Genomic DNA, 288,358 nt, shown 5'->3' on the forward strand with positions numbered 1-288,358 from the left:
CACAAGTATAGGCCATGGCCCCTTTTTTTATGTTATGCCCCCCAAAAAATGTTGGCGCTTGAGGGTGTCCCTCCTCCGGAAGAATGAAAGTTGGGAGGTATGCATGTGAAATAGAACAGCCATCTTAGTAAATGTCCCCCAATGTCTTGTTTAGCGCATATAGAAAGTACAGTCCTTTCATTTCCATCTTCCACTCTTGTATCTGACCACACAGTCATATTGAACTCTACAAACAGGATGACGGACTGATTATTAGCACATTCCCCAGTGTGTATTGCCAAATACTTGATTCCTATCCAGCGAGTCCTCCTTCCCAGCAAGGTTATCTGAAAGATAATCACTGCAATATAAAGAGCTTACCATTGTCATGGGATAAAGCCGGCAATCTGATTCCGTGATCCTTATGAGATATTATGTTTAATATTATTGAAATGTTTTCACTCAGTGGAGATGATGAAAAATATTTATGTTGGTTCGCTGTTAAAATATCAATTTAAATGTGCAACGTAAAGGGATCGTTGTGCATTAGGTCAACACGGTCAAACAGTTGTCACCAGCAGAAAGTCGACAGGTCGATATGGGAAAAGGTTGACATGGTCTTTTTACATTTTGGGGGGCATACATGTCGACATAGGTCAACATGGACCCTGTAGTAGTGTACAGCGTCCCCTTGTATGGCTCGCTGTGCTCTTCATGCTTTTAGCATGGTGCCTTGTTATGCTCGAGTCAGCACACTATTATATTCACTGGGGGTCAGATATAACTAGTTTGAAAAGTGATAAAATGGAGAGCGATAATCCCCCAGTCATTCAGCTCCTACTTGCCGTGTCACAGACTGTGTTTAAAAAATGACAGGTAGGAGCTGATTGGTTGGTAGTTTATCACTCTCCATTTTATCACTTTTCAAGGCTTAGTACATCTCGGCCTGGGATGGTAAAGTATGATCAAATAGTTCTGTCAAATTCGCCAGTCAGAACCTGATCTACAGTATTTTTTTTGCACCCTATTAAATTTGCCAGTTGCATTCTTTATATTTGAAAATATCTGGATGTGAATTTAAGTGTGAGGAAAAATCGACAGTTAGAAATGTGCGATTTTCGCTGTGAAAAGCTCAATTTTTACCCCAATTCACATCCTATTAAATGTGCAATTTTCGGAAACCGTGTGAATTCGGATATTTTTTGCAAAAATTTCACAAAAGTCAAAAAAATCGCACTCTATTCGATCTTGCCCCTGATCTTGCCTCCAGGTCACAATGTTCCACCGTTGTGTAAACGACAATACTCTAGGTACAGCTTCAAGCAAATAATAAAAGATCTTTAAGCTGCTTCCTAGCCACAGTATCAGAGTATTGGGGCCTACACACGGGGCGATTTGAGAGCATTTTCTAAGTGATCTCACCAGTTCGCTTAGAAAATGCCCTACATTGCTATATGTGTAGGCGCCATACGATTTGCCTCGCTATTGACACAGCGATTAATATCCAGCAGGATGGATAAATCTATAATTGCTGATGTCAGTTACAGTGTTCTCATGGAGAACACTGGTCCTTAAAAAGCAACGCTCAACGGCACATCGCTGTGTGTAGGCCCCATAAGTCACTGCTATAGGGCAGAATAGATGTCTGGGTGATGCCAAACACGTATAATGGTTTATTTTGTACCAATGCAAACTGACAAAACTACAGGTCACATACTGTACTGTAAAATCTCAGTTATTGCGGGAATCTATCTAACCACTCCATGAAGAACATATTGAAGGGGTCACGCAAGCCACGGGGAAGCCTATATAAGATGGATCGTGATTGTAATCCTCTTACAGCTTTTGTGATCCCAGAATGGAAATAGCACAAAGCAATGTCTTATGTAATCAAATAAAATACATATTTTCTCCAGAAATTAAAGTATATCTCAGAAAAAAATTTTTTTTATTGTTTGTTAAACATTTGATTTATTTATATATTTGTATCTTTAGGGGTTTGTTTTGCAAATATTACACTGAAAGACTAATTGGGTGAGTACATACCGTACCTCCACCCTGGCCTGGTGAAGCAAAACTCAGCCTTAAGGTGCCCATACACGTTGCGATTTTAACATGCGATTTGAACTTTTAAAGTTCAAAACGCATCGCATCGGTTAAAATCGCACCGTGTACCTGCGGGGATGCGATGCGCGTCCCCGCGGGTACAATATTGTATAGCACTAAAAGTATCTGCAGGCAGTACTTTTTGTGTTACATCGCATCGCATCAGTTTTGTAGTACATGCGATGTGATGCGATGTCCATTAGGTAACTATAAACTCAAAAAGACGCTACCATCGCATCGCACCCGCATCGCATCCCCCTACAAGTGCCGAAATCGCACGGTACAAAATGCACAGCACACATTTCGGCACATGTATGGCCACCTTTAGATAGTCAAAATCTCCTAGAAGGTTAGCCCAAATCTCCCAGTGTTTCTCCTGCTTTGATAACGACGCTAAGTCAGTATCTCCTAGCATAGATAGACTGTGCAGGGAAGGCAATTTTGTCTAGAACATAGACTTAAGGGGCGTACACACAGAGCAATTTTTTTCTAGTGAATGACTGGCCATTTTGACTTAATACATCAGCGATTTTGTCTATGGGCCATTTTCAGTGAAATTTAATAGTATGAGAGATTGAGAAAGTGAGAGATTTTGTAAGAAATCTCCATATTTTTCTTAAAGCGGCAATCATTTACACTTCAAAATCGAACTGGTTTTGGAGTGTAAATGATTGCCACTTTAAAAAAAACTGGAGATTTCTTACAAAATCTCTCACTTTCTCAATCTCTCATCCTATTAAATTTCACCCATTGGGTGGCTGCTGCTTTCCTACTACTATCCTGCATCTCAGTACCGCCCTCCAGTGGCCGGCGCCCATAGGCAAATGCTTGAGGCTTCTCAGCACCCTAGGCAAAATTTCAAGCTACTGCTCCCTCCCCAACTCTGCACTGTCATAGAGTGCAGAGTTGCTGCTTAAAGCTGCCCAATGGGAAAGCTGGTCCTGGCAAAGGGGGTGTGTCTCTCACAGGATCCAGAAGAATAGGAAGTATGCATTGATTATAAGGGAAATATATGTTAACTTCTAATGATGGGAGGCGCTGGTTCTGCCCAACTCTGAATATACCCGGAGATGCACATTTAGGGGAGTATTCAATGTCCTTTCTGACTGTCAGAACATTTCCAACAGTCAGAAATTCTGATCATTTCGACCGTTGGTATTCACTTTACCGGCCACGGATTGTCAAAAACGTCCGCAGCTTCGACAATCTAGCGGCCGTTTCCAACAATTAAGATTCAAGTTTTAAAAAAAGTTGAATCTGCATGTCTTCAAAAACGCATTGATATAGATGTGTGTGTTGATATTTCCGTGTCAGAAATATCAGCACACATTGAATACTGTATGTGCAGGCATGCAATTCACCACATCTGTGACCAACTTGTGTGTAACCTGTGGTGTCGCTAGGGTGCTGTAGGGGTGCGAGCCACAGCCAGGGGTGTCACTCTTTCAGTGTCGCCTCTGAGTGCAACTACTGTTTGAATCGGTTCCAGAGTAAACATGAAACAGGGTTGCCGACTTTTGTTATCTCCTTTCAGCAAGAGTTCGGGGCGGGGTTTGAGTGTGATGTTATTAAGCCCCGCTCACAGGCTGGGAAATTACTCTGTTTGCCTATCTCTGTGGAGGGGGCGGGGCTAAATGACGTGATTAAGGTGTTTTAGCCCCGCCCCTCCCGGAGATCAGCAAATCAGGTTAGCTAAACGCTGCGGTCAGGGGGGGAGGAAGCCATAAACGGGGGGGGGGGGGGGGCGAGCGGGGGTCCCCCAGAATACGGGAGGGCATTCCGAGAGGGTAGGCAACCCTGATATGAAATGACTTGTAACACAGTAAGATAATACACAGCATGAAATTATTTTTACACAGAATGCTACAAGCTGAACAGCTCTCCAATTACAGAGCATTAGATGAATCTTATCTGTTTCATGTACATAGCAACACAATCACGCATGATTGCAGAGTCACATTAAGCTGCAATCCTTTCACTGTGTTCTGGCAGAAATAGCCTTGACTTTCATTTTATACATGAATCCAGTATGGAGTCTTTGAAATGGTTTTCAGTGACAATTCGATGTGCTGCGTGCTTATATAGTCATCAGATCTGTGCGTTGTACACAGCAAGCTCCATTGCCAGGAGAATGAATTGGCTGTAGGGAGATTTTATGCACTTTTACATACTTATGACTCACCGTAAGAAGAACTGGTATCACAAACAGAGGTCCCGCTGCCTCCAGTAGGCAGGTATGGAGGAAATATACAGATGCATTATAGCATTCATTTTAATAGCTGTCCTCAGCCCATACCCCAGGTTACTGCATACAGTGGTCTGGCAATAAATCAATATGAAAGAAATAGACAATGGGATTCCACAAAGGAAAAATCTATGGGGTATATTTTCTGAAGCTTCTAAAAATGAAAATCAGATTCTGTCATTTTCTAGGATGCAGTAGAAAAATTATATAATCTGACTGAGTTTTATTCAATATACCCCTACATGGCCAGTGACAACCTCCAACATTTGGGGGGTTACTTATCTAAGTGCTGTATGTACGTATGCTCGCCCCCTCTCGTTAACGCATCATGAAATGTACATTGAAGACACTATAATAGTAGTGATGGATTAGCTATTACAGGACACTCATACCCAGCGATAAATCTTTGTTGTGTGGGTATTGAGATCAATGCACCAAACCGTCCAAAGAGCATATGTGGAGAGGTTGCCCACAGCAACCAGCTTCTACCGTAGCTATCATTTATTAAACGTACCTTCTATGTGCAACCTTCTCCACGTGTAATCCACGTGTACTCTTTAGTGTGGCTGATTAAAAGCAGGTGAAATTCTTGCTTGAATTCAGCCAGCTACATAACCTGTGCAATTCCTAGGTGCATGGCCGGCAATCTTGAGGCCCTGTACAATGATATTTCTGGGGCCCCCCACCTAATCCCAAATCCACACAACCCTCTTATGGATGATCCTTATTTAACTTTGCTCCAGATCCTGCTTTCAGGTGTGGACTTCTCTCATTCTCAGTCCTGCTGGCCTGGCTCCTGGCTGCTACTTCCTGCTGGCTCCTGGCTGCTGCTTCCTGCTGGCCTGGCTCCTGGCTGCTACTTCCTACTGGCTCCCGGCTGCTGCTTCCTGCTAGCCTGGCTCCTGGCTGCTGCTTCCTGCTGGCTCCCAGCTGCTGCTTACTGCTAGCCTGGCTCCTGGCTGCTGCTTCCTGCTGGCTCCCAGCTGCTGCTGGCCTGTCACTTTCACAAAGAACAGCAGAGTGCGGAACAGATGATCCGCGCATGTGTATTAAAAGTACAGGAGCCAAAGACTAAGGCCACAGCACCAGGGGCGGGTATGGCTGTGCACCTGCGGCCCCAGGCCATGCGCACACACAGTAGACGGCAGTGGCACACAGTGAGTCAGTCAGACTCAGCCACACACAGATGGTACAGTAGACGGCCGGGCCGTGAGGGCCCTGACAGGCCAGCTAGTACAGACGGCAGCTGTGCGGGGGCATGGAAGCTCTGGGGCCCTTCGGATTGCTAGGCCCATCACATTTGTCCCCCCAACCCCCCCCCCATCGCCGGCCTTGCCTAGGTGTCCCTGATTAAAGGGATATTTTTTTCTGGCAGTCCCATCATTAGAGGATTTAATACATCTTGCCCTGGGTGAGATGTACTAAGCATTGCATCCCTGATACATACTGCCACTTTTCATATACATACTGGGATTAATAACGCTAATATGTAGCTAGCTCTCCTGATAAAAGCTGTCCTTTGGTTTAGGATGCGGGAGTCCTACTTCGCATGCACAGCATGGGGGGTGCTGAGAGGGTCCCCAACAGAAGGAACATGAAAGGAAGTCCTTAGGCTTCTACTGGGTAATGTCATCTATGGACCAGGTCCAAGCTTTCGTAATCTCAAATCCTCTCTGTAGTGCATTTGTAATGCCACGGGTGCCATGGGGGATGGGGGTATCTTTATCCATGGCCAGGCTTGTTGGAGGTACCAGTGGAAGCACAAATATGTGCCCTTCCCCCTAAATAACATGTCTTACATGTAACCTGGAACTTGTGAGTGGCGGGCCCAGATGTAAAAAATATGAATTGGGCCTCCTCCTCTACCCCAGCCAAAGAAGTCATTGCTGGTCTGGGCAGCAATGGGCCCCTTAGTCCTCAGGGGCCCTGGTGCAATGTACCACTGCCCACCCCCCTCTGTGCAAAGAGGGGGGTTCAATATACCACTGCTCACCCCCTTTGTCAATACGCATGCGTAGAGCCGCTACATCGGTCCCCGCAGTGAATTCACTGTGGGCCGATCCAAGCAGAACCAGGCCCCTTGAGTTGACTTTTTGTACCAGTCAACATTTTTTTTTGGTGTCTACATTTTTATTTTGACCTGTTGACCCCGTCTACCTTTTGCCCCAGTTGAACTACTGCACGTTGCCCATAATGGTCAACCTTTTTACTGTCGACTTATTTCTTGTTGACCCAATGATCGCTACCCAATGATATTATCACATGTGGGGACAAGAATTAGCTGTATAGACTCCAGTACTTTCATTAAATGGGATTTATATAAAATATTATCTACAATAGAATGATCAAATGATATAGAACCGTAGGCTTATGAAGAGGAAAATAATACTTAAGCAGATCATTTCCTAACCTACTATTAACTCTAGGAAGTATGTTATTAAACTCCACTCGTGTTTTTGGAGTCAGCCCAAATGATACATGTGTCTGAGCAGTACCTTCTGCCTGAGCCCAATACGTGATAATTAGATTTAGAGTTAATATTGTACCGCGAGTTCTATTTATTGCGTAACCCCCATTAAATTGGAAAACGACCATTTTCCTCTATATACAGTAGGAATATTAATGATAAAACCATCCCGCGTAACTTTTTTAAAAATGAGTTAAAGGAGATTATTGCATAGTATATGAAATGAAAAGTAATCCATCCAGCTGTTACACTGCAGAGTTTCAGTTAGCTAATGACTTGGAAAGTTTATTACAATAGTTGCGGCTTTTGACTTGGACGGATGATATTATGGTAATATAATCACAGGTTTAATACGTGGTTTTAACTGTACAGTTCTGGTAATTCTTCTAAATTGCATTTATAGAATCATCTAAGATTGTTTTTCCAATCATGGAAAATAATTTGACTGAGAATTATGGATAGAGGGAATATGTATACAGTTGGGTGTGGGTTGTGTGGTCTACACCAACTAGGTCGACAAGCTTTGGGTCGACACCACTAGGTTGACAGGCAGCAAGGTCGACATGGGTCTAGGTCGACATGGGTCAAGGTCGATGGGTCATTAGGTCAACACAAGCATTAGGTCGACATGGGTTAGGTCGACAGTCAAAAGGTCGACATGGGGTTTTTCACAGTTTTTTTAGCCAACATGTGCCGACAGTCGGTATTTCATGCCCTACCATCCACTAGGGCATGGTGGGAGAATAAAATAGTGACCGTGGCCGAAGCATTGCGAGCACAGTCAACATGGACACTTCAAACTGTGTCCATGTTGACTGTGTCGACATTCGGGTAAAAACAGTGAAACCCCACATCAACCTTTTGACTGTCGACACAAGCATTAGGTTGACATGGGCAAGGTCAACAGTCAAAAGGTTGACATGGGGTTTTTCACTGTTTTTTTTTACCCGAATGTCGACACAGTCAACATGGACACAGTTTGAAGTGCATCACATCCCCTCGCAGCGCTCACTTCGCTCGCAATGCTTCGGCCACGGTCACTATTTTATTCTCCTGCCACGCCCTAGTGGATGGTAGGGCATGAAATACAGACTGGCGGCACATGTCGGCTCAAAAATAGTGAAAAACCCCATGTCGACCTTTTGACTGTCGACCTAACCCATGTCGACTTAATGCTTGTGTTGACCTAATGACCTGTCGACATAGACCCATGTTGACCTAAACCCATGTCGACCTAGTGGTGTCTACCCAATGCTTTTCGACCTAGTTGGTGTAGACCTAATGACCCTATCCCATACAGTTTAGTCACATATTGGGCAGTATGGTTGGTGTAGTGGTTAGCATTACTGCCTCACATTGCTGCAATGATGACAATGGATGGAGGCTGCTAATAGGTGGTCAAGAATTAGGTAGAGAAACATTTTATTTGTATGTAAGTAAGAAATACATGAAAAATAATACTAATGACCTTATAACTGGGTGATAAACGCTTAAGTACCGTACATCTGCTGCAACATCATTAAGAAGAGGATTCTGTGACATTTTGCACATAAAGAAAGACAAAGAAGAGAGAAAAAAGACAAAGAAGAAACCAAATCTGACCAAAAAATGACAACAAAATAAAATATTGTAAAACCAAAAATATTATATTAATTCCTTAATACCGATTTAAATTGTTTATCTTGGTTGCACCTGGCAATATATTTCCATATAAATTAGTGTTCCCTGCAAGGGGCTTCGTTGCGTTCCCCCCGCTGTGCAGTCGGGATTCCGACGTCGGTCTAATGACTGTCCCGACTGTCTGTGTGTTATACCACACCCTGTAGAAAGGTTCTTCTGCGTTGTATATAGATAACAGCCATGGCCAGACCCCCATTCTTTCTGTTTGTCACAAACTAGTTGTTGTGTCTGGAACCTACAGTATAGTCCCAATTTACTGCCACTGGGGCAGTGCTGAGTAACGCAGTTTGGACAGCTTCGTGGAGGCTTCGCAGGACCTGGCTGTTGGAACGTAACAAATTAGATGCCTGAGCAATAGAACAGATGTAGCTTTGTAATAAACTCCCAGGCAGTATTTAAGGACATCTCATCAAGGCTTTGTGTTGGTGGCCTAGTCGTGGTCAGAAAGGAGCGACATTTCAGTGGTTCCTCATGGGGCAAAGGGGGAGTTTGCTTTGCATGTACACTGTCTGCTTTCTATTATATTATTTTTAAATGCCCAGAATTTAGAAATGTCTGTCTACAGTATATATTGTGAGCACAAGGCTGACCACAGCCTGGCTGACCATTGCAAGCTGACTATTGTTAGTTTGGCATATTTTAAAGTAACTCATATCATCTGTTACACCAGTATTGTAGTATCTGCTTGCAAACTGCTATATTTAGGTAACTCATATCATCTGTTACACCAGTATTGTAGTATCTGCTTGCAAACTGCTATATTTAGGTAACTCATATCATCTGTTACACCAGTATTGTAGTATCTGCTTGCAAACTGCTATATTTAGGTAACTCATATCATCTGTTACACCAGTATTGTAGTATCTGCTTGCAAATTGCTATATTTAGGTAACTCATATCATCTGTTACACCAGTATTGTAGTATCTGCTTGCAAACTGCTATATTTAGGTAACTCATATCATCTGTTACACCAGTATTGTAGTATCTGCTTGCAAACTGCTATATTTAGGTAACTCATATCATCTGTTACACCAGTATTGTAGTATCTGCTTGCAAACTGCTATATTTAGGTAACTCATATCATCTGTTACACCAGTATTGTAGTATCTGCTTGCAAACTGCTATATTTAGGTAACTCATATCATCTGTTACACCAGTATTGTAGTATCTGCTTGCAAACTGCTATATTTAGGTAACTCATATCATCTGTTACACCAGTATTGTAGTATCTGCTTGCAAACTGCTATATTTAGGTAACTCATAGCATCTGTTACACCAGTATTGTAGTATCTGCTTGCAAACTGCTATATTTAGGTAATTGTGCAAATATTTTTTATAAGATTTGAAAGTGAGTGAGAATTTATTAGTGGCTGGGATGGTATGTAACCTCTTACCATTTGTTATCTTAGTTTTATTGCTAGTGGAAGAGGGGCTCTGGCTGGGTGGGGTCTCAATCAATTAACTTAGAAACAGCTTTTAGTATATATTGTGAGCACAAGGCTGACCATTGCAAGCTGACTATTGTTAGTTTGGCATATTTTAAAGTAGGAATATTTTTAAGTAGGGCGAAAACAGTTACATAGATTAAAGCTTGGACTTATTCTGGACATAAACTGGACAGAAACTGCCAACCAACTTAACATCTTCGTATCAAAGTGAATCAGAAAGACACCAGCACCCCAGAAAACCAAGACTGCTTTGAGTGAGCTCACTTCATTCTCCCATCATACTACTCCTGGCTGCTTAATCTGCCTATTCAGCTGTGATATCACCATTTCTCCATCTGCTAAAACTTTTTGAATATCACTCTTTATGCTTGTACTTGCACTGTCCGTTTTGAAAATGCCCAGCTGTACCTCTTATGACTTTACCTCTCTTGCTGTTCCATTGAGAGTAGGTGTCCCTGATTATTTTATTCTTGGCCCTCTTCTCTATCTCTACATGTCCTCTCTGGGTGAACTTATTTGTTCACTTGACTTCCACTATGCCGAAAATACTAAAATCTACCCCTCGTTTCCTGATCGCTCTCCTTCCATCCTAACTCATATCTCCAACTGTCTCTCTGCTGTCTACTCTTGGATGACCCATCGCTTTTTTAGACTTAAAATATCAAACACTAAGCTGACCTCTTCCGACCCTCCTGCATAAAACCTGACCATCTCTCATCCTAACCTGTTTATGCCCACCTCTCCCCCTTCTGTGTTACCCCTGTCTGTCTAACCCTCCCCTTTAGAATGTAAGCTCTCACGGGCAGGGCCCTCTCTCCTCATGTGCCTTTCTTAGAATATATAAACCACTGCCACCCTGATAATTGCTTCAGTGTCCTGTCCCCTGATGTAACTATCTGTATTAACCATGTACTTGTCCTAAACTGTCTTGTAATGTAATTTTGTTTTGTGTTTGCTCATAACTATGCTTTGTACAGCGCTGCGGAATTTGTATGCGCTATATAAGAAACTGTTAATAAATAAATAAATAATAAATAAATAAATACCAGTGGTGGTTTTTCCTATGGGCTGCAGGGCTGCAACCCTCCAGGTAAAATTTGCCACTATGTGAAGCCAGATGCAGTCTGTGAGACTGTACTGGCATCCTTGTGACTTACAGTGGCTTCTTACTGGAAGTCCGACCTGCCAGTCACCCAAGGCAGTCCCATTGGAAGTTGTTCCCTCCCTCTGGGATGCCTCTATGGACTGCTGCGGTGAATGCCTATAAAAATAGGTTCAGTGCATGCAAAGTACCGAGGGTGATACTGCACATGTGCTGGACCCGGGACTGTGAATATGCTTCTATGGACTGTTGCTGAAGTAGACCATAGAGGCTGGGGGCCAGCACATGTGCAGTACCGAAGAACCTACTGAGCATGCACTGGTCACATGACCATGATGGGGATCAGGACCGGCATTGGGAGCCAGCAGGCACCGGCGGGGACTTGAGGACACCGGCGGTGGGGTCCGGCAGCTGTGACAGTGGAGGGGGGGGGGGGGGGCCTGGCACAGAGGTAAGAGCCGCCACTGATGTCTACCCTTTGCATAGCAGATGCTCATCCTGTTATCGGCATTGTTTGTTACAGTATTTATTTTATTTTGAAAAAGAATCATAAGCGATTTCTTGTTAATTATTCACCATTTATAAAAAACTAAATCTACAGTGACCCATTTTCATGACTTACAGTAGATGTGTGTGGGAGGGGGTCAGCTTCATTAAAAATGCTGTTTCTCTGTGTAGGCTTTTATCCAACATGACATAATACATGAAGATTGCAGTGTGATGTGACAAGTGTCTTCTGCGCGCTGAACTAGCTCTTCCAGCATCTGCCCACATATCTGCTGACTGTCACAGACCGAGGCCACACATACACTGCCAGAGGCGCTACATTTCCAATTCATGAGGAAAACATATGGAACTGGGGGATCCAAGTGGGCCTGATTCAGATCTGATCACCCATTTGCAAAGTTGCAGATGACTACGAGTAGACAGCCGCCGCCCATCCGCCATCCGCTATAATGTCACACATCCATTCACAATTTGTGAAACATCGAATGATTTTATCAGTCTGTGAAAATGTGAGTAAGTCTGACCTTTCCACAACTGTACGGCAGAGACAGGCTGATGCAGGCTGCCGCTGACATCACACACCCTCCCTTAAAATGTCTCGGCTCCTTCCTGTCATGTTATAGGCTAGGCTTGAAAAATGACAGGTAGGAGCTGATTGGCTGGTTGTTTATCACTCTCCACTTGATCACTTTTTGAAGCTTGATCTGGCCCAATGTAGTGAGTCACCTCTCCCCTTGATTTTGGAACTAGAATTAAAAAAATTAATCTGAGGGTTTGGATTGCATGTATGTCCCTCCCCGTGTGATTTCAGGAGACTGTATGGTGAGCTGTGAAAAATTGCCTGGAAATGATTGATGTTATTGATGTTAATAATACTAAAGGATCCGAGTTATGTGATTTTAGCGTTTTTATTGATTATTAAAGAACCCAAAACACTAGAGGGTGATTTTGCAAAAAACAAAACACAACGGTGATCTAGAACCAAAATACGGGGTCTGTGCACATGTCTAGTTTATTGTTTTTACAGACAGTAAAAAGACAGTGTAACTAGAAAAATAGAAACGTAAACTATCATGAAATAGATTTCTGGCCTTCAATGTGGAGGCCAATCTGTTGCTAAGGGGCCCCCGATAAGAAACATTCTGACTCTCCGCAAGCACTGGAGCAATTCATACTTGCACCTGGATGGAGACATCTGATCCAAAAAATATCTATCTCCACAAATATTTTCACTGCTATTGTTGCAACAGTGAAAAAAGTCGACAGAGCTAGTACTACTAAAGTGAGGGTGAACAGGGTGGAACTGAGTTCCGCCACCTCTAATGGTAGGGGGAACTGAGTTCCACCTCTATCACAGCCCTGTACAGTAATTCCAACAGAAAAGCCTGTCCAAGCGGCTTCTTCTTCTGGCACGTTGTTTGTGATGTCATGCCATCGCCGCTGAAGTGAAGAAGAGTCACTAAGTGGAGCAGGCTCTGTACTTGCTGAAGACAGGGTTAGAGGGGGCTGGAGGTGATGACATTGCTGGAGGGACACAGGGTATGGAGCTCCTGAGGGACATGGACAGTGAGCTGCTGGAGTGACAAATGTGTATAAGGGGCAATACTGTGTGATTTAATATAAATCAAGGGCACTGCATGCGGCATAATGTGTATATGGTTATGCTACTGTGTGTTGTGATTTTAATTGGAGTTAAGGGGCCCATACACGGTCCGTTTAACGGATCCGTTTGGGACTTAATTAGCACACATCGTATCGGACCGGATCCCTAGTGCATGCAGTGTGCATGCACTGTGATCCGATGCGATGTGTACCTAGTACAAAAAGTATGTGCAGCACATACTTTTTGTACCGTACAATGAGATGTGCGGGAGCGCGCATCTCATAGTACAAAACGGACGGTCTGGGAACGGACCGTGTATGGGAGCCTTTACTATTATTTGACTACATCGCTTACTTGTGGGACCATTATACCTTTATGGGAGGTAGGGCACAAATTCCCTGGCACTGGTCTAGGCTCTGCCTAGTTAGGGAAGGGGGGGGGGGGCAGAGCCGAATTTCCCATTAGGCACGTGAGGCACCGGCCTAGGGGCGGCACATGTTTGGGGGCGGCACTTGGATGCCTGTGATAGTACTGTCAGCCCAAAATGTACCAATAACTGCAAAATATCCACTGTACTGTACTATATTCCATCTTAAATAGAGTGTAAATGGATAGGACATGCAGCTACTGCCCCTATAAACTGTCCTACTTAGTAAACATTATTGTTGTGCCTAGGGGTGCCCTCATCCCTAAATCCGCCCCTGGGGGGGGGGGGGGGTCGGTGTAAGAGGAAAGGAGTTCCACCACCTATCCAAGACCACTTGACTACTAGTACTTTGTGGACCTGCGTGAACTAGAATGGCCTGATTGTAGCAATGATGAGCACGGCTACAGTACATCTTTATTATACATATTGGGAAATCTTGTGTATACTGCAGATCTGCCAAGCCAACCCTGCAGAATGTCAGCCAAAGCAATACAAACACATACACTACAATGTCCCTCGAGTCTGAACCATGTGAGCATCCATCTAAAGAAGATAAAGCGAGGGCTGCCTAAGCCAGAGCGTACTTAAGAGGATTACATTTTTTGGGTTGGCAGGAAAGAGTTAATGACTGCTAGTTGCCTAAAGTTAGTTTCAGTTTTGTGGTTAGACTATGGGAGAGCTTAGGGGCGTGAGCTTAGGAGAGGGGTATATAGGCAGGTTCTTACAGGAAATGCTTCCTCTTGGAAAAGTTCTTCAGCCCAGCAGCATGCATGCAGTCACAGCCCAGCAGCATGCAGTCACAGCCCAGCAGCATGCAGTCACAGCCCAGCAGCATGCAGTCACAGCCCAGCAGCATGCAGTCACAGCCCAGCAGCATGCAGTCACAGCCCAGCAGCATGCAGTCACAGCCCAGCAGCATGCAGCACAGCCCAGCAGCATGCAGCACAGCCCAGCAGCTTCTCCTCAAAGCTAAGTGCCTGCCTGTGCAGCTGATATTTATCCCCGTGGCCAAGCAGTGCTGTTATCCAGCGTGTCCCATCCCCAGCACTCAGGCCCCCCTCCCTGCCTGTTTTCTGGATACCACCTTCCCTTCCAGGGATAGTGTGCCTCCTCTCCCCCCCCCCCCCACCTCATTACAGCATGTCCCGTCTCCCCCCAAATCCGCACCCTTTCCGTAGCCCACAGCATGCTGTCCCCCCGTCCCCCCCCTGCCGGATACTACCAGGGCCCGATCCGGGCACCCGGATCCGGCACAGCCACTGCTGCCTCGCGGCGGCGCCATCCCCCCGCCCCTTCCCTTGTGCCTCCCGCGGGCCCTCTCTTACCGCCCGCCACTTTCCTCCGTCCCCCTACTGCGTCCCCGCCGGGCGCCGGCATCCACGTGTGGCTAGCGCCCCTGTACAGCCGGTCAGCACTGGGCTATGACGCGATGGGCGGTATTTCCGCCCGCGCGTCTATGCCCGACCCCGGCACCTCCGGGCGGGCGATCCAACCCCATCCCACTGCACTCCGCAAATCTCCCACCCGGTGCCAGGTCAGGGGGGGGTGCAGCGTTTAATGCCGCCACGCAAGATGGCGGCTCCCGGGTGCACGGTCACCCGCAGGTACCCCCGTTCCAGGCCTGCCCCCACCCCCATCTGCCGCCATAAAATAAGGGGCCTCATTCAGCCCTGGTTGGGGCCGTGCCGGGCCTGCCGGGTCAGCCATCCAGCACCCCCTTTCACCCCAGCAGCGAATTCCCTGTGGTACAGGCCCCTCCCGGGCCTGGGGTCGGGTATCCCCACCCGTCCTTCCCACAAAGGGGACCGCTTATCTCACCGGTGCCTGCGAGCACCGGTGACCGCTCCACCACTGCCCGCGGGGTCCAGGGGGTGGCGGACTTTGCGGCCCCCTACCTCGCGCCCTGGCCCCCTGCCGGGCAACCGTGGTGCCAGCCCCCACTCCACGCCAGGCCCCAGCGGGCTTGGCGCGGGATACCTGGGCCGGGGCCCCTGCGGCTCTGGCTCCCGAATTGCTCAGGCTGGTGTCCGCCCAGTCCCAGTGCTTGCCAATTTTGCCACACCCCTGGGCCATACCCGGCCCAGGGATACGGGCAGGGGGACTGGTCCCAATCCAGCCCGTCCTCCTGGTGGCCTTACCCCTCCCAGCAGCATACGCTCCCGGTGGCCAGGACACCTATTTCGCCCGTCCAATTTCCCGCGCTTCCCAACTCCCACCCCCCTCCCCCTCCCCAGCCCACATGGACATTCAATTCCCACCTGTGACCATGCTATAAAAGGGCAGGGTAGGCCACCGTCGCCCTTGCCACCATTGGGGAAATGGCAACCGACCATCGATGGTGGATGACAGCCGATGGGTGTTACATATCGATGGTCGGCCATTGCCACGTAGACGGAATGCAGTGCGGGCTTCACAGGTGCCTGCTCGGAGCTTCCCTCCGCAGCCAAGGCAAAGGCCGGTACAAAAAACTATTTTATGCTTGACATCGATGGGGGGGAAGCCATCTGGCTCTTCCACATCGTGTCCAAACTAGTTGACATCGGCCTAAACCATCTATGTTTTTCCAAACTTCAAAGACCATCCATGTGGGGCCCCACCAGGCCTTGGCAACGCCCAAAATATTGGTGACAGCCCCATCGGCCGGCCTATACCTCTCTCCTGGAAATAGCTCAGATCGAGGGCGCGTTAGCTTAGCATGAGGGGGTAGCGGGGCCGGCGCTTGCATTTTCAATATTGGTATGGGTTGGTCCTCATGGCCAGGGGGTTCCTCCCCTCGTTGTCAGTGTATAGTGTTGTTGGCCAGCTGTGCCACGCATACATTACTGTGGCAACACCCCCCCCTTCATTAGTCGCGCGCATCCCCCGTTTGTGGGAACCTTGTTCGTTACTTTAGCAGGGTTTAACATTTTCTTTTGTTTCCTCCGAGGTGTTACCCAGGATCCGGTGGAGTCTTCTGGATCCCTGCCGTCAGCCGGGTTGGATGCAGTCCCGACGCCCCCCCACCACATGCTGTCAAGAGAGAAACTGGTTTCCGTGCAGGCTTCACTCACGCATCGGCCAGGGGGAAGCGGAATTCCTCCTCTAGGTATTCGGACAGTGCCAGCTCTTCAAAAAAGGCCCTGGATATTATCCTGGGTTTTTGGTGCTGATCCACTTTTGGCGTCGCCGCCGCAAGCATTGCGGCGGCTGCAATATTTAGTGCTGAAACTGCCTGTGCGGGCAGCTACCTGCGCAGCGGCCAGCAGGCTTCCTGACTCTTCCGTTCAGGCAATGGGGACGATGGAAGTCCGCTGCAATTAGGATTTATTTAAGGTAGATAAGATTTGGATGTAGTGCGCCTGTGGCGCTGACCCAAAAATGCTGTTTACCCGCTGGTTTTGGAACAGCTAGTGTTCCGGAATCAGGGGTGTGAAGGACTTTCTTGCAATTTTTACCTCCGTGGGTCCTTATTAATTTCAATTTGGCCCACCTCCCCCTTCCGGGACACACGAGAGGTTTTTATCAAGTTTTCGACTTCACTTGGGTCCATTGTACTAACTTACCTTGTCATACTAATCAATGCAATGTATAATTTCTAACGGTTAGGAACTTTTTCTTTCAGGCTCCCCTTCAATAAGAATAGGGGGTTTTGTTGAGGTATAGTTCAGTTTTAGTTTAGGATAACGGACACTTAGGTAGGTCTTTGCGGGTGGCATGCGGCGGCTCTTAGAGCTCATCTAGTTAATCTCTTAAGAGCCTGGCGGTGGCGGTAGGGCGTCACGGTCCAGCGGTCACTTGTGGCATGAGAGGGCGCTGGGAGGCACTACCCCCGGGAAAGACGGCGGGGTGTCCTGCCTTTGCGGGGGGGCGCTGTGGGCACTTCGTCAGCGGAGTGTCCACACCAGCCAGAGAAGGGGTGGTGAGACTTCCCAGCGTTAGGTTGTGCCTTAGTCGGATGGGGCCGTCTCAGTCGTCCCCATGTTAATATCAGTCAGTTGGGGCGTTTAAGTCGCCGCCATTTTTGATGTGACTAGAGCTGGGCGCCGTGACGCCTTATTGCCAGCCCTTTACGAAGAAGGGTCATACCACATAATAAATATACTATGCCCTTTAAATCTAATTGTTATGGTGTCCGTGTCTTTATTGTGTCAGCGTCAGTTATTCTTTAGTTAAGCTAGCTTAAAGTGTATGCTAAGGTTCAAGCCAAATAAATGTATAGACGCCTTAGATAAAGCGAGGGCTGCCTAAGCCAGAGCGTACTTAAGAGGATTACATTTTTTGGGTTGGCAGGAAAGAGTTAATGACTGCTAGTTGCCTAAAGTTAGTTTCAGTTTTGTGGTTAGACTATGGGAGAGCTTAGGGGCGTGAGCTTAGGAGAGGGGTATATAGGCAGGTTCTTACAGGAAATGCTTCCTCTTGGAAAAGTTCTTCAGCCCCACCCACCCTCCCTTGCCTTTGGCATTTCAAATTTATAGTCAATTCATTGGTACATTTACCATTATCAGAACTGGGGCGGTAGGGCGTCACGGTCCAGCGGTCACTTGTGGCATGAGAGGGCGCTGGGAGGCACTACCCCCGGGAAAGACGGCGGGGTGTCCTGCCTTTGCGGGGGGGCGCTGTGGGCACTTCGTCAGCGGAGTGTCCACACCAGCCAGAGAAGGGGTGGTGAGACTTCCCAGCGTTAGGTTGTGCCTTAGTCGGATGGGGCCGTCTCAGTCGTCCCCATGTTAATATCAGTCAGTTGGGACGTTTAAGTCGCCGCCATTTTTGATGTGACTAGAGCTGGGCGCCGTGACGCCTTATTGCCAGCCCTTTACGAAGAAGGGTCATACCACATAATAAATATACTATGCCCTTTAAATCTAATTGTTATGGTGTCCGTGTCTTTATTGTGTCAGCGTCAGTTATTCTTTAGTTAAGCTAGCTTAAAGTGTATGCTAAGGTTCAAGCCAAATAAATGTATAGACGCCTTATAACCTTTTCACACAGCAGCAGCTCTCATTGCATCATCCCAACTCCTTTCTTTCCATGAACTCCAGCAACCAATCAGAGTTCAGGGGACATAGGAAATGCAAACAATGTTGTTAACAAGACATTCTGGTTGCAATCCTCCCAGGCTATAGAATGCAGAAGAAAATGTGTATTGTAATCATGTGTCCAAAACAAAATCTGGAAGACTGCAGGATTTCCCAGGGAACTTGGCTGATCTGCTTACAGTGATTTCAAAGTGTTACTGAGGCTGGCAGGAGAAGTTCATGTACTGGGGCCCTAGAATGTACACTGTGCTTTAGGCCCAGCAGAGGCTTGATCCAGCTATGCCTCTTCTGCCCGAGCATCTGGAATGAGTGCTGTATTAGATGTTCCGCTCGCTTTGTCTGATAAGTGAAGCGCTCCAAGCCTTCGCGGCGCTATAAATGCAGAAACACACAAGTAAATATGAACTGAAGCCCAGCATGGAGATTGGAAACACAAACCAATTTCATAGCAGCTGTTTCTGATGAGTGTACTGCTTATCCTGCCAGAACCTTCAGCTGGAACATATTTTGCTGCCAGCCCAGCGAAGAAACAGTTAATTGAAAATGACAGCTGATATCCCTGCTTTCAGGAGAAGTATACGCTCCTGGATTTCACGGCAGTTACTTTGGGGGTATTTTGTTTTTGTCAATGAAAAATATTTAAATTGCAAAACATATTCTTAGAGGCCCATTCATATACTGGCACTGGTGTAAGGTTTCATCCCACTGTTTGCAGCCACTGTAACTGTAGACTCATTGGTGTTGACATGATTCCGTGCTACTGTAAATGGGGGAATGGAATGCTGCCTGTGGTCAGCACTATTATACAGGCACACAGTGCCACAGGTCAGACACACAAACACACCCTCAGATTTCTGATTAATAATGGGTAGTGGGAATTTATAATGCATACTGGGATACGGTCGTATTGTTGACCCGACTTAGGGCAACAGTCATTAGGTCGACACCATTGGGTCGACAGGGTTCTAGGTCGACATGGATGAAGGTCGACAAGTGCCTAGGTCGACATGGGACAATGTCGACATGATTTTAGGTTGACATGGGTCATGTCGACAGGTCGCAAGGTCGACATGGGTTAGGTCGACAGGTCGCAAGGTCGACATGGGTTTTTTCACAGTTTTTTTGAGCCGACATGTGCCGACAGGCGGTATTTCATGCCCTAGCATCCACTCGGATGTGGTGGGAGAATAAAATAGTGTGCCGAGATTTGAGGGGCTGCGGTTGACTTCCAACTGTGTCCATGTCGACTGTGTGGACAATCGGGTAAAAAAACAGTGAAAAAAAACCATGTCGACCTCACGACTTGTCGACCTAACGCATTTGTCGACTTAAACCCACGTCAACCTAGACACCTGTCAACCTTCATCCATGTAAACCTAGAACCGTGTCGACCTAGTTGCCTGTCGACCCAAGGGTGTCGACCTATCGACTGTTGACCTAAGTCGGGTCTACAATACGATCCACACCCTGCATTCTTGCCTAACTGACCCTCTCCATGAGACACCTTTCTTATCAATTACCTAGCTCCCCACAGGTGATGGCAATCGTGGGCAGTCGACAGGGTCATTAGGTCAACACAAGCATTAGGTCGATATGGGGAAGGTCGACAGTCAACATGTCGACTGGGTTTTTCACTTTTTTTGTCCAGCCAACATACACACTTAAATTGATGTTTTGGAATCACCAGTGGTTGATGGCCATCCCTAATGCTAGTTCCCTATGCCCAGATATATACTGTATACTCAGGGGTGCAATTGAGGCGGTACGGGGTGGTACGGCGTACCGCTATATCATAAACCGCCGGTACCCCGTACCGCCATAAGAAAACTACGGGCAGCGCTGACTGCGCATGCGCCGGAATACACAATGATGTAATTGTGCCGGCGCGTCCTGCGTGCCGCATCAGCGCAGCGCTTAAAATCTTCAGAGGACGTCGCCGGCGCCGCGGCCAGACCACTTGGTGCCGGCGGGACTCCTCTGTAGTCTCTGCGTGTGGCTGTGACGCAGCAAACGGAAGGCCGCCTTAGATGTAGTGGAGCGGCCTCCGGAGTGTGTATTACTATATTGTAAGTATGGCTGCGCTGCTGCTAGCTTATGTTTCCATCATGTTTCTAGATGGCACTGTTAGTTACATGTATATTTCTGGGCTTGCTTACTGCTGGCAAAGTAACAGACTGTTACTTTGCCAGCAGTAAGCATGCCCAGAAATATACATGTATTTTACATTTCCCAGGCTTGGCTATGTAAGTAATGATATTTGGCACTGTGGGGCATATGGCATCTGGCACTGTGAAGCATATGGCATCTGGCACTGTGGGGCATATGGCATCTGGCACTGTGGGGCATATGGCATCTGGCACTGTGGGGCATCTGACACTGTGGGGCATATGGCATCTGGCACTGTGGGGCATATGGCATCTGGCACTGTGGGGCATATGGCATCTGGCACTGTGGGGGCATATGGCATCTGGCACTGTGGGGGCATATGGCATCTGGCACTGTGGGGGCATATGGCATCTGGCACTGTGGGGCATATGGCATCTGGCACTGTGGGGCATATGGCACTGTGGGGCATATGGCATCTGGCACTGTGGGGCATATGGCATCTGGCACTGTGGGGCATCTGGCACTGTGGGGCATATGGCATCTGGCACTGTGTGGGGCATATGGCATCTGGCACTGTGGGGCATATGGCATCTGGCACTGTGGGGCATATGGCATCTGGCACTGTGGGGCATATGGCATCTGGCACTGTGGGGCATATGGCATCTGGCACTGGGGCATATGGCATCTGGCACTGTGGGGCATATGGCATCTGGCACTGTGGGGCATATGACATCTGGCACTGGGGGCATATGTGTTGCACTGTGGGGGCATATGTTATCTGGCACTGTGGGGGCATATGATATCTGGCACTGTGGGGGCATATGATATCTGGCACTGGGTGCATATGTGTTGCACTGTGGGACATATGATATCTGGCACTGGGGGCATATGATATCTGGCACTGGGGGAATATGATATCTGGCACTGGGGGAATATGATATCTGGCACTGTGGGGGCATAAGTGTGGCACATATGATATCTGGCACTGGAGGCATATCTGGCACTGTGGGGGTATATTAGTAATCAGTTGTGCGGTGTAATGAGCATTATGGTGTGGGGCATAATGTGTAATGGGCATTATGGCATGGGTCATATGTATTGGGTGTGTGACGCGTAACAGGCATTACTGTGTGAATTTTGGCCATGTGCCTTCGGCGTGCAATATTCTAGCCACTCCCCCTAGTGTCATATGACCACGCCCCTGACCACGCCCATTTTTCACGCACAGTACCACTAAGTCAATTTTCCTACTTGCACCACTGTGTATACTGGCAGACACTCAACTCGTTTAGCGATATCGCTTAGGTCTGGGAAAGGGAGGGGTCATCTTCAGCAAGAAAACAGAACACACTTTGTTTCCCCCAGCACACTGTGTGATATCAGGAACCAGATTTAAATCTACATGGAATTCAGAGATTTGGTTACATTACATATATTTGAAAATATATGGAAAGCCCCCAAGCCAATCGTCACGGCTTCTCTGAGTATTAAGGGTACCTATTGCTATATCTAGGTGCAATATTTTACCCAGCAAATTGTGCTAAAAGTAAGTACTGTATTTCTGTTGCATGCCTCTGTGTGAAGTAATGTATGCACTTATCAGAGCACAGGATGATAAGTGGGAATCAATAAAGATAAGTGGACAACAATAAAGAAACTCCAGATATAAAGACAACCTGTATTTGAACCTTGGGACATACTTAAATGTGGGCAGTGTAAATATTATCCAACTGCTACTCAAATATACCAAATAGTGATTGTATTGTATAATAGGCTACATCAGGAAAGCAGTGAGGATTTTACATTGTAGAATTCCACAAGCAGTCCAAGCCTTAACTATTACCCCTTTTCCACTAGACAAGCCGGGTCGCACCCAGGGTTTTGTACCTGGGTGCGATATGGCATAATGCTGGGTGGGTGACATCATTGGGAGGCTGGGGCTGGGAGATGAGAGCATCTCCTAGCGGCGGCTTTTACATTGCATTGAACGGGACCTTGGACGCATTGACCCGGCTTACCCGTTTACACTGCCCCTGGACCCAGGAGCATCCCAGGTCCAACCCAGGTTTGATTGGCGGGGAAGTCGACCCAGGATTTTTCCTTGAGATGCGTTCTCACTAGCAAAACACCCAGGACAGTTCACGTCCCTGTGCAGAATCCAGGGTTATTTTTGATAATGGAAAAAGGGAATATGTCCCTGACTGCAGTGTGGGCCTATATCCGATGTGGTTGTTCTTGCAATTGCTGTTGCTGTTGCTATCTTTTGGCATTCACAATTACAATTATAAGCTAATATGGGCAGAAATGAACCTGAGAATAGGGCGGTCCACTGCTGTTTCATTATATCCATCCAACGATGTACAACTGCTAATACATCAGTACCACTGTTGCAAATCAGGTTCTGTCGCAGATTCTGAGTACCTCTGTAGACACGCACAATATGGAGAGCTCTTAACGAGCAAGTAAGACAGCAACAGCTAATTTATGCATGCCCAAGAAATGATGTCTGAATGGCCATGCCATCCCTACATTTGACTGTACGCTCCTTGTTACCACCCCCAAACGTTGTCTTCCTGTCACTCACTTTGCAACTAATTCCTCAACAGCATTCTGATTGGTGGGCAGTTCCAGAAATCAACCAATCAGCATGATAGCAGACATTCACTATCTAGCTGCAGGCCAGATTCTTAAGGCCCCCATACACTATGCGATTTTGGGACGATTTCATCCGATTTCGGCACTTTGTGCCGATAATCGGGTGAAATCGGCCCAAAATCGCAGGTGTGTGATATCTGATCCGATCCGATGCGCGGTCCCGTGCTTATCGGACCGGATCAGGGAGGTCGGATGGTCAGTACATACGATCACGTCCGACCTCCCTGTATGCATATGCCTGCCCACCTGACAGGCATATGCATGCAGACACCGGGGGAGCAGTGGGGCGGGCAGCGGGTCCCTGAGTGCTAAGCTGGCGGCGCCGCGGAGTGCTGACCGGGCCGGGCGGTGAGGATCATAGATATCAGCACAGCAGCACTGCGGGACGGGACGCGCAGTGGCGGGTATTAGATTTTAAAATTCCTGTCAAATGACTAGCCGTTCTCTGATTGGCTGAGCTCTCAGCCAGCCAGTCATTTGACAGGTATTTTAAAATCTAATACCCGCCACTGCGCGTCCCGTCCTGCAGCGCTGCTGTGCTGATATCTATGATCATCATCACCGCCCGGCCAGGTCAGCACTCCCCGGCGCCACCAGCTTAGCACTCAGGGACCCGCTGCCCGCCCCACTGCTCCCCCTGATAAGAGCACTGCCGCCCCCTGACACTCACCGCCCGCCCCCTGCGCCCCGACATGTGATAAATCGCAAGCGATTTATCACACGTCAAATTTGGCTCATCAAGTGCCAAATTGTGTGTGAGCCTCCCGGGGAGCTCCCGGGCGGCTCACAGGAGAATTGGGTCCGACTTGTCCTAAGAACAAGTCGGCCTAATGTATGGGGGCCTTTAGTCCCTGGGCAGCTGCCCATTGAGCCCATACATTACTATAGCCATGCCTCGGTGCATACATAGGAGTGCAGCCGGGGGCTGAACCTAAGAGGAAAGAGACTGCATGTGCGATCACTTCGATTCTTATGGATTTCTGTGGTCTTATCGGAGCCTCTGTTCTGATGACTTAGGGGCCGATTTATGATTAATCGCATATTCAATGCAATCTGCCTGGGATCTTACCACCCAGAATCCCATTGGCATATGCCACAGGTTCTCAAAGTCGGTCCTCAGGACCCCACACAGTGCATGTTTTGCAGGTCTCCTCACAGAATCACAAGTGAAATAATTAGCTCCACCTGTGGATCTTTTAAAATGCCAGTCAGTAATTAGTGCACCTGCCCACTGACCTGGAAAACGTGAACTGTGTGGGGTCCTGGTGGCAAGCATCAATCTGCACCCAAATAGAGTTTTGTCCCTGCAATATGCTCTGTTGGCTGCTGGGAGTTCTGCATATGTGTGGTCAATGTTGTCCGCGCTGCACAGCAACCACATCCGGTAGCTGCGGAGGCCAATATCCGATATACTTGCATTCCGGATATTGGTAAATCAGGCAACATCGCATCCCCATAGAAACCTACTGGAGAACGCGGATGTGTGCATCACTGGAGGGATCGCAGTGGGAATCAGAAATATTTGCTGCGCTCCCTCCATCATACAGTACATGCACTGGGTACTTAATATTTGTGTCTAACCTGGAAAATGGTGTTTACAGGGGGTATAGCTGCAAATATAGTTTGATAAATAATCCTTCCAGGTCATAAAAGATTTCTGTGATTTGCGTCAATCAGGAATCTTCATTTTTGGGTGCAGACGGTAATGATTAACAGATGTGTAGTTTAAAGAGAGCAATTAGACTAATCTAAGTGCTACGTGAAAGTGGTGGTCCTAGATCGTCTGTATGGTGGACTTTGGTTTGTTCATTTAAGCCGGGACCAAGAGCGCTGCAATAAAGTAGCACAGGGCACATTTACAGGACAGTGCCGCTCTTTGTTATACAGGTAACAGATTTGGGAGAAGGGAAATGTAGCCACGTTTCATAAATTATCTTTACTGTGTTTGATCTTCAACTCCCCACAAGCTATAAACATTCTAGAACACTAAACAGTCTTCAAAACACGAAAACCGGTATCATTGCACGACGCCTAGCCTGAGTCTCCCTTTTACACTCACTAGGCAGCAATCCAAAATATATTTATGCAACGTCACTACACACGGCCAAGTGCCAGGGTGGGAGGGAGGTACAATTAGATCTTTGTTGGGAAACAGAGTGATTGTATTATCATGGAGTGTTTGAAGTCAGGGTAACAAGGAGGAAGGAGGCAAAGTTACACGTTATCCACTGACTCCGCTTCCTGTACACAGTGTGGGTGATACACTGTAACAGTAGTTCACTCTATGCTTTACCCATGAGGTCACAGGCTGAATGCAGGAGTTTGTGAGCAGTTGCACTTGCACACAAAGTATCTTATAAAGCCACGGAGAAGTGAACAAATGTGGATTTTAAGTTCACAAGCTTTGACCAGCTAATTTATCAGCAGAGGGAAATATGTGATGTCCCAGGATTTCCCCCGTGGAAGGCACAGTTGAATACTGTGATTGCATGAAGAGAAGTCAAGGAGCAGGCTTCCTGGCCACAACACTGAGCGCGGTCAATGCCAGCAAAAGAGCATTGCACAGTAATCATTTCAAACTATGGAATTGTTGTACAGTGGGTCCCGCTGAAGTCCATTGGGATGTGGGCTCTTGGCCCTGATCCCTGTGTTTATTGCAGATAAGAGATTGGCATGGACAACTACCACTATGCTAGGTATAAATCTTAGGGCCGCATTTAATAACAATGCAATGTGACAAGGAATCACATAGACTGGATAGCAGTGAAGTCTTGTTCTTTATTTGTAGGTAGACAGCATACAAGGTAACAGCATGACAATTATTTAGTTACAGCATAGCAGATTTCCCACAGTAAGGATATACTCCAGAGAACACCTAATGTAGTCCCCACCTATCACCCAGCCACTTTTAGGCATCGGGAGCAATGACCCCCTGCTCTGGACAAACATATAAGCGGAAGTAACAGGTGCTGTTAATCAGCAGAGAGTGATTCACAATACAGATTATAAAAACTGGACTGGAACTCTCTTGCCCTGCTGCTGCTGTTCTAAATCCTGGACCGGATCTTCCACATCAGGACATCTCACAGATTACATCTGGGGCGAAATGTAATAGGGTGCGTTTTTTTAGACTAAAAAAAAAATCGCACCAAATCGCACCTTTAAAAATCGCGTTTTTTGCCGCGAATTCGCATATGTAATGAGATGCGAATTAGCGGCAAAAAATGCGATTTGCCGCGATTTGCCGCGATTTTTAGTCATGAAAATGTGCGCATTTTCAGTCATGAAAATGTGCGCATTTTCATAAATGCGATTTTGTGCTAAAAAAAAAAAGTTAAAAAAAAAACGGCGTGGGGTCCCCCCTCCTAAGCATAACCAGCCCCGGGCTCATTGAGCCGGACCTGGTTCCAAAAATACGGGGGGACAAAAAGCATAGGGGTCCCCCGTATTTCTGAAACCAGCCCCGGACTCTTGGACCGGTCCTGGTTCCAAAAATACGGGGGACAAAAAATCTGGGGGTCCCCCGTATTTTGAAACCAGCACCGGGCTCCAACAGCCCGCGGTGTCATGCCACAGCCGGGGGACACTTTTTATACAAGGTCCCCCGGCCAAAACATGAGCACCGTGGCTGGTCAGCCTTGGACGGGGTACCTGGAGGAGTGGGGACCCCCCCAATAAAGGGGTCCCCCCCCCCCAGGCTTCACCCGTCCAGGGCTGAAGCCCGGGGCTGTCACCGGCGTCCGTGGCCAGTGGACGCCGGCCTGATAGGGTTAAATTCATCATACATATCATTACATTGCTTTTTACCGGCGAACTACAAGTGCCAGCAGACCTCCCCCGCATGCTGGGACTTGGAGAACCACAAGTCCCAGCATGCGGGGCATTAATGGGCCCGCTGGGACTTGTAGTCCACCTGTAAAAAGAATGTTTATAAAAAACACACACACAGAGAAGTACAAGTTTATTACACACACACACCTCAATTTTACACCAGCGTTACTTACCATTCCTGGATCCAGCGCTGGTCTGGCTGCTTTACAGCCGGCTCCCCCCGAACTGACAGGCAGCGGGGAGAAGCGGCTGTCTCCGTCGCTTCTAACAGCCTCTGTAGCGCTGTCCGAGTGCTACAGAGGCTGAGAGCGTGATTGGCTGAGCTACAGTATGCGTCTCCATGGAGACGCATAGCTCAGCCAATCAGGACTGAGCTATGCGTCTCCATGGAGACGCATACTGTAGCTCAGCCAATCACGCTCTCAGCCTCTGTAGCACTCGGACAGCGCTACAGAGGCTGTTAGAAGCGACGGAGACAGCCGCTTCTCCCCGCTGCCTGTCAGTTCGGGGGGAGCCGGCTGTAAAGCAGCCAGACCAGCGCTGGATCCAGGAATGGTAAGTAACGCTGGTGTAAAATTGAGGTGTGTGTGTGTAATAAACTTGTACTTCTCTGTGTGTGTGTTTTTTATAAACATTCTTTTTACAGGTGGACTACAAGTCCCAGCGGGCCCATTAATGCCCCGCATGCTGGGACTTGTGGTTCTCCAAGTCCCAGCATGCGGGGGAGGTCTGCTGGCACTTGTAGTTCGCCGGTAAAAAGCAATGTAATGATATGTATGATGAATTTAACCCTATCAGGCCGGCGTCCACTGGCCACGGACGCCGGTGACAGCCCCGGGCTTCAGCCCTGGACGGGTGAAGCCTGGGGGGGGGGACCCCTTTATTGGGGGGGTCCCCACTCCTCCAGGTACCCCGTCCAAGGCTGACCAGCCACGGTGCTCATGTTTTGGCCGGGGGACCTTGTATAAAAAGTGTCCCCCGGCTGTGGCATGACACCGCGGGCTGTTGGAGCCCGGTGCTGGTTTCAAAATACGGGGGACCCCCAGATTTTTTGTCCCCCGTATTTTTGGAACCAGGACCGGTCCAAGAGTCCGGGGCTGGTTTCAGAAATACGGGGGACCCCTATGCTTTTTGTCCCCCCGTATTTTTGGAACCAGGTCCGGCTCAATGAGCCCGGGGCTGGTTATGCTTAGGAGGGGGTACCCCACGCCGTTTTTTTTTTTATAAAAACACTTTTACACATTTTTATTAACAGAACCATGCACAGATCTCAATGATCTGTGCATGGTTCTGTCAAAATCGCCTGTCAGAACCTGGTCTATTTTTTTTGCGATTTTTGGTAACATTGACCAAAAATCGCACCCTATTACATTTGCGAGTTGTATACTTTATAATGGGAAAACATCTGGATGCGAATTGAAATGTGACTAAAAATCGCACTTAGAAAAGTGCGATTTCGCGGTAAAAAGTGCGATTTTTTACCGCGATTTTCAACCTATTAAATGTGCGATTTTCGGAAAATGTGCGATTTCGGCCGTTTTTGACCAAAAATCGCACATGTCTAAAAAATCGCACCCTATTACATTTCGCCCCTGAGCTGCTTTCTCATGATGCGGACAGCTCTCCTGTAGCAAGTAAGATAGCAACAGCTAATTTATGAACGCCCGGAAACGCATTCTGAATGGCTATTACTCGCCTGCTTTTGGCAGTACATTCCCCGTTACCACCCCCAAACACTGTTTTCCTGTCACTTTGTGACTAATTCCTCAACAGTGAGTGAATGACAGTACTGTGATTGGTGGGCAGTTCCAAAAATCCACCAATCAGCATGCTCGCAGCCATTCACTATCTGGCTGCAGGCTCGACGGAAGGTAGAGAATGCTGCCTGGCTGCACTGTCTTTGCCATTCACAATCAGGATAGCTGCACAGCATTCTCTGCCTGCCTTCACAATGCTCCAGATGGCCAAATCTGCCCCTGCATGAAGGCACCTAGATTCGTGGACCCTGGGCAGCTGCCCAGTGAGCCCATACATTACTAAAGCCATGCCTCGGTGCATATATAGGAGCACAGCAGGGAGCTGATCCTCAGAGTAAATGACTACATATGAATAAACCAACGGATGATGCAGCTGTGTGCATAGGCGTGCGCAGCCCATTTTATTAGGGGGTGCACCACACTTGTACCCCAAGTACCCAGGGGCAAATGCCCGCCCCCACACATAGGGGGTTATTCAGGTTCATTCGCAAGGCTGCGAATTCGTAGCCTTGCGAGTCCATCAAACCCCGCTCGGCAAACGCCCCCCCCTTGTCGCCCCAGCAAAGTGCGGTTTAGCCTGCACAGCAGCAAATGGATAGTTACATAAACATCCATTCGCATTGCTCGGGTGTCCGCCCACATCATTCGATGGTCACCGACGATCGAATGATGTTTAGCGTGCACGCATATATAAGTGACTTTTAAGTTACTTACATTTGCGTGCACGCTGGCGTGGATCTGGGCGGGCAGCTGACATTCGTGATGTCAGCTACCCGCCCCACACACCTGCGTCACTGCCTCATTACCATGAGAACGCCCAGCGTTCTCATGGAAACGCCCATGGAACGTTCCCATATGGTGATGGGGCAGACCGGCGCCCCCGCCTATCTCCGCCCCCCCATGCAGCCGATTGCATTTGAAAAAGGCCCATAGTATACACACACACACATACATACATACAGAGCCCCCCCACACATAGTATAAATATGCACAGCCTTTGCACACCCACATACACACACAGTACACACAGTCCCCTCCCACACACGTAGTGCACATATACACAGCCCCCCTATGCACACACACAGTACACAGAGTCCCCTCCCACACACGTAGTGCACATATACACAGCCCCCCTATGCACACACACAGTACACAGAGTCCCCTCCCACACACGTAGTGCACATATACACAGCCCCCCTATGCACACACACAGTACACAGAGTCCCCTCCCACACACGTAGTGCACATATACACAGCCCCCCTATGCACACATAGTATACTTACAATAAGCTGATAAACACACACCTTTATGACATAACAAAAAAGCAGCCGGCATTATTAACCCCTTCCCGACATTTGACGGATATATACGTCATGGCCGGGATGTACTTCCCGACACATGACGTATATATACGTCATGACTTTAAACTGTCCCCGCGTCTATAGACGCGGTGACAGTTTAAACATGTCTGCTGTCCCTGACAGCAGACATGTCCCTGCATGCCCAGGGGGGGTGGCGATGCCTCCCCCCCGTCGGCGATCGCTGTGATTGGCTGTTCAATGTGAACAGCCAGTCGCAGCGTTTTCCTGTGTTACCGGCGAATCAGACGCTCGGTAACACAGGTGTCAATCACCGTCGGGGGTGAGGGGGCATGAGGGGGTCACCGGTGATGACCACACCTCACCCCACCTCACCCCACCTGCCCCCAAGGCTGTGATTGGTCCGTCGGACCGACGGACCAATCACAGCCAAGGCGCGTCATTTAAACTAACGGTGACTGCGCTGCAGACGCCATTCCGGTCTGGAATTGCGTGCAGAGCGGTCACCGGCCACTCTGTCGTGCTATACATACCTGAACCTTGCCTGATACTTACCTGATCACCGCTGATCACCGCTGGTAGCGTGCTGCCAGCAGCTGGATGCTTCCTGGATCTTGTGACTTCCTGTGTCCTGCTGCTGCAGTGTCATAGAGTCACAGATCGTGAGAGATAGTGACAGATAGTGACAGAGAGTGACAGAGAGTGATAGAGAGTGCTATATTTTGTGTCTGCTGTACCCCTTTTGTGCTGATCAGTATATCTGTGCTGATCAGCAACTTTTTTTTTTTTTTTTTTATATATATATATATATACCTGTCAGTTGCACCAAAGGTTGTGCTGCCTGTGCAACTGACTGCTGCCCCCCCTGCTGCCCCCCCCCCCTTTTGTGCTGATCAGTTTAAATTAATTAACTGATCAGCAACTTTTTGGGGGTCCAGGGTTTTTTTTTTTATATATACCCTGTCAGGTTGCACCCGTGTGTGACTGCTGCCCCTCACTGCTAATCAGTGTTGCATCACTGCATCACTGATCTGCAGTTTTTTTTTTTTTTTTGGAGAGTGCAGTGGGGTTTTGTTTTTACACCCACGTTGCTTTTGTGGGTGTCCTGTGGCCGCTGATCAGTGACGTACATCACTGAACAGCATTTTTGGCACAGGGTTGATATCATTTTTTTTCAGCAGTTTTTTTAAATTGTTTTTTTTTTTTGGAGAGTGCTGTGGTTTATTACACCCACGTTGCTTTTGTGGGTGTCCTGTGGCCGCTGATCAGTGACGTACATCACTGAACAGCATTTTTGGCACAGGGTTGATATCATTTTTTTTCTGCAGTTTTTTTAAATTGTTTTTTTTTTTGGAGAGTGCTGTGGTTTATTACACCCACGTTGCTTTTGTGGGTGTCCTGTGGCCGCTGATCAGTGACGTACATCACTGAACAGCATTTTTGGCACAGGGTTGATATCATTTTTTTTCTGCAGTTTTTTTCTGCAGTTTTTTTTTTGGAGAGTGCTGTGGTATTTTTTTTTTTTTAATTGTTTTTACACCCACGTTGCTTTTGTGGGTGTCCTGTTGCCTTTGAGCGCTGTTCAGTGACGGACGTTACTGACCAACATCTGTGCTCAATTTTTGGCGCAGGACCTTTTTTTTTTTTTTTTTTTTTTACCCCTTCAATTTTTTTTTTTTTTATTGGGATCAAATTCCTGTATAAAGTATTTTTTTTCTGCACTACATACACACTACATACCCCCGTGTTAAAATAAAGTTTGTACCCCCCCTACACTATACACGTGTTGAAACATTACACTTACAGAAACACAAAAATAAAAATGGCATCCCAAATGTCATCCCAAATGTCATCCCAGTCATCCAGAAGAATGCATTCAGCGGAGGAGGCATATGCCATGCTTGCCTCTGACTCTGACACAGCCAGTGATGCAAGCGGGGAATTTGAAGGATTCGGCTTAAGCTCCTCTTCCTCCTCTAGTGATGAGGGACCCCCTCAAAGACGCCCCCGTAGAGCAGCTGAGACCCCCCCCCCAAATGATTGATCCCGTATGGACCCCACCACCAGACAATTTTGAGCCCCAGGTTCCTGAGTTTTTGGCCATCCCAGGAATCCAATTTGATTCAACAGGTCTCAGAGAAATTGACTTTTTAAAATTATTTTTCTCTGATGATTTTATAAATTTAATGGTGGACCAAAGTAATTTATATGCCCAGCAGTTTATTGCTCAAAACCCCACGTCATCATTTGCTAGGTGGACCCCTGTAGATGCAGTAGAGATGATGACGTTTTGGGGTCTGGTGTTACATATGGGCATAGTAAAAAAGCCAGAAATTAGGCAATATTGGAGTACAGATGTTCTGTACAGCACCCCATTTTACCGTATGGCCATGACTCGGACTCGTTTTGAGACAATCCTTAAATTTTTACATTACACCGATAATGCACAGTGCCCACCCAGAGATGATCCCACCTTTGACCGGCTATTCAAAGTCAGGCCGGTCATTGATCATTTCAGTGCCAAATTTGCAGAGATGTACATCCCTGAAAAATTTATTTGTATCGACGAGTCCCTTATACATTTTAAAGGAAGGGTTAAATTCCACCAGTACCTTCCCAGTAAGAGGGCAAGGTATGGCATAAAAATGTATAAACTGTGTGAAAGCACCTCAGGGTACACCCACAGGTTTAGGGTATATGAAGGGAAGGATTCAAGAATTGAACCGCCAGAATGCCCCCCCTCCCTCGTAGGTGTTAGTGGAAAAATTGTCTGGGATTTAGTGCACCCCTTCCTGGATAAAGGTTATCACCTCTATGTGGATAACTTTTACACTAGCATCCCCCTGTTTAAGGCCCTTGGTTCAAGAGGTACAGCAGCTTGCGGTACTGTGCGCAAGAACCAAAGAGGCCTCCCAAAAACGCACATTGCCCAAGTACTGAGAAGGGGTGAAAGCAGGGCACAATCCACCGAAAATATGTTGTTGGTCAAATATAAGGACAAGAGGGATGTCCTTATACTGACAACAATTCATGGAGACAGTACCACCTCCATCCCTGTACGAGGTACCAGTACCCACACCTCAAAACCTAATTGTATCCTAGATTACAATAAGTACATGGGCGGAGTGGATCTTTCAGATCAGGTACTGAAGCCGTACAGTCCCCTGTGGAAAACAAAAATCTGGTACAAGAAGCTGGCCGTGTATATCATCCATGTCACAACTGAAGGGCTGGATGAAGTCGTGTGGTGTGTAGCAACTGGAGACGGACCAGAGGATGAAGGATTAAATCGTGCAGGTTTAATAATAGAATTCATAAATGGAAACAATACACACTTTAATACTTCCTTAAAGTGGCAGTTAGTGAGAAACAATACTTGAGCCAGCAAGGCACTTTAGAAGAAGAAAGTTCATTTGAATAATGACAGTTCAATAGCATAGGACGGCAGGCTGGGGTCTTGAAGAATAAGAGGATCCGGAAAGAGAATGTACTTGATGGTAAATGAAGGATCCTTGAAGACTGGAAGAAGATGAATGATGAATGAAGATTGAAGAATTGCTTGGAAGCAGGAGACTTGAAGGGCTAGGCCAGGAAGCTCAGGGATACAGGCAGAGACCAGACTGTGGAGAGAACTGGCAGCGATGGGGTTAAGCAGTAACCTAGACCAACACAGAGCACGAGCAAGGCACCAAGGTCAGGAGAGGTGAGTCAGAGAGCCGGAGTCAGCTGGGAGCTGTGAACGCCTCTGGAGACTCTTTGCACTGACGCTGAACAGCCCTAGGCAGATCCCCTATATCCCAAGAGGGCGGCTGCCATTGGCTGTCAGGTCAGTATGGGAGGAAACCTCAGACCTGGGCCAATCTGCTATTTTGCCCTTAACCAAGATGGCGGCACCGGCCTCCCGGCACCATTACAGCACACACTGCTACACCTGTCGGCGTCCCACGCTGCCTGCTGCCCACCAGACTGTCGCTGCCCGCTGCCGCTGACCCGGAGACCACTACACGCTAGCCGACGGCGGGCGCGGACGGGTGAGTAATATGCCCGCCGCGCACCACCGCGGCTGAGTGTGACAGTACCCCCCCTTTTCTGGGTGACCCCAGGACACCCATGCACCTTATGTGGGTTCCTTTGAAAGAATTGCCTCACCAGACGGGGAGCATGGAGATCTGCCGCATCAACCCAGGAGTTCTCCTCAGGACCGAATCCAAGCCACTCCACCAGATACTGCAGATGGGCATTGCGACAACGTGAGTCGATGATGCGTCTCACTTCGAACTCAGTCTCTCTTTCAGAACCAATCTTGGGCGGTTTAGGCACCTTCTTTTGATATAAGTTCAATCTCAAGGGCTTTAGAAGAGACACATGAAAAGAATTTGAGATCTTCAGGGAAGAAGGAAGCTGTAGTCTGTATGCAACAGGATTAATAACTTGCGTGATTGGGAACGGTCCGATGAATCGGGGAGCCAGCTTCATGGATGGTAACCGAAGGCGTATGTGGCGGGTAGACAGCCACACTCGATCTCCAACCTTCAATTTGGGAGCCGCTCTTCTTTTCCTGTCCGCCATCCTTTTGTATCGAGCGGATGCTTTGAGGAGAGCGGTATAAACATCTGACCAGATTTTCGCAAACCGTTGTAAAGAAGCAGCAGCTGCAGGAACATCGGATGAAGATAAGTCTGAGAAATCTGGAGATCGGGGATGTTTGCCAAAAACAGTAAAAAAGGGAGTGGTGCCGGAGGATGAATGATAAGAATTATTGTGCGCATATTCCGCCCAAGGCAGAAGATCCACCCAGTCGTCTTGAGAAGAAGAGATGAATAAACGAATGAAGGCTTCCAAGTCTTGGTTGACCCGTTCCGTCTGCCCGTTGGTTTGTGGGTGGAATGCAGTGGAGAACTTGAGTTTGACTTGTACAGCGGAACAGAGGGCCCTCCAAAACTTCGCAACGAATTGCACTCCACGGTCAGATATAATCTCTTTGGGCAACCCATGAAGTTTGAAGATTGTGGAGATGAAGAGCTGAGCCAGAACTGGAGCGGATGTAAGACCTTTCAATGGGAAGAAGTGCGCCATTTTTGAGAACCGGTCAACCACCACCCAGATTACCGTATGCCCTTTGGAGGGAGGAAGTTCACAGATAAAGTCCATAGACAAGTGGGACCATGGTTCTGTAGGAATGGCTAGAGGTAGAAGAGGACCGGCAGGAGATGTTCTGGAGGACTTATGCTGGGCGCACTTTACACAGGAAGCGACGAAGCTGGTTACATCTTGACGAATGGTGGGCCACCAATATGAACGTAACAGGAACATTAGGGTCTTCTGTGCACCAGTATGTCCTGCAAAACGGGAAGCATGTGCCCAGGACAGCACTCTTTTGCGAAGATTGAGGGGAACAAAGGTTTTGCCCGGAGGAGGTGAAGGTTGGACCGTAACTTGAGCAAAAACCAGAGGGTCGAGGATTGGTCGAGGAGGAGTCTCTAGGTCGGCCGGAGTCTCGAAGGAGCGTGAAAGGGCATCGGCCTTGGCATTCATCGACCCGGGTCTGAATCTGATCTGGAAATCGAATCGTTCGAAGAACATGGCCCAGCGGGCTTGACGAGCAGTAAGACATTGGGCATGCTTGAGAAATGAGAGATTCTTATGGTCAGAGTATACCGTGATCTTATGTCGTGCCCCCTCCAGGAGGTACCGCCACTCCTCCAACGCTAACTTGACAGCTAGTAACTCTTGCTCCCCAATGGGGTAATTTTTCTCCGCTGGAAGAAACTTCTTAGAGTAGAAAGCACAGGGGTGAAGTTCCTGGTCCTCCCCTTTCTGTGACAAGATTGCCCCGACTCCCTCTGAGGATGCGTCCACCTCGATAATGAAGGGTTTGTCGAGGTTCGGCTGAAGAAGAATTGGAGCAGAGACGAATGCATTCTTTAGTTGTTGGAAAGCTAACGAGGCTTCGGGTGGCCACTGACTTGGATCTACTCCCTTGCGTGTTAGAGCTGTAAGGGGTGCAGCAAGGGTGGAGAAGTCCCGGATGAAGCGACGATAATAATTTGAGAAACCCAGGAACCTCTGGATACCTTTGAGCGTGGTAGGCGCTGTCCAGTCTTGGATGGCTCTTACTTTCTCTGGGTCCATCTCTATCCCAGTGCTGGTGAGGATGTGGCCAAGAAATGGAATGGAAGTGACCTCGAAGACGCATTTGTCTAGCTTGCAGTACAATTGATTTTGGCGTAGACGGCGCAGGACTTCAGATACAGTTTGACGATGGAGATGAAGGTTAGGAGAGAATATGAGGATATCATCGAGATACACCACGACGGAATGATACAGTAAGTCCCGAAATATGTCGTTTACAAACTGTTGGAAGACGGCCGGGGCATTGCAAAGGCCAAATGGCATCACCAGGTATTCGTAGTGGCCATCCCGGGTGTTGAAAGCCGTCTTCCACTCGTCACCGGAACGGATTCGGATCAAGTTGTACGCCCCTCTCAGATCCAGTTTGGTAAAAATAGACGCCCCTCTGATCTTATCGAAGAGTTCGGTGATGAGGGGTAATGGGTAGCGGTTCTTGATTGTGATATCGTTGAGACCCCTATAGTCGATACATGGCCGGAGAGTCCCATCTTTTTTTTTAACGAAGAAAAACCCCGCTCCGGCTGGCGAGGTGGATGGACGAATGAAGCCTTTATTCAAGTTTTCACGAATGTAGTCAGACATAGCCTTGGTCTCGGGTAGAGATAAGGGGTAGATACGACCCCGTGGTGGAAATTTCCCGGGTACCAACTCTATCGGACAGTCCCAAGGACGATGAGGGGGCAGAGAATCGGCACCTCCCTTGCTGAAGACATCAGAAAAAGAATGGTATGGTGGGGGTATAGACAAGGGTGAAGCTGGTGAAGACGGAAGACTGGAACCTCCCTCTTCTTGAGGATTCATTTGATTGAGTGGAATGATACGAGTCATGCAAGTGGTTAAACAGTTCGTACCCCAGGCCTTGATCTCCATGCTGGTCCAATCAATATGAGGATTGTGTTTAGCGAGCCATGGTAGACCCAGGACCACCTGGTGTGATGACTGAGGAAGAACTAAGAACTCTAGAGTCTCTTGATGTAGAGCACCCACTAGCACTGTCACTGGATTGGTTTGAAGGGTGATTTGCCCACTACAGATACGACTCCCATCCACTGCAGTGAGAACCAGGGGATGGGTCAAGGGTTGTACTGCCAGGGAGTGTTGAAAGACGAAAGATGAAGAAAGAAAGTTTCCTGCCGCTCCGGAATCCAATAGGGCCTGGACTTTATTTTCCCCTTGAGGGCACACAATGGTAATTGGAATGGTGGAAACAGTTGAGGAGGGAGATGAAAGCAAAACTCCTAACCGGGCCTCCCTCGGGGAGGTTAGGAGCGGCCGTTTCCCGGACGCAATGGACAGGAGGACAGCAAATGGGCAGAAGACCCGCAGTACATGCAGAGATTCTCCCGTCGTCTACGGGACTTTTCTTCCAGTGAGAGCCGAGAACGATTGATCTGCATAGGTTCATCAGGTGGTGTAGTTGTGGAAGGACTTGGTCTAGGAACGGGAACAGCATTTGGAGTGAAGCGAGGGCGAAGGCGATCAGAGCGATTTCTCTCTAGTTGGCGTTCCTGCATCCGTAGATCTACTTTGTTGCACAGAGAGATGAGCTCGACCAAGGTAGCCGGGAAGTCACGAGTAGCTAATTCATCCTTGATACGACCTGCCAGCCCATTCCAGAAGGCGGAGAGGAGAGCCTCTTCGTTCCATTTTAATTCTGAGGCCAGGGTCTGGAACTGCACAACATATTGTCCCACCGATCGGCTACCCTGGCGAATCCTCAGGATTTCAGTAGCGGCAGAGGACACTCTGCCAGGGTCATCGAAGATGCGACGAAAAGAGGTAATAAAAGCTTCATAGTCATTGAGCAGGGGGTCAGAGCGTTCCCAGAGAGGGGACACCCAGTCCAGAGCTGACCCTGCCAGGAGAGACACAATATAGGCCACCTTTGCCTTGGAGGTTGGGAAGTGAGATGACTGCAAGGTGAAGTGGACATCACATTGGTTCAGGAACCCACGGCATGCCTTTGGCGAACCATCATACTTGCTGGGAGTAGGGAGTTGCATGTGATGAGGAACTACGGATCCTGGTGTGGAAACAGGAACTGGAATCTCTGGTGCTGGAGCCACCGACACTGAGGGAGCCGCCTGGGGCGGGGACAAGGCCTGAAGAAATTGAGCCACTTGGCGTTGGGTAGTTTCCACTTGTTCAAGACGAGCCACGATACCTTGAAAGACGTCCGTCATGGAAGCCTGTACTTCACCCGACTCCATCTGGTCAGTGCAAACTGTCACAACTGAAGGGCTGGATGAAGTCGTGTGGTGTGTAGCAACTGGAGACGGACCAGAGGATGAAGGATTAAATCGTGCAGGTTTAATAATAGAATTCATAAATGGAAACAATACACACTTTAATACTTCCTTAAAGTGGCAGTTAGTGAGAAACAATACTTGAGCCAGCAAGGCACTTTAGAAGAAGAAAGTTCATTTGAATAATGACAGTTCAATAGCATAGGACGGCAGGCTGGGGTCTTGAAGAATAAGAGGATCCGGAAAGAGAATGTACTTGATGGTAAATGAAGGATCCTTGAAGACTGGAAGAAGATGAATGATGAATGAAGATTGAAGAATTGCTTGGAAGCAGGAGACTTGAAGGGCTAGGCCAGGAAGCTCAGGGATACAGGCAGAGACCAGACTGTGGAGAGAACTGGCAGCGATGGGGTTAAGCAGTAACCTAGACCAACACAGAGCACGAGCAAGGCACCAAGGTCAGGAGAGGTGAGTCAGAGAGCCGGAGTCAGCTGGGAGCTGTGAACGCCTCTGGAGACTCTTTGCACTGACGCTGAACAGCCCTAGGCAGATCCCCTATATCCCAAGAGGGCGGCTGCCATTGGCTGTCAGGTCAGTATGGGAGGAAACCTCAGACCTGGGCCAATCTGCTATTTTGCCCTTAACCAAGATGGCGGCACCGGCCTCCCGGCACCATTACAGCACACACTGCTACACCTGTCGGCGTCCCACGCTGCCTGCTGCCCACCAGACTGTCGCTGCCCGCTGCCGCTGACCCGGAGACCACTACACGCTAGCCGACGGCGGGCGCGGACGGGTGAGTAATATGCCCGCCGCGCACCACCGCGGCTGAGTGTGACAATCCAGATGGCACTGTATAACGCTTACGTGCTATTCCGTTCTACCAGCCAGAGGGGGAAATTTATGCACTTTCAAGAGGAAGTCATAAAGGGCCTAATATTTGGGAACCAGCAGGCAGAGGGCCCCAGTACTTCTAGTACTGGCCCCCGTATTGTACCAGGGCAGCATTTTCCTAACGAAATCCCCTCCACTGCAAGAAAGGGCAGGACACAAAAAAGGTGCAAAGTTTGCTATAAAAAGGGAATAAGAAAGGATACTATTTTCCACTGTGAAACTTGCCCCGACAAACCCGGCCTATGTATAAAGGAGTGTTTTAAAATATACCACACATCTATGGATTATTAGGTTCATCATTTCACCGTGCTTCGGTGGTCTTGCTAATGCCACATAGCACCCACCATTCATTCCACCAGAATCTGAGCTGCAAAATCTAAAAATCACTCCTTCCCTTCTGAGTCCTGCCATGCACCCAACTGGTATTTTTTGGTCACATATGAGGCATTGCCGTACTCGGGAGAAATTGGGGCACAGATTTTGGGGTGCTTTGTCTCCTTCATTCCTTGTGAAAATGAAAAATTTTGAGCCAGAACTGCATTTTTGTGTAAAAAATGTAATTTTTCATTTGCACAGCCCAGTTGTATCAAAATTGGTGAAACCCCTGGGGGTTTGAAATGTACACTATACCCCTAGATGAATTCCCTGAGGGGTGTAGTTTGCAAAATGCTGTCACTTGTGGGGGGGTTCCACTGTATTGGTGCTTTGGGGGTCATGCTAATGCGACATAGCACCCACCAACATTCCACCAGAATCTGTGCTGCAAAATCCAAATATCACTCCTTCCCTTCTGAGTCCTGCCATTTTTTGGTCACACATGAGGCATTGCCGTACTCGGGAGAAATTGGGGCACAGATTTTGGGGTGCTTTGTCTCCTTCATTCCTTGTGAAAATGAAAAATTTTGAGCCAGAACTGCATTTTTGTGTAAAAAATTTAATTTTTCATTTTCACTGCCCAGTTGTACCACAATTGGTGAAACCCCTGGGGGTTTGAAATGTACACTATACCCCTAGATGAATTCCCTGAGGGGTGTAGTTTGCAAAATGGGGTCACTTGTGGGGGGGTTCCACTGTATTGGTACTTCGGGGGTCTTGCTAATGCGACATAGCACCCACCAACATTCCACCAGAATCTGAGCTGCAAAATCCAAAAATCACTCCTTCCCTTCTGAGTCCTGCCATGCACCCAAATGGTATTTTTTGGTCACATGTGAGGCATTGCCGTACTCGGGAGAAATTGGGGCACAGATTTTGGGGTGCTTTGTCTCCTTCATTCCTTGTGAAAATGAAAAATTTTGAGCCAGAACTGCATTTTTGTGTAAAAAATTTAATTTTTCATTTTCACTGCCCAGTTGTATCAAAATTGGTGAAACCCCTGGGGGTTTGAAATGTACACTATACCCCTAGATGAATTCCCTGAGGGGTGTAGTTTGCACAATGGGGTCACTTGTGGGGGGGTTCCACTGTATTGGTGCTTCGGGGGTCTTGCTAATGCGACATAGCACCCACCAACATTCCACCAGAATCTGAGCTGCAAAATCCAAAAATCACTCCTTCCCTTCTGAGTCCTGCCATGCACCCAAATGGTATTTTTTGGTCACATGTGAGGCATTGCCGTACTCGGGAGAAATTGGGGCACAGATTTTGGGGTGCTTTGTCTCCTTCATTCCTTGTGAAAATGAAAAATTTTGAGCCAGAACTGCATTTTTGTGTAAAAAATTTAATTTTTCATTTTCACTGCCCAGTTGTACCACAATTGGTGAGACCCCTGGGGGTTTGAAATGTACACTATACCCCTAGATGAATTCCCTGAGGGGTGTAGTTTGCAAAATGGGGTCACTTGTGGGGGGGTTCCACTGTATTGGTGCTTCGGGGGTCTTGCTAATGCGACATAGCACCCACCAACATTCCACCAGAATCTGAGCTGCAAAATCCAAAAATCACTCCTTCCCTTCTGAGTCCTGCCATGCACCCAAATGGTATTTTTTGGTCACATGTGAGGCATTGCCGTACTCGGGAGAAATTGGGGCACAGATTTTGGGGTGCTTTGTCTCCTTCATTCCTTGTGAAAATGAAAAATTTTGAGCCAGAACTGCATTTTTGTGTAAAAAATTTAATTTTTCATTTTCACTGCCCAGTTGTATCAAAATTGGTGAAACCCCTGGGGGTTTGAAATGTACACTATACCCCTAGATGAATTCCCTGAGGGGTGTAGTTTGCACAATGGGGTCACTTGTGGGGGGGTTCCACTGTATTGGTGCTTCGGGGGTCTTGCTAATGCGACATAGCACCCACCAACATTCCACCAGAATCTGAGCTGCAAAATCCAAAAATCACTCCTTCCCTTCTGAGTCCTGCCATGCACCCAAATGGTATTTTTTGGTCACATGTGAGGCATTGCCGTACTCGGGAGAAATTGGGGCACAGATTTTGGGGTGCTTTGTCTCCTTCATTCCTTGTGAAAATGAAAAATTTTGAGCCAGAACTGCATTTTTGTGTAAAAAATTTAATTTTTCATTTTCACTGCCCAGTTGTACCACAATTGGTGAGACCCCTGGGGGTTTGAAATGTACACTATACCCCTAGATGAATTCCCTGAGGGGTGTAGTTTGCAAAATGGGGTCACTTGTGGGGGGGTTCCACTGTATTGGTGCTTCGGGGGTCTTGCTAATGCGACATAGCACCCACCAACATTCCACCAGAATCTGAGCTGCAAAATCCAAAAATCACTCCTTCCCTTCTGAGTCCTGCCATGCACCCAAATGGTATTTTTTGGTCACATGTGAGGCATTGCCGTACTCGGGAGAATTTGGGGCACAGATTTTGGGGTGCTTTGTCTCCTTCATTCCTTGTGAAAATGAAAAATTTTGAGCCAGAACTGCATTTTTGTGTAAAAAATTTAATTTTTCATTTTCACTGCCCAGTTGTACCACAATTGGTGAAACCCCTGGGGGTTTGAAATGTACACTATACCCCTAGATGAATTCCCTGAGGGGTGTAGTTTGCAAAATGGGGTCACTTGTGGGGGGGTTCCACTGTATTGGTGCTTCGGGGGTCTTGCTAATGCGACATAGCACCCACCAACATTCCACCAGAATCTGAGCTGCAAAATCCAAAAAACACTCCTTCCCTTCTGAGTCCTGCCATGCACCCAAATGGTATTTTTTGGTCACATGTGAGGCATTGCCGTACTCGGGAGAAATTGGGGCACAGATTTTGGGGTGCTTTGTCTCCTTCATTCCTTGTGAAAATGAAAAATTTTGAGCCAGAACTGCATTTTTGTGTAAAAAATGTAATTTTTCATTTTCACAGCCCAGTTGTACCACAATTGGTGAAACCCCTGGGGGTTTGAAATGTACACTATACCCCTAGATGAATTCCCTGAGGGGTGTAGTTTGCAAAATGGGGTCACTTGTGGGGGGGGGGTTCCTAACTTTTAGCATCTTATGGTGCCTAGAAACCTACATGGTGCCTAAAAAATAATCTCATAAAAAGGAGGCTCCAAAATCAAGTAGGTGCTCCTTCTATTATGAAGCCTGTGGTTTGGTCAACGTGCACACTAGGGCCACATATAGGATATTTATGAAAACAAAAGAATTGGGGGAATCAATTTTTAGTCACATTTCTCTAGTAAAATCTACTGTGTTCCTTAGAAAAATGTATTCAAATTGCAAATCTGCAAAAAAAATGAAATTTTGAAATTTCACCTACACTTTGTTTTAATTCCTGTGAAACACCTAAAGGGTTAACAAACTTCCAAAATGCTGTTTTGAATACTGTGAGGGGTACAGTTTTTGAAATGGCATCATTTATGGGGGTGTCTCACATACAAGTCCCTCAAAGTCACATCAGAACTGAACTGGTCCCTAAAAAAATCAGTGTTTGAAATTTTCTTGAAAATTTGAGAATTTGCTATTCATATTTTAAGCCTCCTAGTGTCCAAAAAAATTAAAAGGAGGCTGAAATAATGATGGAAACATAAAGTAGACATATGGTCTATGTTAGTTATTAACTATTTTGAGTGGTATGATTATTTGTCTCACAAGCAGAAAATTTAACATTTTGAAAATTGCTAAATTTTCCATTTTTTTATGACATTTTGGTATTTTTCACAAAAAAACACAGACTGTATCGACCCAAATTTACCACTAACTTGAAGTACAATGTGTCACGAGAAAACAATCTCAAAATCACTGGGATAAGTAAAAGCAAAAAAAAGTTATCCCCACTTAAGTGATACATGTCAGATTTGAAAAAAAGGGCTCTGTCAGGAAGGCAAAAACATGCTGCGTCAGGAAGGGGTTAAAGACCAATATACCTTCCCCTCTAAAACAAAGTCATAGCCTCATATAACATACAATCCCCCTGTTCCAGCTTACCTGCAGCACATTCAAACACCAGGAAGTCCTCTCCAGTCCTCACTCCTCACTCTTCACTCGGCCAGCACTGTTTCAGTAAGGCCTGAGAGGAGCTGTCTGTGCACTTCAGCTCCCCCTACAGGCAGCCGGCTCCCGGAAAAAAAAATTATATTCTGTGATGTAGGACCTTGCTGCAATCGTGCAGCAAGGTCCTGTCATTAGGAGGTGCCTGTGCACCCCCGGCACCCCCCCTGCGCACGCCTATGGCTGTGTGCAGCAATGGAGGGATCACAGTAGGTATCAGTAGGTTAAAGGTGGTGGTCCTATAAAATCTACCAAATACTGCTATGGCATGTGTAACAATGTAGAGACAGGTGAAATCACAAATACAATGCGCTCAATAATAACCAAAAATATGTGAAAGGTGATCACAGTGATAAATATTATGTGAAAGATATCACCAAATAGTAATCATTTGTTATTTCAATTCAGGTATTGGGATATCAAACCTAAAAGACAAAAAAATGAACTCCCTTCTCCCATGGATTTAACCATGTGTGGAGCGAGATAGGAGAAATAATAGTGCAGATTGCCTTCAAAAATAGTGATATTTATTTAAAGGTTGCACTTACAAATGTAGACATGTAATGAAGCTTGTGCATATAATCCAATAGGCAAAAGCAGCTACTGATAAAGCCAGATCTGTGAAGAGAAAATGTCCCTCCTCCCATAGGTGGGGAGATGGAGGGTAAAGAATATAGTGCAGATGACCTTAGGGTAAAGGGGATTTTAATTAAACAAATGCACTTACAAATGGAGACATTGCACAATTGATAGTCCCACTGGCAGACAGCTACTCCAATGGCGAACAGTGATCCCACTCCGGAATGGGTATGGTGGTATAGGTTCGCTCATCCAGGGCAAAAGTCTTTCCAGATCGGGTCCAGCAAGAGCCCACATACACTTAACGCGTATCGGAACAAGTCCTTCTTCAGAAGTGTAAAGTAATAGTGTCCAGGGCTCCATATTTATAGGGTCCATGAAGTGCCCGCACCTGACAGTCATTGCACGCTAACTCCGCGTTCCCGATCAACTGCGCATGTGCAGATGACCGGAACTAAGATGGCCGTGCGTTACACGGTCTCCAGAAGTCGTCATTTGTGCGTTCCAATGCACAATCAAGAAGCGGCACTTAGAATTCAATAAAAACAAGAAATGCATATAAGATAAACATTTAAAAACATGATAATATGCTTAAAAAGCATTATAAAAAGAGGAACAGGAAGATAATTATAATAAAAGATTGGAAAATTGCGAGTGATGTTGCATCCATAAATTACAGTAAAAATGGCTTTAGTTCAAATTCACCATTTAGTCCCTTGGGAACAAGGGTTCCTAACTGATGAATCGATTTCATCTCCGCTTTTGATCATTTTATTTCAACATCACGGGATCTCCAACTAGGTGTTATTTGTTGGATACCCCAAAAATTGATCAGACCACTTTCATTAGAGTTGTGATGTGTTTTAAAGTGGGTTGATAAAGTGTGTGTCAGGAGTGATTTTCTAATGTTATAAAAATGTTCGGATAGTCTCACTTTCAATTGTCTACTAGTGTTTTCTACATATGCTAATCTGCATTTGCATTCCAGAACATAGATTACATTTTTAGTGTGGCATGTAATAAATTGTTTAATAGGGAGTGTTATGCCATTTACACTAAAATTTGTTAATTTCCTCTCTTTAGAATTGACCGATCTAAATACCAAACACGAACCACATCTATGGAAGCCACGTTCACTCCGACGTGTTATTAATTCAGAGCAACTTTTTATGAAATGGTTTTTAAGTGTTATGAAATCTCCCATTATTGGGTCTTTTACTAATATTTTCCAATTATCTTTGAAAACTTTTTCTATTTGACGACGTTGAGAATTAAATTGGCTACAGAAGGCCCACTCGAATTAGTCCTTTTCTTTGAGTTTTGAATATTTTTCCCTAAGAAGATCAGTTCTCTCTACTCTATCTAGTCTTTTCCTAGGGTTTTCAAGAAGAGTCTGAGAATAACCTTTACTGGCTAATCTTTCAGTGACTTCATTCAGTTGGATGGTGTAAACAGTCGTGTCACTGCAATTTCTTTTTATCCGAGTGTATTGCCCATAAGGTATGGCATCAAGCCAATTCTGATTATGTTGGCTTATAACATCTATGTAACTGTTAGAATCAGTTACCTTTCTAAAGGTCTTAGTATTAATTTGTCCCTCATCGACATATATTTCTAAATCTAAAAAGGTAATTGTTGTTTCACTGAAAGTAAAACTTAAATTGATGGGAAACTGATTGGTATTTAAAATAGACATAAAAGAAGAGAGTTCCTCTCCATATAAAAAACACATCATCGATAAAACGGTACCAGGACACCAGGTTCACCCGGAGCTCACCACACAGCCATATGGCGGGCTCCTCTCGGTATGCCATAAACAGATTTGCATAACTGGGGGCGAACATGGTGCCCATCACGGTACCAACACATTGCAAATAATAATCTCCTTCATGATAAAAATAATTATTTTTTAAAATGAATAAAATATCATCTAAAATAAACTGTTTAGTAGAACTAGTTAATAGACTTTTCTCTAAAAAATGGGAAAACGGCTTCTAAAACCTTTTCGTTGGAGATGAAGTGCTTACATCGGCTGTAGCTAAAAGGTCTGAATCTTGTCTTACATATTTGTTTAGTTTTCTCAATATATCTCCTCTATCTTTTAGATATGCTCTAGTTTTAATACTAAGGGTTGCAAAACGGAATCTATCATAGCAGATAGATTACTGGTGATGCTATTACACCCCGAAATTATATTTCTTTATTTATTTTCGGGAGAATATATATACAAGGAGTTGACTGATTTACAATATTGAGAAATTCATTTTTTTTTTTTAGTAATTACATTATTTTCTAATGCCGTGTTACTTAATTTAAGGAGATCTGATTTTATCCATAAAGTGGGGGTCTGATTTCAATTTTTTGTAGGTTCCACCTGTTTCAAGTTGTTTTTGAATTTCACAAAGATAGGATTCCCTAGTCATAAAAAAACACCCCTCCCCCTTGTCTGCTGACTTAACAACTATATTAGAATCGTTTTTTAATGCCTTGAGACTTGCAAACTCTTTTTTACTAAGATTTAATTTGCACTTTGTCTCTTTTTTTGTTTACATTTTGAGTATTATTGGATGTTTACTCTTTTTTTCATAAGACTTTGCTGCACTTTAATTTAATTGCGCACTTCACTCTGAATTATTTTTCCACATGCGTGACAATGTACCAGATTAATAATGGCAATGTGTAATAGAAAATAAACCATAATCCTAAAAAGGGGTGGGGTCCCAGACAGTGGGACCCATCAGGGGGTGTCCCATTTGACCCAGTTCAACCGTGGCTCCAATGTACCATTAATGGAAGGCCTGGAGTGTCTCTAAGTCAGGCATGCCCAAACTGTGGCCCTCCAGCTGCTGTGAAACTATACATCCCAGCATGCCTTGTCATCGTTTCAGCATTCCCTAATAGCAAAACTGTGGCAAGGCATGATGGGAATTGTAGTTTCACAACAGTTGGCGGGCCGTAGTTTGAACATGCCTGTTCTAAGTCTTCTGGAAGCATCGGTACTGCACCGGTGTGCAGTGTGAACGAAGCCGTCTCGGGAACATCTGCAGTGTGAAAAGGGTAAGTCCCAGGTCTAAACCAGAGTGTTTCAGATCCCTGGTCAGACCCAGGACTTTGTTGGAAAAGGGATATGAGTCTGCCAGTTTGTATAAATGCATCCACAAGAGACTGGCATTAGAGATGTACAGTATTTCTCTGTGTTCTCTATTGTACACAACAACAGGTGCAGTATATACTGTACAAACTTCATATTCAACTAAATGTTAACGGTGCTTGGTCAGGTAACATTTATAATAGCTATCATTACACCCAAGCAGATCTGCAATAGTAACTGGCTTTGGTGCAGTTTTGGAATACAACTCAGGAATAGGCTTTTTGAATATGTATTTAAATTAAGAAAAAAAAAAACAGTCCGTGACATAAAAGATTAGCAAAACTGTAACGCCTTTGGCTGCAGGCAGACTAATCCCAGTGCGATGTGTAGACAGGTGCTTAATGCCTCACCGATGCTGTGATTATTGCACTGTCTACAAGACACGCAGATACTGCACCACTGGTTCCCTGCCCATAAACATCTGCAGATGACTCTTACATGTGCAGGGCTCAAACCAGGGAGGTATGTAACGCCTTTGGCTGCAGGCAGACTAATCCCAGTGCGATGTGTAGACAGGTGCTTAATGCCTCACTGATGCTGTGATTATTGCACTGTCTACAAGACACGCAGATACTGCACCACTGGTTCCCTGCCCATAAACATCTGCACATGACTCATACATGTGCAGGGCTCAAACCAGGAAGGCACAGTATGCCAGGGACGTGCGGTGAGGTTTGTGGTTTGTGAGGCACTGGCTTGGTGGAGCCAGCGCCGACAGGCTCTGTGGAAAGCGTTGGGACCAGGTTGCTCATGTGCTGACAGGTAGGTGCGGTAGCTGCCCCCTGCATAAGCAGCAGTGACCAGAAAGAACAGCTCCTGCCTGTCAGCACTGAAAGAAGCAACCTGGACCCAGCGTTCGCCATTGCTGGCTCCACCAAGCCGCCATGGCGTCTGCCTACATACATTTTTCAATTAAAAAAAAATGTCCCGCTCCCCCCAGCAATACAAGTCCCCGGCCCCCAGCAGTACAAGTCCCGCTCCCCCCGCAATACAAGTCCCCCCGGCAAAACACTATAAACGGCGGGCACCTCACCTTTAGCAGTGCCACGGTGACTGTCAGGGACGCGCTTTCTGCCTGTATGACAGCACGCCCCTGTCACTGAGACAGCACCACTGTGCCTAATCACTTCTGCCTCAGTGACAGGGGCGTGCTTTCATATAGGCAGAATGCACGTCCCTGTCACCGAGGCACTGCTATAGGTGCCGCCTATATGAGTTTTCTAAATGAGCGTTTACAGCCCCGGAGCTCAGCCCTGCCCACTGCCCGCCCCTGTGTCTGCTGAGTTGGGTGTGTTATTTTGTTTCTGTGCAGGGAAAATAATGACTGCTTTATTTCTACACTGCAATATAGATCTCACTTTGAAGAAAGAAGAAAACCCCACCCAAATCTAATTCTCTCTGCACATGTTATATTGGCCCCACCTGCAGTGCACATGGTTTTGTCCATTTGAGAAGGAATTTTCCTCTGAGAGTGAACCAGAATAAGGCCCTGTATCTGGGCTATATGAAATTGGTTAGCATAAGCTTATAAACCAAGGAAAGACCACCCCTCTAGTACAGGATCTGCTAACAGGGCACCTTCTTGTGCCATATAAAAAAAAAATGTCTGTGAAATATTACCATGTCAATTGTACAGAGTAAGGTACTGTAGATCCAACCCATACACTGAAATACACATATGATGCTCACACTGCAATGTGGACCCGCTGGAGGGAGATAAAAGATTCCAGTTTAGCTAAATCCACGATACAGCTGTCCTTAAATACGTCGCATGGCTTGTGCAAGACACGCCCTTGGGCACAGCAGGGCACAGAGCCTGGCACATTCAGCATGTTACAGCAATCTCCCTCTCATTATTTTTTAAAAGTTGGGAAATATGACTCAGAGCAATTACTTACCTAGCTGTAGAAATACAATGACAATTTATTGTACGACGGGTATCCAAAAAGTAAGTTCCCACATCTCAGGGGGTAAAAATGTTTTTGCATGTAGCTTGTGGCTCAGAGAGATGTTTTGCCGGGGTAAGTTTCATCGGGTTACTGACTGTATGTTGGCAGCATAAGTTATGTAACTAGATCTTTGTAGGCCCCATGCAAAAGTTTGTTATGGCCCCTATACACCAACCGGGTATGGATCATTGGATAGACATCAACTAGGTCGACAAGCATTAGTTCGACACCACTAGCTCGACATACATGAAGGTCGACATGACTGAAGGCCGACATGGGGTTAGGTCGACAGGGTCATTAGGTCACGGGATCATTAGGTCTACATGGGGAAGGTTGACAGTCAAAATGTCGACATGGGGTTTTTCACTTTTTTTTGAGCCGACATGTGGAAACAGGCGGTATTTCACGCCCTACCATCCACTAGGGTGTGGTGGGAGAATAAATTTGTGTGCCGAGCACACAATCCAAACAAAAAGACTCAGATTCGAAAGTCGGAAGATCGGTAATGACATTGAATAGTTTGAATGTAAATTTGACCTAATCTTGTTGAAAATGAAGGATATTTCTGATGATCAGCCAGCATTGAATACCCCTTATGGGGTAAATTCAGGAACGTGCAGTCAGGGGAGGCAGAGCCTCCACAGTCATAATGATGAAAATAATAAAAAGAAGATATTTATATATCTTTTATTATTTTCATCATTTCTACCTCTCCCGCTGCCTCCCACCCTCTTACACTGCTGCATGTGAGGGTGGGAGGCAGCGGGAGAGGTGCCTCCCGCTGTTAACATTAAAACTCCGGGCAGTGGGGGGCGGGTAGGGGTGGGCAGGGTGCAGCAAAGGGCTGTAAAAGCCCATTGAAAATGAATGGGGAAGCGGCACTTATACTGGTGCCGCAATGACAGGGGCACCAGTATAAACGCACGCCCCCCAGATGTGATTGGGCCAGCAGATCCAGTGCTGGATCTGCTGTCCAATCACACACATGCAGGGCCCACCTGGAGAGGATGCAGCCGCGCGGCCAGCGGGGAGTTCGGCGCCGCTGGGAGAAAGCCGATGACAATACCGTGGAGAGGACTGACCGCCGCCACTGCCGAGGAGAGGACAGGTGAGTCCGCCGGGGGTGGGAGGGGTTGGGCGCATGTACTGGCGGCCGCTGCATACCATGTAGCATGGTGTCCGGGCCTGGCCGCCGGGGAGGGGTGAGGTCAGTGCCTCCCCAGGCATTGACCTCACCGCTTATCACTGGGTAAATTTACTAAGATGGGAGTTCTATTGAAACTGGGATGTTGCCCATAGCAACCAATTGTATTATTATAGTATAGATTTTAATTGTGTTTCAGTTTTGTATAAAATCTCATCCCTGTAATCACAGAGCTTGTGGTTACTTGGTGTAAGGTGTTTGTGTAATACAATAGTGCTGCATGTACCTTGTGTATACTATACATACAGTACAGTAGCCTGATGTATCTCCATTTACAGTATATTGAACGCACGGAAATGTGGCTACTCAATCATTTACACCACTGAGTCAGATTTAATATATCCCTCAATTTATTCTTGTTATCTTTGGACCACAGGGAAGCAAAATGAAATTAGGCATAAACTAATATTCCCCAGAATGTATATAATGTTAACATGGGAAATTAGATTTTCTAAAGAAGTATATTACTGTGGTTTACATCAGCAGGAACTGTTTATCTTAAGGTCCGAAAGGCGCCAGCACCCCGGCTGCATCAGTAACACACAATAAACTGCTGACTGCCCTCGACCAATACGTAGACATCATGTTTTAATATAAAAATCAGCTCAACTAGCAATTCAATTGAAAGAATTTTTCTGCAGTATTCATTTCCATGCACTGAAAACTTGAAGTCTCCAAAATGCCTTATAATACATGAGCGCACCATAAACAATGGACTAGTCTGGGGCCGTTTCAGGGGTGCCAGAGCAGAGCCGTAGAGAGGGGCTGTAGGGAGAAGTAGCTGGGTTCCTTAGAACAGCATTCTGGGGCCAAAAGTGCTGTCGATTTCTACTCAGAGCATTTTAAAGGATGCTGTGGGCATGCACCTTGCATCGTGTTACCGGGCTGCTCTTCCGTGTCTCTTGCCAGCCGCCTGTCCACTCGTGTGATGCCACATGTACAGGGTAAGGCCTTTACAGGGTGGCTGTGAGCCCTGCCCCAATGCTGTGACACAGGTAAGTGATCCAGGGTCATAGAAAAAATGTTATGGTCCAAGTAATAGCCGAAACCAGAGGGTGTGGCTGCCAATCATAAAATATGCACTGTTAGAAGTCTAGCCCTGCCCTACCCCACATACCTAACTATATGTGAGGATGACATCTACAGTCACAATGTACTTAATGTTATCATTTTTTATACATTTTTCAATAAGAAACTTTCCGGCTAGGGATTCTGCGATATTCTAGTGCGCTGTGATTCAATAAAGTATGGGAACTACTGTCAGGGGCACTTAAAGGGACACATCCAGACCTGTCCGCATGACTGCAAATTCACAGTGGCCAGCGTTAAACTGCTGCCCCTTTCCATTGAAATCCTGCCCTGTGGATTAATATGCTCACTGTATGAATGGATGTGTACTGGTGCACATGTGATCGCACCCGTGAGAATATGTCCGGAAACCGTGGTAACAGGCTAACCGTCTAATGATTTTTACACTTTGCACAACTCATCGTAGGCGCCATGTAGCCCAGGACTTAAGGTGCCCATACACTAGTAAGATTTATCTTCAGATCTGGCTGGTTGGAACAAAAACATGGTTATGGATGAATGACAGTTTGTCAGTTTTCCAGCACTTCCAAGCAAATGGTCAACTGTCATTTGCTCTCATCCATAACCATGTTTTTGTTCCAACCAGACAGATCTGCAGATAAATCTGCGTGTGTATGGCCACCTTTACTTGGCGGCTGCATTGAATACAGGCACATCTGGGCTACTGCTGACGTAAAAACCCTCCTCTAGCTTAGGACCGCTGGTTTTTCCCTGTCACTCACTGTGTTTTTTTGGGGGGCATGCCCAGCGTTTTTCTTGGCACTCCCATGAAATGGCAGGTTTCCACCCACACATGCCCACTGCATGTCAATCACCCTGTGTATGGCCAGTGTTGTGCAATGTTGCGGTCGTTCTAATTTCCGGCCGCGTGAACAGGTCTAAATCGGTTCCAAGGAGAGAGGTCATGGCAGCCTTCTCCTTTTGGGTCCCCTCGTCTCTGCCAGCTCACAGTGCCCCGCCATGAAGCCCAATAGATTCTGAGCACTAGAGCACGTCTACCATTTTTTTCTGGCAATACCAGCAGCGCTGCTGCCTTCATCACTGAACCGCCGTTGGACCAGCTAAAGTGGGATCGGTGGCATCAGCTGCGGCAGTGGAGGGAGTCCGGCGTCGCAGCCAGCGGCAGCCCCCTCCAACATGGAGGTAGGAGCCGCCACTGGACATGACACATAAATAATTGGCTGATATTAAGACATTATTAACAGTTTCTTTTATAGCGCACACATATCCCGCAGCGCTTTACAGAGAATATTTGAACATTCACATCAGTCCCTGCCCCAGTGGAGCTTACAATCTATATTCCCTACCACATGTACACGCACACACAGACATTCTAGGGTTAATTTTTGTTGGAAGCCAATGAATCTACCAGTTTATTTTAGGATTGTGGGAGGAAACTGGAGTGCCTAGAGAAAACCCACGCAAACAAGGAAGGAATATACAAACTCCATGGTGGGAATGACGTGTACTTTAGTTCCTCAAATTAACCATTGTTAGGTTATAAACAAAACTGATTGTTCCTTCACATGACCTACCAAAACTGGGGGTGATAACCTCCATTGAACTGGGTGCGATATGAATAAATACAAAAACATGGTACTCTTTACCTAGAACGGCGCCCATCGCGACCATCGCATGCACTAAAAAACGGGTGCGATGCGATGCCCGCGATTTCCCATAGGGATCAATGTTAAAAGTGTGATTGGACGCGATTTTAGTGTTCAATGGCTCAATGGTCGCGATTTTTCCATAGGAAACAATGTTAAATGGGCCACAGAGTCCAAATAGTCACCCTAAAGTCAGAAATGGCCCCCACAATTGTTAACGCCATCCCACGATCAACGTGAACCCGAAGCGTGGCGAGCGAAGCGAGCCCGCGAGGGGCGGCGGTACGCGTCCTCCGACCTTTTCATACCCCCACTATCCACGTCGGCGTGGAGTTGAGAATAGAATAGTGTGGCGAGCGCAGCGAGCCACCGAGCCCGAAGCGTGGCGAGCGCAGCGAGGGGACACGGATACCTTCACAGGTAAACGCGTCCCTTCGCGGGCTTCACAGGTATCCGCGTCCCCTCGCGGGGCTCGCTGCGTTCGCCACGCTTCGGGCTCGGTGGCTCGCTGCGCTCGCCACACTATTCTATTCTCAACTCCACGCCGACGTGGATAGTGGGGGTATGAAAAGGTCGGAGGACGCGTACCGCTGCGCTCGCCACGCTTCGGGTTCACGTTGATCGTGGGGTGGCGTTAAAAATTGTGGGGGCCATTTAAGACTTCAGGGGGACTATTAGGGCTCTGTGGCCCATTTAACATTGTTTCCTATGGAAAAATCGTGGGCATTGAGGCATTTAACACTAAAATCGCGTCCAATCACACTTTTAAGATTGATCCCTATGGGAAAATCGCGGGCATCGCGTCGCACCCGTTTTTTTAGTGCATGCGATTTTTTACCCCCGATGACCGCGATGGACATCGTGGGCGCCGTTCTAGGTAAAGAGTACCAAACATTCACTGCTCAGAATATAAAGCTAAAATTGTTACTATATCAATTCTGCACAGGAAATAAAAATAGACAAATTAGGTGTATTTGCAGGTGATATAGTACTATTTAAATGAAATAAACATAACATTTTCTTGGCAAGCTAGTGCTATATTTATGGGCACATAGATGACATCATACCACTCCCCCCCCCCCCCCCTCCAAAAGAATATGTAATACAGTACTAGCTAGGAACTAGGGAACTCAGCCAAGTCTGCCCATTTACTCTATGTATTAACCGTTCTCTGTTTTATCTCTACATTGCATATTTCTAGTCTGTGTAACAAGGGCAGTGGCTGCTCATCAATAACTGTCACCACCTCAAGAACAAAGAATTTTTTCCCCAAAGATAAAGATATTAACTACAGTGGATGCCTGAGTGCCATCTCTACAAGGCTTAGGGGGCCTACTAACCCTGCACCTAATTCCCAGAGAGAGGGAGGAAGAGCTGGTGAACTAGTATAAAGGTCATAAATCATAAGCATACAGTGGTGCCACTTGTATGGGTGTGGTACAGGGTTCCGACAGTCGGGATCCCGACAGTCATTAGCCGACGTCGGGATCCCGACTGGCCGGACCCAGACAGCATGGCGAGCGCAACAAAGCTCCTCGCTGCGCTCGCCACCTATTCTATTCTCCCTCTATGGGGGTCGTGGACCCCCACGAGGAAAAATAGCCGACGGCCGTCGGGAACCCGGCTGTCGTTGTTTTGACGTCGGGTAAATGCCTGTCGGGATCCCGACTGTCGGGACCCCGTCCGGCACCCCACTTGTATGCCAGTCTGCAGTTTCCCTTGGCTAGTATACTGAGAAGAAAGAGGAGGCCATTGTCCATCTATCTAAGGAGGAAAGCAGGGGGCTTACAATCATACCTAACAATGTTTCTATTTAGTCATTTGGGGGTGACCTAATAGAGGAAAGGGCATGCCCAGCACTCCTGAAAAAGGCCCAGGCTATCCCCACATTCAGCACAGATGCCTTACACATGTACGGGGCATCTGTTCACCCACTGATTCGCACAGCAGAGCAGCGGTGAGACTAAGTGCTCCTGCTCCCGCACCAATTCCCTTACTACTGTCCATACCTATATACACTGCATGGAAGAAAGTCATTGGACACCACGGGGGAAATTTACTAAAGGAAATTTGTAAAAAAAATAGGTGTATTTGTATCCAGAAAAAGAAATACACTTATTTTTGACATTTACTATCCCGAAAATACGGCAATTCGTATTTGTATTGATAGCACATCAATACGAATACGAATTGCCATATTTTTGGGATAGTAAATGTCAAAAATAAGTGTATTTCTTTTTCTGGATACAAATACACCTATTTTTTTTACAAATTTCCTTTAGTAAATTTCCCCCCACATGTCAACAGAAACCATGCGATTATTTACAATCAATAGGGGGTAAGTCCACCTTTTGCAGAAATAACAGCAGCTACTCGTCGTGGTAAACTTTCCACAAGTTCGTGTAGCACACATAGTTGGATATTGTGCCATTCCTCCTGCAGTACAGTCACCAACTGTGGTAGTGTAGAAGGGAAAGGCGACCGCAACCTGCGCTCAAGTTGGTCCCACAGATGTTCAATGGGGTTCAAATCAGGGCTTTGCGCAGGCCACGCTAGTCGGGTGACGCGATTTTCATCATACCACTCCATTGTAGCCCTCGAAACATGACACGTCGCATTGTCATCCTGGAACACACAATCGTCGTTCCCATAGAAACGCCACAACGTAGGTAACATGGAGTTATCCAGAATATCTCGGTAGGTCGCCGATGTCATGTTCCCATGCACCTGTACGAGTGGGCCCACACCATGCCAGCAGAAACAACCCCAGAACATGATGCCTCCACCTCCAAATTTTACTGTTGGCACTACACATTCGGGTAACAGGCGTTCTCCAGGCCATCGCCATACCCAAACTCTCTCACATCTGATCGAAACAATGTGAATCGTGATTCATCGCTCCATAGAACGTGTTTCCATTGCTCCACCGTCCAGTTTTTCCGCTCCTTACACCAACAAAGTCTCTGTCGTGTATTAGTTTTTGTGATCAGAGGCTTGTGAGCCGCAGCTCGACCATGATAACCGAGTGCGTTTCCTGTCCGTCATTTTATCAGCAAATGATCTGCTACGACGCTTGCTTCCATATTTATACATGTAGGAAGAATCCATATTCACTTTGTCAGGAAGATTCCATTATTTCAGAGTTAAACCAGGCTGTCCAATTACTTTCTTCCACATAGTGTATATACAGGAAGACATTTTCACTGCAGAATGTCTGAGTTCCCAACACCTATGATTTACACGTTTCTAATGAAGCATAATGTCTCGCACAGAATCATATTACTAGTTAAACACCTTGTTGGTAGCCCAAATGTATAATATTCTCCCCTGTAAAATGTTCGTATTACTTTGCTATCTTTGGCATGAGGACTCAAATGTAATCGCCTGTCATGGGCGAGATGTGGGTGAGTTAGCTGATAGGTTTAAAGCAGTAATTAATGAAAATGCTTAAAAAAAGCAGATTTTACATTTCAAACAACTGCATCTTCTAGTGCCTAAATAGCCGATATCTGTCCGCTGAGCTCAACCCTCAAGGTGCCCATACACGTTCCGATGATACGATACGTTTTGTGCTAAAATAGCATTGCATCGCATTGCATGCGTTGTGCATGCGATGCAATCAAAAGACAGTACAAATAGTATGTGCAGCACATACTTTTTGTACTGTGCGATGAGATGCCGCGTAAGCGCGGTGTATGCGCATCTCATCGCATACACCGCACTGGGAAAATCGGTGCGTGTATGGGCACCTTCAGACTATTACATTTGGGGCAGCATACTGTATGAGGCAGCTCTCTCAGGTTACAGAATTTGAAATGTAATAATAGTGAATTTTACGGCTGACCCATTCAAATGGAATCTTTCATATACAATGGTGGTTCAATAATAAGATAATAAGATCCCTCATATGTGTGACATTTTCTATTTCATTGTAATTTCCCACCAGGCCAGAGGACGGCTATTAGACTGCGCCTCATATCAGTCATACTGTCCCAACATCAGTTGTAAGATGTCTTAGCTGATGGAAACATGGTCAAACATTGAGGTGGGTAACGTGTAGTGGCAACTACAAAAGGGGGGGGGGGAGCTGCAACACAGTTAAAACTCCAATAGGCAGCCACACTAACTGCCACTTAACTGGCAGTTGGTGTGGATCTTATCTTAATTTTGAACTGTGCTGCAGTAGCCTAGCAAGCAGGTTTGAATTACCCCCATGAGCAGTTTTTCCAAGTAGTTGATTAATACCCCTTCTACACCGCCTTAAAACCCTGGGTCTTCGGCGGGTCAGATCCGGGTCAGAGGCGGTGTAAATGTGTCACGCCGTGTCCCTTTACACGGGACTTCTACCCATGTCCTGACCTGGGTAGAACACAGCTAGGACCTGGGTAGAGGGCGGTGTAAATGGGTACGGCTCCCATTTACATCAATGGGGGACGTGCAACCTGCGGACCGCAGCGTCCGCAGGTTGGATGGGGGGGCACACACAGCCTGCGCTGCTGTCTGCTGTACTCTGCGGAGTAGGTGAATGGATGCCTGTGTGCGGACCATTCACCTCCCGGACGACGGCTGGGGGGAGGGGTGCACAGGGGGCTGGGGGTAGCCCAGCATCCTACCTTGGTGCTGGGCTGCCCCCAGCAAGGCGATCAGTTTATCCGGCGGGGATCAACGCAGTCCCGGCAATTGGAGATGATGTCATCTCCAAGCGCTGCCTCCGTCTACACTGCGGGTGGGCACCACAGTGTAAATGGGGTAAATCCCGGATCCGACCTGGCTTGGATCCTTCTTCCAAATGCCGGTCGGATCCGTGATTTTTGGTGTAAAAGGGGTATTAATAAAAGTCAAGATTCAGAGATGTATGTAAATCAGATTTTTCCCTTAATATACTGTATGGCCTAACATATAAATCAAATACATTTTATTACTGGAAAGATTTCAGAGTACTGTGGTTATGGATCCGATACGTAATCCCGGCGGTCGGGATCCCGGCGGTCGGAATCCCGACACTGGAATCCCGACCGCCGAAATCCCGACATTGGGGGGACGTGGATCGCCCCCCCTTGCGGGCTCGCTGCGCTCGCCACGCAGCGGGCCCGGTGCCTCGCTACGCTCGGCACGCTATTTTATTCTCCCTCTATGGGTGTCGTGGACACCCACGGAGGGAGAAAGTTTCGGGATTTCGGCGGTCGGGATTCCAGTGTCGGGATCCCGACCGCCGGCAAATTGACCGCATCCCGTGGTTATTTGTTCATTTCTGACCAGGGCAGGGTCCTATCAGTTCTCCCTGTGCTTGTGTGTGTTTCCTCCAATGTCCACTGCACTGAGGCATGGTCTGTTGTGAAAAGAGATTGTGAACGTGGCACCTAGAAGCGTGGGTGTGTACTGCTACATCTGAAAGGAATCTTTTAAAATGATTTGTATCCAAATGTAGATGAGCCCCAAAGCAGTTAGTAAGAGCTACTATACTTGGTAAAGTGCCGGGAAATGGTGCTGATGATTCAATGTAAATGTATCTGTCATAACAGTGTAATGTGGGCTAGGTGAAATGAGGGAGATTGCTAGACTAATGAGGGACAGAGGGAGATTGCTGCTATATCAGGGAGTCTCCTGCAGAATGCAGGAGGGTAGGCAACTATTCTATAAATTCTATACTTACTATATAAGTAACTGAGCAGTGTGTTCTGGGCTGGGGGAGAGGCAGTGCTGCAGCGGCAGCCTGTTATCTTTCTCCCTGGCTCCCTAAAAAAATACCCCCCCCCCCCCCCCAGCGCCACTGTTCTTATGGCACCTATGAGCTATTGCACAAGTAATCTGTGCTAAATACCCATTGAAGGAAATGTATTTCCAGTTCAGCATCTTCTACCAGGAGAACCGTCTAGTCTAGATATTTGTTCTCTGTTGTTTTCCTTTTGTGTAATACACTACTTCTGATATACTGTATATGAGGCTTGTATAAATATTGCAGGAATTCTATCGTTTTCCAAAGGCGAATGGTTTCAGTCTCTGCACGCTGATTCCAAGGGGTGTGGAATCTTCTTGCAGTGATTATTTTACACAAATAACACTGCTTCTTCCTCCCCAAGCGTGGGAAAATGTGCAGTGGACAGAGGTTGAAGGCATCAAGTTTCTGTTTTTCCTAAAGATGTCTATCTGCCTGGGGAGCATTGGAATTACAGGGCAACCCCTTAAAAAGAAGACAAAGTTTATTTATTGAGTGAATCAGTTCTACTTTTAAAGTATACCATATTTTAGATGTAGTAGAAATTGTTGATGTTTGGAATGCCGACAAAATTTTGACATGGATGGGAAGTCATCGTACCCAATGTCAAAATATTAACTGTTGACTCTGATATAAATCAACATTGTGGATGTCTAAACTCTGAAAATCAACATTAAGGGGGGTATTCAATCCTGGACAAATTTTTTTTCGAGCGTTTTTGAGTACATTTTTGCCATTTTTTTATTTTGGAGGGGAGGGGGGGCAAAATGGCATGGGCAAAAACGGCTGCAAAACATCCCTGAGTTCCCCCAAACCACGTGAATTTGCAGCAGTTTCTCCCCAAAAAATGGCCGCTTTTCCGTCCACCAAAAATTTAGTTCGGGATTGAACACCCCCTTAAGAATGTATGCCTGTAATTTAATCCATTTGATATTCATCATTGTACAGTACATGCATGATCAAATTAATATCGATAGATAGATACAGAGGCAGAACTACCATTGGTGTAGGAAGTGCAGTGCACTGGGGCCCCTGAGGACTAAGGGGTCCACTGCTGCTCTCTACATCTTTCTGTCACCTACTGTTTTCCCTGTCACACTCTGCCTCCCCCTGCCAATCCCGGTGCATTTTTTTCCACACTGACCACCCTGCTAATTTACTTACATGGGCGGGTGGTGCAGATGGGAGCGGGGCAGGCGGCAGCTGGTGTTAGCCTTGGGTGCGGCCTGCGCCTCGGGACTTCTGACCACGCCGGGGTAGGGAACAGCTCCAGATGCTGCCTGAAATACCGCCAATTCTGATCCTGGGATTCGCCACCCTACTGTCACCCACTGCCGTGTTGCATATTATGAACTTGGATTGGGGTGTGGGAGGAGTGCACAAATGATATTTTTGCACCTGGGCCCACCGCCCACCACTGGGTAGATAGATACATTAAAGCTGTATTACAGGGGACGTGGTCGATATGTTGACAGTAATTAGATCAACATTCAAGTCGACAGTCAATAGGTCAAAAGTATGACACATGAAAAAGGTCGAGCATGGCGAGCGACACAGGGTACACTGTTCACTTATAGGGTTTCCATGTTGATTTATGTTGACATACAGTAGACATAGTAACATAAAAACTCATGTCGACCCTTTCATGTCAATCTGTTGCTTGTCTCGGCCATTTGACTATGTTGACCTAATGCATTGTGTGTTCTTTTGACTGTCGACCAATAGTGGTTGACCTACTGACCTTCGACCTATTTACTGTCAACCCTATGAGCCATACCCATATTACAGACCCTGCCCCCTTCCTTATAAAAGTACAGATGGAGCGCCTCTCCCTCAGCTCAGGGAGACAGGCAGGATTAGGGGGGGGGGGGGGGGGAGCGGCAGGGGCAAACGCAGGATTTTCAGAAGGGGGTTTCCAGGGGGGCGGAGCAAAGCACGGAGATGGACACTTAGGTGATCCACATTATGTCGGGTCAGTTAAAGTATTATAGATAGTCCAAATGTATATAAATAATAATAAAAACAAAAAAAATATATATATGTATGTATGTATGTATGTATGTGTGTATATATATATATATATATATATATATATATATATATAGGCATCAATGTATTGGGGCCCCTACCGATCCTCCAGCGGTAGGGGTGGGGGGAGCTTTGATGTAGGGCCTGGATCAGTAATTTCCACTAATTACCCCTTTACTGCACAGATGGTGGGAGACGAGGTGGGAGAAGGGGGCATTGGGCTGAATGAAGGGGCCCTGATACATAACTTCCAGGGTGGTAGGGGATGTTTAATATGCAGAGGAGGGGTGTATAGTGGAGTGGGGTTAATATTCATAATTTTCTGGTGGGAGGACAGCTTGCTTGACTGCAGATATCTCCAGTTCCCGGAAATAGATTTTTTAGATTTTAATGGAATTAAAAACTAGAGAATCCCACCTACCAAATGGTATTGGGGACCAGGAGACCAGAGTTCAGGCTGATATCTCTGGTTCTGGGAATAGGGGAGACAAGCTGCTAGTGTCCATCAAAGGGGGAGAATCCCAGCTTTTGGAATATACCCTCAGAAAAACTCTACGTCAGACAGAACCTTAAATATCTGACTGGGAAGAGCAATTAACAGGCTTGGATGGGGACCACTGATTTGAAGTCAGATATCTCCGGTTCCCAAGGGCCGATTTTTTAAATTCTTGTACCCATGGAAAGAGGGGACCCTCAGCTTTCAGCCAAGGTCCCTTAGACTCCTGGGGGGTTCCTGGGTACTCAGAACCCCCCCTGCGTGCGCTACTGGGGAGCGGGGAGGTGGGATTGGGCGGCAGGGACCAGCGGCGACGTGGTGGGGACTGGCGGGGAGCTCTGTTGTAAGGGGTCACACACGTGCGTGTCCCCTTCTGGCGGAGGATTCATCAGCCGCCAGCCTCTGCCTGAATGACAGGCGCTACATCTGTATATAAGTGAGCATGCACTATCTAAATGATAGGACTGCAAGATTCCATTCAAAGATAAAAGGCCAAGCAAAAAGATTTTTATTTTTTTGGGAAATCTATTTGGCAGGTTCATACAAAATAAAATAGGTGTACTTTACAGAGTGCAATATTTTGAATGGAAAAACCCAATGTCCTTTTCCAAGCTGATCCTGCCAATAAAATATTTTTATTCATTTTAAATTGATGTCTGTATTTTTCTTACTGTTATTGCCTCTTCCCCTATGATGTTCTCAGCTACAGCTGTTCCCGGCCTGGCTGTAGGAAAAAAAACCAGGACCAAGGGTGGAGGAGGATAAAGGGCTAATCCTTATGTAATATTCCTAATATGACAGTATTTCATTCTTCGGCTGTTGGACTGTGGTAGAGAGTTGGTCTAGGCATCTATTCATTTTACAGCAGGGATTATGGTCCTAATTCATATGTGGTCGCAAAGCGGCTATTGTACGCAAATCAGTCGATGCTTTCTTACAGCGCATGCATCTGAGCCGCAGTACATACATGCATTGAGTGATCTGCAATGGCGGCTACAACAAGGGATTAGTCACAAAGGCCCTTATTCAGATCTGATTGCAGTACAAATTTGTTTGGAAAAAGGGCAAAACCACGTGCACTGCAGTTGGGGCAGATGTAAAATGTGCAGAGTTATATACAAATCCCGTACATATGGCCAGGGCTATTTTTCAGCAGGCTCCAGCAGGAACTGAGGCCCTTATTCTAGTTCACTCTTTCTGACAAAATATTTATTAGATGGACAAAACCATGTGCACTGCAGGTGAGGCAGGTGTAAAACCCCACCCAAATCTAATTCTCTCTGCACAAGTAACACCTGCCTCACCTGCAGTGCACATGGTTTTGTCCATCTAAGAAATATTTTGTCAGAAAGTGTGAACTAGAATAAGGGCCTCAGTTCATGCTGGAGCCTGCTGAAAAATAGCCCTGCATATGGCATTAAAGTAAATATGCTCTGTTTACGAGTCGTATTTTCCCATGACTATGGCAGATGGTGGTCGTATGGATTTTTATCCGGCATCGGCTGTATTCATATTTGTTAGTAAATTTCCCCCATTGTGTCTACTTTAACTTTAACACCTGCCATGAGGTGCTTCTTTAAAGATTAGCTTACAGCAGGCATGTCCAAACTATGGCCCTCCAGCTGTTTTAAAACTAGATATCCCAGCATGCCTTGCCATAGTTTTAGCATACCCTAATAGCTAAACTGTGGCAAGGCATGATGGCATGTGTAGTTTCACAACAGCTGGAGGGCCATAGTTTGGACATGCCTGGCTTACAGCTTTGTCAGGCTAGTTTTATGATGCTGCATGACCCAGCTTGGGCAACCCACAGATGCTGCTTTCAGACAGCATAACTGGCTTTGACCCTGTATTTGAAAACGTTTCCAAAAATGGGTCTGCCAGGTAAAACCCCTGTCACACCGCATCCCTTAAATGGTATATTACCATTTAAGTGACGTTTTTTTTACCTGGCAGACCCATTTTTTGAAACTTTTTAAAGACAGGGTCTTGCCAGTGCGGTCTGACGAGTCCCTGTGGAGCTGCAGGCAGACCCCTCTCCCCAGGGCAGGTCTCTCGATGCTGCCCCCGCCCCTATCCTGTAACAATCTCTTGGCACTGAAGGAGTTAAGGGCATGCTCTGAGCCAGCGCAGTGCATATTTAATGAGCCGTCCAAGCATTACATATGCGCATATGTAATGATAGGCCGGCTCATTAAATATGCACGGCGCTGGGGACCAATAGTGTTCACTGCTGCCTGGGTACCGTTTCAGACCCGTTCAGACAGCAAAAAAAACGGGCCTGAAACGGGTAGGATCCTGCTTTTCTACTGTTTCCAAAAACCGGGATTTTAGAAACGGTAAAATCACTCTGCACCTTTCAGACCGCACATATTACCGTTTTGAAACAGTTAAAAAAACTGCAAAATACCGGTTAAAAAGTGCGGTCTGAAAGGGGCATTAGTAAAAAAAAAATGGATAGTTAACAAAAATAGATAGCTTAGCGTAGCAGCCATTTTCCCGGTGATCTGCACATGCACAGTAGAAGAATTTATGAAAGCGAAGGCAAGCCTCATCATCATATGCACAGTGATAAGTACACAATGACATAAATATTACATAATTACATAGAAGACTATAAACATGATAAAACCAAAAACGTTGAAGGGATATGTGGAGTTGGGATATTAGGATAGAGAGACTGAGTACTGTATATATGCAGCAAGCAATTATTGGCTGTACTGAGTGGAGTAGGGAGCAAACAGCACTCAATGAGCCCATTGCTGCTGAGTAAGCTAACAGACAGGATCCACACCATGGACAGATGGCTGGTCTAGCCACACACCCTATATTGATCATATTTACACCACCCCCCAGAGGAAGAGAAACCCCAGCAATAGATTTTATACAAAGCCCTGTATTTACAAAGACCAGCCTTAATTATATTCAATTAATCTTGTTGGGTTGGAGTCAAAAAGACAACTGGGCCCAATAGCATTTTTGGGTACTTGTGTATTATCACGGCGCCCATTACATAGTTTGCGTAGTGGTGTATTGAGAATACCAATACACCACTATGCTGGCTACGTGAACTATGTAACTTGTGCAGGAGCTGTGATAATACACAATGGCTCATATCCCCACTATCCACGTCATACCCCCAGTGTCCATGTGGGCATGGAGTTAACTTTATAAAGTGTGGCGATCGCAGCGAGCCACCGAGCCCGAAGCGTGGCGAGCACAGCGAGCCCGGTGTAGACACTGGGGTATGACGTGGTTAGTGGGGATATGATTGTGTTAGTGGGTGTTGTGTGTGTGTGTAGACCCTTCGCAGACACAGCACTCCAGGTGAGCCCTGCCATACCAAGCGACCTGTGGAGACTGTGCCCCCCCCAACAGGACTGACATCTGGGTTGATCAACTACCTCCATCTATTACAGTGACCGGGGAAATCAGCCACTCTTACCTCCAGGTGAGCCACCACCATCATAGCCACCTGTCTTGAGGTCTAGGCCCCCACACAAGTGTCACATTTTGGAGAACCCACGTCCTTCCTCCCTGTCTGTGTGTGCCAAAGCAGCAGTGACTCTCATCTATAAAGTCACACACAGGAGGCCCCCATTGTATGGGTACAGAGTGCCCTCAACTTCCCTACAAAACCTTCGAAGGGCCCTGGACAAAGGGATTTACACGGACACCCCCCCCCCCCCCCACTGATTACTCCAGCGGCATCTACTAAATCTCCGCAACAATAGAGAGGACCAGTGAACCGGTACCCTACCAATTTCCACCCTCCCCAATTGGCAGAGAACTCAATGTTTAAGTGCACTTACCAACTGGATTGACAAAAACTGGGCAGTGGCCCCTGTGAATTCCGATCCAACCACAGAGTGAGATCCATAATTTTACATTCCTTTTTCATTTCTATGGTTCATTGTGTAATTATGTTATGTAATTGTGTATAAATGTCATTTTTAGCTTGCAGAAATATATAAAGGTATTTTTACATTCAACGTAATTTGTGTTCATTGTAACTCCAGCGCTGCTTCTCTGTACTTTTTGCTTAGTGAGCAGGTCTGAATCAATCCCTATGTGAATCTGAGAGTTGACTTACATTGTGGCACACAGCACGAGGGGAACTAAACTCGGACATAGCTGCTGACCAAATTCCTCTGACAGCTAATTTTGCAAAGGCTACAATGGGCTATTCCCATCTTCAAATTGCGTCAGCGGCGAAGCATTCCGGAAATCTTGACAGCATTGAATCCCTCATAGAAGCTTATGGGGCGGCAGTTGATGTCAGAAATGGACGTCCCTCTGTCATACATCTGTGATAAATGTTTTCATAAGAAACTGTATCCCCCAATATATTGTACAAAAATTGTAATTACTAACATACGTGTGAATGTTCTGCACCATTAATAAGAATGCGCAAAAATACAAATGAAAGTTGCATGTTAAAAAGTATTCTCAGCAGGATGATGATAGATTTAGACGAAAAGAAAGTCAAACTATTATACATTTATTGTATTCCGCTGTAACATTAACCAGAAACAAGCATAACTACAGTATAAACCCCTGCTTAGTACATTCTCTTTACAAAGACAGACCATATATACATTTCTCTGATATACTGGGAGGGTCTTGTTAATTTCACATAATCTTCATAGTCAAGATCCTCAGCTGCCCCCATTAAATTACAGTCTTTAGAACATAAAACTAAATCAATATGATGAAGCATTACAAGGTATCAGCCAAAACATTGTACTCAGAGGCTATGATGTCATGAATAGAGGGCCCCGTCTGGCTGTTGGACCCAGCTTAATAAATCTGTTCTCCAGACTCATTTTACACATTCCAGATTTATATAACAAAGAAACATGTACTGTATTGGAGCACCATAGAATGAGAGACAACCTTCTGCTTCCAGGTCTTAACCCTCAATTTTAATTTATTGCCTAATGCTGGGTACACACTTAGTGATTTGTGTTGCCGCGGGAGAACGACATAGTGCATGCACACTGAGCCATATTGTTCATGATATCAGCCAGCAGGGGCACCTACAGGGGGGTGCTCTGGGTACAGTTGTCCCAGGCCCCGGCCTCTTAAAGGGCCTGCAAACCCCCCCTTCCTGACTCTCTCCGCTGTGCTGTCTGCTCTTCAATGCAGGATGCCAGCGGCCAATTAAAATGCTGCACCGACTTTTGAGCCAATCCGAGCTTGTGTACTGTTAGCCAATCAGAACGGCTTCCAGTACATAAGCTTTGATTTGCTCACCAGCCAGTACGGCATTTTAATTGGCCGCCGGTGCCCTGCATTGAAGAAGCCTGCGCTTTGGGACCTGCGGCAGAACTCGGGCGGTAGTGAAGGGAGTGTCAGCCAGTGATGTCACCCGCCTCCTGCTCCGTACGTGCCGTGACTGGCGATAATATCAGATTGAGCTGCATTTACAGACGACAGGGTAGGGCCGTTTACAATGCCTGGGAGCGTGCATTGTTAATTAAATTGAGCATACACTGACTGATGTTCACAATATATTGTTAACAATATCAGTATTGTGCATATAATTAACAATATATAACCCAGTATGCAGTGGCGGATTCAGGGGGGGGGCACCCGGGCACGTGCCCCCCCTGTCATTTATTTTGTATCTGAGGACCAGGGCTTTCCAACGAGCCCAGCCCCGTGTCTCTAGTCCCCCGGGAACCGGAGATATTGCCTGGCAAACCTGTAACGTTTTTTCCCCATAGGATAATACGGGACCCGTCAATTCCAACCCCCACCCGGTTCCGACGGCTGCCAGTTCCCGTACTGGCATCTCAGAAGCTTGTGGTTGATATCATTCAATTCCAAATCGCTGGGCCTTCAATATGATACCAGGCTGGTCCAAATCGGTCAATCGGTTCCAGAGATAATGCGTGTAAACCGAATTTTTTATTTTTGAAATGTAATTTCATGGCTGTTCATGATTTTGAGGGCAGATTACTCTGGAACCAAACGTTCCAGTTTCACTGGACCAAAATCATTCAAAGCCAACTCAAAAGTTCTTCAATATAATACTTGTCTCATGTAAATGGGTCAGTTGGTTCCAAAGATATAGCCGGTTAAATGAGATAACTGGTTAAAGGGGGGAGGGGTGGTTTTCTCTCCCCCTCACACCAGAAAATGCAGGGACTAGGCTGGTGTAAAAGGGGCCAACCTGGGAATGCATTTTCTGGTGTGAAAGGGGTATTATTTCAAATAGCCGGGACCTGCAGTGCTCTGAATACAGCCAGGCTCTGCCACTGTCAGTGGCTATCACTTCTGCCTGGCGGCGGCTGTCCCCCATTTACCACGAGCATGTATTCCCCCTTGGCAATGAGCATGTAATCCCACATGGCAACGAGCATGGAACCTCTGGCAAAGAGCATGGAACCCTTGGCAATGAGCATGTAGAGAAGCAGCACTTATGTAGCATAATTTTTAATAGGCATTATGGTGTTTGGCATAACACATAATGGACATAATGGCTTGTAACTTAACGTGTAATGGACATTATGGTGTAAATGTTTAATAAGCGCCTTTGGTGGACAATGTCCCTGTTTATGAAGTGTATTGTGAATGTTGGCTTAATCTGTGTGGCATTATGTGAATTCTGGCTCAATCCTTGTGGCATTATGTGAATTTTGTCTCAATCCGTGTGGCATTATGTGAATTTTGACACAATCCATGAGGCATTATTTGAATTTTGGCTCAATCCATGTGGCATTATGTCAATTTTGACTCATTCCATTTGGCATCATGTGTAAGGGGCAAGTATAATGGGGTCTAGTATTTTGTTGCATAATGTGAAGAAGTTGTATATGGTGTTGAAACGCCCCCTGTTGAGTGGCCACACACCCTTTTCTGGAGCGCGCCTTTGGCGCGCGCACAACTACATCCTTCACTTTTGTCGCCATGGTGGGCCTCCGTACTTTAAATGCCAGGGCCTATTTTTAATTCCATTCCAACCCTCTCCTGCCGCTCTCTTAACATGTACACTGGCACCATTAACACCGCCCCTCCCCCACCCAAACCCTTTTTTATCATGGTGCCCCCCCTGTCATTTTATCCTGGATCCGCCCCTGCCAGTATGTACCCATCTTAAGGGCATACTCAGACCCATTCTTATGGGTCCAAATTCAGCCCCTTCCCCAATGTTTGGGGTCTGTGCATGCGCAAACCTCAGGAGCGAACGGCTTCGGAGAGTTTCACAATCACACCATTTCCTCCGGACAGTGGGTGGGCAGCAGTAGGCGCCCAGAGTTTTTATGGGTGTCCCGATGCAGTTTTTATGGGCGTCTGACATGCAGGCACGTCGATGCCTGCATAGGGCGGGTGGTTAATGTCACATGACAGCACACACCCCCTTTTCGGCGATCTCCATCCAGGATAAATGTATGTATTGACTTACTTTTATCTACGAACAGAGGAAAAATCATTCAATGATCAGCGACCATCGCATGATTTTTTGTCCGGGTGACCGCATTTTATTCTTTATTAACAGTTTCTTATATAGCGCAGCATATTCCGTTGCACTTTACAATAGGAGACAGTGATACAACAAACAATTACAGACAGTCAAAGGTATGAGGGCCCTGCTCGCAAGCTTACAATCTATAGGGAAATAGGCATTGATACACAAGGATAGATATTCTTTATTGCATTAATTCCACCAGAATGCAAAGGTCCCTGGTGTGCTGTATGATACGGTGACCCAGCAGTTTGGGGGTCAGGAGGATGGAAAATGTGAAAAAAGAAAGAGAGTGCATATCTGTGGACAGTACAGTGGGGATGTGATTAGATAGGAATGGTATATGACGGTTAAGCGGCTGGTTCTGGAATTTTAGGCATGTGTTCGCATACACATACAGTGGGCTGCAAATATACAGTCAAAATTAGTGCCTTGACTCAATTTAATGTCACTCGTATCCAGAAGGCTACTTACAGCAAATTATCTGCAGCGAGTTGTTCGACACACGCCATAGACATCTATTATTATACAGAGGTCACTTTATCTAGAAAGATAATAGCAGCTTTCACACTATTAGGTCTAATTAGTGTAGATTAGCGATAACAAAGACTTTATTATGTTGCCCCGTTTCACTTACAAATATACCGCTTTGCCAGCTAATGACTTGCACTGAAAAAAAAAATGATTATAATATTAAAAAATGCATTATTTAAAAAAGCATTTTTGTCTAATATCCAGTTTGGATAGCTATAGGTATTGCCACTTCCTTATTCTTCCTTATGCACATGGCCAGAGAAAGCAGGGCAGAAGCAGGATTCGGAGTGATTACGCTATCTCAGAATGGCGCAATTATAACAGAGCTCACTATTTTTTTTTTTTACATTTTTTTTTTTTTTATGGAGAAGGTGGACAATGGGATAAAACCTATATTTATAACCCAAATATATTGGGAAAAAGGGACAGTTTATCCAAATACACATGTGAGATAACAAGTATGAAAATTACCCGTATTGCCGGAATAAACACATACATAAAGTGCAATACATTGGCAGAGGAGTATAGATCATAGATCAAAGTCTCACAAACAAGGATGGTTGCGGTGGGCGTAGATAACGTATAGGTCATATAGCTTGGGCAGTTAGGCAAAGCTGCAACAGGTTTTTCCCAATGAGTAGTGGCAAAGTCTCCTCCAAGGCCTGAATAATCCATGCAACGCATTTCGATAATGCTTCTTCAGGTACGGATCAATCCCCAATCCAGGTCATTTCCACACTCGTTATCTCACATGTGTATTTTAATAAATTGTCCCTTTTTCCAGATATATTTGGAATCCCATTGCCCCCCTTTTCTATATGCCCATGAGATTGGTGTTCTGTCTCCATTAGGATATTAATGGGCTGCTAATATATGCGCGCACTTCAAAATACCATTAATTCGGATATTTGTTTTTAGTAAATTCGACCAGCTCGCATTTCCTATCAGAAGAATGGGATATAAAATCAGGTTACTAAAAAAAAGTAATTGAAAGGGTATTTAGCACTTTTCGTGTAAAACCCCTCCAAAAATCTGTCAAGGTATTAAATACCCAGAGTTATGTGTATTCTCCATAGAGAGTGGTACTGCAAGGGCAAATCAATGGTGTTTTTAAAAAAAAGGTGACATGGAACAGGTCTTAGCAAAAGGACACTGTAAATATTAGACAATTTGAACAATTTTACAGCGTCTACCCATTGCCGGCTCCCCCCTCCCCCCCAGGCCGCTGCCCATGATATTGTGCTTGGTACACATCGTCTAATCTATATCCAGCTTAAGCATTGTGTTGTTTTTCTAAATGCCCCATACACTAGTACAATTTTCGGCCCAATGCGTCGGAATCGGATGAAAAGAGTCTAAATTTAATGTGTGTGATATCCGATCTGATGCACGGTCCCATGTGCATCAGATCGGAGCTGGTGTTTGCATGGGCTGTGCTATAGATATGTTGCATTGGGCAACTTGGCTGGGTTTTCATACAATACATTGTATGCAAAACTAGATGATTCATCGCGCCCTACGGGCGCTCTTCACACCGGCGTAAGGGGCTACGCCCCTTAATTTGTGAACATTTGTATTGTGAGAAATATGGTTAGAATTGTATGAAAGATGCCCTGTATTGCAGCTTCTGGCAGTGGGTGAGGGTCCAGCGTGGCAGCACAGGAGTACCGGACGGTGGCCCTGAGTCAGTGTCTCCTCCTACTGGGTGGGAGTTAGGGTGCATGAGAGCAGGAGGCTGGGATATGAGGCATGATAGGGGTATGTGGGCAACACAGCGTCAGCGATTACCCAGTGGTGGAAGTTACGGTTCAGGAGAGCAGGAAGCTGGGTAGTGATAGGGGTGTGTGGGCATACGGGGGACTAAAGAGGGTGGTGGACACTGTGCAGCTTCTGCCAGTGGGTGAGGGTCCAGCGTGGCAGCACAGAAATACAGGAGTCAGTGTCTCCTCCGACTGGGTGGGAGTTAGGGTGCATGAGAGCAGGAGGCTGGGCGGTAAAGCATGATAGGGGAATGTGGGCAACACCGGGTGAGCGGGTCTCCACTGGCGGAAGTTACGGGGCAGGAGAACAGGAGGCAGGGCAGTGTCCTCCCACATTGATGGCAAAAGTATTCAACATCGGCCATAAACCATCGATTATTTGTATTTGAAAATCATTGATGGTCGATGGGCATACCTAGAACTGGAGGAGGGTGGGGGACAGTATGCAGCTCCCGGCAGTGGGTGAGCGTCTCCTCCCACTGGGAGGGAGTGAGCGTGCATGAGAGCAGGAGGCTGTATAATAGTGGTATGTGGGCAAGACATTGATAAAAGTTGTGGCGCTGGTGCAGAGGGCAGTGGGGAAACCTGCAGTGCGGCAGCCAGGGCCGGATTTCCCACCTAGGGGCGGTACCTGCTTGTGGTGGTACAGGATCCCCCATTGTCACGGGGGTACGTGAAATGCGGGAGCGGGGGCCGCGGTGGTCGGCTGGGGGGTGGAATTGCCAGAAAGGGGGTCTGGGGGGTCTGCAAATTGCGGGAGGGGGGGTGGTGTGTGGGGATCCGCGGTTAGCGGGAGGGGGCGGGGGTCCGCAAATCGTGGGTGGGGGCGCGGGGGGGCTTGAATCGTGGGAAGGGGGGTTCGCAAATTGCGGGAGGGGGGTTGTCGGGGTTAGTGAATTGCGGGAGGGGGGGTTGCGGAGGTCCGTGAATTGCGGGAGGGGCGCGTGGGGTGCCGTGAGTCAAGGGGGGGTGGTGCGGGGGTCCGTGAATCACGGGAGGGGTCATGAATCGCAGGAGGCGGGGGTTGTGGGGGGGCTGCGAATTGCAGGAGGGGGGGTGTGGGGGGTTGCCGTGAATTGCATGAGGGGGGTGTGAATCAAGGGAGGGTGGGCGCAGGGGGGTGGTGTGGGGGTCCGTGAATCATGGGAGGGGGCATGAATCGCGGGAGGGGGGGTCGTGGGGGGTTCCGAATCGCAGGAAGGGGGGTATGGGGGGTGCCGTGAATTGCGTGAGGGGGGCATGAATCGCGGGAGGGGGGGTCCCCGAATGTGTGAATTAGGGGGCGGTCGCAAATCGCGAGAAGTGCCGAGGGGGCCCGCAAATCACGGGAGGGGGGCGCTAAGGGGGGTTCCGTGAATCGCGGGAGGGGGCGGCGCGAATTGCGGGAGGGGGGTCGCAAATCACAGTAGGGGGGGGTGCCGTGAATCGCGGGAGGGGGGGTCGTGGGGGGCCCTTTTAATGCCGGGAGGGGGGGTCCCGCGAATCGCGGGAGGGGAGGATGCAGGGGTCCTGCGAATCGCGGGAGGGGACTCGCGGGAGGGAGGGGTCGTGCGATTTGCGGGAGGGTCGCGGGGGTCCCGCGTTTCGCGGGAGGGGGTGGTCGCGGAGGTCCAGCGAATCGCGGGAGGGGGTGGTCGGGTCTGGGACGGATATTAGACAGCACTTACATCGACAGCCATTACATCGACACCATTAGTTCGACAGCTCAATAGGTCGACATGGTTTTAGGTCGACATACCATTAGGTCGACATGTCATTATGTCGACAGCTTATTAGGTCGACAGCTCATTAGGTCGACATGTTTTTAGGTCGACACTGCCATTAGGTCGACAGAGTCTATGTCGACAGTCAAAAGGTCAACATGGTTTTTTTCACTGTTTTTTGGCCGAAATGTCGACACAGTCGACATGGACACAGTTTGAAGTGTACCGCAGCCGCTCGCTATGCTTCGGGCACGGTGCCTCGCTGCGCTCGGCACACTATTTTATTCTCCCACCACGCCCTAGTGTGGATAGTAGGGCATGAAATACCGCCTGTCGGCACATGTCGGCTCAATAAACAGTGAAAAAACCCATGTCGACCTTTTGACTGTCGACATAGACACTGTCGACCTAATGGCAGTGCCAGCCTAAAAACATGTCGACCTAATGAGCTGTCGACATAATGACATGTCGACCTAATGGTATGTCGACCTAAAACCATGTCGACCTATTGAGCTGTCGAACTAATGGTGTCGATGTAATGGCTGTCGATGTAAGTGCTGTCTAACAATAGTCCGGATACCGGGGTGGTCGCGGGGGGCCCGCGAATCGCGGGAGGGGGGTCGAGGGGGTCCCGCGAATCACGGGAGGGGGGGTCGCGGGGGTCCCGCGACTCGCGGGAGGGTGGAAAGCGGGGGTCCCGCGAATCGCGGGAGGGGGGGTGCGGGGTCCCGCGAATGGCGGGAGGGGGGGTCGCGGAGGTCCCGCGAATCGCGGGAGGGGGGTCGCGGGGGTCCCGCGATTCGCGGGGAAAGCGGGGGACCCGCGAATAGCGGGAGGGGGGTGCGGGGGTCCCGCGAATAGCGGGAGGGGGGTCGCGGCGGTCCCGCGATTCGCGGGAGGGGGGAAAGCGGGGGTTCCGCAAATCGCGGGAGGGGGGGTCGCGGGGGACCCGCGAATTGCGGGTGGGGGGGGTCACGGGGGTTCCGCAAATCGCGGAAGGGGGGGTCGCGGGGGGGGTCCCGCAAATCGCCGGAGGGGGGGGGTCACGGGGGGTCCCGCGAATCACGGGATGGGGGTCGCGGGGGTCCCGCGAATCACGGGAGGGGGGGTCGCGGGGGTCCCGCGACTCGCGGGAGGGTGGAAAGCGGGGGTCCCGCGAATCGCGGGAGGGGGGGTGCGGGGTCCCGCGAATGGCGGGAGGGGGGGTCGCGGGGGTCCCGCGATTCGCGGGGAAAGCGGGGGACCGGCGAATCGCGGGAGGGGGGGTGCGGGGGTCCCGCGAATCGCGGGAGGGGGGTCGCGGGGGTCCCGCGATTCGCGGGAGGGGGGAAAGCGGGGGTTCCGCAAATCGCGGGAGGGGGGGTCGCGGGGGACCCGCGAATGGCGGGAGGGGGGGTCGCGGGGGTCCCGCGAATGGCGGGAGGGGGGGTCACGGGGGTTCCGCAAATCGCGGAAGGGGGGGTCGCGGGGGGGGTCCCGCAAATCGCCGGAGGGGGGGTCGCGGGGGGTCCCGCGAATCGCGGGAGGGGGGTCGCGGGGGTCCTGGCAGATGGTAGGGATGTGCACGGAGTTATGGTGAATGGTGGCTGTGGAGTAATGGTGGATGGTGGGCGTGTACTGTAGCCCTGGCTGGGCGGGGGGAGGTGATGTCAAGGGGGTGGAACGTCAGACACATGAAAGTGAAACTGTTCTACACAGGAACGTTCTCCACAGGGGTTGAGTGACAGATCTGGCTAAATATATAAGAGATGACTCATTCGGTGTGTCGTATACAGTCTTGCCACCTGGGAAGCTGCTGGGCAATTCAGGAGAGATCTTATGTGACTTTTTTGCCTTGGAGAAGTCGCATAAGAGTTTGGGCACCTTTATACAGATTGTGCAGATGCTGAAAGAGTCAAATGCCCGGGAGACACCAGAGATCAAACACAATATAATGATGTGTAAATTACAGAGAAGCAGACATATTCAATCATACAGTGCATCATACAGTGCATCTCAAGTGCCAGCATTCATGGAGCCCTATCAGTTTCACCTGTTTTCCTAGGAGCTGGTTTTCTTTCTGTTCTCCACCATTCTGCCATGTTTATTACAAGGAAAAACTTGATGAATTGGCTAGAAATCTTTCTAATGCCCCGTACACACGGTTCGATTTGGTCTAAGGGGGTTATTCTGGTTGGTTTGTGGTTTGCAAAAAGCAAATTCTTTTTTTTTTGGTAGGATTTTGACCTTTGTATTTGTTATAAGTTGAAGGAAATTATTTGGTGATATCAGACTATGATGCCTGTGAGTGTCAAAAATAGGGAATAGTCATTGGTTCCCTATATTTATTCTCGCCATCCCTTTGACACTCACCGCCACTGCCTGGTAGGATATCACCCATGCCTTTTAAATTGTGTGATTCATTTTTTATGGTGTTTATTTCCTTTTTGATAAACCATTTGTGTTGAAGAACACAGTGCGCCAAAAGTGTTTTGTGCACATTTCCTTTTCTTGATCATTTAACCATTTGGTACTGAGAATACCCTAGCACTAATACTTGGGCTGCACTGATTTTACCCACCTTTTATCCTATAAATAATGACCAGTATTAAGCCACCAGCAGAAGAAATTACCAAGGATAAGACACCAGAAGCAAAAATGTCCAGTATTGAGTCACCCGTGCCAGAAATGACCAGTAATAAATCACACGTAGCAGTAATGGGTATATATTAGCCACCAGTAGCAGTAATGACTAGTAATAAGCAATCAGTAGCAGTATCAGAATCACTTTATTGCCAAGTATATCAGTGCACACAATACACAAGGAATTTGATTCCGATATCCGCTGCTACCATACAGTATACCAACATAACAGACTGTTGGCCAGATTCTCTAAGCTTCAAAAGTGATCAAATGGAGAGTGATAAACAGCCAGCCAATCAGCTCCTGCCTGCGTTGTCACAGACTGTGTTTGAAAAATGTCAGATAGGAGCTGATTGGATGGCTGTTTATCACTCTCCATTTTATCACTTTTGAAGCTCAGATAATCTGGCCCTAATACCAAACAGGACCGATAAACGTGGGGGAGGGCATTCTGGTTGCTAGGTACATGTGTCAATTTTTAGTTGCAGATAGGGTGGGATGACCGTCCATTGAGATTATTAGGGAAATTGCTTTGGGAAAAAAAACTGTTCCTGTGTCTGGCTGTCCTCGCCAATCGAGAGCCGAACCTCCTCCCAGAGGGCATAGAAACATAGAATTTGACGGCAGATAAGAACCACTTGGCCCATCTAGTCTGCCCCTTTTTTAAACATGTTACCTCAAACCATATTTGATCCTTATTTTTTTGTAAGGATATCAATATGCCTATCCCAAGCATGTTTAAATTGTACTACTGTATTTGCCTCTACCACCTCTGATGGGAGGCTATTCCACTTATCTACTACTCTTTCTGTGAAGTAATTCTTCCTCAAATTTCCCCTGAATCTTCCTCCCTCTAGTTTCAGTGCATGTCCTCGTGTTCTGCTGCTCCTCTTCCTGTGAAGAATGTCTCCCACCTGTACCTTGTTAAAACCCTTGATATATTTGAAAGTTTCTATCATGTCCCCCCTTTCCCTTCTCTGCTCTAAAGTATACATATTAAGATCTTTTAGTCTTTCCTGGTACGTTTTGTGATGTAGGCCATGCACCATTTTAGTTGCCCTTCTTTGTACAGTCTCTAATGTATTTATATCCTTCTGGAGATATGGCCTCCAGAACTGAACACAATACTCTAGATGAGGTCGTACCAATGACCTATACAGTGGCATTATTACTTCTTTCTTTCTACTGCTGATACCTCTCCCTATGCAACCAAGCATCTGACTTGCCTTCTTCATTGCTTTGTTACATTGCCTACCTGCCTTTAAGTCCCCTGAAATAGTGACACCTAGATCCCTCTCTTCCTCAGTAGTTTCCATTATAGTGCCATTTATACTATATTTAGTCTTTGGATTTTTGCAACCCAAGTGCAATCATGAGCTGGGTGGGAGTGGTCACTTATAATCCTTCCAGCTCGCTTCGTAACCCTAGATCTGTATATGTCCTCAATCGCAGGGAGACCCGAACCGATGATTTTTTCCGCTGCTTTTACAATTCGCTGTAATCTCTTCCTGTCGTGAGCTGAGGCCGAGCCATACCAAACTATAATGGAGGTACTGATCACGGATTGGATAATAGCTGAGTAGAAGAGCACCAAGAGTTCCTGCGGCAGTTTGAACTTCCTGAGTTGGCGTAGGAAGAACAGCCTCTGCTGGGCTTTTCCCACAATGGCATCTATGTTGACCCTACACTTCAGGTCCTTGGCAATCGTGGAGCCTAGGAATCTGAAGAATTCAACTATCACTACTGCACTCCCCTCAACTGTTAGTGAGGGGAGTGTAGGGGGGTTCTTCCTGAAGTCTATGATCATCTCAACCGTCTTTGATGTATTCAACTGTAGGTTGTTGGCACCTCACCATGTGACTAGCTGATTCCCCTCTTGCCTGTATGCAGACTCTACTCCATCTGTGATCAGACCAATGAGCATGGTGTCATCTGCCAATTTCATGAGTTTTACCGACGTGTCCTCAGCAGTGCAGGCGTTGGTATAAAGGGAGAAGAGGAAGGGGGAGAGGTGGATCGTACGCCAGAGGTGAATTTACCCATCCTGACTCTTTGCTCCTGTTTCGTTAGGAAGTTTAACACCCACAAGCATAGACCTGCCGTGACGCCTAGTTGACGCATTTTCAAGTCTAGCAGGCCTGGTAAGATGGTGTTGAATGCCGAGCTGAAGTCCATGAACAGTATCCTAGCATACCTCCCCGATGCGTCCGCATGCTGCAAGATGTGATGCAACCCCAGGTTCACCGGATCCTCTGACGATTATTGGCTCTGTAGGCGAACTGGAGTGGGTCGAGGAGTAAACCCACTGTGGACTTTAGATGGGCCAGTACCAGCCATTCCAATGTCTTCATCACCACCGATGTCAGTGCTACAGGCCTGTAGTTGTTCAGATTCGCAGATGACGCAGGTTTCTTTGGCACAGGGATGATGGTCGAGTGCTTGAAGCAGGCTGGCACTACACTGGTGTCAAGCGACTTGTAATAGACAGTAATAACCCAAAAGTAACAGTAATGACCTGTAGGTTATTAAACACCTGTAGCTGTAATATCCAGTAACACATTACCAGTAGTATACCCTCCAACATTTCCAACTAAAAAATTGGTACAGGGATGTGACCAAAGATAGATGGGCGTGGCCATGGGTAAAGGGGCGTGGCTTTGACATTTTACTTTCAACTACATGTGCCAATTTCTTTAAGAGGCCCATTTTAATATAAATACTGCGCAGGCTGTCCCTACCTCGTCATCTGCGTGGGTTCTGGCCATAAGATCGTCGACTGTCCCCGCTGTCGGGTTCTCCATGCTGCAGCACATCCATGCTGCAATGATGTCACGCCACCCCGGAGGTGGCGGCTTTTGCTATAGAGGCCGAGACTTGTGGTCTCTGGACAGCCGTGACATCCTCCAACCACAGTCTCTCCCTGGCAGGGGGAGGTGAACCTGTCACAGACAGCCCTCCCCCGTGCACCCTGGGAGATGTAGTCCTGGCCGGCCGCTCCTCCATGCTCCCTGGGGAGCAGTCGGCAGTGTAATGAACTACATCTCCCAGAGTCCATCAGTCAGCCATAGCTGATGTTAAAAAAAACAGTACATTCGGTACCCTGGCTGCAAACCCCCCCCCCCCCCCCCCCGGTGACCATTTTATTCCTTGAGCACCCACCAGCAAAACCATAAATCGGCACCTCTGACCAATGATCTTCCCTCCGTAAGCGTACACATCCACCCGCATGCTAGTGTGGGGATAACCTCGGCGGGCAATGTTTGCCTGCTCGCTAGGCAGCGAATATACAGTGCTTAGCAAGCAGGTCTGTATTGGGACCATACTCACAAGCCTGGCAGCAACCAATAATACATGCTACTACGTTATTACATGCTATGCAGAATCCACCTCTGTATGTATATATTTGTATTGTATGCATGCATGTGTACTGTATATATGTACTTTATATACTTGTATGTTACGTTATTCGGCCGCACAAACTGTTGTTGCAGACTTTATACACGTGTATTCATGTGCAGAGTAGGGATGGCCCTCGACTATCGATGTTCCCAAAACTTCGATGGTCGGGACCTAGTGCTCAATGTTTTGGGCATCGATAGGCGAGGGTCGAATAGTTTGATGCCATCGATGGATCGCATCCGATGGCAATTTTTTTTTCCCTGCTGGCCAGCTGTCCGGCTATACTACCCTCTCCGAGTCCTAGTCGGAGCAGGAGCCGGCCGATGGTTCCCACCATCGTCTACTTGCGCATGCGCTGAGGAAGAACGGGCCCGGGGCGCCCAATTCTTCCTCTGCACATGCGCAAGTAGACGATGGTGGGAGCCATCGATGGCTGCCAATAGAATCGATGGTTCCGGGATAAACTACCATCGATGGGAACCATCGACATACACACACCATCGATGGAAGATGCGTCGATTGCCATCCCTAAAAGCTATAACGCGCTTATGTACTGTGTGCGGGAGGGCCTGCCGGCATGTTGACAATGCCGCGGCAGCACATACACGGCAAGTGAAGGGTTACTTACAAGACCACAACAAAAGGGCGGGAACACGCCGCGCGCACAAGCTAGAAGGGAGTTGGTGGTGGCTGTGAGCTCGGCCCCTCCCTCGGGGGATCTGATTGGCCGAGCGCCGGGAACCCACCACGCCTCTCCATGCACAGAGCACACGCACGCATACACACAGGCACACACCCCGCTGCACATGGGGAGGGGGCGTGGTGGCCAATGCTGCACCACGTGACAGCGGCTGGCAGCGGAGCCGGGGATGGGAGTGAGAGAGAGCGGCAGATCCAACGGGGACCCCGGAGAGAGAGGACGCGCCGGGGCCGCCACCTCCCGCAGGTACCCAGCTCCGTGCCCGTGGCACACAACCCCTGACATGGTGACCACGCTGTGCATAATGACAGTGACCCGGGGACTCTCCAGCTGCGGCTGTATTCCATCATTGCAGCAGCAATGTCACTGGCTAATGTCACCTGTCATCAGCTGTCACACACAGCATGCTATAGTGTACACAGGGCTGTGCTGCCCCCCTGGTACACCCCTACTGTACAGGCAGCTGCTGTCACTATAATGTATGTATGTATGTATGTATGTATGTATGTATGTATGTGAGTATGTATGTGTGTGTGTGTGTGTATGTGTATATATATATATATATATATATATATATATATATATATATATATATATATATATATATATATAGATATATATATATATAGATATAATTACAGCTTTTAATACATATATTCTGCTGTGTATGCTACTGCTTCTATTCTAGCAGTGCCAGGTATTCACAATACAGAATCTGCATGTACAGTATTATAGGTCTCTGATGTCAGGCATCCTGTTGGACGCTACAGTTCTTCCAGCACTATCGATTCTATGTACTAAGCTTGGGGGAGAGGTAAAGTACCAAACAACCAGCTCCTGCTATTTGTCACACAGCCTGTAACATGACAGTCTGGAGCTGATTAACTGTTTCTTTATCAGCATCCACTTTCTCACTCTCCAAGTCTTGGTACATATACCCCTATATGATATCTGTGGTGTACATTGACTGTTAAACACTTGTTTTAAATCCAGCAAGATACATAGCGGTAACTGACTTCCAGTTGATGAAATCTTCCCATTTGACATATATTTATGTTCTGGTTATTGCACTAGGTATACTTTGTCTACTCCCTACATGGTAGAGTGATGCTGATCATTATGATCTGTTGGACACTTGTACAAAATCCTCTGCAGGACAGAGATGTAACATGCTGCACAGGTAACTGCTTAAAATAAATAGGTGTTGCTGATGGAACTTATTGTGGTCCCCTGTGTAACCTTTTACTCTGAAAATGATGTTATTCCATATAACAACCAAAACGTTTTGCGGTATTGATGTAATGTATTAGTCTTGGCACTTGCAAAGTCTGTTGCACTTTTTTTCTTTGCATCCTATAATTAGTTATCTGGTAATTACATTTTCTGTCTTAATGAATCGCTAACAACCTATGCTAGTCCTTGCATATTTAAAGTCCGATTGCGGTCTATTGCCGGGACACTGGTTACAGGTCTGGTTGTTACCTATTGGCTACATCATGCACCGCTGTGTAATCACTCATTCATATTTATCCTTTGTATGTTTTATATTTCATGATCAAATTTAATGTATGCAAGTAAATATTTTATGGTTTTGATGGGTAATGCACATTGAATAATCAGCCGGTCTGTACCAATACCATGCAGTATCATCAACTCAATCTAAAGTGGAACCTGCAGCTTTGAGGTTATGTTTTGAAGGAGAATGAGCATTTACGCTGAGAATTGCTATGATCCTTCAGCACTCGTGTGTGCAAACTTTGTGCTCAGCAAATGTATTGATGGTGTTTCTTAAAAACACTGCACAAGCGGCTTTATTTGGGATTCTTTTTGTAATTGTTACATTTTTATTTACCAATTTAAAAGATTTGTTGCTTTTAGTTTGGCCTGTGTTGTTTCTTGGGTTTTTGTTTTGTTTATGGGTGTAGAGATAAGAAGGATTTGAGATTATTCCGTTTTTTGGAAAAGAGACTGACGTGAAAGTCTTTAACAAATTTATCCATCTGCCATTCAAAATGCTATATATTTTCCAGACTTCCCTTCAGGTCATTTGTGTCTTGTATCTCCACCTGGTCCTCTGAGTGTTACCAGTTTACATCATTAACATGCATTTTTGATTAAAAGAACCAGGTCACTCCCATGTTTTGTACATGGGTGCGACCTGGTAGAGACCCCTTAAGGCTGCTGAAGGATCTGGCTTATTGCCGGGTTGGTGATGTACATGCACACTGTTACAGTACAGTCACACCGGCTCTGTGCTGTAAATGGGTCCCGGGCCGCATCGATCTGGGTTACACGTTCACACTGCACCATGAAAAAGGGTTGAAACTGTTGGGTGGTGTTTTTTTGGACTCAGATGGTGTAAAATCCCGGGATGCTGCACACTCAAATGTTATAGCCCAGGATATTTTGGATATACTGAAAGAGGTATTGGATGACAGGTGGTTTACGGTCCTTTTTACAGATGTCCAGCAGACATTTTAGCCGCTTGCTACACTCATTTTGGGTTTACAACACCAGCACTATGGGTGAAATGTAATAGGGTGAGAGCAGGTCTTAAAGTGGTCCTGGACAAGTGGTGGAATTAATTTCTTCTTAAGTACCAGGATGGGCAGACAGCAGATGGGGGGGACCCAAGGAGTCCACAGTTCCTGAGGAGGGGGAGGTGGTTCCAGCTTGTTAATGACTCTAATGCCGCCTGTATCGTCTATTGACTGGGTGGTAGGGAATGCTTTTCTGTTGGAATAACTGTGCAGGGCTGTGGTGGATGTGGAACTAGTTCCACCTACAAATACAGGCAATGGACCTCTGAGGATCATCACAGTTGCTGTATCTGTGTGGTTGGGGGTGAATCATTCAATGATGGATGGATACAAATGGATTTGCCAGTTCTTGCATGGCTGCGATGCCATTCGCAGCAGTGCACAGGGGTGGGTTTTCACTCTGGTAGAGTGGCGGCTCTGAAATGTAGCAGCCCAGTGATCCGGTCTGATTTACCCCATAGTCTAAAATGGTTTGTATAGCAAGAATGTAATGGATGGCTTGTGAAAGCAGAGTAAGAGGAAAGCCAACATGGGGCATAATTCAGACATGTTCGCTGGGCTGCATGCGTGTGCAGGGGGAACAGGTATGTTGCAGAAGCTTTAAAAAGTAACAACAGGAGAATAACATGGAAGAATACTAGAAAATGTACGGTCCGGTGTGGTGGATCGGACAGACATATAGGGCACATCGTCTAATGTGCACCGTCTATGTCAGTGGTTCTCAACCTCAGTCCTCAAGTACCCCCAAAAGTTCACATTTTCCAGGTCTCCACACAGAATTGCAACTGAACTAATTCGCTTCACCTGTGGATCTTTTAAAATGTGTCAGTGAGTAATGAATGCACCTGTGCACCTGCTGAGTGACCTGGAAAACATGCACTGTTTGGGGGTACTTGAGGACTGAGGTTGGGAACCACTGGTCTATGTCACTAACTATGCGCAATCCTATGTGTCTTGCATTGACCCTGCATGCACTGTTTGGAACACACAAATTATTACCAGATGGATCACTGGTGGAAGAGACGTTAGACGGTATTACACTTTATACCTCCATAGATTTTTAGTGGAGGGGGGGTCACGCCTCTCTGGTGGAGACCTTTAAGATTCCTGTATGGATATAAGATAATTTGTTTTGTCTAGAAAGTTGGAGCTTTGTCAAAAATGTCTAATGCTCTCTTCCCATGTGGTAGCTGTGTGATCCCTCATCTGATAATGTAGTTTCTTAGTTATTAGGGACCCTGATCCAGAAACTTAAGAAATGCCATTAAAAATAAGCCGCGCCGACTTTTGTACTGCTCTGGGCCGATTGTCCTATATTACCCCTACTTTCTGCTGTACATGATATGCTCAGTCATTATATCAGGGGAATTATGCTGCTTATCTAAATTGCTTTCACCTGGTGAGTAAGTTCTAATAATATATTTTATTTCTTGCAGCTAAGGAATTCAATTTTTTCTTCAATTGAAAGTAAAACTCGGCTTTGCTCCCCGTATAACCATTCTCAGAGCAAGGAAGTGAAATAGTGCGATGGTCACACCGGAGACCTTTGTCACTACTAATTCCTGCGATCGCCCCAATCACCACTGCTTGCTGGATTATAGCGTTATTGTACAGTATTGGGACCAAGTCAGGCAGCCTTAAGGCCCATACACACTGGGCGACATTAAGGTGAAAGCAGCTCAGTTTGTCGTTTGAGCTGCTTTTTTTTATTGTGCTGGTCGGACCCTACAGTGCCGCATAAAACGGCTAACCCAGCTAAAGTTATGGGCCAACTTAGCATATTTTATCTCGCCATCTTCGGACACACTAAATTTGTAGGCAGTGGCAGGTGTTCACCTCCGAAAGTTGAAAAACTGGAATTGTTCCATCTGGCTGCCAGTGGAAAAAAAATTGAACCCCCACTTAGAAAACACACGTTTTCTTAACAGTCTAGAACAGTGGTAGCCAACTCCAGTCCTCGAGAGCTACCAGCAGTTAACATTTTCCAGGTCTCCTCACAGAATTGCAAGTTAAGTAATTATCTCTACCTGTGGATCTTTTGTAATTTGCCAGTGAGTAAAGAGTGCACCTGCGAGGTGATCTGGAAAACATGAACTGTTGGTAGCTCTCAAGAACTGGAGTTGGCTAACCCTGGTCTAGAACAAGCCTGACCATCCTGTTGCTCCCCAGCATACCCGCCCACTGACCAGCCTGTAAACAGTACTGGAGAGCCACAAATCTGATCTAGATCACAAGTTCTCATGCATTTAAAAAAGGAAATCAAATGTCTCTAAGATTCTTTATTGACTTATTACATTTTTAATGCTACCCAGTGTAACCTTCTTGTGTATTGTAACCAAGGACTGTAATTCTCCATGGAGACGGATATTACATGAGGCAAGTCTGTGATAATATTCACAGCTGTTCACTGAATTCTTATGCAGTCATTTCCAGAGGAAAACCTATTGTTTAGTCCGAGTTGGTTGAGTAAATGTTTATACCCACAATGCACAGGGGATAAGAGGAAACCCTGAGGTTCCAGCTGATTTAATGTAGCATGTGTATGATTGTTTGACATTTCCTATAGAGTAGCGGCTGTTAAAAAAATAATAGATACTCTAATGTTTAAGTTCTGTGTACCCTGCATTGTTCTGGTGTGTGTTATATACAGTATAATGTGATGCAACACACTTGTGGCGTCTTTATAAATAAAACGTAATAATCTTATAGAGGAGAAACAAAACCCCAATGAAGGATGTGTGCTCTGCATTACTAACTGCAGGGTTTGTATATTCTCCCCGTACCTGTGTGGGTTTCCTCTGGGTACTCCGGTTTCATCCCACAATCCAAAAATATACTGGTAGGTTAATTGGCTACCCAAATCTGCCCATGTACATACACACTAGGATAAAAAAAATGTAGGAACCAATTGACCTACAGTACCAGTGTATTTTTGGATCGTGGGAGAAAATTGGAGTACCCAGAGGAAACCCGTGCAATTACTCCACATATAGGGGGAAATTTACTAAAGGAAATTTGTAAAAAATAGGTGTATTTGTATCCAGAAATACACTCATTTTTGACATTTACTATCCCGAAAATACGGCAATTCGTATTGATAGCACATCAATACTAATACGAATTGCTGTATTTTCGGGATAGTAAATGTCAAAAATGAGTGTATTTCTGGATACAAATACACCTATTTTTTTTTTACAAATTTCCTTTAGTAAATTTCCCCCATACTGTCATTTATTGTACTTTCAGGTTACCAACTTACTATTACTGGACCACTTCATTTGTACTGTTTTACTTAAATGAGTATCTTGTACTGAGGGGGTATTCAATGCTGACGGCGAGGGCGTTTGTGCAGCGAGGATGGCTTGTTTTTCAGCGAGGATCACTGAAAACAAGCCATCCTCAACTTCTAATGGTGCGTACACACAGGGGCGATTTTGTGCAAAATCGCAATGGGAGTGTGCACCGGCGATATATATCGCCGGGTGCGCGCTCCCGTTTTTGCCCTTGTGGTGATCGCTGGTCGCAGGGACATGCTCCTGCGACCAGCTGATTACCACTGCCGGGCTCCCCCTGGCAGTTTCTTTTTCATCAGCGACCATCTCTGGTCGCTGATGTAAAGTAGAAACTGAGCAATATATTGCTCAGCCATATATTGCTGAGCAATATATCTCCCCGTGTGTACACAGCATAACCCCCTCGCCGTATATTATGTTATTGATAAATTGACGGTGAGGATTCCCCGGAATGGCAAACTTCATCACAAATGCAGCAAGCCCGCTGCATACAGTGGTGAGCCTCGCCGTTTTGACGGCCGCTTTTGACGTTTTAACCTCACTGAAAAGAACCAACGAGTTGGAAACGGCGAGTGAAATGGGGGGTTAGTTGAATACTGACCGCAAGCTATGACAGAGTTATCGGCACTGCTTGTCGTCCTAGCTTGCCATTTGGCATCGAATATACCCTATGTCAGGTGATATTTCTGACAGGGGAAATAGCGCTCACCGCCTATTCGATGCTGCTGTTTCTGGCAGTATTGGAGGCAGATTTTGACAAAACAAATCCGACTTAAAAGCATTCGGATCTGATTTGTCGGAAACTGACTTGGATTATCAATTTCACGGCTGTTTCTCGACAATCCATGTAATTTTTTGCCAACACGCCCCCTTTTCGACACTCAACAGGCGTAACATTGAATTGCGACCTATCGAGTCTCTGTTTAACAGAGCGAAAACGGGACAGAATTCCGACTGTTGGAATGTTCCGACGGTCGGAATACAAGATCTAATAACCCCCCCCCCCCCCCCCCAAGGCTCCCCAGTTATAGGTATATTTCAAATATGAGATTTGTCTGAAACTACTGACATCTGCCCTATGTTTAAATTGCAAGATTTTGGTGGTGATCTGCAGTACAGTATTGAGAATCTGGCCCAGTATCAAAGTGAGCGTGTGTCCCTAATATGGCTGTAATTTCCAAAACTGATATGAATCGTTTTTGTATATTCCTGTATTTGTGGTCAGCAGAGAAGCACTACTGTCCTGTGTGTGATCATCTGCCAGCAACAATAACAGACTTGCATGTTATCAGGCCAATTAGTCAAATTGTAAACTGAAGCCTGTTGCATGTGGATCTGACCATACGTGGTCTTGCCAAGCCACAGGAACGGACGAAGAACATAGGCTTCAGTTGTGTATATAAATTGTCAGATTTTTCCAGCCAGATAATTTATCTTCCCATGTTCCAAATGGAAGCCCCAGGAAACTACTCGAGAGTGATCGGGGTGTCATTATACTGACCTAGAAATACTGACTATCACCAGGTGACCGACCCTGGAATTCAGACATCAGTAAAGATGCCGAAATCCTGACTGTTGGGATAGAAACATAGAGTTTGACGGCAGATAAGAACCACTTGGCCCATCTATTTTGCCCCTTTTATGTAAGTATGGCTGATTAGGGTTAGGCTGGGGAAGGATTGGTTTAGGCACTAGAGGGGGACTTAGGATAAGGCTGCAGGGGTGGGTGGGGGCTAAGGTTAGGGTTAGGCCATGGGGAGAGGGAGGTTTAGGCATTGACCAGGAGAGTTGGGGTTATGCTTTGGGGGGGGGGGGGGGGGGGGGTGTTAGGATTAGGTGGCAGATTACAGGAGTTAGGCACTGGCAAGGAGAATTAGGGTTAGTCTCCGGCAAGCGAGGGTAAGAGGTGCATGGGGATGGTAAGGATACTTACCCTGACCCCTATCGGGATGCCAGCACCAGTAATCTGAATGCCGGCATCCCAAGCATCTGTCATTCATATGTATACTGAGTGGTCAGTTCATCTCCATAATATGTATAGCTTGTTGCCTTTTACCTGGACATGAATGCAAGATAATCTGCTTTTTGTTCTCTTTGCGGTCACCTCTATCATCGCTGTCCGTGTAGATAAACCATATAGAATTCTATTGATTGCCATCCTGTATGATTTCCCATGTGGATTTGTCAGTGGATGCAATAGTAAAAACTGCTCATCTAAATGAACCTATGCATACATGTCTGCGAGGATGTCTAGTTATATATAAATTTGAGATAGTGGCGCTTTAAGTTTTTTTTTTTATTATTATTATTTTTAATGACCGTTAATAATAACAAAAAAAATGGTCACTATGAGCCCCAAGCAGTTGTTTAGCTGCATTGTGCGACTAAAGCGCGTAGTAATGAGCGCCGTAGATTTATACCATCGGTTAGCTGCAGCAGCTGTCTGACAAAGATGTTTTTCTTTTTCTTTAAATAGCAAGTTTCGTGCCATATTAAGCATGCATTTTTCTTGGCTAAAGATATGTAGAAATGAGCTGCAGTGTACTCCCTGAAGCAGCCTACGAAACAACTATTGTAATATTGTTCAGTGTATGGTACATAAATAACCATTGTCAACACTCTGAAAATGGGCCGACTTATCGGAAGCTGTGTGATTGCTGTTCCGTCTTTTATTAACATATACTGTATGTTGTCGATGGCGATATCAGTTCTGATGTGCAGTACATCAAACCTAATGGTGTTGGTGGCTACCATGGGCACCGGCATATTGGACACGCACTCTGCCTGATGTGAACAGTTGCGAAAGCAGCTTCACTGATCTTAGGTTTGACAACATTGGGCCCATGATAGCAAAATTTGAAACTGGCAAACCTACCACAATATGTGTGACGTGTAACTGGAGTCTGTATCTAATGCTTTGAGCCTCAACACAGGACAGTGGTGTTGATGCAATTCAAAATTATATGAATAGTGCTGTAAATGAGGTCCTAGACCTATTCAATTGTTCTTCTTGCTAGTCGGGAGATGCCAGTTCTTGTGCCTTAAATGGTTTTTATAGTTGGAAGAACCAGCATTCTCTGACAAGTGCCTGTCATTATTCTACTTGTGCCATGTTAAAGGCAGAAAACCACATTGTGGCCCTAGTCGGGATTTCTACTGGCACCTCATGAGGCATGCGAGAAGAAATGCTCTGGTCAGGCTCAGGCTTAATAGTGCGGCCAATTGAATAGCTCCCTGGACCTCCTTTCCGGTGCTACTCATGTTCTAGTGAAATTAATTGACCCCAATGAGACAGAGAGTGAGAAAGACATGGAAATAAGTAGAAGTGAATAGAAAAGTAAGAAGGCAAAACAAAAAAATACACCCGACTGCAGCGCATGTTAATTTACAGTTACAGTCAGTGTCGGGAGAAGCAGTCTAATCCCTAAATCCCGGGATTGGAATCCCTGCAATTTTGAGGTCAAATTCTGATCATGGGATTGGCCACCTTATTATGGCACTATATAATGCATTCTGTAATCGTAGACACCTTTTTTTTTTTTTTTTCTTGTTAAAAGCAAACAAGCTGATTACTGTATATACTCGAGTATAAGTCGACCCGAATATAAGCCAAGGCACCTAATTTTACAACAAAAAACTGGGAAAATTTATTGACTCAAGTGGGACCCTCACTCGAGTATAAACCGAGGGGGCTTTTTCAGCATAAAAAATATTCTGAAAAAGCAGGCTTATACTCGAGTATATATGGTAATTGTTATTGTAAATGCAGAAGGATTGGATACATGTACATTATTACTGAACTCCGGAGAAACCCGTTTTCCATTTTTATTCACATTTTATTTGAGTGCCTTAGTTTTCCGTGAACCATTTAATTATTTTCTCTCTTCTATACCACCACATGCCTGCATTTAATGCTTAGTCCTCTGTGCTGGTGTACTTGAGATCCCAGGTGCTGTCATGCATGTTTTACTTGGGGAAAACAGTTTTTCTATACTGACACCGCATTGGGTTTCTTAAGTTGTGTTTTGGCAGCTCTGACCATGTTATCGGAGTTTAGCTGTGTGGGCGGCTACAGGATAAAAGGTATCGGAATGGGGGAACACTGCCAAATACAGAACTGGCTTTGTAATTAGAAATCCTTAAAGTTACAGTTACATTTTTATTTATTGCACTGTAGGTGGTCCCGTGAGCTTGTGCACATACCAGGAATTTCCGAGCTCTCCCCATTGGCCAGCATAAACACCAGTTTGATTACTGAACGCCACCTGTAAGGTCTAGACTAATAGGATTTATTTTCATTTATTTTCGTACAGAACCAGAATGGGCAACTTTTACATTTACAGCTATGGCTGACCTCCATCCTCAGTTGGCGGACATGCCAGGAATATTTGGTCATTGGCAGCATGGCTAATCAAAATAAACCAAAACTGAGGAACACAGAGAAGTGTTATGCATTTGGCAATGCACATAGACTTTCTACTGTATGTGTGATCCATTTAGGGCAGGCGTGTCCAAACTTTGGCCATCCAGCTGTTGTGAAACTACACATCCCAGCATGCCTTGCCATCTTTTTAGCATTCCCTAATAGCAAAACTGTGGCAAGGCATGATGGGACTTGTAGTTTCACAACAGCTTTAGGGCCATAGTTTGGACATGCCTGATTTAGGGCTTTAATTGGGTGCTTCTCCTATTAGTTATTATGCATCCAGGTGCTGTGCCTTATTAGGTTTTTGTCAATTCCTATTGAACGCATAGTGCACTATTGATAACAAATGTAGGTTGATCCTTTTGAGCAGCAAGATGCTTATCTGCTTACCCCTGTTTTGCAATGTTATTTCAGATGCTGTTTCCTTTATTTCCGTTTGAACCAGTCAGCAGATTCTCATCGGATTCTCATCGGATTGCTAATTAACAAGGTGCTTGTGCCCCCAGATTCATTGGATGCTTTTTGCTGTGTACTTCAATCTGTAAAAAAACAACAACCCATGATATCCAGCTAGTGTAGCGTTAATGGTCATTTCCACGTTTTTAATGAAGTATATTTACAAAGTGGAGATGTTACCCATAGCAACTTATAAGGTTCTAGCTATATTTTTCAAGAAGGTTCTAGATAAAGAAGTAGATTGTTATTGGTTGCTATGGGAAATATCATCTCCTCTGCAAGCCCACACTTTAGTAAATCTAACCTTTGCTCATAGGTTTCCAAACTTACTTGAATCAAGGTGCTCTAGAATATCTGCATTGTTTTCAAGGCACTGCTAGTCCCAAAGTTTCTTCTTTATAAATGAAACATCTATATTAAGTTAAGTAATTATGCTTACCGATCACATTTAGGGTCAGTTATGGGGGAAGTGGGCATATTTCTGGTTCTAACTGTTCACATGTTTAAATATTGGCAGCCACCAGCACTGGGTTTGCCTATCACTTTAACCATAAATAATTTATTTTGGTCCTAGACCACCAACCTAAAGGGGTGTGGTACAGCGGTCCGACAGTCGGGATCCCGACAGTCATTAGCCCGACGTCGGGATCCCGACTGGCCGGACTCAGACAGCATGATGAGCGCAACTAAGCCCCTTGCGGGCACGGTGGCTCGTTACACTCGCCACCTATTCTATTCTCCCTCTATGGGGGTCGTGGACCCCCATGAGGGAAAATAGCAGGTGGCCGTCGGGAACCCGGCTGTCTGTGTTTTGACAGTCGGGATCCCGACGTTGGGTAAATGCCTGTCGGGATCCCGTCCGGCACCCAACCTGAAGCACCCCTGCAAGTGTTGTACAGATTGGGAACCACTACCTAAATCTGGGTACACACGTAAAGCTTTCTGGCCAATCTGTCTGGTGGGAGCAAAAATCTGTCAATTTACAGGAGAAAATGACAATCGATCAATTGCTCCCAAATACTGGTAAATAGATAAAAAGGATTGCTCGGTTTAAGTTGATAAATCAAACGACTTTAACCAAAATTAACTGAATTACTATTGTCTGTATTCCAGCATTTGGGAGCAAATGGTTGAGTCTCCTATGCTTCCATACATTGCCAGATTTTTGTTCCCACCAGATAGATTGGACAGATAAATCTGTAAGTGTGTACACAGCATAAAGGCCCCCATACAACAATTTTGCACGATTGTGGCTGATTTACGATTTGGGTCGATATATCATCTGCAAAGTGCCACATCGTTTATGTTTTCCATCCGATCCGCGGTCCCATGAGTGTCTGATAGGAGCCCCTAGCTTGTCTTACTGCACCTGTGATCTTTCAGAATTGAATGGAAAAAGGAGTGCTTTTTGTACATGCGATATATTGCAGGAAGTTTGCTGTTTCCAGTCCCTCTAGCCCCCAAACCCAGCCCATCAGATATATATATTGGTACAATTGTATACCATAAGATATATCCCATGTGCTTGCTTGATCAATGGCATGAGCTATATCTTATGCAAAAATTCACACCAAAGTACCAAATTTCATGGAATCACTCCCGGGAAGGTCCAGGGGGAGTTCAAGGGAAGTTGCATCCAACTTCAGCGTCAGATATATCTTTGTAGTGTATGGGGGCCTTTAGGTGTTTGATATTTACCTTTCACACAGAACAAACCAGACCAAGATCTGTGTATTGCTGAGAAAATGACTACACATCAGTATTTTGTACTAACATCTCCCACCCCCTTAGTAAAAGCTGATATGATTAATGCTAAGCTTCTTGTATCTGGAAAGTGTAGAGACTGAACGTTTGTAGAGATCTACTGTGTAGCTATTAACAGAAATTCTTTGTATCATACGCAAACATTCAGCACTCTATCTATCTGCTTTCAGAGATTTCTGATCCTTCCCAGCAGTGTAACCCTTTCAAAAACTACACAAATGTTTGCTATTGGGGCTTCTACATTTAAAAAAAGAACTGTTGGTATGTTCTACCTTCATGTATTCTATACACTATGTAGACAAAAGTGGAATAGTGTGCTCCTGCAGCAGACACGTGTTCAGATTTCAGACTATTGGGAACCCCCGATACAAACTGGAGCAAGTGGTGCGTTCTAGGCTGACAACCATTCTGAGTGGCCACTGTTCTTAAGGTGGAATGGCAAAACCTACCGACTACGGTTGCCCAAAAACTGGTTCAGTGTGCCAAGAAGGGTGTCTGCAGTAATCACTGCACATGGGGAGCCTCAATAAAATCTTGTTCTTTTTGCTGTCTGTGTTCAATCTCTTTTGTCTACATAGTGTATGAAAAGTAAAGGTCCATACACACTGGGGACTATGCCCAGCGTGTATGGACAGCGATGACCACTGTCATGGCTGCGGTTTCCCCTTGTCTGGCACCGACGGAGGGGGGGAGGGGGGCGTTGCATAGCGCAGCGCTATGCAAAGCCGTCCTGAAAGCCGCTCATCTGCTGGTATTACCACATCTGCTGGTATTACCAGCAGATGGGCGGCTTTCCCAGCGATGATGCGGGAGCATGCAGCAGTGTGCATCGCCGGCCCATACACGCATACATAAACCTGCTGTTTTGAGCGACATTCAGCTCAGTCTCCCAGTGTGTATGGGCCTTAAATGTGACTTTTATGCTTTGATAAATCTGATACATATAACAGTACAGCCTTCTTTTTTTGCCTCTGTTATTCTTTTGCAATATTATATCAATGTGTTAACATGAAAAGGCTTTAACCATACAGTGAGTGCTCCAGGTATTGATGGTGCTTTGGAGTGTACATGTGATTTGGTACTTAACCCATTGGTTCCCAAGAATTGTGCTCATATCCGTGGCTGAACACAGATGGATCAGTCCTATAAACTGAGACACTACTTAAGTCACCTGTGCCCAGGTTACCCTTAACATAGAACCAGTTGGGTGCCCAAACACGGTGCTCAAGGTACCTTAAGCTGTATATGAACTAGTTCCCCTTACTGCAGCTTGAGGAGGACTTAGCTTTATGTATCAATGGTTGCACAAAGATATTGCTTCAGCACCTAGAACGGTCACCTGCCCTGTGATTGGTGCGCTTTACAGTGTATGAAGTATTATGTGCTTGGTTCACAATGACTGTCACTACTTTGGCTATTGTCTATTCCTCTTCTAGAATCCCATACATGTAGATGCAAGTTTCCTCTTGATGAATGCAGTTTAGGATTTCTTGGCAGGGACAGTTTACACACTGCTTGTGCTAGATTACCAAAATTCTTCTCCCTGGAGCGCTTTAAGGCTTGCAAGCACAGTAACTCTCATAGGTGACTCTGCTGAGTGCATGATATTCATTCCAGCAGTCTGTAGATATGTCTGTAATGAGATACAAGCTGACATTGATTCACTGGCTTTCTCTCACAAAGCAGGTGGTCATGCAGCTGAAATCTGTCAAGTGAGGTTACAATGCATAGGCAACATGCAGAGATTAGAGGGTGATGAAATGTGTTTTTCCCACGGCTACCACTAGATGGTGCCCGACAGAGCAATTCAAATGTTGCTCCATTCGGCTGCCAGTGTGCTGCGGGGGAAGACACCTTTCTTCTGGCTGCCTCCTGAGGTGGCGAGTAGAAATGTGCAAGAAGTCCAATGTACATGGCTAAACACTGTGTGTTTGGGAACAAGTGTAAGGATTAATAAGCGCCCAGAACAACAAATTGCACCCATAATTATTGAATTACCTGTGTTATTTACATTGGAGATAGGAGGAAGAGATTTTTACGCTGCTAAACCAGACTAAACTAGCAGGCTCAATGAACTAGCGGGATCAAAGGCCAGTATTCAATGAGAAAAATTTGCCTTGTTTTATGGAGAGTTTGTGCTGTTTTCGTGTTGGAAGGAGCATTTTGCTCTCCAAAAGTGAACCGCCCTATTCAATGTGATATTTTCGCCGTCTTTTTAAGTGATTTTCGCCGTGTCTCTCCGTGTAGCAATTCTCCATCTTCTTCTTTTTTTTTTTTTTTTTTTTTTTTACACAGAGCAGCCAGCAGGGGGCCGGAGCGCTCGAGCCGCTCATTAGATATTCATATATTCACTGCACCCGATCATTACATATGCACGATCGAGTGCAGTGAATACTGGGTCCCCCGCTGGCTATAGGGGGGGGGGCAGCTTGTGCTGCCTGGGTCCCGGGGAGCCCTCCTCCCCTCTACATATGTTCTGGGGCAGCCAGGGAGACTTTAATCTCTCTGGCTGCCACCGTCCCCCGGCTCCCTGCCATGGACGCTCGTCCGCTGCAGGGGTTAAGACTCGCCGCGAGTGGCGGCGAGTCTTAACCACATTGAATAGTGGGAGCAGGAGAGGCAGCGAGCCCTCCGGAACAGGGCGAGTGCATGGCGAGAGAAAAAATCTCTCGCCATGCATGGAGAATATTGCCCATAGAGAGAAAGTGCAGTTGGAGTGCTCAAACCTCAGGCAATTTTTCATACATTCTTGCTAGCCAGCAGCTGGTTGTGGCAGACAGGAGCAGCAATTGAATAGTTCAGACACGCAGGAAATTCAGCTGCCAGTGCTACAATTGAGTCTGCCACCAGAATATTTTTGGGATAGAAAGTTTAAATTGTAGTCCTATTAATAACTTACTTTTCTGACTGAAACTGTATCTGAATAAAATATATCTTGATGCATAACATGGCTTTTTTAAAATGTATTTAGTTAAAGCTTGCTAAATTTTGTGGCACTACTTACGCATTAAATATTGAGAGCAGCTGTGCTAATTAGGAAGTACAGCCCTCCACATATTGAATATAGAGGTAGATTCATTGTGTGTCCATAATGTCACGTTTTCAGAGATGTGCTACTAATTTCAGAGGTGGACGAAGCTCAAGTTGTGCCCAGCTTTGCCAGGGTAGAATATGCACAAGTTCTATGCCAGAGAAAAGATCTATTTGGATATGTGAATTGACAGTAGTACTAAAGCCAACAGTATGCGATAAAGATATTATTTTAATGGTATTATAATGCATATCATTCAGTGTGCACGAACGATGGATACAGTTTTATTTTAATTTTAAACAAGATGGTCAGTGGGTAAAGCAAACCATTTGTATATCTCTTTATTGTCTGAAATCTTTCAGTGTGTATGCTTTATATCTTTTGTTCTGAGTTCAACGGAAATCGTTATCGTCTGTCTTTTTTTGTATAAAGGATCCTATTATCCCTATAGATTGTAAGCTTGCGAGCAGGGCCCTCCTACCTCCATGTCGGTTTGTATCTACCCAATTTGTTTAATCACTGTTGTTTCAAATTGTAAAGCGCAACTGAATATGCTGTGCTATATAAGAAACTGTAAATAAATACATGTAGTAATGTGCCCTTTATGATTGTAAAATAGCAGGTTCCACTTCTCCTGCATAATGAGGAGAAGCGGGCACCCGTAACAACCTAATGCATTAACACAACCCCCCCCCCCGCATCCCCTTCTGTTGATAAGGAGAGCCGTTATGTTCTGCCTACACTGCTCTCCTTATCGGTGCCCGCTCTGTACTGCGCATGTGCATAAAAAAAATGCTGTAATGGGCATGTGCAACATCTCACTATTATTGCAAGATCTCCAGCACAGCCCAGAGCCAGCAGCAGGGTTAGTGTTGTCCCTGCAGTGGGAATAGGAGACGCTGGCCATGGGCAGCTTAACAGGCGATGTATGCCATACATACCCCGAGCCGTAAACGGAAGGGGATTTGAAGGGGACCGCCACACCAAGCGTTTATTGGGGGGCTGTACCTAGTGCACGTTAAGTCTTGATACATTTTAAGACAATGTTAACCCCCGGACCCCCCCCCCCCCCAGATAACTAGCAGAATGTGCACTTAATGCTGCTTAATACATCTACCCAAGTGTGTAAGTAGCCTAAAAGTGTGAACCTAACAGCCACATCACAGCTGCATGTGTGTATCTTTGAGGCCTGTGAGAGACTATTCGGCGAGTCTTCTCTATTCTTTCTGCTTTTTCCGTTTTCAAAATGGATGTTGTGAAATCTGCATTCTGCTATTGTTTATAGGTAAAATAAACTGACATTGAAATTATATAAACTTTTATTTGAAGTGGGGTTTTTTTTTTTGTGTGAAGTAAAATAAGTGACTGTTTTCTATGGAGAAACATGAGAATTTATAATACACGTTGAGGGCCCTGATAAAGGCGTGTCCCACAGACTGTCCTAAGAGCCAAGCATTACCTGATGCTGGTATTTGGTGAAGATTGCTGATCTGCTATTTGCCCACCTCCCACTGAAGAAAGGATAGAGGAAGGCTTAATGCACTTCAACAGAAGACATTTTAATAAGTTACTTATTCAGTCTACTCAAAGCACCGACAGAAAGTAGTGTGGACATGCAAGGAATACCGCGGATAAGCAGTGATTGTTATATGCAGCACTGCTAACAACCTGACTGATGTGAGTGATTTTAAGAATTCAAAAGTTGGTGGAGGCCCCATTGGGCCCCGTGAGCAGGGACAGACAAGTGGCTTTGTGTTTAGTACTCAAGTAATTCAACAGCTTGGTTTATGTCCTGGCTCTTAATAGATCATCACATGTCCATTGCTTGAGAAAGAGTTTGTATATCGATATTCAGTTAATACTGTAGGTATGGGTCATTGCGTCGACCAAATTTAGGTCGACATTCATTGGGTCGACAGGGCCTAGGTCAGTGATGGCTAACCTTGACATCCCAGTTGTTGTTGAACTACACATCCCAGCATGCCCTGCATCAGTTTTAGCATGGCCAAATAGTAAAACTGTAGCAGGGCATGCTCGGATGTGTAGTTTGACCACAGCTGGAGTGTCAAGGCTAGCCATCACTGGCCTAGGTCGGGAAACTGTCATCTGTCAGACCACACTTAGGTCGACCCCGGAAGGTCGACTGGCCCCATGGTCGATAGGGTTAAAGGTCGTCATGGTTCTAGGTCGACAGTCATTGGGTCAACAAGAGTTTTTCACTGTTTTTTGAGCCGACATGTGCCGACAGGCGGTATTTCATGCCCTACCATCCACTAGGGGTCGACCTAATGACTGTAGACCTAAGTCTGGTCTGACAGATGTACCGATTCCCCTAGGTCGACACCTGAAATAGGTCAACAGGGTTGGAAGGTCGGCAATGGCAATGTTGGCAGTCAAAAGGTTGACGTGAGTTTCATTATTTTTTTGGCCCGAATGTCGGCAATATCAAAATGTACCGCGTCCCCTCGCATGCTTCAGGCACGGTGCCTCGCTGCGCTCTGCACACTATTTTATTCTACAGCCATGCCGTAGTGGATGGTAGGGCATGTAATACCGCAAGTCTGCACATGTCAGTTAAAAAAAACAACACGTAAAAAAACCTCATGTCGACCTTTTGACTGTCAAACTTCCAACCCTTGACCTATTTCAGGTATTTCAGGTTTCATTTATGTTTTTTTTTTTTTTTTTAACCAAAGGTTGTAGTGTGAAAAAAGTCTAAAGTAGAGAGAGATAAAGTATCACCCACTCTGCTTCTAACTTCCATTATTACAGGCTGTGGGCAGGATGCACTAAGCTTCAAAAGTGATAGCATTTTCTAACACAATCTGTGAGCTGGCAGGTAGGAGCTGATTGGCTGGCTGTTTATCACTCTCCATTTTATCACTTTTGAAGCTTAGTGCATCTGACCCTGTGTTTTGAAAAAAATGTCAGCAGCTGTGTTTGATGCTTCATCTCTCTACAAGCTTTGATAAATATGGCTTAAGGTGCCCACACACGGGGAGATGTGCGCTCGATGTGCATCTACTGTAGTTTAAATCGCATGCAATAGGCTACAACAGCGTGCAATTTGAACTAGATGTTATCTAGTGCAAAAAGTACTGCATGCACATCGCAAGCCACAAGAAACACTGTGCGATGTGAACTGCATGCGATGTGTTCTGAACTAAAAAGTACAAAACGCATCTGACCGTCAAACCTTAAGCACTTTTTTAGTTTAACTAATGGGAACATTGAGAAAATAAAATGTAAACAGATATTTTTAGTTCCATTTGAATACAAGTGGACCTGTTTTGAGGACGTTGCTTCTATAACACAAGAAGACCATAATTTACCTGTGTAAACTCATTGTGTGGATGGGGGCATTAACAATATATTACTAAGGCAAGTGATGTCAACGTAAGGTCAATTCAGATTCAAGCCTTTCTGCTTCACAAGGGGGGATTTTCTGTCCTCCCCGAGATCATGTTGGGACACCTGCTTTACAGTTTGACAGGTGTGCTGCTCCAGTTAAACTTCCCCACCTGCCTCTGTCTTTACACCATTCCAGCCAGCATTTGCCATTAAGTGCAACAATGGTGCAACTCCTAATGAATAGTTCTTGTACAGACATTGCTGGCCATACATCGGAATGATTTCATGGGAACCAGAGAGACCGTTTGGTGCTCAGTGGAGAGGACCAATACATTTTTTTGTGCACGGTGGACCTCAATTCCTGTTCAGCACCAATCTGCACAAAGTACCGATTTTTGGTACTTTGTGCATGCGCAGAACCCATTCTGCATATGTGCAAACACATTTTGCTTCTGCCCATAGGACAAAGGTTGGTGTAAGATTGTCACTGATAGTCCGATTCCATTTGAAGGGTAAGGAGTGGACCGCGGCAGCCACAGTGTGTGAGAATGGAAACACGTCACCAGCGTTTTAGGGTAGGAAGGATCTTTGTGGTAGCACAGAGATTTCCAGGCCTCTGCTTGGCTTGCATGGCTTCATAGGTGCCAGCAGAAAGATCACACCGGAACGGTGCAACAATTGCATAGTTCCCTTGGGCGCCATCTATTGGCTGCCGGTGGTTAAAACAATTAAATCTCACACCCTAGGTTTGTATCCACAGTACTGAGCATCGCTGATGATATATCCTATATGTATATTCAGCTGGAATGGTTAAATGGCTTTTGGAACTTGTTGCATTAATTCCATCGTTACATGAATGCTTTTGTTTGTAAAGCCCCAACACAGAGATATTCCTGAGAATCACTTGGATTCCAATATGCATTTGGATTTCCTAGTTATTTACACATTGTTCTTTGGGGGCTCGTGGGGTCACTGAAGTTTTGGCACAAACTGTATTTTTAGCAAAGCCGATTAATGCAGAAAGTGCAAATGTGCCTAATACACGAGCACAATTTATCTGGCACAAACCGATCGTTTCCAGATGCGCAGAGCTCTGTAAACCAGGGCGGTGACTGCCTTTTATAGTTTGCAAATCCTAGGAAATTCTCCCTGCAGGGTGCTCTGATTAATACACTCAGATGCAAAAGACTTAATTAAGGTTTCCTCCAGCTAATTAAAAACCTCTGCTCTTTGATTGCTGTTTATACGCTTGGAGAATTGGTCCAACCGCACTTCCAAGCTGGGGAGGAGACGTTCTGCAGTGATGAGTGGAGAAAACGTATCTCATGTTGAGGATTTCTGTCGGGTGACTAATATTCTTATTCACCCACAATCTACAAGTTTGCTAATCGTATATACTGGTTACTAGCTCCCCCTCCCCCTCCCCTTCATAATCTCCCTAGAGTTATACATCTTATCCTGTATACATATATATATTAGTGTTATGTTTCTTTGTGCTTCCCATTTGAAGCAATGTCAATAAGCCTTTTTGGGGGGGAACTTGGCATGTAATACACGTACAGTAGGCCTAGAACCATATAATGCAAATATTTAGACTCGTGTCTGTCAGCTATTTGTCCTGTCAGCATTTTCCTTTCCTTCCAGCCTACACACAACCCCCCTCTGTACAATCTACAAGGGACCAGAAAAAAAAACAACTATTTAAAAAGCTGTAAAAATATAAACTTCAAGTGAAACGACGCAAGGCCATGTGGCATTGACCACAGTGGATTATGGTCGTTAAATATTAGCCCCGTCTGTACTTGGTGGCCTCCCTATTTTAAAAGAAATAAAATAAAACCTAGGTACAGGGATATTTTAAGCTTGAGGGGGAAAAAAAGCTAATGCCAATCTTTAGTAAATGTATAGAGAATAATCTCATATATAATATTTGGTAATTCCTGCAGTATTGCAACATATAATGATAAAGGGCCTAATTCTGATTTGACCAGTTCGGCACAGCCTCAGGGAATCATTTGTGCAGTATTGTACCGCTAAAATGCTAATGCAGCACAATCTGTCTCCTTCCCGCATCTGCGGTCTGAGTACTGTGGGGTAGAGGTATTTATTATTTATTTATTAACCGTTTCTTATATAGCGCAGCATATTCCGTTGCGCTTTGCAAAAGGAGACCGTGCTACTTCAAACTGGGTGTTTACAGACAGTCAAAAAAAGAGGGCCCAAGCTTACAATCTATAGGGAAATAGGCATTGATACAAGCAGTGATAAAGGAGTAGAAATGGCCCATGGCAACCAATCTGTATAATTTTATATTATGCAAAATAAAGCTGTTACTTCAGTGCTGATTGGTTGCCATGGGCCACTTCTCCTCTGGCTCACAACTCCTACCTTATCAGTGCTTCATACATCTACCCCTGTGTCTGTACACACAGCATCATATCGTCATATATCGGTTGCCATGGTTGCGAACAAATCTAATCCGGCCCAATCTTTTTTTTTTTTCAACATGACTATGGTCGACATTAGTTAGTTGTTTATTTATAAAAAAAAAAAAAAAAAATTGTTCATACTTTATACCATCCCAGTTGGCACAGAGGCAGAATATAATGGTGTGAGCGGACATGCTACACTTTTATACGGTGTCCATGTCGACAGACACAAAAATATAATCTGGAAAAATCACTTTTCCAGTGTCTATCTTTTGTCAATGTAGACCTAGACAATGTCGGCCATTTTCGGGTGTCTACCAATAGTGGCCATACCCAGATGCGCTGTGTTTTGCTGTCACTGCACAGCATTTACTCCCTGAGGTCCTGAGTCAGTACTGACACCTCTCCTTATATGGCTGCAGATACAGTAGCTGGGCAGTCGCATACCGCACATGTGCATATTATTATAATTATTATAAATTTATTTATAATGCGCCACAAGTGTTTCGCAGCGCCGTACAAAGGAACAATACAGGGAGACAAAGCTTGGCATAACATTGAATAAATAACAAAAATACAGTACAAATAAAGAGCGCCACAGTTCAATACACATTACAGCTTGGATATAAGTAGTGAGGACTCAATCAACATACAACTAGAGGCTAGATGCCAATGATGGAGATGAGTATGCGGACAAAGATGGTCACTGAGGGCCTTATTTTAGTTCACTCTTTTTGACAAATTCCTTCTTAGATGGACAAAACCATGTGCACTGCAGGGGGGGCAGATGTAAAATGTGCAGAGAGAGTTAGATTTGGGTGAGTTATTTTGTTTCTGTGCAGGGTAAATACTGGCTGCTTTATTTTTACACTGCAATATAGATCTTACTTTGAAGTAAAACCCCACTCAAATCTAATTCTCTCTGCACAAGTAACATCTGCCCCCCTGCAGTGCACATGGTTTTATCCATATAAGAAGGATTTTGTCAGAGAGTGAACTAAAATAAGGCCCTGAGTGTTGGAGTATAGGAGAGCTGTGAGTGAAATGTGAAGAGAAGTGGGCTTTGACAACAGGAGGGAAGAGGGCCCTACTCGGAGGAGCTTACAATCTAGTAGGAAGGGGAGACAGACAGATTACAAGAGGTGCAAGCGAGGGGGTGGTGGTTAGATAGCAGGAATTAAACAGGCAAGGGGTAGGAGAACCATCTGGTTTATGCAGTGGAAGGGTATGCTTTGATGAATAGGTGAGTTTTCAGTGCCTATTTGAAGCTTTGCAAGGTCGGGGAGAGTCTAATGGAGCGAGGGAGTTCGTTCCACTGAAGGTGTGCAGCACGGGCAAAGTCCTGTACTCTAGCATGGGAAGCAGTGATCAGGGTGGAGGAGAGACGACAGTCATAAGCCGACCGTAGAGGGCGGGAGGGTGTATGAATGGAGATGAGGTTAGAGATATATGGAGCAATGGAATTAGAGATGGCCCTGTATGTGAGTGTGAGGTGAAGAGGATTCTGTAGGGGAATGGAAGCCAGTGCAGATTTTGTTGAAGGGGAGTGGCAGAATTAGAGCGGCGGGAGAGGAAGATAAGCCTGGCTGCAGCATTGAGGACAGATTAGAGAGGAGCCAGTTGGGATTGAGCGAGGCCGGTGAGGAGAACATTGCAGTAGTCGAGCCGTGAGATGACCAATGAGTGGATGATCAGCTTAGTTGAACTCTGTGAGATAAAGGGCCTGATGCGAGCAATGTTGCGTAACTGGAACCGGCAAGAATGGGCCAGGGCTTGGAGAGGGAGGAGTCAAGAGTGACACCCAGGCAGCGGAGTTGGGGAACGGGGGAGATGATGGTGCTGTTAACAGTGATAGAGATATTAGTAGGGGGCATAGCTCTGGGAATAATATGTGCATAATATTTGTGCATAATGTGCAAAATAATTGAATGCATTTTTGTGCATCTCTGGTCGGTTTCTGAGGACATAAATCTAAACAGGAGATTTAGGGGTACAACTGGGCAGTTCGAACGTGTCTCTTGGCAGAATAGCATGGAAATAATCTACATGCCCATCACACTGAGTTGACATGCCCGCCTGTGATGGGTCTCCTGCACCCAGGATGATCTGTTACTAATGACCATGGTTTCTGCTGTAGACCGGAACCGTGCGCAGTGTGATCACCCGATTGAGGCCCCTTAGACACTGGCTTTAGCCTAAGGTAGTGAATATGGCTTCAGTGGCATCGTCCATTAAAACCACATTCCTTGCAACTCTGTGTGCGTGGTGCCTATTGGGACGTGGCACATGAGGGCCTAATTTGTGGGCTCATTGGGATTCATGTCTTTTCCAGAGGGTGCAACATTTGCGGTTATTCCCTAGAATATAGCCGTGACATAATTGACTTTAATGTAGATCACATATAATGCAACTAGCTGTCTGCTTCCTCTAACCTCCCCATATTGACGTTTCACAGAGCTTACTTACAAATTGCTTCCAGTTTTCTTACATCATATGGTTTCTGAAGCCACAACTGGAAGATTCTCAGCAATTTGCGCTCATTAGTGGGAGCGGTAATGGAACGGCTTAGCCCGTACTCCTATGTATACGTTTTGTTTAACAGTCCTCTGTGCTGATCTACACTATAGGCAAATCCTTTCTAATAGGTCAGTATTGGCGTTCTACAGCTGAAAGCTTTCCATGCCTACTTCAACACAGTCATCGAAATTAAAATATACGGTTACCATGACAATATGTCATTCTATATTCGCGCTTGACGACCAGAACATTGGTGTAGATAGGAGCCATGCTAAACAATGTGTATATTATATTAACGGTACCGTTCTTCTGCTCTGCACATTTAGTTTTTATTTATCCTATTTTATCTTAATCGGGAGCTGACAAATCCAAGATCTATAATCCAATTTTTTTTACAGTACATAGGCATGTCTAACCATTATACAGTATAACAAGTGCATGGTTTGGACCCTTTAGAAATATATACAGTGAATACTGATATTACATGTATGGCAATGTACCAGATTCAAAACAACCATGCATTGTACAGCATACTTTAGTCCTGTATAATTTATTGTAACCTGTGTAATTCAAGTGCACAGTCTGGAACTTGATCCATATTGAAGGGACACCCCCATGCATTGGGGCCCTCCGGAGGTTTCGCCTGTGTATATAATGCTCATAAATAAGATGTAATTATTCTCCTGACAGGTCGGATTATAGACTGCTACACATATAGAAGTAATGTAGCCGGCTGTAAAGCACATATCTTCTTTTGTTGTTTCAAATTCTCCTTCTTATGTGTCCACATACATCGATCTTCCAAGCGATACAAGCTGCGTTACACATAACACGCGAGGGTCGTATGACTCTGTAGAAGCAGCTGTCCTTTTGTGCAGCTTTTGCCTTTACATGCACCTTATTCACAAAATGGAGTGAATGGGACGCACAAGCAGCTTATCCTGATTACATTTATATACAGCATGCCTACATTCAGTGTGTGACTATGGCTGTATCTGCATAAGAAATGGACCGCCAGTTCTTCAGCTGAGCCGCCGGAGGAGATTGAAAATGCAGAGTGTGGGTGACCTGGGAGCTGAAATAACACTATGGAGGAGAACATTGACTAGTGACATAACCTGCCCGGTGCACCAGCTCTCTCAGGGGTAGATGTATGAAGCCGTTATAATGGAGGAGAAGTAAGCCAGAAGAGAAGTTACAATTGGCTGCATTGCATCATTTTAAATTATGCAAATTATAGCTGTTACTTCAGTGCTGATTGGTTGCCATGGACCTCTTCTCCTCCCTTATCACTGCTTCATATATAAACCCCTCAGACCTCATTAGGCACCTTATGAGCCTAGAAGGCAAGGCAGGATTTTGGCATCACTTCCCCTCCCCATTTTTTCATGGTATTTCTCTCTAATGGCCCATACACACTGGGCGACTTTGAGCTGTAAGTTCAAAGTCGCCAAAGTCGTATGTTTGAGCGGCTTTCAGCTCAAAGCTGCCCAGTGTATATGCCCCAGTGATGACCGGTGAGCGCTGCTGCGCACTCCTGCATCATCGCCAGGAAAGCTGTTCATCTGCTAATATTACCAGCATACCAGCAGATGAGCGGCTTTGAGGATGGCTTTGCATAGCGCTGCACTATGCAAAGCTGTCCTCCCCCTGCTGACGGTGCCGGGCAGGGGGAAATCGGCTCAGTGTGTATGCACTGAGCGGCTTTTCCCCAGCGATGAACGATCATCGCTGTCCCTACATGCTGGGCAAAATCTTCCAGTGTGTATGGACCTTAAGGCAGTGCTTCCTAAACGTTTTGAAATCATGGCACCCTAGAGTATCAGAATTTGTCTCATGGCACCCCTAGTTTCTTGATAGTAAATGAAAAAAAATATAAAATCAAGTAAATTTGGTTTATATACTTCCTTAGGGTCTGTTATGTGGTGAGGTACAGGATTTGCTTCAGTTTGTCATCACATTTTATGATGGGCAAACCACAAGCACTAGAGTTGCTTTTTTACTTTAGCCACAAATTTTAATTGTTACTGGACCACCAACCCCAGGGCACCCCTACAAGTGTTTGGGAACCAATGCTCTAAGGGTTTAATAAGTTTTACACCTCAGGCTCTATATACTGTAGCTATGATTGGAAAGCTTGTGTGAAACTGGATGGCAACACTTTCTAGTATGTATTCATACATCGCCTTTGGTCTTCTAGTACGGTTTAGACATCCATCACAAGGTGTATCCCTTATTTAGTCACACATGAAATATAGGCGGGCGATTCATTTAGCCATAGTACTGCAAGGATAAAGAGAACGTGCTAGCAGAGAAAGCACAAGCATGAAGTATAACATGTACACTGTTTGGGCATGGGTGTTGTGTATACATGGACACAAAGCACTGAAAAGCTTGGCGTATCAGTCTAGGTCCACATCAAACAGCTTGACATAATCAATCGTAAGCCGTCCTTCATATACCCCACCCAGCTCTGAATATCTGGGTGTAATGACCTCAAGGCACAGTCTGTTCCCTGCACCTCCATTGCTGGAACAAGAAATCTTATGTCTTCCTCCTTTTGTATCATACTTACCTACTTTCTGGCTGCCCTTTCCGGGAGAGGGCAGCCAGCTCGGGGGCATTGCACTGTGGTGGGTGGCGCTAAAATGGCGTGATTCACGTCATTTGACCTGCAGACTCCCCCTGCCGAGGGTGGGTGGGGGGGGGGGGGTTGGGTGCAGAAGCCGAACAGCTTTCCAGGAGGGTTGCCCCTCTTTCCAGGGGGGGAGGGGGGTGGGATGGGGACCCGATTTCCAGGACCCTCTCGGCCATTCCGAGGGGGTAGGCAACCCTATGGCGACCTCAGGGAGGACAGAAACCTCCCGTGGAGCACTGGGAGTTGAAGTTCCACAGCACTTGGCGCTGTACCAGCTGGTGTAGCGGATACTTTTAGTTCAGGTAGTATAATTTCCTGAATGCTGGATTTTATTATACTCTGCAAGGGAAATGGAGTTAGTGTAGTGTTATCATTTTCTCTGTTTGTTCAGTTTGCCACATTTTTGGATCCAGTGTGGATTGGAGTCAGAGGTCGTATGTGCAGAACATAGAGTAAATCGGAATCGCGGTACATCGCGGGTGCTTTTTAGCACGTGATTTATCTCCTTCGATTTCCCTTGAATTCACCCGTATGTAAAAAAAAATGGCACGTCAAGTGCCAAATTGTATGGAGGCCCTCCTGGGGAGCTACCTGATGACCATTTGACCCAAACCATTTAATTGTCAGCCTTTTAAACCCTGTTAACCTATTCCATGTCTAAGTACTATCTTTGAACCACACTGATACACATCCTTTCGATGTAAGTACACAATGTTTTCATTCTGTGTCCTGACTGTTATTTCACAGACGCAGATGAAAATTGCACACAGATGCATGCAATTTTATTCGGCATTTCTGGATGGTAACGGGAGTGGCTAGCCATACGCAGGCGTGTCATGGTCAGCAACTGCATCCAAAGAAGCAGCTGCACTTATACTGGCGGCCAGTAACACACAGACGTGCAGCTAAGTCCAAATTGATGTGCCTGCACGGTCTATTTTGCCAGGTGACTGGGATGCCGCATGGCGTAATGGTCCGCATTGTACCCACAGTGTGTTATTGGCTAACCTTCTGGGCTATTTTGACTATCAACTCAAAATCTCCCGGCCCAATCACACAGTGTGTACACAGCTTAAGACAGATTTTTTTTTTTTTTGAGCTTCAGATGAGAAAATGGCCTCTACAAAACAGTCATCCGCACATTTTGGCCTATGGATAACCCTAATCCCGGCAAATGTCTCTGGAAAAACCCATCATCAATTTCTAAAACTAGTAATTTAGTTCCAAAAGCCCCTATTGCGAACTAGATTGTAATGGGTAGTTAGCCGCAGATAAATAGTCTGTTTCATGGTTAATTTGTTATGTGAAATAGGGAAGAGACTCTGGAAATTCCTCTTTCTATTACTTGCAGCTGGTTTGATGTTCCACTACATAAAATAATCCATCATATGCGTAATTAAAGGACAGATCCTAGAATCTTGTGCAAATTATCTACAGTATGGTGAAATCACTTTAGGATTCATAAAGTAATCGTAAAAAAAAAGCCTGTACTGTAGTTTCACTCATGGGGCCTTATTCTGGTTGGTGCGGAACCCCGCCTTCCATACGGTTTGCCAACTCCGTCCGTACGCGGTAAGAAGCTGGCCGAACTGACCGCACGTGTATTTTACAGGGAATACGCCTCCTCCATCTAAGGGAACCTCCCCCATCATTCGATGGTCGCAGACCATCGAATGCAGGACCAAGTGCTCCACCAGCTCCCGCAACCTCAGACCACACGGACATTTTTCCGTGCAAAAGCAGGGATCTGGGCGGGCAGCTGACATCCGGCAATGTCATATGTCCTCCCCCTACACGTGCGTCACGGCCGCATTACCATATGTACGCCCAGCGTTTGCATGGGAACGCCTATGAAACCCGGGGAGTATACATATGGTAATGAGCACAAATAGCCCTTCACGCCCCTCTCCACCCCCTGTTCGGAGTGTTCACATATCATGCGGGATTTGGCCGTACGCCCAGCTCGCACATGCGCAGAGACGCCTCTGCACATGCGCAGACACAAAACCTTCGCGGCCCGAACGCACGCTGATATATCCGCACCGACCAGAATAAGGGCCATGGTGAGGTCTCTTGTCAGGCCAGGTCTTAAATATGGGGTCAAATTTTGGGAACATATCTACTAAAGCAGTGGTTCTCAACCTTGCCCCCCCCCCCAACAGTGCACGTTTTCCAGGTCTCACACAGAATCACAAGTGTGAAGTAATTAGCTCCACCTGTGATCTTTTGAAATGTGTCAGTGAATAATGAGTGCACTGAGGACCGAGGTTGAAAACCACTGATCTAGAGGGTAATAACTTCATATAATGTAACATTATCCTTAATACACCTAGGCAAGCTGTAATTAGTGTTTCCCAGACCCTGTCCTCACGGAACCAGAACAGGGCATGTTTTCCAGATCGTCTAGCTGGAATATAAGTGTGTTAATGGCGAACACCGTAGAGTTACAGGCGGAACTATTTCTGGGGATACCTTGAAAACACACATCGTAAAGCCCCGTGCACACTATGGGCCTGATTCGGACCTGTTTGCTGGGCAGCGAGTGTTCAGAGCCTAACGAGCAGTTAGCCGCCATCCGCCTGCCCTGCAAATCCCACCTTACCAGGGGATGTGCAGCCCTGGGAACGGATGGCTACACATCTATTTGTCTGTGGCCCCATCCGCATGCTAATAAAAGCAGTTGTCATTTTTCGATTCTTTTGCAAAACTACAACTGACCCTGAATTAGGCCCGATATTAGTACTGATACTTTTTTGGGCTTTCCAGCTGCTGTGATACTACAAGTACTAGCAAGCCCTAGAAGCCTATTTGAACTGCGGCTTCATGAATCAAAGGTTACAAAGCATTCATAACTGTGCGTAAGATGCCCACAGTCTGCCAGAGCAGCGTGCAATAATGGGAGGGCAGGGCTGTCAGAGGAAATGTTACTTTACAACACAGGTCCTCTTTGTTCTGTGGGTGAATGAGGGAGGAACCAGAGAGCCATTCACACATTGCCCCCTTTGTGGCTCCAGATGCCAGGAGAGGCAAGGGAGGGAAGATTGGGTGGGAGGCAGATCAGGGAATCCAGCCGGCCGGCTAATGCTTTACGGAGTGCCCTGCGGCTGCCTTGTTTAACTTCTAGAAAGTCTGATCGTTTCTATCGCTCTGTCTTCTGCTTTCCCCACGTTCACTTTGCACTGATCAGCATTCTTTAACTCCTAAGCTGCCAGTGAGGTGATGGTGTGTGACTTTGCACAGTGAAGGAGGCATAGGTTGGGTACTCAGGGGTAAACTTACTAAAATGGGAGTTCTATCGAAGTTGGGCTGTTGCCCTTAGCAACTGATCAGGTTCTGCTTATTTATTTAGCACCTTCAAGAAGATTGCAGAGAGAATCTGGTTGCCGTCTTAGTAAATGTACCCACTTTTTTTTTTTCTTAATATAAACTTTTATATAGGTGTTGATTATGGGATTATTTTACAGGAGCTATGCTTGGTATGTGAGGGGGTGGTCTGTGGTGTGGACCTGTTTTTGTTTTATTAAGGAAGTCCAAGTTCCTGTATAGGGTAACCCATAACTGGGATCTAAGGGGCTTCTGAAATATTGTGTGATTTGCAATGTTCATGCTGAGGACAGTATTCAATGCGGAGGGAAAGCAGTGCTGACTGCTCGCTGTCTCCGCTCGGTTTCAGTAGTCAACTGACACCGCCCCTGCATATGCTGTTTCCCCCTTCTTTTTTTGGAGCGAGCGGGAAACGGTGTATGCTTCCGCTAAAACCGCTAGGGTTGCGGCTAAATGCAGCGGGCTCCTTGCATTAGCCGCGAGCCTCGCTGTTCGGGGTAATCTTCGCCATCATCCAACAGCGAGGATTCTCCCGGAACGTTGATTAGGGTGAGCGGCCTGGATTGCTTGTTTTCAGCGATCCCCGCAGTTCTGCCCCCTCACCGGCCGCATTGAATACACCCCTGAGAAGGAGCTGAGCTTCAATCTATTCTGGTCACATATTCAGCCATTCACTAGCATCAGTGGCCCCGGGTTGAGATACTTGTATCACTTTATTAATGAAGAAGCTGTAATGTTGTATGTGCAATAGTCCTTTATACTAAGAGATGGCTCTAACAATGTATAGACCAGTTAGATCAGTATGTTACTGCTGCCATGACGACGAAGGACAACTATCCACTTACTATGGAAATGTTTTATGAACACTATAAATAGCATATGAATAGGATAGCGCTTTTACCCACTTGAGTCTGCGGTGTGGCACATGTGCAGCGTCCCTTGAGTGCGGCATGCTCTGTTTACCCATTGTAGGTGCTGGGCACACACCACATATCACATGTGATGGCATTAAGCAGGCATTCTTAAGGACATATTAATGCTAGTGGGTTACAGGCCTTGTGTTCTCCCATATTCTTGAAGTCTATGCAAGGGTAGCAGGGACGTTGTATTGATTAGCATTACTGCCTCACAGCACTAAGGTCATGGGTTTGATTCCCACCATGGCCCTAATGGTGTGGATTTTGTATGTTCTCCCCATGCTTGCATGGGTTTACTCCGGGTACTCCGGTTTCCTCCCACGATCCAAAAATATGCTGGTAGGTTAATTGGCTTCCAACAAAATTAACTTTAGAATGCACGTGTGTGCATGTGGTAGGGAATATGGATTGTATTGGCCACTGGGCCAGGGACTGATGTAAATCTTCAAATATTCTGTGGAATACAGCGCTGTTTAATATGTGTGCGCTATGTAAAGAACTCATAATAAATCAATGCTTCCAGAGACGGACGCCCTGATTCACAGCACAAGTGCCACTCAAGGTGCGTACTCAAGGTGCAATTTTGCTTGCCGTTCGATTTCTGATTGAAACGGACAGTACGCAAAACGCATCCGTTTTGGACTGATCTGTACTATATACAGTACTCGCCTGCACAGTCTATTTTACTGTTCAATTTACACTAAACGGGAGTGCCCATCAGGATCGAATCGGCATAGAGGGCCAGATGTATCAAGCTTCCAAAAGTGATAAAACGGAGAGTGATAAACAACGAGCCAATCAGCTCCTATTAGTCTTTTTTTTTTTTTTTTAAACCCAGCCTGTAGCATGACAGGTAGGAGCTGATTGACTGGCTGTTTATCAATCTCCATTTTATCACTTTTTGAAGCTTGATACATCTGGCCCTCTATAGTCAAAATCAAACACAAAATCTCCCCGTGTATACACAGCATTACTCATCCTCAGGCTGTCAGCTGAATTTGTGGCTGAGCTATATTGTAAAAAAAAATCTTCCCTCTGGAGAGCTACCATTTATACGCATAATATACAGAATATTTAGTATGAAGTAAGGGTTACAGCTTCGCCTTGAGGCTGGACTATTCACTGGGAGTTTTTATTAGGCGTAGTGTGGCCATTAGTTAGTCTATAAAACAGGACTGTTTCTCTACACAAACGTGTCCCCCAGTGCTTCAGTTTGGGGTGCAATATCTCCCTGTTATCTGGAAACAATCGAAAGTAAAGGACAGTTAATTACAACAGTTCTGTAAAAAAGCCCTGTGTGGAATCTGCCTGACTATAAATGACATCATCATCGCCAACGTGCAGTCTTCCGCCTGTGTTCTCATAGCTTCTCTGTGTTTATTTTGGAAAGTGGCTAAGGATGAGACAATCTTTGCTGACAGGCTGCAACGTGCTTAAATTCAGAAGACCTCATGGAAAAGTCTATGCCTCTCTGAGAGGAGCATTGCTACATTTTGTCAGATGTAATGTTGTGTAGGATTCAAACGTTATTTCTCCTGTTTAAAATGTCCCTGTAGTGCCTCACGCCTCAGCGATGTCACTAGTCCCAAGAATTTATACTGTTTTTAAGTAAATTCTATAACTTAGCTTGTTACCACCTCTTTTTACTCCACTTTATCGTTCAGTTGGTCATATATTGTTTTGACAGGGAGTTCAACGGAAATCGTTGACGACATGTCATTGTTTGCAATGTTGTCTTAGGTGTACGCGGCATTGCAGAATGCACAGTGTGAGTGGACTACTGTATAAAGGTGGAATTATACAATGATAATTCAAAGGAATAAAATTTTAAAAATCGCCCTTTCTTCAATAGGACTCAAGGCGCTTAATAGATAGTGGGGCAGATGTACTAAGCCTCGGAAAGAGATAAAGGGCCTAATTCGTGTTTGTACACAAGGGCCGCTTATCACACAACAGAGCGATTATCTGCTGACTGCTCATGTGCTGTAATTGCGTTGGGCACAGCTACTGCAGTGATCTCTCTCACTGAGGAATACATCACAAAGTGATTCACAGGAAGTGACAGTTTATTGGCGTCCATTTTGAATTTGAGGAGCGGTTGGCAAAACGTGTCATGGCCATTTTTGGGGCATGTCTGCCGCCATCTGCAAGCTCTTATGTACATGTTCAAATATGGTGCGTGTGCCGCTACTGCTATTTCCAGTCTGCATAGACATAGACACACCCTTAGCTGTAGTGTCCTTTGCTTTTGGGTGTAGCAAAAGTGAAGGGGTATTTCTGTGCAGAGCACTGGGACATTTAAGGCCAATTCAGGCAGAAATTCACTCCAAGTGTCATATGAAATGGATATTTAGCAGAACAGTTTGTAAAATCTCATTTGTGCCTAGTTTGGGGAATATTACGTCATTTTACAGGCAGGGGGAATGTTCCACTGTAGTTTAAAGATAATGTATGTGGCCTAGGGAGAACAAATGTTGGTTTTACTAAAATACAGACCTGCTGAGAAATGATTGTTTAAGTAGAAAATGTAATAAAAATAATAATAATAAAAACATTACATTTACATTTTTATTTACTGCATGATTAATATTAAGCTTGCATAGAAAATGGTAAGAGGAACTCTGAAAATTGGAGTAAGAAGGAATAAAAGCGTTCATAGTATAGCTAGCGGGAGATGTTACACACAAATCGCTTTCCTATTTACATTTTATAATTCTGTAGGGATTCTAGTGTTATAGGAAGAGATTTATGAGAGATGTGTGTTAGGTGGTAGGGAGCGGTTATAGGAGAAGATTTATGGGGGAATTGTTCGTAGGGGTCGTTTTACGATTATAGGAGTAGATTTATGGGGGACGTGCTTTGCAGGTGGTATTAGGGAGCGGTTAAAGGAGGAGCTTTATGGGTGATGTGTAGTTGGTGTTATGGAGCAGATTATAGGAAGTGGTTATAGGAGAAGATTTATGGGGGACAAGTATGTGTGGGATCTGTTAGAGAAACATTATAGGAGAACAGTGGGGGACCTGTTCATAGGTGGTGTTAGGGAGTGGTTATAGGAGATTTATGGGGGAGATGTTTTACTTGGGGGGATTTAGGGAGATGTTATAAGAGGGAATTTATAGGGAGGTGTGTTTATTGAAGGATTTTAGGTAACGTTTAGTAGTTCATTTATAAGTAGAAGGGTTAGTAAAGTAGGGGTGTGTGTGGGGGTCGATAAAGGGAAATCGGCACAAATGCTATTTTTTACAAAAGTGACTTAGGGAACAGTGGTGCATAGAAGAATTTGAATAGCTGTAAATGAATAAGGTAGCTGCTTCAGAGTAAGGGCTTTTTGGAAGTCAAGGTATTTGTGTATTATCACGGCGCCCGTCGCATCGCATACCACTAATTAAGGTATGCGATGGACCTGATTTTAGGCTTTTCCCGGGATGAGTGTACAATTTTAATATTGCATTGCATGCCATTATAATGGCATGCGATGCGATTTCAATGTTAAATGCCCACCTAGACCAGATTTTTAATTGTATCCCCACCCTGATGGGTAATGACAATGTTAAATGCCCCCCCCCCCCCCCCATTGTTAGCGCCACCCCACTATCAATGCCAATCTGAAGCGTGGCGAGCGCAGCGGTATGCGTCCTCCGACCTTTTCATACCCCCACTATCCACGTCGGCTTGGAGTTGATTTTATATAGTGTGGTGAGCCACCGAGCCCGAAGCGTGGCCACGCATTACTTCACAAGTATTACGTGGCCCCTCGCGGGGCTCGCTGCGCTCGCCACGCTTCGGGCTCGGTGGCTCGCTGCGCTCGCCACACTATATGAAATCAACTCCACGCCGACGTGGATAGTGGGGGTACGAAAAGGTCGGAGGATGCGTACCCCTTTTATAGTGGGGTGGCATTAACAATGGGGGGGCATTTAACATTGTCATTACCCATCAGGGTGGGCGTACAATGTAAAATCGGGTCTGGTAGCCTGTACAATTAAAAATCGCATGCGATCATATGGCATGGCTTGCAATGCAACGCGATTTTGTGGTTGTACAATGCCCTGCGATGGAAAATGAAAGTGCAACATTGCACAGGCTACCTTGTACCCCCATAGGTGCTGTACCGTAATTCCAAGTCATGTGTGCACATCACTCTGAATTGAATTATTGTTGAGTTATTTGATTAAAGGAGCAGTTTGAAGAACAATGATTATGATCTCTAGATGTTACTGGTTATTGGGTAGGCATGTCATGTAAATATAACAAGGTTTTTTTTTAAGTAAAAGAGAAAATACAGTAGGTTTTCATTTCCACGTTCCCCCTGGTACAACGAATCATGGAACACATATTCTTGACACCCTCTCCTTTCTGCAGAGTCTCTTGGATGGATTAAGATCAGACCTTGCTGACACATCTCAAGTGTTTTGTCCTGAACACATTTTCTGTTCATTTACTGGAGGACTTGAAATCTGCTCTCTGTCAGAGTCCTTTCTCCCACATAGCCCTGCACAGTACGGATTGTGAATTTTACGTGTCTTCGCCTCCTTTCATCTTGTGCCAGTCGGCCCTGAGAGTAAAAGTGCTGCATTGGGGGCAGGAACTCTGGGACTGATAAAACCGTTTTACTTTGCACATGGACTGCGAGACTTGGTGTTGATGATTTCCAGACAGTCACGTGTAGAGGGCAGCAGGGATAGTACTTGTGACTTAACGTTGTATGTTTTAAGCTTTGCTGGGCATGTTAAGATGCTGGATTCAGGTGCATAACACACAGGTGCAGCTACCTACGCACAGGCAAGCATTTTCCCCTCTTTTTTGACAGAAGTCCAAAATTGGGATCAGATTTATTTTTAGATGTATGGTTCTCTAGACTGAACACACTGCACCATTGCTTCTTCTATTACTCTGGATTTATGGTTTTTGAAATAAAACTGTGAATGTGTTCCCTATTGTAATACATGTATAAAGATTAGATTCACTTTATGTTTATAAATGTATTTATCTTTATTTTTTTTTTTACAGGGAAGCTTTTTATTGGAACGTCTATTCCAAGGGGCTATGGAAAAAGTTATGAACAGTGCAGAGGAACAAGGCTGCTTCTGTCTGACTGCTGTGCTGCAGTAATCAGGTTTGTCAATTGTCTATTTAGTATGTTGCAGTCATTGTGTCCTCACTCAGTAGTTTGCTTGTGTGTCTGGAACAGAGGGGGTCATAATTACTGCACAGAAATGTTGTGGCATAAGTGGAAAGGATCAGTGTACAGTACCATTGCCACTGATCTCTGTTCAAGTACTGCTATGTATGCAAAGAGACAGTGTCTGCAAGAAATTTGCCTGGAGATGCATGGAACATTTGGAAGGGAGACATTTTTGGATTTGAAGTTTAAGGCCCCCATGCACTAATCCAAGTAATCACATGCAGCCTGGCGTGCGATACCTCGGCAACTGTCCGCAAGGGAGCACTTGCATTCTCCGGATCCGATCCGATGCACGGCCCCGTGGTTAGGCACATAGGGTTTGGGCACTTTTCACCTAGATTTCTTGGCCTAATCCATCGGAATAGAGCAGGGGTTCTCAAACTTGGTCCTAGGGACCCCACACAGTTCATGTTTTCCAGGTCTCCGGGCAGGTGCACAGGTGCATTCATTACTTATTGACACATTTTAAAAGATCCACAGGTGGAGCTAAGTATTTCCACTTCTGATTCCGTGAGGAGACCTGAAAAACATGCACTGTGCTGTGAGGACCGAGTTTTAGAACCTGTGGAATATAGTGAAAAGGGCCCAAATTGTATATGAGTGTATGGCCAGCTTAAGTGTCTGATGGGACCTGTGCATAACTATCCCAGGAACCTGCAGAAGGTAGGCTAAATGCTCTGTTCCTGTCACACCTGGGGTGGATATGCCACACACCAATACATTTACTAAAACTTCTGCTGTATGGGGGAGAGAGCATGAATTGACCTTGTGGAAGGGTTGTCCAAAAGTGGGTGTCCCTTTCACAAATGGCTAGAACTTTGATGGGCACTTCTATGTTGTCTGTATACGCTAATGGTAACTTGGCAGTGCACCCAAAATGACTGCCTCACTTGGTTTTCTCTTGTGTAGAATAACAATGCAGCACATCTGATGAATTTTCCGGTAGTACACCCCTTATGTGTCATGTCATCCAAAAATGGCTGCCTGGATTCCATATCATTATGTTCCTGGTGTGCTTTTGGGGGGCAAAGCTAATACTGTATTTTGTTCATGATTTATGTAAAGCGTCTTTTAGAGAAAAGTGCTATAGAAATAAAATTCCTATTAGTGACATTACCCTCACTTCAGACATTGGAAGATGGCAGGGATTGGAGATACAGCCACACACAGACACACATGGTTCTATGGTGTAGAAAAGTTCCTGATCCAACATTTCCTGATTTCCAGAAGAAGACCTGTGGTTTCTGAACGCTTAATACTAAACGCCGGTATTTCCTTCCTGATGATCATTATGATAAGTTTTTTTAGCAGCAGCTTGACTAAGATGCTGGAAGGCACAGACTTCTCTCCTGGAACAAGGTGTGGTCCCTGGGAACATGATCTCTCGCTGCATGCGGCCCCTTGTGTTTCTAAGCGTTTATAAAGATGTTTTGATCTTTTTTTTTTTTTTTTCTCAGTTGCTAAGTGAGAACTAATTCACTGGGGTAGCAACAGAACGCTGAATAGGAAGATGTTGCAATGAATCTTCACAAGCTGGGGCTAAGTGGGGCAAGATCTGCATTCAACCTGGAAGCCGTCCAGCTCACACAGTGAGATTGTATTTCCACTCTCCTGCTCTCCGATCTGCTTAACCTACTCATTGCAGAAGCTGTGAGCTGTTGAGATGGCATTTGGCAGCGGAATTAACCTCCTGCCTTTTTAGTACATGGGGCTTATCCAGCTGCTAACTCTCCATATGTTATGGCTGTAGGACTGTCAGCAGACTTGTACTGGATGTTGCACCTTATGCCTAGGTATATGCGTTTAGCAATGGCTGCTGAGATTCTCCGCGCTGAAACAACTGATCATTTCTTGCAGCAAGGAGGTGTTAATACATATTTTTCTATAATGTTTGATGCTACAGTTGCGTCCACTGTCATCGTTGCTGAAGTTGAGTTAAATATGTCTTTTGGTTGTGCCTAGTCCCACGTGAGATTAAAAAGGGTAAGCGTCTTTCCTTACCTCTTTTATTATTTATTTATTAACAGTTTCTTATATAGCGCATATATATTTATATATACTTTACAGAGTATAGTTGAACATTCACATCAGTCCCTGCCCCAGTGGAGCTTACAATCTATATTCCCTACTACATGTACAGGCACACACAGACATACTAGGGTTATTTTTTTTTGGGAGCCAATTACCCTACCAGTATATTTTTGGAGTGCCCGGAGGAAACCCACGCAAGCACGGGGAGAATATACAAACTCCATACAGTTGGAGCCATGGTGGGAATCGAACCCATGACCTCAGCGCTGTGAGGCAGTAATGCTAACCATTACACTGTCCATGCTACCCCAATGTGAATAAGACTCACAAGCACTGTGCTGATTAATATCATATGCAGGTTGTGTATATTCTGTGTGCAGCTGCAGTTCTATCTGTATAAGACAGGCATGTCCAAACAGTGGCCCTCCAGCTGTTGTGAAACTACACCTCCCGGCATGCCTTGCCATCGTTTTAGCATTCCCTAATACCAAAACTGTGGCAAGGCATGATGGGACTTGTAGTTTCACAACAGCTGGAGGGCCATAGTTTGGACATGCCTGGTATAAGGCATGCTAAGTTACAGCAGCATCTGCTTCTTTCTGCACCATGTCCTGTTATGGTTTTACCAACTCTGTCGCCACATTGGGGTGCACTGGAGTTCTGACAAAGCAAAGGGTGGAGGTGCACGGTTGTGCCATATTATCTCTGGTTACTGCTGTTATGCACAGTCCCATCCTGTTCATATACAGCAAATAGTCTGTGTAATGACAGAAGTATGTATGGATACACAGCCAGGTCCATAAATATTGGGACACCGACGCAATTCTCGTATATCTTGGGCTCTATACACCACCACAATGGATTTGAAATGAACCAAACAAGTTGTGCATTAACTTCAGAAATTCAGCTTTAATTTGAGGGTATTTACATCCAAATCAGGTGAACGGAATTACAACAGTTTCTATATGCGCCTCCCACTTTTTAAGGGACCAAAAGTAATGGGACAATCGACTCAAAAGCTATATCAGGGACAGGTGTCGGCTATTCCCTCGTTATGTCATCATCAATTAAGCAGGTAAAAGGTCTGGAGAATGAATTCTGAAGTGTTTCGGGCAATATTATCTGCTCAGATTTAGTCAAATGCTTCCAAACTCATTGGACGGCGCTTCACAGTGCAGATGGGCAATAACACACAGCATACCGCAAAAGCAACGGAAGAGTTTTTTAATGCAAATAAGTGGAATGTTATGCAATGGCCAAGCCAATCACCTGACCTGAATCCGATAGTGCATGCATTTCACTTGTTGAAGACAAAACTGAAGGGAAAATGCCCCAAGAACAAGGAGGAACTGAAGACATTTGCAGTAGAGGCCTGGCAGAGCGTCACCAGGGATGAAACCCAGCGTTTGGTGATGTCTATGTGTTCCAGGCTTCAGGCTGTAATTGACTACAAAGGATTTGCAACAAAGTATATTAAAAAGTGAAAGTTTGATTTAGGATTGTTTAGTTTGTCCCATTATTTTTGGTCCCTTAAAAGTGGGAGGCAAATATAAAAACCGTTGTACTTCCTACACCATTCACCTGATTTGGATGTAAATACCCTCAAATTAAAGCTGAATGTCTGAAGTTAAAGGATTTCAAATCCATTGTGGTGGTGTATAGAGGGCAAAATATGAGAATTGTGTCGCTGTCCCAATGTTTATGGACCTGACTGTACTCTATACATGCTCTCCTAATGTCCCTCCCAGAGAAAGATGGCAAAACTAAATTCATGTTTGGTGAAGAACACCATTACAACCGTCTGACCCTGTAAAGTGCAGATTCCTTGATGATCTACTAAAATAAACTGTTTTTCACAACTGAATTTATTTTCGTGCTCAAAACGACATGGCTAATTAAACAGGAACATGTAAATAGATCATTAAATCTGGTTAAATTTCACCCATAGTGTGTTTTTCCCACTGGGAGAGAGTTCACATTCTGTGCTGAATGCACTGCTATTTTATTTTTCCACTGTCAGGTGACATGAAAATGACCCTGCCTGGGCCTGGAGCCATCTACCTCTTGCTCGGAGAGTGTGTTGACAAATGTGCTAAGCACAGCTAGTTCTGCCTCTGCTTTTCTGCTACCAGATTCTGAGAGTGAGAGAGATCTTTATGGATGTTTCAAGCCATTTAGAGTGATGAGGCCCCCATACATTAGGACCCAATTCTCCTGTGAGCCGCCCGGCAGCTCCCCGGGAGGCTCACATACAATTTGGCACTTGATGAGCCAATTCACATGTGATAAATCTCTTGCGATTTATCACATGTAACTGGGAGCTGCAGCGGGCGGTGAGGAGCAGGGGGCGGGTGGTGATCTTCATCAGGGGGACACGGAGCGGGCAGCGGGTCCTGACGCTTTAAATAGCTGGCGGTGAGTGCTGACCTGGCCGGGTGGTGTGCGATCACAGACCTCAGCAGTGAGGACGAGCAGTGCAGTGGCGGGTATTAGATTTTTAGGTACTTGTGTATTATCACGGCGCCCATCGCATAGCAGAGCACGATTTTTCATTGCATCGCATGCCATACACCCGATGCACAGCGATGCGATTTAAGCCCCCTATACGATTTTAAATTGTATAAGCACCCTAATGGGTGCTTACAATGTTTAATGCATCCCCACGCTACCCCCAGTATGAACGTGAACCCGAAGCGTGGCGAGCGCAGCGAGGGGCGGTGGTATGCGTCCTCCGACCTTTTCATACCCCCACTATCCACGTCGGCGTGGAGTTGACTTTTATATAGTGTGGCGAGCCCGAAGCGTGGTGAGCGGACGCGGATTACTTTACATGTATTCCGCGTCCCCTCGCGGGGCTCGCTGCGCTCCCCACGCTTCGGGCTCGGTGGCTCGCTGCTCTCGCCACACTATATAAAATCAACTCCACGCCAACGTGGATAGTGGGGGTATGAAAAGGTCGGAGGACGCGTACCGCCGCCGCTCGCCACGCTTCGGGTTCACGTTCATAGTGGGGTGGCGTGGGGGTCCATTTAACATTGTAAGCCTCCATTAGGGTGCTTATACAATGTATAATCGCATCACATTGTATGGCATTGTATGCCATATACAATGCCATACAATTTTAAAATTGTTTGACATCGCGGAACATCGTATCGCATATTATCGCTTGCCTTATGGTCTGCGATGCGATGGGCGCCGTGATAATACACAAGTGCCGATTTTTTTAAATACCTGTCAAATGACTGGCCGTTCTTAGCCAATCCGAGAACGGACAGTCATTTGACAGGTATTTTAAAAATCTAATACCCGCCAGTCCGCCACTGCACTGCCCGTCCCCGCTGCTGATCACACCGCCCGGCCAGGTCAGCACTCACCAGTGCTGCCAGCTATTTAAAGCATCAGAACCCGCTGATCACTCTGGCGTCCCCCTTATGAGCGCTGCTGATCCCACTGCTCCCGGTCAGTCTAAAAGCATATGCCTGTCAGGCGGGCAGGCATATGCATACAGGGAGGTCGGACGTGATCTTATGATTTTGGGACGATTTCACCCGGTTATTGCCCAAAAGTGCCAAAATCGGATGAAATCGTCCCAAAATCGCATAGTGTATGGGGGCCTCCGCTTCTAACTGCATGCATTTACAAGCCAAGTGGTTGCTCCACCTTATTCCACTCCAAGTCTTTATACATCACCCCCATGTTACTGTGTAATTAAAAAAAAATTTGTGGAGGTTTGCATACTGAGGGTATGCTGTGTGTAGCAGATACAGAGTTGAATGCAAGTCTTCCTAAATTGCATGCATGGAGGTAAATGCAAACGTTTGCATGATTGCTAAGTTGCTTGCACCTGTGTGCTGCCATTGTCAATGTGAATGTCTTATACCTGTTTTAGGATATTCCATCAACGTGCCATCTCTACACGTAGCCTGTGTGCCGAATTATATGTATGGCAAGAACAAAGGAGGAGGCATATGGCAGTTGTCAGAACATACCAGAATAAAACCTGCTTGTCTGGGCAAAGGGGGAGATGGAATCTGTTCCCAAAGGCCCGTTTGACTTCCTTAGCAGTATTGTACCTGTCAGACTGTTCCCAGGACAACCAGCTTTGCTGATTGCACCTGGGGACCATCAGACACACAATGTATGTAGCACCATGCATATGGTTCCGCTAGCAATACATTTTCACCGGCCGTGCCCAACACATATAGAGGACAATGAACATTTATCCCCTCAGATAGCACCATTGCAGTACTAGGTTATAACCTATATACATTTGTAATAACCATAGTGATTTCAAAATGCAGCACTTGCAGTAGATTTTGTAGTGATTGATATGGGACTGAAGCAGTGTGTTGTACAGATGTGAGATTGCCCAGTCCGTTGCAGTTAAGTTTGCATAGTACATATAATTACCGCTGGAGATAAAGTTCTTCTTTTGTACATCTCTCTTGCTCTGTTTTGTTAAAAGTGATCATTTAAAAGATATCGCTCATTTTGGCCCTTCTGAGCGATGTTTGTAATATCGCTTAGTGTGTACGCTTAATTTAGTTAATGCTCACTAGTGTTCTCCATTGTCTGTACATGCAGCTCAATTTGACTATATTGTCAATGGCTGCATGTACGGAGCAGGGACCCAACAACGTCATTGACCGATATTTGTAATGATATCGTTCAGTGTGGATGCAGTATTTCATTCACTGGGAGGTCAAGGGAAATACTGTAGTATCGCTCCTGGAGTGAATGGCTTGTTTGTTCCCAGCCTCACCTCACAAGGAGCCGGGGATCTGCAGCCCTACTCATACTTGTCCCACTCAGCCTATACTCTCATGGTTAAATAAGAGCCTGCTTCTCTGATGTAGCAGGGGGTCCAGCCTGCTGTGCTGACCCCAACAAGTGTTGCCTGTAGTTATGTGCCTCACTTGCCTAGTGCTAAATCCGCCACTGCTGCTTACTACTTCACAGAATAGTGTACTAGTTATAGTGTTCTTCCTTCTAACATGCTGGATCTGTCATTTAATTGCATGTTTAAGCCTCTCATCCATTCATTGCTAATGCAGACTCTTGTTGTAAGTTAATAGAACATACCAAGTATTTTGTAAGATCATATAAGAGTTTTATGTTCTCAGGACTATATGTGTTGTGCAGTGTATGGCTAGGTAAATGCAAGGATGATAAAGAGAGATAAACGCCCAGCCAATCACCTGCTAACTGCCATGTCACAGGCTGTGTTTGTTTGAAAAAAGTCAGTAAGGAGCTGATTGGCTGGATGTTTATCTCTCCTTATCACCCTTGCATTTATCTCTTGTTGAGGCTTAATACATCTGCCCATATGCCAGCTATGCTCACATGTACAGTGGTAGATGATGGCAGCTAGTGATACATCTTTGTGTGACTGGTTCATGTGGTTATATTGAAGATAATGAGGTTTTATGGCAGTGCACTTGTCTCAAACTGGGCAGTACCTGTTACCAAAAGATTGGCACTTAAAATGATGACTCAAGTAGATCCTTGAAATTAACCCTAATTAACCCTTTGGTACTAAATTCATCAGGGGGGCAATTATAAACATGGTGCGGTGCCCATTGGCAGAACAATAAATTGTCCCGATACCTGCCTGATGTATGGCCTGTTATTATGAAAAGATGGGCTTTGTGTTATTTTCATTCATTCATTCTTTTGTGATCCAATGTTGTATGAAAAACTGATCTGGGTTAAAGAACGTGAGCCAAGGAAACAGATGTTTTTTCTCTAGGAACCCATAAAGAAGAACAGTTTATGTAAGGGTGAAATGGCAAAAAAAACAAACAACCAGCACTCAGCTGTAAATAAATTACAGGCGCGTATAAGGAACTGTCTGTGTATAGCTGCCCACAATTCCTCCAGCTGTGATTTAATATGGATCATATTTGCGAGGCAACCCTGTTAGAGCGATAGTAGTGATTTATACCAGACTTCTGCTTCCCCTTGTAATGATGGTAAGCGGGTAGGTGACCTCTTGCCCACTGTTGCAGGCTCTGTTACTGTGGGGCCAGGACTAGCTGACACGAAGAACGTGGGTTTTCCCACACAAAGGATTTAGTGTGCGAGAGAATGATGTTAGGCGAGGGAAGTGTTTGGGAGATACACCAACTTGTTCATTGAGTAGTGTGATGAACTCACAGCATTGACATTTCACACATTTGTGGATAACATATCCTGGGAATACCCAACCCACAAATCATGGCAAGCCTACCATAACAACTGGCTTTATATTCGTTTATTTCTTCAATACGATGACTTCAGACATAGGGGGTTAATCTAATCCATTCGCACGGGGGACCCTGGGCATGTCCAGATGCAGGGTGTGTGCACCCAGGACGGGGGGGCGGAGCGGGTCGTCGGGCAGTCCCATTAGCATATGAGAACACCCAGCATTTCATGGGTTCCAATGAGAATGCTGGGCGTTCTCATGTTAATGAGGCCAAGACGCGGGGGTGAGGGGCGGGCAGCTGACATCATGGATATCAGCTGCCCGCCCATTTTCTTCCCAGCGTACACGCATATGTAAGTGACTTGAAATCGCTTTAATCTGCGTGCACCTTCCACATCTTTCGATGTAGCCTCAAAATCTCTGCACCGCACATTTTATGTCCCTTTCTGTTCCAGTTTCTAACAGTGTCTGCGGTTTGTTATCCCATCTTCACAGTATGAAATTTTCCCAGTCTTCCTAACCCAATAATACTAGTACAATGGTTCTCAAACTCTGTCCTCAGATCCCACACAGGTCATGTTTTCCAGGTCAGCCGGCAGCAGCACTGTGTATCACCAACTGTCACATTTTAAAGACTCTACAGGAGACCTGGAAACCATAACCTGTGTTGGGTCGTGAGGACTGAGTTTGAGAACCTGGGTATTAGTGGGACAGGCCATTTGCAAAGCTGGGTACACACCGAGCAATGTGCCGCCTGGTCGGGCAGATCGGAATGGCATTTGTCTATGTTGCTCCGTGAGTACCGGCTATGTGCCCTCCCACGGGTTTATTTGGCGGCTTTAGGTTTGCTGTGCTACATGTCAAACCTATTGACCTCACTAGCGACCTAATGCATGCTGATGAAGGACGGAACAGAGATTGTTCCACCCTTCATTAATATCTTGCCAGTGTGTACCAGCAATCCCCGCTGACGGGCATATATTCCAATGTTCTTTTTTAAATGTTTTTTTTGTCAGTTGGTAGATTTCAGCACATGGACTATGAATGAGTGTACCATGTCCCCTCACGTGACTTTGTTCGCTCACCATGCTTTGGGCTAGGTGCCTTTTTCCTTTGCAGTTCCCAATTGAAGTCCGTGTGGATGGTCAAGTATGAAATAGTTAAACAAAAGGAATTAAAAAAAAAAAAAAAAAACTCACTTCATTCTTTTCATGTGTGAATTATTGCCTAGTCAACCTTTTTGTCAGTGTTAACTTTATACATGTTGATCATATGAGGTCGACCTATCCTTCGGATACCCAGAGGGGCAACTAGTGGAGTGATGTGGTGTTCTCACCATTCTGTGGGATTGGCATGTCCGACATCAGGAAGCTGTGAATACAGGATAATTACAAGTACATAAACACGCGGGGGGGATGTAGTATGCCTGGTGAAGTGATAAGGCACCAGCCAGCCGGCTCTTAACTGTCATTTTTCAAACCTGGTCTGTACCTTCACAGTTAGGAGTTGATTGCAGAATGAGACCATAGTGGAGATGGTGCATTTGCAAGAAAGGGCCAAGATTTTTCACCCTTCTACTGCTTATGCGCAAATGGACTTATTTCTGTTGCAGCCTACAAGTCTCCCTTTGGCAGAAAAGAACACTCGTAGACCCGCTTTAACCAAGTCTACCTGTCTCCTGATTAGTTTTAGCTATTGTATGAATGAGGAAAAAAGGATTAGTATTTTAGGAGTAAACCCCTTTTCCTTTCAAAAAGCCCGATTGGACAGATGATCTAACAGATAAATGTACAGTATACTGTATAGTCCTGTATACATTAGGCGATCGCCGGCGATATCGGTGGCAGCAGGGAGTAGCATGGTTCTGGCAATGGTAAGTGCATACAAGCTTGCCGAAGGAAGCGATGAAGGTGGTGGAGTGGGGGCTCTCGTTAACGTGTCCCTCTCTAGTCTATGCATGTACAGTCAAGGAAGGGGGTCTTTAATTTAATAACTATGTTGAGCGTACACTGAGCGATAGCTTTTACTTTCTCGTCTAGTGTGAATGGAACTCAAGACCAACGTTAATTATTACCTTAATCTGTGTAAATTAACCTGGATTTAAGCGTGGGTATCCAGCTGTTGTAGAACTACACATCCCAGCATCACCTTCAAGTTTTAGTATGGCCAAATAGCGAAGTTGTGGTACGGCATGCAGGGATGTGCAGTTATACAACAGCCGGAGATCCACTTAATTCCCACTCCTGCCTTAACCCTTTCAGGTCCAATGTCTAGTTAGGCTCAACAGCCCTAGCGCTTAGAGCAGATCCAATGGTGTGCTACTTTAAAAGAAGAACGTTAATATCATTCTACATTCAATGTAGAACATTTATTAATAAAAAATTAAAAAATTACAATTCATTTAAGCCATACTGTTTGAATTTCAAAAGGTTAATACCTGAACTATTGTAAACGCCATTTGGAAAACTGATAAAGATTCAGGGTCTCTCAACACCATCCCTCACATACCACCAACAGGTCACCCTGCCTCCACAAATATCCTGAAAACATTCTTCCCAACATTTGCCAGCATTGACTCGGGACCCCTGTGTGCCAAAGGGGGTGTGGCTTCATGTGAGTTCTGTGCTTGTGAGCAGCTACTCCCGTTTTTGTCACTGCGGAGGCATGCACAGCGCTTTGTGAGCTGTTGTCCATGTCTCCCTCTCTCCAGTATATAGACGTTCTGCGCAGACCATCCATTCACCGCAACTGTCCCACAGGGACTGTCCTGTGAAAATTGGGACAGTTGAGAGGTATGTGAAAACAAGGCCTACACACATAGTGATTTTTAACATTTTCTAAGCGATCTGACTAGATAGCTTAGAAATGACCCTACATCGCTGTGTGTGTGCGTAGGGGGCCATAGCAATAGCCCTCAACCATAGCATAAGAATGAGGAGGGACCAAAAATCTAGTCATCGCCTGTTTGCTGAGCAGCGCTGAGTGATCTAGCATCGTCTGCACACTCACTATGTGTGTAGGCCCCATTAGATGCCTACAGTCATTTTATTTTTATGTTTTGTGCTTTGCCACCTGGCTCCTGGTATCTGTCCTGCAATGTAGTAAATGTCTCATCATCTAGGTTGTCCACTTGACATTTATAAAGTGTGAGGCCGTCCCAACATCCAGTGTAAATCTGATCCATGTGAGCTGTCTGTGACGCACGGCTTACCGCAGGGTCCCCGGGACCTCTTACTCACTGTGTGTCATCCACTTTCTTTACAATAATAACCTTAGAGAGCAGTAAAACTTGTAATTAGATGTATGTTCTATGCGTGCTGACTGACAGCCGATGTATGTGTCACGAAGTGTCTGTCATTGGATCTCCAGCGCCGTTCACTCATTACCCGTGAGCTATGCCATCTGCTCTCTTTCCTCCTTTGCCTTTTTTGTGTTTTATTTGGTCTGTGAGGTTGGGAAGGGGAAGTATAGGGTGTTACAGGGATGGGTTATTCCTCTTGGGAAGATGAGCCACCTGTTTGTATAAATATCACATTAGACAAGGCTATCTTATTGCATTCACAACAGCTATTTGTCTCTCAATGTGGGAGCTACAGATTCGCTACTCTGATTTCTTCTATTCCCACGTGCACAGAATCTGCGCTGGGGACATACCATAGTGGCTTCTAATCACTGCCAGGCAGGAGGTTCCTGCAGACTCTGGTATCTCTCATTATACTCACCCTCTCCCCACTGTACCAGGCACAGCTTTCACTTGTATGGTTCCCTCTGTGTTCAGTGCTAGTAAACCATTGATGCTCTTTACACGTGTCTCTTTTATTAGGCTTACTCCCATTGTTATGATCTACTGCTGTGGTCTGTGATCAGCTGTGTGACCGACATCCTTACCATAATAGCGAGATATTTTACATCGCCTATAGTTTTCTATAATATAATAGGTACTTGTTTCCTAGCATGGCACCACCGATTTTAATTGTATTGATCGCGGCCACAAAAATCGCATCGAATTCCAACCAAATCACATGCGATGCGATCGACGCGATTTTTACATTGGAATCAATGTAAAATGGTCCTTGAGACCCAATTTTACATTGATTTCAATGTAAAAAGCCCCAAAACCCCCCATTTTGATAGCAACCCCCCCTGATGGGTGAAATGGCCCTCCATTGTTAACACCACCCCACTATTGACGCAAACCCGAAGCGTGGCGAGCGGCGGCGGTACGCGTCCTACGACCTTTTCATACCCCCACTATCCACGTCGGCATGTAGTTGATTCTACGTAGTGTGGCGAGTGCATCCAGCCACCGAGCCCGAAGTGTGGCTAGCGGACGCGCATAACTTCACAGGTATGCGCGTGGGCTCGCTGCGCTCGCCACACTATATAAAATCAACTCCACGCAGACGTGGATAGTGGCGGTATGAAAAGGTTGGAGGACGCGTACCGCCGCCCCTCGCGAGCTTGCTGCGCTCGCCACACTTCGGGTTGGCGTCAATAGTGGGGTGGCGTTAACAATGGGGGGGCATTAACCATACTTAATACCCATGAGGGGGCATATACAATGAGAAATTGGCCATATTGGCCCTTTTCCCATTGTTCCCTATGTAAAATCGCATTGATTGCATCGCATGCCATTATAATGGCATGTGATCAACGCGATTTTAACTTTAAAATTTAACATTGTTCTCTATGGGAAAATCGCGTTCATCGCATCAGTCGCATCGCAGCCCATTATAATGGGCCGCAATGGACGTGATCAATGCGATTTTGTCTTTACCGGCAATTAAAGCTGGTATTTTACAGAAAATCGCGTCCATCCCGTCGATCGCATGCCTTAAGTACCTTAACAACCCCGACGGGCGCCATGCTAGGAAACAAGTACCATATAATATTCCATGTGGCTAGAGTTAAGAAAATGCATCAATACGTGTAGGCATGCCATGGTATAAAACTGGCATATACTGCCAAAAAGAGTTATGGAACCCCTGACAAATTTTGATATTGGGTACCCCTTACTATGTGTTTATTGCCCTAGTAGCATTATCACCCTAACCCTCTGCTCCCATACTGTATGTCTCAATTGTCCCATTTCCCCCTCCCCCATAACATCACACCGACAACCCAGTGGCAATAGGTTCCTCCATGACATTACACCCCCCCCCCCATCCCAACATTGGTAAACTATTTCAAGCATCATTACCATCCGTCACACTAACCAAATGTATCCAATGAAGAATTAAATACCCTACCCCCCTCTTCCCCGTGTCAGTAGATCTCCCTGTGGTTATTCCCACCCATTCTCAAATTGAATAATCTCCTCCACCTTCGCTTCATGCCTGGCATATCAGAACATGTCTCAGAGGGGAACAATCATTGGCACCATTCTACAGTACCTGCTGCAGCTGATCTCGGAGGTCACCAGAAATGCGCTTAGTTCCTGTTCTGTATTTGGATCATGTGCACCACAATGACTTTTTACCTACTGGGGCGCAAAATGGACATGTGTTGTCAGCTGTCACAGACTGCCACCACAGGAGAAAATCCATTCTGCACATGTGCAGAACACATTTCCTCTTTAAAATAGTAGGGACGGAGGAAAGCCGCAGTTGCGTTGGAGTGTCGATGAATGGCCGAGTGGTGGCCAATAAAGTGGTTAAAGAAAACTGGTAGCGCTGGGCGGTTCCCCTTGCCCCTCGTTCCCTCGACATGTTCTCCCCACTGTCTCCTTATGCCTAGTGTTTGGTCTGCCCATAAAAGGCATCAATAATCCTGGTACTTGAGTCTTATGGTCAAACATGTTTGGTATGTTGTATATACCGGCGTTCATCAGCGTGGTTGTGAAAAGAAATGGATATTGTACAAAAACAAAGTTTACTATAGGTTGTTACAGTTCAAACTCAACCGGAGTACATTTTATTACATATATTCATTGTGCTAATGCGTCTTGTGAATGAATTCAGCCCTTTCCCAAGTAGCATGTTCATCTGACCAAATATTTCTGTAAAGTTTTTAATCACTTACAGCTGTCTGCAAGATCCCGGCTGCCTGATGATTTGTTCTGAGCTCCAGGCAAATGATATGAAAACTAGAATTGGTTGCTTCCTGGTACAGTCTTGTAGGAAGTATTGTTGGGTCTGGAGATTTCCTGCATGGCCTCACACCGTGGCACACCATGGCATATTGTACTCTGCAGCATTTTGTAATGACACATGCAGCACACGTCTATATCTTTGTAGCACTTGCAGCCTCAGCTCCTGTTAAATGGATTTTTTTCAGGGTATTATTCCTAAATAAGACCCAATGGGGTCAATTCAGTTCTGCGCGGAATAAATAGTGCCGGGAAGAAGGTCCCGGAGCTATTCAGTTGCATATCTTTTATGTTGGAGAGTGTTTAGGTGCAAGAAGTGTATGCCAGCGTTTTCCGCTGCAGTAAACAATATTGTGGCACTAGTTAATACCCCTTTTAAGACAGAAAAGTCTAAAATTCTCGGCAAATACACGCATTTCAAATGCTGGGTCATTTTGCAGAGAGCAGTCTCACCCCCCTTCACACAGAACAAATTACTGTGTTGAAAATTTCTACCTGGTAATTTGCTGAATAACACAGGCATTTCTTCTGTGTGAAAGGGTCATAAATCCCGTGTCCTCGACCTGGTAAATTCTAGGGTCGGAGATACGGGATTTACGACACGGGTGTGCCCTTTCACACATAAAAAGGACCCGTGCTATTCACGAAATTATCGGGTAGACCTGCCTTTTCTGTCTGAAAGGGGGTATTAGTGTAAATTCTGCTGACATCTCATGAGGAGTGTGAGAAGAAATCCTCTGATTGGCTCCTACCACGGCCAATTAAATAGCTCTGGAACCCCGCCTTCCCGGCGCTACTTTTTTCATACTGAATTGAATTGACCCCTGTGGACACTGTTGTTAGAGGTGTTTTTTATGGGATTAATATTTAGTTACTGCTGTAACTCATTAGTACATAGCTAATGTATAATAAAGTTAATTGAGTGGCATGGATATTACATTTACATCATGGAAAATCCTCTTTTATAGATATATTTCTTTCTTTTGCTACTTGTTGCGCTGTGATAATAACTAATTGAAACTGTGGACTATATAATCTGAATCGTCGTCATAATGTCACAGTTCTTTGTGAAACATGGCTGGTTTGCCTAAACTAGAAAATATGCTTCTAATGGCCTCACCCGCATTTTACTACCCTGCCACTTGTCAGCCATACGTTCAGGTCAAAAGGCACATGTATTTCAGTGCATAATGATCTCTCCAGAAGTCTGGCCCAGTCTGTCTGTGTACACAGAGGTGAGGTCATATGTTTAAAGCACAGTAACCAATGACCACCTCATCCCATACAGGAAAGTGCTCAACTCACTAGCAAAATATGCAGTGGGCTCTTTTATTATCTGTGTACCCAAACCTTCTGTAGCTTGTGTGGTCGGGAGCGTTCTCCTCATCTGAGCTCATACACCAGGCAAGGATAAGCTGTCTTTAGGCTGGACTGGACAGTCCATTTATACATTTCATCTAGCCAATGGGTTTGCTTTATGATCATACTGGACCAACATCACAGTAAGTGACATCACTGTTAAGGTATTACCATGGTTACTTCCACTTCTGCTTGGACTTTTATGATACACTAGAAAGAACGTGACATCATTTGTTTGTCTGTCTGTCTCAGTTTTCACTTGCTGTATACATTGAGTACAGTCTGTTTCTTCTGGGCCAGTTTGAAGGATGTTTTATGTGTTCGGATATGTGCGAGAACTGCGGTGGGAGTAAATGGCTGCTAGAGTTGTACATGGAGTTTGGGAAAGTCCTTACGCAGGGAGTGTTTGCAGTCATGGGTGGCCAGAGAGAGACCAAACCAGTGGGGAGGCCCTGCAACATGAGCTTATTTCATGTAAATAAATTGTGTATAAACCGTTATGTAGTTGTATTACTTAGCACACACTCTCTGGAGGGAGTCTTCCTTAGCAAACAGTCGCTGCGGAGGGACGTTCTGAGCGCCCTCTATAAACACTTTTAAAACAGTCTTTCAAAATATAACTGAACTATATCTGACAGTCATTTTGGTTTGTGTTCTAAAAAGTGAAAGCGGCTTGCTCAAAGACCGTGTAGGGGAGATTCATCAAACCTTCTAGATTGTAAGCTCCTCAGAGCAGGGCCCTCTTCCCTACTGTTGTCAAAGCTCTCTTCTCTTCACATGTCACTCACAGCTCTCCCGTACTCAAACACTCAGCATCCATCTCCGTGCACATACTCATCTCCATCATTGGCCACCAGCCCCTAGTAACACATTGATCAAGTCCTCGCTACTTACATGTAAGCTGTAATGTGTATTGTATTGTGGCACTCTTTTTACCTGTACTCCTATCTTTTATTTATTTACTGTGATGTTAAGTTGTGTCTCCCTGTACTGTTCCTTTGTACGGCGCTGCAAAACACTTTTTAAAAGTAAAATTATAATATTGCTTTCTACAGGGCTCCAACACTGTTTTTATTTATTGCTAAATGCTAAACTTTTATTTACGCTGACACAGGCTTCTCCGTGAAATGCCATTTGTGCCTTCACATCTTTGCCGTATGTATTATTGTTGCAGCTATTTTTTTTTTAATAATCAAGTATTTAGATATCATATGGTGGGCATAGTAGGGGGACGCTTCGGTCATCATTGAGTTCCGTCTTCACAAAGCCGCATGGGATTTTCTAAACTGACGAAGCAGCTTGTACAGCATATGGAGTCCTCACACTGTTAGCTGGCTGGTGCGAATTCTTCCGTCTCTGTCTGCTTTCACTTGCCAGGGTGCAGGATCAACAGACCTAAAAATAGATCTATCAATAAGCATTCTCGTTGGATTTGGAGATCTACGATTGGCAAAAATGGAGGGCTTACACAATTCTTCTTGGTCTTTTAATAGACAAAGGTTCCATCTGGTTTGCCAGTACATTGTAACATCCGATCCCACGAGTGTACTCTGTTTTATTGATATGTCTACATGTAGCAAGATCAGCTAATCTAACATGCTCTGCCAGATATATGGGGCACTGTCTCAGCCAGTTGTGTTTTATCGAGATGAGCCATCACGTTAACCTCCTAGCTGCCTCTCCATAGTAGCAGATTCTGTATAGATGTAAGTAGAGCTCGTTCTATTTCTAGCAAAGAATTGGAACCTTTACCTATTATTACAAACCTGTATTCTGGTTCTGATGTATGCCAACCTGATGGTGGAAGTACTGCGCTTGCTTGTGTATGATGTGTACTGCAATTGTCTCTTTTCCTGGCCTTGCAAGCTGCCAGTGCCTGGCCAGGCCAAGTAAGCCTCCGATTCCGCAGCCGGGCTGAACCAAATCGATGGTTTTGATGTTGATCCGGGGCAGCATCAGCGGACGCTGCGCTCGGAGTGCAAATGCAGTGCTGCAGGGGCTTATTTCATATAGACGCCTCCGGCTGCATTTGCATATTGGTGGACAGGATTGAAAAGCCGCCTGTGTGCAGCTCTGCAATACCCTCCATGCTGAGTCAAGTCCTCTGTCAGGTTGGCCGGTGTTACTCCGCTAGAATCCGTGACACACAGACATTGCAGTCACTATCGTGCATCATGTTAGGACCTAAACTATTTTGCTAAATACTAATGTGATGAGTGCAAATCACGTTCCAAAATGAAAGGGCGGATTAGCAGAATACGATCCCTTCTGCTAATAAGGGGCTTTCAAAACAAACTTGCTACACCCACTGATGCTCGCTCAGGAAACGCTGCATGTAACTGTTCTAGCCAGCATAAGCGCCGAATTCCTGTCATACAAACGGATATGCTGTGTGCATGCTGTTGGCGTGACATTCACCTGAAGGGCAAATCAATACCCATTGTGAACTGGTATGTGCGCAGATCAATTATGCCACAGTTTGTATGAAGTGATTTATGGGTAATCTTACTAATATATTCATATAACATAGTGGGGCTACATGTAATCCCCTCCGAGGTCTGGAGGGGAGGGAATTTGTGCGAGCCTCCCTGTTGTGGTTGTTGTGGTGTTTTTTTGTTTTTTTTAAGCAGCAATCATTTGCAAGACGATACCAGGTTGGTTATGCCTTGTAAATGATTGTGCCATTATGCCCGTTTTTTTTTTTAAAGCAGCGAAGTCTAGCACCTCTGGCAACCGCAGCCGATAACATTTGCTGGATAGATATTAGACCACATTGTTTGCAATGTGGTCTAATGTCTATCCAGATTTAACCTGAATACACTCGATAGGATGTGTGCACCCAGCAAGATCAGCAGCGTTGGGGGAGGGGGGGTGTGCATGTACAGATGACAATGGAGAATGACGCTGAGAACTCGCAGGAGCGGGCACAGAGAGCAGCATTATGGGGACACACTGGAGGAATTTTACATTTTATCATTCCGATAGCTTTACAGTATGTTTCGATAAGTTCAAGGCTGAGATCAGCACAATTGGTTAGCTTGGGATTGGGATACAGTCGCTATGAGGGTCGACCACTAAAGGTTGACATGTCGGTGGATACATGAAATAGGTCGACATGGCTAAGGTCGACAGGGCGTGTTGACCTTTAGAGGGTTTGAAAAATCTCCCCCCGTCCCGTCCCGTCTCACTTTTTTGTAGCCGGACACCTGAAATAGGTCAACATGGGTAATGTCAACAGGGACAGAAGATCGACACAATCATTCGGTCGACAATGGGGAGGTTTTGAGCCATGTGCCGACAGGCGGTATTTCATGCCCTACCATCCGTTACGGTGTAGAGGGACAATGAAATAGTGTCCCCGAAACATGGCAAGGGCAGCAAGCCATGTGAGGGGCCGCGGTACACTTGGACGTCCATGTCGACGTTTGGGACAAAAAAAGTGTGAAAACGTATGTCTAACCCATTGTCTACCTAATGCCGGTGTCAAACTTCCGACCCTGTCGACCTTAGCCTTGTCAACCTATTCCACGTGTCGACCTTTAGTGGTTGACCTAACGTATGTCGACAATCATAGTGTCGACCCGATGACCCTTACCCCTTGGCATTTATTGCTGTATTTAGAACCCAGCGATCCCTCCGCTGCTGCAGGTATATGCATTAGACAGAATGAGGGCTTCCCAACACTGCTGAGCAGGAGTGAGGAGGGTTAATCGCCTCTGTTGCACATTTTTTGAGATGATCTAAGTGGTATTTACCAGTCTGGAAAAGTGCAGAGACTACAGTGGAAAAAATGTGGATTTAGGAATGAAAGAATTACAGGATCCTATTTCTAGCAGGCTAAATATATGTAGAAGTGTTGAAAGGTAAGTTTGATAGTCTAGATTTTGTGAGTGTCTTGGGGTTGAATGGAAATGTAGATTTCAAATGACAAGTAATATAAGCAGTCTCAGGCTTCATTTAGAGTTCTCATAAAAGGAATAGGATCGGCGGGGGGGGGGGGGGGGGTTGCATAGGAAAATGACAGTGCGGTACCTTGACATAAACTCTCTACTCCGTGAAAGTATGGCTAGGTGTGCCGCATGCCCTGCCCATCTTGCTGGGTGTAGCGCCGCCTTATTACGGCCTGTGTTTCTCAATGTGTAAATCTACAGAACAGAATTGTTTTTTTGGTTCAACAAATGGACCATCCATATAACTATATTCTGGGGAGTTGTCAGCAACATTACAATACATTAAGTGTTTGCTAAGGCGTGTGTTTTTTCAAAATGTCATTTAGAATCCGTCTCAATGTGTTCTGTAGTGTCCTCCCTAGGGCTACACGCAGTGTTCTTCCACCCAGCTAGGAATTATAGTCTTCCTAAGGCCAAATACTGACTCATTTGTGCTCTGCCTTCCTGATGTAACGTTTCTTTTCCCCCACCTTTCTCAGCCCTGCTTCTGTGAGTTTCCTTGCCAACAGCCTGCCTTTCTTCCCTGTTTATATTTGTCTTTACTACCCTAACCTGACCTTCTTGATATTTCCCCATTCCCTCCCCTTCCTTATTTTCTGTGTCATACAGAGCCGAGTGTGAGGACCATGTGGAATGTGATTCTGTATATAAGACATGAGCTCACTGCCCTAAATGACTATTACTGGTCCTAGCTACAGATTGTTTTATAGACATTGCGTACTCAATCCTGGGGAGTCTATGGGCTAAAAAGTAGAATGGAAAATGCAAAACTGAGTTTTCTATGTTTCTTTCTCTTCCATTATTCATTATTGCATTATTCTACAATGGCCTACATATGGGGAAATTTGCTGAGTGTCCGGCACGATCGCTCAGTGCAGTGTGCTGAGCGATCTGTCAGGACCAGTGTTCTTTGGTGGCACTGCCTGGCGATATTACTAGGTTTATCCAGCGTGCTGGATATTAATCACCAGATGATAGCGGCACCTAGGGTTACGCATTACTATTGCCCCTACTCATGGTGCCATGTGGGGCATTTTCTAAGCCATCTAGCTAGATGGCTTAGAAAATTACCTGAAATCGCCCCGTGGGTAGGCACCGTAAGTCAAGGAAGTAGAAGGTGGTTGTGTCCAGTTTTTTTTTTTTTTTTTAAACATAGCAAAGGCATAAAAAAAAATTAAGTTTAATATTCAACAATTAAAAATGTGGGCGGCACCTACAGTATCATTAAGTGGATCAATAAATCTTTGAACTAGAGACAAATATATTTACAAAGGCCGTATTTATTTTTCAATGGCTAATCTTTTAGCTGGGCTTTGAAAATGTTCTTGGTTTTGTAGCTTTTTGGATTAATAAGATTTTACGGATTTGATTTATGATCTACAACTTACCACACATAAAGGTTTTAGTAACCTTTAACCAAAACAGAGTGTGTAAGCCAGTACAAATGTGATGAAGCGTCTCTCTGCCACATAGCTGACAGTAGGGGGTTCTGTTTTTGGTAATCCTTATAAGGTCACACTTTTTATCTGGGCCATGAGGAAGTATTAAATATCATCCACAATGACTCACCAGTCCAAAAGGTCATTGCCAAGCACTAAACACTGACTTCTAGGTTCTGAGGGGGCCCCTGTGGGTGATGGGGTCCAACAATGACAGCATTTTATTCTTCTTCCCATAGCACAGCAAGCGTGTAATCTACTTTCTTTCTTGTACTTGGTAATAATAGGTTAGAGTGTTTTAGAATTTAAGGACAAGTCGGAACAGTTTGCCCAAGTCCCCCGACAGCGTCCCGGGAGGCTCGCGTCCGGCCAGTCTTTTCCAAATATGTTTTCATATTCAGCAGCTGCTTCCTGCCCCACCGCCCAGTGGCAAATAATGCTACTTAGTTCCCAGCCGCCACAAGGACCCCGCTGCCCAGCCCACAGACCCCGCCACTGCACATAGGTGTGTGGCAGTTGTACTTTACACACCTAGGATCGGACCCAAAACTGACCTAAAAAGCACCTGTGATGTGCCAGTGATGGGTTCGATCCAATATATTTTAATGTGCAGTCCGTCTGACATCCCCACTCTGATCCGATGCACACAGGACCGCGCATCGGGTCAGAGGAGATGTCAAACACATCCGATTTGGGCTGATTTCTCTGTCCGATCCGTCGGCCAAATGTATGGGCACATTTGATTGGGGATGGACATCAGAAGACCACCATGAAATCTTTTGATGCAATGTTAACAGCCCATCACATCAGAAGAATTCTAGAGGAAGAAAAAATTCTAATGATATGCGAAAAAAAAAAAGCACATGTGCGAAGATCTGCAGCATAGCAGCAAAACCGTCAAATAATGGGTACAGAGTTCTATATAACAGCTTTCCCGGAGAAACTCTGTTCGCGTCACTTGAATGTCATCTCTGGTCCCTAGATGAATTGATCTGTTGGCAGTCCCTGCTGGTGCACTCATCCACTTCTCAGAAAAGGCATCTAAATGCTTCAGTACCGATACTGGGGGCTGACATAGATGTTTTACTTTCCTATCTAGAGACAAAATTGGCAAAACCTTTTTTTTTTTTTCCTCATGATTTAAATTTGATGATTTAACAAAGGACCAGCTAAATCTATCCTCACAATGCAGGATACAGAGCCTGATATAATCGGGTATATTTACTAAAGTGCGGATATTTAGAACTGGAGATGTTGCCCATAGCAACCAGTCACAGTCCAGCTATTTATTATATTCACCACCATCAAAATATCCTTTACCATTAAAGGAATGATTCCTATACATAAGTAATGAGTTAATGACATACGGTAAATTAATGGTCAAGCTCCCCAGCCCATTATATTAAATATGTCCCCAACACATTATTAATAGCCCTACCCCCAGTAAATCTGCCATAAATAATTAATAGTAAATCATAAATGATGGATTCTGCCGATATACCTTGGTGGAGAAAGAGGAGCGGAACATTACCACGCTAGGAGATGGCTCAGAATTTTGTGTAATTTCGCCACTCACCTGCTGTTCCCTAGCTCAAATCCCAGAAGCCCACCGCTCATTAAGATCTCCCATCAGTGCAGATAGAAGATGCATCTGAGCCATATCCTTCTGATAGTTCTGTTTCCATCCAATAGAAAAGTGGTATTGAGCACAGCGGCTGTAGGACACACCGTCGAGTCCTACAAGTCTACTGCATAGTTAGTTTCACGTTTGATGGGCTTTGTGGATCTGACCCTTTTATGGTGGCATGAAGAGGCTTTGGTGGGTGTAAGAAGGAAGATAGATGGACGGATGTAATGCCTGCACATAAACCAACCTAACATGGGAGATGACGAAACTCCTAAGCAAAGGTGTGGAGTCTAACTTGCCAGAGGTCTTCCCCAGTGAACCCACTCAAGGGGGTTTATATTTTGTGGCCCCTTGCTAGGAGTACCCACAGTTGGATCAGAATATGGCTGCAGAGCAGGAACCGGCTTGGAGGCTCTGGAAGGACCTGAACTTGCACCTGGACTTTATGAAAATGTAAACTGCTTGTGGGGTGTGGAAATGAGGACTTGATACGTGAATACAGAATATGGCAATACGTTCTGGTTTTAGAGGATGTAGACTTGATCTGGGAATTCCGGAGTAACGCAAGGTAAGACCTGGACTTTACGAACGAGGCATGATCCCCCCCAGATGCCGGAATAACTTAAATGACTTGGCGGCTAAGGCTGGATCTGGGGATGCCGGAATACATGCAGCAATGTCTAGACACAGGGTGTGCTGCTCAATCCAGAGACAACAGAATGACCAAACTACACCGGAATGGCTAGAGCAGGCATGTCCAAACTGTGGGCCTCCAGCTGTTGTGAAACTACAAGTCCCATCATGCCTTGCCACAGTTAGGGAATGCTAAAACTATGTCAAGGCATGCTGGGATGTGTAGTCTCACGACAGCTGGAGGGCCAGAGTTTGGACATGCCTGGGCTAGAGGTTTAAACGGGCTCAGCAGCAAGGGTGAGCAAGACTCCCACACTCAAGCAAGCAGAAGTCAGATTATCAGCCATTGGTTACAGCCCATCATGTGTAAACAATCCAAAATGGCAGTGTCCATTTACAGGCGCTGGCTGAGTTCCCCACTGGACCCATCAGAGGACGAGTGCCCGCCCACGACCCCTGCCTGCCAGACATGGCCAGCTAGTTACCTGCCGGGCGTGAGGACCGGCGCCAAGAGAGGTAAATGTAATAGCTTCAGTTGCGCTTTCTCCCTTGAAAACTTGCCATTCCACACTAAATTAATTCATTTTATTCTGCCCCAGCTGCGACCTAATTGGCAGCCTTATCAGCCTATTGGTTGATCAGTCATGGCAAGAAATTACAGAAAATACTGTAAGTAAATATTCAGGGCATGTAAATCTATTGGGGGTTCAAAGCTTGAGTCCTCAATAAGAAATCTCCTCACTATCCTTCCCACCAGAACATCTTTGATTTATTTCTGATACTCCAGATTTATTACATGAAGGAACAAATAAAGTCTTTTAATGGCTTTCTTTAAGAGGTCTACAGCTATTTGCAGATCTATCAAGACAGACTATTCACAAACTACAGCAGATTTCCCAGACTAACCATAGTTCATAAGAACGCGTTCCATATTGATAGGGCTATGAAGACAGGTTGGTGAACTCTTGAGACTTACCCATTGACGTAATGATGGCTGTGGAGTCCCTTAACTCCATTTTCCAATATTATTATATTTATTGATATCTGGATGTTGAAATTGGTTATTGGATTTTTGTTTTTACATCCTTTACACTAGAGATAATGGCATGATGACATGGAGCCTAACCTTTTTTTTTTTTTTTGACCTAAAATGGATTAATACAATTCCCACTCCCAATTTCTACTACACTGTCTTTTCACCTAACACCCTGATGAAACTTATTGGGGATGATAAGTGGATATTGTGGGAATCCAATCTAGTTCTTGGCCACAGCACCCCTTTCTCCATGGCACGAGTGGCTGCTACTGTTGTTTTTGCCAAATGCAAAGAAAAATGTATACATTTGAGTGCTAAAATCACTATTATCTTGTGTATGTCTATTGCCTTGGTTAACTTTTACGCACTCAACATGGAAAATCCATATCCAACGCCACCTATCGTTAATAGTCTCCTTGAATAGTAGGATTTTCTGACTTTGAAGGATGGTCTCAGTTTAGCCCAAACCTTCTGCTAGATAGATCCCTGGCTCACTGCTCCAGACAGTTCTACATTGCATTGGTTTAAACTTAGCTTCCATTTATCATCCCTGATTACAAAGTGTGGCCTTTTTGACCTTCGGAGAGCTTTAAACCCATATGTTAGAGCTAAAACATTTTTGTTCATGTTTCTTGATGTTTACTCAGGCATTGATCTTTTCTTGGTTGACAAATGGCTTCTACGCCCAGTCTCAAGATACAACATTTATCCCAAAATGGTCTAATCAAGTGGTGTGCTAGCTGTATTGTTCAGTGGAGGGTGCCTCAGCAGCGGCTTATCAATGCTTGTTTAGAGATAACCCTTTGACATCACAAAACCAGGTCAGACCTAGGATCACGATCCTGGGTCCGACCTGGCTCTGGTGCTTTCACATTGAACTTGGGTCGCCCATTATACAGAGGGTGACCCGGGTTTAATCCATCTTATAACCCGAGTCGAATTGCCGGGTTGGTCGACCTGGGTTATAAACTCTGGTGCTTTCACACCGAACCTCAACCTGATTCCATACGTCACCAACCCGGCAATAACTGATCTGAGGTGCGGTGTTAAAAGGATTTAACAAACTGAGGTGTAAATTTGCTAAGATTGGAGTTCTATTGAAGATTGAATGTTGCCCATTTATTTATTTATTTATTTACAGGTTCTTATATAGCGCAGCAGATTCCGTTGCGCTTTACAATAGTAGACAGTGATAAAACAAACTGGGTAACAACATACAGACTTGGAGGTAGGAGGGCCCTGCTGCAAGCTTACAATCTATAGGGATATAGGGGGAAACACAAGGACAGGCACCAGTAATACCAATCAGATTCTACTTATTTATTTAGCACTTTATAAAAGATAATATAATCTGATTTGGTTGTCTAGCAAAATCCCATCTTCATTAGAACTCTTACGATTTAGGGGTAAATAATATACTATCTATCTTATCTATTTATCGATCTATCTATCATTGGGGCAGATGTATTAAGCCTTAACAAGAGATAAATGCAAGGGTGATAAAGAGAGATAAACATCCAGCCAACTTGAGGATATAAAATATAATTTAGTTTTAAGATTTTGAAAAATTTGCTGTGAAAAATAATTTGGTTTTCTAGGGAACCCTGGTTCTAAAGAGTTTGGGAACCAGTGCGCTAGCCATTCAAAGAAAAAATTATTACAAATTTCAGAAGGTGGCGCTGTTGCTATACAAATCATGTGAATAGCATTACAATTGGTCAAGAGCCCTTTCCATTAGAAAAACCTCATCCTGTGTAGCAGAACGTAACCTGTCAGGTAGCGCTGAAAGGTAGCATTAGACATGTGCTTCTGGTTCTTCATAAAAACAAAACCGAAATAAATGTGAAGTTGCATGGGGTGTGGTCCGGTGATCATGGTTGTTGAGAGGTCTGATTGTAGCGACTGAGCAGAGACCCTCCAATGATGCTCCTGGTTTCCAATTTTCTCTTCCTTATGAGCCTTCGAACTCTCACAAGAGTGCTGTAAATTGGGACAATTCAGTTTCGGCAGCCCAGTGTATGTATTCTAGTCTTGCCAGGTTTGTAATCAATATGTATCCCGGGATTCTTATAATGAGGGTGGCTGGACATGGTTAAATTTATATAATACTGTAGTTCTAATTTATATTTAGCTGGTTAAGCGATGTGTGTCACTTAAATTTAGTATCTCCAAATAATTATTGCTGCCAACTTGTATGGTGTCTGATCTCTGTTCTTGATCATCAAATGATCCAGTTCCCTTGTTAAAACGATTCCATTCTGTGACATTTTCCACCAAATTATGCGCAGTGATTTTTCGCGAGCTGCTTCTGCAGTCACATAGACTACACACATTTATCTTTTCTGTTGTCTCAGCCACCATTGTATTTTATGCTGCTTCGTATTGTACAGCAAAGGCTGAAGTTAAAATGACGGTAATCAGTCATTGCACAGAAATCAATCACGGGCGCTTATTTACGGTCAACGAAATTACGGTGTAAATGTCATTTTGGATTCTTCTTTTTTTTTTTTTCAATTGGCTTTTCCGATATTCCTACATTACTGCTAGACATGTATTGAAGGGAAAGGGTTCCATATTCCCCCATCAGGCACTAGGCTAGTGATGATCCTTGCTGGTACCCCTTGCTGATTTTAGCAAAGATATAGAAGCCAATCGGCTTCTACCAATCATTTTACAGAATGCACATTATACATGCTGGTTAGAAGTTGTTTGCTAGCCATGGGCCTCTTTAGAACTGCTGGAATTACTTTTCCGGGTAATCCATAGGTATACAGTCGTTAGGTCGACAATGGAATGTCGACACGTGAATTAGGTTGAGCTGGATACGGTCGACCGGGTTGGAATGTCGGCACATGCATTAGGTTGTCAATCGTAGGTCGACTATGTCGACATTCGAGCCAAACATGAAAAACTCAGGTTGACCTTTTGACTGTGGACCTTAGCCATGTCGACCTATTTCATGTGTCGACTTAAGCCATGTTGACCTAATTTGTCGACCCAATGACCCATACTCAATCCGTCACCAACTTTTACTGAGGGGGCTATAGATGTAGGTGCCAGTGCCTGTGTGAGCACATTAGATCTCTCATGTACCATTTCATTCCCCACTTATAATTGTCTCGCCATCTTTTTGCATTTCCCCTTTTTACAATGTTCTTTCCATCCCTCTCCGCCGCCCGCCCGCCCTCCCTGCTTGCTGGCTTCAGCTGCTCTGTTTTGTGTTTAAAAAAAGATTTCAAAGTGCTTAGTCCTGTTTGTGGAAGCATTAAATGAGAAGAAGTGTCATATGCCTCTGGTGGTAAAAAGCCGGCTTGTGAAAAAAAATCCTCCTAGAGCCGCACTTCTCCAGGCCAGCAGCTAAAGCTGCGTGATCTGCACAGAGGCTGGAGACCAGCATGCCACTCACACAGGAAGGTTTGCCTGGTCCAAAATGTGATCTTACGTATTCATCTACAAGGAGGGCTGTCTGGTCCTAAAGCTATTTTTTTGTTACGGTATTTGTTTGTACATATTGACTGTAGCAGTGGTGTTCAGTGAGAACGCAACATCCCTGTTCCCTCCGGTAAGCTATTTCTCTATTGCTTTTATCTAGTGTGTGTGTGTGTGTGTGTGTGTGTGTGTGTGTTTTTACATGCTGAAATTTCTCTGCGTGCCTTGGGGAACTGTGTGATCAACCCGGCTGTGTAAGGATTCCATTGATTTGTATATTCCACGTAGTATACATAGCGATTCCCAAAACAGCTGTCTGACTGTACTGCTGGTTAGAAGTCCTCTGAAATATTCATCGTGCTGATCCTCTCTCTCGTCTCCGATCTGCTTTTTATCTTTCACTATAGAGAAGTTAAACATCAAACTGGGCAGAGTGAGCAAAAGAGATTGTAAATTGTATGTATGTTTATTTAAACCTTCGTCTTGTTTTATGATGTATGAATAAATCCTTTTCCCGACTTTGGGAACTAAGCTGGCTCCAGGGATTGTTCCCGTATGATTTGGGTGACGCTGTTGGCTTCTTATTTTATTTTTTGTCTATTTAAATGAAAGCATGATATTTTAGTTTGGTTCAATCCAGGGTTGAATAAATGCAGGTTATTCTCCTACCCATAAAACAAGCTACTGCACAGACTGTAGGGGCAATAACCTGGCTGGATATAATTTTAAAAATGAGGAAAAGGAGCCCGTTAGGATCTGATACATTACTATGGACCAGTTCTCCTAAACATTCTCCCAAATTTGTGGGACCTTTTCCTCCATTTTTAAGAAGGGGATGCGCCTGCATCTTTAAACTTTCTGATGCTTCTTTTCATAGACAAATTACAGTAATCAAGTCATAATCTAGGCATTCGGTACAATCATATCTGATTGATTAAACAAAAAGAAAGTACAGTTGGGTGGTGGTCTAGCAATTAAACCTGATCAGACTAAAAAAAATTGAGGTCAATCTCCTCTTTTATGTTTTATTGATTGAATTAATCAATAAAGCCCAGTGCAGGCCTGTTAGGGGGATCATCTTGATAGATCTGCACATCACTTCTAAAAATGTGGTCATGTAGAAGGAAATGGGAAGAAGGATATTTCATCAAATAGAATTGCCCTAATCACGGGCAACTGAGGAATGTGTATGGTCCAGATTTTCATGGGCCAGTCCCATTTTTTTTTGGTGGGGGCCGGCAGTGTCCCGCAGTGTGTGTGTGGGGGGGGCAGTTGGGAGCCCCTCCTGCAAGTTGGGAGCCCCTCCTGCAAGTTGCTCTATGCTGAGCAGGACATTGGTGAATAGACGCTGTATGAATGTGCACAGGATCTATTCAGGGAGGCAAAGGGACAGTGGGCATGGCCAGCTGATCATGGATCCCACAGTCAAAATGGGGACGCGGCCTCACTGTCGTGGATATTATCGCACAGCCATGCACCCTTTTAGGAGCCCCAACCCTCGGTCGGCGCAACGTTAGGAGGTATGCACTGTGATTGGGGAGCTTTCCATGATTGTGGGAAGAAAAAGGAGTGGGGGGCCATGGATACTGCCCCCCCTGCATAAAGAATTCAGCAATAAAATGAAAGTTGAAGGGACACACACACACATATATTGAGTCTCCAATTTGCATAATACCAGGGCTCTGTCCAAATAATTTTTAAGGATGATTACAGCATATATTTGAAGGGCTAGTGACAATCAGTGGTATTATGTGTGTGAGTGTAAAGTGATGTTATTTTCCTTTTTTTTTTTTTTTTTTTAATTTGCTATTTTTAATATATATCCTATGATGGTTGATATTTATGTGTTCCCTAAAATGATTAAGTTAATTTAAAAATGACTGGATTTATCCTCCGATCTGCAAGTTGTTTCTTCATATAATCTAATTGTGCCGAAGAAGTTGTTTTTGTTTTGTGAGTTATATATTGATACGTAATAACTTGTGGTATAAGTTTTATAGAGCACTTATAGATGAGATATAAATCGGAAACCATTTACCTTAAATGAACCAATATACTAAACGAGTTTATTTGCGTAGGAAAGTTGTAGATCCAGTAGAGGGACCTGGGATGCTACACAACAGACGTCCTTTGGATAGGTTGTGCGGCAGGACTGTCCTAAGAGAAACTCTGTCTCTATACCGCCACTGCTTTCATTACTCACATTTCAGTAGTCCTAGATTAACACTACTTTTCTTTTATTTCCTGTTTTCTCATGTCTTATGTTCTGGAAGTGCGGTATCCTCTGATGGATTGGATGATCTGTCAGCTAGTCATTGGCTCTCCATACTACCATCTCCAATTTGTTACCTACAACAAAAAAATAATCAAGACTACAGCACGTGTGCCAAACAGCTTTACTGTATCTGCAGGTGGACAGCTGACCACAATTGGGCATGATGTCTTTCCCAGTTGCGTAGCTCTCACTGTACAGGTCACATGTCTACATATTCCCACGTTAGACAATGACCAACATATGCTTCTGGGCCTATTTTTGTTTTTTTTGTATGACTAAGTAACACCCGAGCCAGTAGAACCACCACAAACTCTCCTACATGCAGTGAGATGTCTGGGATGACGTGTGTTCCTGGAACATATTTTATATATCTGTTCTAAGATAATGAGAACGTTTTTTGTAAGGTTGTTTTTTTTTTCTGTTGGATTACTAAGTTTGCTTGTTCATTGTGACATCTCATTGTTCACCGGCTGAACCTTTCCTAGGGCAGATGACAAAGCTGATTTTGCAGCTGTCCGGCCATACTGTATTTGCTGCTTGAGGTTGCAGCCTTCTCATGAACAGTCTCTGACCTCCAGATATTTTTGTCACTCGCGGGCTTTGTCAGCTGCTGTCTCATTAACTTTAACTTTATTTTTTTTTCTCCTGCCTAAAGTCTTGCCTCCTCTTGTCCATTTTCATATGAGAATGGACACGAGATTCGAGATGGATGTGACTTGACCTGGGTACTGATTTTCATGTATAATGACATTGCCAGCCATACAGTACGTGCTATCCTGAAGCGTGAGTAGAGACTGCAGCACAGTGTGTTCTGTTACAGAGGAGAGCACGGCCTTTGCTTGCACTGTACATGGCCCCCTCTAGAGGCGCTGTTTCTTCTTGCTCTTACCTATTGTAACATTTTATTTGTAGGATTTAATTTCACAAAGTAATCTAAAAGGGCATTTTTAATGCAATTTGTTGCATAGGTTTTAATACAGGTTTCCCCCGTGCTCAGACAGGTGTCTAGGCCATGCGATTTGACTAAAAACCTTTGGTGGTGATCTACAGAACTTTTGAACTGAGCAACACAAATAAATGTCTATTAAAGCTCCATGTAAAAGGTATAATGATGGGTATCTGGGGTGCAGTCTTGGCTTTTTCAAATAGGCGATGCCAGAGGAATCTAACAGCATTGTACAAAGTGAAAACTGATACAGTTCCTTTTCTTTTACCGATTTCATGATGTGTTCTTGTATTTAACTGATCCCAGCAGTATGCAGCTAGTAATAGAGATGTTTTCTGAGGGAACAGCGCTATTGAGCCATGAAAGCAATGCTACAGTACAACGCTCCACTGCAGTACCTGTCAAAAATATTTAATGTTTTAGTTAATTGAAAATGAAGATGATTTGGCAGGTGGAATTATGGAAAACGAATGGCTAGCTTATTATTTCCTATTTTGGTACTTGTGTCTTATCACGGCGCTGCTGTGCGCAACGTAGTTGGCGTAGTCAGCGCTACGTAGTCAGAGTCAGCCAGCGTAGTCGTAGTAAGGCAGCGTAGTGCAAAAGTAACGAGTAAAGCTTCCGGCGGGCACAGGGTCGGGTGCGCTGGCAGACGCAGGAACAGCATCGGACGATGCGCTTCACATACAGCCCCGGGAACCGCCAGATCTCCAACCCTGGTGGATGCCGGCAGAGAGGCGCTCCATGTTAGTTGAATGCACAAGCGTCTCATACACTCTGCGGCTGTGGATGTAAACCCTGCCTGTCTCCGCTTCAGTGAGATGGACAGGGTTACGGGGTGTGGCAAACGTGTGTCTTGTGCACAAAAAAGGGACGCATTTGGCAGTGCTCCATGTTAAATTCTAGCAAATGCCTCTATTTCAAACCCCCACTATCCACGTCAGCCTGAAGAGTGGCGAGTGGACGCATTACGCGTCCTCCCGACCTGTTCATACCCCCACTATACACGTCGGCGTGGAGTTTATTTTATAAAGTGGGGCGAGCGGACGCAGAAATCAAGCCCGAAGCGTGGCGAGCGGATGTGGATTACTTCACATGCTGCGCTTGCCACGTTTCGGGCTTGTTTTCCGCATCCCCTCGCAGGGCTCGTTGTGCTCGCCATGCTTCTGACAGGGACGCTGACTACGCTGGCCACGGGAACACTACGCTACTTCTGACAGGGACGCTTACTATGCTAGCGGGAACACTACGCTGGCCGTGCAAACACTACGCTGATTCTGACAGGGCCGCTACGCTAATTGCGTAACGGGCGCCTTGCTATTACACAAGTACCTATATTTGTGTTATCAATGGTCTAGTACCTAACAGCAGCTACTGTACAAGTGTTTACCTTACAACTTGGTGTGAGCAGTTGGTATAAAAGTTTTATTTAGTAATTTTTGTAAACTAGAAATGTTTTCCGAACAAATATTTGTAATGTTTATGTATCCATTCTGATTCAGTCTGGAGTGACTAGTGTTTAGTTGTCGGTACACTGGCCTTCACCACTGTAGATAATCCTCACCCTTGTAGATTGCTGATATGGGTAAATCCTGATCTCTATGGGGGTAGATAAAATCTATCTACAGAATGGGTTCCCAGTGGCACTCTTAGGTGTTAGAGTGCTATGAACGCATTTATTCTAAACAAAGGTATATATTCCTGTAATGGTAATGAGTGAATATATGCTTTTTAAGCTGGAGTAATGAGAGCTAACGGATCAGACATGCAGCTTGTCTGATCGGAAGGACGACCCGCGGGACCGCACATCTTAAGTAAACACCACACGATGTGCATACAATCCATCGCACTACCTGTCGAGATTGTGTTGTTGGGTACATTGTTGTTCTGGTGTATGGGACTTTAACTCCCCTCTACAGTTGCCCAAATTTGTGTTTAATTTGCATAAACAGTAATGTTTTTCCTTGCCTGCAATTAATATGGTGTTATATAATAATAAGAATTTGGACCCCTTGCTTGATAACAGTCTGAAGTGCGAGGGAAATACCTGGTTTGTGCAATAACTTCTGAGCAAACTGCTTACTTGTTAGCATTATATTATATTGTATTAAACTGCTCCTTTTATTACTTTCTGACATATCTTTGCTTTTCATTTATATATTTTTTTGTTTCTATTTCATCGCAGGTATCTCTCTTACTCCCATCCTGTTAAGCTTTGCTGACGTTTCCCCAAGAATCGCACTGTATTTTGGGAAGAAGAGTTTTTGTATCAAATGTTCTATCTGTGCACAGCGATGTTCTTCCAAAGAAGCTTTTATATGTTGACACAGTGCCCATTGTGGGTAGATGGGAAGACCGTAGGGAAGCGACGCAGCGCCGTACAAGCTGAAGACAAGATACAGAGATAAACTATTAAATCCTCCACTGAATTTAACTGGAAATTTACACCGCCTGTTGGCTCGCCTTGTGGATTGTTGTGGTTTTATTTATTCTCCGCATGTGTGTGTGTATTTTTATCCTTCATTTCTATGGTTTCATCACTTTTGACACCATTTCTGGTGGTCTTGACTATCACACCAGCTGAACTCTTTGGCAGCATATGCCAAACGCTCTCTATTGCGATACAGTTGAAAAGCTTTTCTATATACATTTCAAGCTATAACTAAACTAAAAGATAGATGCAAGCTGTTAAGTTTTAGAAAAAAATTTTTTTTCCTTTTTTAAACGTATTTATTTTTCCGATGGCTGCACCGTACCAAGTTATTGTGAGCAAAATCACATGTTACAATAATGTTGTTTTGGACAACAGTTTGCAAAATGTCGTTCATTACTGTCCAGGAAGTTGCCAAGCCCACCGGCTGGGAGTTCAGTGCCTGGTTGCCCATCACACTGTGTGCTCTGAACTTCTCAAAGATCCTGAGACTGCCCCAGCACATGGCGGAGATGCTGCAAATAATATTGCAGTCGGTGAGAGTGTCGTTTGTGGTGAGGACTACTCTCATCTCAACCCTAGGGTCAAAAAGGTGTCTACTGTTCAGAGTACTGGCAGCCTGAAGGACATAACCGGTGAGGCTATAAACCTTGCCAGTGGAAAAACCAAGGAGTTTTCTTTTGAGAAGCTAAAGAATGCTTCAAACCAGCATGTTAATCTCAGGAAAGGTCGAAAAGTCCGTCCAGAGTCTTTCAGCAGAAAGTCTGCGGACTATGACTTTATATACGGCCAGTTTGGTAACAATGAGAACTGTCCACCTTTTGGCTTGTTGCAAGCTCAGGGATCAGAGGAAAAAGCGTTAATGCCCCACAGCACATCTTTAGAACAGAGCATTAATAGCATGGCCTCATTGTATCTGCAAGGAATTTCAGAGGAGAACCTCATTAACCAGATTTTGAAGAAGCACATGCTTGATAATTCAGGATCTGGAGAAGACATAAAAATGTGCTTGGACATTTTGCTGAAATGTTCGGAAGACCTGAAGAAATGCACTACCATAATAAAGCATTGCATCAAAAATAGATCAGTTGGTGGAAATAGTAGCAGTATGGGAGAGGGAAAGGGTGCAGATCCTTTTCCAAATCCCGAGATAATTTACATGAATGTGATGGCAAGACTGTCATCCTACCTGAAAAAGCTTCCTTTTGAACTGGAACAAGGACCTCATGAAAGAGCTGAACCCAACGATTTGGCTGAACTGGTCAAAAGCCTTAACAGTCTTCAGCAACATTCGTTTTCTCCATTATATGGTCACGAACAGCCCCCTAAATATGAAGATGTTGTACAGTCACCACCTTCTTTGAAAGCTATTTCTTCTTCTGCCAGTGGAGAGAATGGATCAAATGTACAAAGCACCAGTGCCAATGATGCTGCTACAGTTAAATCCATATCGGAAGTTGCTCCTCCGCTACCGGCAAAGACTTGGCAAAGGGGCAGCAAACAGAATCAAGCTAGTTCTTTAAGAAAACATTCTACAAGTTCTCCGCTAAACAGTCCTCAAACACAACATGCTGGTAGTGAGAAGTTTCCCAGGAACTGCTCAACAGAGAAACTGTTTATAGAAGAGGATTCAGATTCTCAAATGACAATTAGTAACCATAAAAAATCACCAAGCAGTGGTTTGGCAGGATTTTCAGAGAGTAATTGTTGGTCATCTGAAAGTCCTAGCCTTCCTAAGCTGACCAATGCTCATGTCCCTGTTGAGAAGAATTTAATTTTCTCTGCTAGTCCTTCTGTTCCCTACTCTAGCAACGGAAGTGCCAGAGCAGTCGTGCCTCTCTCAAATGCGAGTAAACTAGCACCAACCACAGTGGGGAGGACCAATGACCATGAGGAAATCGACAAGTTGCTTTTGGACTTAGAACGCTTTTCTCAGAAAATCGAAAGCACATTAAAAAACCCACCAATTCCCTCACCGGCGCCTGCCAGAGTTCAATACGGGCTGCCTGATTTCAAGGAGGAGCTTAATGCACAATCTAGTACATCGGCGCAAGCAAAGGAAAGCACCACCAATACGATAGAGGAGGATGACAACCTTTTGCTGCGCATATTGGGCAGCATTGAGGACTTTGCTCAGGAGCTTGTAGATTGGAGATCAGGGAGAGGGACGTTATCCAAACAGAAGGAAGTTATGCAGATCCTCCAAGAAACCTTAGTTCCCCAGTCTCCCTTGCCCTCGCCAAGTTACCACAGTCAAGTTAAGGATTTTGGCTCCACTATGTCAATTCAGCAGACGCCTGAAGTCATCAAGGTAAGCGATTCATGGTGTGCTCTTCTACTTTTTATGTGTTTAAATATCTGGAGAGGAGAAAATATGCAATGTCAGATATACAAACTGTCAATCCTAGAGTAGGAAGAGGTGTAGACTTGTATATTTTCTATGGTGGTGCCAGATATACAGGAGGAGAAGTATACCGGTGTTATCCAGCTGTCACACTATAAGCCTCGCAACACTGATTGTGGAAATGCAGACACATACATACGTACATACAAGGCCAAATTGTTGGGCTCTGTAGGATTTATCGCAATGGGCAGTATAGCTGAATTGCAATGCTTAGGTGTGACTTCCACTCCTGTATGCCAAGATGTCACTATCGTACTGTTTGGGTGGCTGATCATTATTACATTTTGTTGCGTTTCAAGTGATCAGATGTAATTATTCATGAAGCTGTACAAAAAGTTTCTGACTTCTTGTCTAATTAGAACTACCATGTTGGTACTATTTTCATATATGATAATGTTGGATAATAATTCAAAAGAGAGAATAAGAATAAATATACAATCGTGGAAGAAACATGGCATCTTGAAAGAGCTTAAAGGTGGCTAAAAGATAGGAAAAGGCTAGCCTGAGATGTGTACGAGTGACTGAAGATGGTCATGAGGAGTAAGGTGTCCAGTCTACAGTCAATAAATGAACACCACATGGTCAAAAGGGCGACGTGGCAATGGTTGACTTGAGTTTTTGTAAATTTTGTTTAAATTTTTTGATGTTTTTCACACCTTACGATCAACTTTTTTAGTTTTTTTTTTTTTTTCAACTTTTGTCCATTTTGACTGTCTCCCTTTTGACTGTTCACCTTTTTATACCACAACGGTAGAATAGAGAAGGGTTCCAGCAATAGATCCGATGGTGGCGACAGAAAAATGTTAATAACTGGGCAGTGAAGCCGGATTATGGAAAGGATAAAATAACAGGAAGTTATTATCTATGTTCGTAACATCAGCTTTGTTGAAGAGTCTATTTTCTTTATTGGCTGACTTTGATAGTCTACTATATTATCTGCACATTATACAGATACTGTAGATACTGACCATGTTAATTCTTACATCACCAATGTTCTTTGTGCCAACATGATCAATTCAGAGAGAGATACAAATGGGGATTTCCAAGCTCAGGGTAAATAACGATAAAATGAAGAATCACAAGGTGATTTGGTCATACAGACACTATTTGGAACAACCATAAAAGTACCCCCTTTCAGATAAGGATTTGACAGTGCTGTTTATTTACAAATAGGATTATATTTTAAAAACTGCAGAATACTAATAACCGTTATTTTATTATACCTTCACATCCGTTATATTTCTGAATTATTCTTTGTCATACAAAAAACCTATCTGTAATGAATATAATTAGAATGTCTTTTGATCTTCTTTTATGGATGTTGAACTGGTTGGATTCTGGTTGACCTGCAAAGCTGCGAAATTTGCTGCTTTGCATGTCCTCTAAACGGCGCCTGCATGAATGCCTGCCCCCCTCACACGCCGCATGCACGGGGGCAAAATCATTCGATGGACGATCTCCATAGCACTCGCAGATCTAAGATACAGGAAGTGGGAGTGCAGCTGATGTCAGCGGCCCGCCCCCCGCAACCGCGTCACAGGCAAATCACCATGGGAATGCCCCACGCCCCCCCACCCGCACTGCTGTGTGCAAGCGGCCGGCAAAAAAAAATGGCCGCTCGCACAATGGCTGCACATGCGCATAAATGTTTATGCGCATGCAAAGTTGGGAAACATTGCTCCCCTCTGAACGCACAGGGAAGCGATTAGATCAGAATAAGCCGTCATGTACGCATTGGTCCCACATGTGACTTGCATGGAATAGTCTTCAGTTACAGTGATTTACACTCCTGACTAACGGCGTGTAACTGGTGACGTCATCGGCACAGTGAGCTCACTGTGCCGATGATGTCATCAGTTACACGCCGGGAGCTGGTCAGGTGCTGGTCGCATGAGGTTCAAACAGAAATGTGGGTATTAACTGTCTGCGCAGTTAGAGCAGCCTGTATTCAAATTGAGATGGGGGTACCACCTAGTATCCCTATATTGTGAACATGGACAAGAAAAAATATCTCAATTCTAAGAATATGGGTGCTTTTAGTAAAAGGAAATTAGTACTCCCCCGTTTAAGTCACTGTCCCTTGATGTCCTCCGTCTTCTCTCTCGGTGACAATTTATGAAAAGACAAGAGGGGAGATAGAGAGCATGTCTCCTCGTGTAATACAGTTATGGTAAATGTGTATATTCAAGTAAATTGTTTTGTTTGAACAACTTTGGTCTATCTGAGTGATGTTTTCTATATGTATCGGGTTGTAGCCCCCTTCTCCATACACTCACAATAGCAATCGATCAAACAGGCATATCTACCCTCTCTGGGGTAATACGAAATCCTTGGATAATAAAAGATGTAATGGGGTGGACCACCCCTAAACCAATTACTCACGTGGAGCTATAAGGTCAATAGCATATCAGGTAAGTCTTTGTCTTCCCGTCTTCCACCATTGGGGATACCAGGTTCCAAACGCTCATAAATATGGATGAGCAAAAACAGACTGATACTGTGATTACTAAAAACAGATATCCTTTATTTGAACAAAATGAAGTCTAAAAAAAAAAAAAAAAAATTGCTGGGACCTCATTCGTGGATTATGTCAGTTCAGGCTGAGATGGCAGTTCCCTGAGACTCTATTTGGGGCCCCTTCTAGAGTCCAGGTTGTAGTGCAGCCTTTGCTGGCATTCCAGTCCTGTGGTCTCCCAGTCAAATTGTAGAGAGAGCTCCCACCAATGCGTTTCGATCTCCTTTGGATCTTTCTCAAGGTGTAATTTCTCTCTCTGTCTATCCGGTTTATATAGGGTATCCTGATGGTCCTATCCTAAACAGGTGTGGTGTGCTAATTCCACATACAACTGAGCGCTGTATAAAGTACTCGTTTATAGTGTATTACTATACAGAGTTATTATGAATCCATGTTCCCGGCCGCCGGGAGTCTGAATTCTAGCCGCTGGCGTCATTTCCTGTTTATTCCGGCTTCTAAAATCATCCCCTTAGGTCTAAGTCCTTCAACTTAGTTCCGGATCGCGGCCGCAACGTCACTTCCGGTCATACGTGTTTGCCGTGACTTCCGGTTTCGGTGCTTCGTTCTGTTCCTTTGGATTTAGTTCCTTTTGCCGGATGTTGTGATGTGCATACACCAGCTTGCTGGGAAGTGAACGGTGTTCATATAAATATCTTCCCCGCAATCTTAAAGATAAATGGTCCTAGAGAAAAAAAATTCCTTTTTTTAGCAGCGAATTTCTTAGCAGCAAAATTACCTTTTAAACAAATAGCGTTTGTAAACTGGTTCTATATACGGTTTTTAGACGAATATCCCTATGGTCTTAAAAAACTCTGTCTCGAATATCTTTGTACTCATTGTTTTTAATGAATTTTGCTGCTAAGAAATTCACTGCTAAAAAAAGGAATTTTTTTTCTCTAGGACCATTTATCTTTAAGATTGCGGGGAAGATATTTATATGAACACCGTTCACTTCCCAGCAATGACGCCAGCGGCGGGAAGTCAGACTCCCGGCGGCCGGGAACATGGATTCATAATAACTCTGTATAGTAATACACTGTAAACGAGTACTTTATACAGCGCTCAGGTGTATGTGGAATTAGCACACCACACCTGTTTAGGATAGGACCATCAGGATACCCTATATAAACCGGATAGACAGAGAGAAATTACACCTTGAGAAAGATCCAAAGGAGATCGAAACGCGTTGGTGGGAGCGCTCTCTACAATTTGACTGGGAGACCACAGGACTGGAATGCCAGCAAAGGCTGCACTACAACCTGGACTCTAGAAGGGGCCCCAAATAGAGTCTCAGGGAACTGCCATCTCAGCCTGAACTGACATAATCCACGAATGAGGTCCCAGCAATTTTTTTTTTTTAGACTTCATTTTGTTCAAATAAAGGATATCTGTTTTTAGTAATCACAGTATCCGTCTGTTTTTGCTCATCCATATTTATGAGCGTTTGGAACCTGGTATCCCCAATGGTGGAAGACGGGAAGACAAAGACTTACCTGATATGCTATTGACCTTATAGCTCCACGTGAGTAATTGGTTTAGGGGTGGTCCATCCCATTACATCTTTTATTATCCAAGGATTTCGTATTACCCCAGAGAGGGTAGATATGCCTGTTTGATCGATTGCAATTGTGAGTGTATGGAGAAGGGGGCTACACCCCGATACATATATAAAACATCACTCAGATAGACCAAAGTTGTTCAAACAAAACAATTTACTTGAATATACACATTTACCATAACTGTATTACACGAGGAGACATGCTCTCTATCTCCCCTCTTGTCTTTTCATAAATTGTCACCGAGAGAGAAGACGGAGGACATCAAGGGACAGTAACTTAAACAGGGGAGTACTAATTTCCTTTTACTAAAAGCGCCCATATTCTTAGAATTGAGATATTTTTTCTTGTCCATGGTCGCATGAGGTGTCCCTTCCAATGTATATATGTAAGTACTGTTCACTTATTTTCTTATGTCTTGATAAAGGGCATTGCGCCCGAAACGTTGACACAGACTTTGTGTTTTGGCATTTATTATTGCTACTCTTCACCCATTGCAAAATCTTTGGAGTGCCGTCTCCTATATATTTGTATGTTTGCATACCCTCCAACATTTGAAGGGCAAAAATCGGTACAAATTCAGAAAGGGGGCGTGGTATTACACACTGTAACACACATTGTAATGCCCATTACACATTTTAGTAAACACTGTAATGCCAATTACACATAAGGCCATACACCGTAAACCATTAAACAATGTGCCACACATCATGATGCCCATTACATACTATATAACAAACCATAATGCCCATTACATACTTGACAACTACATGCTGCTTACCTACATGCTCATGTTATGCAAAGAATAGACACTGAGTGGAATACACAAAAATCATACAAACACAGCCATAATGCTGACAAGCACAGCTAGCAGCATCTAATTTGCAGGTAATTCCATTGTCTTACATGACAACACTTGTATACAGTACAAAGTTTGGGGACATATATTGTTGCAGCACTGATGCATTTATATAGAGTGTACTATTGCAGGGCTGATGCATTTCTATAGGGTATACTGTATACATAATATGCTGTCTTTCATTCCAACCCCCCTTTAAAGTGATTATTCTAAAGCATGGCATTTGTGTACTCTGTACACAAACAAAATCAGTTCTGTAATGCACTCACAAAAGGGGCGTTTGTCCTCCTTGCAGCAGGTCCTAGCAGCAGGAGCAGCAGCCTAGTCCGTCTGTATTTTCAACTCTCCTGCCGCTGGACGGCCACAAACCAATAGGAGCTTGTGATCCGGCAGCCGCTCCTGATTGGCTGTCAGACCGCGAGCTCCTATTGGCTCGCGGCCGTCCAGACAAGGGGAATTGATAATATTACTGACGGAGGGGAGCAGGGCAGGGACCGGGTCACCACCAGGCTGCTGCTACTGTTTTCACTTAAAGGTAGAGACCAGATCCAGCCGGGCAGCGCGCACAGACAGCGCTCTCTGCCCGGCTGTCAATTATTTAAGAAAACCGGTACATTCGGTACAGGTTGAATTTGCCAGTACAGACTGTTAAAAAACGGTACTGTACTGGCAAATTCGGTACTGTTGGAGGGTGTATGTATGTATGTATGTATGTATGTAAATATGTATATATATTTATTATCTTAAGGAGAACTCTGTCTTATTCTCCTAGAATGTTAAGTTTATTCTAGTATAGTAATGCAAGGCTTTTGTTCACATTTTCTGACTACCACCTCCTGTATAGCCATTTTGTAAGCTAGAAATAGTTTGGAGCCACCCCCTCTTTTTTCTCACACATAGACAAAAGTGACTTGAATGCACAAAGAACTATTGTAATTGCATTGTCTTGGACGATGTGTTCGCTGAAAAATTATGAAGCATCATTAGTGTGTAATTTGCCACAGGTTATGTTCAGGTTTAATTAGCGAGCGCTCTGATTAAACATATGTCTAGTGCATGTCGGGATTTCATGAACTTGAGCTTACAACACACTTTCTTGGTACACGTTAGAGAGAAGTGGCTGAAAGGCCAAAGTGTGTGTGGCATTCTTACAGTACTTCAGATATGAAAATGTGTTTGTTTCTTTATTCCTGTTTAGGTCCACCCAAAACGGCCATATTGTTTTGCGGATTAAAAGTCACACCGTACTAGAAAACTGACATTTGCACACACATTTTACCTTTTATGTCCATGCGTACCCAATTGTAAGCACAACAGCATATGCTGCTCTAAACAAGCAATGATTACAAAATAAATAATTCTAATATGCACATATTGTATATTAACCGCCTACAGTATGTGGTATTGGTTCTCCATGGCGTCATGGTCTTACCCATTGTCTATCTCTTTACATCTGCCTCTTTATTTTTTTATCCTCTTGGGTTTATTGATCTCGTATCTCTACTATTTCCATCTAAACACCCTGTGATCTTCCCTCTGTGTTTGTCCCTTTTGTCCCTGCCCTTGTCCATCTTTGCTTTTCTTTTTTTATTGTTTATCCTCTGTGATGTCTATTTTCTCCTTTACTCCCTTCTCTTTTCGTTGTTAACTACTTGCCTTCTTTTTTGCTCCATTCCCGCACTGTACCACTACCACCAAGTACTTGGCAGCTGAGGAAAATGTGACTTCCAAAGGCATCTAAGCCTCCATTCTACTGTAAATGTTAAGGCTGCTTCCTTATTTGGACTATTAGACAAAAATACGTTTAAAGCGTGGCCATAGGTTGTAAGAGTTATTATAGTCATAAAACGTATGAAACATTGAGTAGAATGTTCTAGCCAGCTTTTTGGTACTCCCCAGCCGGTCCCGCCAGTAGGCTGTAATATGCAGAAAGAATGGAACGTCAATGGTGGGAGACGCTGTGGTCAAACTTCTTTGAACCAGACCCAGTTTAATAGCCAAGCCCTACCAGACTGATGGACCCCTTGGGTTAATTGATGGATCATGGGATTTCCACACCAGAGTGTAAAGTATTAAACAGAACTGTGTATTTCATCATATATTGGTTAGTTCTTCCCGAATGCATTGCTATGCTTTTATTGTAAAGGAAGTCTAGACTTGCATTTTATTTATCCAAAAAATGAAATTAAAATAAAAACATATACTGGGCACATACAGTAGCGCAAAATCATTTTGTTGTACTATAGAATATCCCTCGTTCACAGATGGCTACAATACAAAATGTAATGTTTTATAGGGGATTGGGCATAGTAGGGTTTATCTTCTGGTTTTGTAACCATGCTGTTGCTTTAGCTGTGCTGGACCGGAGAACATCAAGCATTTATCAGTGTGTCCCTGACGCTTACACACAGCGGTTGGTGGACCGAACCAGTATTTACAAGAATGCAGCCCATTCTGTATTTTGGAATCCATGACCTTCCTGACTGCATAGTCTGCTCTAAGCCTCAGAGAGCAATAAAGTCGAGCGAGATAAATACCACCTTCCTCAAATTTCCCCTGAATCTTCCTCCCTTTATTTTCAGTGCATGTCCTCGTGTTCTGCTGCTCCTCTTCCTGTGAAGAATGTCTCCCACCTGTACCTTGTTAAAGCCCTTGATATATTTGAAAGTTTCTATCATGTCCCCCCTTTCCCTTCTCTGCTCTAAAGTATACATGTTAAGATCTTTTAGTCTTTCCTTAGCCGTTTTGTGATGTAGGCCATGCACCATTTTAGTTGCCCTTCTTTGTACAGTCTCTAATGTGTTTATATCCTTCTGGAGATATGGCCTCCAGAACTGAACACAGTACTCTAGATGAGGTCGTACCAATGACCTATACAGTGGCATTATTCCTTCTTTCTTTCTACTGCTGATACCTCTCCCTATGCAACCAAGCATCTGACTTGCCTTCTTCATTGCTTTGTTACATTGCCTACCTACTTTTAAGTCCCCTGAAATAGTGACACCTAGATCCCTCTCTTCCTCAGTAGTTTCTATTATAGTGCAGTTTATACTATATTTAGTCTTTGGATTTCTGAGACCCAAGTGCATGATTTTGCATTAAACTGTAGTTGCCATGCTCTTGACCATTCCTCTAATCTACCTAGATCATCAATCATTTGTTTTTCCCCTCCTGGTGTGTCTACCCTGTTGCATACTTTTGTGTCCTCTGCAAAAGGGCACATTCCATTCCATTTGCAGTATCACCAATAAAGATATTAAAAAGCACTGGTCCAAGTACAGATCCCTGGGGTACTACACTTGTAAACTTTCCTCTCTGTTTTCTATCCTGCAACCACGATCTTATCCATTCAACTATCTTAGAATCCATTCCCAAGCTTTCAAGTTTATTTAACAGTTTGTGATGTGTGGACAGTGTCAAAAGCCTTACTAAAGTCTAGATAAGCTACATCTACAGCCCCACCTTGATCTAATACTTTAGTCACCCAATCAAAGGATTTTCCCCTGCTCCCAGCGCTGAGTGCACGAGGACTCAATCGTCGGTGCAACAGGCAGGGGGAGAAGAAGGCCATTGGTGACGTCAATGTCTCTTCCTCTCAACAGCCGCGAATTCCTGCGTTTTCTGTGGAAAGCCCATAAAACTCTGGCGGCACGCCCCCAGATATATAATAATGAGCACTTTTGTTGAATTGGCAGATTCAAATCTTTCTAGACAGCAGTTTCTTTGGAGAGAATTTAGGTTTTATGTAATCTTATATGTAGTTCAGAAACGATCCATCTTCATCAGTAAAAAGTAGTTTCTCCACTATGTGATTGATTGTGTGCAGGATGTTTGGCTGCAAAGGGTTTAATTATGAGTTATGAGTTGGCTGTTGTTCCCTGCCCTTCCTTTTGGGAATATGCTAACATAATAAAGGAAAACTCCTAAATTATACATTTTAGTACAAATTTGGGCATAACATGCCCATGCTGCCTAAAAGTACAATTTAATGAGTCATTTGGACTTTAATCTGCATATTTTAAAACTTTATTGGCAAGAAAACTTTTGGAAAGAGCGAATATTGTACTTTTTTTTGCTACAGTATTTTTCCAAATGATTTTCTTCCCTGTAGTCTGGTTAGAGATTTATGCAGATGATATTGATTTTTGGGGACCAATCTAATTTTCAGCCCAGCAGTTAACGAGGAACGAGTGACCTCATTGGGGGATATGAGGCACGTTAAATTCCCAAGTGTATTGGATAGAACTATACTGTATAATAGCTTCTTTCTGTGTGTGTGTGTGTGTGTGTGTGTGTGTGTGTGTGTGTGTGTGTGTGTGTGTGTGTGTGTGTGTGTGTGTGTGTGTGTGTGTGTTGTATATCTAATCCCTGGCAGAGGTAGGAAAAGAAAAGCGGGACTCCTTCAGGAAATTATAAATTAGTCCCAACATGGAGATTAGTGCTTGTATAAAGTCTGTCATATTGTGGATGGGAACAGTACTCTTTACAGAGGGGAGGCAAACTGGTCCTCGAGATCTACCAAGAGTCCATGTTTTCCATATCACCTAGCTGGTGCACAGCTGTAGTCATTACTAACTGTCACATGACCCAGATCCCCTAGCTGGTGCATAGCAGTAGTCATTACTAACTGTAACATTTCCTAGTGCACCCCTCGTTACGAACTGTCACATGTCACATGACCCAGATCACCTAGCTGGTGCACAGCTGTAGTCATTACTAACTGTCACATTTTCAAATCTGCTGCATTCATTCCTACTATAGATCCAAAGGTTGCCTGGAAAACATGGACTGTTGGTAGATCTTGAGGATAGGTTTGGCCACCCCTGCTCTAAAGGTTCTTTGTTATGTTGTTTATAAGGGCAACAAATACAGGAGTGGAATACAGTAAATGACCTATTTCATGGGGATCACGTTTTCACCTTTTGTCAACAGCCTTACATACTGTAGAATTTGGCTGAATAGCTGGCTGACTTTTGGCCAGAATCCAGTGAGTTGGGTCATGTGTGAGCATGAATTTGGCTACTGACCCCCATTAGTACTATAGAGAAAGGGATGCTGACCTGGGAGTGAAGAGGTATCTGAAGCCAGCTGTGCTGTCCGGACACTGGGAATGGTGCCTGAGCTGCAGGGACTGTGTAACTTGGCTACAGACATACTGTATGTGATCGCATTGTTTAAATATCTGACCATTTGGCGACCAGATGACCGAACAGCACAGTGTGTTCCCAGTTTAAGAGATGTACAATAAACTGGGGACATACAAATATCCAGAGCGATCTGCACCAATGAGAATGTCTATTACATCTAAATATATACCCTAAGCGACTTATATCTGAATTAAAGCTAACGTATGCTGCATGGCGGCAGGGTCCTGCAGGCTGTGGTCCGGGCTGAGGTTTCCCAATGTGTTTGCTCAGCAGGAGATGAGGAATGCTCGTGCACTACAGAATTACTAGAGCTGTTTAACCTCTGAGGTTTTTGTACCAGCGAATGGAAACTTTCTCCAGTTTATTGCACAATAATAAAGGTATTTACATTGAGATAATTATATATGTTTAGTACATATCTTTTACCATGAGCAATCTGGTAGCCTAACATCTGTTTACGGTCCCAGTGCTGAATGAGTGATTTCATTCGTATACCGCATTGTAGCGCAGATAGATCTATAGTGAAGTGAGACCCTCACAGGACCGCATGTGGCATGACCTCCTCATATACCTAGGAAGGTTCTAGGTCCCACAGAAGGGACCGCCCATGTCCTGTTCTGGCACGATGCAGCCCACATCGGCATATATAGTATTGCTTGTGTGCATAGTAGATAACCATATACTGCCTGGGTCTGGATCTTATCTTACTTGGAAAGTGAGTGAATGGTTATGAAGACCCAGAGAGGCCATTATTAGAGGCTTGTTCCCTCCATTCCAAACCTCTGGTAAGAGGTTCTGCAAGGGCATTGTTATAAAATTGCAGTGCGGCACTACAGATAGAACCTAGGGCAGCACTGCTGTGTATGCATTATACGGTGCCAAGTATAGAACATGTTTGCTGCTTATGTAAAACTTAAGTAATAAAAATGATAGAACAGCAACGGCCCCAAGCGCAGGATGGGTAACTATAAGAAATAATTACTGATCAAGAACAGGAATAGCTTGCAGCAATTATTACATATACTTACATTATACCTCCATAACGGAGGCCCGGGTGGTGTAAATAACTGAAGATAAGGGTTCTGCTTAGCTGTCACACACATTCCTCTGATTATATACAGTATTACTAGGTGCACTCCCTTCTCCAACATCTTCATGGCTAGAATGTGTAGGTGGTGGGTGCAATATTGTAAGGTTAAAAGGCAGAACGTAATCTTCCCTGCGTCTACTGCCAAAACTTTGCCGCAGACAAATACTTTCATTTGCTGGTGTAGTCGGGGTTCTAGACTGGAGTGGAAGGAGTTACACGTGTTTACATACCATATCTCATAGACACCCAGCCGCCTGCTGGAAATGAATCTGGGGACTGCTCTGCAAGGGGTGACTCCAGGGAACCTGATCCCTAATTCTGGCTATGGACCAGCTATGTAGACACGAGGGGGGAAGGCTCATCCCAACCTGTCAGTGCCCAGCTTCAAAACAAGCTCACTCCACTTAGCAGAGAAAATCGATTTATAATGCATCATTAACTTTTCCTGTGAAATAGGAACACTGTTCTATTAAAAGAAAGCAACGAGGGAATGTGGCAAAATAAGATTAATGTATGGCTTGTGCAGGGTATTCGGCATAAAACAGTAACTTGTCATTCATGTGGGAAACTTTTGTTGTAGGACAATCAACCTGGACCTTCGTTCAGCATATGCTGTACAATATATAATATTTAGAACCTTTCTAGCCAAAACAATACAAAATGTTGTGAACAGTAGGAAAAGTTCAGGCTAAAGTTGAAATTCAAATACAAACTCTTAGTAGTGAAGGATGCGAAGTGCGGTTCCAACGGCATTGAAATGCCGGCAACGGCACCTGATCTTGCACCCTTCTCAGGCTGAATTTGTTGAAAGTTTGCTCGCTACACCCACAAATTCATCACGGATAATAAGATTGACCCCTTAATGTATTATAGTAATTGGGGATGCTTTCCAGTGTCTGGGGTAAGGGCTCAAGCTTGCATTCTAAAACCAGTTACACACTATGTGATTTGTGTACACAGCGATATTGGTGGGGTGCTGGCATCGGCAAGTTGCACAGTTGCTATTGGCTTGGGGTAGAGGCAGCATGGGGGGGTTTCTGCAGCATGGTCCCCGTTAACAATTTGCCCAGTCACCAGTACATGCAGGAAGAGGGAGTGCATCGGTAATGACCTGCAAAAGCATGCATCCTTCCCGATTTTTTTTTTTTTTTTTTTTTTTTTTTTTTTAAATGATATCGCTCAGAAGGAAAAAATAAGCCATATAGTCATATATTGCTTAGTGTGTATGGGTCCAAAGGCTGTTTAATTATAGTGGTGTGCAATGCCTTTTTAAAGTGTATATACAAAGTACAAACATAACAATACATACAAATGTGTCCTTATACGTCTAGCTGCGAGATGCCTGGTATTAGTCTGCCGGCAGTTCCCAAGCAGCTCTGCTAAAATACAGTAAGTGTTTTGGTTTTTTTTTTTTTTTTGCCAAAAATGTGTCTTAGTCGTACCACTTTGAGTAAGATGCACAAGCAAAGCTGACTGATTAAAATGATATGCAGCATGTCTTTATTCTGTGCACGACTGCCCACGAAATGCTACGTTGCAATAAACACTGTAATGTACAGCAGCAGCCATACACATAATATAGGCATGCTACATATTTTAATCAGCATGAGCTGCTTTTGCATCCTATTCACATAAATGCAAATTATTGGAAAAGGTTTTTATCAATACAGAGTTACACCGCAGAATATTGCAACTAACAGTCATTGTAGCAAAGATGTGGAGGACACATTTGTAGCAGCATCCGCCGGATTCCCACCAGCTTATCTTTTGAAATGGAGACTTGTTGACGTGTTTCACATTACTACACGTTCTGTATTTGTTACTTGGCTTTATCATTCTGGATCTCCTGGAGAAGAGAGGGAAAAAAAATAAGCAAGTATGATTTTAGGGGAAGCCTAACATGTAAAAAAATTGGTTGGGTTTTTCTTTTTTTTTCCTTTTAATTAAGAACCAGCGTAAGGCACAGTTCTTTACAAGTTAACTTGTAAGTCTGATATACTGTATAAAGGCTTTATAAATATCATATTCTTTTAGGAAATCCAGAACCCTAATACTTTCAGCCTGGTGCATAAATCAGCACCACTAAATATTATCCCCGGATAAACAGTGTCACCATACACCAAGAGCAAGTTCTATTTTTACTCCCTACACAAGCAGCGCTAGGTAACTCCAGGACAAGTGTACTTTTTTTTTTTTGCTTTACCCTCTCAATGAGATCCCCATAAATCTCCTGCATGCTCAATAACTTAATAACTAGAGGGTTTTTTTTCACTATTGAGCAGAGGTTTATGTGAGCATTGCACATTCCTGGTTCCGAGTCTCCCATTCTTGGCTAGGGAAATGTACAACCTTCATAGTTTCCAAACATTAAACGTCCCTTCCCAGTTCACATTTTGTAATCGGTCTGGTATGAATCACCCATACGATAAAGCTATTAAGGATTTGGTGTACTTGCAAGATCTTTCCATTGTGTGCAGCCTCGGAGGGAGTTTACTGCCCCAAGCTGTCTTCCCTCAAAATATTATTTCAGGCATTGGGGTCGGTAAATTAGGAAAATGCTTAAACAAAAGTGAATATTTTTTAACAATGAGGAAAGTTCTTATGTTTGTATGCGTAGGCTCTGAGAGTTCTATTAAAGGTAGACCTGAATCTTTTATGCATAGGTTTTTATTTTACATTTGCTAACGCACTCACATCAACATTTTAAATACATCTTTAAAAAGACTGCCCGTGTGTGTGTATAATATATATAGCATATCATCTCCACATGAGAGTAATGTGGAGGATCCGGGCCAGGTTTTGTAGCAGACGCAAGTTTGGGTAATCAGGGGCACTTGTGATCTCCTGATTATAAGGGTTTCTAGGGAAAAGGGTAAATGCTCTTGATGGTGGATTAACTGCCCAAGTGATAGGGCAGGGTGTGGGCTATGATAGGGACCACTTAAGAGTTTGCAAGAGTCTGTTCTATGCTGGATTACCTGTATGCTGCTGCATAGAACTACACTTGCCTATGGAATGAATCTGGCATGCTGTGAACTGTTTTATAAAATAAAGAGCAACATCTTCATTTGAATCCCCACGTATGTGATCCTTTTCACAATATTGAGCGTACACACTTGACAATATAAACGATCTTTCATCTAGTGTGTATGGACGGGGCTTTAGTGTTTCTGGGTAAGTTTGCACCATTTTAGTTGCCCATCTTTGTACATGTATTTATATCCTTCTTGGAGATATGAACTCCAGAACTAAATACAGTGCTCTAGATGAGGGCGTTCTATTGACCTATACAGTGGCATTATTACTTTCTGCTACTAATTCCTCTCCATATGCATCCAAGCATCTGGCTTGCTTTGCTCTCTGAGGGTCTGTGTACAGTTGTGCTCCCTTTTGGAAGAGATTTATTGTACTGGGATGTGTTGAGTGAAGCTCTGATTCTTGTCACCAGCTACTGGTGATATACTGGTGATATCAACACTGTTCGTTCTAGAGTCCAGACCTGTGTTGAAATCAACCGTTCGTATAATTGAATAATCTTGACACTTCTCCCAACGTGAGATCTGCAGAACCAGATCTGTCCATTCTGTCAGTTTGCTGCTCTGCACATTCATTTGCACATGTTGGTATCAAAATCCTTTTATATGTTTTTGTTTTTTTTGTTCTGTACCTTCTGTACTTGTCAAGGATAAGTTTGGAGCTGGTGTCTCACAATGACACACGTTTCTGTGCATGTGCAGACGTAGGGTGCGTGCACCCACGGCGAAATCTCGGTTCGCCGGGTCCATGCACCCTACATGGCGTGGGGAGGGAGGGGAGTGCCGGGCTGCCCCATTACCATATGGGAACACCAAGTGTTACATGGGCGTTCCCTTAGTAATGAGGTGGTGACGCGGGATTCGGGGGGCTGGCAGCTGACGTCAGCTGCCCACCCATATCGGTTCCAGGGTGCACTCATAAGGAAGTGACTTGAAAGTCACTTTTATATGCGTGCACCTTCCACAACTTTCAATGGTCGGCGACCATCGAAAGATGTGGGAGGTTACCCGTGGCATGCGAATGGATGTTTATGATAAACATCCATTCGCAGCCTGTGCGGGCGAACATGCGCTGCGAAGGGGGGGGGGGGGTGTTCGGGTGCCACTATTTATGCTAAAAAGGCTTCTCCTACACAGGCTGCCCCATGCTTAGCACACACTCTCATACACAGGCTGCCCCGTGCTTAGCACACACTCTTACACAGGCTGCCCCGTGCTTAGCAAACTCTCTCATACACAGCCTGCCCCGTGCTTAGCACACTCTCTCATACACAGCCTGCCCCGTGCTTAGCACACTCTCTCATACACAGGCTGCCCCGTGCTTAGCACACTCTCTCTCATACACAGGCTGCCCCGTGCTTAGCACACTCTCTCATACACAGGCTGCCCCGTGCTTAGCACACTCTCTCACACACAGGCTGCCCCGTGCTTAGCACACTCTCTCATACACAGGCTGCCCCGTGCTTAGCACACTCTCTCATACACAGGCTGCCCCGTGCTTAGCACACTCTCTCATACACAGGCTGCCCCGTGCTTAGCACACTCTCTCATACACAGGCTGCCCCATGCTTAGCACACACTCTCATACACAGGCTGCCCCGTGCTTAGCACACTCTCTCATACACAGGCTGCCCCGTGCTTAGCACACACTCTCATACACAGGCTGCCCCGTGCTGAGCACACTTTGAGTTGGTGGTAGAGTCTTTCCCAATTTCCGTGGACTTGTTGTACACTGTTAGTGTATTGTTTTCCCACTGGGTAATGCCGCAGCTCCGCAGCGGTTTCTTATCTAAAACTGTTGGATGCAGCATATGACACATTCAATCACTGAACATAATAACTTGTATTATTATAATCAAGTAGTAAGTGTAGGCTTACCTACCCGTAAATCTATTCGGTATGGTAAAGGCTTTAAAAAAAATCATTACCTACTAAAGTTCAGTTATATTTTTCAGCCATCCGAGTGTCACTTTTTATTAGCAGCCAGAGCCGGGGATCCGACAGATCTGCGTGTCCGGGTTAGGGGCGGCGGCAGCAGCGGGGTAAGGAGGGTGAATGCGTGCTGCCCATATCTCCGTGCTTGCGTGTGTTTCCTCTGGGGTTTTCCAATTTACTCCCACAATCCAAAAATCTACTGCTTACACTCCCAACAAATTAACCCTAGAATGTCTGTGTGTGCATGTACATGTGGTAGGGAATATAGATTGTAAGCTCCACTGGGGCAGGGACTGATGTGAATGTTCAACTATACTCTATAAAGCGCTGCAGAATATGTATGCGCTATATAAGAAACTGGTAATATATAAATATAAAATAATAGTATTTGTTAGGAACATTAGTGTCAATATTGTAAAGGATGATTATGTTTAAGACGGTATTATAAGAAACTGTGGACCTTATTCTGGTTGATTAGTTTGCACGTAGTCTGCGAAGTGGCGCCCCTACCACATGTGACCGGGAGTGTTCACAACGGTACACAAAGGGGGAGTGGACTCCAACTACCTGCACACCTGCGTGCTCTTAAGCACATTCGTGTCAGCGCAGGATCGTGCGTGCGTGCGAACACCCTCTGTGGTTTTTCCATTCGCAACTCGAACCATACACACGCAGCAAAACCATTCTCAACACTATAGTTAATTACATCATTTTGCTCAGTTCATTGTGGTTTTTAATAGCAAGTAATTTTCTAAATGAGTGGCCGTTAACAATTAGCAAGGAAGCGTTTATTAGATGGATGTGTTTATGTATTATTTCCAAAATTAGATTTAAATATATGTATCCTACAAATGTCCTGGAGGGATACGGTCACTAGGTCGACACAACAGAAGGCTGACATGGGTTTGGTGGACACAAGCATTAGGTCGACATGGTGTTTTTTTTTTTATAAACAATTTTTTTTTAGCCCTACCATCCACTAGGGTATTGTGGGAGGATAAAATAGTTGCTAAAATAAATATAAACTCTTAAATCATGCATGCCCTTGATATTGTATTTATTTGCTATGCCCGTTTAGTGTAATCAGTGGTGGAACTATGATTTGGGCAAACGTAACTAAAATTTGTGCTCCACCCCTTCTCACCTCCGCCTCCCGGTCCATTGCTGCCCTCCGGGACCAGCAGATCCTCCTGTCTGCGGTCCCGGCGCTCATTCTGTTAGAATGACACTTGCAAAATGGCCGCCGTTTTAAAGCAGACCTTTATTTAGTATGTAAGAGGAGGTTGCCAAGTTTGCAAGTGACAATCTAACAGGAGGATCTGCTGGTCCTGGTAGGCAGCAGTGGAGAGGGTGGCAGCGTTGAGGCGGGAGAGTGCGACCCATTCAGTGGTCGGCCCCATTAACCCCCAGTAATAGCTTCTGCAGACCCCGCGGTGCCCAAACTTACCTAGCTCCTCCAAGCCACTGCGGGGTCTGCGGAGCTATTGTTACGCCACTGAGTGTAATTTGCAATCGTTTCCACGTGATAGTGTCCACATGCACACAGCAACAGTTTGTTGAGCAAATGATATTAAGGTGTGACATATTCGCACACACATATATATTAGATATGAACCATGAAAGGGATAAATGTGTGAGCTACAAAAATGTGCTTACATGGCCCTGCATTCAGTAGGTGTGGTGAGGTCATTGGTTAATGAGAAATACTTGTATGGCGCATGGGTGAGTAGTGTGTGCACGTGCGTGTATTTTAGATATTGAGCGTGGTGATTGGTGTTGCGAACCTGCGAGACCTGAAAGTCACTTAGATTTGTGAATGATTTTCATTCCCACCACTGCGCGCAGTGTTGCGTAGCCAACACCCAGCACTTGTGGTCAACTCCCCTTGTATACGCCCCAGTTTATGCCCATGCCCATGCAAATTCGCATGTGAGCATATCAACCAGAATAACCCCCTGTATATGATGTGGTCTTTTGTGAGATGCCACCATTCCATGCATTACTAGCCTTTTTTTTCCTTAATAAAAAGCTTTGCTTGCCAATTTTCACACCTATTTTGACTAATTCCTTTGGCACTCAAAGGGTTAAATTATTTTCTTTTGAACGCTAGAGAAAATGGACTTCTTATTCACCTGCAAGTATGATCCATGTTGTACTTTGTAGTTTTTTTCCCCTCCGTGTTTGTCTCGTGTATTTGGTGACACCTAGTGGTCATGTGTTGCAGCTACATTATAAACCATTAGCATTATACCATGTTTGGTATATTTTTGGAAAACCAAGTGTTTTTTTTTTTTATTTTGTCTTCATGTTTGTCCTAGCACCTACATCGGTTAATTAAATTGAAGCCATGCTAACGGTGGTTTATTAATCTTATTTCTCTATGGAAAATTCTGCGTATGGCGCAAGGAACTACTGCTTCATTCAGTCCTAAATTAGGATGGAAATGTGCTAAGCAGTGCAGAAGTGAGCCAGCGGAGAAGTTGCCCTTGGCAACCAATCAGCATTGAAGTAACATTTATCATTTCAGTACTATAAAATGATACAGAGCAGTTGCCATGGGAAACTGCCACTCTTTTCACTGCTTAGAACATAGCCTCCCAAAATCCCTTACATGTTTTGAAGCATTTAGCATCTTTAGAGAAAATATGTATCATCTCTAATTAACCCCTTCCTGACAGAGCCAGTTTTTGCGTTCCTGACAGAGCCCTTTTTTTCAAATCTGACATGTCTCACTTAAGTGGGGATAACTTTTTTTTGCTTTTACTTATCCCAGTGATTTTGAGATTGTTTTTTCGTGACACATTGTACTTCAAATTAGTGGTAAATTTGGGTCGATACAGTCTGTGTTTTTTTTGTGAAAAATACCAAAATATCGTGAAAAAATGGAAAATTTAGCGATTTGCAAAATGTTAAATTTTCTGCTTGTGAGACAAATAATCTTACCACTCAAAATAGTGAATAACTAACATAGACCATATGTCTACTTTATGTTGACATCATTATTTCAACTTCCTTTTAATTTTTTGGGACACTAGGAGGCTTCAAATATGAATAGCAAATTCTCAAATTTTCAAGAAAATTTCAAACACTGATTTTTTTAGGGACCAGTTCAGTTCTGATGTGACTTTGAGGGACTTGTATGTGAGACACCCCCATAAATGATGCCATTTCAAAAACTGCACCCCTCACAGTATTCAAAACAGCATTTTGGAAGTTTGTTAACCCTTTAGGTGTTTCACAGGAATTAAAACAAAGTGTAGGTGAAATTTCAAAATTTCTTTTTTTTTGCAGATTTGCAATTTTAATACATTTTTCTAAGGAACACAGTACATTTTACTAGAGAAATGTGACTGAAAATTGATTCCCCCAATTCTTTTGTTTTCATAAATATCCTATATGTGGCCCTAGTGTGCACGGTGACCAAACCACAGGCTTCATAATAGAAGGAGCACCTACTTGATTTTGGAGCCTCCTTTTTATGAGATTATTTTTTAGGCACCATGTAGGTTTCTAGGCACCATAAGATGCTAAAAGTTAGGAACCCCCCCACAAGTGACCCCATTTTGCAAACTACACCCCTCAGGGAATTCATCTAGGGGTATAGTGTACATTTCAAACCCCCAGGGGTTTCACCAATTGTGGTACAACTGGGCAGTGAAAATGAAAAATTATTTTTTTTACACAAAAATACAGTTCTGGCTCCAAATTTGTCATTTTCAGAAGGTATGAAGGAGACAAAGCACCCCAAAATATGTGCCCCAATTTCTCCCGAGTACGGCAATGCCTCACATGTGACCAAAAAATACCAGTTGGGTGCATGGCAGGACTCAGAAGGGAAGGAGTGATTTTTGGATTTTGCAGCTCAGATTCTGGTGGAATTTTGGTGGGTGCTATGTCGCATTAGCAAGACCCCCAAAGCACCAATACAGTGGAACCCCCCCACAAGTCACCCCATTTTGCAAACTACACCCCTCAGGGAATTCATCTAGGGGTATAGTGTACATTTCAAACCCCCAGGGGTTTCACCAATTTTGATACAAGTGGGCAGTGAAAATGAAAAATTACATTTTTTTACACAAAAATGCAGTTCTGGCTCAAAATTTTTCATTTTCAGAAGGAATGAAGGAGACAAAGCACCCCAAAATCTGTGCCCCAATTTCTCCCGAGTACGGCAATGCCTCATGTGTGACCAAAAAGTGGCAGGACTCAGAAGGGAAGGAGTGATATTTGGATTTTGCAGCACAAATTCTGGTGGAATGATGGTGGGTGCTATGTCGCATTAGCAAGACCCCCAAAGCACCAATACAGTGGAACCCCCCCACAAGTGACCCCATTTTGCAAACTACACCCCTCAGGGAATTCATCTAGGGGTATAGTGTACATTTCAAACCCCCAGGGGTTTCACCAATTTTGATAAAACTGGGCAGTGAACATGAAAAATTACATTTTTTTACACAAAAATGCAGTTCTGGCTCAAAATTTTTCATTTTCACAAGGAATGAAGGAGACAAAGCACCCCAAAATCTGTGCCCCAATTTCTCCCGAGTACGGCAATGCCTCACATGTGACCAAAAAATACCAGTTGGGTGCATGGCAGGACTCAGAAGGGAAGGAGTGATTTTTGGATTTTGCGGCTCAGATTCTGGTGGAATGAATGGTGGGTGCTATGTGGCATTAGCAAGACCCCCGAAGCACGGTGAAATTATGAACCTAATATTCCATAGATGTGTGGTATATTTTAAAACACTCCTTTATACATAGGCCGGGTTTGTCGGGGCAAGTGTCACACTGGAAAATAGTTTGCTTTCTTATTCCCTTTTTATAGCAAACTTTGCACCTTTTTTGTGTCCTGCTCTTTTTTCCAGTGGAGGGGATTTCATCAGGAAAATGCTGCCCTGGTACAATACGGGGGCCAGTACTAGAAGTACTGGGGCCCTCTGCCTGCTGGTTCCCAAATATTAGGCCCTTTATGACTTCCTCTTGAAAGTGCATAAATGTCCCCCTCTGGCCGGTAGAACGGAATAGCACGTAAGCGTTATACAGTGCCATCTGGATGATATACACGGCCACCTTCTTGTACCAGATTTTTGTTTTCCGCAGGGCACTGTACGGCTTCAGTACCTGATCTGAAAGATCCACTCCGCCCATGTACCTATTGTAATCCAGGATACAATTAGGTTTGGAGGTGTGGGTACTGGTACCTCGTACAGGGACGGAGGTGGTACTGTCTCCGTGAATTGTTGTCAGTATAAGGACATCCCTCTTGTCCTTATATTTGACCAACAACATATTTTCGGTGCATATTCCCCTGCTTTCACCCCTTCTCATTACTTGGGCAATGTGCGTTTTTGGGAGGCCTCTTTGGTTCTTGCGCACAGTACCGCAAGCTGCTGTACCTCTTGAACCAAGGGCCTTAAACAGGGGGATGCTAGTGTAAAAGTTATCCACATAGAGGTGATAACCTTTATCCAGGAAGGGGTGCACTAAATCCCAGACAATTTTCCCACTAACACCTACGAGGGAGGGGGGGCATTCTGGCGGCTGAATTCTTGAATCCTTCCCTTCATAAACCCTAAACCTGTGGGTGTACCCTGAGGTGCTTTCACACAGTTTATACATTTTTATGCCATACCTTGCCCTCTTACTGGGAAGGTACTGGCGGAATTTAACCCTTCCTTTAAAATGTATAAGGGACTCGTCGATACAAATAAATTTTTCAGGGATGTACACCTCTTCAAATTTGGCACTGAAATGATCAATGACCGGCCTGACTTTGAATAGCCGGTCAAAGGTGGGATCATCTCTGGGTGGGCACTGTGCATTATCGGTGTAATGTATAAATTTAAGAATTGTCTCAAATCGAGTCCGGGGCATGGCCATACGGTAAAATGGAGTACTGTACAGAACATCTGTACTCCAATATTGCCTAATTTCTGGCTTTTTTACTATGCCCATATGAAACACCAGACCCCAAAACGTCATCATCTCTACTGCATCTACAGGGGTCCACCTAGCAAATGATGACGTGGGGTTTTGAGCAATAAACTGCTGGGCATATAAATTAGTTTGGTCCACCATTAAATTTATAAAATCATCAGAGAAAAATAATTTGAAAAAGTCAATTTCTCTGAGACCTGTGGAATCAAATTGGATTCCTGGCATGGCCAAAAACTCAGGAACCTGGGGCTCAAAATTGTCTGGTGGTGGGGTCCATACTAGATCAATTATTGGGGGGGGAATCTCAGCTGATCTACGGGGGCGTCTTTGAGGGGGTCCCTCATCACCAGAGGAGGAAGAGGAGCTTAAGACGAATCCTTCAAATTCCCCGCTTGCATCACTGCCTGTGTCAGAGTCAGAGGCAAGCATGGCATATGCCTCCTCCACTGAATACATTCTCCTGGATGACTGGGAGGACATTTGGGAGGACATTTGGGAGGACATTTGGGAGGACATTTGGGATGCCATTTTTATTTTTGTGTTACTGGTAGTGAAATGTTTCAACACGTGTATAGTGTAGGGGGGGGTACAAACTTTATTTCAATCCGGGGGGTATGTAGTGTGTATGTGGTGCAGAAAAAAAAAAATACTTTATACCAATAAAAAAAAAAAAAATGAAGGGGTTAAAAATAAAAAATTGAAGGGGTTAAAAAAAAAAAAAAAAGGTCCTGCGCCAAAAATTGAGCACAGATGTTGGTCAGTAACGTCTGTCACTGAACAGCGCTCAAAGGCAACAGGAATCTGATCAAAAAAAAAAAAAAATTGATCAACCCTGTGCCGAAAAAGCTGATCAGTGATGTACGTCACTGATCGGCGCACAGTGGCCACAGGACACCCACAAAATCAGTGTGTGTAAAAAAAAAATTAAAAAAAGACCCCACAGCACTCACAAAAAAAAAAAGGTGATCAGTGATGCGACACTGATTACCAGTGAGGGACAGCAGGTGCACAACCTTTGGTGCAACTGACAGTGCAACTGGCAGCAACTGACAGGTATATATATAAAAAAAAAAACCTCTGCGCCCCCAAAAAGTTGCTGATCAGCACAGATATACTGATCAGCACAAAAGGGGGGGTAGCAGACACAAAATATACACTCTCTATCACTCTCTGTCACTATCTCTCTCTATCTCTCTATCTCTCACTATCTCTCACTATCTATCACTCTAGGACACTGCAGCAGCAGCACTGACAGTTATATGTATAAAAAAAACTGCACCCCCAAAAAGGGGGGGTAGCAGACACAAAATATACACTCTCTATCACTCTCTGTCACTATCTCTCTCTATCTCTCTATCTCTCACTATCTATCACTATCTATCACTCTATGACACTGCAGCAGCAGCACTGACAGTTATATATATAAAATAAAACCCCTGCACCCCCAAAAAGGGGGGGTAGCAGACACAAATCTCTCTATCTCTCTACCTCTCACTATCTATCACTATCTATCACTATCTATCACTGTATGACACTGCAGCAGCAGCACTGACAGTTATATATATATAGAAAACCCCTGCACCCCCAAAAAGGGGGGGTAGCAGACACAAAATATAGCTCTCTCTGTCACTATCTCTCTATCTCTCTCTATCTCTCTCTATCTCTCTCTCTATCTCTCTATCTCTCTATCACACTGCAGCAGCAGCAGGAAGTCTCAGGAAGTCAGATCCAGGAAGCGTCCAGCACGCTACAAGCAGTGATAAGGTGATCAGGTAAGGTATTTGCAAGGATCAGGTAAGTATTAGCAAGGATCAGGTCGGTATTCACGGCAGGCAGGCACGGTGACCGTTCTGCACGCTATTCCAGACCGGAATGGCGTCTGCAGCGCAGTCACCGTCAGTTTAAATGTCGCGCCTTGGCTGTGATTGGTCCGTGGGTCCCACGGACCAATCACAGCCTTGGGGGCAGGTGGGGTGAGGGTGGGGTGAGGTGTCATCGTCACCGATGACCCCCTCATGCCCCCTGACGCCCGGCGGTGATTGACACCTGTGTTACCGAGCGTCTGATTCGCTGGTAACACAGGAAAACGCTGTGAATGGCTGTTCACACTGAACAGCCAATCACAGCGATCGCCGACGGGGGGGCGACATCGCAGCCCCCCCTGGGCATGCAGGGACATGTCTGCTGTCAGGGACAGCAGACATCGTCCCTCTGTCACTGCGTCTCGAGACGCAGTGACAGTTTAAACTCATGACGTACATTTATGCCATGTGTCGGGAAGTACCTCCCGGCCATGACGTAAATGTACGTCAAATGTCGGGAAGGGGTTAAATAAACATTTATAATGAAATCAAATTTTAGTAGCTAACGTGGACCAAGGACCAAATAGGGAAATGTAATTTTTTAGGCACAGCCATAAGTGCTTTGTTTAGACACATAAAAAAGCTAAACCCCACTGAAGTTCTGGCAGGACACAAAAAGTGACACTAGGGCAGCCAATCGGATCACGTTACACATTTATCCTCACCAGCATGGGAGACATGTCAGTGCTGGCAGCATGGGTGTTCCTATAGCAGCACCCATTAAAGTTGAATTCTCCTCAATTTGTGTTACTAGTTTGTAACTGTTCTTAGTTTGTCAGTCTTTGTAGAGCTTTGTTATACTGTATTCTGTGGCTGCATTATGCAGGAACTCCATATCAGTCAGCTTTAAAGGCATTATAACCTTATTGGGTTTTTATTTTGCCTGTGTATTTGTCTGTTTAATATTCACAGATGAAAGTATAAAATAGTGTTCATTCTAGCACCCGCCAACTTTGAAAACCCATGCAGTTCCTCTTCCCTGCCTGGGGTGTCGTCTGCTGTGGTGTTTCTAGCACAGGTCTGGTTTGCATATCAGTGCTGATATACAGACCACTCTGTGCTAGAAGCACTACAGCAGACAGCGACACCACAGGCAGGGAAGGGGAACTGCATGGGTTTTCAAAGTTGGCGGGTGCTAGAATGAACACCATAAACTATTCTAGTTATAGGACAAGTTTGCTTGTGAATTAAGTAGAGGTGCTGTTGTTTCTCTTACATTCAAAATGATCCTTTAAATTAACCCCATAGCCGCCTTGTCATTGATTTGCGCACATATAAACAGGGCGTGGCTTGTTTTGGTCCGACGCAGTGACGTCCCTTGTCCATCTGTGATCTGGCCGGGTTCTCACCTTGGTTCCTGTAGTGGTGGTGCGTTCGGTCTCCGGTCTGATGGTCCGCAGCTGAGCGACGGTCACCCTGATTCATCTTTCAGGTGTTTGGGCTGAGATCACGGTTGTTTTATTCGGCTGGCAAGCAGATTATATTTTACCTCCATGTATGTGAGCCTTGATACTTAGTAAATAATTGTGATTTTACTGCTCATTTGTGCATCTTTCTCTTTACTTTTGCAAGTACTTCTCCCTTTGGATTGTGGTACAACCCAAGAAAAAGACTGCACACATTGTGGGACTATTTCTGGACATGATCCTACACTTATGCTGCTTTCAGACCGCATAACTGGCTTTGACCCTGTATTTGAAAACGTTTCCAAAAACGGGTCTGCCAGATAAAACCCCTTTCACACCGCAGCTCTTAAACGGTATATTACCGTTTAAGTGCCGATTTTTTGACACTGGCAGACCCGTTTTTGGAAACTTTCCGAATACAGGGTCAAAGCCAGTGCAGCCTTCAGCCCTCCCCTCCGTGCAGCTCCCCCCCGCGCGCGTGTCGACGCTCCCCCCCGCGCGCGTGTCGACGCTCCCCCCCGCGCGCGTGTCGACGCTCCCCCCCGCGCGCGTGTCGACGCTCCCCCCCGCGCGCGTGTCGACGCTCCCCCCCGCGCGCGTGTCGACGCTCCCCCCCACGCGCGCGTGTCGACACTCCTCCCCCGCGCGTGTCGACGCCCCCCCCCCCCGTGTCGACCTACCCCCCCCCCCGTGTCGACCTACCCCCCGTGCAGCCGGTACCTCCGTTGTGGATCCCGGCACTGCAGTTGAGTATGGTCGGAAGCACTTATGAAAAAAAGTGTCTTTCAGAAAATGGCTGCCCCATAGGAAAACCTGTTTAAAAAAACTGTCTTTCGTATGGGGGCAGCCATTTTCCAAAAGTCATTGGCTGGGTCCTAAATACCGTTTCAGAGCCGATTTTAAACCTAAAATACCGGTTCTGACCCTGCATTTTAACCGGTTAGAAAAAACGATATTTTCTAACAGGTTAAGTGGTCCTGCACCTTTCAGACCGCACAGATTACCGTTTTAAAACGGTAAAAAAACGGCAATATACCGTTTACAAAGTGCGGTCTGAAAGGGGCATAAAGTGTCTTGCGCTGTGTATCTTCTTTCTTTTGAGACAGACAGACAGACACATCCTCATCTAGCCCATCAATCTCTATGTATTGTATTGCAGCTGAGAACAATAGGCCTTGGCTATCCATGGCCATCCTGAGATTGCTAGATGAGGAGGATGGCTTCATCTGTACATACATACACATATATACAACAGGGTTGCCGACTTGCAAAAAATCCTCTCCGGGAGAAGCCCGGAGAGGAATCTTTCATTACGCGTTTGGGGGGCGGGGCTTAACGGTGCCATCATTAAGCCCCACCCCCAATTACGGTAAATTTGTCATCTTAGCTCCGCCCCCTCCTCCGAGACCCCGATCGGGGGGGGGGTCAGTGGGGGTCCCCCTGATTCCGGGAGGGTTGCCAACCCTTCCGCTTCTGGGGGCCGGGAGGGGGGACCCGATTTTCGGGAGACTCCTGCAAATTCCGGGAGGGTCGGCAACCCTGATGTACAATTCCAGCAGGTCCGGCATTCAATATTTGAATGAATAAATACCTTGCTCCATGTAGGGCTGCCACCTCAGCAGGTCCGGCATTCAATATTTGAATGAATAAATACCTTGCTCCATGTAGGGCTGCCACCTCTATTAGATAGTTGTCATGTGAGTATAGCGTCACTCTGGGACTCCACTCAATTTAAATCAGTGAATTTAGTCTATGGCAGGGGTGGCCAAACCGGTCCTCAAGATCTACCAACGGTCCACGTTTTCCAGGTTACCTAGCTGGTGCACAGCTGTAGCCATTACTAACAGTCACATTTTAAAACATGCTGCATTCATTACTACTATAGATCCACAGGTTGCCTGGAAAACATGCACCATTGGTAGATCTTGAGGACAGGTTTGGCCATCCCCTGGTCTATGGCGTTTCGAGACAAAATGTCTCGTCTTCAGGGCATTAAACAAAACAGTGGTACTGCAAAATATATAATAAACCGACATACTCAGAACCTCTGTGAGTGTCCCTCCTCCGCCGGGATCGTGACCATCAACTTACGGTAATTGGCCGGACGTGACATCACTGGGTCACCATCAGACGGGGGAGCTGGCTGCAAAAAGTAAACAAATAGTGCATAAACTCAAAAAACATAAACACACGTTGATTAGTGTATGCTATACATGTATGGATCACAAGCTTACATGCATGAATTGTTATTCAATGTGCCAAACTTTTATATTCATACTTGTAAAAAAAAGTTGTGCAATATCTCTGCTTCATCACTAGATGGAGCTATTGTGCATAGAGACTTCTAATTTGAAGTGACCAATTTATCTGTACTATAATATTTGTACATACTGAAATGGTAAAGAAACTTTTTTTTTTGCAGAAAAGACTTTCGCAAAGCATTTTACTTGGTGAGCTCAGTTTAAACCCCCCCCAGCATCACTCACTCCTATTTAGTCCCACTAAGCCTGAGCTCCCTGCAAACAGCTCTGCACCTCCACTCCAGCAGCCTCTTCCCTTCATTACTGCTACTAAGGCCATGTGGTTGTTCATACCTATGCACACCTACGTGTGTCATTAACACCAAAACATTGAAATTCTTAAAAAAACAAAAACAGTAAAACCACACTTGAAATTGGTAAAGAAATATTTAAAGTAAAACAAAAAATGATTGTATATGTGTATGCTGTTGTGCTGCTGTGTATGCTCATGACCCACAGTGTCTCTCATGCCCCACCATGCCTCCCCCCTTCTTGTGTGTCCCTTTTAAATAAATTGTTTCCATTACCAATACCCAAACCGTTTTATTATGCTGGTTGTGTGCTGGGTTTCTGGAGCTTCGTCTACCATTGTGTGCAGTTTTATTGAACCTAGTATTTCTTTCCACACCAAAAAAAAAAAAAAAAGTTTCTTTACCACTTACTTTTTGGGCAGTTTAGCATCCAATGCAGCTTGGTGACTTAGCGTACATTAACTGTAAAAATCCAAGCATGAGTAGCTTGTGACAGTATGTAAATAGTTCATCAGGGTAGCTGGACATGATTGCACCTGAACTGAGCTCAATGTGTGAAATGCTTTGTGAGCGTCTCTTTTAGAAAAAGAGGTTCCTTTGCAGTGTGTATTGAAATGAGCCTTCCAATGTAAAACATCCACATGACATTAATAACAGAGCAGATTTCTATGTTACAGTATTTGTGGGAACCAAACCCTGAGGAAAGGACATGGTAATCTTTGGTGAACCCACTAAGCTAAGACAACCAATGAGGCAGGTGATTATCAGTGATATTCTATAGTGATGCTCAGTGAATTTTATTGGCTGCGGATGTCCCAGGAGGGAAGGGAAGGAGGGAGTGATTGGTACAGGAGTGAGAGCTAGAAGGAGGGAGAGAGGTATATGGGGTGAGTAGATGGGGGGGGTACAGAAGTGAGAAATGAACAAAGGAACGGAGACGTACAACTGGTGAGTGAGGGGATGGAGGAAGTGAGAGGTACAAGAGTGAGAGATGGAAGGAGGGAATTAAAAGTTCAGGGTTAAAGGGGGATATAGGCTAGGAGAGATGCGGGGTTTAAGTAAGGAATGGAGAAAGAAGAGGGCCAGGATTGACATTAATGAAAGGGGAAGTAAAACCGATAAAGCTCCTAAAGCTTCAGGGAATTTCCACTTCGACCACTGTGTGCGTGTGTGTGTCATACCCCTTTCACACTGACAAATATTTCCCAGGTTATTGCACATGAATGCGCTACAACCCGGGAAATTGGTCCGTGTGAAAGGGTCCTGAAAGAGTGTCTATTACCAACATGCCACATGTTAAATTTGTGTAATTATGTAATAGTTGGACCTTCCTGTGTGTGTTTCTCCATCATGGCCTGTTCATTACACTTGTATACATACACTGGGCCGATTTGTCCTAAGGACAAGTCGGACCAGTTTGCCCTTGAAAAGGCCCCCAGCCGCTCCCTGGGAGGCTCACATGCAATTTGGCACTTGATGTGCCATTTTTTTACATGCAATAAATCGCTTGTAATCCCAGGGAGCTGCTGCTGCGGCGGTGGGGGCAGGCAGCGGGGTCCGGCCAGCTGCTGGTAGTTGCTCCAGCGGTCCTGCTCCTGGCCTCAAGTAGCGGGGAGATGCGGTGGTGGGTAGAGGTGTGCAGCTGCTGCACTGCAGTCGGGCAGTACAGCGCACCCCTGTCCCTCCCGAACTCCAGGCCGCAGTAAGCTCTGCCCATCGTGGCTCGATCAGTCCTGTCCCTGCCGCTGTGCCGCAGTCGTGCGGAAAGCATGCCTCCCAGACTCTATGTCATGGTGCAATGAGTAGGCTGCAAATGCAGACCTTCAGATCACAGCTCCGGCCTCCCGGGGACACTGTGGTGGTAAGTCCTGACAAACTGTGTACTGGTAGTCTCCATTACCAAGTAAGGAGCCAAAAACCGTATCTCAGCAGTGACCCGTCTTCCCAGTTAGCCCGTCAGGCCATGCCCCCTGACAATTTTTCCCTAGTAGTGCTTTTAGCAAAAAAAATAAAAATGTTTTCACAGTCTGGAAACTATCGTTTTCTGAATATTTTGGATAAGGGGTACTCAACCTGTACTGGGTTTGTTTATTTATTCAGTCAGAACCAACATATACAGTATTGGGCCAGATGAAGTAAGCGTGAAAAGTGATAAAATGGATAGGGATAACCAGCCAATCATCAACTACCTGCAATGCACAGGCTGTGTTTGAAAAATGACAGGTAGGAGTTGATTGGCTGGAGGTTTATTACTCTCCATTTTATCACTCTTCAAGGCTTAGTACATTTCGCCCATTCTACCTTTTTATACATCACCATTTAAATTGAATTCAGTTCAGCAGAAAAGCTGTAACTGTCCAGCAGAGGGAGCTAGAGGCCCATCTGATAACCTGACTGCCCTGGCCTGTACCAGAACACGGGGGAGTGTGTTTCCAAACACTTTTCCAACATCCATTTACACCTGCCGTGAATGTAGCTATCAGAATTCAGCTCTGAATCTTGGATTGTAGCCAGTTATTTCAGGAGTTCGAAATGCTGACTTATCCATGACATCTTGCAACACATGACCCGCATAGAAATAGATATAGTATAATACATATTGGTCTGTATCACAGTGATGGGTAACTTTTTTTTTTTTTTTTTTTAATATATGAATAAAAATAATAATCAAATTTAATCCTTTAGAACAGTGGTGCCCAACCTATTTTTTTCCTTTACCCCTTGATTAGGCTTTCATTTATGAGTACCCCCTTCTCTCTTAGAACCCCATCCACCCATCCTGCCACACAAAAAAAGTTTGCGTGGAGGAGTAGTGTGCGGTCAGGAATTGGGTCTCTCTGTGTCGCTGTAAACCAGGGGTAGCCGAAACGGTCCTCGAGATCTACCAACGGTCCATATTTACTCACTGTCACATTTTCAAACCTGCTGCATTCCTTCCTACTATAGATCCACAGGTTGCCTTACATACATTAGCTGTTGGTAGATCTTGAGGACAGGTTTGGCCACCCCTGCTGCAAACGGTCTTTGGGGAATAACGCCTGTAGGATTAATGGCACTGCTTCCTCCACCCGGGTCAGCGTGGAGCAGATGATCACTGCTTTCTGAGGGCAGTGTGGGTAGCTCCCAGTGGATTGCTGGTCGCACAAAAACACCCAGAGACACTGACGCTGCAGACAGAACCGGAAATGAAGCAACGTGTTTCATCTACACGGCAACATGAGACTTCTTCCACCATCGGGAGACTGATTCTTCTTCCGCCATTACCGATATTATTTTCAAGTACCCCCAACTGGTCCACAGCGTAACCCCAGGGTTAGAATGTAAGCGAACAGCCTTTCTTAGACTGTTTTTTACTACTTGCTCCTTTCTACTCCCTCCCCATCACTCGCCCTTTCCACCTCGCTGGTTTCCTTTGGCGAGGTGGAAACAGCGAGTGTGGCTATTAAACCCGTGGGGCTCACCACAAAATGCAAACCTCGCCATTTAAGGGGATCCTTGCCGTTCTCTCATGGCCAAGATTCTGGCCAAACCTTGTATGTAGCGAGGGGGTATTACGGCGAGCCATCCTCGCCTAAAATAAGCCATCCTTGCCGCTGCATTGAATACCACCCTTCAACGTGAGACACCAATGAGACTACCTATTATTACAGGGAGAATTACATTATTTCTGTAAAAGAAATAAAGAAAATAAACTCCCTGCCCATAAAAAAACAGCTTTGACCGGTCCACTAGTGTGACTACCCATTGCAAATGCATGTAACTTTCATGTGTAAGCTAGAATTTTTATTTGTATCGGGAAGGTCATTGAAGGTCACTCCATTGACCTCAGTGAATGAAATGGAGCAATTGAAATAAAACCTCTCCAAACGTATTAATCTGGCTTGCATAGTTTCATTCATTATCCTTTAAAATAGCCGAGGCATATATATATACAAAAATGTCTTCTTAATCAATGAGTTGTAATTTAATAGCTGACCACCCCCCATCTCTTATAAAGGGGATTATGAATAGCTAGTGATGTCATATGATAAAACTGCTATCGCCTGGCCTATAAATACACATACAGCTGGTATTGCCGCCCCTCCTCCCCCGGTAATAATCTCCACACCTGTCCACTAATGACCTCACACGAAACTTCCCCATTCCCCAGACCATTAACCACCCACACTGTAACATATTTATGGACTCCTGCTTTCATTAATTTTATTCTCTGCGCCTTTATACCAAATGTCACACTTGGGGCTTTCAAGATTGTATACTGTAAGCCACTGGAAGGCACACGGAGGCTCCCGAGACTGTGACGAGAGTCCCTCCACTCTAAAATCACCGCATTTTCTCAGATGAAGGTCTCATCCTGGCTCTTATTACATGAAATATGTTTTTTTTCTAAAATTACATGTTATGGGTGTAATTTAGCATTGGATATACAAGTGTTTTATCTGTATACTATGGTAGTATTTTGAGTTGCCTTTGGGGTAAGGTTGCTGGCTTGAAATCCATTGTATCGATACACTATATGGACAAATGTTTTTGGAAGCCTGACTGTTACACCAGCCGGGACTATGAGGATATTTTAATCAAGGGAAACCAATTATTTTAATAATTGGTTTCCCTTTGCAGCTATTACGGCTTCCACATTCTTGGAAGGCTTTCCACATGATTTTGGAGTTTTTCTGTGGGAGTATGTGCCCATATTGGCGGAGAACGCCTGGCTGGCAATCTCCATTCCAGTTCATCCCAAAGGTGCTCAATGAGGTTGAGGTCAGGGCTCTGTTTGGGCCTGTTCTTTCACACTGATCTCATGTATTTATAGTCTTTGCTTTGTGCACTGGGGCATGTTGGAATAAAAAAGGGCCTTCCCCAAACCGATGCCACAAAGTTGGAAGTTTAGCATTGTTCAAATGACTTGGTATGCTGAAGCATTAACATTGCCATTCACTGGAGATTAGGGGCCTAGCCTAAACCCTCCAATAAACCTCAAAGTTGGCATAGTGCAATCAGGCAGGTAACGTTCTCCCAGCATCTGCTGAACCCAGACTTGCCCATATGACTGCCAAACGGAGACGTGTGATTCGTCTCTCCATGTTTCCATTATTCCACAGTCCAGTGTCTGTGTGCTTTACTCCACTCCATCCGGCACTTGGTGATGTGAGGCTTGGATGCAGGAAACCCATTCCATTAAGCTCCTGTCGCACAGTTCTTCAATGACCCATTTTTGTATCACAAATGTTTGCAAGTGGAGACTGCATAGCTAGATGCTTGATTTTATACACGTGTGGCAACGGGTCTGATTGAAACACCTGATTTAAATAGGGCGGGAGGGCAGGCAGCTGACATCACCGGGGGCAGAGCAACCTTACATATGCATGCACCTTCCACATCTTTTGATGGTCGGCGACCATCGAAAGATGTGGGAGGGTCCCACATCCATTTGCATGCTGTGCGAAGGAATGCGCCTCGCAAATGGTGGGCCAGTGTACCTTGCGAATCAACCAGAATAACCCCCTAGGTGTAATGAAGCATTTCACACGGAATAAAGTGCTAACCAACAATTCACTTGTATGTGGTTGATGGGTCAATAGGTCAACCACTATTGGTCAACAGGTCATAGGTCGACACTTTAAAAAGGTTGACATGGGTTAGGTGGACATGGTCAAACGGTCAACACAAGCAATAGGTCGACGTGAAAGAGAAAAAGTCAACTTGAGTTTTTCATGTTTCTTTTTTTCCCCCCAGAACAGGTGTTTATTTATATTTCTGGTACTTGTTTCCTAGAACGTCGCCCACGATATTGATCTTAGGCATCGCAAGGAAGAAAATCGTGTCCATCGCATGCGGCCAAAAAATTGCATGCGATGCGACCGACGCGATTACCGCGATTTTACATAGGGAACAATGTTAAATGGCCCGCAGACCCCATATATCCACCCTGAAGTGTGAAATGGCCCCCCCAATTGTTAACGCCACCCCACGATCAACGTCAACTCGAAGCGTGGCGAGCCCGCGAGGGGCAGCGGTACGCGTCCTCCGACCTTTTCATACCCCCACTATCCACGTCGATATGGAGTTGAGAATAGAAAGTGTGGCGAGCCACCAAACCCGAAGCGTGGCGAGGGGACGCTGATTCCTTCAGAGCTATACGCATCCCCTCGTGGGCTTCACAGGTATCCGCGTCACTTCGTGGGGCTCGCCACGCTCGCCACGCTTCGGGCTCGCTGCGCTCGCCACACTTTCTATTCTCAACTCCATGCCGACATGGATAGTAGGGGTATGAAAAGGTCGGAGGACGCGTACTGCTGCCCCTCACGGGCTCGCTGCACTCGCCACGCTTCGGGTTGACGTTGATCGTGGGGTGGTGTTAACAATTGGGGGGGCCATTTCACACTTCAGGGTGGCTATTTGGGGTATGTGGGCCATTTAACATTGTTCCCTATGTGAAATTGGGTCAATTGGGCCATTTAACATTGTTCCCTATGTAAAATCGGTAATCGCGTCGGTCGCATCGCATGCGATTTTTTTGGCCACATGCGATGCGACCGCCGCAATTTACATTTTACCGTGCATTTCTATGTAAAATCGCCATTCTACGAAACAAGTACCATATTTCTCTATGCACGTGGACAAAGGGGTAGACTATAAGGCACAGTGCATACGTAATTAGAGATAGACATCAAAAACCTGTGAAAAACATATGTCGACCTAGTGCTTGTTTTGACCTTTTGTCCCTGTCGAACAAAGCCATGTCGACCTATGGCCGGTCGAACCTATGACCTATACCCCAATTCACCCAGCCGGGTTCATCTTGAGGAATGGAAGTCGGCCATCGGTCATTTCAGTGCACTTGGCTTAACCCTGCGGAAACTTTGCTTTAAGGCACAAAAACTTTTATGATGTGCAGAGAAAGTGTATGACCTTGGGAAATGAGCTGTTCCTTCACTCCATGATAAGGCTCTTTAATGTGACACATAGCATTGCAGTGGTAGATCATCTTCACTAGTGGGAACGCTGCATACCCATCCTGGGTCACATAGGGGACACTTCACAAATGAGTCCTGCTTTTACATATGGTCCTTCAAGTCCTAGTGAAAGGGTTACTTCCCTGCCAAAGTAACCACAAAAGAGGGGGGGGGGAGATAAAGTTACTATGAGGATGTCGTATATGGTCTTAATGTCAATATGCAGCATTTGACATGTTTTAGTGTTCACTCTAGGATCTTTTTAGGGCAGGGCGCTGACCACCTCACAGGGCACTTTTTATTTTTTTTCAATCGGGAGGGCACATTTTATATTATAAATTTTAGAAACAAAAAAAAAAAATTGCACACTGCACTAGACTTACGCCCATTAAACATTGTCATACTCTGCTATGCCCATTACACATTCTGTAATGACAATTACACATTATGGCACACATTGTGATGCCTCTTTCACATTATACCACACACCATTAGGCCCATTACAAATGATGGTATACACCGTAATACCCATTACACATTATGGTACACACCGAAAGTTATCAGAGACATGTCAATGCAGTAGGGGGCAGCGTAAGGGCGCACAGTGCCACACACAAAAAGGGCATGGTGCATTTTGAGGTTTTAAAAATGGGCAGGGTGCAGCACCCTGCAAAAGAAGCTTAGAGAGAACACTGTTTAGCATGTTGACATAATGTTATTTAGCATGACGACAAAACAGTCATATTGGTGCAGCTGCTTCACTTATGGACTCCGACGCAAAGTTTTGGCAGAGTCCTTTGTGGTGCGTACACTATCCATAACTCTCACCTCCCACAGCCTAACCCCAACGTTGGCATTGTCCACATTTCAGATGCCAATTTTGTGAACATGTCAACATTTAGTAGAAGTCAACATACATTAACTGTCGACATTATGACTGTCGATAGAAAATTGCATCCCCTTCTCCTTGTGGCAATGTATTTGCATTGGATGCTGTTCATTTGGGTCTCCAACTGAAAGTACTGTAGGTCCTAAGCAGGCAGCTGGTTTATTTGAAAACCAGAAGCATATGAGACTCAGTGTTTAGCCATCTGGCAGTCACATTGGTCACTGTGTGTTGGGAATGTAGCCTCTTCCTTTGCAGAACAAAAGTGGCCCCATTGCCATGTCTTATCTGTTGGGTGACAGTCAGCAGTGGTGCCAAGAGACTAATTACTCAGGTCTGACGGAGGTGCCCCTGTTACCTGGCAGTAACTGCTCTTCTCAACCCAACAGCTGTGTGCTAGGTTGCAGTGTGACCAGGAAAGGGAATAAAATTCAATAAAAATTGTACTTTTAACAAAGGGTGCATGGCCACGCCTCCCATGATTAAGCCATGCCCCTGAAAAGTACCTGGGCCTTGTCTGCTCTCTACTGCCCTGTCATTTGCTAACTGTGAGAGTGGTTCAGATGTGACTCACTGTCCTGATTCCTTCTGTGTCTAAAATGTAGTGTCCCCCTTGTACTATATGATGGGTGCTGTGTTACATGAGTCCTGTGCTCCTGAGAATGCCTCTAGCTATGCCTGCATTGTGCCGCTTTGTACTTGGGGAGCCCTGCTACCCTCCCGTTACAGCTTCCTGGGCCTGAGAGCAGTGCTCAGAATTTCATTAATGGAAAACGGAAACTTCTTCAAAGCTCCAGCAAGGACAAGACTGGCAAAGTGACAGGTGCGGACTATATTTAGGGGGCTTAGATTTTTGAGCTACTCAGCACAGAATTCTTAATGCTGTCCAGAACATTTGCATGATCACCGTTGCCCACAGGCCGCCTGTTTGAAACACATTCTCTGAAAAAGGAATAGATAAGTCTGTATTTGTTTTTGTTTTTTTAGATTGCGTCTGGCTTGGAAGATCAGACATTTTCAGGATAGGCCTATATGAAAATAATGACAAAAAAATTGGTCCCCTGGTGACAAAAAATATATACAGTATGCATGACCAGGGGACATGCTCTAGTATAAATGTGTGGCCAGGACACATGCTCTCATTTATGAAGAGGGTGGATTGGGTTTCCCAATCCGCCCCTGACATTAAGTGAAAGTATCTATAATGTCCAGGTCTGTGTTATTACATCTTGCCGTTCAGGTACTATTAATAGATTCATACTTTAGAAGCTACAAAGGTCTGCGGGGCGGGTATGGATCATTGGGCCTGCTAAAGATGGTCCACAGTCATTAGGTCGACACCACTGCGTCAACATACTGCAAGGTCGACAGGGGTCTAGGTCGACATGTGACAAGGTTGACACAATCATTAGGTCGACATAGTCTAGGTCAACATGTGGGGTTTTCACTGGTTTTTAACCCGAATGTCAACATAGTAGACATGGACACAGGAATAAGTGCACAGTGTCCCCTCGCCTGGCTCACTGCCCTCGTTATGCTTCTCGGCACACTATTTTATTCTCCCACCACACCCTAGTGGATGGTAGGGAATGAAATACGGCCTGTCGGCACATGTTGGCTCAAAAAAACAGTGAAAAACCCCATGTCGACCTTTTGACTGTCAACCTAGACCATGTCGACCTAATGCTCGTGGCGACCTAATGACTGTCGACCAACCGACCGTATCCCTGCGGGGCAGTTGTAAAGTACAAGCTGTGAAGGCAGACTGAAAGCCTAAGAGATGTAAGACTGTAGCATTATGTCATGGGTAGGGGTCATTGGCTCGATCCATAATAGTCCTCCTGGCTTAGGTCGACACATGAAATAGGTTGACGTGGCTAAGGTCGACAGGGTTGGAAGGCCGACGCAAGCATTAGGTCGACAGTCAAAAGGTCAACATGAGTTTTCAGGTGTGTGGTTTTTTTTTTTTTTTTGGTCCTGAATGTCAACATGGTCGACATGGACACCATCAACGTGTACTGCGTCCACTCACATGGCTTGCTGTGCTCGGCACACTATTCTATTCTACCTCCAGTGGACCACCTGTCGGCTAAAAAAAAACACAAAAAAATTATGTCGACCTTTTGATTGTCAATCTAGCCATTGTCGACCTAATGATTGTGTCAACCTATTTCATGTGTCAACCTAACATGTGCCGGCCTAACAACCAGAAACCTATGTCATACGTAATACCATTAATGCATGCTATTGGATGGAATACATTTTTTGGGGGGGCGGGGGGAGGGAATTCTTTTACTATATCTGCTGTAGTATTTGTTACCTAGTTTATAAGTAATTTCCTTTTATTATTATTCTATAATACAATCAGCCAGATGCACTAAGCTTCAAAAGTGATAAAATAGAGAGTGATAAACATCCAGCCAATCAGCTCCTGCCTGACCTTTTTCAAACACAGTCTGTGACATGACAGGTAGGAGCTGATTGGCTGGCCAGTGGCGTAACTATGAATTGGGCGCCCCCCGCCTTACCTGTCTTGCTGGTCCCGTCCCGGCTCCCTTGCTGGCTTCATTCTTCTGCTAGTGAGACCGACCAACACAAAATGTCCGCCCCCATACAGCAGACAGTTTCAGAGAACTGTCTGCTATATGGGGCGGACATTTTATTGTGGTCAGTCTCACTAGCAGAAGAATGAAGCCAGCAAGGGAGCCGGGACGGGACCAGTGAAGTCAGGTAAGGCGGCGGATTGGCGGGCGGCAGATGGGCGGACGGGAGGGGGCTAACTATAGCACCACAGCCCCCCGGCGCCCACACATGCACAGCGCCCCCCCCCCCCCCCGCTGCCGCGGGGGCTGCGGTGCTATAGTTACGCCTCTGTGGCTGGCTGTTTATCACTCTCCATTTTATCACTTTTGAAGCTTAGAGAATCTGGCCCAAAGTCTGAGAAGATCATGGGTCGACCGTGTCTAAGTCAACAGTCAAAAGGTCGACCACTACTGGTTGATAGGCAGGAGGTCGACATGTGAAAAGGTCGATAGTTCTTCAATTTTTTTTTCTTTGACACAAAACATGATGCCCGAATGCATGTCTACCGTTTTCGTGTGTTGACCTTCATGCCTGTCGACAAGATGGAATAGTGGTCTCCCTGTTGACTGTCGACCTAGACACTCTTAACTAGTGTGACAGGCTTTGCACAAATGCACTGTGTGAATTGATGGCAGTCACAACCGCTTGTCTGAGGGATAATGTACCAACCTATCTGCGTCTCATACCCCTTTCAGAGGTACTGCTCTAAGCCAGCTTGCCCTGGCAAATTCCCTAGTCCAAATACTTAGGGGGATCCAACCCTGCCTGTAAGAGCCTACATGGTGAGATGAAGGGGTGGAGTCTGGAATGGGAAGTACTGTATATATGGCAGGTGTCTTGACGAGGGCTTGTAAGCTTCAGTAGTAAGGAGTCTTAAGGGCACATTTCTAAAGCTAAGATGTCCTGATGAAATGCGGGAGTGAGTTCCTGAGGAGGGGGTTCAATAGGCAACATGAGAGGAAGTTACCATGGTGGAGGCAAGGTGGTGGCCAGAGGAGAAGCAGATGGAGCAGGAGGGGGCGTGGGCAGAGATGAAGTTGGAGGTTGGGGTCATTGGTTTAGGACTTTATTTGCGAGTTGTAGAGATAAATGCATGTTGTAGAGATGTGGTAGGGCAGTAATACTCTAAAGGGGAATTCAGTTAGATGCATAGGTAGCGAATCAGACATTGCGTACATATTTTAACGCTGGCAAAGGTAGCTTGATTCACCCCATTTGCCTTACTGTCTGGATGCTGGCTGAATGTGGGTCAGCAAGCGTGGGCAGCGAGCACTCTTAGGCCCCCTAATCTGCCCTGGGATTTTATGATAGCACAATGTATTGTACTTTCATGCTGTGTGTATTCCGTTTAGTCACTTAGTCTACCTACATTGCATACATGCTTACTGAACTCTCTGGTACTTTTTTCCCCTGGTAGGACTAACATCTGAAATCACTGAAGCTCATATAGTAAACACAACTAAGGGAGACTCTCTTAATTTTGAGTACATTGCTCCGGAGTGTCTAAGTTTAGTAACAGCCGGCGGCCTCTGGGTGCTTCCTTTCCCAGAATCCTTCCTCTGGGCTCCCTCTCCCCCACTGCCCCCACCATCCCAGGACAGCACTGGCTGTCTGTCACACAGCAAAACCATACCGAGGTCATGTTTCTCAGCTGCTCAGTGTTGGAAGACTTCAGTAAAAGATAGTTTTGTTGTTGCTGGGAATTTGGTTTTGTCAGGACAAGGCAAAACGCTGGTCTCTATTTTCTCTGTACAATGCTGGCACCTTGGAGCCGAGCGCTGGCCTTAGAGATTCGGACAGTCTCCATGCTGCAGGGAGTTTAAGCAAAGGAGAGCATCCAAATTCCTCAAACGCTTGGTCCCTACTTCTTTTAAAGCACCCAAATTCCAAACTTCAGACACAGTTCTTGCGAGCTGGTCCTCCAAGATGATGATCAAGGAGGCGTCGCTGAGAAGGGACCCCGACTTAAGGGGGGAATTGGCCTTTCTGGCAAGGGGCTGTGACTTTGTGCTTCCATCCAGATTTAAAAAGAGGATCAAGTTATTTCAGCAAGCTCAGGTTTGGAAGTTACTTTCTTTGAGCGGGCTAAGAGACTATAGCTATTGGAGCAGTGGGTTTGGACTGTTAATTGGGTGGGTGGGGGGTGTTTTAGCTCCTATTCTCATTCAAAATTGTTCGAATTGATTGCAATTAATGTGTTAGGGAAAAAGTGCATTGTTGAGCCTCAGTTTGTGAAAGGAAATAAAAGGAAACTTGTTATAATTAGATATCAGAGCCCGTACATTGTTTACGAGAACGTTGCACCACATGGGTGAGAAGCACAGCTCAATAGTATAGGCTTAAGGAGAGGTAACAAATTGGTAATGAGCTAATGAGAAGTTATAGGCTGGAATGTTTACATTGTGGGAGGAGCTGGGAACGGCACATACGGAACGGGAGATTTTATAGGCAACGTGATTGGAGAAGTTGGGCGCGCAGGGCAGAGACAGCTGTGATGGCCTGTGCTGCCTCTGCATGATGTAATAATGAAGGAAATCGCATTATACTGTATAGCAAATCGGTCTGTATCTTATATACTAGAACTGTCCAGGTCCTTGGTATAACTCAGACCAGGTTTTCATTAGAAACAGGTTCATTGTTTTCCTGTATATTCACAGAATTCTGTATACTTTGGTTCTGACCATGGAATCCCGATGTTCACCAAATAGATCTGTTGTGTTTGTACCAGTTACAAAGGTGAAATGGGTAATGAGGGAAGTTACACAGCTCATACTTTCGTTAAGAAGATTATGGTTTATCATTATTTCGAATGGTGCTTCTGCAGCAAAGGTCCTTTCAGCTTCTCCTGGTGAGAAGTCTGAGCTGTACCACATGTTCCGTGGTAAAAATAGGTTCCCAAGATTAAAGTTGATGTTGCTTAAGTTGCAGTTTACAGGGAGATGAAGCATTGGGCAGAATTGCTGTATTCTTATTGTGTCACAGGCAGGCATTCTGGACACTGCTGAAATAGATAATGTAATACAGTAACTTGTGGAATCCGGACGAGTTCTCATTGCTGCTATACCAGTAGGCCTGCTACAGTAGACATTTAAAAATGGTAGATTAAAAGATAAACATGGTATATTGCTATAGAATGGGACTATAGGGGCAAATGAGAACATAGGCATTGGAAGTGTTTATGTTCTCTGATTGTCAGACTAATATATGGGGCGTTCCAATTACTAATCATGTACACCACGTGCTGTTCAGCAATGACCCATACTGTCCTTCCACGTGGCAGATTTTGTCTTGCACCCCAAATAGATCTGCAGGACAACTTGCAATCACTGACCTGTACTGTCATTGTATGGTGTGAGCAACCAGGCCTTGCCGCACATCAGCAGTAATTGAATCACTCCCATGTGGCAAGGGATTCAGTACTGCCTTAAAGCATTCCGTTTTCTGTCATCAGCCAATGTCTCATCTCTCACTGGGGCCATAAATCCCTATGTGGATTGACATGAACGTTGGTTCCGCCCACAAAATGGCTGACCCCACGGGGCACAGGCCACAGGTACACCTTAGAGGTGTAGGTGGTCATGATGTCTGAATATAATAAATTGAGTTACATTTGAAAACCTTCCATAGCTGCAAGTGGGAATGTTGACAAATTATGTGATTTTGTTCGCCTATAGATGTTGGTTACGTATGTTAGTAGGGGACGCTGGTGCTAAATGTATACATTGGGGCTGGTCACAGCTGGTCAGGGTGCTTGCATGCTATATATTTTAGGAATGTGCCCCCAGATGCCATCGACTCTATTTATAGTGGCTACTGAATAGTGTCTTTAAAGAACATCACTTTCACAGTAGGGTCTGTGCCAAGTTACAGATCAAGCACAGGCTTGTTCCTTTAGGGGCTTACACATGGGGTGCGAGCTGCTTAGAAATGGAGCACTGATCGCTCCGTGTGGTCGCGTCGCCATTGCCCACAGGGAAAGATGGTGCTTGGAATCTCTTTCCTGCCAGATCGTGGGGCTTTGCCTATAGACAATAGGCAAAGCCCTGCTCTGCACACATCGTGGTGAGCATCACGGGTGTACTGCAATGTGTGTGGAGTGACTGTGCTTAAGCCCGTTGCTCAGCCTCCCTGCACCTGTTGCACCATATGTGAAGGGCTTTAGCTTGGCGGCTGATTTTTCTCCTTTGTCTATCTTACAAGTGGAAATGTAGCTTCCATTATAGACTCCTCCCCGCAATGCACAAGGTGACATGACAAGTACTGGAGCAGAATTTCCAGGGATAATGTTGGCCGGGGACAGTGAATATTTTCGCATTGCTCAGCGTTTTCCCACCTTGGTCATCAAGGAACACTAACAGTCCCCAACAGATGGTTACATCAAAATAACTGAAGTACTAATTGTTGCCTGTTTTGTATGGACATCCTCTAAGACTTGGACTGCGATTGTGCCTTGAGGACTGCACTTTATTTCATCACTGCAATTTATATGTGAGATTGGACACACCTCTTCCAAATGTATATGGTGCTCTTTGTGAGTTGAGCATATACAGATATGGGATTTATTATACTTGAGTCAACGCACCGGAACCCCTCCCACTCCAGCGGGGAAATCCTATTCTTGATGCCGATTGCTGTGGAGGCACCTGACCCCATAACGTGTAACAGAGCAGCATCCTCTCCACACACATAAAATAAAAACAAATCTGAACACAATCCTGGATCAGGACATGGTTGGGAAGCGTAGACATGGCTTCAGTTGAGTGTTTATCCCAAGTGGCTCGTCATCCTTCACGCTGTGTGCTCCATAAAGTCTCACCTCTAACCTACAAATGACCATTCACCACAAGCGGGACACATGTCAGAATGTTGCTGTGTTTTGTGCTGAGCGGAAGGGAACAGAGAGAGAGTGACATGCCTATATCCTGTCTGTATAGCAAAGGTGTTTAACTTACAGTATCTGAAATAAAATACACTGAATATATATATTGGTGGTAAATACATGAAATACATACTGCAGTGTATCATTTACAGTTAGTAGCAAGGGAGCAGGTTTGTACCCAGGCATGATGCAAAGGGTGAAATTGCATATTCCATACACGGTCTGCTCTTACATGTGACACACACATTCTGTGCCATTAGTATGAGGACATCACTACAACAGTACCTAGCACAATGTACAGGGGTTACACACAAATACTGTATGGAGACACAAAGGAAAGAGATGTTGTTGTCTTAATAAGGTATAGGACGCCGTTGACATGCAAGACCGCCTGAATGCTCCTTGGATTGGATAAATACAAGTCCGGTTTGGGCAATTTAAAAAGCTCAGACCTATCCATACACATTAACAGATCTCATCCGCATACCTCCCAAATGTGCCAATTACAGCAAGACAGTCCCACTAATTCAGTTACTCAGTGTGGGCAGGGAAACCAGGGACTGCCTAGCTGCTATGGGAACACAATGAGGAAAAGGGGGTCATGGTGATTGTCCATGCCCCCTCCACCCAAGGCTCTGCCCCATGTTTTGGGAGTGAGAGCACCTCCGGCCTAGGAGGTCCTGCTTACAGGAGGATGAAGAAGTTCTGAGTTATGCATCTGTACGTACGTCTGACCTGTTATTGCGGGCGTGAAATGACCACACCCGAATACGGATAGTGATTATCTTCAGACCTGTCTATATCAAGCTTGGTGTATTTATAATGGATGCAGTGTACGTGGTGCACAAGGGCCCTAGAGTACCTGGGGGACCCACGCTGCACCCATTTTCAAACACTTACCCTCAGTCTGGCGGCAGGAGCGCTCTAGTGCTCAGACCCTACTACACACTTGGCAATAGAGAGGAGTGGGCTCAGCCAGAGGAGGCTGCACATGGTCCGGCACCTGCCCTGGAGGATGTTTGGACACACACACACACACACACTGCACTGCACTAGTTATCCTCTGCTGTCACACACAACCAGAGGAACCGACCATTGGCTGTGAAGTCTCTAGTGAGTGTACCCTGCCACAGTTAGTGCTACTCAGAGCTAAAAAAAAAAGGCTTGTTGCATGTTGTCATCTTCATACTAAAAATTGGCAGCCTAACCTGTGCACAGTAGCTACAACACAGTAAAGCCAATAAAATTTTTAGTACCCATATATTACTTTTGCAAATGCCTATATATGCTATAATGGGGGGGGGGGGGGGGGGGGGGGGTTTGAATTGTAATATTGAACTTTTGGAAACCTGCACCTGGTCTAAGATTAAGCACCCAGCTTATTTTGAGGGCCATACAAGTCGCAATGTAACGCCGACTGCCGGATCTCTACAATCTGTGTATCTTATTTCTAGAGGCCCATGTTTTACACTATATTGTAATGTCTTGTTTTGTCTAGGAAGTCACTAGTGTATGATTATATGTGCTAGAAAAACCAATCCTTCTCTTTATACAAATATACAAATTTAGAACGTGCCGACGTCAATCTATTGAGCTACAGTGGATGTGGAACCGCAAAGTTTTTGCAGGATTCCCTTCGTAGTTTCAGAGACTACTGTACACTTCTTTATAGGACCTAATGCAACGTTAATATATTTTTATCATTCTTTTTTACACACTGATCGTTGCTCGAAATCGAGCAAAAAAAAAAAAAGTTTACTGTTTCCCAATAAATTGACTGTACCCTGAAAGTATTAGAAATAGTTAATTATACCAACTGATTTTTGGGTAGTAGTAAATTGGTAAAGGGTCCACCCTCCTCACCAGTGCTTTTTCTATGGGAACATAAAATGATGATTTTGGCGGGTTATTCCTCAATAACTTAACTACTTATCAAAATGCTGAGACCTCATTGCACATCATTATCATATAATTGCGGAGTAGTTGCTCTCAAAACAAATTGCTTAGCCTGTTACATGTATAGGTAGATACGCAACCATAAAATCCCCAGGAGAATATAAAGCAAATGCAGCCACTTAAATTGACCTATTAAAACCCAGCTTAGTAGGAAGAATAATCCAGCTGCACCACTTTAGGAATCTGCAACATTGGCCAGCGGAAGTGTATAATGAAGGGTTCTGGATCAAGGAGGCCGCTTCCAAAAGAACAACTGATACTTTACTGATTTATTAAAATACAAATAACGCTCTGCCTAATGGCCTATACAGCAAGTCCTGGATACTTACACGGCTGTCCCACAAGTGATGTAAAAATCAGTTACGCCTGTGATTCCTGTTTTTTACTTTTTTGAGTATGATCGTCTCACGATGGTGTGTACCCGACGTAAGAAGTAGTCTCTTAGCAAATGGTGAGGACAGAGTCTGAGACCGTGTTAGCCCCCAGCGCTGAGTGCAATGGGGGATCAATGCGGCAGCAGCAGAGTGAATTTCCTTCTACAAAGGACAGGGAGCCCTGAAAGTGCCATTGCTGCTCTTCCATCTCCCACAGTGGTAATGTGATAAATACCGCTCAATCAATCATATAATAATCCAATATAGTCTGCTAATTTATACCAATGGCACTATAACCGATTCAGGGGACCACAACATCTTATGAAAGAACTAGGACTTGATTTATCTACATAAAAACGGAGACCAGAAGATATTTAATTGGGAGATCTCTGGGCATTTGATAGTAATATTATTTATGATCCACCTCTCTTACAGATATATGTAATAATATACTGTACATATATAATAATTTATATAGAGGAGACATTGCTCATTTTTATTCTATTTATTGGAAAACAACCGGTTGTCTCAAAATTGAGTTTATTTTAATATACAGTATTTGTAAATATCCACACCACCCTTGTTATATCTAATTAGCACAGAATTCTTTTGCGAGTTTGTTCAGTTCCCTCTTATAGGCGCTTTTCTTGTCTTTTTATAAAGTCACCCCCGTTTTTGTTTAAGGGGATAAAACAGACAGATACATAAGCTCAGACGAATACACAGTGCAGTAAATTCAGAATTACAGTGTGCGGTTAGCATATTTTATGTAGAGAACAGAGAAGCCTTTCTCATACCAGCTTATGATGTATGGAGTGTATAGGTGAAGAGTTTGAAGAAGGGATGTGGTAAGCGAGAATGAAAATGAGTTTAAAGGGCATCCTTAAGCCTAGTAGACTGCATGTAAGTCTAATGGAGCAAGGGAAAGCATTCCAGAGGTGTCCTGGGTTCCAGAGTGGATTGTTCCTTGATTTAGTACTAGTAAACATGTCACATGTTTGGCCTATATAAGACTATATCTCGCTGATTTATATTTTGGTTGTAAGTTAAGGGGGCTGGTCTGCCTGGCCCATTGTCATTGTCAAGGAGGAGAGTAACTGCGGCCAGCGGCAGCAGCAAGGAGGATAGACTACAGAGTGGCGGGAGCTAGGAAAGCAAAATGAGGAGCAGATTGCAGTAATCAGAGAGCGAAATTACGAAGGCGTGAATGAGAGTTATAGTAGCTTTCAGGGTTTGATTCTAGGAATATTGTGGTGATGAAAATAGCAGGATTATGAAAGAGACCGTACATGGGGCTGTATTCGACTGACAGTGGTCAACTGAGATGGTGGGAGTGGAGTGGGCCTTGGCTAGGTGATAGATAAGCTCTGTTTTTTACATTTTGAGTATCAGGAAGCATTGTGGCATCCAGGATGTCCGGCTGATAGACCACATGTGACTAGTGAGAGAGGTCCAGGGAAGACAGGTAATTGTAGGTATCATTGGCATAGAAGTGTTAGTGACGTCCAGTTGAACTGAAATGCCGGCCAAGGGAAGACGTGTACGGGTATGGATTGTATGGCCGACCCAAAGATGGTCGACAGCCATTAGGTCGACACCAGAAGATCGACAGAAGTCTAGATCGACATGGCACAAGGTCGTCAGGTCGTAGGTCAACATAAGCATTAGGTTGACAGTCAAAAGGTCGACATAGGGTTTTTCACTGTTTTTTTTTTACCCGAATGTCGACACAGTTGACATGGACACAGATTTAAGTGCACCACGTCCCCTCACATGGCTCGCTGCACTCTCCATGCTTCAGGCACGGTGCCTCTCTGTGTACGGCACACTATTTTATTCTCCCACCACACCCCAGTGGATGGTAGGGCATGAAATACCACCTGTCGGCACATGTCGGATCAAAAAAACAGTTAAAATCCCATGTCGACCTTTTGACTGTCGACCTAGACCATGTCGACCTTCCAGTATGTCGATCTAGTGGTGTCGAGCTAATGACGGTCGACCAACCGACCTTACCCACGTGTAGACGGTCAACATGAAGGATGTGGGTATAAGTACAAATAATTGATCAAAGGAAGTAAAGAAGGAAGCAAACCAGAAGATGGCTGAGCTGTTTAGACCCAATGGAGTGGGGGGTTTGGAAGATGGAGATATACTTCAGCGCTATCCTTAGCATACAAATAATAGGAAACAACATTATGTTTTTCCTAGATGGATATAGTGATCACAGGGATCCTTGGGTCCTTCCTGTAGTATGCAATTAAACGCTTACTGACCTTAAATAAGGTATCTTTCTGTTTCAGGGAACCGCCCCTTTTCTGCATAACTTCTCCCCTTACTGCGATGTCCTCAATTGCTGTATATAACACCTTTATACTAGATACTGACCTTATTTAAAGGTTCTATGTTAAATAAGGTCAGTATCTAGTATAAAGGGGTTGTGGAACTACAGATCCCAGCAGACCCTGTCAGACTACCACAGGGACATATAGTTCCACAGGCACTAGAGAGGCACAGGTTGCCCAATACTTATTAGATTGTCTCTTTTATCTGTATAATGAAATGTGCTGGAATCCAGAACTGTACATAAATCACAGCAGACATGTCCGTGCATTTAAATTTTTTGTTTGTTTTATCTATGAAGTCACTTGCTCAGGTATTACAGGTTTATGATTATACGTAGAAAATTCACTTCCTGTCATTGGACAATATTAGGTGTTATTTTCTGGTTGTGGGGGGGGTGGGGGGGGGGGGGGAGGAGTCCAAAGTGATGTTGCCTGACAGAGTAATTCAATTGTTGCTCTAATCTGGTGGCCATTCCTCCAAAAAGCGTCGGCTAAACATGACTAAAGTCTGCCCACATTGCAAAACCTGCCTTTGGGCGTCCAGATGGGTCACTTTCCGCACGTTCCTGCCCACCACCTTGGGAGGCTGTGCGCAGAGATGTTGGCTTCTGCAACACTCGCACCTGAACAGAGCAGTGATTGAATTGCCCCCTTATGTTCCAACATGCTACATGCAAACAGTCTAGAACAGGGCTATGAAACTATGGGGCGTAATCTGTCTGGGCTCTGCCTACAATGACTGTGTGGTGCACATCTTCCTGCAGACTGTATTTTATGTGTATCCATATTTTGATATTGATATAAATGTAATCTCCTGGTGTAATATTTATTTCTCCAATGCTTCCCCTCTTGCAGGTTCAAAACAAACAAGAGAAGAAGCCGGGGACGCCGCCACCTGCCCCTGTCAGTGCTCCTGTAATTCCTCGCCCAGCCTCCCCACCGCCCACCACTAAAGTCACAGTAGCCCCTTCCCTGTCCATAAACATTCCACGGTTTTACTTCCCCAAAGGACTGCCTAACCCTAATTCCAACAATGATGACACTCTATCCGTGATAGAAGCAGCGTTCTCCAGTATAGAGGATGAGAAGGCTGATATCTATGAGATGGGGAAGATCGCCAAGGTAACGGCTCCCACAGAACTTACACGTGTATGACATTGTACTTAGGTGACACAGGATGGGCGTCCTCTGCACATTTTATATAGGTTATTCCATTTATTTCATTACAGTATGTACAGTTGTGGGGGGGTGTCAGCGTTGTCCACTGTATGTACTAAGCCTTGAAGACAGAGAAAGTTTACACAAACCCGCTCCATGTCATTTCTCAAACACAGCCTGTAACAGGGCAGATAGGAGTGGATTGGCTAATACTAGGGGAAATGTACTAACTCTTTGAGTGGCAAAATCTCTGAGAGATGTGCAAAATATCCGCTAAAAATGCCAGCATCGCTTTCACCTTCCACTTTATCACTTTACCAGGCTTAATACATCTTCCCCGCTGTCTCTCTCTCTCTCTCTCTCTCTCTCTCTTCCCCCCCCCCCCCCCATCCCCCAGAACAGGAGTATGTACACTGTGGCACATGATCCTAACAGCAAAGCTATGGCAGGGCATGCTGCAGTGTGTAGTTCCACAGACCCTGGAGTGCCACAGGTTGTAACCTCTGCCCTAGAGTGTAAACTCCTACTGGTGGGGCCCTCTCCTTGTATACCCTCTGTAATTATGGAATGTTTTGACACTCCAGCTGTAGTTGAACTACACATCCCAGCATGCCCTGCATCAGTTTTAGCATGGGCAAATAGTAAAACTGATGCAGGGCATGCTGGGATGTGTAGTTCAACAACAGCTGGAGTGTCAAGGTTAGCCATCACTGTACAAGTCTGTACATAGGCACCTTGTATGTTGTACCCCTATGTATGGAGTTACAGAATCTTTGTGACCACATATACATGAAGAGAAGATGATGATAACACAGTATACACAAGACTTACCAGCTCCTCTCTGTGTGATTTCTGTAGGTGTGCGGCTGTCCGCTGTACTGGAAGGCTGCACTGTTCAATGGAGCGGGAGGAGAGAGGACCGGGTTTGTGTCAGTGCATTCATTTGTAGCCGTGTGGAGAAAGTGAGTACTGAGAACACACATATATAACCTATAGACTGTGACTCGCATGATGTTTGTATTGTTAGCATTAGGTGATCATGTGCCCTGCAGTAAGATGGAATGGTCATTGTTTCAGTATAATAGTGGAACATGTCTTAGGAAATCTATGTGTAGTGTGTTTCTGAAAGGCAGCGGCAGCTATTGCTGGTAGGGCTCGGCTAGTCCTGTTTCCTGGATCACCGGTTTCTTTTATGTATCCTGTCAGGCGCTGCGGAACCAATATAAATAAATTCTGATCATTATACGAATTGTCTTGTAGATGCGCTCTGCACAGCCCAATGCTGCAATGTCAGGGTCTCTCTGTAACGTAGGTCATGGATTTTACCAGACATTTATAGAAAATAGAGCAGTAATGTAACAGTATGGCATATATAACTGATGGGAATTACTTAAATGGGAGTTCTATTCCACATGGGATGTTGCTACGGGCAACCAATCAGATAGTATCTCTTGTCTTCTTGAATGTGATAAATAATTAACACGTAGATTCTGATTGGTTGCCCATAGCAACATTCCCATCTGAAATAGAACTCCCATCTTAGTAAATTTTGGCCCTGGTCTCTCTTAGTGCTGTCACATTACCCATGTATGTCACTTGTACACAGATTCTCCTGCTACTGGGGGTGTGGTATAGGGTTCTGACAGTCGGGATCCTGATGGTCATTCGCTCGACGTCAGGATCCCGACTGCCCGGACTAAGACAGCATGGTGAGCGCAACAAAGCCCCTAGCGGGCACGGTGGCTTGCTATGCTCACCACCTATTTTATTCTCCCTCTATGGGGGTCGTGGACCCCCATGAGGGAAAATAGCGGATGGCCGTCTGGCACCTGTCTGTCTGCGTTTTGACAGTCGGGATCCTGACGTCGGGTAAATGACTGTCTGGACCGCGTCTGGTACCCAACGTCCACGTCTGTTATTCGTGACAATCACTATGCAGGGGAGAAAGCTGGAAGCACTTGATGTGTAAATCTATGACTCTAATAGCAATAGGAATGAATGGGGTGCCGGACGGGGTCCCGACAGTCATTAACCCGATGTTGGGATCCCGACTGTTAAAACACCGACGGCCGGGTTCCCGACGGGCGTCGGCTATTTTCCCTCATGGGGGTCCACGAGCGCAGCGAGCCCGCAAGGGGCTTTGTTGCGCTGGCCACGCTGTCTGACACCGGCCAGTCGGGATAATGACTGTCGGTGAAACCTACCACACCCAATGAATGTGTCTGTTTATTTTCATGTAGAGCTGCATATGGTGTCGGTGTAATGGGTACAATATTTTACCCCTTCTGCAGGTTGCTACAGAACTGCCACGACGATACTTCCAAATTCATTTACCTTTTAGCAAAGCCAGGTTGCAGTTACTTAGAGCAAGAAGACTTTATCCCCCTTCTCCAGGTAAGGATCCTGCGTCTGATCCTAGATCTGGAGCCTGGTGCGTTCTAGATCACATCAGACACCATCTGCTACTGAGAGCAGGGATACTGGTCCAGACCCAGGTGTCCGTTTTCCAGAAATGATTAGGGTGAATACTACCTTACATCACCCAATCCAATTTAATTATCTGTGTTATATTAGGACATAGTGGACACACATCCTGGATTAACCTTTCTGAAGGAAGCGCCTGAATTTCACTCCCGGTACATCACTACGGTGCGTGCATGTATTATGTTATGTATGCAAAATAACGGACTGTAAATTAGGGCCTCATTAGTGATATAATCATATATAATGTGCACCTTTCCTTGTTTACCCCTGCAGGTTATTCAGAGAATATTCTACACTGTGAACAGGTCATGGTCTGGCAGGATCACTCCCACCGAGCTGCGCAGAAGTAATTTCCTGCAGGTAGGAGTCTAATATATATCATATTTATCAGTATTCACCTTATATTTAGGGTTTAATTACAGAGTACCTTTTCCCAGAGTACCTTTTCCCATAAATATTTAAAAAAAAAAATTCATAAGATATCTTGTATGTTATCATTAGATATTAGATGTTATCAAAGGTAGCTTAATATCACACTAAAAATAAATAATAAACATATATATTGGTATACTAGACTGTAATAAAGGATTTTTCATAGTATTACTATTTACATATGATTTCAGTCTATAGGGGGTATTCAATCTGTGGTAATATTTCTTGCCGTTAATGACCACATAGAAGAGCGCCAGACCCCACTTTTTTAAACTGGGATATGTTTTGTTGGAAATGCCGTGGATTGGCGAATTCACGGCCGTTTCCGACAATTTGGGGACTTTCCGACACTCTAGAGTCGGTACATTGAATACAGATTGTCGATGTACTGTCGGATTCGGGATTCAGACTGTCGGAATCCTATGTGGGTATTTATTGAAGAGATGCATCATTGACCTGACAAAGAGATGGCACCAGGATGCGCTATGGGAAGAAGGCAGTGGGATTCTCTGGGCAGTGTTTTTTTTTTTCTTCTAATTTTGTATTGACCGTGCCGGTGCTATTTCAATCAGATGTTAAGTGACGCTTCTACACGAGATCCAAGAAATATTAATATAACGAAATATTCAGACAGGGCGGCTATCTCTATAAATTCTATAACCAGCCCTAGGGTTAGGCAGCTAAAGAGGATCGCCACTATAAATGGAAACCAGTAGAGTGTGGTGTCTCTCGCCTTTATAGAAACTAGCACAGGCTGGTGCAACATAAAGGCCTGGAGACCAAATAAATGGGAGCTTAGGAGGTGTTGTACAGTTAGGCTGATGGCTCTACAACAGCTGCTGATTGCAAAGCCGAGAATGGGCTTCTGTGAAATTGAGTTACTGTATGCAGCCAGCAGGGGTCAGTAACAGTAGAATATTGTGACCTAATATTACTGCAATGCTAAGTAATGTGGCAGTGGGACTTTGTCGCTCTATTATACATTTATTTTCCAGACACTGGCTCTGCTGGAGGAGGAAGATGATATTAACCAGGTGACAGATTACTTTTCTTATGAACACTTCTACGTCATCTACTGCAAGTTCTGGGAACTGGACAGTGACCATGACCTGTACATTGACCAGAAAGACCTGGCTAGATATAATGACCACGGTGAGCAGAATTATACAGAGCTTACTGAGGACACAGCCCTTCCAATAACATATTCTATGTTCTGTATGAAGGCAGCTCTACCCTAGTAACGTTGTACAATCTGTCTGGAGGCAGCACTACCCTAGTTACACTATACAATCGGTATGGAGGCAGCCCTACCCTAGTAACACTGTACAATCCGTATGGAGGCAGTCCTACCCTAGTAACGTTGTACAATCCGTCTGGAGGCAGCCCTACCCTAGTAACACGGTACAATCAGTATGGAGGCAGCACTACCCTAGTTACACTGTACAATCCGTATGGAGGCATCTCTACCCTAGTAACACTGTACAATCAGTATGGAGGCAGCCCTAACCTAGTAACGCTGTACAATCCGTATGGAGGCAGCCCTACCCTAGTAACACTGTACAATCAGTATGGAGGCAGCCCTACCCTAGTAACGCTGTACAATCAGTATAGAGGCAGCACTACCCTAGTAACGCTGTACAATCAGTATAGAGGCAGCACTACCCTAGTAACGCTGTACAATCAGTATGGAGGCAGTCCTACCCTAGTAACGCTGTACAATCCGTATGGAGGCAGCTCTACCCTAGTAACGCTGTACAATCCGTATGGAGGCAGCTCTACCCTAGTAACATTGTACAATCCGTCTGGAGGCAGCACTACCCTAGTTACACTATACAATCGGTATGGAGGCAGCCCTACCCTAGTTACACTATACAATCGGTATGAAGGCAGCCCTACCCTAGTAACACTGTACAATCAGTATGGAGGCATCTCTACCCTAGTAACACTGTACAATCAGTATGGAGGCAGCCCTAACCTAGTAACGCTGTACAATCCGTATGGAGGCAGCCCTACCCTAGTAACACTGTACAAAGAGTATGGAGGGAGCCCTACCCCAGTAACACTGTACAATCCGTATGGAGGCAGCTCTACCCTAGTAACGCTGTGCAATCATTATGGAGGCAGCCCTACCCTAGCAACGCTGTACAATCAGTATGGAGGCAGCCCTACCCTAGTAATGCTTTACAATCCGTATGGTACTATAAGCACGATCACGGACATGGGTACCAGTGTATATATGCACCTGTGCTGCCACATTAGCCATAATGGACCATTTGAAGGTAATTGCTGATATAGTTTAAGCACAGTGCTGAGCCATATCTGGTTCCATCTGGTAACATTGTCACTTTGTAGTATTGGTACTGAGATTATAATTGGTGATTTTTGTTTAATTCATTTCAGCCTCTTCACACAGAATAATTGAGCGGATATTTTCTGGAGCAGTTACACGGTATGATATGAGCGCTGGCCGCTGGCTTCTGTGTAATTTGTGATGTGTGACACATGGTTCTACTCATTGTACAACTCAAATGTTTGCATTCAGTGGTAATTGTGCTGCATGGTGTGGACCAATTATTATTGTTCAGAATGGTCTTCACAAGTGGCGCTGTGTGCTGAGTGATCTGGTTCTCCGGTGACTAGATTTACCCTGCATGCATGATCTACATCATGGGGCCACGCATCGCTATCGCTATGGCCCCTACACACTGAGCAATGTAGGGTAATTTTCTAAGCGATCTAGTCAAATGAAGGCAGATCGCTTAAAAAATGACACAATCGCCCCGTGTGTAGGCCCCATTAGGCTCCGTGTCCCTGTAATGTGCAAACTGCTTCATCGTAAATCTAGTAGTCACTAATTTTAGTCTATAAAACTGCTGTGCACGTGGCTCCATGAGGCTTAAGGCCCCCATACACTATGCAATTTGGGCACGATTTCACCCAATTCTAATTAATCGGGCCGTGAAATCGGCCCAAATCGCACAGGTAGACACCCCGTCCGATCTGATGCACGGTCCCGTGAGCATCGGATTGGAGTGGTGAGGTTGGACGGGCTGCACATAAGATTTGCTAAATCTTATGTGCTGCCCGGAGCTTTGCGGGGGACGGCAGTGGGTGGAGCGGGGGGGGGGGGGGGGTGCAGGAAGCCAGACAGGGGATGAAGCCTTGCGGGGGACGGCAGCCGTCAGCGGGTGTGTGTGTGGGGGGGGGGGGGGTTGGGTGGCGCTGAGAGAGGCTTCCTATTAATTTTGCTCCCACCGCTGCCCGGCAGCATCTTCTACGCGGCTCACTGTGCTGCCGCCACTGCACCCGCTGACGGCTGCCATCACCCGCAAGGCTTCATCCCCTGCCTAGCTCCCTGCGCTGCACCTGCTGATGGCAGCGGCTTCATCCCCTGCCTGGCTCCCTGCACCTCACCCCCCTGCAGAGTGACTGTTATTAAGTGACTGATAACTGAGAACAATAGCTTATATTAAACTGTAGCACATCAAGGTGCCATCTTTATTTCTCAAGCCCATGTTGTTAATTTAGACATTGGCGTCCTGAAAGAAGAACTGCTGGCACCCGTGTGTTCCCCATTCTTCAGTGCGCTTCGCAAATCTAAATGAATGCTGGGCTTGCTAGTGCTTTGCTATAGAGCAGTGATAGCACATTAGCCTGTAAATTGGTCTTCGTTGGAAATACTGTGAAGGTGCCCAGTTGTTACCAAATCCTGCATGTTATCCTGATGCTCGTTCAAAAACATCACAAACTAAGGTGGAGATTTATCTTTTTCCCTGCAGCGCTGCTCTGCCATTGATGACTTAACGTGTATTGTGTCTGTTAACAGAGGGAATGCCGTCCAGAGGGAAGGGAGGATGAGCTATGCTGAGTTTGTGTGGTTCCTGATATCCGAAGAAGACAAGAAAAACCCCACCAGGTAATGTGATGGCACTCTAGTTTTTAGGGGTTGTGTAATTTTTCAAATATCTCGTTTAGATGGACTGAATTTGTGTAGTGTGTGAGTGCCATCTTGTGGCAGAACGTGAGAACTCATTTTTTCATCAAACTATATGGTTTATGTACTTGGTAGGATTAGGGTTCGCTAAAGGGGGAGGACTAGGCCGTGGGTTTATGTTTAGGCTGTGGGAGGAGACGATTAGGATTAAAATATGCACCCTCTTCTTTGCTACTTCACTGAAGTGGGAAACGTGAAGATACTTTTTCATGTATAATAATGGGTGCAGAAAACCCAACATCACATCATGCTATCCAGTATATAAACTTTTTTTTTCCCTTTGGCGATCTGCATTTGTGCCATAATTAATCCAGAATAGAATTCACTTATTAACTCTCAAATACATATTTGTAAATGCCTGGCAGTAATTTCCCATTGGAAGCCCTACTGCTAATCTCAGCTGAACATGGAGCCCAGTGGGAGGTGTTTACCTAACTGTACTGCCATAGATTTTAATACATGCACAGGATCACAGAATCCTACACATTTACAGACTCCCAACCAGCCAAGGGTAGAAACTGCAGCTGCTTATAATACACAAATATGAAACCCTGCACTCCCAAATAAGAATCTCATCTCAACTGAACTGTCCTGGGGATAGACAACCTATTGCGTGTGTGGTCTGTTCACAAATACATTCCGGGGATGATTCTGGTTGTTTTGCTGTGTAAGAATAAAGCAGCCAGTATTTACCCTGCACAGATACAAAATATCTAACCAAAATCTAACTCTCTGCACATGTTACATCAGCTCCACCTGCAGTGCATATGGTTTTGTCCATTAGCCCCTTCAGTGGTGTTTTTTTTTTTTTTAATGAAGCGTTCCCCACTGGGCAAGTTTTTTTGTGGGGAGCGCTCCCTAAAAAAAAAAAAACACCACTGTCTCCCCGGGTTCGGGCAGCGCTGCTGGACCGTCAATCAGCGGCTGCCCGGCCCTGTGCCCCGGCTCTACATGCTGCGGCCCGGCTTGTCTCATAAGCCAGCGCCGCAGGATGTAATTTATCAGCCTGGGGGGGGGAGGGGGGCGAGCCAGGGGCGCGGTGGAGGGGAGGGAGCCGGGCAGCGCTGAAGCTGCCTGAGTTCAGCGATGAACTCTGCAGCACTGCCCGGCGCTAATCACTGGCAATCCTGAGAATTTTCCGGGCTTGCCAGCCTGGGCATTAAAGCATAGCTTGGAAAATTCTCTGGATTACCAGTGAAGGGGTTAAAGAAGGATTTTGCGTTTTCAAACCATCCAGAATCCCCCCTACATGCATTTAATGTAGACTATGAAGCTTGTTATAATGATTTATGTTTAGTTAGGAACTTTAGTTTGTGGGCGTACAGCTAAGAGTGAATGGTGTCTGTCATCACTGTACAAACATTGCTCCTTGTGGCCGCTCCTAGCATTGAGTACTGGTTCCGCTGCATGGACGTGGATGGAGACGGAGTATTATCCATGTATGAGCTGGAATACTTCTACGAAGAGCAGTGTGAGAAGATGGAGACTATGGGCATCGAGCCGTTACCCTTCCAGGACCTGCTATGTCAGCTATTAGACCTGGTGAAGCCAGAAGTGGAAGGTATGGACGACTACTGGCTTATTTATATAAACACCACCTTAAATATTGTACTAGTAGTAAGGAGCACACAGGGAGATAGTAGGGTTCCCCCTGGTGGTCACACTGCTATCCTGATCCCTAATCTGACCATGGTGACTAAATGCTGTGCTCAGACACCCAATGCTTGACCCAAATCTTCCACTATGAAGGTTCAACAATGTGTATTAATTTCTGTTTTACCATGCAGATCATTCCTCTCTGCTATAATCAGCTGTATACATGGTACCATGCAGATCATTCCTCTCTGCTATAATCCGCTGTATACATGGTACCATGCAGATCATTCCTCTCTGCTATAATCCGCTGTATACATGGTACCATGCAGATCATTCCTCTCTGCTATAATCCGCTGTATACATGGTACCATGCAGATCATTCCTCTCTGCTATAATCTGCTGTATACATGGTACCATGCAGACCATTCCTCTCTGCTATAATCAGCTGTATACATGGTACCATGCAGATCATTCCTCTCTGCTATAATCCGCTGTATACATGGTACCATGCAGATCATTCCTCTCTGCTATAATCCGCTGTATACATGGTACCATGCAGATCATTCCTCTCTGCTATAATCTGCTGTATACATGGTACCATGCAGACCATTCCTCTCTGCTATAATCCGCTGTATACATGGTACCATGCAGATCATTCTTCTCTGCTATAATCCGCTGTATACATGGTACCATGCAGATCATTCCTCTCTGCTATAATCCGCTGTATACATGGTACCATGCAGATCATTCCTCTCTGCTATAATCTGCTGTATACATGGTACCATGCAGACCATTCCTCTCTGCTATAATCTGCTGTATACATGGTACCATGCAGACCATTCCTCTCTGCTATAATCCGCTGTATACATGGTACCATGAAGATCATTCCTCTCTGCTATAATCCGCTGTATACATGGTACCATGCAGATCATTCCTCTCTGCTATAATCCGCTGTATACATGGTACCATGCAGATCATTCCTCTCTGCTATAATCTGCTGTATACATGGTACCATGCAGACCATTCCTCTCTGCTATAATGAGTGTTACTGGTCTAAAGTGCATCATGTGCTTCTACCAGCTGATGCTATAAATCCCAGAATCCTTCTTACATACACAGAGCGCTCAGAGGAAGCGCAGCCAGAAGGAAAGGCTCATACTGTGTGACTGACCATTGTGCCTTCCCCTCAGGTCGGATAACACTCAGGGACCTGAAACAATGCCGAATGGCTCATATATTTTATGACACCTGCTTTAACCTTGAGAAGTACCTGGACCATGAGCAGAGAGATCCCTTTGCAGTGCAGAAGGTACTTGGCAGCCCATATCGTTTGTTGTTTTGTATTGAACTGTGAGACTGTGGCGGTGGTATCACCACTTCGCTTCTCTTGTAGCTTAATAACCAGAGAATGTATTTAGGTACGAGCAGTACCCTCCCCAGTGAGACCCTTCACGGTCTCATTCATGGAGAAGTAAGCTGCCTCTTGTAACAAAGAGAGATTAGAATACTCTGGACTGACGTTCTGGAGCATTACTCCGGTGAAAGAAAACTATTCGTAGCAGTCATGTGATCAGTAATACTGTGGCCCTGTGACAGCAACCTAACTAATAAAAGGGATGGAGACCTTAGACTATGAGGTAGGGATGGCCATCGATGATTTGAAATCATTGATGGTTTATGGCGGATGTTGAATACTTTTGCCATCGATGTGGGAGAACCAGATGGTTTCCCTATATCGATGGCAAAGAAGAACCAATGTTTCTTTTTTTTTTTTCGCCAGTGTGTTGGGGCATGGAGCATAGCTCCACCCCCAACACACGGAAGCCCCTTCCCCACATTCTGATTTGCCTACTGGCCATTCAAAGATAAAGGATAACCATCGATAGCTAAAACTATTGATGGTTATCCATCACATAGTTTATGACTATCGATGGCTGGTTGCAGAATTGCCATCGATGGCAACCATCGATGTCAACTGCACCGATGGCCATCCCTACTATGAAGAAAGACTAGCCATATTGGGAATGTTCACTCTAGAAAAGAGACGCCAGATATATAAGGGCAGTTACACCGATCTGTCAGGCGGCCTATATACTTTGACATGAGTTACTAGGACACGAGGGCATGCACTTAGACAGGGGGAGATAAGGGTTAGAACATTTAGAAGGAAGGGCAGTAAAATTATGGAACTCTTCCATGTGAGGTGGTGTCGGCAGCTACAATAACGCCATTTAAATCAAGGCTAGACAATCATTTATTAGATAAAAACATCCAGAGATATAATAGGTAATAAAAGGTTGAACTCTTTTCAACCTAAACTACCATGTAACAGCGTTTCCCCGATCTCTCTGCAGGACGTTGACAGTGAAACGCCAGAACCATCAGACTGGGACAGATATGCAGCTGAGGAATATGAGATCCTGGTTGCTGAGGAATCCGCCACAGAACACTTACAAGAGGGGTGAGTCCCTGGCACTGGCGCGTCTCTAGGATCATTCTGTGTCCACTTGTGTTCTCATCTAGCTCCATCTAGCAAAGTAGTTTATCATAAGACCTCCGGGCAGATATACAATGCTACAACAGGGAGACCTCTTGTTACCGTTACAGCAAAGGTAAACTAATCCGCTAAACAGATATTCTGTTTTTGCTGCCGTCTCCAGGTCTTTTGAAGATGACTACGAAGGCGATGAAATCATCTTTGCTCCGGAAATCAATAATAAGATGGATAAATTGGTTATCTCAGACCTCACGGCATGAGGGTGACCGCACATCCTCCGCTGGACAATCAATACTGACCAGTATTTATGGACTGAGCCCTGGTCACAAGGAGACTTTTCAGGGGAAATAATATATAAATATATTTTTTATGATTATTTTGTGAAAGAGAATTGGGTTCTTTTGTAAAGAGTTCACAGCTTACGTTCTGTTTTTAGTTACTGCGTTGTGTGTGGGGAGTGCACCAATTAGCCGGCCAACGAACAAAAAGCCATTTATGTGCAATATGTCTTAAACTGTGCATTAGAGAACGAGAAGTGTCCCACCAGTAGTTATACATACCTTATATCTGTGCACTGCCATGGGGTCTTATCTGCCAAAAAATACTTTAGTTGTAGACGGAACCATACTTCATCTCAAGAAATTGAGTATCCTCAAAATATAAATTATATACCTTTTTTTTTTTTTTTGGAGAAGGGGGGGGGGGGTAAATTTTAAATATTTATATTTATTATTCAAAAGTTTAATTACTCCTTATTAAGCATAAAATTCACAATTATTTTTACATTCTGTATATATGTACAAAACCTAAATCTATCATGTAAAAGCGAAATCACAGAAATTGAATTCGCCAAGGCTGTCTGAGCAGAGCATTCTGGGACTGGTTGCTTAGTGCTGGATTGCCATTGGCTGTGTTTCCTTATCAACCCTTCAGGTGATACAACCATATTAATGTGGCTTTTTATAAAATAGTGGGAGGGGGAGTTATTCATGCATTTTAAAGACTGGCTTCGACATATATGTTGCTTCCGTCAGTTGTACAATACCTGCTTTATAATTTTATGTTTACTCTGTGCAGTCGTAATGATGCATCCTAAAGGACTACGAATGACACAGAAGGGGCGGGAAATTCTAGACAGACTTTAGCACTGACCGCTGATCTCTGGTAAAGTCTGCTGCAGCAGCGTCCGGTGCTGAGGAATCAGTGACGGATGCCCTGTCCCATGTGCTGGTATCACGGAGTCCTGCAAAGATGATCTGATTATCAGCTCTCACTCTTCTCACGTTTCTGTTTTCACACCTTTAATAAACTAAAATAGGTCAAATAAAGACAGGGCAGGTGAGGAAGCGAACAGAGCTTTCTGTAATGTTAACTCTACATTTAAACAATTTGCAGCATATTGTAATTTGCTGTGAGATATATAGGCAAAGTGCAACCCATAGAACGTGTTCCAGATGCATTACTACATAAGGCGTAGTCATTGCCCACTCTCCCAGCGCACTGTCCCTTGTGTTACTGAGAACTACTGGTAGCTGCACATGCAGAACACCAGAGCCCATTTCCTTTCCCCATGTACTTGGATAAGTTCAGCAGCTGCCCGGTTTACAATCACTTTAAGCAGCCAGAAGACTTTTCATGTGCCTATAAAACAGGCATGTCCAAACTATGGCCCTCCAGCTACAAGTCCCATCATGCCTTGCCACAGTTTTGAGAATGCTAAAACTATTGCAAGGCATGCTGGGATGTGTAGTTTCACCACAGCTGGCGCGTCACAGTTTGGACATGCCTGATTTAAAAGGTTTGTTGTCTTTCAGATAACCTGACTTCTTATAACTAGAACAACACCTCAGTGAAGCTCACAGTGTTGCAATGCAGTAGCCACTGGCTTACAGTATTAAACTGAACATGCATCTCTTCTGAGTTGGGATCGTTTGGTCTATAGCAAGTTGGTCGACAGGTCAATAGGTCAACAGGGTCTAGGTCAACAGTCAAAAGGTCGGCATGGGGTTTTTCAAATTTTTTTACCCGAATGTCGATACAGTCGACATGGACACAGTTTCCAGTGCACCGCATCCCCTTGCATAGCTTGCAATGCTTTTGGCACGGTGCCTAGCTGCGCTTGGTACACTATTTTATTCTCCCACCAAGCCCTGGTGGATGGTAGGGCATGGCATACCGCATGTCGGCTAAAAAAAAAAATGGAAAAACCCTGTCAACCTTTTGACTGTCGACCTAATGCTTGTCGACCTAGACCCATGTCGACCTAATGGTGTCGACCCAATGCTTGTCAACCACTTTTCTATAGAGCCAATGACCATATCCCTCTCTTCTATGCATATAATCCGGAAGTACAACTTACTGCGCGCCAAGTCAAGCGGTCTGAGTATATTTATCCAATGTGAATGGCCGCAGTCATATAGTGTGTACACACGGTCCGATTTCCTTTCCGATGTTGACGATATAGTCAACATCGGATCGGCATCGGATGCAGATCGCAAGGGTTTTAACCCTTGCGATCCCGATCCGCGTTCACGTATCGGAAGCCAGAAAGTCTTGGCTGCCTTGTCTATATAGTGCAGATCTGCACTATATAGTCAAGATAGGATGCAAATCGGATATGCCTTAAGATCCTATCTGATCGGATCGTGGATAGGATCTTAAGACACATCTGACCGTGTGTACACACCATTAGGCTACTGCTCAGTGCAACGATGCAATTGAGAATATTGCTTTTACAGTTTCCAATTTCAGGCCAAACGCCTTAGATATTGCAGCGGGCACTGTAGTGTCTAATAACGCTCAGCCGATCAGTAATTACCCTGTGCCATCTGAAGAATACTGCCTCCTCGGGTATCGGGCACTTATAGGGCATCTTATGATTTGTATATTGCCAGCTCTCGCTAAGTGTCTGCCTTATCTGCTATTTCCCGTGTTTTCAACGATTTCTGACTGTTTGCCTCTTTTCACGGTTTCCTAGCATGTGCCTTCACTCTTTGTGGTCAGGTCTATGAATTCAGAGTTATACTTTTGTAAGTATTGTATATATATATATTAAAAAAAAAAGTGAGTGAATGTGATTGTGCTGTGTAATCCTATTGTTACATCGTCTGTCAGAGAGGGCAAGATTACTGCAGTTACACGATAAAGGTGTAGTGCTATGCAAGATCAATACAGACAGGTTATTGGATAGGTAGCATCATGTGATACCCTCTAATGTAAATAAAAGATGGGTGGAGCCTATTTCCTCAAATTAAAAACGACCGATATGGAGGTGGGAGAGGTATTTTACATGAACATTTAAAAAAAGTGTTCCTACAGCTTTTGTGTCAACGGTTTTGTAATGCTGTGATTTTCCCAGGAGAGTTTCATCAGTTCAGATTGCAGTGGTTGCCTGGTTAGCACCGCTTGAGGCTTGTCTTATCCTCACAGGCATTGGATAATTCCAATTATTAAGCGCAGTTAATGATTTTGTTAATCTGTACTTCCAAATGAGCAGTGTGATTTTCACTCGCTAAACCACCACCTGTGGCTCACACATACAATGAAAATGCATTGAAGAAATGTTTTACAGAAATATCACCCATGCGGATATGAGAAATGAAGTGTCATTCACTAATGTTGTTCAAAATGATGTTCGAAAATGAAAGCAAATGTCTCATTGGTTACTATGTTGTATGGTGTAGGGTCACTGCATCTATTAATAGCATTTTATTAATTCAGTCGGTAATGCCTCAGCTGTGACCCTATGTTGCCTTGCAGCACTGAGGTCATGGGTTGGATTCCCACCATGGCTCTATCTGTGTGGAGTTTGTATAGTATCTCCTTGCTTGCGTGGGTTTTCTCCAGGTACTCCGGTTTCCCAAATATACTGGTAGGTTAATTGTCTCCTGACTACAAATAACCCTTGTGTGTAAGTGGTGTGCGTACATGGGCAGACTATATGTAGTATTATTAAAATGGGAGTTCTAGTGAAGATCGGATGTTGCAAAGCAACCAATCAGATTCTACCTCTGTTTTAATTAGCACCTTCTAGAAGATAATAGATATATTCAGATTGGTTGCCAGGGGGCGACATCCCATCTTCACTAGATGTAGTCAGATTCTATGTTGCACTGCAGCCTTACCCTTTTTTTTCCAGGCACAATACACAAAGGGAGCTGGGCATCTGTCATGTCTGATGTGGTATATAAGCCCTGTACTCAGTACACACATGCGGGGTAGATGTATGAAGCAGGGATAAGGGAGGAGCAGTGATAAAGTGTCTTATCACCAATCAATCAGCTCCTGACAAGTTACAGACTGGGCTTAAAAAGGGACAGTTAGGAGCTGATAGGCCATGATAAAGTACCAGGCACTTTATCACTTCTCCCTTATCACTGCTTCATCAATCTACCCCACAATGAGAAGTGTCCTATACCAGTCAACTACATTTATCATGGCACATTGCAAACATTGTCTCAGACTTCTGTACAAATTCAGACCCGTGCGCTCGTTCTGCTGTGGAGCCATCCATGTGAACAAAGGCAGTGATGGATAGCCTTTGCTGTCTGTTCACAAGGTGAATGACTGCTTGGGGACGCTTGTAGGCTGTACCCCTGTGATTTCTGTGAGTGTTGACTAAAAATGCAGACTGGCACGGCCGTGGGGAGGGAGGGAGGGCAGCTGATGTCAGCAGCAGCCTCCATCTACCCATGGTGATCACAGCGCTGAGTAAGTCTGCACTTGATGGTGAGGGGATTGTGAAAGGTTTGAATCAGGCCCATTGAATCCTTTCATATTGTATCTATTTCTATAAGTCTTACCAAGATGGAAACAGTTGCTACGCTCTCATTTATTGTGATTCCAGGTTGAGTTGCAATCACTCTACTGATAAAGTTGTCCGTCTGAGCAAGCTCGTATCAGCAAATCTTGGTGACCAACAAACCAATGCAGTACCTATTTCCCATAAATCTCATTAACTAAAACAATCTTGTTATGCTGAAATTCAGCTTGAGCAGGTATTAAGAATTTCTAAAGGGGTGCACACACTGGGCGATTCGGCAAAGGAAATGTTATGTTAGTGTTTTCCTGCCAAACACTGTAAGTTTGGAGCAGATGTATTAAGCCTGGTGAATAGATATGATGCATCAGCCAATCAACTTTCAACTGTCATTTTTCAAACAAAGCTGATTGGCTGATGCGTTATCACCTTCTACTTTATCTCTTCACCAGGCTTAATACATCTTCCCCATAATTTGGTACGCAGATATAGCTGCAGCATGCGGATATTGTGGGCGTAATTGCAGATGTATGTGCAAACTGTCAGATCCAATTTGTTTTTGGAACGTTAATGCTGCACGCTTTTATATTGCCCGATCTATCATGTCCGACTTCGTGCAATTATTTTGCCCTGTTATATCCCAGCCATTGTGTGTACACATTAATGTTTTCTGTTTGGAATTTTTATTCTAATATACAAATGCTGACATTAATAACATGGTAGGTAAATCTTGTGTGTAGTAGAACTTAAGAGGGCAAGGTGGTAACCCTCCCTGTTGGCGGCAGTCAGAATACCAACTGTAATACAGACTCATTTGATCGGAAGATTTATAGCTTAATGATTGGTGAGCGTTATGCCTGTGAACTGCATTGGTCAGACATATCGTATCGGCTGTGCAACACTATGTGTACAGGCGATCCACCGTCTCGCAGCACGAGCCATTGGTAATTGCCAGCTCAGTTACAACGGATCGGGCAGTGTGTATTGAGAAGGTAAGTATGCTTATTAGAGCCCTGTTGGGATTCCCTCCATTGGGATGCCAGTGTCTGTATTCCCACCACCATCAACCTCCTGTCTGTATTCCATTGCACCAACTCATTTTATTTTGCTTTCCAAATGAGGAACCTTCAGTGGGACATTCCCTAGGAAGACCGTGACAATATATGGTCTATCTGTGATCTTGCCTTCCTTCTTTTATGCTTTATGTTGCTGGTAATGAATGATCAGTTTGCCCTCTGGCAAAGATAAGATGTAGATTTAAATAGGACCGTTGGCTACTGAGCCAGTGTTATTTAATGAGTTATATAATGCTGCAATGTGCACTTACTGGTATGAGAGGATTTTTAGCTGTAAATAGCTGGTTGCCAGGTAATCATTGCCAGCGTCATAATAATTTCACCTTGTTTTCCATTTGCTATAGCTGAATGAGCACTAGGTAAATACGGTATGCTTCTGTAACATAAGGTTCCCATATAATGCAATCTCAGCAGGGCAGAAAAACCTCTGGGCCAGATGAGTGCCCAGCTCCCGCCAGCCAGTCACATCTACGCCGGTTGCTTTTTATGTTAATAGATACATGAAATGCACGGTCAGCATTCCACATCATGTTATAAGATTGTAATGCTGTGCTGCAATTACAGGATACAGTGTGCTCTTCTGCTAGTGGTTCTATAGTCAAAAGTGCTCTGTATGTGAATGGCTAAGTGGGTATGTGAGAGGTCTGGGAGCATGCAGGACACTTGCCCAAATTTCGGGGGAGGTAAGAATGGTGTAGTTCCACAGCAGCTGGAGGGTTACATTGTATATCCCTGATGCATGGTAATAAGCAGTCTTTAAAACAGTTGATTTGCACAAGGAATGATGTATTACAGCCAGTACATATGACTAATGGCATGACCAGTATTTTGGCATTTGCTCCTCATCCAGTGTCCACTATCAAAGCATCAGGTTTTAGCAGAATTGTTTGGTTATGTGTCCATACTACTAAATTCTACTGAATGAAATTATATTCTCTGCAGATTGAATTACTAAATTTCTTCTTAGCTATGGACATAGGAGTGCACAGAAGCTGGCATCCACCACCCCCCCACCACCAAGTCATAGACGAACACCCTAACTAATTATTCAACCAGTCCTTAGCTACAGGAGTACTTCCACAGTACTACAAGAGAGTGATTGTTATCCCACTGCACAAAAGTGGAGGCAAGTAACTACAACTGACCAGTAAGCCTTACATGAGTAGTGGAGAAATAATGGAAACACTATTAAAATAAAATCCATCACAATACAGGACACCCAAACAGCATGGATTTACTGGGAAGATCCTGCCAAACAAATCTTATTGATTGGGTGACTAAAGTACTAGATCAAGGGGGGCTGTAGATATAGCTTTTACAAGATTCAGTTAAGCTTTTTGACATGGTCTTCCATTGCAGACCACTAAACAAGCTGGAAAGCTTGGGATTGTATTATATGACCATTGAATGGATAAGATCTTGGTTGCAGGATAGGAAACAGTTGTAGTAAATTTAATATATTCACAGGGGGGGGAGGCTACCAGTAGAGTACACCATGGATCTGTACTTAGGGGGTTATTCTAGTTCACTCACAAAGGCACGATCACTCTCTTATGGACAAAACCATATCCACTGCAGGTGGGGCTGATGTAACACATGTACAGAGAGTTAGATTTGGGTGGGGTTTGAACTTTAAACTGATATCTATTTAGCAGTGTAAAAACAAAGCAGCCAGTATTTACCCTGCACAGAAACATTGAAACACCCAAATCTAACTCTCTCTGCACATGTTACATCAGCCCCACCTGCAGGGCCTATGGTTTTGTCCATTAGAGAGTGATTGTGCCTTTGCTAGTGAACCAGAATAATCCCCTTAGTCTAGTGTATTTTAATATTGTTGGTGACAATGCAATTGGTATTAAAGGGAAAGTATGACTTTTTGCAGATGACACAAAAGTATGCAACAAGCTGGACACAAATGAATGAGGAACTAGGTACACAAGTGGAATGTGCAAGAATATGGCTACTAGGAGTTTTATGTAAAAAAAAATGAAAATCGTGCACTTGAGTCTCTAAAACCCAAAGGCTAAATATAGTATCAAGGGGCGCTATAATGCAGACTACAGAGGAAGAAAAGGAGTCAATATTTCAGACGACTTGAAGACAAGTAATCAATGTAACAGAGCAACAAGGAACTCAAGTCAGATGGTTGCATAGGATGAAAAAATAATGCCACTGTATACTTCTGTAACACTAGTCTCAGCACTGGGGCAGGCATTCCCAACCACAGTCCTCAAGGCACACCAACAGTGCAGGTTTTAGTGATATCCAGGCTTCAGCACAGGTGGTTTCATCAGAATCATTGAGGTACTAATTAATTCACCTGTTCTCAAGCCTGGATAATCACTAAAACCTGCACTGTTGGTGTGCCTTGAGGACCATGGTTGGTAATGCCTGCACTGGGGACTTCAATGCTTCCTGTGCTGGTGACTCCACACTACCCCATGTGTAGCAACAAGCTCCAACTGCCTGCATAGTGCCGGGATTAACAGCATGCCACATGAGCACCACATCCACTGGTACGCCTCAGTATCCCTGTTACTCCAGGTCCTAAGCCCCACACTCTGCAATAAAGGCAGACGATATACATTATAACAATATCGTCCGGCAAGTTTGACCAATAAAAAAGCATGTTCTTGTGGGTCGTTCGATACCTCCGTTCTCTTCTACATGCAGTTCAATTTGTCCTATGTCATTTTTTACAAGGTGCATATCGTTCAGTGTGTATGAACAATATGCACCTCAATGCTGAAGATATTTTTCATAAAAATCATTCAGTGTGTACGCTCTATATTGTTTATTCTGTAGGGGCAGGGAATTTGAGGGAAATTGTTAACAATATCATTTCTTACTGAGCGCTGAAGCGGCTTACCACCAAATGCCCTATCCTCGTATGCATCTGCTAGCAGGAGAAATCATTGTATGGCCCACAAATTTCAACTGACTTATTTCCTTCAGTATCCGCCGAAGAGGGAGCAAGCGCTGACGTCCTGTGAAGTGAGGCGCCTGGCAGGCATTGGCCCGCCTGCAGTAACACCCAGCGTTTTCCTTGTCCAGCCCTGTTTCCATTTGGCCTGGCAAGTGATAAAGTCAGAAAATCACGAAATCACTTTTTTCTTCAATACAGAGAGGTAGATTATAGAGGTATAGAATAGCAAATGAGTTTGGAATGTATGTTGTGTGTTTAATATCACTTAAATCAGTGGTAGCCAACTCCACTCCTCGGGAGTTACCAGAGAAGCGGGTGTGATGAATATATTGCAGGTGATTTTCCCTGGGAAGACCAGTTGTGTTCGGATCACGAACTTCAAACCGGTCCAAAGACAATCATCTGGCTTTTGAATACGAACAAACTTCTAAAGAATGTACCACAGAAGGAAGATTAAAGCCCAGCGCCATGTGATGTCAGAGATAGTACGGACCACAGCAATATACATACAAGCAGCAAATCTTCGCACACCACAACCAAGCTCATCAAGAACATAGACCTAATAACATCATCATTTTTACTTGTGTTACACATTTTAAATAGATACTCTGGTGTATCCATGGCAACAAGTGTTGATTCAAACCTTTTCATACCCAATAGGAGAGTGACAATAATCCCATTCTGGAATGGGACTATAAGAGGCAAGATATGATAGCTTTGAATAGAACACAACACTGCAGAAAAGATCAACTCAAATATAAACATAATAAAGAACCAATTGCAACAACCAATTTATCATTCACTACAATAACCAGGTATGGGGGAAATTCAGATGTTTGGTGGGTGCCCAAAAATAATGGACGTTCATTGAAGAAAGAGAAATTCAGTTGTTCTCCCTCCTTGGGTAAGTACTCCTGTTCCCATTTGAATGCCCAAACCATGGGGCTATTACACCTTGCAGCTGCCACCTCAGGAGGTTGTGAGCTGAAATGTGTCATTAGCTACATTTGTGCCCAAACAAAGCAAATATTTTGTTATGTTCAGCACCATCTGGTGGCAGCTAGGGGAACATTTTTAATTCCACCCATTATCTACAAAATCCCGGGTTTTTGTTCCCGATTTTATGGCGGGGCATAGAGAATCTCAGCTCTACAGACCCCATTCATACTGCACCTTAGACCCGGGAAATTCCTGTGTCTGCCCCGTTCACACCGCTTCCCCTGGTCTGCCTGCCAACAAGTGTGTGGCATCTAAGAGCAGCTTTGATTGGATGTTGAAAAAGTATCTTTGATTGGCTGTTTAAAAAGCAGCTTTGAGCAATGCAATAAACTTGTTTTTTTGCTTTTTGTGAGAAAAACCCGGGTCTAACCTGTTCACACTGCCACACACCCGTGTATTACCCAGGAAAAACCCTGAAAAAAACCTGTGTGTAATTCCCAGGGCATAACACCCGGGAATTTCACAAATACCCTTTCACACAGAGACGCAACATGGGAAATTACTGCTCGCCCTGGCAAATACCCGGGTTTTTGCGGCAGTGAGAACGGGGTATAAGTTAATTTCCCCCTATGAATCTACAGAAAATCCTAGCATGACCTAAGGTATTTCTGTGAAAAGATGGGAGCCCTTTTACAGAAGGACAGAACACAAAAGTCACTTACAATAATATTTGGGGAGCCTTTCCAATTAAAGTTACCGACCACAGTATTCTGGAGCACATCTCGGTTTAAATGCAGAAAGGAACAGTCTGCGCTTTCCTACATAAATTGCAACAAAAAGTTGATAATCCCTGGAAATGGGGGTATTTCATTACAAAGATGGCACATGAAGAACCTAAGTGGATCAGATGGGCATCCAGTTTTTTTTTTTTTTTTTAATTGAAGCAATTTTCTAATACATTGGTATGTGCCTAAAAAGTTCTCCAATTACAAAGTAAACAGCAGATACCGGCTATTAGGCATGTAACATCTCTGGAGACAAATGGAGTTGCAAATGGATAACATTACTGGAACACAGCACTGAGGTCAGGAGTTTGATTCCCAAACAGGGCTGTGTGTGTAGATTGTATGTACTCTTATGTTTGTGTGAGTAGATTACAGGTAGATTATTTGGCTGCTCACTAAAATGCACTAGTATGTATTTGTGTTAAGCAATTTAAACTGTAAGCTCCACTAATGTGAAGGACAATCATTTCTGTATAGCACTGCGGGATTAATGGCATATGTTCAAAATAGCATCTATTATACCCCTTTCAGACAGAAAACGAAATTACCGGGTGAAGCAGTTCTACCCGGTAATTTCGTGAATAACACGGGTCCTTTTTCTGTGTGAAAGGGCACACCCATGTCGTAAATCCAGTGTCCCCGACCCTGGAATTGACCAAGGAAGAGGACACGGGATTTATGACCCGTGTTGACCCTTTCACACAGAAGAAATACCCGTGTTATTCAGCAAATTACCGGGTAGAAATTTTCAACCCGGTAATTTGTTCTTCTGTGTGAAGGGGGGTCAGGCTGCTCCCGGCAAAATGACACTGCATTTGAAATGGCATGTATTTTCCGAGATTTTCTGTCTGAAAGGGGTATTACTGAGCTCAGCACAGGGTGACTGGGAATAGCCCACACCCTGTGTGTGTGGGTGTACTTTGCCGCTTTAGTAGAAATCTATATACAGGACACTTCTGAAGCGAGGGCATTACGCTACCAGCACAGATATAGACACACTAATTATGGCTCGCCACAGCACTATTGCCAGACAGAATGAATGTCAAATAGTTAATTCAGAAATCAATCCCTTGATTATAAATCTATTTATACATTGTCCTTAATAATGGACAGTATTAAAATATAACACTGTGTATGTGTTTTTAACAGGAGTTATAGTGTATATTTAGGTTTTCATCAGCGGTATACTTTTACACTGATCACATAATAATCTTTCATACTATAGAGCAGTTCATACAATGGATACAAGGATTATCATTTTACCAATGCAAAATCTGTATGTTGCATATACAACAGGTTATTCTTAAATGATCCGTGATTGATCAAAGGAAAACCGCTTAAAGCTAACAATCTTTCCCCTTACATCCCTTTTACACCAAAATTCCAGATCCAACCCGGTATTTGGAACAGCCAGGTCGGATCTGGTATTTGCACAGTTTACAAGCGCCGGGACCGCTGATAGTCACGCTGGGGGCAAGCCCAGCACCAAGGTAAGCTCTGGAGTTTGGGCATTGCTGTAAATGGAAGCCGGATCAGACAACCCGGCATACCCGTTTACACTGACCACTACCCAGGTCCCGTCCCTGTTCCACCCTGGTCAGGAGTTGGGTAGAAGTCCCGTGTAAATTGACATGGGTTGACACCTTTTACACGGCCACTGACCCGGGTCCACAAGGGAAAACCGCTGAGAAGGGCTGTTTAGCACAACTGCTAGCAATGGATGTATGAGGACATCTGTATTATACCCAACCAGCGGCCCTTCATAGTGGTGGGGCTCAGGGCTTCACTACGGTTCCTAAAATAAAAGGTTGTTTAACAAAATACAGTTTATGTAGCTACAGTATGGAAGGGTAATTCATTTGCTCATGGTGCTTAGTATCCATCACTCATGGGAATGCTTCAGCGCCCAAACCAATAACGGTTTCTCGTGTGCCATCGAACTGTGGTCACAACTTGATGTTGTAAAAACCAAAACGTTTCAGGGCACATACTGTAGTATTGGGCCCATTCTCCCCAACCACATGGTTATGCCTTGTAACTTCCAGAAGAAAAAAAACATAGAATTTGTCTGTTATCCCGCGCAGACTCCGCCCCACATTTTGCATTCAGCCCCCGTCCTCCAAAATAACAGATGTCATGGCATTTGCCAATTAGCCTGCTACACACAGATTTCAGGACATTAGAAAAAGTTCAGATGTAGGGACTAATATTCTCCAGCGTCCTTCTGCAATAGAGTGCGTTACACTACAAGTGGCACCACGTCATTAGAAAACTAATATTTATTGATAAAATTTACATTTCAATACATGTTTTATAAGGTGGCAGTGAATAAGAGCATTGGAAAGAAAAAAAAACCTTGCAACATCTAATCAGGACTGCAATCCACAGCCTTTCCCCACGTGTGATAACTATACTCTGTATTTATCACCAGGATATTCACCACTTGGTTGTACCCATGGAGTGGGCTGGTACCGGTAGGACAGTATTTACCAGTGGGGGATGTGTAACACCTTATCAGGGGAGTCACTGAAAGTAAAAAAAAAAAAAAATGTGCATTTCTCAAGTGCAAATTATTAGGGAAAATAATACAGGGGAAATATATTTAAGTGCTCTACGTTCCCTCCCTTCCCCAGGAGCATCTAGCGGACACAGAAGTGTGAGGATGGCACAGACTGACCATGGTAGGTTCTCTCACACACACACAGCCCATTTGTGCTCCCACAACCACTGTAGTTTGACATGTATGCAATCACAGACAAATAACGGCCTCGAAATATAAATAATGGGGGAAAGGTTTTTGGTCAACTCAGAAAACCACAGCACAAAACATAACGAAATACAATTTGGTTTTAATAAGACATCACAGAACCTCATATTTAATAATTAAACAAACATAGGTGCCAAGATAATAACATTATTTTCCACCGTTTATGATCAATATCAAAAATAGTTTAAACTCTTCTTGCAAAAAAAAGGATGTGGGGCAGGGTGGGGTGATTACAGAACAGATCTATAACAACTTCCTATGGCTTTTGCCTTGACCTTTCTCTACACACGTACATATTGGAAATGATATATAACAATCTCACAGAGGACGCCGGGGTACATAGCACAGAACAGGACTGAAATGGTGCGACAGACTGAGGCACTACTCCTTATGCCAAGTGTGGATCCTACCCTAGGATGGGTAAACAGCCATGATGGAAAGACTGTGCTTGGTTGGGTTATAACCAAGTCCAATCTCTCCTGCTGGGCTGAAAATGCACTACGTGGTGCTTTAAATAAGCTTATAGATGTTTATTCTAGAACCTGCACTTTTCAAAACCCATGCAGTTCCTTTTTCCTGCCCAGGGTGTCTCACACACTGCTGTGGTGTATCTAGCACACTCTGGTCTGTATCTCAGTGCTGAGATACACCACAGCAGAGAGCGACACCCTAGGCAGTAAGAGGAGCTGGACGGGTGTTGAAAGGTGCTGGTGCTAGAATGAACATTATACAGCATCAGAATGGCCAACAAATGAAGATCTCTGAAATGTAGCAACATAATATACATTACATATGACACGAACACTTCTCATATCTTTTAGAGTCATTTCCTGCTGGGAAATAAAAAGAAAGGGATGCTCAATCCATACCATGAAGGCATATTCTAATGCCAACTGTATACAGCTCCGTGGCGGAGCTTGAATGTCGTTTCTGCCACATACCAGACATCCAACCTATAAAAGCACATTCATGTAAATCCTGCTCATACAGATTAAAGTGCATTGCTGAGACCAGAACAAACTTCACATGGGCAGGGGGCCTATCAAGCAGAATAATAGGGGCTCAATCCAGACTCCTGCGGTGTGAGACCTAGATATCAATATTCTGATATTTTAGTATTATTGGGGAGGCCAATACCGGGCCTTTTTTTTCCCCCAATCCTGGAATTTGGGAATAAAACACTCATTCCTGGAATCACCTGTGCAGCGCGACATCTAACATCTCAATACAAAGCCGCACAGCTGCTGGAGATCAGTGCTGCCTGGCAGTGAAGGACCAAATGTGCATGCGCTCTCTGATCCCGAAATGCCAGAATTGGAGGGCTGCTATTGAAATCTAAGGAAAAACTGCCCTAAATGCCTATTCAGAATGCCAGTTGGAGAATGTTTTGTCACCCAAGATGTTGTTACTCAAACTGGGTCCTCAAGTTCTCCCAACAGTGCATGTTTTCCAGATGTACTCAGTATAACAAATTCGCTTCAACTGCAGCTAATTTAAAATGGGTCTGCCAGCAATGAAATAGACATGCACTGGAAAAAATGCACTGTTAGGAAGGGATTCATACAGAGTTATATTTACTAATCCTCTAAAAATGTTGTTGTTCATAGCAACCAGATCTAGCTAGATCCTAGAAAATGACAAACTGGTTACTATGGGCAATACCACTATTTTTAGAAACGTTAATAAAATCTACCCCTAGTTATTTGAAGTAGTTGGAAGAATTCACAGCTAGCACAATGGTACAGCAGCCAGTCTGTTAGTGGCGCTAAACCGATTTCATTGTTAGTGCTGTAGTAGGAGTGAGTGCGTAATCCTGTGTTAACATATTTCCATAGCCATCGCTGTAACAAATATGTATTTAACATGTAACTAAAGTCAGTGGTGATGCATTTTTGGCCGCAAGATCCATTTCTTTACTGGATTACTCACTGCACGGTGTCTGGCTGTACATTATGGACTGGGGTATAGTATCCCAACCAAAGAGTGCACACAGCAATTTGGTCTGTACAGTACAGACACTGAAGACAAAGACTAGTCACAAATGCTGTGTGCTGCCACCTACAGTCCAGGAAGTGAAGACTTGCACAGCATTCTGCTCCAAGCTTTTGGTAACCCTGTGAGATATTTGGCGCAAAGACCTAAGGCGCAGTGCAGTGCATTGTATAGCAGTAACTGGGCCAAAGAAATATTGTATGGGAGTTTATAATAGGTGGAAGCAACACCATAAGGTTTGGAGGGGATGAAATATATTATGTAGAAATGTGCACAATGTATTTAGGCTCCTCTTCCATTTTATATAGAACTAATGAGAACTGTTGCCGACTGGTGACCAAGTTTTACAGATACCTAAAGAACAAGTACCATCAGCCATCTACCTACTCACCAAAAACAGGATGTAAAAAAAAAAAAATGATGTGAGAGGAAAGAACAGTTAATAACTACACACAGGAAACTAGTGATAGTGTACAAATGTTATATAAAAGGAGTCAAAAATGATGTGATCCTTTCTTTTTAATGAATCTTGTAGATTAAGAACAGGTCTTAAACGGTTCACAACATCGTCCAATGCTATGAGACAATTAATGGACTATTTTACTGTGTGCTATTGATCAGTGTAATACTTTAGGTGATTGTAGAGGCAGGCGAGCAGGGATTGTAGCCATAGATATAGCTACTCTTCAAATACTGATGCAACCCAGAGTCAGGGCAGCGATAGTACGATCAGTGATCAATTGGACACATCTGAACACATTTGTTTATCAATCAGATAAGAATGTACCATAGATGACGTTACAGCCTCTCATTGGATACATGGCTAGCGTTCATTCTAGCACCCACCATCTATGAAAACCCATGCAGTTCCTGTTCCCTGCCTGGAGTGTCGCTGTCTTCTGTAGTGCTTCTTGCACAGTGTGGTCTGTATATCAGCACTGATATGCAAACCAGAGCTGTGCTAGAAGCACCACAGCAGACAGCGGGTGCTAGAATGAGCACTACATGGCCCTAATGCTTCCTTTTCTTTTCCTCCCGGTGGTACATTTCATGTGCAGCACATTTCAAAGCCACTGCATCTACTGTGGTTTTGGATGCTGGATTTCAAAGGGTAATAATACCAGACTTGATTTAGGTTTAATATCATTGCCGCTTTAAATGCAATAGGTAAAACCACCAAGTACACGGCAGCTTTGAAAAACTGCTCCGTGGCAAATATATCATGAAATAAAATGACCTAACAACATACTTGTGATAACATAGGAGCATTATGTAATCTGGTATGCTGCTGACAACCAACCAAATTAATGCACCCAACACATCAACTCCACATAGCTCAGTTGTTTTGGTAGGCTTTAAAGCAGGGGTGGGCAATAAGCTGCCCTCCAGCTGCTGTTAAACTACATTTCCCAGCATGCCCTGCAACACTTTTAGCATGGCCTACTAGCAAGACTGTGGCAGGGCGTGCTGGGATGTGTAGTTGCAGCTGGAGGACGGCTTCTAACCCCTGATGAAGGGTTTTCCAGGGATTAGCTGACCAACTATAAGATTTACGAATACGGGGTGAAGACAAACATTTAGATCATTGTCATACCCAACCCACACTTCTGGGAACTATACAGTGCTGGGAGACCTCATTCCCTTTAACAATGGGCATGCTTATCAATTTCCATTTATGTGAAGTAGAAACTGAAACCGCCACTATATTTTCACTGTAGACTAGCGCTACGTCAGCTGCTGCCTTATATAAAATAGGAAAAGTTTGGGTTTTTTTTCTTTTTAAAGTCTACGGGTCACAAATCACGGCGCTGTGTGTTTCCCACCAGGACGAGACATAGAATAAATACTAATATAAACTCGGACATGAAAGTTGGTAACTTCTTTGGAATGCAGCAGGCAAAAATCAGACAAAGATGTGAATTTCGAGGCGAGTGTTGGCTAATCCTAAATGTGCATCGTAACAATTTTCAGTAATAAACTAATGTGGAATTTGTACTTGCTTTCTACAGGATGTAATTGGTAAGGAGTTTAGAAAGCCACCCTCACAGACATATAGGACAATGGTTAAAAACATACACCAAGATACAAGTGGTTGTTGTGTGGTCACTCTTTCTTGCCAAAGATCGTTGTGTATAAATCAGGTGCATCAATAAGTCTTCTCTCCAAAACTCATACAGAGAGGCCTAGGTTACAATGTCTCATACAACCAAACTTGTCCCCATCATAACATCCCGACACCTCCCAAACCCTGCCCAACCCCCCACAAACATGAACACATAACTTAACAATGAACACACTTGATACAAGTGATCTATATGCAAAAGCTCCGGCAAGTTAACCAAACAAAACCATAGCTGCCATAAAACTGCAACCAATCATTTCCGCGCCTTCCAACAGCCAGAAAATCACTGGCCCAAATTAACAGTCAAATCTCAAGTCTATAGCTTCATCTAGGCTTTTGTCGTCGTGAGGACTGGCAGCTAAAAACGTTGCCACGGGAGACCCCGCAACATTAATGACACCGGCGCTTGTGCTGGCACTGCGCACGGCAATGCTTGTCAAATTAATGCCCAAAGTAAGCCGTGTTTGCTCTAGAGCCTTCTCTGGCACTGCAAACGCCTCTAACTTCTTCTCTCCGTTTGCCATGTAAGAGTTTTGGCAGCCACGGCAAATACAGTCTAGACAAGCTTTCCGATTGGAGTAACAAGGACAGCGCTGTCCTCGACACGTAAGAACACTTGGATTTTGCGTAGCACGTCCACACTTGCAACCTTTCTTTTCAGGTGGCTTCTTATATACAGTTTTTGTTGGGCTTCCAGGTACCACATTATTGCTGGGTATCTTCTCCTTTACCTTGTCCTTTGTTTTTAGCAATGGTGGTTTGGATTTTGGATGCGTCTTCTTATGCATATGCTCTGGATTCTTCTTCAAGGCTTTGTTTGATAGAAGAATGGTCTTGCTGATATTGGAGGAGCTGCCCCCGTTGGGAACAGCCACTATAGGCTGCAAAAAGTTTCTATTCTCCCGTGTCAGTAGAAAAGAAGTCTGGGACCCTAGTGCCGGCCCAAGGATGATGCTGGAGATGGGGAGTGGTAGAACTTTCTCACTGTCGCTTTCGGAGCGTGAACGCTTGCGGTTTGTCTTCACCATTTTTAGGGTTGTGGCTGTACAGGACATCCCAAGTGGTGGAACATGGTTGTCAGACAATAGAACAGTGTGTGTAACGGGCTGTGGGCAAAGATCCAAAAAAGTTCCATTCGACACGGCGGTGTCCAGACTATGCTGTAGGTCACAATCTGTAACTTCTGAACCAGAAACCGTATCTAAACTCTGGAGGACTTCCTCTACACTAAGCATCAATGGGTCGCTGCTTTTGAGGTCATCAGCGTAGCCGCATATATCAAGTCCAGCAGCGCACAACTCACTAGTGGAAACTGGGTCACAGACCGTTTCCAAACTCTCGGATAAGTCTTCGGTTTTAATATCAACAGCTGTGCAACAAAGGTCAATGGTTCGGGGACTCTGAGGGGAAGGGATATTTACAGTGAGTTCACTTTCCGATAGGCCGTTGCAGTTGGGCAAACCATTAGCAACCGTGCACTCAGATTCTAGATCGGGTGTATCTTGGGAGATGTGGCAGAGGTTTGCCTCAGACTCTGTAACCAGTTCTGAATTGCAGGGTAACGGGGAATGAGAAGGACACAGTGGTGAGGGGGGCTCAGACGTGTTTCCATGTTCTTCCTCAGGTGTAGATTCCTCCATAGTTTCCTCAGGAAGAAATGCCAAAATGTCAGCAGAGCACTCCACAGTATTCAGTAAGTCCTGTGCCAGGGGGGTGTGTGTGATGTACTCGCATAGTTTTTTGTAGCAGCTCACCAGGATGTCCAACTGCTTGTTCTCCTCAAACTGGGTACAGTCTTTACACCAGCTGCAGGAAGGCTTCAGCATCATCTTCTTGCCTATGCACAGCTTGCAAACATAATGCTGACATGTCGAGTTGATTGGAGCAAGAGGGTCTTCAAGCAAATTCCCTGAATGCAAATAAAAGAGTAAGAAAAAAAACTGTTATAATACTGTGCTAAGGACTGCATTTAGGTGGAACACTTCAGTATTGTAAAGGCTGGATTCAATTATACGTAATTGCAGCAGGCCGAATCTATGCATACCTACACAGGCTGTGAGCAGATCAGCCGGCAAATGAGTCAGCAGCGCAAAGGTAATAAGTCACAATTACAGCTCTAAAGTTTACTCTATAAGAGATAGAGTCCATAAATGACCAGCAATTGGGGGGGGGGGATTCAATTTCAGAGCAATGTGCCATTATAGATGCCGGCACAAGCACATCCGCAGTATATTGTGAGGATTTGGCATCACCCCATTATCTGCCCATTCACACACCTCAAATGTGTCAGCACCAGAGGTTTTTTTTTTTTTTTACAATTCTCAGAAGTGCAAGGCCAATACTGAAGATAATTTTAGGCATTGTTCCTGTGAACATGTTGCTCCTCTTTGCACATGAAATGTAAATAGGTTTTACTTTTCAAAACAAGTTCAGCTTTGAAATCACATGTTTTGCCAACAAACTAGACCGCACCAGAACTCTGACCCTGTATAGGATTACATCTAGTAACATTATGCAACCACTCTCTGCACCAGCAATATGGATATCACTGTGCTGCACAGAACCAGCACAGATTTCCCCAGTAAAAGGGGTAAATTACGCTTGGCAATGAGATTGGTTATCATTGGGCAAATGAAGCAGTCATCTCTTAAGAAAGGAAGTTTGTACCTTACACCACTTTCAGACAGAACAGCCCCCTAATCCTGGCTTTTACTGGACATTTGAGTGCTGGGTTGTTATTTTGCCAGTCCCAGGCTGTGCGTGCCACCATCCAGACAGAAAAGCAAAATTACCGGGTCAAACATTTCTACCTGTTATTTGCAGATCAACTTGGGTATTTCTTCTGCGTGAAAGTCCAGGTCGAATTGGTAAATACCAGGGTTAAAGACCTGGGAATTTTGACACGGGTTGAATATTTCACACATTTAGGACCAGTGCTGATCAGAAAATTACAGATTAGAAATGTTTGACCTGGTAATTTGCTTTGCTGTATTACAGGGGTATATCCAATGGCTGCTGGGTTTACACCAAGGCCAATTGTCAGCTCGGACTTATTCAATTACGTTATGCAGTGATTTTACCTTGCAATCTCTCCAATACCTGCAGCCTTCAGACTAAATTCAAAATAGATCCTAGTGTTAAAGCTAGAACTATCCCTTGGCTTAATGAAAATGCCCTATAAAGGGATGATTCAATTGTTTTGTTGGGCGCGCAAAGGAGAAATTAAATTGTTGCTCCAGTAGGGCACCCATTACTCGCAAGTCAAGCACAACTTGAATAAAGTTCTGCTCGCAATGCCAAAAGTGACATTTTGGTGTTTATTCGGTACTTGTTTCCTAGCACGGCGCCCACTACAGCATTTGCGTAGTGGGCTATTCAGGGTAGTGAAATCGCATCGCATGCCATTATTGTATGGCATGCGATCAGATATCGATTCCAATTTGACATATAATAATGGCATTTAATGTGCTATACAATTAAATGACATAATGTCATTTATTTAGGACCCCCCCACTGTCCACGTCATCCAGACGTGGCAAGTGCAGCGAGCCCCGTGAGGAACCGAGGAACGCATCCGGCTGACCTTTTCATACCCCCACTATCCACGTCGGCGTGGAGTTGATTTTATATAGTGTGGCGAGCGCACACGTAATACATGTAACATAATAAGCGGCCACGCTTCGGGCTCGGTTTCACGCTACGCTCGCCACACTATATATAATCAACTCCACGCCGAGGTGGATAGAGAGGGTATGAAAAGGTCGGCCAGACGTGTTTCGCCGCCCCTCATGGGGCTCACTTGCCGCGCTTCGGGATGATGTGACATTTATTGGTATAGTACATTAAATGCCATTATAACCGGTAAAATTGCATCTCATCACATGCCATACAATAATGGCATGCAATGCGATTTCAATACGTTTGCGTACGTAGTAAAAACGGGCGCCGTGCTAGGAAACAAGTAACGTTTTTTCTAGCACCCGCCATCTTTGAAAACCCATGCAGTTCCTCTTCCCTGCCTGGGGTGTCGCTGTCTGCTGTGGTGTTTCTAGCACAGGTCTGGTTTGTATATCAGTGCTGATATACAGACCACACTGTGCTAGAAGCACTACAGCAGACAGCGACACCCCAGGCAGGGAAGAGGAACTGTATGGGATCTCAAAGATGGCGGGTGCTAGAGTGAACACTAGGTGCCTACATGGAAAACTTTGCAGCAAGCAGAAATGTCGGCACCTGCTGCACTTATGCCTAATTAGCAGAACAGTGAAACTGCTGCCAGCAGGAGCACTCTAGTGACACGTGCCTAAACAATTGAATGGCCCCTATAGTGTTGATTAAACTCAGCAATCGTGTGTATCCAACAATCTAAAACCCAAAATTCAAGGAACATTTTCAGAAACAAACACTACTAGGAGATACAACTGACACATATTAGCCTGAACACATTTTAAAGATGTGTGTGTATAGATTATTAAACCGTATTTTATTCCCATTATAAGGAGAGAGTTGCAAGAGCAGTGAATTAGGCAACAACCCAATAACGTGAAACATTCCTGTTACGTCACTTTCTCCTTTCCCGCAGCACTCAGGAGCTGATATGCTGGCTCAGAGCAAACATGCATGGCTGCGCAGACATTGTTGTGTCTGTGAATTAACTAGTGTATCAAGTCAGCAATGTTTACCCAGCTCTCACCAATCATCTACCATCGGACACAGCCACACCCACCAGGCTGTACCGTTACAGGAAATTACAGCAATATCTAGATCTACCCTGAGCCCTGTTATACTGTAGAGAGGGAGGATAAGCAAATGCATGTCAGAAAGTCTGTGTACAGGACCGGCATGCTTTAATGCAGAAGGGAAAGTCATACTAACTATATAGGATTAGTCATACAGCAGCTATAATTCCAGAAACACATAAGCAGAATAGAGGAACAGTTCCCTCTTTTTGTGTCCAAAGCAACTAGAATATGTGCCGTGCCCTTGTAAGTAATAAACGTTAGGTTGTTTGCACTATGAAGAAGCCAGGTGAGCGCACTCTATATTAATACACAGAGTATGTTTACATGGCCTAAGATTACGCACCCAAACATTGTACATAGAGTTATGTGCATGTCACACTCGCTCACACACTACAATAGTAATATAGATATGCAACTATCTCTACGGAGGAGATTCAAATGCATAGCCAGACCTACAATACCACGCAGAAAGCATCCAAGGTCCGGGTATGCTGGTATCCTCCCACTAGCCAATATACTAACTGGTCCCCTACAAAAATTATCCCTAGTGTTTAATGGGACCAACACAGGGCAATTTCAGGGCATTTTCTAAGTGATCTAACTAGATCGCTTAGAAAATTCCTTTACATCACACCATGTGTAGGGGCAATAGCAATGCGTGTCCTCACACGTCACGATTATCCCAGCGATTAATATCCAGCATGCTGGACAAATCTAGTAATATCGCCAGGCACAGGAGAACACTGGCCCTGACAGATCACTCAGGCATACAGCGCTAACACACGGCTGTCTGCTGGGCGATCTTGCTGACTGTTCTGAGTGCTCTAGCATTGCTCAAAATGCTTCACAGATCTCCATGTGTGCAAGCACCTTAAGTGAGTGTGTTCGCGCATGGGCAGACTACAAAAGCCAAGTGGTTCTTCTCTGCAGTCCAATGTCCTATGTGCAAAACAAGACCCTTAACACTGTTGTAGCTGTAAAATGTTCAGTCCAGCCTATACATAATTATATATATATATTTTATAATAAATTACAAACAAAAGCTCCCTTTTTCATTACTGTCTACTGAAAGTTGCGGATGGTAATACACAAACCATGTAATGTAATGTTATCTGTCTCACAGCACTGAAGAAACTGCTAGGCTGGCTTGTAGCGGTCAGCGATACCACTTTCCCTATACTTCACACACACATTGCACGGACAACACAGAGGAGTGGCTGACAATGGCCAGTCATAGGGTGGAGAGTGGCTGTAGTAAGAAGGTGCTCAGTGCTTAGGTCAGGGATGGGGAACCTTCGGCCCTCCAGCTGTTGTTGAACCACACACTACAGATTTAGCATGAACAAAGAGCAAAACTGTAGCAGTGCATGCTGGGATGTATAGTTCAGCAACAGCTGGAGGGCCAAAGGTTCCCCATCCCTGGCTTGGGCAATCTGCAGAGGAAAGGGTTGCAAGAGAGAACAGTTGCACAGGGGTGTCCATCAGCGCAAGGAAGCTCATGTGCAGCTATACAAAGAATGGAGATTACCCAATATAAGTACAGTGAATGAGAAATCATTGTCAACAAGGGAAGTTACCAACTATCACAAGAAATATTCTTACAGCGAAGAGGTGGTAGAGGGGCACACTTACTAAAGGGTCTAAAAATGAAAAAAGGTGATGTTGCCCATAGCAACCAGAGTGCGGGCATCATTTCTCTATTTAATCCTAGAAAATGATAGAATCTGATTGGTTGCAAGAGGCAACATCATCTCTTAATTTTTAGAAGCTTAAGTAAATTTTCCCCCAAGACAGTAGAGCAATTTAAAAATGCTTAGGATAGGCTTATAAACATTACAAAGGCCCGTATTCAATGTGGCCAGCAAGGGGGTTAAACAGTGGGGATCGCAGAAAAAAAAAAATAAGATACTCGCTGTTTAACCCGCGCGCCGGCCGCTGACTCTATTCAATCTTCTGAGGGAATACTCGCTGTCAGCGGACAGCAAGGATTCTCCCAAATAGCGAGGCTCGCGGCTAATACAGGGCCACGAGTTTCACTGTTTCTGCAGCTGCATACGCGGATTCCCCCTCACTCCAAAAATGGAGCGAGGGGGAATCTGTTGAATACTGACCGGGTGAGCGGTGACTAGCTGAGCGGTCATATTGCCAGTGATTGGAGTGTGCACTGGCGATAAATTGCCGGGTGCGTGCTCCCGATTTTAGCCCCCTGATGGTCCCTGGACAGAGGAGCACGCCTCCTGGCAGTGTGTGAAGACAGTACACTGAGCAGTATGATTGCTGAGAAATATATTGCCAGCGATCATATTGCTCCGTGTGTACACAGCTTGAGGAACAGTATTTACTTCTGTTTCTCCACATATTTTATGACTGGAAGCCGCAAGAACCGGTTTCGTCTATTACATTGACCATGAATTATTTGAACAGGTCCTGGAACACCATCCCTTGGCACCCCTACAAGTGTCCCGAGACACCCCAGGGAGCCACAGCACACAGTTTGGGAACCACTTCTATAATACAGAATATTCTGTGGAATATTTCCATCTAAAAAGTAAACTTCTGTCATAATACATGAATTGAATAAACCCTTTCACAGACCAGGAATCTTTATAAAGAGAGAAAACCCAGACTATGCCAAATACTGTAAAGACCCATATACCGTGCTAAGCGATCGCTCAGCACACATCGCTGCACAGACGTGATACATCGCTCAGCACACATCGCTGCACAGACATGATACATCGCTCAGCACACATCGCTGCACAGACATGATACATCGCTCAGCACACATCGTGGGTGTATGTTGGGCAGGGTTTTGGTTATAGGCAAAACACTGATCCAAGCAGGATAGACAATGCAAGCGCTGTCTATCTCTGCCGGCTATGGCGATAAGAGGGACCATTGGATGTACCCACAGAGCAATCTGTGCTTAGTTTCTAAGCAATCTACCTGAATGCATTCAGGAAAAGCTGACAGCTTTCACACATACATTAGCAACAACAGACAGCTTTGTTTTGTTTTTACACTGAAAGTTAGAATAAAGTTAGTACACACCCTTTCCTGCTATAAACCTCTGTACATTTCAAATCTGTCCCACATGCAGTGCAATATGGCTTTGTGAGCTTGCATATTGCTCCCGTTTCCCTACTGACTGCTAGCTAGAAGAAAGCACTGCCGCCCTACACTACAGAGAAAGCATGTGGCGGCAGTGTGAAGCGTGGTTCATGTGATCACTCCCTCAGGACATGTCTCAGAGTGTCAACAAATAGCAGTGAGCCATGCACAGCACAAGCTTATTGCACTGCTGCATTTGTTGTGCAGTCATTACTGATGCTGCATTTAGCATCTGGTGTGCCGGACTGTCATTACCGCCGATAGCACCAGCTGCTCCAGGTACAGTGTATAGGGCTGCTTGCAAAGCATAACCAGAGCAACAAGGAAGGAGTTGCTGAATGATTAGATGCAGGATGAATAAGTGATATCACATGAGCTTTCTGTATAAAATATGATGCAAACAAAAACTACAGAGATACACCACCAGTATGTAGGAAACCAATCCATGTGTTTTGGCAATGTTACCATTGAATAATTGCCAACAGTAGTAGACAGCATAATCATGGCTATATGTGCAGTGGGGTATATCCACAGTATACTCAAGTGGTCAGTAACAGCAGCCTCATATTCTCCAGTGTACCCCAGTGCTGTCAGTAACAGTAGCCTCGTGTTCCCCACAGCGTACCCCAGTGCTGTCAGTAAAAGCAGCCTCATGTTCCCCACAGCGTACCCCAGTGCTGTCAATAACAGCCTCATGTTCCCCACATTGTACCCCAGTTTTGTCAGTAACAGCAGCCTCATGTTCCCCACAGTGTACTCCAGTGCTGTCAGTAACAGCAGCTTCATGTTCCCCACAGTGTACCCCAGTGCTGTCAGTAAAAGCAGCCTCATGTTCCCCACAGTGTACCCCAGTGCTGTCAGTAACAGCAGCCTCATGTTCCCCACATTGTACCCCAATGCTGTCAGTAACAGCAGCCTCATGTTCCCCACAGTGTACCCCAGTGCTGTCAGTAACAGAAGCCTCGTGTTCCCCACAGTGTACCCCAGTGCTGTCAGTAACAGCAGCCTCGTGTTCCCCACAGTGTACCCCAAGTGCTGTCAGTAACAGAAGCCTCGTGTTCCCCAGTGCTGTCAGTAACAGAAGCCTCGTGTTCCCCACAGTGTACCCCAGTGCTGTCAGTAACAGCAGCCTCGTGTTCCCCACAGCGTACCCCAGTGCTGTCAGTAACAGCAGCTTCATGTTCTCCACAGTGTACCCCAGTGCTGTCAGTAACAGCAGCCTCATGTTCCCCACAGTGTACCCCAGTGCTGTCAGTAACAGCAGCTTCATGTTCTCCACAGTGTACCCCAGTGCTGTCAGTAACAGCAGCTTCGTGTTCTCCAGTGTACCCCAGTGCTGTCAGTAACAGCAGCTTCATGTTCGCCAGTGTACCCCAGTGCTGTCAGTAACAGAAGCCTCGTGTTCCCCACAGTGTACCCCAGTGTTGTCAGTAACAGCAGCCTCGTGTTCCCCACAGTGTACCCCAGTGCTGTCAGTAACAGCAGCCTCGTGTTCCCCACAGTGTACCCCAGTGCTGTCAGTAACAGCAGCCTCGTGTTCCCCACATTGTACCCCAGTGCTGTCAGTAACAGCAGCCTCGTGTTCCCCACAGTGTACCCCAGTGCTGTCAGTAACAGCAGCCTCGTGTTCCCCAGTGTACCCCAGTGCTGTCAGTAACAGCAGCCTCGTGTTCCCCACAGTGTACCCCAGTGCTGTCAGTAACAGCAGCCTCGTGTTCCCCACAGTGTACCCCAGTGCTGTCAGTAACAGCAGCCTCGTGTTCCCCACAGTGTACCCCAGTGCTGTCAGTAACAGCAGCCTCGTGCTCCCCACAGTGTACCCCAGTGCTGTCAGTAACAGCAGCCTCGTGTTCCCCAGTGCTGTCAGTAACAGCAGCCTCGAGTTCCCCACAGTGTACAACAGTGCTGTCAGTAACAGCAGCCTTGTGTTCCCCAGTGTACCCCAGTGCTGTCAGTAACAGCAGCCTCATGTTCCCCACAGTGTACCCCAGTGCTGTCAGTAAAAGCAGCCTCATGTTCCCCACAGTGTACCCCAGTGCTGTCAGTAAAAGCAGCCTCATGTTCCCCACAGCGTACCCCAGTGCTGTCAGTAACAGCAGCCTCGTGTTCCCCACAGCGTACCCCAGTGCTATCAGTAACAGCAGCCTCGTGTTCCCCACAGCGTACCCCAGTGCTGTCAGTAACAGCAGCCTCGTGTTCCCCACAGCGTACCCCAGTGCTGTCAGTAACAGCAGCCTCGTGTTCCCCAGTGCTGTCAGTAATAGCAGCCTTGTGTTCTCCATAGTGTACCCCAGTGCTGTCAGTAACAGCAGCCTCGTGTTCTCCATAGTGTACCCCAGTGCTGTCAGTAACAGCAGCCTCGTGTTCCCCACAGCGTACCCCAGTGCTGTCAGTAACAGCAGCCTCGTGTTCCCCACAGCGTACCCCAGTGCTGTCAGTAACAGCAGCCTCGTGTTCCCCACAGCGTACCCCAGTGCTGTCAGTAACAGCAGCCTCATGTTCCCCACAGTGTACCCCAGTACTGTCAGTAAGAGCAGCCTCGTGTTCTCCATAGTGTACCCCAGTACTGTCAGTAAGAGCAGCCTCGTGTTCTCCATAGTGTACCCCAGTACTGTCAGTAAGAGCAGCCTCGTGTTCTCCATAGTGTACCCCAGTGCTGTCAGTAACAGCAGCCTCGTGTTCTCCATAGTGTACCCCAGTGCTGTCAGTAACAGCAGCCTCGTGTTCCCCACAGTGTACCCCAGTACTGTCAGTAAGAGCAGCCTCGTGTTCTCCATTGTGTACCCCAGTGCTGGCATTGCCTCTCCCTCTGGGTTAGCAGGGGTCCCCACTCTATCCTTATGCCCAGACCTTGCTGCTCCCACCAGGTACTGACGCTGCATGGGGAGTGCACTTTGCACAGCTACTACAGGAAACGTCTGACCCGCAAACACTACCAGCCGCAACCTGCAGCGCACACGGGGAAATCCTGAACGGCTGCATGTATGCATGACCTGAACAAAGGTGGGGGAGAAGAGAAGCCCCGCGCAAGCTTCATGTCATTCCCATCGGGTTCTCACCGCAGACACAGCAGGTCAGGGCCTGCCGGAAGAAGGGCAGCATCCTGCAGATGTCGGCGTAGGCCTGCGGGTCCCCGGAGTGGTAGTTCAGCACCAGGCGGGACGCGGAGATGTACAGAGTGGTGGCATTGGCCGGGTTCATTGCAGACTGCAGACCCTGCGGGCGGCGTGCACGGAACGGCAGAGCAGACCGGGCGGGAATCCTGCAGGCCGCCCTCCCCCCCCTCTCTCACAGCGAGCAGTCCGGGGTACCTGGGAGGGGGGCTCGGCGGCTCACATGTCCCCCCGGCCCTTACCCCCGGGTCATGGCGTGCGGCGGGGGCTCCTCCAATGCCCGGCTGCTCATGCACAGACCCGGGACAGCCTAGAGCCGGGCCTGCGGGGTCCTCATCCTCCGGGACCGGGGTGCTCACATTCCCTCTCCGGCGGTCACGGCCATGGCTATACGGGGACTCGGAGCGCCCTTCCGGGCAGGACGTGTAATCTAGGCCGCGGTCCAGTTAGGCCTCGGGGTGTTTTGCTCCGTGGCTCCGGCCTCCTCCTTCTTCTCCCCCTGCGCCGGGTGCTGAGCGGATGACAGGGGGCGGCCCCGGGCTGCAGCAGCAGGGAACAGGAGTCCGGCACAGCTCCGGTGTGACGCTTTTCCCTGGGCCTTTGCGGTTTACACGGGCCTAGTGCACGGGAAGTGCCCGCCTCCCGCGGTGCCTCCGGGGTTGGCGGGAGGGGCGCCGGTTGTTGAGTGGGGCGGAGGGGGGGGAGGGGTCGCTGGTTGGTTGCAGGAGTCGCGCACGCGCCCAGCCTCCTTCTCTCGCGTTCTCTCCGGTCCGGGTGGTGGTGCTGTGGATCTCGCGCTAGTCGAGCGCCCAGTGGCGGGAAGCGGGATCAGGCGGCCGGCGCGTGCCCGAATCTGCACACACCCCTCCCCCAGCGCGCGCCTCTGACGCGAGCGACAGCGAGAGAGGGAGGGGTCGAGCGCGCGCGTTGAGGGAGGTAGAGATAAGGGAAGGGGCGGAGTCATAGCGTATCACTCCTGTGCTGCTGCTGTTGCTGTTGCTGTTGCAAGTAGAGATGGGCAAAACGGGTCGCTAATGAGAGCTGGGATCTGGCGGATCGGTCAGCGAAAAGATCCGTATCTTTTAGGCAGGGCGGCGGTTCACTTTGAAAGAAGGGGTGATTTTATAATAATGAAGCATAAATTTGTTTTACAATCATTTAGTGCAATTTTTTTTTTTTTTTAAACAATGAGCTGAACAAATAAAAACATACATAACCGAGTAAAACATTGATCGATGGCTGGGTGCCGAATCGCCACCAATGCCAACCATCGATGGCATCTGCACCGATGGCCATCCCTAGCAGCAGCAGCCTTGTTATTCTTTCTTTTAATTGCAGTTACAGCACTGAACTCAGGGCCTGATTCAGATCCGTTCGGTACTGCGTGCATTCGCACGCAGTACCGATGTTGTGCGCAGGCGCAGGCGGGTATCTGCGCATGTGCAGGCGTATGGTGCGTGCACCCACGGCGACCTTTCGGGTCGTCGGGTGCACGCACCCGTGCCGGCGTGGGGGGGGCGGAGAGGGGTGGGGGACACCGGCCTGCCCCATTATCATATGGGAACGCCCAGCGTTCCATGGACGTTCCCATGAGAACGCTGGGCGTTCTCATGGTAATGAGGCAGTGACGCGGGTGTGGGGGGCGGGTAGCTGACATCACCGGATGTCAGCTGCCCGGCCATATCCACGCCAGCGTGCACGCATATATACGCAACTGAAAAGTCACTTATATATGCGTGCACGCAAAACATCATTCGATGGTCGTGACCATCGAAAGATGTGGGCGGTTACCCGAGCCATGCGAATGGATGTTTATGCAAAACATCCATTCGCAGCTGTTCGGGCGAAGCTGCACTTTGAGGGGGCGGCAGGTGGGCGGTCGTTCGCCGGGCGGGGTTTGGTGGACTCGCAAGGCTGCGAATTCGCAGCCTTGCGAATCAACCTGAATAAACCCCAGTCTCCAGAGTTAGTACATCTCAGCTGCCACAGGTGGCAGTGCTGAGCATAGGCAAATGCATTGTAATTAAAAACAAAACTGAAAGTAAAAGAACGACGGATCACCTTTTTGGGATCGGCAGCTCACTTGTTCTTTAATGGGATCCGTTCAAAAGATTTGCTTCGTTCGCGAACGACCCATCTCTAGTTGCAAGCAGAGGACGCATACAGTGCAGTCACACAGGGTAGGGTAGGCTGTGGAAAGCCATTGGAAGCCCACCAGGCATCAACTGATAGCAGGGCTGCCGCCATCAAACTTTCGTGACCTAACCATCACATTAAAAATATACAATTGAAAAAAAATTAATTTGATTTGCACATGTGCAAAAAACATAGTTTGCACATACGCAAAACATCTGCAGCATGGCCACCCATGGATTGGACTGATGCAGGACCATCAACTGTTTACCATTCGATGGCAAAAAACACCTGAATGCTCAAATATCAATAATCTTGATGTTTCAGTGTACCTGAGTCCCAACTGTCACAACTTCCTGCTATTTGGAGACTGTCCTGCTGTCCCTCCCGTGGGTGGCAGAGCAGCGGTGATTGATGAGATGCCATGCGCCTGCTCACAGGGTCTCTTAAGTGTAGGGAAGAGGGAGGGGGCCAGTTGCTAGGAGAGCGCTGGTCACGCACCCGAAAATGATAAAAATGAGGGTTGCTGCACTAGGCCCCTCCCCCATTATACAATACCACGCCCTAATCCCTGCCCCCTTTTTGGTATGGTCACGCCTTCGGCGCATCAGGCCCTCATTTAGAGATTGTGAAGAGTTGGGAGGTATGGTTGGGAACCATCATGATGTGACGTCCATCCCCATACCCTCCAACATCTCAGAGTAAAAAATCGGTACAGAGGTGTGTGGCCATAGAGTGCGGGGTCATGTGTAAAGGGGGAGTGGCCAATGCCCCCCTTTACTATTCACTACGCACGGTGACAGGCTAGGGAGAGAAGGCTGGCCAGAAGGGAAGGAGGAGGCTGCTAGAATAAGGGGAGTGGTGGCGAGCCTCAGGGCCGGAGCACTTACGGTAGAGACTAGGGGCCAGATTCTCTAAGCTTCAAAAGTGATAAAATGGAGAGTGATAAACAGCCAGCCAATCAGCTCCTGTCTGACATTTTTCAAACACAGTCTGTGACATGGCAGGTAGGAGCTGATTGGCTGGCTGTTTATCACTCTCCATTTTATCACTTTTGAATCTTAGAGAATCTAGCCCCATATCCCCTTCAGTTTTGATTACAGCATATGATGTTATGTGAGGACGGAAGTTGTTAGATGCCCTCACAACATTTTTTATTTTATCTGTAATTCACGTAGGTGTAGGTTATTTTGTTTTATTTTATCTGCATTGTACCCTCGCGGGCACGCTACGCTCGCACGCTTCGGGCACGGTGGCTCGCTTCGTTCGCTACAGATTTATATTCCCCCTCCAGGTATACGTGGACCCAGGGCATGATGGGAAAATTGTCAAAACTGAAGGGGATCTAGACACTACCAAGCACTTACTGATACCGGTTGTTCCCTTCCTTATTAATCTCCTGCTCACCACATCAGCCTCCGCAAAGCCCCCAATGTCAGGACTAAAGGTGCCCATACACTAGTAAAATTTATCTTCAGATCTGGCTGGTTGGAACAAAAACATGGTTATGGATGAGTGACAGTTTGTCAGTCTTCCAGCATTTCCAAGCAAATGGTCAACTGTCATTTGCTCCATCCATAACCATGTTTGTGTTCCAACCAGCCAGATCGGAAGATAAATCTGCATGTGTATGGCCACCTTTAGGGGAGAGCTGCACATACTGTACACAGGCACCGGCGACAGTGTCTGGAAACTTCAAATGCGCATGCCCGAATGTGGCCGGGACCCGCAATGCACACGCTGGGACCAATTGCCTGGATCAACTGAGAAACCACAAGAAAGTGGTACACTTTCTTTTAGCCGGTACAGACCGTTAAAAAAGGGTACTGTACCTGCAAAATCGGTGCAGTTGGAGGGTATGCATCCCTAGTACACACATTCGGGCACATGTATACTGCTTTCATACCACATTACCACCAAAATTCCTGTTCTAACCCAGGTTATTGGACATGGAGGGTAATTCAGACCTGATCACACTGCCGCAAATTCACATGGCGGTGAATTATCGATACACTGTGCCTGCTTATGGGAAACAATGAGCTTGCCGCTGGCTGTCCGCCAGGTGATTTACAGTAAGTAGGCATCTGGGGGTGGTAACCGACCATTTCATGGGAGTGCCAAGAAAAACGCAGGCATTGCAAAAAACAAAAAACAATGGGAGTGCCAGGGAAAAATCAGGTGTGCCCAAGAGTTTTAGGGGAGGGTGTGTGTGACTTCAGTAATAGGACAGATATGCCTGTTTTCAGTAAGTCTCTGGCATCACTTGCACCAATGGTAGTTACTCCCTTGATAACATCCTACATTACCAGGGAAGTCCAGGAACAGGGTAACCCCCTGAAGGAGGGTCAGGCAACAGAGTCACCACGTCAAACCCGGCGCACGGAGAGGCTCAGCTGACACCGGAGTTTCCGCCTACGTCATCAGCCTGTGAGAGCGTGCGCAGGACGAGGCGGAAGTGGAGTGCAGCATGTGGGCAGAGGGGGACAGGAAGACCATTGTGTGCATGATGCTGGTACGGAGAGTCCCCAGTTGAGGACCTATGAGGCGTCTTTTTCTCAAACTAGAGACTCTAATGTACTTGTATTCTTGCTAATTTCTGAGACCGGACCTCCCACTTCTCTTATCTGGCTAGGTGCAATATTTCTGTGGAGCTTATATATTTTTATACCCTTTGTCTACATCATTGTTTTTAATATTCAGCATGTATTCATTGTATTATGAGAATTCTCATTAAATTGTACATTTCATTATAATATGTTTTATTAAATTTATAAAATATCTTTTGTGGAAGTGTACATTCCTTCAGTATAAACCTAGCGCTGTACATCCATATCTCTTTCCGGTACACTGTTTTGGGAGTTTTACACACTCCCCGTACAGCAGCTTTGGCCCTGCCTATGGTTCCTTCTCTATTTTGAATACTGTTTCTGGTGAGTGACTGACGATGAGTTTTCCCACCAACGATGTCAAGCATGGCTGCAAATACATTCACAGACATACACACCTATTCACACAGCGATCACAATTCGCAAGGCGGGATTTCACTCTGACAGTGCGTTGTTTACCTAATCAATGCAGATTCACGGCCATGCGATCAGGTCTGAATTAGCCTCATGGTTCCAACCAAGTGTTTTGCCAGGAGGCAAGGTACAGGACGTCAGGCGTGAGCCCGTAGCCGGGACCACTGGTTAGAACAACCACGGCGAACCCTACACTGACTCTGCTGAGTACCTCTGGCAGATGTCAAGCCCCTGCGAGCGCTAGTGTTCACCTGTGGCCACCGCGTTCGAAGGAGCGAGTTAGGCCCGCTCCAACCCCGATACAGCTAGGTCTTATGTGGGGACAAAGGGCTAGCAATCATCAGAGGTATGCTCAAGAGGTAACTCTAACTACCGGGCCTAACTGGAGATGACACCCTGTCTGCCGGCACCAGGCCAAGGACGGGGACGCGACCCAGTCGCAAACACAAGTGGTAGGGTACGGGGAATCACCACCGAACAGAGACTGGTAACAAAATAATGAAACCCCAAAACAACAGATACAGTATAAGAACAGGAACAGTTCCCTGCCTAACGAGGACCCCCAAGGTGGGGGAATATAACAGAAACACTAAACCAGCCTCACTGCTAGCAGATACCAGCAGGGCTGATAGAAAAGGCTTGGACCTAAGCCTAAACTAAAGAAATAGGGCCAGATTCTCTAAGCTTCAAAAGTGATAAACTGGAGAGCATAGGCGTGCGCAGCACATTTTATTAGGGGGTGCACATTTCATTAGGGGGTGTCTTACACGCCCATTGGGTGTGTCTAACACCACCAATCAGACGTGTCTACCATCAGCTATTCGCACTCGCTACAATATAAAACATCTCTCAGCCGCACCATAATCTTCTGCCTAGTTCTGTTTTAATCTTCTAATTACTCTGTGTAACAGTTAAGGCAAATACAGTCATAAACATATATGGATGACACAGGTATGTAGTGATATGTATGTAGTGATATGTATGTAGTGATATGGATGACAGAGGTATGTAGTGATATGACAATGGTCTAGTACAATTACCAATGCAAACACACATACTGTACTTGATTGATGGGCGCTTGTTTTAATGGAATACCAGTTCTAAAAAGCAAAAGTATATAAGGGTGGGCACAGCAATAGGGGGTGCCTGTGCACCCCTAACACTCTATGTGCGCACGCCTATGCTGGAGAGTGATAAACAGCCAGCCAATCAGCTCCTGTCTGACATTTTTCAAACACAGTCTGTCACATGGCAGGTAGGAGCTGATTGGCTGGTGTTTATCACTCTTCAGTTTATCACTTTTGAAGCTTAGAGAATCTAGCCCATAGGCTGGGCAGCCCGGAAGACAGTCATAGAAATAAAGGGCAAACTGACACTGAAATAATAATGAATATAACCAGGCTCCACAGGAGCACTTACGTGACCAAAGGAGAGGGAGCTGGACAGAAAGGATACAGGCACTTAGACAACAGAGCCAGGAACTCTGGGAGCCGATGACTAGGAGCAGGATAAGCGACCAGGAACAGCTGGGAATTAGCTATAACCGGCGCCATGTTGCCTGCGCCCATCCCTTAAAAAGGCCTCCGAAAGTAATATATTCAGGATGACCGAGCGCGCGTTCCTCGGGGTCCCCTGTTGACTGGCAAACGCTGAGCGGCTGCAGGGGAACGCCGAGACCCCTGTGCCGCACGCCCCTGCCCGTCGGATGTCACGTCACTCCGCCGGGCGGAAGTGACGAATGGACGCACGGCTGTGCCAGGCGGAAGCGCTGTGTGCGCCCTCTGCACACCAGCCCCCTGCCGCCGAGCGTCCGAGACGCTAACACCAGGGTTAGACCCTGTTTACACTGCTCTTAAGAGATGACCATTGGCCAAAGGGCCTGATTCACACCTGATTACTGTGTGCAAAATTGCAGAGCCCAGAGATCATATAGCTACCACCCAGTTAGAGTGAAACCCGCCCTGTGCAATTCTGTGAATGGATCACTGATCACCGGCTAGCTGCAAATCCATTTGCAACTCACTGAATGTATTGCCCCTTTCAGACCGCACTAAAAAAAACGGTATTTTGCCGATTTCTAACCGTTTTAAAACGGTAATCTGTGCAGTCTCAAAGGTCCAGAGTGATTTTACCGTTTCCAAAAAAACTTTGCAGTCCATGTCCCAGGGCTGGAGTGCCAGACGCACCAAGTGAGCGCTAAGGCGTACACTCATGGGCCAGGTCGCTGGGGGTGCGGGCATGGGGGAGCCGCTGTTCCAATGTGTCATGCCAGGCAGGGAGATGCACCAAACCCTCTATCAGTGCACACAGCCGGAGCCCTGCACCACCTCTCCCGGGCGTGCTCCAGCCAGCAGCAGCCTCCTCTCCAGCCAATGAGGACGGCACACAAGTGCGAGCAACAAGTCTCTCCGGGCAGGAGGCGAGCACCTAGCGGCAAGTAAGGAGTGGAGCGGTCCGCTGGGATGGATGGGGAACAGCCACCTGGGCACAGCAGTGCTGCTCACTGAGCATACCGTGCTCCGGAGAGACGCTGCCAGTGCTGAAGCTGGTGCAGAGTGTTGGAGGGATAGGGGATCACTGCACTGACATGTGGATGAAAAGAATTCAACTCAGAATTCAGCTTCCCGCGGGTGTCGGTGCTCCTGGTCCAGCTGTGCAGCCAGTGGCTGTAGCTCTCGCTCTGCGAACTCTCGGCAGGTGTCCCGCAGCATGCAATGAGTATCAGGCAGCTCAGCGCTCTGGTACACGGTGTGCAAGCAGCGGGCACAGGGCAGACAGCGGCTAGAGGTCTTGGGAAGATACCCCCCAGCTCAGCACCATCACCCGGCATAACATGGCTGCTCTGCTCTCCCCGCAAACTGTCACAGAGAACACCGACAGGGAACACTGGGTGGGGAACCCCATATACATACGCTCCTGCACGGGTTCCCTGAAACGGGATTATGTACAAAAAACGGCATTTAAACTAGAGATGTGCACCGGCCACTTTTCAGGTTTTGGGTTTTGGGTTTTGGGTTCTGATTACCTTGAGGTTTTGGGTTCTAATGGGTTTTGGCAAAACACCTCCTAAGTGTTTTGTGTTTGGATTTTTTGGGTTTTGGGTTCTGATTTTTTTGTTAAAAAGCATAAAAACTGCTAAAATCGCAGAATTTGGGTGTTTTTTTTGCTCCTACGCTATATTAACCTCAATAACATTCATTTCCACTCATTTACAGTCTATTCTGAACAGCTCACACCTTACAATATTGTTTTTAGGACAAAAGGTTGCACCGAGGTAGCTGGATAACTATGCTAAGCCACACAAGTGTGCGGCCCAAACACGTGGCTCATGTAAGAGTGGCACTGCAGCGGAGTTATGTCACAGAACAGCACCACTGGAGTGCAATTAATATATGTCAGTGGGTATGCACCAGCAGGCAGTTATACAGATACATCAGTATTAGGCAGTGAGCCCCAGACCACAAAGGTAGAGATATACGGCAGTATTTAATTATTTATTAGGCAGTGAGCCCCAGACCAGACGGTACATACGGCAGTATAGCCAGTGAGCCCCAGACCACAAAGGTAGAGATATACGGCAGTATTTAATTATTTATTAGCCAGTGAGCCCCAGACCAGACGGTATATACGGCAGTATAGCCAGTGAGCCCCAGATCACAAAGGTAGAGATATACGGCAGTATTTAATTATTTATTAGGCAGGCAATATTTAATTATTTATTAGCCAGTAAGCCCCAGACCACACAGGTAACTAGATAAGATATAGGGCATTATTATTTATTAGGCTGTGAGCCCCAGACCACCAGACTGGCAGATTCAGTGCAGGCAGCAGTGCAGCACCAGTGGACTATATATAGCCAGTGACAACAGCAGCAAGATACAATATTTATTTTGTGGATAGTTACACTGGTAGGTAACACAACAAGTGGCGTCAGCAAACCGGAGTTATTTACTGCGATATATGTAACGGCAGCGGTGGCAGCAAACTGGATACCCAGATATCAGCTGGTTGTCACTAGCCAGTGACAACAGCAGCAAGATACAATATTTATTTTGTGGATAGTTACACTGGTAGGTAACACAACAAGTGGCGTCAGCAAACCGGAGTTATTTACTGCGATATATGTAACGGCAGCGGTGGCAGCAAACTGGATACCCAGATATCAGCTGGTTGTTGTCACTAGCCAGTGACAACAGCAGCAAGATACAAAAGTGGATACACTGGTAGGTAACACAACAAGTGGCGTCAGCAAACCACAGTTAAAAATTTAATTACTGAGTCTGCGATATCTAACGGCAGCCAGTGGTGTCAGCAACAACAACAACTTAATTTTTTTTTTTTATATTTTTATATATTTTTAATTTTTTTTTTATTTTTTTTTATATACTCTGAGAGGTAGGTACAAGGTAGTGGCACTGGCAACAACAGAGGTGACTGCCTGGTAGGTGTTTACAACCATATAACAGGTAGCCAGGCAGCACAAAAACCCTCTCTGGCAGCACAATAAAAATTATTAAACCCCCCTCTGTCTGTAGTATTCTGTAGCAGGCTAGCAGCAGCAGTGACACAATTAGAGATGAGCAGGCTATAGCAATATAGAAAGAAAACCCCCTCTGCGGCAGTACAATAAACCCCCCTCTGTCTGTAGTATTCTGTAGCAGCAGCAGTGACACAAATTACAGATGAGCAGGCTACAGCAATATAGAAAAAAAAATCACTCTCCAGCAGCACAATAAAAATGATTAAACCCCCTCTGTACTTGCAGCTCTTTAGCAGCAAGCAGCACAGTGACACACACAACGCTCCAGCAAACCCCCCTCACGGAGCAATAAATAAAACCCCCCTCTCTGGCAGCACTGCTGCCTGCTCTGCGTCGCCCCACAGAATGAAGATGGCGGCGGCGGGTCCCGGCTTTTATGTAATCCGGATCTCGCGAGAATCCGACGTCACCAATGTGACGTCGGGCCTCGATTTCGGCTCCGGGCCTGCGCGGGAGTCCGCGGACGTCCTGGATCCGGATTCGGATTCAGGACGTCCGTGCGGATCCGGATCTCGGAGATCCGGACCCGCTCATCACTAATTTAAACGGTAATATACAGTTTAATAGATGCGGTGTGAAAGGGGTTGTTACCTGGCAGACCCCGTTTTTTAAAACGTTTTAAAATACAGGGTGAAAGCCAGTTTTGCGGTCTGAAATCAGCATATGCGTAACTCTGACCCTTCCACAACTCTGCCACACCGACAGGCTGATGGAGACCAGTGCTGACATCACAGACCCTCCCCTAAATCTCCAAGGCACGACTACGTTTTTCGACACACCTAAAAAACTGCCGGTTACCACCCCCAAATGCTGGCTTCCTGTCAGTCAAATTGAAAGGAGATTGTGATTAGATCTATACGCTATTTTCATTTATATTTGGCCTCACACATTCACACTATGATACATACACCTGCGCAGTAGTTCAACAATCGCACAATCGTGATCAACTCTGAATCGGGCTCTTTAGCTGTAAACCATGATGTATTATTTATACCCCTTTCTAGGGATGATTCAAAATCATCTAATGGGTTATGGCCGATGTAGAATAGTTTTGCCATTGATCAGTGACGTGCGGTGAGGTCAATGGCTGTTGAGACATATCCCGTTGCTGAAGTCCAGCCACCACCGCTCTCGCCCCCCTGGCCTGTACAGTAATCTTCAAATATGTATTAATTCATATTGTACAAACCTACAGTATGGCATGACCTAACATTGAATAATATGACATCCAGGTAAGCTTACCGCATGCTGGGTGCTGCGGCCAGCTCCAGGCTCACAATGTTGCTGGGCGGGTGGTTGGCTCTGCTGCCGGGCGGGGGCCCTGTCACTGCTGCCGGCACCTTGGTGCTCTTAGCAGGCAGCGCGCTGCTGCTGGGCAGGTGCGGGGGGGGGGTTGTGTGTCCCCTCTCCTGTCACATCGTATGCACCGCGCTGCTGCCGGGCGGGGGCCCTGTCACTGCTGCCGGCACCTTGGTGCTCCTAGCAGGCAGCGCGCGGGTGCGGGGGGGTTGTGTGTCCCCTCTCCTGTAACATCGTATGCACCGCGCTGCTGCCGGGCGGGGGCCCTGTCACTGCTGCCGGCACCTTGGTGCTACTAGCAGGCAGCGCGCTGCTGCTGGGCGGGTGCGGGGGGGGGGTTGTGTGTCGCTAGCAGCTAGTCCGGGACCAGGCACCCCTATCCCCAGCACAGGATCTCCAGGGGTGTGCGACTAGCGCGGGTAGTATCCCCACCGCGGCAGACGGAGACTAGGTAGGGCGTTACAGTACAGATGCTCTGGCCCAATCGGCTTCAGTGACAGGGGCGTCATATTGGCTAAAAGCACTCCCACTGTCACTGAGGCATTTGTGAAGGTGCCGCTTTTAATAGTATTTTAATGGGCTTTTACAGCGCTCTGCTTGCCCCCACCCCCTGCCTGCCCCCTACTTCCAGCTATTCTAATGGAAAGATGGAGGCACCGCTTTCCGTGCCTCCAAAATCAATTTAAACTGGCTATGCAGCATGAAAAATGATTAGATTAATATAAGGAAAATACTTATGACAGAATATGTGTCACCAGTATCTTCTTTGTATTATTTTAATCATTAATGACAGGGGAGGCACTGCCTCCCCTGCCTCCCCTGACTGCACGTCCCTGCCATCGATGGGGGAGACCCAGATGGTTTCCCACCATCGATGTCAAGCTTAAACAAATTATTTTTATTTTCCTTTTTCTCCCCAAGCTCAATCAGTCAAAGAAAAGAGATGACCATCGATAGGTAAAAACATTGATGATCATCCATTCCATAGTATGACACTATCGATGGCCAGTTGCACTGTTGCCATAGATGGCAACTATCGATCGCAAAGACAACAAGGGCCATCCCTACTTCTTTCACATCAGCAAAATAACCCAGTTGGACCCAGGTTGTTGCCGTGTTGACATGCGGTGTGAAAGCACCAAACCTTATTACCAGGGTCGATCATCCCAGCAATTCAACCTGGGTTATAAAAAGTATTAAACCCCTCTGTATAACGGGCGACATGGGTTTAATGTGAATGTGCTGGACCCGAGTTACTCGCGCACAGTAGGCCACATCCACAATATTACTAATACCCCTTTTATATCACAATTTCTAGGTTGCCCTTGGGATTTGGGTACGGGCATTTCAGAGGTGAAGCTCCCTGCAGCGACCCTGTAATAAGTCCGGTCACTGCCGTCATCGTTGGGAGGGGCGGAGCAGTCGCTTTCTCCTCCCTATAGTCTTACGGGACCTGGGTTACCCGTTCACACTGCCCAGCAACCCGGGTCTGACTTTTTCAAAGGGCCATTTCACACTGCACAGTGACCCGGCTCGACCTGGCAACAACCCAGACTGGACCCAGGTTATTTGTGCAGTGTGAAAGGGGTATGCAATTAGGCTGCCAGCACTTGACTTACCCTTGCATTATTTAACAGGAGATACAAACAGGACTATACTCCAGTATAGTAGGAATAACACTGGCAGCACTAAACAGCCCTAAATGAAATAATATACTCTAAACAGGTGCAAGTCTATTGTCACCTTTGTTATGCATATTGTGGTTGTTTAATCATTTATATTGGGTAGTCATTTATTTAGTAGTGTGCTAACCAAAAACAAATTCAGCTGAGGCACAGGGTATATTTTGTACCATTAATATAAGCAATCAGAAGTCATTAAATGTAACGATTCAGTGGCCTATTCATGATCGCTAATGGGCTGAATACAATTGCTAGTTTGCTCATGTTTTAGGTAATGACCTATTCAGTATAAGGGACCAGATGGGTCTGGCTAGTATTCAGCAAACTCGGAAAACTGAAAGCCTTTAGCGATTGCTTGTGAGAATCAGCGTCAACTTCACCGACCATCGAACTATTTTTTTCATCGGACACAGCTTATTACGTTTGCCATGCTTCGGACACAGGGCCTTATTCTGATCGGTGCGGATATTGCCGAATTCTTTCGGTGCGGGCCGCACGCATCGCTGTGCGGCAGCGTGCGGCCATCGTCCGTAGAAACGCCCACGTGTCCTCCGCATTCGGACGGACTCACTCTGTAAGAACAGGGCGTGTGTACGGACGACATATAAACCATGCGTGTGCGGGGGAAACACTCAGATTCTACACGGTCTGTCCGCGTATGCACGGCCTTCCCGCGTCAGAACGAACGCGAACCGGCCACTACGCACAGATGCGGTGTACATCCGCATACAACAATACTACTGTGTTGTACTTTTGTTGTGAAGCCACCTGATGTGTTCCCAATGATTCTGCTGTGGCTATTTATTCTTTATTATTTTATTTGGTCCTGGTATGGTACCATTTGTTTTGTTATGTATTTTCATTTCATTTCATTTTCATTTTTTGCCTAAGTTTGTTTAATAAATGTTATTTTGGCCCCACAAATGTCTGTATTAATTTAGACATGCAGAAGTGGCATGTGCAGTGGCGTAACTACAGAGGGTGCAGGGGATGCAACTGCTATGGGGCCCGGCGGCTGGGGGGGCCCGGGGGTCCAGCAGGCAATCCCCTGCACCCTCTTCAATTTTTGTTCCAGTTTTAGCAGTTAGAAGGGCAGCGGCACACGGAGTTTGGAGCCAGAAGATCAGACAAGCAGAGAGACCCTGGCCGGAAGCTGTTCTGGAAGGGGGGTGGGGAATAATGACACTTCTCGCTCCTCACTTCAAGTTCACACAGCAGCTGCGCTGGGACCCAGTCACTACATGCACTGCACTCTATGGCTTTCTATACTTGTACAGCTGAGCGCACAGCTCTGCTGTTTACAGATAAGGGAAGCCGCACACACACAGACTCCCCGGGTTAACAGCATTCCTGTCAGGTACGTAAATAATAGAATGGTCGCGTGCAGTGAGAAAAACAGGCGGCTGTCTGGTCTCTGATGCTGTTTAAAGTGCCAGGCCCTCTCATAGCCTGTTCAAGCGCAGGGGCTGTGCACAGTTGTTACCACCAGGGCTGGGACCATGAGACTATCGCTTCAGAGCCTGCCAGGCTGCTACCACTGTAAGGAAATGGTTACTGTAAGGAAATGTTACATATGCCTTTTAACAGCCCTGTCCCTCTGTATATATGTGACAGTAGTATTATTTATTCTAAGCTGAAATGGCCCTACTGTATCTCTGTTGTCATTGCTAAATATCTTCCTATTTATAAATAACCTTTGGTTGTCAGCCTTGCTTTACATATTACCCACACTTTACAACAGTAGGGCTCACTCTTCTCCCATCCAGTCTCTATTTTTCTTTTTCTTTTAGAATTTCATCTTCTCTCATGTAAACAGCCTTTTTCTGGGTGTCTCTACCACTAATACTTTCCCTTCTTGTGCCAGCAAGCCCTCCTAACTCAATTTACTCCCTATACTCCCTTGAACAGAGCCCTCAGATACTCTGCTTATCCCCATCACCCTTTGCCTCTCACTGGCCCTTATTCTGGTTCGTGCGGTACGGCCCGCGTGCGGCCGTACCGCCGATGTTTTCCGTCTGCACATGCGCAGAGGTCAATCTGCGCATGTGCAGGCGAATTCGCCGCACATAGCGTTAGTACGCCGCAAAGGGGGCGTATAGGGGCGTGAGGGGCTTCATGCCCTCATTTCCCTATGTATACGCCCCGCGTTTCATGGGCGTTCCCATGCAAACGCGGGGCGTACGCATGGTAATGAGGCCATGACGCAACTCATGGGGGCGGAAAGCTGACGTCGCCGGATGTCAGCTTTCAGCCCCCATACAAGCTACCACACGGACGATTGTCCGTGTGGTCTCAGCTTGCGGGAGCTGCCGCGGCGTGCGGACCTGCCTTCGATGGTCGACGACCATCGAATGCAGGGGGCAGCTCCCACCATGGTGGAGGCGTACGCCTCCACCATTTTCATGCGGATCGGCAGCCGTCCGTGTACGGACGGCCGTGCCGATCCGTCTTGTAGGCGGGGATTCGTCTGGTGCGGTCGGAGCCGCATATGCGGCTCGACCGCACCAACCAGAATAAGGGCCACTGTGTGCTTCTCCCTCAGCTTGTCACCATCTCCCTGTTACCTTATGCCTCTACCTGCTACCCATATTTTTTTCCCTATCACCCACTGCTTGTCACCGTTTCTCTGTAACAATTACAGTCATCTTCTGCCTCTTCCTTTCACCCATTCTCCGCTTCTCCCTGTCACCCTCTCCCTGCAGCTCTCTCTCTGTCACCCACTGCTTCTCACTCTCCTTCTACTTGTCACCCTCTCCCCCGCCCCTCGATCACCCAATGCCTTTCTATTAAAACTGTAAGAGACTGCTAAACTTTTTTGCAGTATAGTGACATGGGGGGGGGGGGCCCTTTCCAGATTTTGCTATGGGGCCCGCAGAGGTCTAGTTACGCCTCTGGGCATGTGTATTAGTATTAATATTATTAAGTTGTGTGCATTATTTGCAATGTTAAAGTGTGTGACAAGTGCAGCATGTAATGTTCCCTTTAAGCTGCAATGCTTCCAATTGTAGCAGTGAGAAGCGTGTAATTAACAAGTAATGGGTAAAGTATGTGATTGTATTGGGTTCAGGTGACATTGGTTGAGGTGCGTCCGTCCTGATTAGGCGTTCCGATTGCCTAGCGCATGACCGAGTGGTGTCCGCAAAGCAAGAGTAACCTTTTGGACACCGCACATTTCTTCCCTTTTTGTTCGCGTGCATTCGGCGTGCTGTCCGAATGCACGCCTACCAATATATGTGTACTCCCCCGTGTCCGCCCATGTTTCCGCCCAGTTTAGCCCACTTTTAAACTACGCCCCTGTGTCATTCCGCATGACGCCCATAACACACCCCTATTGGCCGAATGTATGCGGTGCACAGTTCTGTACGGGATTAGTAAGAACAAGTACGGAGACCATGCGTGGCACATGCGCGTCGCGTTCTCCACGCATGCGCAGACGGCTAAAAAACGCCATCCGAAAGAATGCGGAAAAGTCCGCACCGATCAGAATAAGGGCCACAGTGCCGCGCTATGTTGAACACTACACTATTATATTTTCCTTCTATGTCCATGTGGATAGTTAAGTATGAAAAACACCTTCTGGAAATAAATAAATAAATAAAAGCAGGAAAAACTCTATTCTATTGCCTTAGAATCCATACATTGTATGGTGGCGGGCGTTCTCAAAAGTAAAGGCTGTAATTATGCATGTGCTGAAGGGTGTGTTGCCACTCAAATGAAACTGGTCCTTAAGTGTATCGTACCACACCATATTCCCCTTATACACAGTATGCACCACAATAGTAGGATGGATCCCTTATACTATTTAGTACTAGTGCCCCTTACACACACATGGAATAAGTCAAAATTCACATTAGGTCACACCGAATGAGACAAAATTCACATTAGGTCACACGGATTGAGCTAAAATTCACATTTTGCCACATATATTGACCCAAAATTCCCATTATGCCACACAGAATGTCAGGCTCAGTACCTGTTGTGTTCCCAGCAACGACACTGGTGGGCCAGTGGAAGGCACAGGGAACCTGAAGGTGGGTAATTTTAGATAGTGTGGGATCAAACACTGGATTATCAATACTCTGGAAGGAAGTCAGACCATTGAAGGTAAATTATATCATATTTAATATAAAGATTAGTAGTTACAAGTGAGTATGACTGAATTATTGAGCACACAGAAATATATATATAGCAATATGTCAGGGCCAATAAACAAGATGAATAGAAAAGTCTTGGTTACCGCTGTGTTCTGGAAACTGATGATATAAACACACTCTGGCAGCTGGTTCTGCAGATGCAGCTTGAAAGTCGAGGCAGCAGATGCGGGGATAGCTGATGTGGCCTAATAACTGGCAGAGTGGACATGGCCCTGGAGACGACAGGTGTTGTGGCTTGGGAGCCTATAGGTGATTTGTCCTGGGAACCAATACTGGAGACGTGACACAGGAGATGCGACCTGTGAGCCAATGCAGCAGGTGGTGGGCTTGTGAACCATTGATGCTGTAGTCTGTTTGGAAACCAAGAGTCGGTCTGGGTACCGATGGAATAGTTATTGAGGATTGGTCTGGAACCAATGGTAATGGAATTATCAGGCTTGGTACCGATGGCAACAGGTTATCAGGCTGGGTACCGATGGCAACAGGTTATCGGGCTGGGTACCGATGGCAACAGGTTATCGGGCTGGGTACCGATGGCAACAGGTTATCGGGCTGGGTACTGATGGCAACAGGTTATCGGGCTGGGTACCGATGGCAACAGGTTATCGGGCTGGGTACCGATGGCAACAGGTTATCGGGTTGGGTACCGATGGCAACAGGTTATCGGGCTGGGTACTGATGGCAACTGGTTATCGGGCTGGGTACTGATGGCAACTGGTTATCGGGCTGGGTACTGATGGCAACTGGTTATCGGGCTGGGTACTGATGGCAACTGGTTATCGGGCTGGGTACTGATGGCAACTGGTTATCGGGATGGGTACTGATGGAAACTGGTTATAGCTGCTCTGCAGGATCACGGACTGAGCACAGAGACTAATAGATGGTAGCAAAGGTTTCAAAGGTTTAGAACCGCAGGAATCAATCTGGCAGAAGAGTAATCAGGAGCACCAGAGTCCGAACATTAGTATAGGAAGCAGCCTGGCGCCTTAGGAGAACTCTCTGGAACAAACACAGAACGTAACAAGTTCCTGGGAGACCTGCTTATATGCTCCTGAGTGGGTAATGATTGGCTGCTGACTGCAGCAGTAATTACGCAGAACCAGGAAGTGGGTTCACCTGGTTCTACCTGTATACACCTTGATTATGTGACCTGTGCTGGAGTCAGAGGATGAAATTTACTAAGGCAAATACGCCTGAAATAGGTGTATTCGTAGGAATACATATAGAAATATGTCTGCCTACTGTACGTATTTTCGGCATTTACTATGACCGATATACGGCCATTCGTATTCTTTTGACAGGCGTATTCGTAGTCATCCAGTTGACTGGTGATTCCTAATTTACTAACCGTTCATATGTAGTATACCGCCATTTGCAGCGAAAATACGCCTGGTAAATACGACTCATTCTATTGGGTTCAGCCTGCACGAAAAAAATAGAAATAATGTTACTTGTTTCCTAGCACGGCGCCCCAGATATTAAGTTGTATGACATTGCATCGCATGCCATATGACCGCATGCGATGCGATTTTAAATTGTATAAGCCCCAATATGATTTTTAATTGTATAAGCACCCTAATGGGTGCTTACAATGTTAAATGCACCCCCACTTCACCCCCCCCATCAACGCCAACCCGAAGCGTGGCGAGCGCAGCGTGCCCGCGAGGGGTGGTGGTACGCGTCCTCCAACCTTTTCATACCCCCACTATCCACATCGGCGTGGAGTTGATTCTATATAGTGTGGCGTGGCGAGCGCAGCGAGCCCCGCAAGGGGACGCGTATTACTTTACATGTGTTCCACCTCCCCTCGCCACACTTCGGGCTCGGTGGCTCGCTGCACTCGCCACACTATATAAAATCAACTCCACGCTGGCGTGGATAGTGGGGGTATGAAAAGGTTGGAGGACGCGTACCGCCGCCCCTCGCCATGCTTCGGGTTGGTGTTGATAGTGGGGGTGGCGTGGGGGTGCTTTTATCATTGTAAGCACCCATTACAATGCTTATACAATTAATTATCTTATAGGGGGCACATTTAACATTGAAAACACCCATTAGGGTGCTTATACAATTTTAAATCGTATACCATTGTATATGGCATACAATGGCATACAATGCGATGGTATACAATTTAAAATTGTATAACATCGGCTGCCATCGCGTAACATCGCATCGCATACCATCGTATGCCTTATGGTATGCGATGTGATGGGCGCCGTGCTAGGAAACAAGTACCAAAATAATAAATAAATAATTTAAAAAAAATGTCGTTGGGTCCCTCGTAATGGCTATAACCTGCCCCGGGCTAGAAGAGCTGGTCCTGGTTTTAAAAATTCAGAGAACAATCGAAGTATAGGTTTCCTTGAAATCTTAAAACCAGCAACAGGCTCAAGGGACAGCCCTGGTTCCCAAAAAATACAGGGAACAAAAATAATGTGGGTCCCCCGTATTTTGAGAACCAGGACAGGTCCCAAGTTGGGGTACCTGTGGAACAGGGGTGGGCAATTATTTTGGCTGGCGGGGCCTACTTAACACTTCCAGTAAATATTCGAGGGCCGCGCACAAAATATCTTGTATATACTATACTCATCACCAAAAATGCCGTAATATTTTTATCAAGAATATTTTTACTAAACATTTTTCATGACAAACAGAATTTTTTCTGACTTGGTCTTGAATTCTTTTCAGCAATCCAACATTTTTTCCTGTTAGATTGGGGCTTCCATCCATTGTCACACCAGCCAATTTTTCCCACTCCACTCCAATTTTGGACATACACTGCTTACAGCCTCCAATAAATCATTATTACATAGCCCACCCTGGCAATTCCATCCTGTGCAGATGATAATTTTGTGAATTTAGCTCTTTTTGCCATCAAGCAACATCTCATTGGCTTTCTCTGATTTGTCTTCAGCAGATACATTTTTATACTTCAAAGCATGTTTTGTTTCAAAATGTCAATTTCAATTATATTCTTTAAATACTGCCACAGATTCCTTACAAAAATAAGCACACAGCTTTTTCAGCCACAAGGTAAAATAAATATTTAGGAGTCCACAGGAATGGAAGGCTGAGTACCAGTCTCTTTGTCCACACCAGCAATCTAGTGCCCATCCCTATGAACTGTCATTGTGCCATTGTGTTTGGTACAAAAACAATTCCATGAATAATCAGGTTCAGTGACAAGAGAACACAGGTGTTTCACCTCACTACAAACATCATTTCACTAGGCTCAGTGGCAAACGCAGGATTTTCAGAAGGGGGTTTCCAGAGGGGCGGAGCAAAGCCGGGTCAGTTAATGTATTATAGATCGACCAAATGTATATAAATAATAATAAATATATATAGTGGAGTGGGCTTATTATTCATAATTTTCTGGTGGGAGGACAGCTTGCTTGACTGCAGATATCTCCAGTTCCCGAAAATAGATTTCTTAGATTTTAATGGAATTAAAAACTAGAGAATCCCCCCTACCAAATGGTATTGGGGACTAGGGGATCAGAGTTCAGGAGCATATAAAACTACATACCAGGTGTGTGGAGCTGGAGCAGTAACCAGCTGCTGGAAGGCTGATATCTCTGGTTCTGGGAACAGTAGAGACAAGCTACTAGTGTCCATCAAAGGGGGAGAGTCACAGCTTTTGGAATATACCCTCAGAAAAACTCTGTCAGACAGAACCTGAAATATCTGACTGTGAAAAGCAATTAACAGGCTTGGATGGGGACCACTGCTTTGAAGTCAGATATCTCTGGTTCCCAAGGGCCGATTTTTAAAATTCTTGTACCAATGGAAAGAGGGGACCCTCAGCTTTCAGCCTAGGTCCCTTAGACTCCTGGGGGGTTTCTGGGTACTCAGAAACCCCCCCTGCGTGCGCTACTGAGGCTCTATATATTTAATTTTAAGGGGCCTATTTTGGGTTAGTTACTAGTTTGGGGGGAAGGGGATGCGGTGGGACAGCAGTAGTAGACAAGTGAAAAGATTGTGCCTTTTATTTTATAAAGGTGTATAGCAAAATAATAATATTTAATTTAAAACCATCACATTCTTTATGCCTTTAATATGGCTTCTGGCAAATAATGAGCATATAATAATTATGCTTTGAAATAATTTGTTTGCATAGTAACCCTGCACTGTACATAATAAACCTTCTATTCCAATAACAAGCCACAAGAACAGCTCAAACCGCAAACAATTGTCTGCAACATTAAATACCAGCTTGCCTTAGGGTCTGCCGGGTGATAGTACATAAAGTTAGTTCATATTTATTTAAGATATTTTATAGCCATCATTTTAAAAAGCTTCCTGGTAATTTTACAAAAAAGTGTATACAAGTGTAAACATATTTGCAATTAACCCTTAAGCTGGGTACACATCTATACAATCCCTGTTTTCTTGCGACCGTTCGACCGACTGCAGACGCGTTGGACCCAAAGGCGTAACTACCATTGGTGCAAGGGGTGCAACTGCTATGGGGCCCAGAGCTGAAGGGGGCCCATCTTTACAGTCTAAGGTATATGTGCTATATTCATTTATTACCAACAGTTGCTAAATAGGGGGCCCATACAAACTTTTGCTATGGGGCCTATGAATGTCTAGTTACGCCTCTGGTTGGACCGTCCACAAACAACAGCCAATACGCGCGTACACACCTGTACAATTTTACTTGCGACGTCCGATGTACTCCCGTCCAAACAGTCACAAGAAAAAGATTGTACCACTGTACACACTCTCTCGATTGTCATTGTCATTGCATGATGGTGCACCCCTGTTGCACAGGTACTTGTAGTGCTAAAAGATGTAGTCAGCTAGCAGGGTGACTAGAGACAGACATACGGCAAATAGCCGGGGTGCGCGTCTAGATGTAGTCAGCCGGCAGGGCTCAGAGCCACCTCCCCATTTTTAATTGAGTGGCTGGATAATGGGTATTTATGGCAGCGTGGTGTTGGGGTGGGGCAGTAGGCTGAATTTTTGCCTAGGGTGCCAAGAAACCTTACATCAGCCTTGTAAGGGGTCAAACCGATTAACTAACCCCTCCCCCCATGATTGCGAGGGGGATGAGTTGCTGCAATGGTGTACCATTGCAACAACTCATGGTTCAGGGGGGAACCTGCAATTCAGGATGATCGACTTTTGACTTTGCGGTCAGCTTTAATTGCCGGTTCCCACCATTGATGGCTAGGCTAAATTCATATCATGTGCTTCATGGAGGATGGCACAGCCTATGAGGTGCAGTGCTCCTTTGGAGCTCACTCCTCATAGGTTGAGGGAAGTCCCAGTGACTGATGTCAATGGGTTTTCTCTCATTCTCAGGGAGCAGCTGCACCTCCTCAGTCTGTTTCCTTCGGCTTTGTGAGGAATGATTTTTTTCAACCCCATGGATGCCTACATGGATCAAAGAGAACCAATCTACACCAGAGGTGGTAAAGTATAATTTTTCTTAACACGTATCCTTTGTATTTCTACGGGACAAGTGGACTGAACCTACATGTCAAGTAGGAGAGTATGTATGGGTGTTGCGTGTTATAAAGTTAGGGGGGGGGGTTTCAATCTGTTCCCAATGGAAAATATCAGCACTCATCTATTCAATGTTCTCGTTAACGACAGCAATGCTACCATTACTGACAGCATTGAAGGTTGTCAGATGCGACTTTTTTTATGAGTGTGCATGCTTTCAGCATGCGCAAATGTACCTGTGATGCAGTGATGCAGTTACGATGCTGGCAATCAACGGGCACTGTAATCCCGACTGGCGACCATAACATCAGTGCCAGAATCCTGACATCAGTGAAGATGCTGATGCCAAAATCCTCACAGCTGGTATCCCGAGTGCAAGTATGATGGGGTGTCCTAGTGTTAGGCTATATGGGGGGGGGGGGGGGGGGGGGCTGTAGTTCAGTGGCGAACACGGGATTTCTAGAGGGGGTTTCCAAATGCATTCCACAATTTCCCATTCTGTGGAACACTGGAGGAGCAAGTGCAGGAGTCATTAATGTAAACATTACCGTATGAATACTGGATACTATATGGAATACAGTAGTAATATTTAAGACTATAGATGTTCTGTACTATGGGCTACATAGAACGGGATACGGTCGTTTTATCGAATGACATTAGGTCGAATGTCATTTGGTCGACCCCACTCGGTCGAATGTGTAAAAAGGTCGACATGGGTTTATGTCGAACTTCCGACTATGTCGACTGCCATTAGGTCGACTGGGGTTAGGTCAAATTGCTCTTTTTGGGTTTTTTTTGGTGCCGACATGTGCCGACAGGCGGTGGTTCATGCCCTACCATCCACTAGGGCGTGGAGGAGGTTATTAAAGCTGTGGCGAGCGAAGCGAGCCACCGTGCCCGAAGCATAGCGAGCGAAGCGAGGGTCCGATTCACTATGTCAACAGTGTCCATGTCGACACTGTTGACATTTCGGCCAAAAAAAAAACAAAAAGAGCAATTCGACCTAACCCCAGTCGACCTAATGGCAGTCGACATAGTCGGAAGTTCGACATAAACCCATGTCGACCTTTTTACACATTCGACCTAGTGGGGTCGACCAAATGACATTCGACCTAATGTCATTCGATAAAACGAACCGTATCCCATAGAACATATTTAAAGAATATAAAAAAGTGGTCAGGAAAAAGGTTTAACATACTACAGGTTAAGTCGCCCTTATCCCTATATTCCAAAACCCAAAATATTCAGAAAACTATGCTTTTTTTCAGAATATTTCTGGGGTTTTTGTTTGATTCCCCACCCCGCCTTTTTTTTTCATACTAACCTAAGCCTTATTCTAGTTCACTCTGTCTGAAAAAATCCTTCTTGGATGGACAAAACCATGTGCACTGCAGGGGGGCAGATGTAAAATGTGCAGAGAGAGTAGATTTGAGTGGGTTATTTTGTTTCTGTGCAGGGTAAATACTGACTGCTTTATTTTAACACTGCAATATAGATCTCACTTTGAAGTAAAACCCCACCCAAATCTAATTATCTCTGCACAAGTAACATCTGCCCCACCTGCAGTGCACATGGTTTTGTCCATCTAAGAAGGATAAAAAGGCGGCCATCGGAATTCTCTTCAGTGGCATCTCCGGTCCCAAGGATGCATTGCGCGGGCACCCCTGGGACCAGAGATGCCGCTGAAGAGGATTCTGAAGGCTGCCGTGGACACCAGGGGACACCGTGGACATTGGGGGACCAGGTAAGTATGAAATTTTTTTACCAAAATCCGCAGAAATCCCTTATACAAAATGCTTGTGATCCCAAGTATTTTGGATAAGGGATATTCAACCTGTATAAGAAATAAACACAGAAACCTAATAGAACCTGTAGGAGACAGGACAACACTTTTTAAGCACACATTCTCCCACCTCATGGGAAAGGCCTTCCTACACTAGTCCGATTTGGCCACTTGTCATCCAATTCCGACGGATTGGGCTGAGAAATCGGGTGCAAAGTGACCAAATCGGATGTGTTTGACATCCGATCCGATGTGCGGTTCCGTGTGCATTGGACCTGCTGCATGTCCGACCCTAGACTCAGATGTATCGCATGCGATCCTGCTGCCCATGAAGGTCCCGGGTGGTTCAAAGGGGATCGATTGGCCATACACTGCAGTGACTTCTTACAGTAGTATATGGGCACCTTAATGATTCTGTCTTTACATCCTGGCTGATACTCCCTCATCCAGTGCACTGATGGAGCACTTAGAACCTCACACACACAGCAAACTTGGTAGAAGAAGCTGCCACTACTGCGCACGTGCAACAACTCTGTTTTGTCCCTTAAACTCAATAATGTGATGGCAGCTCTACTAATCGTATTATATACCATTGCTATTGTTGTCATAATGTAAGCCACTTGCCAAGAGGAGTTTGTTTTGGCAAATGGATCCCCCCATGCATTTGCCTATTGAGTTAGGTGTAGGCACTAAAAAGGAGTGGAGGTAGGGTTAGGTATTAGGTAGGGTTAGGTATTAGGTATTAAGGGCGAGGGCTAGGCTGCAAGTATGGATGGATAGGGAGGTAGGGGTAGAGGGTAAGTATCCATTCTGGATTCTGGTGAGATGCCACTGTCTTCTGACCACTGACAGCCTGCCCGAAGTTCTCTCTTACTGAAACTGTCAAAAAAATCTCATGAGCACGGCCCTCTCTACTCCTGTCTTCTTGTCCAATCCAACCTTATAAATCTGTTATCTATTACAGAGAGTATGTAATCACTCACCACTGTCCCTGCCCCAGTCCAGTTTACATTGAGGTATCAAGGGCCTGAAGCAGCGATGGAGGTTGTACATCAGCTGTGACTGGTTGTAGTTTTTATAAAAAATCTGCTAATACTGCAAGAGTTGGCAAAAGAAGCCGCAAATCACCATCGGCCCCACTGGCCATCTGAGTAACACTAGAGTTACTCAGATGGCCACCTCATCTCCGCAACCCTGGAGTTACTCAGAGGCCACTTCTTCTCCGCAACCCTGGAGTTACATCAGATGACCACCTCATCTCCGCAACCTTAGAATTACTCAGATGGTCACCAAATCTCTACAACCCTAGAATTACTCAGATGGTCACCTCATCTCAGCAACCCTAGAGTTACTCAGATGGCCACCTCATCTCCGCAACCCTAGAGTTATCGCATCTCCGCAACCCTAGAGTTACTCAGATGGCCACCTCATCTCCACAACCAGACAGTTACTCATCTCAGCAACCCTAGAGTTACTCAGATGGCCACCTCATCTCCGCAACCCTAGAGTTATCGCATCTCCACAACCCTAGAGTTACTCAGATGGTCACCTCATCTCCGCAACCCTAGAGTTAATCAGATGGCCACCTCATCTCCGCAACCCCAGTGTTACTCAGATGGTCACCTCATCTATGCAACCCCAGAGTTGCTCAGAGGGCCACCTCATCCCAGCAACCGTAGAGTAACTCAGATGGCCACCTCGTCTCCGCAACCGTAGAGTTACTCAGATGGCCACCTCGTCTCTGCAACCCTTTAGTTACTCATATGGCCACCTCCTATCCGGCAACCCTAGAGCTGCTCAGATGGCCACCTCATTGCCGCAACCCTAGAGTTACTCAGATGGCCACCTCATCTCCACAACCTTAGAGTTACTCAGATGGCGACCTCATATCTGAAACCCTAGAGTTACTCAGATGGTCACCTCATCTCTGCAACCCTAGAGTTACTCAGATGGCCACCTCATCTCCGCAACCCTAGAGTTACTCAGATGGCCACCTCATCTCCGCAACCCGAGAGTTACTCAGATGGCCACCTCATCTCCGCAACCTTAGAGTTACTCAGATGGCCACCTCATCTCCACAACCCTAGAGTTACTCAGATGGCCACCTCATCTCCGCAACCCTAGCGTTATAGATGGTCACCTCATCTATGCAACCCCAGATTTACTCAGATGGCCACCTCATCTCCCCAACCCCAGAGTTACTAAGATGGCCATCTCATCTCCGCAGCCGTAGAGTTACTCAGATGGCCACCTCATCTCCGCAACCCTAGAGTTGCTCAGAGGCCACCTCATCTCCACAACCCTAGAGTTACTCAGATGGCCACCTCGTCTCTGCAACCCTAGAGTCCACAACCCTAGAGTTTCTCAGATGGCCACCTCATCACCGCTGCTGAGTTCAATAAATTGGAATTGGGAAGCTCACACACTGGCATAGGCATGTACACAAAACGAAAGTGACACACCTCCAGTTTGACAACCATGTAGACAAACCATTGGGTCTGCTTACCTCTGAATCACTTCTCTTCATCCATTAAAATACCAATTGCCAAACATATCAGGGTAAATGTATCAGATACATAAAATGATAATCCATACACTGATTACAGTTCCAGATTTTTATTGTGAACCCCCCCCCCCCCCCTCATAAAATGTAACAGCTGCATAATATGGTTTAGGTAAAACATACTTGCCGACTTTTTGTTTTTCTTCTCCGGGAGAAGCCCGGAGAGGAGACCCGACAGCAGCATGTCAGGGGGGTGGGATGGGCAAGCGTCATCAAGCCCCGCCCCATGACAGGCAAATAACGTAATTCGCGGGTCCGCGAATTGGGGAGGGGCTAAAATTACACAAAATGACACGATTTGCGTCCTTTTAACCCCTCCCCGTGGACCCACGAAAACCGGTAATTTTGTGCAGCAGGGAAGGGGTGTGCGGGGACTGCCCACCTTCCCGGGGGGGGCCGGGAGGGGGACCCGATTTTCGGGAGCCTCCCGGCAATTCCGGGAGGGTAGGCATTGCCGGGAGGGTAGGCAAGCCTGAGGTAAAATCAGGGAGATTGCTAGACTCTTCACTGCTGTTTCAGGGAAGGGGGTGTGGCCATGTGTGAAGTAGGCATGGTCACAATTAAAGTGGGTGTGGCCACACCCCCTTTCCGAACGTTTGCTGTGCAATGTGTACTGTGCTTTTTTTTAAGATTACTCCCACCACTCTAGGATGGGGTAGCAATGTTATTGTATCCACCTACCATCCATGGTAATATTATTGCATCCCCCGCTATTTATTAGTTATAACAGTGTCATTAAACCGACCCCATCCATGGCATTGGCATTGTTTCCCCCAACATCAATAGTGTCATCTCCCCCTTCTTTTATCACAGTCCACTCCAGTGGCGGAACTTGTGGATTGTGGGCCCAGGTGCAAATATATAGGGCAGTATTCAATGAGCATTTTGGCGATGTGCAGCGAATCCTGTTTAGGATTCGCTGCACATTCGCCACTGCTCGCTGCGTTCCGGAGCCTCGCCGGCTCCAGTATTCAACGAGTCAGGGGCTCGCTGCCCCTGACCGGCGAATTTTAACTCCTGCGGAGCCCGCGGACGGCGGCAGGCAGGGAGATGGAAGTCTCCCTGCCTGCCCCAGAACGTTTGTGGGGGGGAGGTGGGCTCCCCGGGTGCCAGGCAGCACAGGCTGCCCCCCCGGAGGTGCCAGCAGGGGACTGGGTATATTCACTACACCCGATCATGCATATGTAATGATCGGGTGCAGTGAATATATGAATATCTAATGAGCGGCTTGGCTCCGGCCCCCTGCTGGCTGGTCTGTGTAAAAAAAATATATATTTTTTTTAAATTAAATATATATTCATGTGCTTACAGCACATGAATAAAAATAGCATGCCCCTCCTCAGAATAAAATTCCTGATTTTTTGACACCAAATGTAAAAAACAAAACACTTTATTTTAAAAGTTCACATTCCACTTCACCATAAAAAGATAGCGATTGCTACTCGGTGAATCATGGTGAAAAAAACCTTGAAATGTATTTGCCATCTGGTCATTGAATAGGGTGATTCACCGTTTTAGTCAAAAATTCGCCTTACAGCACAAAATCGCCATAAAAACATGGCGAATCAGCCTCATTGAATACCGCCCACTATCTGGGCCCCCTCCTCCACCCCAACCCAGGTTCACAATAACTCATTGATAGTTTTATGCAGCAGTGGGCCCCTTAGTTGTCAGGGGCCCCGGTGCAATGCACCTGCTGCACCAATGGTAGTTCCGCCTCTGGTCCACTCCTATCTATACAGTTTTCTACCCTCACCTCTCTTTTCCTACAAAAGTCCCATGCAGCAGCTTATGCTCTGCCCTGAGGCTGCTGCCGCTTCACGCATGCAACCTCTCCATCCCTCCTCCCAGAAAAATCGGTACAGTTAGATTTAGCCGGTACAGACCATTAAAAAACAGTACTGTACCGGCTAAATTGGTACAGTTGGAGGGTATGCAGAATGCATGAGGAAGGAGGTTATGGTATAAAAAAATCATAGACAGACTCATGATAGACAGTCATATGGTCGACCACTAATGATCAACAGTCACAAGGTTGACAGGGTCACAAGGTCTACAGGGTCTAAAGGTTGACAGGTAAAATGTCAACATGAAAACAGTCGACATGGGCAAAAGGTCGACAGGTAAAAGGTTGACATTCAACAGGTCGACATGGAAAAAGGTTGACATGCGGTTTTAATGCTTTTAGGGTGTCTATGTCGACATAGGTCGACTTGGACACTGCCTAAGTGTACCGCTGCACTCGCCATGCTTCTCGGCACACTATTTTATTCTCCCTCCACGCCCTAGTGGATGGTAGGGCATGAAATACTGCCTGTCAGCACTTCAGCTGAAAAGTTACTAAAAAGATGCATGTCAACCTTTTTCATGTCGACATTTTGACCACGTCGACCTATTGTGTATGGACCTTTAAACCCTGTCGACCTTTTGACTGTCGACCATTAGTGTTCGACCATATGACTGTCCATGATGACAGTCTATGATCAGTCCGGATACCGAGATAGGATGGGTACTAACTATGCTTGGTAGGTGAAAAAGAAAGTTGTTATTATTACAATGTCAAGGTCTCTGGTTAATGATTGGTCCCCTGATGTACAAAGCTCTTGGTGATTGGCTGCCTATATGACGTTAGAACAGCGCTGTTCTTCGATTCGTCCGTGGTTAGTCAGTTCTCTCCGATAGGTCTGCTGTCAACGCTTAGCCGTGATTCGTCAACAAGCTACAGCGGTGTCGCTGATTGGCTGTAGGAGCCTGCTGTTCGCGGATTGGCTGGTGCATTGGGGGAGTTATCATGGCTGCCGTACGCTGTCTGTCCCGGCTCCTGCCCGGACTTCGGAGCCCCAGCACCGTCTGCGTGTCCCGGCTGCCTGGCCGCCTGTATTCCATCAGCCACCTGTCCGTGCCGGAGAGGATAGAGAAGAAGCGGAGTGAGGCGCTGCGTGGTGGCGGGGAGCAGCGAATAGAGGCGCAGCACAGGAGGGTGAGCAGATGTCATACCCGGCATACACCACAGGGGGCAGCACCCTGTGTAATGCACAGAAGGTTATCCTTATCCTCATGAGGGAGGCTGTGCTCACAGTTGGGGTTTGTTTAATATTTTGAGTGAGATGATGGGGACGGGATTGGTTAGAGCACCTAGCACTAGTGCTGTGACAGGTTAGTGGAGCCATTGAGTGGGTGTGGCAGATGTGTGAAGTGGATGTGACAGGACGGATAGTGTTGGTGGGTGGATGTGGCAGGAGGGGCAGACCCTGGTGGATTGATGTGGCAGGAGGGGCGGAGCCTGGTGGGTGAATGTGGTTTGATGGGCGGAGCCAGTGAGTGGATGTGACAGGAGGGGTGGAGCCTGGAGGATGTATGTGGTGGGAGAGGCGGAGCCAGTAAGTGGATGTGGCAGGAGTGGTGGAGTCTGTAGGTGGCAGTAGGAGCAGAGTCGGTGAGTGGATGTGACTGGAGGGGTGAAGCTGGGGTGTGGGTTATTGTATAGACAGTGTCTATATAGACAGTCAATAGATCTGCCCCAAAAGGTTGAAATAGGAAATGTCAAAATATGGACATAAATGAGGTAGACCAGGGGTCCTCAAACTATTTTGCTCTTGGATCAAATCAGACAATAAAAATGACAGGACCCCAGCAAGTTAACGCAGAAGGTCATCACGTCACATGTGTGGTCAGCACACAGCACATACATGGCAGCATTGTGGAGGCAAAAAATGATGGGAGGAGTCTAAAATAACAGACAATTCAACAGATGTTTCAGACTCCTTGAATTACTGACTGAGATTAGAAAAGTCATCAGCCTGATGGTCAGCAACATGGAGTCGGACCCCATGCTGAGAAGGTCGGGACCCACTTTGGGGTCAGGACCCACAGTTTGGGAACCGCTGAGGTAGACACATGAAAAGGTAGAAACGTAGTTTTTTTTACTTTTTTTTTTTAGTGTGTGTCAATTTTAGCATGGCCTCCACAGTGTAACATGTACCCTTGCTTGGCTCGTTGTGCTTGTGAATCCTGAAAAACCTGTCCTTTTTCATGTCGACCTTTTGACCCTGTCGACCGTTTGGGGTAGAACTATTGACTGTCTATCTAGACACTGTAGATCTCTCAACCAGAACCAGTTGAGTGGATCTCTAGAAAAAGTGAAAGGGAACTTGCAGATAGATCTACAGTGGAATGTCGGTAGCGAGTGGATCTGATTGAGCACTGGTTTTAAAAGGCCATCTTTAGATCCCGTCAGTGGTGAATTGAAGCTTACTGGGGGAGGGGGCAACACAGCATGTTCACTTGCATGAGTTAGTACTCAACCGGTCAGCTGTTGTTGACCGGATACCTGGACCACGTGTGACCAGGCTTGAGAACTTTTCTACACTGGTTTCCCTACCTGTATAATGCCGGGCGGGTGATGAGCCAGCGCTTAGATATGAAATCATTTCCCAGCACCGGCTGTTTCATTGCTGTGAACCGGTCGCATTGGCCTGGCTTACTCCTTTACACTGCACCGCAGGCTGGGTCGAATCAGTGTTAAACTCAGCTCGCAACCCTGGTTGAGCTGCCGGTTCCTCAAGTACCCCCAACAGTGCATGTTTTGCAGGTCTCCACACAGAATCACAAGTGCTATAATTCGCTCCACCTGTGGATCTTTTCAAATGTGCCTGAAGAATGAGTGCACCTGCCGGGTGACCTGGAAAACATGCACTGTTGGGGGTACTTGAGGACCAGGGTTGGGAACCACTGCTCTACGATATAGTTTCCCTGATATAGTCTCTCCTTGTCTTATCTTTCAATTTTTGGCTGACTGCCAGTGGAATAAGAAGAGGATCCAGAGACCCCTCTTGTCATTTGGGACAGCGCAACAGTTTTTCACAATTTTTGTACAAAGCCTTGTTTTATTTATTACTATCAGTACTTTATTTCTTCTTGACCCATTTGCTAAATGCAATGTATTGTGTTCCAGGGAAAGCTGACCGCCCGGGAGAGGATCGGCTTGCTGCTGGATGCAGGCAGCTTTGCCGAATATGACATGTTTGTAGAGCACCGATGCGCAGATTTTGGAATGCAAGAAGATAGAAACAAGGTACAGTGTCACCCTCTTCCTAAAGCTGGCTAGAACTATACTGAGACTAATGGTGCGTCAGTTCATGCATGTTCTAGAGTGCCTGCGTGGAATCAGTGTGTGACAGTGAGGCTTGGACTGGCTTGGCAATAAAAGTTTATTTGTAAAAAGTTTGCAGAGAAGAGGGTACACATAGGACTCCTGTAACATATAACAGGCAATCATTCTTCTGAGCTTCTAGTGTACTGAGGAATCCTTAAAAGACCTGATCCTCAAAAGAACACAAATAATACTATTACAATGTTGTTGGCAGTATTACATCAAACAACATCTATAAATGTAAGAAATTCAGTCACGCCAACAGATTTATTTCCTTAGTATTTAGGTTATCTAAGATTTATTATAGTTTTAAAATCAAACCTTAACGGCTAGTTGAAAATTGTAGTCACCTTATCTCTACTACTACATCTGTGCATAAAACCATTATCTAAGTAATTGCTGGATAATAACCTTCACTGATAAATAATATCAATGCATATTCACAAGAACGAAAATTCAATGGGTCAGATTAGATGGGGTGGCTTTGTGGGAAGTGCCTTTCACACATTCCTGCTACCCGCCTCTGGTGGTGTGAGCAGATACTGTAGCCGTAACTGTCAGTATCTACATCTCGCAAGGTTCCGTTGGCAGCTTTCTGTGTAATTGAATTTTCTGCTCTGTGCAAATGCTGAAACTGCAGCAACCAGATATATGTACATATGCTGTGTCTAAATTTTAGGTCCTTGGCAATTTAAGAAAATGTACTGTATAAGGAATCCCTGTATGTAAAACATTTCTCTGACGAGCGTTAATGTTTTATTTGGCCATAATTCCACATAATCCATAAACTATAAATTGCCTGGTTAGGCAGCAATCATCCCACGAACTCTGTATAGACCGGCAATAGAAGCTTTATGCTGTCTAAATTAAATTACAGTTCTTTTTTACAGGTTGTACAAGTTTTTTACTGTGACTTATTCAAATGCTAAAACATTAAAGGGTGTATACACAAAGGCGCTCACTGTAAGCCTTAATACCATACAGTTTTCAAGGCTTATTCAAAGGCTGTCAATGTACTAACTTTTATTATAGTACGGGTTTTTTCATAGTAGCCCTTCTCCCTATCCAAACTCTCCGCTTTGCTCCTCTAATGTGGAAAAGGGGGTGCAGAGGTGGCGCTGCTGGAAAAGGGGGATGCAGAGGTGGCGCTGCTTGAAAAGGGGGATGCAGAGGTGGCGCTGCTTGAAAAGGGGGATGCAGAGGTGGCGCTGCTTGAAAAGGGGGGTGCAGAGGTGGCGCTGCTGGAAAAGGGGGGTGCAGAGGTGGCGCTGCTGGAAAAGGGGGGTGCAGAGGTGGCGCTGCTGGAAAAGGGGGGTGCAGAGGTGGCGCTGCTGGAAAAGGGGGGTGCAGAGGTGGCGCTGCTGGAAAAGGGGGGGTGCTGCTGGAAATGGGGGATGCAGAGGTGGCGCTGCTGCAAAAGGGGGGTGCAGAGGTGGCGCTGCTGCAAAAGGGGGGTGCAGAGGTGGCGCTGCTGCAAAAGGGGGGTGCAGAGGCGGCGCTGCTGCAAAAGGGGGGGTGCTGCTGGAAATGGGGGATGCAGTGGCGGCGCTGCTGGAAAAGGGGGGGTGCAGAAGTGGCGCTGCTGGATATGGGGGATGCAGGAGTGGTGTTGCTGGAAAAGGGGTTGCAGAGGCAGCGCTGCTGGAAATGGGGGATGCAGTGGCGGTGTTGCTGGAAAAGGGGGGGGTGCAGAAGTGGCGCTGCTGGAAATGGGGGATGCAGAGGCGGTGCTGCTGGAAAAGGGATGCAGAGGCGGTGCTGCTGGAAAGGAGGAGATAGCACTGGTCAACAGCATTGGTGGAAAGAGGGTTGGCATTGCTGGTGAGTGGGGGTAGAACTGTTGGAAGTGTGGTGACCACTGTTCTATATGGGGATTAAATGATGGCACTGATGGAAAGGTCTTCTTGCTTTGCTTAAAGATTGTCCAAACTGGTAAAGCAATGTATGGTCACATGGAACCTAAAGCTGGGGCAATGCTGGGCCGGTATGTCGGTTGCAGCCTGATCGCTCAGTGTGTACTGGAAATTTGTGGGCTCCCACAGTGCTAGTGTCATCAATAGGTTTTGGTGCACATCAAGCCGTGGCCATGTCTACAGAAGGAAGGAGCTTTATGTCGCAACTGCCTTCATGAAATTGCTCAATGTGTACCACCGCTCCGATATGTGGTCCAGTTGGGACAACATATCTGCTGGGTGCAGAACATACCAGTGTTTACCTATCTTTAGAAGGAAAGTGTTCATGTTGTCTATATACAAAAAGTGTGCAATAGCTGAGATACATTGAATTGGTCAGTTTACAGTATTTTTATTAACTTCTGGTCTAAAGGTATGTACGGATGTCGCTTATACAGAGTTATATATCTTTTTATATTATTCCCTAGCTAAAGAGTATTTTAAGAAACCTTTCTTGCTGTGGGCGATGTTTTGGTGTCTCCTGTCTCTTACTGACCCCAACTCAGAATTTTCTCCTTCAATCCTTAGAGGACATGGGGATACCGTGGCTTCCATCCAGGTCTGTACCGTATCGCTTTAACGGGTGGCTTTTGAGACATCCATCCTGAGAGCCAAGGGTTTCTCTGATTCAGTCCTTAGCAGTAGGCCCATAAGCCTTCTGCCAGGCTTGGAGCATAGGGCTCTCAGGATGGATATCTCAAAAGCCAACCCATCTAATCGACAAGGGCCGCATCTGGATGGTAGCCACGGTAACCCTGTGTCCTATATGGATCTTGAAGAAAAGGATTTAGCAGGAAAGCACATAAATCCCTTTTTCTTATTCTAGAGAAATAATTATTTGTGTTTGAAGTGAATGTGATCTTTTCTTGCAGTATCCTGGAGACAGTGTTGTCACCGGACAAGGACGCATCAATGGAAGATTAGTATATGTGTTCAGCCAGGTAACATTATACAGCTTCATACAGACGTGAATCCTATGCATGCCGGTGTGTTGCACAGTTGATTGTCTGAATCTGTGTTGTCTTCACAGGACTTTACTGTGTTTGGCGGCAGCTTGTCTGGAGCTCATGCACAGAAAATATGCAAGGTAACGAAGTATATAGAAATGTATTCTGATTACTAAATTACCCATAACCACTGTCCAGCAGTCCGGACTGAGATGAGCGCTTCAACATCTATAGACTTTAGACGATCATTGAACATAACAATGGTTCTTAGCCAACCAGTCACAGCGCACTGCATACAGAGTCAACAGTTCGCTTACAAACATGTTCACATATAACACGGAACATACGGCGCTGTTTTATGTTGTAATACATTTGGGAAGTTCATTTGTGTACATAAATGCTTAAGATGGGAATACACTAGTTATCTGGCAGACCATGGGCCAGATGTATCAAGCTCCAAAAAAGTGCTGAAGTGCAGAGTGATAAACAACCAGCCAATCAGCTCATAACTGTCATTTTTCAATCCCAGCCTGTAACATGGCAGGTAGGAACTGATTGGCTGGCTGTTTGTCACTCTCCACTTTATCTCTTTTTGACACTTGATACATCTGTCCAATCTGGCTGGTTGAAACGAAAAGCTGGTAATGGATGGCAGCAAATGACAACTGAAAATTTGCTCCTAAGCACTGGAAAACCGAGAAAAATGGTCATTCAGTTAAATCACGAACTTAACCAATTTGTCTACAGGACGGTTTTTGACATACAGATCAGGAGTTGTGGTGCTGTTGTCCATTCACATAATATAAAATATAATTATATACTGAAAACTGCAGCTCCCTTGCAATGCCCCAAAGTGTGTACTGACTCTGAGCATTTCTTGTAGATAATGGATCAGGCTGTGATGGTGGGAGCCCCAGTCATTGGATTGAATGACTCTGGAGGGGCTCGCATACAGGAAGGTGTTGAGTCTTTGGCCGGCTATGCAGACATCTTCTTGGTAAGTTGCATGTATTAACTATACATCACAAAGGTAGCCCGGTGATCCAAATAACCGCTGTCTCCTTATTATAAGTGTCGCCACTAAATCACCCTGGAACTATGTAGCAGCCACCCTTACTTTTACACAATGACATACCTCCCAACTTCTTTGCTTCATAAATAGGGACACCCGCGCGAGCGCCAGAAAAGGGGGCGGGGCGTATGCAAATGAGGGTGCAGCTTATGCTAATTAGCCGCGACCTCATTTTCATACGAGAATAGACGCTATGCGCACAGCGTCTATTCTATTAGATTGGGGGGTCTCCCAACTGCCACCCCCCGCAGCGGGACAATGCCTGCCGCGGGTGGGACAGCGGGACAGGACCCGAAAATCGGGACTGTCCCTCTGTAATCGTGACAGTTGGGAGGTATGCAATGACGTTTAGTAAGGTAATAGAATGTGGATGAGTTAGGAGGAGAATGCATGGAGGTAGGTCCTGGAGAACCTCACTTGCACTGGTGATGTCCAGCACCATGCACTGAATGGCACTTGCACCGCGCACTTCCCTCTAGGTTAGGCTACACGTCCTTACCTCGTCCTTTTGGATGGGGTAGGACAATTTTTTACACCCCCACCCCGGCCTTCTGGCTAGGGCCTCTTTTTATTTCTTTCTTTGATTTGCATTTTTGAGCACTTCACGTTTTTCGTTAGTTTGTCACGTTTTTTTGATTTGGGTAGTGCGGCTGTCCCTAACGGGCCTTCCGTTCCCCAAACGTGACTGGGACTCTTCACCTTTTGGGGAGAGTCCCGGTCCCCTCGAGGGCAACCCCGAGCCGCAAGGCGGAGGGAAGCCTATGCGGGTCTCTCCAAACCTTCGGGTGCGGAGGACCCACCGTCCAAAACCCTTCCGGGGGTGGAGGAAACGCGGGTCTCTCTGAGCTTCGGCGAAGAGGACCCACCGATCCCCTTTTTTCCCTTCCTCGGCCTTATGGTTGAGGGGGGTTAGGGGAACCATAGGGCCTTTCTCCTTTGGGAGAGGGTTCCACACGTTCGTACGGCTGCCCCCTTTGCACGTGTTTAGGCACAGCACTGGTGGTGGTGGGAGCACACCTCGGGCTCCCTGAGTTTCTTCAAACTCAAACTGGAGAACCTCACTTGGATCTGACGTGTTCTTTTCCTTGTCAGAGAAACGTGCTGAGCTCTGGAGTCGTGCCTCAAATCTCTCTGATTATGGGACCTTGTGCTGGAGGCGCCGTCTACTCCCCGGCGTTAACGGACTTCACATTTATGGTCAAGGTAAGAGATAAGCACTAAGTATAACCTCCTCCATTTTTAGACCATGGACATGTTGGACAGTGCATTGTGATTTGCCATTAATGGACCAGTAATCCTAAAAGACAGGAATACAAAGAAAGTTTGTTGTCTCTGCTTAACATTATGGACAAAATAAGCCAGACATCATGTCATTCATTTAATATGACAGGATTCATTAACCCCTTCAGTGGTGGTGGTTGTTTTTTTTTTTTTTTTTTTAATACACCTTTAATTGATGTGAAGTGCAGGGGGAGATCGCTATCCCCAAAATGGCAGGGGATCGCCAGCGCTGATTCAAGGCACCCGGGATTTGCATAAACCATTAAACAGTTAAGCCCACCGGCCAATAGGTGTCCAGGAGGCTAGCGTAACACTAATGGTTTATGCCGAATCCCAGGCGCTATATGATCAGCACCGGCGATCCCCTGGGAATGTAGACATAGCCTGGAAATCTTCAGAGGTGACATCAGTGCAGCTGACCCTGGAAGATTTCTGGGCAAACCACCAAAGGGCTTAAAAGGAAGGATATTAGGTGATATGTAAATATTACCATATATTTCCATATGTCCATTTAAATAATTAGATTATTAGATTAGATTATTTTATAATAATAAAAGTGATGATCAAGGGTTCAGCTACTATAGGTACAGGAAGTGCAGTCTCTATAGGGCCCGGAGCTGAGAGGGGCCACCTTCCCTGTCACAGTTACATGTGTTATATACAGGGTGTAGCTACCATAGGTGCAGGGGGTGCAGCTGCTAAGGGGCCCAGAGCTGAGAGGGGCCACCTTCCCTGTTACATTTGTTATATACAGGGTGTAGCTACCATAGGTGCAGGGGGTGCAGCTGCTAAGGGGCCCAGAGCTGAGAGGGGCCACCTTCCATCATTTTCATCAAGTGTATTATATACATTTTTCCCCCTTTGGGTGACACATGGGGCCCTTACAAACTTTTGCCTTGGGACCTACAATATATCTAGTTATGCCCCTGGACCTGCTCATTGTAATGTGGCATAATATGAACTGGGAACACCGTGGGATAAATTTACTACAATGGGAGTTTGATTGAAGATTTCCACTTCTTATTTATTTAGCACCTTCTAGAAGATAATAGATATAATCTGATTGGTTGCTATGGACAACATCCCATCCAAAACTCTCATCTTCATTTTCCCCTGTGTGAATTGAATAATGTGAATTGGTGGTACTGTGTTGCATTATGGGAGTCATTCTGGTTGGCTCGAAAGCAGCGATAATTATCTTATTAGTGAGCCTTCTAATGCCGCCAGTTGTACAAATGCCGGTAGTTGTGTAGTTTCATGGCGACGGGCGTCTGAGTGCCCTTGCGGGGCTCGCTTCGCTCGCCCACGCTGCAGGCTCGTTGGCTCGCCACGCTATCTAATATCAACTCCATGCCAACATGGATAGTGGGGGCATGAACTATCCATGATGGCATGGAGTTAAGTTAGTTTATTTTAGATAGTTGTGGCGAGCGGAGAAGCCGGAAGTAGCACTGCGCCATGCTGGCGCCGTGAAACGACACAATTACCCAAATGCCCACCCCCCACTGCCGTGCGAATATCCCCGCCGGTTTGCCAATAGATGTATTGCATAAACATCCATTCACAGGGCAGCGTCTGGGCCAAAATCATTCGATGGCCGGTGACCATCGAATGATTTCTACCCTGCTCGCAAATCTATGTCAATCTGGGCTGTCCTAGACTTACGGCGTCCGGGTCCTAGAACTAGGCGGGTGGGTGACGTCCTGTGACGTTAGCCGCCTGCCCCCGCAGGGAGGTTTCCACCTACGTTCGCACGGGGACGCCCAGCATTTTCCTGGGCGCACCCAGCGTTTTCGTAGGTATGCCCAGAAAACACTGCCCGCCTCCATCCCGCCCTACCCCCTGTGCGAGCACCACGCCGGCTATGCCACGCCCACCCTGCTAAAAAACTGTACATCTTAAGAATACAGAAAAACTTTTTTTTATCTGTGAATTTAAGACCTAATACTGTTCTTAAAACACATCTTGTAATTATGCACCTTGATTGCTACAGTATTTGATTACAATGTAAATCGGTGCATTTATGAATTGCCGTTCGCTGTGAACGGATGACATCACTGAGTATACCGCTTATTGGTGCACTATGGTGTGGTTTCACACAGCGTGCTGCCTGATGCCGCACTATGAGCCGGTCACTGAGCACGTGGACTTCTCTATTAATGACCTGTGTATTGTTCACATTATCAAGACGCTTTTTCATTTATTTTATTTTCTTGCAATTTAATTTGCACCTCATTACTCGAGTTGGATTGCACCTAATTAAACCGTAACCTTTTTAATCTTGCAAATCCCCAAAAGTATTTATGGCTGATGCATCATTACCTTGCTGCTGTTTTCGTTCCCCTCCAGGACACCTCCTACTTATTTATCACTGGTCCAGATGTAGTGAAGTCAGTTACCAATGAGGATGTGACGCAGGAAGACCTGGGCGGAGCTAAAACCCACACTGCATTGTCAGGTGAGTGTTCTTTATGTAATTAGCGTCGGCGGATTCCATTGTTTGTGGTTAACATGGTGACTGCTGCGGAGGTGACAATGTATTAGGCACTACAGCTATGTGAGAACCGTACCGTGGGCTAATGCTACGCAAAAAATCCCATCTTCATGTTATTAAAAAGAATAAATATATAAATGTAATCCTTAGATAAAAGGTCAATGTACTTTATATATGGTTTTCAAAAGATTATAAAATCTAGACATCTCGTACAGCCATACAGTGTATTTCTAACAGCCGTCACTATGCTGCTTATTATAATATTGAATCTGATGTTTAGATGAGAACAGCAATATAGAAATATATTTCATACTTTATGAGGAGAAACTGCACTTGTCTGGCCTGATTCCATACACAATGCGGCATGCATAAGGCCATAGCCATCTAGCCCACAAGCTGCAGGTGTCAGCCCAGAGAGTACTTCTAGGCACAGGAAGTAATATGGGTGGTTCCTGGATCTCTACTACTGAAAGCTTCCACCATTCTACCATTGCGACATAAGCGTATTTGGAGTGGGCTCAGGGTGTGCAGGTGACTGGTGTCCAGTGACCTCTGCAGGAAGAATATGCTACAAAGAGAAGATAAAGACTCTGGCACTGTGCAGTCCCATCTTCCCAGAGGGTGCGGATCAGTTGGTCACCAGCAAGTTGTTAGAAGGTCATTAGGTTGACACCATTAGGTCGACATGAGTCTTAGTCAACAAGGGTTAGGTTGACAGGGTCATTAGGTCGACAGTCAAAAAGTCAAGATTGGGGTTTTCACTGTTTTTTTTTACCCTTGAATGACACGGACACAGGTTAAAGTGCACCGCGTCCGCTCGCCATACTTCGGGCTCACTATTTTATTCATCCACCACGCCCTAGTGGATGGTAGGGCATGAAATACCGCCTGTCGGCTCAAAAAACAGTGAAAAACCCCATGTCAACCTTTTTAACTGTCGACCTAATGACCCTGTCGACCTAACCCATGTCGACCTACACTCATCCCAACCTTCATGCATGTCGACCTGATGACTGTCTAACAACTTGCTGGTGACCCAATGACCGTATCCCTTCCCAGATATCATTGGGAATATGGCACCTCAGAGAAGAAAGGACCCCTTGAGGGTTAATACGCTGCTCTGTTTCTATGTGTAATACTATGATATTAAATGTGAGCCCCAGCAACTGTTCTTTTAGTGTGTGTATATAAATACAAAAAAAGCCAAGTCAATTAATTGAAGTTTAGTTAAATTATGCACCCAAAAAAGACCAGTCGCTGTGGGCGGCGCTGGCATTTTTAATGTATATTTTGCGGATCTCTCACAGCAGCGTTGGCGAGGTTAAACTGCACAGATGACGCGACCTCCCATTCCCATAGCCGCAGGAGCATTGTAATTACTTTACCTAGTAACATCCAGCGTTACTCACTAACAATCTACATGATTTAGTGGCTACAATGCCCGTCTTCTGTCTGTGGTTGAGGTCGGGGGCAGTGTATCTGCAAAATGAACGGAAGGGTTTTTTTTCTAACATGTAAACTGAACTTTGATAATGTACTCGCTCTATTCTATGTCGCTATTTTTATAGTGGTGGTGTGGTGGTGAGCATCTTCTGCTTCTCTTGTAGGAGTGGCTCATCGAGCATTTGAGAATGACATTGATGCTTTATTAAATCTACGAGAATTCTTTAACTACCTCCCATTGAGCAACAAGGATCCGGCACCGATTAGAGAGTGTCACGACCCAAGGTAAGCTTTATGTCGTATATACAGGATTACTCCTCTAGGGCAGTGACCCGTGTAATGAGGTATTGTTGACTAGGAGTCTCCAACCTTCCGTAGAACCATTCTGTCCCATGACTGCAGTTTTAGCGTTATCTGGGACCACACGTTATACTCTTCTCACTGCGGAACACAGTGCTAGATATGTACCGAAGCATAGATCATGACAAAGTAGTGTATGTCCACAGCAGCTATGGGTCCTCTTTATCTTGTCCAGAGGTAGAATCAGACATTTTTCCTGATCCCTGCACAATGGATCAGTGTTCAGTTGGACCACAAATGGTGTAGTACAGACATGGCCTCTAGCTGTGGTGAAACTACAAGTCCCATCATGCCTTGCCACAGTTTTGCTATTAGGGAATGCTAAAACTATGGCAAGGCATGCTGGGATGTGTATTTTCACAACAGTTAGAGGGCCACAGTTTGGCCATGCCTGGTGTAGTTGATTGCACAGAAGCAATGGTGTGGTAATCTGGCTGAACAACCAGATGAAGTGTCCTGTCAGATTGATCCTCCACTGCTGGGATTTGAGTTAATGGCCGCAAGTCCAAGGTTTAAAAGGCCAGACAAACCTCTTCCCTGCAGGCGATTCTCTCTTCTGCTGATGTGTAATGTAGCCGGTTTTGCAGTGTAGGTTGTGGGATTGTAATTTGTCACACATTAAATTCACTCCGTCTCGAGTCTTTCACTGACATTCCCTGAACCCCAAATTTGTTGTGTGCTGGTTAAAAATCCCTTTTGAGACGATTTCTGTTGGATGATATGACCATGTTGATGGTGTGATCTTACTGCACTGCAAATCTGTTTATTATGTCTTAGAAAAAATTTTAACAAATATATTTTGCTCTAAAAATCGCTTTCTCCCAAGAAGCGTATTGATGTAATAGTGATGTGTCTCGGTCAAAGGAATGACTGCTCCTAGATTTGTTTCATCTCCTTTTCTATATTTAATCCATATATCTGTCTCTAATCTGCTATAAAAAGTGACAGAATCCATTTTTCTAATGCAACGTTCTGTGTGATATGATTCTCCCTGGTAATCAGTCCTACATGCATACAGCTAAGCATAACTTCCCCTCCCCCGAGCGATCCTAATATAATTCCTCATTACAGATCTAGTAGTGCCTGACACTGTTGGTAGTGTGTATATTGTGGGAATACTGTGTCTGTCTGATACGTTGTTCTCTCCCTTGTATGTACAGCGAACGCCTTGTCCCTGGATTAGATACCGTGGTACCCATGGAGTCCACTAAAGCTTATGACATGCTGGACATCATTCATTCGGTAATACAACCAGTAACAGCCACTGCAGCAAAGTATTGTTCTATTCTTCCACCTCTAATGCTACAGGCATTTCTGTACCAGGCTTGCTCTAGGCAGCGTCACCACATCCTTATTGGCTGCATGTCCACAAGTGGCTGTTTCATTGGATGAGCTGATTTCTCTCTCCCCAGATTGTTGATGATCGAGACTTCTTTGAGATTATGCCAAACTACGCCAAGAACATTGTGGTTGGCTTTGCCAGGATGAATGGGAGGACGGTTGGAATTGTTGGCAACCAGCCGAAAGTTGCATCAGGTACTGGGCTGCAAATAAATACGCTCTGAGATGTAAACCGAATGACAGTGGATGTAGACCAACTGGTAACTAGAAGTGTAAGCATCCAGAGGCGGAGAGGGCATGCTGGCATCTGTAGGAGAGAGCCACAGGTTACCGAAGCCCGTCCTAAATTAGGAGTATTTCCTTATACTACTTGATCCATATCGCAATTAAAATCCTGTATTTCAGGTTTAGAGACATTCATGATAAGGACTCTTTTGTGGGGGTTATTCAGACCTGATCGCTGTTGTGTTATTCACAAGACGATCAATTGTGGAAGGACTGAACATGCGTATGGATTGTAGTATGCATGTATGAGGCCGGACAGTGACACACATCTGTGATTACTCGATTTGCAATCCCTTCACAACTTGACGGACATGAAGCTGGCCTTTGGGGGGTGGTAACTGGCCATTTTCTAGGAGTGTCTGGAAAAACACTGGCATGGACAGGCATTTTCAGGGAGGGTCTGTGACGTCAGCTCTGGCCTCGCTCAGCCTGATTCTGTCGCAGTTGTGGAAGGGTCACAGTTACCCACACTTGCACACACTGGGCAAAATCATTGGATGGTGAGTTGTGTATGGATTTACAGCTGGCCATCGATCTGTGATGTTTTTGCTAGCCATTCTCAGACTTGTACAGGGCGGGATTTCGATCTGTCTGGGTGGCTATCTATAAGATCACAGGGCTCTGCAAATTTACCCAGCAGCGATCAAATCTGAATCAGGCCCTATGTTCTATAATAATTCCCATCGTTCCCACACTTCCTAACTTCTGATTTCTCGCAGGCTGTTTGGACATAAACTCATCAGTAAAAGGAGCTCGCTTTGTCAGGTTCTGCGATGCCTTCAATATCCCCATCATCACATTTGTGGATGTTCCCGGATTTTTGCCAGGTAATTTAGACCATTTATTTCTTGGTTATTTTATATTTGTGCATAAATGGTAACAGTACTGAATGGTAAATGAGTGCCCTAGCTGCCCAACAAGAGGTGACCAGCCTCACAGAAGTATCCTAAGAAATAGAATTGTTACAGTGCTTCAGATACTGTATGTATATACAGCACAATGATTTACATTTGATATGAAAAAAAGTAGGTGTGGCCAACATGTTTTATCCCATGGTGGGGCGGACGCCCTAACACATACTGGACTATATTAATAAGACAAGTCGGGTCTACATTTTATCTCTGGGATGTGTTGGAATACAGGAGGTCTGGGACACAGGCAATACTTCTGCCCAAATGGAGAACCAGTTGAATTGCTCAGTTAGGCGCCCTCTAGTGACCACACTTGAATTCCACCAGACACATACAATGTAACTGTATCCTTATATGACTGTTAATGAGACCTTCCTCTTCCAGTCATTGCATAGAATATTTGGGTAATGAGACCCAACAAATCCTGGTACTTGTTTCCTAGAACGGCCACAATCGTGAGTGATCGTGGCTCTTAATTAAGGGACACGATCCTCACGATGTGGCCGATTTTTTACAATTTTTTCCCTTTGAATGACAGAAATCGGGTCAATCGGTCGGTCGCGACCAATTAAAATCGGCCGCGATGCGACCGACCGATTCACCCGATTTTTCCATAGACTTCAATGTTAAAAAATCTTTTAACATTGAAATCGGGAGGATCTTGTCGGTCTTGTGCCATTATAATGGCACAAGATTAGATGGACTTCATTAAGTCCATCTCACATAGGGAAAAATGATAAAAAAAGGTGAAATGGGCCAATATGACCCATTTCACATTTTTTATGTGCCCGCCATGACCCCACGATAGACGTCAACCCGAAGCGTGGCGAGCGCAGCGAGCCCGCGAGGGGCGGCGGTACGCGTCCTCCGACCTTTTCATTCCCCTACTATCCACGTCGGCGTGGAGTTGAGAATATATAGTGTGGCGAGCGCAGCGAGCCACCGAGCCCGAAGCGTGGCGAGGGGACGCGTATACCTGTGAAGTTATACGCGTCCCCTCGCGGGGCTCGCTGCGCTCGCCACGCTTCGGGCTCGGTGGCTCGCTGCGCTCGCCACACTATATATTCTCAACTCCACGCCGACGTGGATAGTAGGGGAATGAAAAGGTCGGAGGACGCGCACCGCCGCCCCTCGCGGGCTCGCTGCGCTCGCCACGCTTCGGGTTGACGTCTATCGTGGGGTCTAGCCCACTTAGTAACATTTGGGGGGGCAATTGAAACAAATCTGGTGAAAAAAAAAAAAAAATCGGGTGAAAAATCGGTCGGATCGGTCGCATCGTATGCGACCAAATCGCATGCGATGCGATCGATCCGATTTTTTATCTTACGACCACAACGATCTAAATCGTTGTGGCCGTGCTAGGAAACAAGTACCCAAATCCTTTTTTTATTTTGTGGGGAAGGCAATCTGTGTTTCACATATGGAGGACTGATACCTGTGTTTCCTTTAGGCACTGCCCAGGAGTACGGCGGCATCATCCGACATGGTGCAAAGCTCTTGTTTGCCTTTGCTGAGGCCACAGTGCCCAAGATCACAGTAATAACCAGGAAGGTACGTGTCCGTCTAACCAAAACTTAAACCAGATGCATGGATGGGTCAGTAGCAGAAACTGGCTGATCCAAGGTCCAAAAATTGTGGGTAATTCAGACCTGATCGCATGGCTGCAAATTCGTAGCGGACAACGATCAGGTCGACTCCGCCTCGCTAGAGTGAAATCCAGCCTTGTGCGTTAATGTGCTCGCTGTGCGAATAGATGTGTACGGCTGCAAATCTATTCACAGCCGAGCGAGTATGTGCAAAACTATCGTAACAGACTCAACATCGACTGATTTTTACACTGGGCACCAGTCATGGCAAGCTCAGAGTAGCTCCGCGGTGCGATGGAAAAGGGCATGTCCGGCCTGTGTTTTCCCTAACACTCCCAGGGTTTATTCTGGCACATCCCCAGTTACCACCCCCAGATGCCTACTTCCTGTCAGTCACCTGATGCAAAAAAAAAAAAAAAGTAGCAGGACCGCCAGGCCCATGTGTACTCTGGGTTGTGCGCATGAGCTGTCTACCGATAATCGTCCACTGTGCGTTCAGGTGTGAATAACCCCCATTGTGTTTACTTTTGGTGTCTGAGTGCAAAGCACTCGTCACACTTGGTAGATGCCGGCGGCTAGGGAGGCCGATCCTGGGATCGGGATCGGAGGGAATCCCGGGATTTTGGCCTAAAATCAGTGGGATTTGAATCCCGGGATTGAAGCTTCCAATCCCGGCATTAGTACCCCCGTGCCGGGCAGCGCTGAGCACCTTAGTATATCGCTCAGATGCTGCCCGGCTGACTGCTACTGTCGCTGTTTGGGACAGTGTACTATGCTGCTGATAGGCATGGCGGCATCCTGGCTGCGCAGCATGACCCCTGACATCACGCCATGCAGCGCAGCCTGGCTGCCGCCATGCCTGTGAGCAGAGCACACTGTCCCGAACCCGGGCGATTGGCCTCGCGAACGCTGTGCCGCTTCTCTCCCAGCCAAAAACTGGAGATGATCGGACGTCCTGCTGCTGCCTGTGACCACCACCACCGCCGCCATAAGTGACAGGACAGGGCAGGGAGGATTGGTGGGAGGCGTTATAGTGACATTTAGGGGGGGGGCATTTATAGTGACATTTGGGGGCTGGGTCATTTTTTATTTTTTTATTAGTAAGGCCAATCCCGGGAATCCCGGGATTGAGCATTTTTCAATCCCGAATCCTAGGATTGAAAAAAATGCCCTGGGATTGGCGTGTCCCTACCTATGGCTCTATAAGAGTCAGAGTTGGAGAACCCTGAGGTGGCATAGTCTGTGTTTTCAGGATCCTGTTACATATAGTTTTCCTCTGTGCTCTCGTTCTAGGCTTATGGGGGAGCCTATGATGTGATGAGCTCCAAACATCTCCGAGGTGATTTCAATTATGCCTGGCCCACAGCGGAGGTTGCTGTAATGGGGGCGAAGGTAGGATCATGTCACTGACCAATATTCCCACAATGCCGCACTGCTGACTACTATATATGTGTGACATTGGAGTGCTGCATAATGAGATGTTGTATTACCATTAGGGAGCTGTTCAGATCATATTCCGAGGAAGCCACAACCAGGCGGAAGCAGAAGCGGAATATGTGGATAAATTTGCAAATCCTTTCCCTGCAGCAGTGAGAGGTAATGTTCTTACCATGTTGTATTAGGCTGTGATGCAGAACCCGTGCATTAGAAGCTACTGATAGCTGGATTCAGGGGACGTTTCTCCATCCCCTATCGCTGTAGAACTTCTGTACATGTTGGATATAGGGCAGCCCTGTGTAAGTTAGCCGGCATTGAAAGAACATCCGAACTTGTTAGAAATCTATAGAGTTGTGCAAGTATACATCCACAGCAGTGATTGGCAACCTGACACCCTTTAGGGGTACGGCCTCCCATCATGTTAAATGGCAGAACATTATCCTCTATTTTTAAGAATTTAAATGTATCCTGAAAGGATGACCGCGCCTCCAAATATCCTTCATGTGCTGACCAATCCCACACCAGGTCACCTCCTGTTTTCTGCAGAATGACCCTTACTAGAATTAAACTTACTATGACTACCATCCATATGACCCTCAAACTAGAGGTAGGGAGTCAGAGGTGCATGAGTCTGCAGCATAATCGTCTTCCTTGCATGTCCCTCTCACTAGCTAATTAGTGATCATTACACCTAGGCCCTAGAACACAGAGGGAGGGGAGAGCACGTGCTGCAGAATAAATGTGGATGTGCTGGGTCAGCTCCCGGCATTGTAAGAGGAGGTTTAATGATGTGGACACCATCTGCTCCCATTCAGTCTATCGTATTTTTTTTAATAAGCAGATGATTGAGGACAGAAGGTCAGAGATCAATGATGTTCCCAGGGCTCTGTAGAAGGCTTGGTAATGTGGCTGATGGCTCAGGGGACTATTAGAGTGTGTTCCTCTGACGTCGTTCCTTCATCTGTTTGGAAGATGCTCGGTTGCAGCGCTCTGGTGGAGAACAGTCCCTTCCATAGGAAAGGTCTCACTTCTATTCAACCAGACTGAATCATGCAGTTCTCGTAGCCTTAAGCACTTGTGTTAATGTCAGCACAGGAACATCATTGCTGGTATTGAGTACACCAGGAATGTTCCGTCTATTTGGCATTTGTAAACACCATGCATGTAGCATACAAACTGCAGAATCGTCAGGGCTACATCTGTACAGAGGTCCTGATTTACAGGTGGTTGGAGGTGCGAGCGCTGCTGCTTACATGGAAGTATCCGCAATAGCACTAGTATGGTAATACGGGAGGAGGTGTTGGATATAAGTAGACTCCTCCCACTTGCATTATTGTTACATACTAGGGAGCAGCATCGGATCAACTGTCACACCATGTGTGACCCAGGACTAGGATCCTGGCCTCATCACTCTCCCAAACAAAGCA

The 288,358-nt window shown here is 45.5% G+C and overlaps 3 protein-coding genes across 7 annotated transcripts in view; 2 read left to right on the forward strand and 1 right to left on the reverse strand.

Annotated features, from left to right (window-relative positions):
• Positions 1-20,508: 20,508 nt before the first annotated feature.
• Positions 20,509-214,782, forward strand: PPP2R3A (protein phosphatase 2 regulatory subunit B''alpha). 5 transcript variants are annotated; one of them, XM_083178444.1, is made up of 16 exons: positions 20,509-20,646; positions 90,645-90,720; positions 115,668-115,773; positions 149,028-151,584; positions 200,405-200,671; positions 201,566-201,669; positions 202,999-203,101; positions 203,282-203,356; positions 203,465-203,551; positions 204,619-204,775; positions 206,024-206,072; positions 207,450-207,539; positions 209,003-209,178; positions 210,404-210,522; positions 211,568-211,674; positions 211,874-214,782. In XM_083178444.1, exons 4-16 carry the CDS (start codon positions 149,584-149,586, stop codon positions 211,968-211,970), a joined length of 3,432 nt encoding a protein of 1,143 aa, XP_083034570.1. In that variant the 5' UTR covers positions 20,509-20,646; positions 90,645-90,720; positions 115,668-115,773; positions 149,028-149,583; the 3' UTR covers positions 211,971-214,782. The 5 variants fall into 5 exon arrangements, with proteins under 5 accessions (XP_083034570.1, XP_083034569.1, XP_083034568.1 ...); XM_083178443.1 differs by lacking the exon at positions 20,509-20,646 and adding an exon at positions 79,990-80,217; XM_083178442.1 differs by lacking the exons at positions 20,509-20,646; positions 90,645-90,720 and adding an exon at positions 79,990-80,217.
• A 9,677-nt stretch (positions 214,783-224,459) lies between these two features.
• MSL2 (MSL complex subunit 2) lies at positions 224,460-240,899 on the reverse strand. The gene is made up of 2 exons (XM_083178448.1): positions 239,992-240,899; positions 224,460-230,988 (listed from the first exon to the last, which is right to left on the reverse strand). The coding sequence occupies exons 1-2, from the start codon at positions 240,131-240,133 to the stop codon at positions 229,376-229,378; spliced, it is 1,755 nt and encodes a 584-aa protein (XP_083034574.1). The 5' UTR covers positions 240,134-240,899; the 3' UTR covers positions 224,460-229,375.
• A 28,515-nt stretch (positions 240,900-269,414) lies between these two features.
• PCCB (propionyl-CoA carboxylase subunit beta) overlaps positions 269,415-288,358 on the forward strand; it is a 20,626-nt gene continuing 1,682 nt past the window's right edge. The window contains exons 1-14 of the mRNA XM_083178449.1: positions 269,415-269,650; positions 271,625-271,744; positions 274,647-274,715; positions 274,805-274,861; positions 275,605-275,718; positions 276,886-276,996; positions 279,424-279,532; positions 281,176-281,296; positions 282,532-282,613; positions 282,784-282,907; positions 283,717-283,824; positions 285,359-285,459; positions 286,788-286,886; positions 286,991-287,090. Of these exons, the coding sequence (XP_083034575.1) occupies positions 269,462-269,650; positions 271,625-271,744; positions 274,647-274,715; positions 274,805-274,861; positions 275,605-275,718; positions 276,886-276,996; positions 279,424-279,532; positions 281,176-281,296; positions 282,532-282,613; positions 282,784-282,907; positions 283,717-283,824; positions 285,359-285,459; positions 286,788-286,886; positions 286,991-287,090 (1,504 nt within the window). The 5' untranslated portion in view covers positions 269,415-269,461. The remainder of the gene's footprint in view (positions 269,651-271,624; positions 271,745-274,646; positions 274,716-274,804; positions 274,862-275,604; positions 275,719-276,885; positions 276,997-279,423; positions 279,533-281,175; positions 281,297-282,531; positions 282,614-282,783; positions 282,908-283,716; positions 283,825-285,358; positions 285,460-286,787; positions 286,887-286,990; positions 287,091-288,358) is intronic.

Source organism: Crinia signifera, chromosome 3 (assembly GCF_055691185.1).
Source record: "Crinia signifera chromosome 3, ASM5569118v1, whole genome shotgun sequence".
Taxonomy (NCBI): Eukaryota; Metazoa; Chordata; class Amphibia; order Anura; family Myobatrachidae; genus Crinia; species Crinia signifera.

Bases quoted from the DNA above. Each gene is read 5' to 3' on its own strand.
- PPP2R3A (XM_083178444.1), top strand. From the start codon at position 149,584: ATGGCTGCACCGTACCAAGTTATTGTGAGCAAAATCACATGTTACAAT. The intron at 151,585-200,404 runs GTAAGCGATTCA...CCCCTCTTGCAG, and splicing joins AGACGCCTGAAGTCATCAAG to GTTCAAAACAAACAAGAGAA. The intron at 203,357-203,464 runs GTGCGTGCATGT...TTACCCCTGCAG, and splicing joins ACTCCCGGTACATCACTACG to GTTATTCAGAGAATATTCTA.
- MSL2 (XM_083178448.1), bottom strand. From the start codon at position 240,133: ATGAACCCGGCCAATGCCACCACTCTGTACATCTCCGCGTCCCGCCTG. The intron at 230,989-239,991 runs GTGAGAACCCGA...ATTTGCATTCAG, and splicing joins CCTGACCTGCTGTGTCTGCG to GGAATTTGCTTGAAGACCCT.